General features: G+C 45.1%; 1 protein-coding gene across 1 annotated transcript; it reads right to left on the bottom strand.

Annotated features, from left to right (window-relative positions):
• Window positions 1–52,702: 52,702 nt before the first annotated feature.
• On the bottom strand, window positions 52,703–276,405 carry LOC144820140 (uncharacterized). The gene is made up of 6 exons (XM_078677771.1): window positions 275,941–276,405; window positions 220,450–220,522; window positions 155,523–155,645; window positions 136,577–136,714; window positions 54,696–54,818; window positions 52,703–52,853 (listed from the first exon to the last, which is right to left on the bottom strand). Exons 1-6 carry the CDS (start codon window positions 276,403–276,405, stop codon window positions 52,720–52,722), a joined length of 1,056 nt encoding a protein of 351 aa, XP_078533897.1. The 3' UTR covers window positions 52,703–52,719.
• Between the last annotated feature and the right edge of the window lie 11,953 nt (window positions 276,406–288,358).

Raw genomic sequence — 288,358 nt, 5'->3', positions numbered from 1 at the left:
GTTCACTCTGTGTAGAACATTGACAAATTACACGTTCACTGCTCCTATCCGTTCACTGCCCCTATCCGTTCACTGCTCCTGTCCGGTTACCGCTCCTGCTCATGACTAATCACCGCTCCTGCCCCATCACTTCTCCTGCCCCGTCACTTCTCCTGCCTCGTAACCTCTCCTTCCCTGTCGCCTCTCCTGTCCCGTCACTGCTCTTGCCCAGTCACCGCTCCTGCCCCGTCACTTCTCCTGCCCCGTCACTTCTCCTGCCCCATCACTTCTCCTGCCCCATCACTTCTCCTGCCCCGTCACTGCTTCTGCCCCATCACTTCTCCTGCCTTGTTACTTCTCCTGCCCTGTCACTTCTCCTGCCCATTACTTCTCTTGCCCGGTCACCTCTCTTGCCCCATCACCTCTCCTTTCCTGTCGCCTCTTCTGTCCCGTCACTGCTCCTGCCCAGTTCACTCTGTGTATAACATTGACAAATTACACAAGGGGGCAAGTTCCCCACAGTACTTTGTTTGGGGAACGCTCCTCTGTTATGCCCTCCTCTTTCTTGAGCTCGCCCATGTGCTTCTCCCCATTACTTCCCCACAAGCGGCCTCCGTGTTGCTTTCCAACAATCCTTGAATTGCTTTTTCTCCTTCCTTCCCACTCTTGCTTTTGTGTCCCCTTCAGCTCTCTCCATCTGTTGCTCCTACGTCCCTACTGTCTTGCTGCTGTGCCCCCACCCTCCCGTTCACTTACAAAAAAAACACACCTTCGCACATTCATTTTTTTAGTTACCTGGTACAACTTGGATCAGTAATAAAAAGGTTTTTAAAGCAACACATAATTTTGTAGGGGCTCACATGTATGGTGTGTCCGCCTATAAATATACACAGGTGGCCATGTCGAAGGCTTTCGAATTTTTTTTTTTTTTACTTTAGCCACCCTGCATTGAATCACTGATGCTGTGAAGCGTTGCTGAAAACCATTGCCATTTATAATGGCTCACACAGGCGAGACCTAATGGCTTTGTCTGGCACATGATATGCAAAAAGGCAGGCAGCGGGCGGGCGCATTGTCATTCCAAAGGGGATAATCAGCCTCAATCGGAATGACAATGGGCCTGCCCGTAGTCTGTGAGAGCTCAGGGAGGGGCTGCTGCAGCCTCTGGAGCTCAACAGAGAAGTGCGAGCCGCCCCTGGGCCACCACACAAGCTGAATGAAAAAGTTATTGTTTTAATAAAGTACAACTATTCTTGCCATCCCGGGATGCTTCTTTGAAAGAAAGAAGTAGGGGAACGGACTGAAATATTTTTTTTAAGTAGGGGCATGCCGTGCCCTTCCGTCCCCGCACACTTCTACCACTGGCTGGGCAGCAATAAACACTCGCGTAAAACACGCATTGTCAGTGGCTAGCTGCACTGCGCGGGACTATGTTTCTGCATTGCTGAGGCTCATTGCCATCTATACTGTGGTCAAAAGTGAGACGAAGGTAAACGGGACCGACTGCTTGGGGTAGGAACAGAACCGAAGGGCGAAACCTGGGGGCTAGGAAAGAAGTGCCCAGGAAAATGCAGCACGCAGTGCTGTGGTGCGGACACGAAGGAGAGAGCTGGAGAACGTGCATTCATGTGGAGTGCTTAAGCAAAAAGGAAAAATATTTCCCTTAAAGTGAGTAACCGAAGGACACAGTAAAGTGGGTATGCTCCAGGGGAGTGGCAAACGAGGTAGACCAGTAAGAACAAGCAAATTATAGTGACTTTAAAGTCAACCAATGGTACCAGTGGGTGGGATTTAAGCCCCTGTAAGTCTTTGGCAAGTTGCCAGTGGGTCTTTTTCAACAAGACAGCTTGCGCACTCTGTTAGGCTTGACCTAAAAAGGAGTTCCATCTGATGTGAGCACCAAAGGATTTCCTCCCTACCGTGTGATGACTAGACCTTCACATCCTCTGCGCTGCATAGGTTACCTGAGGTTCAAAGCATTTCTGAACTCCTGATTATTGACGTGGGAAGGCTCATGAGGAATGTCAAATGGCTGTAAAGCAGTTGGAAACTTACTTTGAACACTGGCAAGTGTTGTATATGTGTAAAAGATTTCCTGTTGATGCACTACAAGGATCTAGTGGCAATGTGCACATGTGTGCCACAGCTACAATAATGTCATCCATCACAAAGTGAGTTTCAATGATATAGCTCTCAATGTATTTAGGATCAATTGGTAGCACGAAAAAAAGTTACAAACAGTTATTAATATGTAAGGATCAGGAATTGGAAAAAGTACTAGACGTTGCAAGAAGTATTATTTCTAAGGAAGCGGATGAAGGTATAGATTGAAACAATCAAATTGAGCAGTATTGGAGGTATAAGAGCAGCTGTAGTGACAGAAGCATAAAAGGTGAAAGGAAGTCAAGGGTGATGTTAAGTATGGATCATTGACAACTTGTCCAGCTCTAACGTTTTTGCTGCACTTTTTCATCCCCTGCAGATTTTGTGAGACACAGGGACATCTTAGTACTATGTATATGGATGCAGATGGTCATAGTGAGAAGGTTAATTGCATGATGGAAGAGTAAATGCATGGAGTTTCACAAAACATTTACGTTATTTCGTTGATGGTAAGCGAAAATGAAAAGCCGGCTTATGTGTAAGGGAAAGTGGAGAGCTTGAGTGATAAAGTTGAAACTGTGTTTGTGGATAGATGCTAATGACATGCATTGGCATGGCCAATAATTGTTGCCTTTGGTACCTTTATAAGTGTTTAGCCATGCAGCACACAAGCTGCGAGTTTACAAACTTCACAAAATAGACAGTCGCATTTCGTGTAACAGTGGTAGTTGCTCTGGACAATTTTTTGAGTTTGTGTGCTCTAAGCTTTGTGCTTCTAAATTGATTAAAAAAAATATGCGTTCCAATGTTGTCTAATTGTGTGCTTTATCTAAAAAATGCAACACAGGAGAGGGTGAGGTGTGGTACTGGTGGGGAACATGATGCGGGATGGGGCAGGAGAGACGCAACCATAGGGGAAGATGCAATAACTGGGGCAAGCAAAAAAATAATTTACTCACCCACCTGGTTATTGGTAGACACAAAGTAGCCGCTGTTGCTGGGTTGTCAAGTTTGCAGTGTGTGTATTTTGTGTAGCACACGGTTGTTCATGAACACATTGATGTTTGATAAGGATGGCAATCTGATAAGAATGGGTTTCTGCATCTCCTGCAGAAATATTTGCAATGTTGTGTGCTCCCTATGTAGCCCATTGTCATTTCCCTATGTTAGCCTAATTATGCACATTGTAGACCGCTTTTGCTTTGCACTGGTTACCAAATATCACTCTTGTGTTTGTGCCACATTGTATTTTCACACACAGCACATCTTTTTGTATTTTGTTCTTTTCCTGAGATTTCGTCGGAACAGCCCATACAAGGTCAAACAACATTGCTCCTTGTTGTTCTGTGGTCGGACACTAGCACCTAGACATACTGGCGATACCCAGTTGCTGTTCTTAAACACACGTTTTGTCATATAACCCGGGATATGTCATAAAAAAAAAAAATACAGAGCAAAGACTTGCAGGCAGAGAAAGGTCCTGAGACGACATGGCTGCGTCTGCTGAGATGTCCAGCAACTGTCTATGTAGGCTAAAGTATGGAGTTTGCCACTACGCCCGGAGATCTATAATCACTTATCCTCTGTAGTGAGGGTGGGTTTAGGAAAATATGTTAGCTAATATGACAGGGCTTTTTTATATTATATGGTCTTATAATCATGCTAATGCCATTACTGACCTGCATTTGTTTTCTAATTGTAGCATAGTTATTGCATATTAGAGCACAATAGTCTAAATAAATATTGTAAACTTTGGGGGGGGGGGGTGGCCAACTGACAACAAAGATGGTCGCACTGTAGAGCAGCCCGGTCGACCAGCCGGTTTCTCTCTGTTAAATCCGACAATTAATTGGAGGTGTGTGTGTAGGTGTGAGTGGGGATCTGGTCTAGAGACGGAGGGAAAACTGACAGGCTGCGTGGTGTAAACCCTAAACCCATGGGAAGGAGGCGGTGAGTACCCCCTTCCCTCCCTTCTTGCCTGACCCTTCCTGGTATACCCCTGCAGAATCAAATGACTGATGGAAACGCCAGCAGGGCGCACATCAGACAAAACTAGACCACTTCATCCTAGTGGAAGATGAAGGGGGGCTGGAAACAAGGCCCAGGACCAAGTGCAAGCTGCGGCGCCGCCACCTGTGAGTGGGGAACCCCTGACACTACAGGATATCATGGCAGCAATCCAGGGAATAATGTCCTCGCTGGAATCACTAATGGATTCGGTCATAAGTGAAGTGTCATGTATGAGGGCGGACCATGAGTTTGTGAGTAAAGGAGGTGGAACAGTTTCGATTGTGAGGATTCTATAATTTTACTTTTACTGGCGCAGGATTTACTTTCTTCCAACTATTAGGTAAGACACCCCCATGATTCTTACACACTGTTTTCGGATTGGATAATAATCTAGCGGGTATTAGATTGGCTTTATACTTTCCAGCTGATTTCGTTTGCAGGGTGCACTATGACACTCCAGGTGAGGGATCTAGTCCCATACAACAAGATAAGGTATCAACCGGAGCACTTGTTAACACTCGTATTCTTCACTATCCCTGCAATTGGGGTGTGTGGTCTGGTAACTCGATCTGATACGCTCCATACCGCGCTATTAATCTGATTCACTCCCATGTTTTCTGGCTCCATTCCTCCGGTATCTCACCATTTTCTGTACTCGCATTACATTTACTGCACAGTACTTTTTGGGCAGTGTATGCACTTGCTTAATTCATTTCTGAGTTAAACCCATGTTTTCTTCTTACAAGGCCACATTTGTGTTTTTTTCCCTTTAACCTGCAGCTCATACTTGATTTTGGATTGACCACTGTGTTACCCTGGTTTTTGGACCTATTACTGATCCACCCAGAATAATATACTCTTTCCGGGTTGGAATTATCACCGGCTTTGGGGTAAGGACTGGCACCTTTGCTCCAGTCGCCGTCTTCCAGACGGGGACTTCAATGTTGTAATTATCCCCATTACCTGATTGAATAATAATTTCAATTACCCCTTTTGTTTTCATGTCTACTTTACATTAGATTCCACTGATCTCGAATTCAGCCACAGAGGTACACCCTTAGTGTTTTACTTCATTGCCTTTTCCTTGTTTCTTCTTACTCGTTCTTAGATATGCGGTGCTTACTACTTTCCGGGCCTTGTGGGTTTTACAATACGATTGATACTTAGATTTCTGGTCGGATTTTAATGGTAGTAATTCCCTCCTAGATTGTTGAGCATCCTTTGCCCTTTGTTTATATATATTTTGAATTCCTGTATTTGCCCAAATGTGTAAATTATTTATTTGACTCATACAAATTTTGCATTTGAACTGCACCAAATGTTGTGGGTTTGTGCATTTATTTTTAATGGTTTCCATGCGTGCTGGGTGATATCTGACTTTCCCCGACTGGGGGACATGTGCTTGACAGACCTTGTCATTTGATACCTTGTTCTCAGGTCATAGCTGAGGGAGATGAGTTACCACCACTGACTTCATTCACGCAGGCTATTACCGAGCTCCAATAGGCCTTGCTCACTGGACAGTCCCAGAGCATGTGGTAAAAAGGTACCCTCCCCCCACACAGTCGCAAACAGGCCAAATATCGTTTCTCCCCATCTTGGCCATGGTGTTGCAGGAGATATAGGCCTATTTTGAGTTGGACTAAACGAAAATGCGCTATAATAGCCACCTCCTTAGAGGAGGCCAGGGCTTCTAGCCAATCTTTATCTGCTATGTCCCCCAATCCAGCGTCTCAGATGGAGTAAGGTATCTGGTGTATAATTAATTAAATTATTTCTTATACATCAAGGAGATCGCTTTCCGTGTTATTTAGTCTTCTAATAAGCTATCTTTCAATGGAGATGATTCGCGGAGGTCCTCCCCTTTAGGGATTGCTGCCAACAGGGCATGTCAGACCCAGAGGTATCGGGAGGCTTTTGTGTCAGCAAGGTCACATTCTCTTTGAAGGTCGGAAAACGGCATTACCTTTCCACCAGTCCAAAGGTCTCCAACTCTGGATATTCCTATTAAGTCCAATTTATCAAAGCCAGGCCTCAGACCCAGCATACTCAGTTATTTGGAGTCCCATAAAGTTGAGGTCTTGGTAATTTTGTCCTCCCAACCCAGCATCTTGAGAGCAGTACGCCACAGTCTAACTATGAGCACTGTGGGCCCCGCGAGGGTCTTGCGTTTTGGCGAAGTATATAGTGCCCGTGCGTAGCCACCTGGTCGCAGAGCATACCGATCCATGTTGTACACTGGGTCGTTCGGGGGCAGTGCACTCATTGGTTAATGGCAGCGGGCTGTGCCACCCTGCAATTTCTTTAAATATCTGGTATTGCAATACCCTCATCATGCCAGTCTCGTACCAGTTGTTTTTTAGGGCAATACGGGGGGGCACCCCCATTCCATAGCAAAGTCCTTGTCACATTCTCTACAGTCTTAAAGTAGGTGTCTGGGACGAAGAACGGTGCATTCTGTTCCCCGTCCCAGGGAACAGATGGGACCCTGGAACAGGGAACATCTAAATATTTGAAGAGTAGAACCCATTTTGCGTTCCATTTTGAGACCATTTAAGTTTTTCTGATGGCGGTGCAGCCTGTGGCCATTCCAGTTAACTTCAGACCAGCAGTTTATGCACATTTAGTGCAACATGGTCTTCCTAATCCAGGTGGTCCTATTATCTGTGTAGTGGAAGCGGATGAAGCATACCGCTTTGAAGTTTTTTATATTTGGGTCACATTTCCAGCTGTGGATGCAAATACTAATGCTTCCTTACATACACTGCATCTGCAGCGCCTAATCAATATAGACCTTTGCACTTATTGAGTTTCCTCTCACCTGGGAACACCAAAATTGGTTTCTTGGCGACCTCCCACATGTAGCTACACCTGTACGCTTGGGTCACCTTAATAATGAGCGGTCGTCCTGACCAGCATTCGCTTGATATACACTGTACCCTGATATGGCTAATCAAAATCTTGTAAAATCGCAAGCTTTATACACTGGTCTAGTTATCTTACACAGACTCTTGACTCTGTTCCACACACCTTGTTGGCAGGGCCAGCAAGGGCAAGCCTAGCTGCCTGCAGTGCCTATCATAAGTCTTCTAACTGTTCTTTCAGTTATGGGCAAAAGACCCACTAATTGTGAAGAAATTAAAAGCACAGAATTTTCACTATGTGCTTACCCAACGGGACGGGTCCCGCTATTAAAGACTGTAACACCTGGGAGATGGCTTTTGCCGCTGTCTATACTATCTGCCAAGACACGCCCTTGATGTCCTTATTACCAGACGTACTCAAGCAAATCCAGAACAAACATGGGGAAGTTGCTGCCCTAGATTTGGAGATTAAACTATTGGGGAATTTTCCCCTAGTGTCTGTAGTGATTCTGTCTAATGTTAAAAGTGAGGCAGCTTCTCTGGCAATTGCCCGTGGCTCGCAATGGTTGCACAAGCTGACCGTGAACGCAATTGATCTATAATTATTGCTGATGTGTATACATCGTTAGGACGCAATAATTCGGGAACCAGACCTACCAAGCCACCTCTTGGCAAACCTTGTACAGACAAGAAAGCCAAGCCAACCCGTGATTTTGTTAAAAAAATAAAATAAAATAGGATAAATCTAAACAGAAAGATAAACCTTGTAGAGGTTATCCACCTTCCAGAGTCCTTTAAGAGACCGTATGATTTTTGAGATTGCACTAAAATAAAGACTGCAGACAGGTATCCGGTTCCTTATACATGTTCTCCTCGTTCTTTTCAGGAATCATCTGACCAGCATTACAACAGAGGAGGGCGATCTGAACATAGACAATAAAAGTATGTGAAACCGTAAAGGGAGACACAACACTCGTCTAACGTGAAGATAATGAAGGAGGAAAGACATCCTCAATATAAAGTCCCATTTCAGAAAAATAAAGCTGCAGATTTAATTATTAAATAAGCTACAGACAATAAGAACCCTCCTTCTAAATGGGAGTCGGGCAGTGCCTCTCCTTGACAGCACGGCAGAAGTCATCATAGTGTGCCAGAATCTCCAGCAATTTCTGGTAGTGAAAGCAACTGATACCTTTGTTACAGTTGAGACCGCTGATAGATGTGTAGCCCCTCCAGATATATTATATAATTTAGATATTCAAATAAAAGGTGACATACAACGCATCATTAAAGCAATATTCTGTTCAAATTTGACTTTGTCCTACGAGATGCTCTTGGCAGAGGTCGATTGGCTCCCACTGTTTATATGCTCATCCTCACTAGGAGAGGATGTTATATTTCCTTCTTTTTCTGCACTTGTCCCTGACCAAATCAAACAAGCTAATGCAGCGGAGTGGGCCCTGGTACTAGCCGCTCCACACTATCGCAATCATGTGGGCTGGGATAAGGACTCTGCTTATGTTATACTTTTAAGGTCCAGCCCGCAAGAGTAACCACAATATTCTATAAAACGGGGTGCGGAAATGCCTGTTAAAGAAATACTTTCCCAAATGGAGTACCAGGGAGTTATTGAACCCTGTGTCTCTCAAATGAATAATCCTCTTTTTCCTGCTTTATAACCGAACCCTTCATATCGCATTGTCTTCTACTACAGACGTTTGAACAGTCATACACGCACATTTGCAGTGCTAAACAAAGAGTACGGCACTAGTTAACAGTGTAGTCTGTAAAAACTACAAAACCACGTTGGACATTTCAAATGTTTTTTTTCAGTCATAGTCTAGCTCCTGAAAGCCGAGATTGGTCCGCTTTTAGTGCACTTGGTTTTCAAATGCGATATGGACGACTCTTAATGGGCTATAAAATAGTCCAGGTCTATTTGCTGCCCTCATTATGTCAATTCTTCAAGATATTGACCCTGACGCACTGTCCTACGTAGATGATATCTATTTAACAGACGACAAATTGAATCCCCACCTGGCCAGAGTAGATCGCATAATACTTGGATTTGCTGAGCTTGGCTATATATTCAACTTCAAAAAATCTAATATAGCTTTTCTGAGTGTCCTTTTCGTAGGATACAAACTTACAAATAAGGGAAAGGGCCTTGCACCTCTTTTTCTGCAGAAATGTGCGCAACTGCAGCCTCCAAACATGCTGACAAAATTACGATCCCTGCTAGGATTTCTAAATCTTGGCAGAACATACGTACCTGATGCACAACACATTAAACCACTTTATAAATTAATAAGCCCTGATTTTTCCACTACACGTTGGACATCAGAACACACATATACGCTCAGATCATCACAATCTGACTTACTTGATGAAACATGTCACATACATATACTTGTCAATACCATTAACAGTTTACATACATCACTTTTAATGAAGGTGAAACAGTGCCTATTGCATATATATTGCATTTATATTCCAATGCGGAAATGCGTTTTTACTGACTGCAGTGCAGATGACTATCCTTAAAGAACGGGTATTTCAACAAGGGAAACTCATTATTGTTGTTGATCCCATACGGCCTTAGAGGCTGTTACAAAAGCTAGTGTTATAAATGCTAAAGTCCTCCATCCCAGATGGATACAGTAGTGAACATCCTAAACAACTATTAATGTAGACTTTGTCTTTGACCCCTTTTTACAGACACAAGAATTTCTTTGGTGTTAGCATGTTTATCCATGCCCTCTAGCGTTTTCCCTCTTGACCACTACAAATATATCATTTACACTGATGGTTCAGCTGAACCTGCTCTAGGTTCTAATCAGCAATGTTCAGCGGCATGCGCTACTGTTATTATGTTGAATGGTGAATGACTGTGCTGAGCAGGTGGCTGAACTGAAGGCGATGCTTCTTGCACTTGAACAGACGGATCCTGAATTCCCTACACTTATAGTGTGTGATTCGTATTACAGTTCACAGTCCTTTAATGATAATCTATATTATTGGCAAAAAAACGGATTCAAAGATTCAGGTGCCAGACCTCAAAAATAAGTTGCCATGGACTCATGTAATGCATACCTTGAGTGTCTTCAACGTGTGGGAGCACAGACTGTAGGGAATTCCTTGGCTGATGAAGTAGCCAAATCTTCAGTCACCATAGCTACTCTTGCTGCAATTACTCGTTCTAAACTAAGAATAGATACAGATATCTTTGCGGCTGTTAATTCAAATAAAGACGGCACCCCTTAATCTAAGGGCTTTCCTTCTAAAGATTCTTATTGCTTGAATGAACAAAATGTTAATTTTGTAACAAGTCCAGGGTTTGACGATCGTTTGATTCCCAACCAAGACCGCAGACTTTCTTTAGTGATAGCGGCATATAAAGGTGTTGCTTCGGCACATGCTGGTGTGGCAGCTACAATTTCTTTGATACAGAACTGTTATTGGTGGTACGGCTTATATCAACAGGTCAAAAAGCATGTCCTGTGTTCTTCCACCGAAGACACACCTGTTGATCTCCAACAAGCCTTTTGGCTGCATTTCTGTTTTTGGATCACTATGGTCCACTGATTTTGGACACTGCATTTAAATTAATTTTAGTTGCAGTTGATTCTTGCTCTAGATTAGGCCACAGTGTTCGGCTGATGCTCTAACTGTTATTAAAGACATGCAAGATTTTTTCAAGACATATGCATGTAGTGCATTCTACTCGGACCAGGGTCCGGCTTGAGCGTCAAAAGCGTACCGGGGCTCTATGGCATGCCTGGGTCTACAGGTGCATTATTCTTCTCCATACAGGCCAGAGGGCAATTCTGTTGTGGAGAGGATGAACCATGACTTAAAGCAGTTCTTAACAGCTAGAGTATTAGGCACTGGACGTAGTTGGATCCATCACCTATATTGGGTTCAAAGGGCTCTTAATAACCACCCTAAAAGATCTCTGGGTGGACGGACCCCATACAAAGTACTTTTGGCCTCCAGATGTATGCTCCAGAACTTGATGGTCCAGACATTGTGGCAGCTGCCACGACCTTTGAAATAGATAATCGTTGTGCTGTCTTACATGAGCCACAAAAGTTCTGAGTGCCCTATCGAATGGCCATTTGAAGATGTTTCCCTTTTCGAGTGCTGACAAGAACTTTCCATCTGGATTCCAAAAGCTGGAGATCTGCTAGAGAAAAGGTGGCGATTAAAAAGGAATTCAGGCTATCATACTGAGCGCCAGTGCCTGTCCTTGGTATCCAAGGCACAAGGACTGTTTTCCTGCAAGCCGCTTCCTGGTTCTAAGGACGGACGTGTTGTCTCCATTGAACATGTCAAACTATACCATGTGGCCGATTCTAAATAGTAGGCATGAGGTGTCTGTGCTACTATACAGGACATGCCTCTGCAGCTAGTGAGCACCACTGAAACTGTTACTCCCCGGCGCGGGTTGGGGGTGAGAATGAGTCCGCAGCCAGTAACACGACAGAAGTGGGAACTCTTCTTGCTGCTGCATCTTCTGCAGATGATTTTGTTTATACTGATCCACCGCTTTCGGATTTATCCAGTCCTGTTACAGAACCAGAGCCTCCTGTTTTTGAACTAGGAGCTTCATGGTATTATACAAATCTAGAAGATTTTTCCTCAGACAGTTCTTCTGTTTTTTCAACACTCCTGATGGATCTGTGCTTGTGAACATTTCAGCCATTCCAGTAACCAAAGGAATTGTTTGGGGTAAAGTTCCTTTCAACATATTCAGCCCTATGGAGACCCTGCAGGCTCTGCTAAAGAAACCCATTTAGACCCGGAAGACTGGGCAAACTACCAACCTATCTCCCTGCTGCCTGGCATTAGTAAAATCGCCGAGAAGCATGTAAATTCCTCCCTCTCTGGCTACTTGGAAAATAACAACTTGCTCCACCCCTCACAAACAGGTTTCAGATCACAGCAGGGCACTGAGACTGCACTCCTGTCGGTAGTGGAGGACACTAGAAGAATTCTCGGCGGCTTAGGGTGTGCTGCACTTGTTTTACTAGATTTAAGCGCAGCCTTCGATACAGTCAATCACTCGTTTCTGATTAGCAGACTTTGAGATGTTGGAGTTAATGGAATAGCACTTAAATGGTTGCAGTCTTTTTTAGAAAACAGAGTTTTGCAGTCTTTGAGGAAGAAAGCATCTCCAAACAAGTACCCCTTACATGTGGAGTCCCTCAGGGATCTGCATTAAGAACCACTCTGTTTAATGTTTACCTAAGTTCCCTGGCCCATATAGTCACCCCATTCGGGGTGCAGATAGTCCCCTATGCAGACGATACACAGTTAGTCGTCTCATTGAATAAAAATGACAACTCAGGATTGGCCCTCACATCTTGTTTAGAAAAACGTGCCAGTTGGATGGACATCTTATATTATAATAATCCAAATTTGTAAAGCGCACAATCACCCGTAAGGGTCTCTAGGCGCTGGGGGCAGCCGGGGTGATTAAGCAAGCTATTTCCCAGAGTCACATGGGGCTGGGCTAACCTGCCACCAGTGCCGGGGATCGAACTGTGATCCCCAGATTCCGGAGTCAGTCGCCCTAGCCACGACGCCACACCTATTTGAAGCTCAATGGAGCAAAAACTGAAATTATGCTTCTTGGCAACGCGGCCCCCCTCAATATAGACTCATGGTGGCCTAACAGTCTGGGTCCTCCCCCAAAAAAGTACATAAGAAGCCTAGGAGTCATACTCGATTCCAACGTAGATCTTAAGGAGCAAGCGCGGAAAGTGGCAGCCACCTGCTACGGCCTTTTGCGGATGATCAGGAAAATTCTCCCTCTACTACCTTTTCTGGCCAGAAGGCTGCTAGTACAAGCATTGGTCCTGTCTCAACTGGACTATGTGAATGCTATGTACCTCGGAACCGCACTTTACACCACTAAAATTCTACAGATGGTCCAAAATTGTGCAGCCCGGCTCATTGCACTGGCTTCCAATCCAGGAGAGGATTCCATTCAAATCTATGTGCATTGCACATAAAGCACTCTCTGGAAAAGAATCTCCGTTGATTCAGGCCATGATTCTTCCCTATCAGCCCAAAAGAGCCCTAAGATCAGAGGGTAAATACCTACTAACAGTTCCAAAAATCAAACGAACAAGAAGTGGAGGTCACCTGTTTACATATAGTGCTGCTAAGATCTGGAATCTCATTCCTCCTGACATCTGCTCCCAACCCAACTACCAGCACTTTTGTAAACAGTTAAAAACCTTCCTCTTTCCCAGAAATGTTATTAATCCGGTTTAGAGTATTCCTTAGCGCTGGGATGCCCTCGGGTAACCAGGAGCTTTACAAGTGCTTCTTCATTCATTCATATGTATTTAAAGTTTCTATGGGTGACGTAATAGTACCTGGGTTACATTCAGATGATTGGGATGTTGAAAATGTAAATTCCATGCTCTTGGAGCTGGAATAGTATAGGGTTTTCAAGTAAGAGGATCTGTACTATAATTCTACTAATTATGCTGATATGTTCTGGTATCACCATTACAGCCATCATTTCCTTCTCAGGGCCAGTGTGTACTGTACACTTAATTAGACACAAAGGGAACATTGTCTGACTCCACCCCCCCACCCCGCCCCCACCACCACACACACAAGGGTGCTTGTTTCCGGTCCAGGGAGGACCTGGCTTAGCAGTTCGGTCTGGACTGTTCCCATGAGGCACAGGGTCAAGAGGCACAGGGTCAAGACTGATTTTGACTAATTTTGAAGTGCAGAAGGTGGTTCACAGGGCAAAAATCTAGGAATACCCAATGTTATGGTTTTATACATGGTTCATTAAATGGAGGAAGTCTAGAGAAATAGGCATGTGCATTGATGTGCATAATACCTGCTTACAAGAGTAAAACTGGAATTAGGCTGTCTGCTAAGACCGCACACAAGAGTGCCATTAAACGTACTACATTTCATCTGCAAAGTCACTGTCCTAGCCCAATTACTTGATGGTCCTGTTGAAGTGTTGGTTTACCCTCTAATAATTTGTATTGAACAGGGGCATATAAGTAAGCAGAGGTCCCACGTGAAACAAATGTTTTGAATTTACAGTTTATGTACAGCCTGTCATAAATCAAGTATACCATTAAGGATAGTAAATACTAGAACATCTGGTAGACTTGCATATACATTTGTATTTGAGTTCTATAAGGTTCATCAATATACGAAACATAGAAACAGCTCCAGTAATCACACAGTGAATTGTAATAAAGAAATGCAGCAGTGTACATAACACACTCGCCACCGTCCCGCGCATCCGAAGAACAACCACCGACGGGAGATCCTTCTCCCACCTCGCCGCCAAGACATGGAACACCCTCCCACTGAGCCTACGACAGACCGAAGACCTGCTAACCTTCAGGAGGACACTAAAGACCTGGCTGTTCGCTCAGTAGAGGCCCCCACCTCCCCCCCCAGCGCCTTGAGACCCTCACGGGTATGTAATGCGCTTAACAAATGACTGATTGATATATGAAGGCAATAGAATAGCAGTTGAAGTGATACAGTTTGTGCAGCTCAAAGTTCTCCTTCAGTGAAAGACACCAGTACAAACCATTTGTCTTTGTGTTCACAATGCTGAATGTTATAGGCTATTCAACCCCATTAGGCATTGAGGGTCGTCATCAGAAATAATATATAGATGCAGAGCAAAATCAAATCACCTGCAAGTCAAACAAGAGGGGCCCGGTGTTAAAACATTAAAACAAAATAGTTTGGTAATTCAAGAAAGACAAGGAGCAAAACTGTATTGTATAGATCCCTTACTAGTTTGGATCTATCTCTGAAAAAATTTATATATTAGCAAACGGATCAGATTAAATCAACTGGGGAGCAAACATGAGTGTGCAGCCCAGGTGAAAATGTTGCCACCATTAACCATCACCGCTGAAAAGGAGTAAAACGTACTCCTGGACCGAGAACAGAAATGTTCAATTCACTGATCGTAACTTCAGAGCAAAATGAGAACATCCCAAAAGGAGTTCAGGATAGTCTAAATGAAGGAACAAGATTGAATTGATGAGGGGATGGGCAGTGAACCTGAGGCTGGCTATGCAGCCGAAATGTCGCTTTGGTGCAATCACTTACTGGGCTGTAGGAAATTTGGCAAGGAGGAGTGCATGTTAATGACATCCGTCGCTTCGTCTGACAGGATCTATCTTATTTTCAGATTGTAACATCCGCAATTGTTAGAACAGGTGTAGGTAGAATGCCCCAGTTGGCATGCATACAATAAAATGTAAAGGGAACCTATAAAGGAACCTACAAATATAGATTTATATATAAACAAAAGAAAAAAAACAGTTCATAATAGTAATTTACATAGTGTGGATTCAAATATATAATCAACAAATGGAAAAGTTGATTGTTATGAATCAACATCTAATGTCTGAAAGATACATCAACGTAGTCTTGTGCCACGGTTGGATGCGTCATAGGTTGGGGGAATCTTACATAAGCTGCTGTGAAGACTGTCTAACGAAGTAGGCTTTATGTGTCAGTTACACTTTTCCATGGAACTTAAGCCATTTTCATTAGTATTGCATATAAGGATCCAAAGGCATTTTGCTTTGTTGAGTAGAGTTTGCAAGTCACAGCCTTGTGCCGATTACGAAACTAGTTCAATGACTTGCCAATGTATGTCATTTTAAGTTTGGTTCTTTTTATAGAATTGTGAGAGCAATGGTGCTGTAATTTCCTTACATTGGATCCTACTGCGACGCTGCCTCAGTCTGGTTTTACATTTTTGCATAGTTTGTCCTATGTAGATACATTTGCATATGCACTAGGTTACATATACCAAAACAGTGATGGAATTGCAATTTGTATAGCTTCGGTGGGTGTATGTAACCTCATGATGTTTGAACTCTTTGGTGTTGGTGGTGAAACTGTATAATGCAATTTCCACATCTGTGGTGACCAGTGATCTTGGGTTGTCCTAGCATCGATGGCAATGGTGCTTTATATTATTTCCTTTCCTAAATGAAAATACCAGGGGTTCTCTAGAAAGACCTATTGATTGTATCAGGGACCAGTGTTTTTTGATGATCTTGGTGATGGAGTTACTTTGAGTACAAAATGTTGTAAGACAAACCAATGGTTCAGTGTGGTTTTTTTTTTACGGGGGAGGAGGTGTTCACTGGGGCATTGCCAAGCTCTCTTGGGAGAAAACGTGATTTACTTATGTGAGTTGCCCCTGTTGCAGATTTTATTAGCCAAGATTTCCGTTTCACAGAAGTAGCCAACCTGCCACTTGCAGTATCGTATATGAACCTCTTCCATTGGTGAATGTTGGGAGAGAAAAGATTTTTGTCAGATCTAATTCTACGGATCCAGCCTAGTGAGTAATCTCTACAAAACTGTCCCTCATTTTAAAAAAAAAATGTCCTTCATTCAGGCAATCCTGATCTCCTTTCGGGACGTTCTCATTTAGCTCAGAATTCACGCTGTTACAATAATTGAATTGCACATTTCTGTTCTCTGTCCATGGGTACATTTTACTCCTTTTCAGTGGTGATGGTTCACTGTGGCACCATTTTCAACCGGGCTGCACAATACTCATGTTTTCTACCCAGTCTGATTTATTCTGATATGTTTTAAAATTTCAAATCCAATTTTACAGATCCAGCCTAGTGACTAATCTATCAAAAATTGTTTTGCTCCCATCTTTTTGAATTCCCAAACTATTTTGTTTTCCTTTTTTACCACATGGCCCTTGTTCTATGACTTGCAGGTTATTTGCTCTTCCTCTGCATCTATACATTATTCATGATGATGCCCATCAATGCCTACTGGATTGAAATGCCGTTGGCACTCAAAGCAATGTGAACCAAAAGACAAATAATATGTACTGGTGCCTTTCAATGAGGGAGACACTTGGATTGTACCCATTTTGTAATTTCAACTGCTATTCGATTGCCTTCATATATTGTACACACTACTGCACCTCTTAATTGCAATTCACTGTGGGATCACTTGAGCACTTTCTATGTTTTATATATTGATGAACCTTAACGAACTCAAATACAATAGTATGTGCAAGTCTACCAGTTGTTCTAGTATGTATTAGAATTATATACTTGATTTATGACTGACTGTACATAAACTGTATCTTCAAAATTTGGGGTCGATTACGATGGCGGACGGAAGGACGACCGCCGTCCTGGAGTAGGCGGAAAATGCCTTATGACAGTCCGCCAGCCGTGGCCAATCCGTCCGCCATATTAGAATGGGAAGCACTGTCAAATGTCCGTACGCCGCGGAAGAACATGCACCGCCGCGTAAATACACCCGACCCCGCGGCGGATGTAACCAATCCAGAGACACCGCCGTACGGAATGACGTCTCCGACCGTCCTCTGAATCACGATGGCGGAAAAGCGACAGCAAATCGCTGTTAAATGTTAAATGTCGTATACTTGTAAAGCGCACAGCTGCCCCAGCAAAGGGGCGTCCCGGCGCTGTATACCGCTGGGGAACCCGTCCTGGCTTTCCCTGTGGGATGGTCCCTACTGAGAATCCCCAAGGTGGAGCCAGGCATCCCCGGCGTTGATGGGGCCGTTGTGGAGATTAAGCAAGCTAATGCCCAGAGTTGCCGAGTGGGACCCCAGGTTAGAGTAGGCACTGAGGTGAGAATTGTCGAGTCCGCTGACACTGGTCCACGACCCTGCCGCGTCGGGAATTGAACCCTGGTCCCAGGCCGACTTCTGCTCCCGGGTCTGCCGCCTCTAACCAGTGAGCCACACCACTCCGCTGTGGAAAAACAACCAGCCTGAACACGGCGGATTCACCACAGCAGAGAGACAAAACATTGCAGAGATACTCACCACAGGCAGATCGCCGTCATGGACCCAGCTCTACACGCATTTCCGATACTCTTCGTGCTTCACTCAATCAATCAATCAATCAATCAATCATTGACACTTATAAAGCGCGCTACCTACCCGTAGGGTCTCAAGGCGCTGGGGGGGGGGGGGGGGTGCCGCTACTGCTCGAACAGCCAGGTCTTCAGCTTCTTCCTGAAGGAGAGGTGGTCTTGGGTCAGGCGCAGGTCGGTCGGGAGGGAGTTCCAGGTCTTGGCGGCCAGGTAGGAGAAGGACCTTCCTCCTGTAGTCGCTCTTCGGATGCGGGGGACGGCGGCGAGGGCGTGGTTGGCTGATCGGAGGTGGCGTTTGGGAGCGTAGAAGTTGACTCGGCTGTTGAGGTAGCTCGGGCCTTGGTCGTGTAGGGCTTTGTGTGTGCGTGGGTGAGGAGGCGGAAGGTGATTCTTTTGTTGACGGGGAGCCAGTGAAGGTCTCTCAGGTGTCCGGAGATGTGGCTGGTACGTGGGATGTCGAGGATGAGTCTGGCTGAGGCGTTCTGGATCCGCTGGAGTCTCTTCTGGAGCTTGGCGGTGGTACCGGCGTAGAGGGCGTTGCCGTAGTCCAGTCGGCTGGTGACGAGGGCCTGGGTGACGGTCTTCCTGGTCTCGGTGGGGATCCACCAGAAGATCTTCCGTAGCATGCGTAGGATGTTGAAGCACGCCGAGGAGACGCTGTTGACTTGCCTGGTCATGGAGAGGGAGGCGTCCAGGATGAAGCCCAGGTTGCGTGCATGGTCTGTTGGTTTGGGTGCGGTGCCCAGGGCGGGGGGCCACCAGGAGTTGTCCCAGGCGGAGGGCGAGGAGCCCAGGATGAGGACCTCCGTCTTGTCCGAGTTCAGTTTCAGGCGGCTGGTCGTCATCCACTCGGCTACCTCTTTCATCCCTTCGTGCAGGTTGGTTCTGGCGGCGGCGGGGTCGTTGGTCAGGGAGAGGATCAGCTGGGTATCGTCGGCGTAGGAGATTATGCTGAGGTTGTGTTTGCGTACGATGGCCGCGAGGGGGCTCATGTAGACGTTGAAGAGGGTGGGGCTCAGAGATGATCCTTGGGGGACGCCGCAGATGACTTCGGAGGCCTCTGACTTGTACGGTGGTAGGCGAACTCTCTGTGTTCTTCCGTCGAGGAAGGAGATGATCCATTCCAGTGCCTTCCCCTGGATTCCGGCGTTGTTGAGACGCTGTACTAGGGTGCGGTGGCAGACCGTGTCGAAAGCCGCGGAGAGGTCTAGGAGGATGAGGGCCGCTGTTTCTCCCTTGTCCATCAGGGCTCGGATGTCATCGGTGGCGGCGATGAGGGCGGTCTCGGTGCTGTGATTGGCACGGAAGCCTGACTGTGAGGGGTCGAGGGATCCGTTCGTCTCGAGGAAGGCGGCCATCTGCTTGTTGACGGTCTTCTCGATGACCTTGGCTGGAAACGGGAGGAGCGAGATGGGTCGGTAATTCTTGAGGTCGGTGGGGTCCGCTGTTGGTTTCTTGAGTAGAGCGCTGAGTTCGGCGTGTTTCCAGCTCTCCGGGAAGATGGTGGTGTCGAAGGATGTGTTGATGATGTCTCGCAGGTGGGGTGCGATGACAGCGTCGGCCTTGTTGAAGACGTGGTGAGGGCAGGGGTCGGTCGGTGATCCGGAGTGGATGGAGTTCATCGTGCGGATGGTGTCTTCGGTGCTGATCGGGGTCCAGGCGTGGAGGGTGGTGGTGGGGGGTGGTTGTTCGGTCCTGGTGTGCGCAGGTTGGTTGTTGAAGCTGTTGTGTATGTCCGCGATCTTGTTGTGGAAGTATGAAGCGAGGGAGTTGCAGAGGTCTTGCGATGGGGTGATGTCGTTGTTACCTGCGCTGGGGTTGGAAAGCTCTTTCACGATGTTGAAGAGTTCCTTGCAGTTGTGTGCGTTGTTGTCCAACCGGTCCTTGAATGCTGTTTTCTTGGCGGCGCGGATCAGCTGGTGGTGTTTCCGGGTGGCAAGTTTGAAGGAGGTCCTGTTGTCTGGTGTCGGTTCCCTTCTCCAGACTTTCTCGAGGGCTCGGCAGTTCTTCTTGGAGCTCTTGAGTTCGTCGGTGAACCATGGGGCCTTCTTGCTGCCGGGTCTGCTAGGCGGGGTCCTCAGTGGGGCGAGTTCGTCGGCGCAGTTGCTGATCCACTTCGTGAGGTTGTCGGCGGCCTGGCTGGGGTTCGCTGAGCTGGCAGGAGGGTGCTGGCCCAGGGAGGTGGCGAGCTGGTCTGCCGTGATCTTGTTCCAGCTTCTGCGGGCGGCCTGTTGCTGGTGTTGGTGGGTCGTTGTTCTTTTGAAGGTGAAGTGGACGCAGCTGTGGTCCGTCCATTGAAGCTCTGTGGTGTGGCTGAAGGTGACGTCTTTGCTGGATGAGAAGACGGCGTCGAGTGTGTGTCCGGCGAGGTGGGTGGGGGTGGATACCAGCTGCTTGAGTCCAAGATTGGCGAGGTTGTCGAGCAGGGTGCTGGTGTTGCTGTCGTTGTTGTTCTCCAGATGGAAGTTGAGGTCTCCCAGGAGGATGTAGTCATCGGAGGGGAGGGCGTGCGGGCTGACGAAGTCGGCGATGTCCTCGCTGAATTGCGTGCGTGGTCCAGGGGGTCGGTAGATCAGGGTGCCTCTGAGGGTGGTGTTCGGGTTGGTGTGGATCTGGAAATGCAGGTGTTCGGCGCTGGTCGGAGTGTTGTCGGTGCTGGTCGTGAGCCGGATGGTGCTCCTGTGGATGATGGCGATGCCTCCTCCCATCTGGTTGGCGTTGCGGTCCCTCCGGACGATCTTGTAGCCCTCCGGGATGGCGATGGCGATGTCGGGGGCTGAGGAGGCGTTCATCCAGGTCTCCGTGAGGAAGGCAACGTCAGGGGCTGTGGCGTCTAGGAGGCTCCAGAGTTCGATGGCGTGTCTGTGGACGGAGCGGGTGTTGAGCAGGATGCACTTGAGGTGGGTGCTGCTGGTGTTCCACTTGGCGGGTGCTGGTGCGAGGCAGGTCCGGATGCAGGTGAACTTGCAGGCGTGGCAGCTGAAAGGTCCGTGGGTACGTCGTGGAGTGGCCTGGTGGCTGTCGGGAAGTCGGCCGGTGTTGAGTGCGATGAGGGTAGCGGCGGAGTACGTCAGGCGGGTCGGTCGCGGTCGGGCTCTTCGGGGGCCAGGGGTCCTGGCACTGGGCGCGGTCCAGGCGCGGACGGGCGCAGACGGGCTTACCTTTGGCGCGCCTTCGGCGCACAATCGGCGCACCCGCTGCGCGTGACCGCTGCGCGTTCGCACGGTCGCCATTTAAGGCGAAGTGCGCGGGTGGGCGGAGCAGCTGGGAGGCGGGAGCGGGGAGGGTTACAGAAGGCAGAAAGGGGCGGGGCCAAGCGGCGGTGGCGGGAAAGGGAGGGCGGGGGGCGTCGAGGTAGGCGGTAGGCGGGCAACAAGGAAGGAGGGCAACACGGAGGAAGTACAATGCAATAAAAATACAGGCACAAATGAACGCAACAGTAGGAAAAAACAAGGTTAACACAGACAAGCACAAATATCCGTCAAAACAGGCACAGATGAACGCAACAGTAGGAAAAAACAAGGTTAACACAGACAAGCACAAATATCCGTCAAAACAGGCACAGATGAACGCAACAGCAGGGAAAAAACAAGGTTAACACAGACAAGCACAAATAACCGTCAAAACAGGCACAGATGAACGCAACAGCAGGGAAAAACAAGGTTAACACAGACAAGCACAAATATCCGTCAAAACAATACAAAAACCACTCGCAGCGGCGGGAGCCGGCAACGAGGCAGCAGCGAGGCAGAGGGCGGCAGGGGGCACACGCAGCAGCTGGTGGCCGTGCGGCGCGGGGGTGTCCCACAAGTGGGTCACACTCACCTGCGTCGCACGGTCGCCATTTAAGGCCAAGTGCGCGGGTGGGCGGAGCAGCTGGGAGGCGGGAGCGGGGAGGGTTACAGAAGGCAGAAAGGGGCGGGGCCAAGCGGCGGTGGCGGGAAAGGGAGGGCGGGGGGCGTCGAGGTAGGCGGTAGGCGGGCAACAAGGAAGGAGGGCAACACGGAGGAAGTACAATGCAATAAAAATACAGGCACAAATGAACGCAACAGTAGGAAAAAACAAGGTTAACACAGACAAGCACAAATATCCGTCAAAACAGGCACAGATGAACGCAACAGTAGGAAAAAACAAGGTTAACACAGACAAGCACAAATATCCGTCAAAACAGGCACAGATGAACGCAACAGCAGGGAAAAAACAAGGTTAACACAGACAAGCACAAATAACCGTCAAAACAGGCACAGATGAACGCAACAGCAGGGAAAAACAAGGTTAACACAGACAAGCACAAATATCCGTCAAAACAATACAAAAACCACTCGCAGCGGCGGGAGCCGGCAACGAGGCAGCAGCGAGGCAGAGGGCGGCAGGGGGCACACGCAGCAGCTGGTGGCCGTGCGGCGCGGGGGTGTCCCACAAGTGGGTCACCACCAGCAAGTCATGACGACGACGCAGGTACGCAAACACACCAATTGCTGTCGGAAGGGGAGTACCTGCCGGGGCCGTGACGTGGGGAGGGGGAGGGGCATGTTGGGGAAACAGCATTTACGATAGCACCAATATATCAACAATGCAAGGAGACAACCAGGAATGACAATGAGAACCCACTACACACGATTAACTTGCTTTATTGCACATAATAGGGGTTGAATCCTAGATTAGCGAGGAGCATGGGCACTGGATAGAACAGAGCAGGTACATCTGAGGCAGCATATGAGGGCACAATGCAGCATCCTAACAGCAACAGGGCAGTGTTCACAACAGAGCAGGTACATCTGAGGCAGCATATGAGAGGGGCTAAGTGCATCAACAGTCCATGGCACAGAGCAGGTACATCTGAGGCAGCACATGAGAGGGGCTAAGTGCATCAACAGTCCATGGCACAGAGCAGGTACATCTGAGGCAGCACATGAGAGGGGCTAAGTGCATCAACTGTCCATGGCACAGAACAGGTACATCTGAGGCAGCACATGAGGGCACAATGCAGCATCCTAACAGCAACAGGGCAGTGTTCACAACAGAGCAGGTACATCAGAGGCAGCACAAGGACGTGTGTCATGCGCCCCATCCCATGGACATCAATAATGCAAGGGTGGTTACAATGGACAATCCAGACACCAAGTACAATGACATGTGAGTGATGGGAACTGCACCTCACAGCACAGAATCAGCTGGACTGACTGACCCAGTAGCTTCGGACACAGTGGCAGGATCTGCTACAGGATTGGGAGACACAGCCACAGTACCAGTGACTGACACATGAGCCATAGACCCAGACACACTGCCAGCACCAGAAACAGGAGTGTGAGACACAGCCACAGCTCTAGTGACTGATACATGAGCCATAGACCCAGACACACTAGCAGCACCAGAAACAGGAGTGTGAGACACAGCCACAGCTCTAGTGACTGACACACGAGCCATAGACCCAAACACACTGCCAGCACCAGAAACAGGAGTGTGAGACACAGCCACAGCTCTAGTGACTGACACATGAGCCATAGACCCAGACACACTGCCAGCACCAGAAACAGGAGTGTGAGACAAAGCCACAGATCTAGTGACTGACACATGAGCCATAGACCCAGACACACTGCCAGCACCAGATACAGGAGTGTGAGACACAGCCACAGATCTAGTGACTGACACATGAGCCATAGACCCAGACACACTGCCAGGACATGTCCCTGCACAGTGACCAACAAATACCATGCCAGCATCTGAGACATGAGTGGCGGACACACACAGTGGCAGTACCTGAAACAGGAGAGGGCACAACTGACACAGTGCTACTACATGAGCCATGACAGCGAACAACAGACACAGTGCCACTATCTGACACATGAAAGTGAACTGCAGCTGACCCACTAGGACCACTGAAATGATGAGCCACAGGGCTGTATGGGCCAGGAGGCACGGTGGCTCTGGGAGCTGGGGACAGCTGTACTGGAGCGACATTGGGGTGGTCAGGTGTCACTGGTGTGTGTCTCCGTTTCTTAAGGATATGTAAGGGCACCCTGGACATGACTGGGCTGGTAAGTGGTGCGGGCTCATCTGAAACATCACCCATCAAAGGTGGATCATGTGCTGGTGGGGGTCTTCCCTCTGGGGACGTGCTGGACCCTGCTTGCTTGACGCTTGCTCTGGCCCTGCCTTCTGCCTTCTGTATCATGTGTAATGGGGGATGCAACAACAGTGTACTCCTTCCTGTGCTTCACCGTGGTGTGGATGGGAGTAGAGGTATGGGGGCACTCCACCTCTGACACATGTGGTGTACGTTCCTTCACCAACACCAGCTTCAGGGGACGCAGGGGTGATGTATGCCTGTCCTTGGTGGATGTCCTGTGAATGGGAGAAGCCTTGGCCCTGTGAGGTGTCCTGTCTTTGGAATATGCCTCATCCGTGGGCGGTGCTCGGTCCCTGGGAGTGTCCCTGTCCTTGGGAGGTGCCCTGTCCTTGGGAGTGTCCCTGTCCTTGTGAGTGTCCCTGTCCTTGGGAGTGTCCCTGTCCTTGGGAGGTGCCCTGTCCTTGGGAGTGTCCCTGTCCTTGGGAGGTGCCCTGTCCTTTGTAGTGTCCTTGTCCTTGGGAGTGTCCCTGGCCTTGGGAGCTGCCCTGTCCTTGGGAGTGTCCCTGTCCTTGGGCGGCGCCCTGTCCTTTGTAGTGTCCTTGTCCTTGGGAGTGTCCCTGGCCTTGGGAGGCGCCCTGTCCTTGGGAGTGTCCCTGTCCTTTGTAGTTTCCTTGTCCTTGGGAGAGTCCCTGGCCTTGGGAGGCGCCCTGTCCTTGGGAGTGTCCCTGGCCTTGGAAGGCGCCCTGTCCTTGGGAGTGTCCCTGGCCTTGGGAGGTGCCCTGTCCTTTGCAGTGTCCCTGTCCTTTGTAGTGTCCCTGTCCTTGGGAGGTGCCCTGTCCGTTGTAGTGTCCCTGTCCTTGGGAGGTGGCCTTGCCTTGGGAGTACCTTTTGAGGGGGATGCCCGTGTTCCATGTGAATCCCTGTCCCCCAACACCCCTTGAGGATCCTGTGTGTCAACTCCAGGGTAGCTGAATTCGTGTTCTGTGAAAGATTTCCCTGTCCTAGGGGATGGTGTCTCTTGCCTCCGTGCCCTGCCTTGCTGCTTGTGCCTGCTTCAAGTGCAATACCCAGAAAATGAGGCCTTCTCTGAGACATCAAGTGGTGTGGATGGGGGAACTGAAGTAGAACCTTGTTCATGCGACTGTTGAATGGCTGCAGACACTGTGTTGGATAATGACTGAACTGTTCTGTGGAGACCAGCAACATCGCCATGCATCCCCTCCATGGATGCTACCACCTGCCCCAACTTTCTATCATGGTCTAGGAATGCATTGATTATGTTGGTCTGCCCTACACACAGCTGTCGCAGCAGATCAACCGCCTCAGCACAAAGGGCACTTTGTGTCACAGGGGCAGGGGCAGCGGTGCCTGCACCGAAGGCCACTCTGCTCCCCCACTCAGCGAGCACGAGCAGTACTTGTTGCAGTTGGTGGCAGTGTGAGCCCTGTGTGCTGTGTACCGACTGAAGGTGTAGATTGACCACTCCCTGTGTCTACCAACAGTGCTGACTCACCACCACTGTCTGAAGATGAGGACGATGGTGTCTCCACATGTGAGTCCTCAGGAACAGTTCTGTCCCCCTCGGGGGGCTGCTCTCTTCAGTCTCAGTCTGCGTGTGTGTGATCGCCGATCTGGATGCATTGGCACCACTGAGCTCTGTCGTTTGTGGGTCAGTGCCCTCGGCCAAAGCTGAAAGAGAGAGAAAAGAGGTATACCTAAGTGCCACACTCACGTACTGCAAATTACAAATTCAACACTTCCTTGACTGCTGACCAACATGTAGCACCCATCCTGCACACGAACCACCCCTACCAGACATCCTCATGTCAAAGAACCGGGGGTGCCTGTGAAACATGTATATGAAACAAACAGGGCAAGTGCATGCAGACCACCACACATGTGATGCCATGGGACCACAGACCTCAACGGCATGTCCTGGGACCCTGCACTACAATGCAACTGGTATGTCCACCTGGCTGACATGGATGCTAACGCTCACTCTGCCAATGGCACCAACATGCAATTGCAGCACAACATACACACCACGGATGTCACTACTGTGTCTGAGCAGCAATACATGAATGCACTCACAAGTCACAAACACATTCAGTCTGCTTACCACTAGTTTGCTGCTGCTCCCCTCTCAACCGGGCGGACAGGTCAGGATGCGTCACAGCTATGATACGGAGCATTAGAGGGGTCATGGTACGTTGTGCAAGCCGGGATGATCTTAGAATCAGCCCCAGTGTCATCTCCGCCACATTCTTGCTGAGCCTGGAGATGTCGTCCCAGCGCTTGTGGCAGTGTGTATGTCGCCTATTGCACACCCCCACTGCCCGTACATCACGTGCTATGGTCCTCCACACGGCCTTGCGAAGGTGCAGCTTGACCTACCATGATTGGAGACAAGAGGCGGCAAGTCAGTGGACAGTTGGCCATTCACACAGATGGAAGCAACACATATCTTTTAGCAGCCATGCACAGTACAACACATGTGAAGGTCACACAGCACACCGCCAAGATTGCAGAAGCCAGGAGTCAGTGACCACCTCATGCACACCAACATGTCCCCCACTGCACTTACTACCTGTCCGGGGGCACCGTAGAGCCGTTCATAGTGGCGGAGCATACCGTCCACAAGGACCTCCAGCTCTGCTGCGGTGAAGGGACGAGACCGGATCTCTCTAACTCTCTGCATGGCAAGGTCCAGGACTGTGGCACAACAGCAGCAGTTGTTGGAGTGCTCAGCAGCAGCAGGTAGAGGTGATGGGTGCAGGCAGCAGTTGTTGGAGTGCTCAGCAGCAGCAGGTAGAGGTGATGGGTGCAGGCAGCAGTTGTTGGAGTGCTCAGCAGCAGCAGGTAGAGGTGATGGGTGCAGGCAGCAGTTGGTGGAGTGCTCAGCAGCAGCAGGTAGAGGTGATGGGTGCAGGCAGCAGTGGCTGGAAGCAGTGGATGTGTGCAGCTGAAATTCACATATTTATAGGGCCCTGAGCTGATATCAGTGGCCCACGTCTGCAGCAATTGGTTTTCCCGGGCTGCCTCATTCAAAATGAGCCAATGACTGGCCCTGCCGTGGCGCTGCACGGCTTCCGCTATTTTTGATATCGCTTACGCTCCCCGCATTACCTGTTTCCATTGGCTACATGTGCAAGGACCATTACGGTCATACCCCGCCAACCGCATGTGCGCTCTACCGTGATGGTGCATCTTTTGAAACTCATCAACCACTGGCATTGCAATGGCAGAGCACGCATTCCGCGGGGGCGGGGCAGGCCAACACATACATTTGAATGTGCAAGTGGAAATGGCGGTTGGTACCCCCCCCTTTCAGTCACATAGCAGCACCCACCGCCGGCCATGGCCGGCCACCCACCGCCGGCCACCCACTGCCGGCCATGACCGGCCACCCACTGCCGGCCATGGCCGGTCAACCACCACCAGCAATGGCCGGTCACCCACAGCCAGGTGCGGGCGATGGGTGACCGCCCTGTGTATTGATGTTACCCTGGTATGGATGGCCATGACCGGTCACCCACCGCCGGGTGCGGGTGGTGGGTGACTGCCCGCACCCGGCAGGGTGTGGCCGGCCATTGCCATCCATGCCAGGGTAACATCAATACACAGGGCGGTCACCCACCGCCCGCACCCGGCGGTGGGTGGCCGGCCATGGCCATCCATGCCAGGGTAACATCAATACACAGGGTGGTCACCCACCACCCGCAGCCGGCGGTGGGTGGCCAGCCATGGCCACCCATGCCAGGGTAACATCAATACACAGGGTGGACACCCATCGCCCGCACCCGGCGGTGGATGGCCGGCCATGGCCATCCATGCCAGGGTAACATCAATGTAAACTTCACAGGAGTGTAACCCATAAACCAATTCAGGACTGGGTAGGTCAGGTGCAATAAAGAAACAATGTCCTGAGAGGTAAGGATATATAGACAATTAAATATGCATGCACACAGCATTACTTGTAAGGAAAGAAGGAGAAAACTCATGGGTATCAGTAAAGATAGTTATTCATCTTTATAGTATGACATTCATTTTATGGTCGGACTTATATACACTTAGAAACAGCAGTGCATAAAAATGATTTGGTAACAACCATATAGTACTTGGTGCATAAAGAGTTCAAAGTGAAGGTGGCGACGCAAGTGAAGAAGTGAACAGCGCGGGCGGCGCACTGTGAGCAAACGTGCATATATTTTGCAGTGAGTGGTTCAAGACACGTGACAGTGTGATATCACAGTAATCAGTTAATCTTTCAATTCAATGTTGAGCCACGGAGACAGGGTGCGCCTATTGATGGGCTGTTAGGTCGACGGCGTTTCGATCCTTATTAGTTAGGATCGTCATCAGGACTTGGTTGTCTGATTTGGGGCGTGCTGCAAGGGAAGGAGAGAGGTGTTGTGCGATTTAGAATTGGGGAGGGGTAGGCACGGGTAGGGTAAGGTGATAGAGTGCGCAGAATCTCGAGTTACCTTAACTGTGGTCCGGTAACCCGACTGGAGGGTTGCTTGTTAGCATATCATCATGATTGGATCAAGAAGTGTCTGCTGTGGGCACTGTGGGAGGAAGAGGGGAGGAAGTGTCAGTGAAATTCTATGGCACTGCTGAGTAGGCACACTGGAACTGAGGAAGCGTTCGTCTTATTGTTAAACAGGACCCGGAAGGGACTGTAGGGCTTTATCTCTTTAGTCTGCATAGGCTCGGTTGTTAAACGATCAATCAGAGCAGGAGGTGAGCGCGGCGGCTGGGCAGGGTGAACGCGGGAACTGGGGATGCTAACGTCTATGTTTAACATGGGACCCGGCGTAAACTATGGGGTTTTAAGTATGCATGGGTTTTGTTATTAAACGATCAATTAGGGAGGGAGGTGAGAGCGGTCCTATTGTTAAACAATCAAGCGCAGGGGACGGGGTAGGCACGGTGACTGGGGAGTGTTACATACCTCATATGGATCTGTGCTCGGGAGGCCGTGAATGATCTGGCCGTGGTGTAGCACGTACTCTGTGGGTAAATTAAGGTGGTATTAGAGAAATGGTAATGGGTCTGATCGCGACACAATGGCAATGCGATCCGGGAAGGGTGGGGGTATAGCGGACATTTACCTGAATGATGAGTCGTGCCAGGGCAGGAATATATCTCCACGTGTAGGGTTCAATCGCCGCGTTTGAAATGCCGGTGTCTTTTGGAACAAATGCATGATGTATCTGTATAGAGTACAAAACAGGTCGTCAAGCAATTCTCTTATTAAGTAGTGCTCTATGTTTTCTCTAATACCACCTTAATTTACCCACAGAGTACGTGCTACACCACGGCCAGATCATTCACGGCCTCCCGAGCAAAGATCCATATGAGGTATGTAACACTCCCCAGTCACCGCGCCTACCCCGTTCCCTGCGCTTGATTATTTAACAATAGGACCGCTCACACCTCCCTCCTTAATTGATCGTTTAATAACAAAACCCATGCATGCTTAAAACCCCATAGTTTATGCCGGGTCCCATGTTAAACATAGACGTTAGCATCCCCAGTTCACCCTGCCCAGCCGCCGCGCTCACCTCCTGCTCTGATTGATCGTTTAACAACCGAGCCTATGCAGACTAAAGAGATAACAAAGCCCTACAGTCCCTTCCGGGTCCTGTTTAACAATAAGACGAACGCTTCCTCAGTTCCAGTGTGCCTAGTCAGCAGTGCCATAGAATTTCACTGACACTTCCTCCCCTCTTCCTCCCACAGTGCCCACAGCAGACACTTCTTGATCCAATCATGATGATATGCTAACAAGCAACCCTCCAGTCGGGTTACCGGACCACAGTTAAGGTAACTCGAGATTCTGCGCACTCTATCACCTTACCCTACCCGTGCCTACCTCTCCCCAATTCTAAATCGCCCAACACCTCTCTCCTTCCCTTGCAGCACGCCCCACATCAGACAACCAAGTCCTGATGACGATCCTAACTAATAAGGATCGAAACGCCGTCGACCTAACAGCCCATCAATAGGTGCACCCTGTCTCCGTGGCTCAACATTGAATTGAAAGATTAACTGATTACTGTGCTATCACACTGTCACATGTGTCTTGAGCCACTCACTGCAAAATATATGCATTTTTGCTCACAGTGCGCCGCCCGCGCTGTTCACTTCTTCACTTGCGTCGCCACCTTCACTTTGAGCACTTTATGCACCAAGTACTATATGGTTGTCACCAAATCATTTTTATGCAGTGCTGTTTCTAACTGTATATAAGTCCGACCATAAAATGAATGTCATACTATAAAGATGAATAACTATCTTTACTGATACCCATGAGTTTTCTCCTTCTTTCCTTACAAGTAATGCTGTGTGCATGCATATTTAATTGTCTATATATATATCCTTACCTCTCAGGACATTGTTTCTTTATTGCAGGGTAACATCAATACACAGGGCGGTCACCCACCGCCCGCACCCGGTGGTGGATGGCCGGCCATGGCCATCCATGCCAGGGTAACATCAATACACAGGGCAGTCACCCACCACCCGCACCTGGCGCTGGGTAGCCAGCCATGACTGCCAGTGGGTGGCCGGCCATGGCCGGCGGTGGGTGACCGGCCATGGCCGGCGGTGGGTGGCCGGCTATGGCCGGCAGTGGGTGACCGGCCATGGCCGGCGGTGGGTGGCCGGCTATGGCCGGCGGTGTGTGCTGCTATGTGACTGAAAGGGGGGGTACCAACCGCCATTTCCACTTGCACATTCAAATGTATGTGTTAGCCTGCCGCGCCCCCATGGAATGCGTGCTCCGCCATTGCGATGCCAGTGAGTGATGATTTTCAAAAGATGCACCATCGCGGTAGTGCACACATGCGGTTGGCGGTGTGTGACCGTGATGGTCCTTCACCATGCAGCAAAAGTTACGCACAATTGCAGTATCAAGGATCATCTTCTGTGTTGGCGGAAGGCGTACCCGGATGCCGTGTGTACACACACTGCATGTCTCCGCACACATGTAATGTTTATAGGTGTACATGTGTGTCAGGCCATGTCCTGAATACGTCAAGAATCATAATGTCATGTCAATGGCCCGTGTCCACGTGTCTCATTTATGTCCATTAGTTGCATGTGTGGTCATACTATTGACCTTGCCAGTGGTTAACAAAGGCCAGTGATGTGAGCCCAAGTTGCGTCCGATGTGCATGGCTATGTGGTGACGACTTGGTTTGGAGCTCACACGTTTCTAATTATACACATCTACACAGTACATCAAGCCTGTGTACCCACATTTTTAAGCTGTTGTGAGTGTGTGGTTTGTGTGTGCAAGTAGCAATGATGGGGGTATACATGCATTCTGTGTATGCGTCTGTGTGTCGCCTGTTGTATGTCCATGCCTGTCATTTGAGGATGCACAGCATTGTAGGTGGGGTCATGGGTGCATGAAGACAAGGAGGGTGTGTTCCATGTTCGTGTTGTGTGTGCACGTCCATGTGTGTCTGTGGGGACGCTTGTCCACACATGGGCCCTCAGTCATGTGATGTTGGCTGTTCTTTCAACATGTGTGCACGTACCATTGGACATGTTTGCACACAGGATGTTGTTTGTGGGTGAACATTGTGTGTGTAGTTCGCTGTAGTGCCTTATATTTCGGTCACGTCACACATACAATCCGTGTCTGCAACATGTATTATTTGTATTGTGTTGGTCAAGATGGGATAGTGTGGCACAGCTGTGCGTTGTTGGTCAATTGACATCTGTCCCATCTACTCCCACACAGGAGGGCTTCAAATGTGCATCGACCATACACTATGCTGGAGAACACGGTTGAAGAGGAGGTAATCCGCAAATTCCGGCTTGACCGACGGACATTGCAGGACCTTGTAGCCCAATTGGCACCACATCTGCAGCCACGCAGGCCATATCCAGGAGCAATTACACCCACAGCAAGGCGGCAGTTCACTTCTTCGCGACAGGCACTTTCCAGTACACAGTTGGTCATGCCGGGGGGGGTTGTCCCAATCCATGTTCAGCATGGTACTGCGGGATGTGCTGCAAGCCATGATGCGTTACAAGGTAGATTACATCCATTTCCCACATCCGGCAGAGCTGGCTACAGTGAAAGGTGACTTCTATGCCCTGGCCCAGATTCCACACGTAGTGGGTGCCATTGATGGCACACATATTGGTCTGATTCCACCCCAGGCACGTGAACCCGTCTATCGCAATCGGAAGCACTACCATTCTATCAATGTGCAAGTGGTGTGCCTGGCTGACAACATCATCTCCCATGTGTGTGCCAGATTTCCCGGGTCCGCACATGACTCACACATCCTGCGGAGCAGCATTGTCCCCAACTGATGGCTAATCTGCATCAGGAACATGCGTGGCTTGTAGGTGAGTGTGCTGTGATGACTACTGTCTTGTATGTGTGCCATGCTGTTCCCACCAATACTGGTAATGATGTATGTGTCTGTCATCCCCCCACCTAGGTGACTCTGCGTACCCTAACCGCCCGTGGCTGCTAAGCCCCCTACGGAATCCTACTACCCCAGGTGAAATGCGATATAATGAGGCCCATGGGAAGACATGTTGGGTGGTGGAACGTACATTTGGACTGCTGAAGTCTAGGTTTTGCTGCCTGGATAAAACCGGAGGGGCCCTGCCATACTCACCCGGAAAAGTATGCAAAATAGTGATTGCCTGCTGCATGCTCCACAATCTGGCCTTACGCGAGAACATTGAACTGATCATGGACCCTGCAGACCAACAGGTTGCTCCGCCTCCCATCCCACCCATGTCCAGTGATGAGGATAGTGGGGAGGAAGAAGGTGTGGACCAGAGGCGTCAGCTCATTGCTGGCTACTTTCCTTGAATGTGAGTAACTACCTCTTGTGCTGCTGTTCAATGCGTGATGTATGTTTGCTGGTGATGTGTGGATGTGGTGTGTGAATGCTACCTGTTCTGGTATGTTCTGTTTGCAAATGGGTGTGTGAGATTGGTGTACATGCAATGCTCCCTGATGTGTGTCCTGTGATCCGCTTAATTCGTGATGTGTGGTTTGTGGGATGTTGCAGTACGGTGTGGTGTGATGGGTGTGATTCAGTTTCCTGACCTGTGCTTGTTGTTCTCTCATTATCCCTAGGTCACTCCCACAGAGCCATGATTCTGAAGAACATTGATCCCTGCACCTGGTAATGACAACTACTGAGTCAAACCTGTGTTTAAAACATGGAAGTCACACAGCCTTGAGTGTTTCCATGGTGTTTATTTACAGGGTGTGGATTACTGTTAGTGCATATTTACAAATAGGTGTTGGGGGCGAAGTGTGAGTTGAAGGTCATGTCAGATGACAACACCGTGGGGACACCACATTGTGGGATGTACACCTAGTCCAACAGACGTGTGCCAATGCTTGGCATTGTGGGGCAAGATAGTTCGCTGAGTGAATGCCAGGCTCAAGGGAGGGTGAAGTCAGTGGCGGCCCCTCTTCGAGCGGGTGGATGGTGCATTGCCACTGCTCTCTGCTGGATCCAGCCTCGGACGGCCCCTCCGTCTTGGAGCCGGAGCGGAGCCAGCTGTGGAGGCAGGTTGTTCTGGGACCACCTCCCTGTCAGTGGCCTCAGGTGATGGTGGCGGTGGTGTTTGTGCCCTGTCCCGCTGGCCACTTGGGGGAGGGAGAGGTGGTGTGGCGCGGGATAACCACTCCCTCCAAAGAGCTGTTTGCTGCCCCATGAGGTCAACAATTTATCCCATGCGGGTGTCCATGGACTGCAACAGTTGGCAGGTCTTTAGCGAGTCTTGGTGTGCCCGATCCGCCTGTGCCTGCGACCGCTCATAGGAGGCTTCCACTCTGGCAATGGCATCCAGGGTCTCGGTCCCAGGAAGGGGTGGCTCTTGTTCCCGACCTCGCCTTGCACCTGCACTCCTGTTTGTGAGCTGTGGCCTCACCTGTGTCCTCCCCTGTCCACTCTCCCTGCTAGCCTGAGAAGTTGATGGCCCATCATCGGACGATGGGTCAGGCAGGGTGGCACTGGCAGGAGTGATGGTGGTGGTGGTAGCTGCACAGCTCACAATGGCAGGTGTTGGTGTTGTTACACTGGCCAAGGTGGTGGAGGCAGGGGTGTCCTAGGAGCCTGGTGGCCCTGGGAGTGTGCTTGGGCCAGCATCGTCCTCTACACCCGAGGTGTCCATTGAATCTTCACCGGGAGAGTCCTGGCTGTGAGGGTGGCGACTGGTGCTGGCGGTTCCTGGTTTCGCCTGTCAAGTTGCGATCACCTGAGGGACAAGAATTTAAGAGTCAATGCTGTGGATATGACAGGTTTGTTGATGTTACATTACAAATTTCTAGCGAATCAGGACATGGCTGTTAGTGTCATCATGTTGGTGTGGTAGACAGTACTGGGCATTATGGTGGTGTGGAGGTGGGGAGACAATACTTGTATATGTGTGGTCCGGTCTTGCTATTGGATGGTGCCCCTGTGAAGATGGCTAGCTACCTGTAGGTTTGATGGAGGAGATGCACTGCTCAGCAAATGGTGTGCGGACTCCATCTTGCTCTGTGATGGGACATGGGGGCCTGTTGGGAGTTGTAGTGCTGAACTCTCACCCACCCACACCCACCCTCCCTGTGGAAATGGGGGCCTGTTGGGAGTTGTAGTGCTGGACTCTCACCCACCCACACCCACCCTCCCTGTGGACATGGGGGCCTGTTGGAAGTTGTAGTACTGGACCCACCCCCACCCTCCCTGTAGACATGTGGGCCTGTTGAGAGTTGTAGTGCTGGACTCTCACCCACCCCCACCCACCCTCCCTGTGGACATGGGGGCCTGTTGGGAGTTGTAGTGCTGGACTCTCACCCACCCACGCCCACCCTACCTGTGGACATGGGGGCCTGTTGGGAGTTGTAGTGCTGGACCCCCCCCCACCCCCACCCTCCCTGTAGACATGTGGGCTGTTGGGAGTTGTAGTGCTGGACTCTCACCCACCCTCCCAGTGGACATGGGGGCATGTTGGGAGTTGTAGTACTGGACTCTCACCCACCCACACCCACCCTCCCTGTGGACATGAGGGCCTGTTGGGAGTTGTAGTGCTGGACCCACTCCCACCCTCCCTTTGGACATGGGGACCTGTTGGGAGTTGTAGTGCTGGACCCACCCCCACCCTCCCTGTAGACATGTGGGCCTGTTGGGAGTTGTAGTGTTGGACTCTCACCCACCCACACCCACCCTCCCTGTGGACATGGGGACCTGTTGGGAGTTGTAGTGCTGGACCCACCCCCACCCTCCCTGTAGACATGTGGGCCTGTTGGGAGTTGTAGTGCTGGACTCTCACCCACCCACACCCACCCTCCCTGTGGACATGGGGGCCTGTTGGGAGTTGTAGTGCTGGACCCACCCCCACCCTCCCTGTAGACATGTGGGCCTGTTGGGAGTTGTGGCGTTGGCAGCTTTGACAACATGCAAGCCTGTGAACGTAGGAGGCAACATTTGTGGTTGGTCATGGTGGGTGCATTTGAGCCCAGGACTTCACATTTGGGTGACTGTGTGGCCCACGTGCATGGATTGGAGGCTGGGAGATCTGTCTTGGCAGTTGTGCAAGGCAGACCATGACAGTGTGATAGTGGTCATTGGTTTGTACTTACCAGCCTCAAGTCCCTCTTCGATTCCTTCTAGGCTCTCAGGGTGCAGTATGCCCAGCACCTTCTCCTCCCATTCGGCAAATGGTATAGGCTCCGGGGGAGTGCCGCCGCCAGTGTGTTGTGCCCACAGGTGTTTCTTGGCCCTGATTCCTTTCACCCTTGCCTTGAGGTCGTGCCACTGCCTCTGGATCTCGTGTTTGGTGCGTAGCACGGCCCCTGAAGCATTCACTCTGGTCACTATCCTGTCCCACATGGTGGTTTTAGTTGCCAAGGTGGTCTGCTGGACTAGGGTACCGAACAGATGTGGTTCGACACGGATGATTTCATCCACCATGACCTTCAACTCACTCTCAGTGAACTTGGGGTTTTTCTTGGGTGCCATGGTGTGTGATGTGCAAGGTGGGGTGGGGTGTGCAAGTGTGTGGTATGTAGGGATGGTGTTGTGGGGGGTTGTGTGGTGGGTGTGTTGGTGTGCAGGTTGTATGTGTGTTTGTGAGTGTCTCCAGTTTGTGCTATTTTGCCTCTTTGTTCCAGCTGTGTTGTGATGCAAAGGATTGTGGTAATGGGAGGGATTCATTTTATACTCTTTGTGGTGGTTGTGTCCCAATGGTTGTTGCCAGTCAGGTGTTCTGTGGGTGTGGTGACTTGGGTGCTCTTGTTTGTGCTGGGGGTGGGTGTCATTGGGGCGTGTAGTTGTTGGGGGTGGGTGTTTCATGTGGGTGTGTGTTCTGTTTTAGGTGTTTTCTATTTACTTCCGTTTGCCATTTTTTATTCGGTTTGACGGCAGGGGTGATGTTCGTTTGGTCCTTCCGCAGTCATGCTCCGTTTGTCGAGGCTTTTTTTCCGCCTCTTTGTTCGACACAGAACCTCTGTTCTTGTACTCCATTCACCCTCTATAGCAGGGGTCTTCAATCTGTGGGGCGCGACCCCCAGGGGGGTCGTGGAGTCCTGGGAAGGGGGTCGCAGATTGTCAGATTGCCTTAGTGGCGTCGGGCTGATTGAGGGTGCTCATGGCGGAGGCCTAATTCACACCGAGGGGTGAAAAACAACAAAGCTTCATTAACAAGTAAAATGTCTTTTAAAGACCTGTGAAGTACTCCGGTGCGTCCGTGGAGCTGTTTAAGCCCAGCTCACATACACGAGGAGGGGAAGGGATGGGGGGCAGGGGAGGGTGGCTGGGGGAGGAGGCTGTAGCCCTTTGAGTTCAATGGACGTTGCGCGCCTGGAGCTGTGGGTCCTGCCTGTAAAGCACAAAGCACGGACCCTCATACCTGGCGCCTGTGTGGGAGAAATGTGCCTGAGAGGCTGTTCTTCAGGTGAGATGTTGTTACAGCTTGTCTGCCCCTCCCCCCGCCCCCAGCAGGGAGGCACAGAGATGCCCTCCCATGAGAGAGGAAGAAGAAGGAAGAAGATGCAGAGAGATACTGACCCCTCCCCCCACCCCCTCACATGAGAGAGGCACAGAAAAAGTGGGTGGATGAATGGATGAAAGGGTGGATGGATGAAAGGGTAGATGGATGAAGGCTGGATGGATGGAGGATGGATGTATGGATGGATAAAAGGTTGCATGGATCATGATGGATGGATGTGTGAAAAGGTAGGTGGATGAATGATGGGTGAATGGATGGATGAAAGGGTGGATGGATAAAGGACGAATGTATGGATGAAAGGGTGGATGGAGGATGGATGGATATGTGAAAAGGTGGGTGGATGAATGATGGGTGAATGGATGGATGAAAGGGTGGATGGATGAAGGATGAATGTATGGACGTAAGGATGAAAGGGTGGATGGATGAAGGATGGATGGATGGATATGTAAAAAGATGGGTGGATGAATGATGGGTGAATGGATGGATGAAAGGGTGGATGGATGAAGGATGAATGTATGGATGGATGTAAGGATGAAAGGGTGGATGGATGAAGGATGGATGGATGGATATGTAAAAAGGTGGGTGGATGAACGATGGGTGAATGGATGGATGAAAGGGTGGATGGATGAAGGATGAATGTATGGATGTAAGGATGAAAGGTTGCATGGATGAATGATGGATGGATGGATGTGTGAAAAGGTGGGAGGATAAATGATGGGTGAATAGATGGATGAAAGGGTGGATAGATGAAGGATGTATGTATGGATGGAAGGAAGGATGAAACGGTAGTTGGATGAAGGATGTATGTATGGATGAATAAAAGGGTTGCATGGATGAATGATGGATGGATGGATGGATGGATGGAAGGGTGGATAGGTAAAGGATGGATGTATGGATGCAAGGTTGAAAGGGTGGATGGATGAAGGATGGATGTATGGATGGAAGGATGAAAGGGTGGATGGATGAAGGATGGATGTATGGATGGATAAAAGGTTGCATGGATGAATGATGGATGGATGTGTGAAAAGATGGATGGATGGAAGGGTGGATGGGTAAAGGATGGATGTATGGATGCACGGATGCATGGATGCAAGGATGAAAGGGTGGATGGATGAAGGATGGATGTATGAATGGATAAAAGGTTGCATGGATGAATGATGGATGGATGGATGGGTAAAGGATGGATGTATAGATGCAAGGATGAAAGGGTGGATGGATGAAAGATGGATGTATGGATGGATGGAAGGATGAAAGGGTGGATGGATGAAGGATGTATGGATGGATAAAAGGTTGCATGGATGAATGATGGATGGATGTGTGAAAAGGTGGGTGGATGAAGGATGGATGGATGGAAGGGTGGATGGGTAAAGGATGGATGTATGGATGCAAGGATGAAAGGGTGGATGGATGTATGGATGGATAAAAGGTTGCATCGATGAATGATAGATGGATGGAAGGGTGGATGGGTAAAGGATGGATGTATGGATGCAAGGATGAAAGGGTGGATGGATGATGGATGGAAGGATGAAAGGGTGGATGGATGAAGGATGGATGGATGGATGGATGTGTGAAAGTGTGGGTGGATGAATGATGGATGGATGGATGTGATGAGGTCTAACAGGCGCATTCATGGTTGTCGATAGTTGTTGATGATGAGGAGTACCAGTTTCTAGAAACTTTTGTTGGAAGGGGGTCCTTAAGCCTAAAAAGGTTTTACAAGGGGGTCTCGGCATCAAACAGTTTGAAGACCTCTGCTCTATAGTATGACAGTCCTGATGAGAAAGATGGCAATGAGCAATTAAAGGTATACAAATTATAACAATGTTTTTTCATCTAGGTATTAGCATATTGCAGATTTTCTGAGGAGTCGTGATACTGTGCCATTAACTTGGAGTGTAGGTGATGTGACAATCATGTTGTCCACACTGGCTTTGTAGTACAGAGAATGTTGAAAATAAAGTCTTCTCACCAGAAACAGGAAATACAGCTGAAATAAAAGTTACAAAAATGTCTGTGACGTGCAGCCGCATTCCTGCTGATGTCACTGAAACTGAAAGCTGCTCTAAGTTTGATCATTGCTTTAGGGCGCCGCTCAACCCTGAGCACTGATCTGGATCTGGAATGTGCACATTTGAAAGGAGAGATCCTTCCTTTCACTAGAGAATTCCTGCTCAGGTATTACCCCAGGTGGGCATACCGAGTGGCCTACCCTGCATGAGCCTAACTTGCCCCTTCACCTGGGGCCACAACAGTCTTTCTGCCCCAGGAGGTGTCGGGTCGGAGGCTATACCCCAATCTGCCAGATTCAGCCAGAGGGGAAAGTCCTAGACACCAGGGTAATGTTGCAAAAAGAACAGGAATGAGGTGAGGGCTGGCCCCTCGGTCACAAGCTGGCCGTAAAGCCCCGGACCGTATTTCAACTCACCCCCTCCCCTCATTGGGCAGATTGGGGCTTTTTATCAACAATCTGCACTTTTTAGGGGGACTCGAGCTTCACCAAACCATAAGGGGAAACATGTGGAACAGGAACGGAGGAGGGGTACAGCCTGTCTAGGCCTTGTGCCCCACCCAGACAGAGCACCAGACTGTCTTTCTACCACCCTCCCAGGGGATTCAGAACGGGGGGGTTCTATATTTCTAAACTATGCGTAAAGAACTCCAATTTCTATTCACTTGCCACATGTATGGCTGCAATATTCGTGATCTGGGCGGCTGCTACCTAGGGATTCCTGTCAATCCTCAGCATAAACTGTGGGAAATCCTGGATGGTGAGGTTTGTGTGGATCCCACCATGTTTCATGGTTTCTGACCCAAAATGCTGGTCAACAATAAGAGTGTTAGTTTAAAGAATACATTTTTCCCCCATTTTTATTTGACAATATTCTTGACATTTTCCAGACGTCCAGTGAACAAACCCATCCTGCATTCTCCAATGTTCGCCGAGAAAAACTGCCCACATTTTAAGGTCATGTACCGGGTACAGGAACACTCTATAATTCCAACTCGATTAGGGTAATAATTAGTACGGACACAATGTAATAAGGAATATGGCCAAGAGTAGTAATTGTAGCAAAGAAAGTCTTTATATAATGTTAAATCTTATGCATTATATAAAAAAGATATAATTACCAGGCATGGCCGGCACAGGTATGGTTGGTCGATTGGGAGTGGGGGGGGGGGGGGGGGTGTTGCGGTGGGGGCGCAGTCGACAGATGACAGAATATGTCAAATAAAATAAAAAATAAATTAAACCACTTACCTTGCACTCGCCGAATCGCCGACTCGTGAAAGCCACACCAACTTCACATGGTCTACATTTTGAAAAGTTCCAAAAGACACACCAACAAACATGGGGTACCATTATCATCTGGAAGTGTGGGAATGCAGGAAAGTAGTACTTTTGCTGTTGGCTGCAAGTTCTGGAATTTTCCATCTCACAAGTATGAATAACATTTGTTTATTTGTCTATTCTTTGAAATTTGTAGGGGATTCTGAGTAAGAATGCATTGAGCTCCACACTGGATACATTTCCATTGAAATAGCCACTAAATTTGCACAGCCATGCAGTTTTACTGATAAAACTATACTGCACACAAATAATGTGTTGAAATCATTTCAGTTAATATTTATAATTTGTGCACCACCAAGTAAAGTGTCTTGATTTGTTTTGATTCAATTAAAATCTTTGTTTCCATCACACTTCAAAATTACAAAAAACGAGCTTAAGTTTTGCTTTCCTAACTGCTGAATGTATACAGTACATTTACAGGTATTAAAACTTTGTTGTGGGCTACAACAAATGCCATCCTGCAGTCTTTCCTTTCACACACCTGGAGCACAGCAAGATTGTCACATAATTCACTTAACTTTTCTTTTCACTGACTGCTAAGTAAGAAGAGTTTGTAAACACCAAAAAACTGCAATTTGTCAGAAGACAGCCTGACCTTTGACCTCTGTCTTTGAAGTGCTGCAAATGTGACAAGATAAATATAGAATTTAAAGGCATCTTTATTTATTCCTTGAACTTTTGGGAGCTACCTAAAATCGTCTGTTGACCCACAGTTTGGGAAACACTGCAATAAGGAGTTGAAATGTGTGAATAATCCCACTTTTAGAATACCTGCGATTTATAGACTCCCAAAAGTTACGCCTGTGATCAATCCGTAGTCCCATAGTAGTGGGTCGTCAGTCAGTTTTGGAACCAGTATCAAAAGGTGCAGACGTGTTTTTAATCAAATCTTTACTCTGGAATCCAAGAGCCCAATGTATACTCAAATCCAGCCTTTAACTCTTTAATTTGGAATGAAGGAAAATGTACTTGCTTGGACATTTTGCTGTAGATATTCGCTTTCAGCACAGATCTGTCAGATTGTGCATTTGGGAAAAACATCTACTTTACTCTTGGTGGAGTGTCTCTAAAATGATTAAACTCAGTGAAGATATACAGAGTCAATTTTGGGTTGATTAACCTTATTTTTCTGATGACAGTGAATTTGCTCCAAAGACCAGTAACAACCAATCTGCCCTAGGTTGTAGTTCTCTAGAGAGTTGTCTTGGCCAGCACCATGATTCTGTAGGTGTCCACTTTCCTCATTATTCAAATTCAGAGTTGGAAAATCCATCGGGTAGGAAAACAAATTTTAGAGCAACTTGTTTGTCAAAACAAATTAAAGACTGTTATGGGTTGAATTTTATACTTAACTGTTCTTATAGTTGTTTTAGGGAAGGAGGTGTGTGGTTACCTATCTTTGTTTCATTTCTTATGTAATATCGAATTTTTTCTTTGTCCCTTCATGTGCCCTTTTAGGTTGAAGCCTAGAGCTGCGCACATGCGCAGTCTCGCTCGCGAGATTTAGTGTTATCAGGAGGTTTCACTAGCGGGCTTTAAGCCCTGCCCCTCTTTCCCATAAGCCGACGTCACCGTTTATTCTAAACGGTGGCCAGCCATTGGGAAAGAGGTCATGGTGACGTATTCTTCTCTCTTTTTCTGACGGCCCACTTGGATGGGCTCGTCTGATTTACGTTGGTCGCAAAAGCTTTGTTATCTTTATGGGGCCATGTGTTTCAAACACATTGCCCCATAAGGATAAGCTCTGGCGATCCTGCCACAGGGAAGGGATGTGGGGTTGGTTTATGGGGCTTCTCCGCTGCCTTTGACGGCATCCAGAGCACCAAAGCAGTGAGTACAGCCGAGAGGAGGGCACGAGAGGAGGTCACTGCGATCGCTGCTGCAGAGTGGAGTCAGTTCTTCACTGCACACCTGGGACAGCGGACATTCTACTAAGGTGGCGTGTCTCGTGTAAACTTTGTTATAGTATAGTTTCTCATCCGTGTGTACAGACCTCTTTTAACCACCAGCCGGGCTTGTGATAGGAAGATATGTAGTGTGCACAGACCTCTTTTAGCCTCCGGCCTGGCTGGTGATAGCAGGACAGGCGGTGTGCACAGACCCCCAGCCTGGCCTGTGATAGGAGGACAGGTGGTGTGCACCGACCTCCAGCCTGGCTTGTGATAGCAGGGAGGGCGGTGTGAGCAGTTTGAGGGACTCACCAGACTTCTGCTCGATTCTTGCACATCTCTGCCAGATATTTGCCGGTGCAGATCTCCCATCTGTGGACCCAGCAGTGAACAGTCCTGTACCCTCGAGGATGCTCTGTGGTTTCACTGTCGGTTCGACTGGCCCTATTTTCATCCAGTCCCAGTTCGCCCTCCTGCTCTGTGCCCCTCCCAAGCCGCACATGGCATCTTTAGCTCTGCCCGCATTTATGTTTCTATTTCAGCTGAAGGTGAATGTTTTCAACCGTGGTGAAAAGTGCAAGTGTTTCACCACTCTGTGACGGACTCCATGAGAGATTCACGCTCTTACCTGGGAATCTAACTTTTCCGTCGACTCCTCAATCTCCATTCCACAGCATGTTAGCTCTGAAACACCCGGCTTCAAGGATCTCTCTTCCTGTTGTGCCCTTAAGGTGACAGCTACGTGCGGCCTCTAGGCGCTGCACTCTTGATATCAAAGTTGGCAAACAGCCTGCACTGTGCGTGTCATATAGGCTGTGCTTGTCCACAAGTGCACTGTTCTTAGCAACATGAATGACTGCACACCTGGGACAGCGGACATTCTACGAAGGTGGCGTGTCTCGTGTAGACTTTGTTATAGTATAGTTTCTCATCCGTGTGTACAGACCTCTTTTAACCACCAGCCGGGCTTGTGATAGGAAGATATGCAGTGTGCAGAGACCTCTTTTAGCCTCCAGCCTGGCTGGTGATAGCAGGACAGGCGGTGTGCACATACCCCCAGCCTGGCCTGTGATAGGAGGACAGGCGGTGTGCACCGACCTCCAGCCTGGCTGCCTGCCATCACGAGCGCTTGTGCACAAAGTAGATGCCATTTTAAAGTATCATTTTTATACCAGATCAACGCGGAGTAAGAAAGATGAAAACCCACGTTGGGTGAATGGGCCACTGGGTAGATGGACAGATGCACGGGGTGGGTGACCAGAAGGATGGATGGGTGACCAGAAGGATGGATGGGTTAAGTAAAGGATGAATAGATATATGGACAGATGCATAGATGGGTGGCCGGGAGGATGAATGGATGGGTGAAGTAAAGGATGGATGGGCAGCTTTTGGTTGGGTGGATGGATGGTTTGTTTGGAATGGATGAGTAAATGACTGTCGGTTCGACTGGCCCTATTTTCGTCCAGTCCCAGGACGCCCTCCTGATCTTCTGACCGTTAAAATCTTCCCCCTTCCTACATGTGAACAACTGAGTATCGTCCGCATAAGATATAATCTTCGCCTCTCCCGCCTTCGCCAACTTGGCTAGGAGGGACATGTAAAGATTGAATAATACAGGGCTCAAAATGGAGCCTTGGGGGACCCCCACGTTTAGGAGCAGGATCCTGGCCGAGAAGGGGGGAGACCATACCTCCTGCCTTCTGTCCTTCAGAAAGGAGGCAAACTAATTCAACACTGTGCCACCAAAACCACACTCCTGCAATCTCTGCAGTAGGCGATCATGGGGCACGGTGTTGTAAGCTGCCGAAAGGTCCAAGAGAATTAGGACAGCTTTTCCTTCCTTGTCAAGGGTCTCTATGAGGATCTAAGAGACCTTAAGTAGGGCCGTCTCTGTGATAAAGTTAGAACCAAAACCTGATTGGCTTGAATGAAAGAGGTTATTAGTTTCAGCAAAGTTGGAGACTACCGAATGTACATATTTTTCTAACATTTTAGCAAAAAATGGGAGAAGGGAGATCGTTCTATAGTTGGAAAGTATAGTTTGATCAGCAGATGGTTTCTTCAATAATGGGATCACTTTTGCACTTTTCCGATTCTCGGGCACCTGACCAGTACTCAAAGACAGGTTCAGGATACAGTTAACTGTTGGATTCAGTGCCTCTGCCATATCTGCCAGAAATTCGGCAGGGCTATACATTTATGGAGTATGCCACATACGTTATACAGACTAACCTTTAATACATTTTCATTCATTTTTCCTGTTTTTCTGTTAATACATCTCTTCTATTGATATATCAGTGTTTCGTATGCCTTAAGAACCAATGCAAATTTTATTCAGGAGCTGAGAACTGTGATGTGGTGGATCTAATGCTGAAGGTTGAGTGATGTCTATTTCATAAGTTTATTCCAAACTGCCCTATCAACCAGGATGGTGAGTGAACAAAAAAGTGTTGTTAGTGTATACAACTAAATCTTCAGTAGTTTAAAGTTACAAATAATAAATGGTACAGGTGTACCAAGTGCGCAACAGTGCACAGTTTTCGTAAGAGAACATTTTGGACTTGAAAAAAGAAGGTGCACGATAACTTAATTAAATATACATGGTTCATAAAGTATACAAGATAACTTAATTAAATATACATGGTTCATAAAGTATGCAAGCAATAGGTGTAGAAAATAGGCATAAAAACACAAACCTATAACTTTTCCTTCTGAGAGTTGTGTGTCAAGTCTAGTTGATAGGAAAATTAGTGAAGTCTACTTGTGATCAAACCTAGTTGTAACTTATGATTGGTTTAAGCTAAGTATGTCTTTGTAAATTGGCCCTTCATCTTTCTTGTTTGTATCTGTTCCTGCTGTGCTCTCAGCATGGCAGTGATACCGTAGCAGTAATCGGGAATTCAAAATGTTTATCAGTAAATAGTATGAGTTTTTTTCATTATACTATTTATTTTAATTACAAACCACTATCATGCTTGAACTGTATCTAGGCGATAACAAACACAGTAATACAGTAATATATCAAAACAGAACAATTACGGATATTATCCACTACCTGTCGTATAATAGTCAATCTACTGAGTACAAACAATAAACTCTTGAGGAGAGGAGGAGCTTGGCGGGCATCCGAGATGGCCGCGTGAGCACAGCGCTCTCCGGACCCTCGCCGCTCCCGGCATTTTATCCTGGCTGAATCCTGATTTCTTGCAAGAATTCGTGTAGGGGACGTTTGGCTGATTACCCTGGCACTTTTCGGAAATTGATTTGGATCTCGTAATCCTGAGAAATGATGCTCTGAACTTTTGGGCTCCGCCCTTGAGGTGCGCCCGGGACGGGGTGCGGTTCTGTAGCCGTCCTGCAATTGAACAACAACGGCAGGAGATCTGGCCTTGTGGGTCCCCCCTTCCTAAGTTTCGGTTTCGATTCTGTTCCGACTTGGGCCACGGGTGTGGATGTCGTGTTGCCGCTGAGACTTGGAGGCAGATCGGCTGTTGGACTTTCATGCGACCTATTTGCTGGCCTGGCGACCTCTACCCGAGTTGTGCCCCCTTTTTAGTGTACTTTTGATCCTGTACTTTGGGTGTCGGGCCCGTCGACTCTGGTGACTTGTCCTGTGACGCATCTTCAAAATGGCGGGCAGAGGGGACAGAGAGACGCGCAAGACGAAAACACCTCTGCGCGGAGCTCCAGTTCAATCGAATGTCATGGACCGTTATACCCATTCTAAGGGGTCCCCCGGAGCTGCCCTGCCTGGTTCCAGTTTAGCGACCGAACGAGTTTTGGAAGAGTCGGCGGAGCCCTCCCTACAGGATATCATGGGCGCCATCTCGGGTGTGAGGGAATCCATCGGCCTACAGTACGAGGCCTTGGCCCATAAACTTGACACCGTGGCTACTGAGGTGAATCTGATTCGTGCTGATCTCGGCAAGACGAATGAGAGGGTACAATCATTGGATATTAAATCGTCTAGCCTTACGAAGGACGTCTCGGAGCTCCAGACAGAGATCGGAAATCTCCGTCGGGGGAACGACTTCATGACCCGTCGCCTGGAGGATTTTGAAAATAGGGCGCGTCGCTGCAATGTTCGCCTGGTTGGTGTACCGGAGAACCCTGAACCCCACTCGGTGGATCTCCTGGTTGAGGATCTGGTCTTGAACCATCTGGCCCCTTCTGGTCTTACAAAATTTTTCACGGTGGAACGCGCACATCGTGTTCCAGGGGGCAAAGTCAAGCCGGGAGCCCCGCCGAGACCCATTGTAGCGAAGCTTTTTCATTATAGAGACCGGGACGCTATCCTGCAGGCCTCGCGGGGGAAGGGCCCGGTGGCCTTTGAGAATGCTACGGTGAACTTTTACCCGGACTTTTCTCAACAGGTTCAGAGACAACGTATGGAGTTTCGTGGTGCCAAGAAACGTCTTCGGGATCGGGGCCTACGTTACGCCATGCTCTTTCCCACCAGACTTCGGGTCGAATACAATGAACGTACCCTTTTCTTTGATCGGCCAGATGCTGTTAATGACTGGCTGGACTCGTTGCCTGATCGTCCTCCTGAGACTGACTCCGCCGCTCACCCGGGTGGTGCCGAAGGTGGTGCGGAGATCTAACTGTTCGGCTCTTATGTCTTATTTTGAATACACTATCAGGAGTGTTGGCCGACGTCCCTCTACATTGTGATTATTTTGTCTTTCATTAGTTATTTTTGTTCTTGCTGAGGTCGGGGGGAGGGTGGAACGGAGACCTTTCCTCCTCCGGGGTCTTTGTGTAGAATAGGGGCTCTTGGGCGACAGGCACACTGCAGGTTGGGGTGGCTCTTTAGCTTTTTGCAGGGGTGCAGGGTGGGGGGTGTTTCTCTTCAGTTTGGGGGAGGGGGGTTGGGAAGTTTTTTCTTTTCTGTGTGTTGTTTTCAAGGCGAGTTGCTCCTGTGTCTGCTGCTGTTTCTGATGTCTAGCTCATGGACGAGGGGTCTTGGCTCGGGCGGCTGGGATGGGGGGTAGAGGGTTGAAATTTCTTTCCTGGAACGTTAATGGCCTGGGAGATCGTATTAAGCGCAGTGTTGTCTTAAAATGTATACGACGTCTGTCACCGGACATTGTTTTTATGCAAGAAACCCATTTGATTGGTAATGTTTGTTATGCAATGAATAGATGGGGCTACCGCCTTGTGGCGCACTCGGGGTTCACCTCCGGATCTAGGGGTGTGGGTATTCTTGTTCGAACCTCCCTTCCCCTGGCGATAGATGAGGTGATTCACGATGATCGTGGGAGATATACTGTCTTGGTGGGTAGATATGAAGGCCGCACCCTATCTCTCTTCAATGTTTATGTTCCCCCGGGTTTGCAGGCTTCTACTTTTACTGATTTGGGCCGTGTTTTGTTAGATCTCCCTGATAGTACTCTCTTTCTGGCCGGTGATTTTAACTCGGTGCTTTCCGGCCTTCACGATCGCCATCCCCCTAGAGATACCCCGCAGGCTCAGCAGTGGTTGGGTGGGTTTCTAGATACCTTTGGCCTTGTGGACTGCTGGCGACTGTTGCATCCTACTCAGCTCCAATACACCTTCCATTCTGGGGCTCATGGCAGTCTGTCTCGGCTGGATTATTTCCTGATGCCCGCCGCCCACTCATCGGCGGTTCGTGAGATTTTACATTTGCCAAGGGGTATTTCTGATCACTCGCCGCTCTGGCTTCGTTTCGAGGTTGGGGTAGAGGCGGCGGGCCGAGTGGCTCCCATTAACCCTTGGTATCTTTCCTCCCCTGAGACTCGTACCCTCTTGCTCACGTCCATGGATGCATATTTCCTGGAAAACGAGGGGTCGGTCTCTTCGGCTGTGTCCCTGTGGGAGGCATTTAAAACTGTGATTCGTGGACAGGCCCTTTCCTTGATTGTTGAGGCTAAGAAGGCTGGGAGGAGGGAGGTGGTGGACCTCGAGGGGGAGATTTCTGCTTTGGAGGACGAGTTGGAGTCTGGCGTCACGCCTGAGAAACTCCATGCCCTGGGTCTGAAACAGTTTGCATACAAATCCTTGGTCACTGACGCTGCGAAGGTGATGTTTCGTGAGCAGCAGGGCAGATTGTATGATGTGGGTGATAAAGCGGGCAAACTCCTAGCGTGGTTGGACAAGAAAGAAAGAGTTAATCGTGTGGTGCCCGTGATTCAGTCTGCGAGTGGTGAGAATGTGATTGATCCGACTGCCATTGTTGATCGTTTTGCGGAATACTTCCGTGTGGTATATGCTCCCGTGTCTGTAAGGGATGTTGCCGACTCCCGCCTTCTTCTACGTGATATCACTTTGCCCTGTGTCACCGACTTGGACCGTATTGCTTTGGACTCCCCTTTTACGAATGATGCGATAGCCACTGCAGTTCGTTCGCTCCGTTCGGGCAAAGCATTGGGCCCGAACGGTTTGCCTATTGAGTTGTACAAGTTGCGCCCCGATAAGGTGGCGCCGTATCTTCGCGCCATGTTTCTAGAATCTCGTGAGCGGAACATACTTCCTTATGATCAGCGTCTGGCGACAATTGTTGTCATCCCCAAAGAGGGTAAACCGCGTGACCTCTGTTCCTCGTATAGGCCCATATCCCTATTAAATGTTGAACCTAAGGTGTTGGCTAAACTTTTGGCGACCCGTCTCCTTTCGGTTCTTGGGGATTTGGTCCATCCGGATCAGTCTGGCTTTATCCCGCATCGAAACACTGCTCTGAATTTGCGTCGCCTCCACGGCGTGCTGGCGAGGGCGGGGCTTTTGACTGAGCCGGCCATTTTGGCGTCCCTGGATGCCTCCATGGCCTTTGACACTGTGGAATGGCCCTATTTATGGGCGACTCTTGAGAAATTCGGATTCGGGTGCGAGTTTATTAGCTGGGTTAGACTATTGTACGCGGAACCTCTGGCACAAGTTGTAGTGAACGGTAGAGTGTCGGCTCCCTTCTCCTTGGGCAGGGGTACCCGTCAGGGTTGCCCCTTGTCCCCTCTGTTGTTTGCGCTCGCTCTTGAACCGTTGGCGGCCTGGCTCCGTTGGGAACCATCCCTCAAAGGGATTCGTTGGGCCCCGGACTTCGAAGACCGCGTCTCGCTTTATGCGGACGATATCCTCTTGTATCTTACTTCCCCTCGCAAGTCTTTATCTGTTCTATTTGATGTTCTTGCATCCTTTGGCGCTAACTCAGGCCTCGTCATCAACTGGTCCAAGTCCTGTGTATACGTTTTATCTGGTATCTTGCCTCCGTTGCCGAGTAGACTTCCTCTTCAGGTGGTCCGGGATGGCTTCAAATACTTGGGGGTTTTTGTTACCCTGGACCCGTCCCTTCGTTTCGATCGTAATCTCCTTCCCCCGTTGCTTAGGCTCCGTTTGGACGTTGCCCGTTGGCGCAAACTTCCCTTGTCTCCCCTGGGTCGGGCGGCCCTGTTTAAGATGATGTCACTACCGCGGTTTCTCTACGCTCTCCAGAATTATTACGATCCTATCCCTAAGGCCTATTTTCGGGAGATTGAGAGCCTTCAGAGGCAACTTATTTGGGATGGGCGACCGCGCATTGCTCTCGCGAAACTTTCCATCCCGTGGTATGATGGGGGCATGGCGCTCCCCGACGTTAAGAGATACTACTGGGCTTCCCATCTGTCCGCTATTAATCACGCTATGTTCTCGCCAGGTCGTAATCCGGCGTTTGAGATGGATAAACTTCAGCTTCCGGGAGGTGACTTTAATAGAGTGCTCTATTCTCGCTCCGCTGGGCGCCATCTTGTGGGACCTACTTTGATTGCTTTGTCGGTGTGGCGTGCCGCGAATGTAAGCCTGGGCTGGGAGGATCGCTTGACGTTGGCGACGCCGCTTTATGCTTCAGAACGTCTGGGCGGTCTTTGGTCCTCCAAGGGTTTTGACCGTTGGGACTTGATTGGGATCTCTAAGGTGGGGGATGTGTACTCTAAGGGTTCTGTGCGCCCGTTTCAGGCCCTCCAGGCTGACTACGGCCTGAGTAGTCGGGAGTTCTTTCGTTATTTACAGGTCAGGCACGCTTTGGTTTCGGTATTTGCTCCTGGTGAGATTCCGCCTGACTCTTCCCCCCTTGAAGACCGTATCCTTGACGAATATCTTCCTGATAGCACTATCTCCCTGATCTATAAGAAGTTGATTAACAATCGGACTGACTTATTGACCCGACTTCGGGAACAGTGGGTGGGAGATGGGTTGGAACTTGATGATGAGGACTGGCAGTCGGCCCTCTCCTCCCCGAAGGAGGTGGCTATCCCGGCTCGACTCCGTCTGGTCCAATTGAAGATCCTTCATCGGGTGTACGTGACGGGACCGCGACTGATGGTGATGGGCTTTTCCTCCGATGGACTGTGTAAGCGTGGATGTGGTTTGCGTGCTACTTTCCTGCATATTCTTTGGGAGTGCCCGTTGGTGGCTGCTTACTGGGTGGCTGTGCTTGATCTGATGACTGTGGTGACAGGGATGTCCTTGCGTCCGGAACCTCGTCGCTGTCTTTTGAATGTTTGGGAGCCCACTGACTATTCGGTGGCGCAAACTAGGTGGGCCACCCTGGGCTATATGATTGCGAAGCAAGATATTGCGCAACTCTGGGGGGCCTCCAGGCCCCCTGCCCTCTCGCAATGGGAGGATAACATGGACTGGTCCATGTTCCGTGAGAAAACCGTCTATGTGGCCAGGGGCAGACCCAGGGCATGGGTGAAGGTGTGGGGTCAATGGAATGAATACCGTGGCGACATTTGTACTCCTCCCCTTGTGGACACTATTGAGATTACCCTGTCTCCTTAGGCTAGCGTTCTCGGAATCTTCATATAGGGACTGAGCTGGAGCTTCCGGCTCTCCCCCCTTCTTCTTCCTGATCTCTGCGCCCCTTCCCCCCCCCCCCCTCCGAACTCCTTAGTGCTTAGAATTTTGCTACTGCACTTCCTTTGCTGTCCCCCCCTTGCGTCCCTTGGGCTGACCCTCAGTGATACTCTCTCGCCTTTTTGTATGTTTGTTCTTTTATATACATAAAACCTGTTTTTTGCTCTGTATATAATGTGGAGTATAGCATTGTAGATTGACTGTTACCTCTGCGGGCATAAATGATATGTGTCTACTCCTTTTTAGCGGCTGGCCCGTGTGGTTGTAGGCCCATCTTTGTACCTTCTTGCTTGCTCAAATAAAGGTTTTAAAAAAAAAAAAAAAATTAAAAAAAAAAATAAACTCTTGAGGAAGTTTTACTAAGTGGAGTTTCAATTTGATCTGTCAAAATAAGGGAGTGCATTTGTGCAGGTAGAGCATTCCACAATGTAGCTCTAGAAGCTTTCAACCTTTTTTAGTGCAGCACAACTTGTAAATAACCAATTTAGGGTCCATAGGAGAGAGTAGCATTCGTTTACAATTATTAAACTTGTTGCTATTGCATAGATAGATACACAGAGCCAAATCTTGGGCAAACTTCAGATTACATAAAAGTGCTCATTCTAATGAAATCCTTCAAGCAAATTAACACATGTTCAATACAGTGTCTTGAAATAAACTTATGCTTACCAAGCTGAATTGTTCTAATAGACCAACTTTGAATGACTTGCAGTTTCTCCCTCAAGTGCTGGTTTAGTTTAGATTTAGCCTATTGAAGAGTAAATCAGAATACTTGTACCACCAACATACTTTAGGCGATGCTCAAAAAAGGCCAGGTTTTGGATACATTTAAAAGATGGTAATATGCTATCTTAGTTACTGCTGTTATGTCTGGTTCAAAAGGGCGATTGGAACAAAAATTACCCCTGAATTTCACACTTAGTTCACTGATCATGTGGCAGGCCTAATGCAACACGCCATAAACATTTGAAGGATGATGACTGTCCATGACCCAAGAGCAATAGTTCTGCCTTCGTGGCATTAAGGCACTGCCAATTTGCTGGCATACATGATTTTGTTGTCAGAGTAGAAGCAATCACTGAGTCTGCCCCAACAAAGCCTTCTTGTAAATCTGAGTGTCTTCTGTATGCATTTGCAGTGGAAGTCCATGGGCAGCAGTGGTCCAAGCTATGGCTGTTAAGTAATCATTAGACAACATGTGTAAGAGGGCACAGCCCAGTGGGTCACCACTCGTTAAACAAGGGAATCCATAAACTATCCCAACTAAACCTGCTGAAGAGAACCTGTTAGAAATTAATAGATATACTCAAGGCTGCTAGCATCTACCCCTACTTCATAACCCAGCAAGTTCCAAGGCAGCTTCTGGTCTACAGTATCAAATGCTGCCATAAAGTCCAAAGGGATCAAGGTTGTAGGCCGATCTCCACCATCTAGATGTAAAAGCTGCTCCCTAACATTAAGAACAGCTGTTCGCGTCCCCCAAAATGCGAATTCTGATTGGGATCTTCCATGTATCACACAGGCAGACTGTATGATCATATATAGAATTCATCAGTATATCAAAATAAATAATACAAAATTTAAATTGGTAAGAAACCATGTTCCCCACAAATTTGATTATTTGTGATAAAAAATAATGACTTTGATGGCTGTTTTTATGTGTCACACGAGTTTATTTGTTGGGAACTATGAAAAGTTAGCTCAATTTAATTCCTAACATGTGACTTCATCGCTCCAGTCTGTGCAGTCTTGTATGTTATCTCCACACCGGGTTTTGGGAATGCAGTCACAGTCTGCAAAGAAAACAGTGTTGCACCTCCAGCCAGAACAACTTGGGCACTGCAAATCTAAAAATATAAGAAACATGAAAACTTTAGCTTCATCTTGGAGAAAATAACGGTATCAATAATGTCTGCATGTAGTTTCAGCATTTAATGTCAATTAATTTAATAAAAACAAAGAATAACTACTTATGAAATGTAGGATCATAAACTGGGTTTGGCATCAAGGCTAAATTGAATCAATTTCATACTTTAAATTCAGATTATCACATGAGGGTAAATATGCGCATTAGCTCATTTGAGAGGCATATAGGATGTCTCAGTATGCAGGCCTGTAAGATACCTCAAATAAATACCAGTAAGATACCTGAATGTAAAGGTTTTAAGATACCTCAAATTAAAACCTTTTAGGAGTGCACAATTTTAGAGTCAGCTAGAATCTTCAATGTATAAGCCTGTAAGATACTTAAATTTAAAGATCTCTCCTGAATCAATCTTCAATTCATTAACAGACCTCACAGGGAAAGGTTTAATCTACATGCTGCTGAAAATGTTCTGTGCTACTCATGTCTCAGCATCCTAGATTTACCAGCATCAGAATATAGCACTTAGTTTTGTTTCAGTGCAAGAGTCTAACAGCTAGATTCATCATCGGCATGTTTTGCGAGTCTGTAATAGCGATTATTAAGGAATCGCTATTACAGACTCGCAAAACGGGATTCAAGTAGAAATCGCAATATTTATTGCGATTCCTACAGCTTCCTTATTTGCGATTAGCTAATTGCTAATCGCAAATAAGGAATAACTCCCCATTCATTCCTATGGGCCTAAAGGCCCATAGGAATGAATGGGAACACATATCAATGTGCGAATCGCTATTAGCGATTCGCATTTTGAGTTTGCGATTTCAAGGGTGCAGGTGTGTCCAAAGGACACCCTGTTGCACCCCAGAAATGATATTGGACGCTGGTGTTACGCACACACATGTCCCAAGGACATGTGTGTGTGTAACATACAACTTAGAAAAATGCACTTAAGTGCATTTTTCTAAGTTCCCGCAATTTACCACGAGGTTTGACTTCGCGGTAAATAGCGGCCCAAATTTGCGAATTCGCAATTTTTAAATGTTTCATGAATTGCTTTTAAGGAATCTCAAATAGAGATTCCTTAAATGCAATTCCTCGCAAAATTGCGATTTCTGTATTAGCGATTTTTGCATTTGGGATGATGAATCCCAAATGCAAAAATTGCGCTCGCAAAGGGCCAGATTCTCAGAATCTGGCCCTTTGCGAGCGCAATTTCCCTTGATGAATCTGGCTGTATATGCTCTTATTCAGACATCTGACACACTAATGTGGATAATTATTATTTGTATGTGTTTTGATGGCAATATAGTCTTGTACTTAAATCTATGTCAGTGGAAGACTTTCCTCAGTGAATTCTAACTCCAGTTAAGATGAAAAGATGGGGCATTTCAATGCCCTCCTATTCCTTGTATTATTAAATTTTACCTTCGTGCCATGAATGTAATCAGTAAGCCTCGGATGCAAAATCACAGAGGCATATAGTAAAACTGCTAGATATGGAAACAAACTGAGAAGGTGGCAGGGAGCGAAACTCACAGGGCATAAAGGAAAGAGGAACCAATCAGGGAAGAAGGCAGGGTACGAAGGAGGAGGGGAGCCTCATCAAGGGAGACAGGCAATACATCTATTTTAAAATATTTTTTATATTGCAACAAATAAAGCACTCTAAAATATTCAACTAATTGTTTGTGGTTTTATTCCTTTCACAATCCTTCACTACATTAGGGGATTTGTCACAAAGATTCATGGGATGTGTTCCAGATATACATTTCTAATAGTCAATATTTTTCATAAAGCAGTAGATTTTATCTTTAGTTTTTACCTGATTCATCTGAGCAGTCTCCACAATCATTTCTTGTGTCACAAACCTTGTCAACGTACGTCCACGATCTTTTGTTTGCACAACTGAACACCAAACCGTTTGGCAGACTACTGGGTAATTTACCTGCCAGAATAAGAAAGACACTCCACTTATGAACTCAATATTTCTATGAATCATTGCATTCATTTTTACATTTTTGAAGTTTTACGATTGAAGTGTGTACAAGTCAACATGGTGCTAGACCACTTCCCGAAAGAACAAGACCATCTAAGTATATAAGTAAAAAACATTATTAAATCTTATACAAATACATATTCAACAAAATACAAGCATAGAGAGGCAAATTAAAGTATATTGGGGGCTAAAAGATAACTAAACATATCCGTGCCAAAATAGGGGTCATATAAGATTCGAATAATCAATTAATTTTATTTTATTAGTACTTATAAAGTCGACTGAAGCCAAACGCTTCCTGGCGATAAGAGAACTAAGAAATCAAACACAGCAAGTAAAACAGATTAGGAGAACGAGCCTTTAGTTCCTTTAACAAGGTTATAAACTGTGATATCTGTATTAATAATGGTCAAGACAGTTGATTCAAGATTTTGGCAGCTAAAAATCTGAAAGAATGGCCACCCCCTCTGATTGTAACAATCGTCAAAGAATTCTGTGATCCAGAGACAACAATGAAGTTTCCTTATAGCCTTAGGTAAGTGGTTGTATTTCCTTATACATCCTACCAAACTGCTTCTTTCTGTATTCATTGCAGTTTTGGTTTGAGCTCGGTCCTCAGGCCAAACTAAAGACTGGTACAGTAGTCTGATTTAGATAACACACAGGTGGCATTGATCAAGGGATATGCGTTGTCCAGAGACAAGGAATTGCTCTTTTCATCAGTCGTAGTGCATGGTGCTTAGAGCCATAGGAAGAGTTAATGTGCGGGGACAAGGACACATCATTATTTTCCCCAACCCCAGGCAGTTTGGCTTTCGGTGCTAGGAGTGGACAGGTACCCATAGCGGTAGGGCAGTATGTGTCATCCCAACGACCCTTGTCTCAACCTAGAATCAATAATTCCATTTTATTAATTCTAACCTTCAAATAATTGAAAGCCATCCCTATATGAATACCTTCAAACAGCCATGGAGCTTAGCAAGTGAAGATTGATAGTGTTGGTAGTAACTGACTCCTTATAGAAGGAGGAAACAGATTTGCAGAGTGAAAGCTGTCAGTGTTAGACAGTTTCCCCATTGGCAATCACATCTTGCAGCTTTGTGGAAAGCGGGCGTGGCCTAAGAGAGCGCTCCCTTCTCCCCTGATGTCTTCCCAAATAGAAAGCTTTTCTAAAAAAAAATACTGGTTACTTTAAGGATCACAGAATGCTTTAAAACATAGGTTCTCATTTGGGAATTCAATCCCAGGCATTGTGGTCTGCTGTTGCCTGCAAGCCACCATCCCTACGTTTGTAGTAAATCATAGTGGGGCTGCAAACAGCGACATGTCTAATTAATATTCATTAGGCAGGCCAACAATCTTGGACTGGACATTTTGTGAAGTGACATAGGAAGCATTGCAAATTTCAGAGAGATCGCAAATAGCTGTTGCACAATTTGTTTTCATTATTTACGCCCTCTCTGTTAGTGCATCAGGTCCTATGTCCCAAATTGAAAGCCGCTCTCGGATAAGGTAACAACTGACAATATTCTTGATATTTCCCTACAAACTAATTGCCCTTATTGCTTAATCCTCGAATGCCTATGTTGACTACACAGGAGAACAAAACTATACCCTCAGGGAGAATATTTCACTGGATCTACAGAGGTCCCATCAGCCATCACTCATCACTTTCAGATCTATTCTGTACACTGTTACCTGGAGCACTTATATTTAAAGCAAATCCCATGTTTTGAATGTAACTCTGAAAAATATTCTCTTTATCTGCTTGTAGGAGGACTCCCATACATATATCATACCAAAGAAGCCCCACTAAGGAACATCATGAGTTTTGCTTTTCACACTTGTTTATTTAGGTTGAACTCCTACTCTGCTACATTAATGGAACTCTATGTAGGTTATAATCATTAACTTTTGTCCTGTCATATTATATGAGCACTATGGAAATTAGTTTGCAATACTTATTTGCATGTATAGACACACACACTAGCTAGATGGCACTGTATGCAAGTGCAAATTGACTGAAATGTATTAAAGCCCCCTCCCCCCAAAAAAATGTAAAAGAAAAACTACAAGAATTCAAATCATTTAATTAGTGTATTTGGGAAAAAACAGTAATGCGTCAATATTGTAGTGTCTAATGCGCAGGACAATCTTTGGGGAATCCCGGGTGCCTGGGGCCCCATTGCATTTATTGAAAACAGAACCCATAACCTACTAATAGCTATTAAGAAGATACCACAATTGGAGTATACAGGGGCCTTCACAGCCCTACTACACTTTCGGCACCATTGATACCCCACCAGGGGAGTCTTATATTTTATTTAATTATTTAATAGTATCTTCTAAAACAATGTACATTTTTTTTTTACTGAACTTCATTTCTTAGAACAATACAAATATAGCATGCCATCAGCTGTTGCATACAACAAGTTTGATTACATCTAACCAACACTTAATTGTAAAGCACACTTTCACACCCAGAGGTATTTTGACACTGATAAATGTTTATTGTTGTCCAACTCACTAATACTCATTTGATGGCTATTTGGAGGACGAAGCTGAATGTACTCTCTAGATTCCGATCTGGTAATCATGAGGCCAAACAGAAATCCCTGCAGTGGATGTATTAGCCCCCAGAACTCTCAGACCTGCCAGGTTTAAGGGCCTCATTACAATGGCAGTCAGACTGTCACCGACAGCCTGTCAGTGGTGGTCTGATCTCCGGTAGCCCTTCGGGCCAACTGCATAATTCCAATGTGTGGCGGTCAGTCCGCATTGGTTGGAGGCATGACCGGCACCTCTGACAGAATCTAACCACCTCCCCACTGGACACTCGTGTCTTAGAAGAGATCTGCGCACGTATGTGCAAAAATGTACATACATTACAGAAGTACACATCTACCATATTGAAAACTTGGATCAAACGATTAGCCTATGATTCAAGTTTTCAATATAGAAGATGTGTACTTCATAAATACTGACGGCATGGTGGTCTGTGGGGGACGCAAGTTTTCCATTGTCATCACTACTTTCCGAACAATAATTCATGTAATATTTTGCACATACGCTTGCAGATCTCGTCTAAGACACTCGTGTCCAGTGGGGAGGTTGCACAGCGCAATTGGACGCGCTTACCAACAGTGAGTAACTGTTCTCTTTTTTTAGGTTGTACACCAAAAGGCTGACATTCCGGATCCAGGATAAGTATATCCCAGGACCGTGTAATTGGGTGCAGCTACCTGCTCTGCATGAGTTACTTACCTTGAACCAGGGAGGCAATCTCTTTGTTGCCCTGAAGAAATCCTAGGACCCATAGGGGCTGTATTTTACAGGCTGAAACACGTTGGCATTGACACTAGGGTCATAGGTCCATTAAATCCTCACAACCCCAATTTTTCTTCTTTTTAATATCCCCTGAAACTCCGCTATTAAAGGGATACCTGGGGCTTCCGGAGGATTTTCAATCTTTAAACCCCCTGGCCTATTCTAAGTGCTCCCTGATATATGGTCGAGCCCACCCTGACCTTTAGGAGTCAGGGTGAACCCGATGATGAAGCATGACACTATTAGAGTGTGTGAGGGTTATTTAACAAAAAAGAATTGCTCCCACTCTCACAATTAAACTACTGATATATCTCCAAAAGACAATAGTGCCCAATGTATAGTGTTATTAGGTGGGATTCCGATTGTGAGTGCTAGAATATTTATTCAAAATATTAGTACAGTATTCATTCAACAATTGTTAAACAAATACATACTGAAAATACTGTTAGCATTGTCAATAAACCATATATCATTAAAAACCCTGTCATGTTATAAGCCAGAATATCCTAAACCCCCTCCCTTCTACTGAAGCTCAATGATTATATATCAAAGATCTCTGGGATTTGTGGCATACTGTACCTTAACATACACAGATGGACGTTCTACATCTCAGATGACGTAGCACTATTGTCCCATGAACCTCGCTCCATGTGCTTGCTTAAACTCTTTAGCTCAGTTATATGACAAGAAATGTGTGTTCACAAATAGCAGCTGCGATCTCGTGTTGTGTCTAGGTGCTAGTGCCTGACCAGAGTGAATAACAAGGGACATTGCTGTTTGACCTTGTCTGTGGTGTTCAGACCGAATCCCAGGAAAATAACAGAACACAAAACATATGTAGGTTCTATGTGAAAGTACAGTGTGGCACAAAGCAAGCGTGTTTACATAATAACGTGTGCAAAAGAAGGTGCGGCCTACAACCTGCACAATTTGGCTAACAACGAAAACTACAATGGGTCATGCAGGAAACACATGACACTTAAATCTCTTCTCTATCACATTGACTTCTAAAGCTTGGAGTCAAATGAGAGTCCTGAGAATATCTGCTTCAGGCTTCTTCACTCTGGACTTGTCCAGCTGGTACAAGTGAAAGTGTCAACAGCCTTGATTCTAATTCCCTCCACATTCCCGGGTTTGCTTGTACCACTGCTAGTCTGTCCGAACAGATGATGAGCCTGCAGTTGGCCAATCTGTCAGGCCAAATGTAGAGGGAAACTAGGATGAGGAAGAGTTCCTATTTTCTTGATCCTGTTGCATGACTGCCAGAAAGCAGTCCGTTTTTCAGACTGCCAAGCCATCCCTGTAGGGCTACATAGCTTAGTCTGCAAGCGGAGTCAGTAAATAGCTCTGCTTGTTGGCTGGGCTTACATGGGGATCTGTTGAAAGTTGCTAAGGATGTCAGCCACATGTACAAATCCTCCTTCAGGCCTTCCCCTACGCTGATTAAATGGTATTTTAGTGTTGTGCCGGCAGTTGCTCATGTGATGCCCCTCGCACAAACTCTACCTGCTTGGATGATATGGACTGCAAAATGAAGCTTCTTTCAGTGTGGCCTTTTTCTTCAACATTATCAGCCAAATGTCTTCGAAGGAGGACTCAACCTTGTCCTTTGGTAGACAGGATAGGCTCTCTTGGGTGTCAAGACCAATTCCTAGGAATGTCAATTGGCGGTGGGACCTTATGTTTTGCTCAGAACCAGAGTGACCGCTTTCAAGGCTGAAAAAGCAGTAGGGGTGGCAGTACAGTTGTTGGTACCACTTTTGTCCATGAAAAGAAAAATCGGCCAAGTATTGAGATTTCCTTCTGTAGACTCTGATCTGTGGCCCACTCCTAGAAAAAGCTGATCTTTTCAAATATGGCACATGATATCGAGCTACCAGTGGGCAACTCATGGACATGCATCTGTCATAAGAATATTTGCTGTTAACTTGAATACTAATAACTGGAAGCTGTTGGGGTGAACTGGCAGTAGTCGGAAAGCTGACTCAACTTACACCTTTGCCAAAAGGACATCTTTCCCGTCTACCCGTATTCACTCCAATGCCTCATCGAAAGTAGCATATGATAATTAGCAAAAGTCTGGTTCACGTCAGTGATTCACTAAACTGCCCAAGGGGTAAAGCAGGTGGTGTATGAGGCAGAACTTTCCCTTTTAATTTTTTTGGTACAACATTAAGCTGGGACATAATGAAGTCATGTAAAGGATTAGTAATGAAGGGGCCTGCTATCCTGCCTAATTCTTCCTCTTTTTTGATTTTTTGTCAACCATCACTGAAGGCAGTTCCTTAGCGAAACATAGGTTTGGTGCTGACCTGCCTGTCTTGGGTCTTTGGTAAGGGATGAGGAATCATTCTTTGAAACCCTCAAACAAAAGTCTCCTGTCTGATCACTTGGTATAAGTGTTGAGGAGGGCATTGAGTACATCAGTCCTGATTTGTGAATAGCCTTTAATCAGTGTTGCTTAGAGTAGGGGAGAGGTTCCCATACAGCTTTTGGTTGGTGGCTAGTGACAAGCAAAGGATGGGTAGTCAACACCACTGATGGCACAAATAAACTTTGTACTAGGCCAGGGCCTCTCCTCTCTGCAGCGTTGTAAACGTGTAAACATGCACCTTACAGTTATCTGATGCTAATTTTGTGTTGTGTGGAGCTTTTGTGGCTTCTTAGCTCAGACTAGTAGAAAGAACCGTAAAGTTAGGCTGTACCAAAAAGTGAATGTTTGTGTGTTAATATATAAACACATGTGCACACTTTTTAATGACAGTATAACATGTTACTGTTTCATCTTGTAGTATGAAAATTATTTTATGATATTCTCTGCCATGTACCCCACTAACTTCCTTTCTCAAGCTCTACAGAATCTAGAACAAATGTTAACATCACTTGTACAGTTTATTGCTTACTGTTCTTCACATTAGTTTGAAACATTTACACAAGCATTTAGATGCTCCATTTAATACAAACCAATGCACTTTAACAAGAAAGAATACATATAGAAAAGTTCATAAATTGATTCCCTCCCTTCACTCTTTATTACTTTTTAATCCCTACATTGAGTGAATTGTTGGCATATTCATAGAATAAAATGCAAAAAAAAAAAATAATCAGGGCCTTATTTAGAGTTTGGCGGACAGGATCACAATCACAAATGTGGCGGATGGCCCATCTGCAGTATTACAAATGTTTTATAGCCTGTGGCACTTGTAATACTGCTTACGGGCTATGTCACATTTTCCCAGAGTATCCCGTCTGCCATACTCTAAAGCAAGCCCTTAATTCTACCCATTTTCCATATTCTGATTACAATGATCTCATAAAAGCAACATACCAATTGGCTTTGTCAATGCTTCTTTTTACACAATTGACTTATCTGTAATGAATTCCTGGCAAATTAATGATTATTAAACCAAGTAAAGTAAAACATAAAATTCAATGGAGAGGAGGTAATATTGCTCCCACCCCAGCTTTATTGTGGAATTTCCTTTGGTTAAAGCTGATGTAGTGCAAAATCCATTTTCATTTGTAGGGGTGCATTATAATCACACATGTAGAACGTATCCACATATAATCCTTTGTCCTGTTAACCTAAGTGTTAGGATCTTGTAATGTAATAACATAACAGTGATGTGTTTAGGTCATTATGTAGAATACATGAAGAATTAATGTGGAAAACCAAATGTGACCAGCAGAAAACACTAGCAGAAGCACTCGTGTTGTGCAACTGACAACCATTTATTATTGAATGCGTTTATTAATCATGTCAATTTGTATGCAGGTAGGCATATCAACCAAGCTATTCAAGCTAGCAAATCAGAACCATTGCATAGACATGTTTACTTTACTGACAATAGGTGACATGCCACTGGACTTGAGAGACACTGTCTCTCCAGTGGTGTGGAACATCGTGGGGGAAGGGATAGGACTGATTTGAGGATTTGTGCCAGTCCACATACAAATCAAGCCTAATGTAGAGTTTCCAAGAACACCCCATGCAATTCGCCCATCATGGGATTGCAGAAGCCAAGCGGAAAGTACTGCATAGTTCAGGATCTTAGGAAAATCAATGCCATTGTGATTCCATGCTGTACTGTGGTATGGAATCCATCTGTGATCCTGTTTCAGATTCCTTGCGAAGCTGTCTGGTTCACTGTGATTGACCTGTGCAAAGCATATTTCTCTATCCCATTGCATGAGGAAAGCCAATTTGTATTTGCTTTCCGTTTGGAGAATCATATCTTAACGTGGTGTTGTATCCCTCAAGGGTATACTGAAAGTCTATCCATCTTTAATCAAGTCTTGAAGAAGAACCTTGAGAGCTTGATTTTTCCCCGAAACTCAGTGTTAGTTCAGTATATCGATGACCTCCTAATTGCATCTTAGACAAGAGAGGCTTACATGGATGATACTATTGCCTTGTTAAACCACCAGGCTGACAATGGACACAAGGTGTCACCGGACAAACTTCAGTATTGTCTGGCAGAAGTTCAAGACTTGGGTTATCATATTGAGGAAGGTGTAAACAGAGAGAGTGGAGGCGATCATGAAAATTAATCTGCCTACTACACAGAAAGAGGTCAGAATGTTTTTGGGATTGGTTGGCTACTGCCAACAATGGATCCCAAACTTCTCCCTGATGGTGAAGCCTTTACATATGTTGACCCAAAAAGGTATGAGCGACTGGGACCCTGAGATAACGACTGCCTAATTGCCTTCTTGGAGCTGAGAGAGAGCCTTTGTCGAGCTCCGACTTTAGGAATGCCTGACTAAAACAAAGCTTTTTCGCTATTCTGTCATGAGAGGGAAGGTCGTGCTCTTTCTGTACTCACCCAGACACATGGAGGTGCCCATAGACCAGTGGCCTATTTTTCAGCTACATTAGATCTTGTAGCTTCAGCATTGCTCAGATGTACAAAATCCATTGCTGGTACAGGTATCAGCATTGAAAGGTGCGAAAATATTGTGATGGGTCATCCACTTACTGTATATGGTCCAAACTCAGTCGAGCTCCAGATGACGAGGACAAAAACACAGCATTTGACCAATAACAGGTTGACATGGCATGCACAGATTCTGCATGCAGCAGAGAATGTGACCATAAAGCATTGTTATGTGTTAAACCCAGCTACTTTATTGCCTGTTCCAAATGCTGATGCAGAAGATTGTGAAGACCATGACTGTCTGGATGTTGCTGAGCTTAGCACCAAACAGAGACCTGACATTTTCTATCAACCATTGTCTGATCCTGATCAAGTTCTGTTTGTTGATGGTTCATGTCTAAGGGACAATGAAGGTTATCTGAAAGCAGCATTTGCTGTTGGTACCATTTCTGGAGCTGTGGAAGCTGCTTGTTTACAGGGAGTATACTCCGCACAAGTAGCTGAGATCATTGCCTTGACCCATACATGCCTTGTCTCTGAGCAAATCTGAGTCACCATCTATACCGATATCCAGTATGGTTTCGGTGTGTTTAATGACTTCCGAGAGCTAAGGTTCAGGGATGGTTTCCTGATGACATTGTAGTGTAGTTCCTATAGTCCCAATAGGCTCTGCGCATTGGAATAATATATCCTATAGATTTGACGTAGGACTGAGGTCTACTAGGTCTCTATCGAATATACTAGACTTAATTGTGAGTGCCAGCTAGCTCAGAGATCACAAGACACTTTCTCGAATACACAAAAAGGGATTCGTTTCTGATAACCGCATAAACATGACAACTTTGTTTCCCAAGAATAAGAAATGTATCTCTAGAGTCGCGGAAACAATAGATGGTTATTTCACTCAGTCAATCGTGCATGCTTCGTTTCACCAGAGGTGCAGAGAAATAGAGAGACGGGCATTTTCAATAAAAGGATTTATCGAACAGTCTTCTTTCTCATGCAGAGGAAATAACCTGCTACAATCGTAATACTGGTTGCAAAGTACAATGCGTACAGTACGAAGAGTATTATAAAATAATACTCTAAAAGCATGATATGGTTTCTAAGCCATAAAATACATAGAATACATACATTAATAAATAAAGACTAAAAGTATTTAACTGGTGCTTCTAAAATACGCCTACCCCGGTGTACCTAGGTCTAGTACAAGGGAAGAAGTAAGTGAGGTGTAGCTTAGTTTCAATATTCTTTTGCCAAGAATCTATTCAAAGAATTCTCTAAGGATCTAATCAGCTCCGTACCTTGGTTTAGATTGTAGGAGGTCTGGTATCTCTCTCAGGACTCGATTTCCCAACAACCTGCAAGTGTAGCTTGGAAACACTGGAGCTGGATTTCTCGGCAAGAGAAAAGACAGCGTCTCTCTCAGTGCTTCTGCTGGAGGGTCGTTTCAGAAAAGGGGGTGGTGATGAACAGAGTGTCTGAATTAAGCAGACCACTCTTACCCAGTCCAAAGATCAGGGCTTGATCCATCACCGTTATTTAGCTCACTGCCCCATCCCAGCTCAGAACCTGGCTATATGCAAATTAGTCTGTCCCTGGCCCAGTGCATCATGGGTACAGGGCAGACCAAACTACCAAGCCAATTCTTCACCAGAAAGGAGACAAGCTTCCGGGGACCGGTTTCTGGCATTTCAGCCGTCGTCGGCCCGGCTTGCTTGAATTCTGATGGAGCAGTGAGCAAGGGACTCATGTCTGAGTATACCCTGCCACACCTATAGTGGCCAAAAACGTTTCAGAAAAGGGGGTGGTGATGAACAGAGTGTCTGAATTAAGCAGACCACTCTTACCCAGTCCAAAGATCAGGGCTTGATCCATCACCGTTATTTAGCTCACTGCCCCATCCCAGCTCAGAACCTGGCTAAATGCAAATTAGTCTGTCCCTGGCCCAGTGCATCATGGGTACAGGGCAGACCAAACTACCAAGCCAATTCTTCACCAGAAAGGAGACAAGCTTCCGGGGACCGGTTTCTGGCATTTCAGCCGTCGTCGGCCCGGCTTGCTTGAATTCTGATGGAGCAGTGAGCAAGGGACTCATGTCTGAGTATACCCTGCCACACCTATAGTGGCCAAAAACGTTTCAGAAAAGGGGGTGGTGATGAACAGAGTGTCTGAATTAAGCAGACCACTCTTACCCAGTCCAAAGATCAGGGCTTGATCCATCACCGTTATTTAGCTCACTGCCCCATCCCAGCTCAGAACCTGGCTATATGCAAATTAGTCTGTCCCTGGCACAGTGCATCATGGGTACAGGGCAGACCAAACTACCAAGCCAATTCTTCACCAGAAAGGAGACAAGCTTCCGGGGACCGGTTTCTGGCATTTCAGCCGTCGTCGGCCCGGCTTGCTTGAATTCTGATGGAGCAGTGAGCAAGGGACTCATGTCTGAGTATACCCTGCCACACCTATAGTGGCCAAAAACGTTTCAGAAAAGGGGGTGGTGATGAACAGAGTGTCTGAATTAAGCAGACCACTTTTACCCAGTCCAAAGATCAGGGCTTGATCCATCACCGTTATTTAGCTCACTGCCCCATCCCAGCTCAGAACCTGGCTATATGCAAATTAGTCTGTCCCTGGCCCAGTGCATCATGGGTACAGGGCAGACCAAACTACCAAGCCAATTCTTCACCAGAAAGGAGACAAGCTTCCGGGGACCGGTTTCTGGCATTTCAGCCGTCGTCGGCCCGGCTTGCTTGAATTCTGATGGAGCAGTGAGCAAGGGACTCATGTCTGAGTATACCCTGCCACACCTATAGTGGCCAAAAACGTTTCAGAAAAGGGGGTGGTGATGAACAGAGTGTCTGAATTAAGCAGACCACTCTTACCCAGTCCAAAGATCAGGGCTTGATCCATCACCGTTATTTAGCTCACTGCCCCATCCCAGCTCAGAACCTGGCTATATGCAAATTAGTCTGTCCCTGGCCCAGTGCATCATGGGTACAGGGCAGACCAAACTACCAAGCCAATTCTTCACCAGAAAGGAGACAAGCTTCCGGGGACCGGTTTCTGGCATTTCAGCCGTCGTCGGCCCGGCTTGCTTGAATTCTGATGGAGCAGTGAGCAAGGGACTCATGTCTGAGTATACCCTGCCACACCTATAGTGGCCAAAAACGTTTCAGAAAAGAGGGTGGTGATGAACAGAGTGTCTGAATTAAGCATACCACTCTTACCCAGTCCAAAGATCAGGGCTTGATCCATCACCGTTATTTAGCTCACTGCCCCATCCCAGCTCAGAACCTGGCTATATGCAAATTAGTCTGTCCCTGGCCCAGTGCATCATGGGTACAGGGCAGACCAAACTACCAAGCCAATTCTTCACCAGAAAGGAGACAAGCTTCCGGGGACCGGTTTCTGGCATTTCAGCCGTCGTCGGCCCGGCTTGCTTGAATTCTGATGGAGCAGTGAGCAAGGGACCTTCGGATAGAAGAACACACTTTCACAGCGAGATCATGAAGCTGTTGTGTGCAGCCTTAAACGTGGATCAGAGGCTGCATTCTAGTTACAGGCCAGAGGCTTCAGGCAATGTGGAGCAGATTAATGGGGCGCTGAAGGTGAGGCTGGCAAAAGTGTGCATTTCTCCATCCTTAAAATGAGTTGCTTATGGTTCTAATGAGTTTGCACAGCGATCCTGATAGAAGAACTGGGCTATCTCTGCATGAAATTCTCATAGGAAAAACGATGCGCTTACCTGCAGTGCAGTCCACAGCATTAAAAAACATCACAGATGATTTGGTTGTTGATTACTGCAAAGGAATGACTGATGAGATTCGTTCTGTCTCACCAGGTTGAAGCTGAAACTGCATCGACATCAAAAGATCTCTGTCACGACTCACGGTGGTGTGGACTGTATCAGGTGATATTGGTGATGAATACTGCTGTGAAGTGTGGAGGCCTGCTGAACTGGATACACACCTCACACACCTGACGAGCCTCCGAGCCCTCAGAAGAAAGAGCTCCTCTCCCTGAAGTAATTACAGCCTTGGTTGCAAGCCAAGTGGTTAGAGTTCCTGAAGAGGCTGGACACTAACCAGGTCAAGCGGAAGGGTGTCACGCTACACAAGGGCCAGGTATAGACTCTGAGGGAGACAGTAACTTTGCGAGTGGTATCGAGTCTGACTCAGCAGAAGAGACTGGTGTGGAGATTGGTCATGTACAGTCAAGTAAGAAAGAGGTTGCAAATGAATCGTGACCTGTGAGACAGAAAAGACGAGACTTGAGACTTGCATCTGAGAAAGAACTTGCACCAATTATTGAATCATCTGAATCTGATCAAAGTGAGTCTGAACAAGCTCATTGGAGTGTGAGGAGGTAAAGGAGAGCAAGAGTGATGTGTCAGAGATACTCCTCTCCTGACTGGACTTATCTAGCTACAAATGCTGGGGAGAGTGAGGTCTGAAATGTCAATACTGTTTGTCGAGATCCTGCTGAGAGTTCCTGGAATAGAGGCTAATGCAATGTTGTCATTGGTTGTGCCTTATCCACCAAGGTTGAGTGTTTCACGGACTCTGATTTTGGAAGACATCAAATTCCCGAGGTTTAGAAATCAACCACCTCCTTAGGAGTTTGCCGCATTCCGAACTGAACTGTTACAGCAAATCATTGCTTAAATAGTGATATCACGTTAGCGTTAGTGTAGGGATAGATTAATGCTTTATTTTCATCAACCCTCGATGCTGGGGAACTTGGACTCATGCTTTTTGATTCTCGGTATCTTCATTCTTGAATTAATTATCTTGTGCATGTTGCACCGACTCAACTTTATTCGCAGATTTGGCTTTATATCGGTTCCAATGCATATCTATACCCTCGTCATGAGGTGCCTGTATGTTGCAGTTATTTTTGGCTTTGTAATAAATCAACGAACCTTACTTAGTAGTCTGTGGTTACTATGGGTCTAGAGAAACTGCAATTGTATTGATTGACATTGCTAACGACTTCTCTCAGCGCCACTCTTTCATGCTGAGAAAAAGTACCATAGACTTGTGGTTCTAGAACAGATCTAGAACATACGGGCCCGGCCTCTTCAAAGCCCAGTATTTTCCTTTTGACACTTTAGAAACACTACCAGTTGCTCATTGAATGAAATCCTAACATTTAAAGATTTGCAGCTAGATTCATCAATGTCCCAATCTGCGAATCCTAAATTGCGATAAAAAGCGAATCGCAATTAAGGAATCGCAGATTGGCATTCATGAATATTTGCGGGAAAAAAAAGCGAATCGCAGTCGGCCGCAATCGCCGATTGCGAGTTCCCGAAAATCGGTAAATATTCACATAATCGGCCGGTACCCGTTTAGAAATTGCGATTACGCAAATAGCGAGATCGCAATTTGCGATCTCGCTAAGTGCGAGATCGCAAAAACGGGAAGTCGCATTTTGAGCACAGTGATGACATCACAACCAGGAAGTAGGCAGGTTCCACCCTCATTCAGCAGTGAGAGCCTGAACAGGAAGCATCACATTCAGAGGTCCCCTCCAGTGTGCCTACAGGAGTTGTGCAGGATACACCCCAGTGGCAAGCATGACTGAGGAAGCTGCAGCTGGATCTGCTAGTGGGCGGAAAAGAAAAATCAAATTTTCGGAGCAAGAGCTAGAATTCTTGATAGAAGGAGTCTGCAAGGACTACAATCGGCTGTTTGGGAAAGATTCGAGGAGGGTGCCCGAGGCCGATAAGAGGCGGCTATGTTTGCGCATCCGCGCAAAAGTTAACTCTGTGGGGGTGACCCAGCGCTCCGTGGACGAACTTAAAAAACGCTGGTATGACCTCAGAGGGAGGTCAAAGGAGAAGATAGCGGAGAGGCTGGGGGAGCGTGTGGCGACAGGTGGAGGGGAGCCCACTGTCCCACCGAATACACCACTGGAGGACCGAGTGGAGGACACAATAAATCCACAGGCATGCGTGGGTGTGACACAGCTTGACTCCTCCCAACCCACACAAGACACACCAGGTAAGTGCCATGCGACTGCGACCCCCTGTCCCCTAACAATGTCCATGACTCCAGAGCCTCCCTTATCAAACCCCAGTCATGCAGCCAAAGCACACCACTAAAGCGCTATTGTATTGTGGGACATGTAGTCTGACCACAATTACCATCTTGCCCCATTAAGCCAGACATGTTTAGTGAGAGTCAATCCTGCAGCGACTCAGGGAATGGTAGTCTGCATGCATGTAGGAAGCCTAAATGTGAAAGAAACATGTCACTAATCAACGTCCACTTTACATCACAGGTGGCGTCGAAGTCCCAAGCACAGACAGCGATGGCCTGGTCATGGACATCACGGAGGACACAGAGGGAGACACAAATCTCTCCCCACAACCCGGACCATCTGTGCAAGCTGCCGCACCAGCGCTCATCACACCACCTGCCCCTGTGGCCAGTGCCAGCACGCGCTGCAGAAGCACTGGCCGTCACACAGTCCCCAGTGGGACATGCATCACCAGCTCCAGTACTCCAACCAACCCGCCGCCCTGCGGCTGTGAGTAGTCAGTCCAGCGGACTGGTGAGGGGTCAGCGCACAAATAATTCCCGTTCTGGTAGGGGACGAAATGTGCAGGCAGGTGGGCTATCCATCGAGCGCAGGATGCTCCATGTGCATCAGACACAGGCACGTCATCTCGGGGCCATCCACCTGCAACTGGACAAGACTGCCCGAAATGTTGCAGTGATATCTGAGCGGATGACAGCTGCCATGGAGGCCAACACACAGGCCATTAACAGGCAGCGGGATCTCAATCGCCACAGACACCGCCAACTGCTGACCCGCCTGTCGGCGTGCACGCGGTCGAACTACATTATAGGTAACGCTACCTCCCAGCTCTCGCGTCGCTCCTTGGCAATGCAGGTCCAAATGGTCCAGTGCTGCCAGGACGTCGCGAGAGCTCTGGAGCATGTGGCTACTGCAGTCCAGGCCATGCAGGCTGGCGACCATGGCCAGGGGGGGGTGCTGACGACACAAGTGAGGCTACATCCAGCCATAACAGCCAGTCAATACCTCCGGTGGTAGCACCCTGCCGCAGCAGCAGGCCCTCTGCTGCCTCACGGCCTATTCAGGAGGACGATGGGGAAAGGAGGCTGGGAGCATCTGCCCGGAGGCGGCATTGAACTATCAAACATTTAAAAGAGGAGCCATGCTGCTGCTACAAGCATCCCCTCCTGAAGAACAGACATATGACGGAATATGTCATTCATGTACAAGTTAGCAGAATGCAAAGTTTATTGTGCTGTAACAATACTAATGTTCTGACTACCTTAATCTGACTCATGTCATTATTAATGTTCTCATGCATGAGTCAAGTAATGGTTGTGGGGAGTGGGTGCATTAGAAATGGTTTATGCAGATTTCGTTACGGCGCCTGTGTCCTTCTGCAGGATTCTCCCCGCGTGCGTGACGCATATGAGCAGGTGGTTGGTTGTCCCCTTCCGACTCACTGCCAGAGATGTCAACAGGGATCCTGCGCTTGGTAGCAATGTTGTGAAGGATAGCACACACGGCCACGATGCGGCAGCAGACCTCAGGATCGTATTTGATGGCCCCACCTGTCTTGTGCAGTATGCGGAACCTGCTTTTCAACAGGCCAAATGTCCTCTCAATACAATTCCTTGTGCGTATGTGTGATGCATTAAATCGCTGTTGCTGTGGTGTGGCAGGGTTGAGGTATGGGGTGAGGAGGTACTCACGGAGAGCATAGCCGCTGTCACCTGAATGAAAGGAGCAGAGGGTGAGTGCCTATTCTGCGCAGCTACATGGTCATAGTGTACATTTTTTGGGCATGTGTACTTACCTAGTAGGTGTCCTTCCCCAAAGTCGCCCCTGGCCAGTCGTGTGTGGATGCCGCTGTGCCTGAAGATGAAGGAGTCATGTGTGCTCCCCGGGTACTGTGCCACAATGTCCGTGATGAATGTTTTTGCATTGCACACCATCTGGATGTTGAGGGAGTGGTAGCTTTTCCGGTTGCGGTACATGTACTCCGTTTCAGCAAGTGGGCAAATGTGGATGTGCGTACAGTCAATACATCCAATGACATGTGGGAATTGAGCTACATTGTAAAATTGCAGCTTGGTCTCATTGAGGTCCTGTTGGCTGGTGGGGAATGATATATAGTGGTGTAGCCGGGTCAGCATAGCCTGCAGGAAACTCCTTAGGCAGCGGGACATGGTGGGCTGGGATATCCCCTCTGCAACAGCGACCATCCCCTGGAAGCTTCCGGAGGCCAGGAGGTGCAGGCAGCACAATACCTGCACATGTGTGGGCACGGCATTGGTCCTCCTTGTAGGGTGCTGCATCAGGGGGTCTAGGTCCCGGATGAGCTTGATTATCATTTCCCCACTCAGGCGGCACTTAGCATAGATTTGCTCCCTGGTTTGGCCCAGAAGTGTGACCAGCTGGCGGAATATCCGCTCCTGTAGCCTCTGTCTGTTGCGTGCAGCTCACTTCAGCCTACGCCGCTTCACCAGCATGTAGAGTCCAGGCATTGTGGGAAGCCCCTGGCTCCAGCTGCATATCCTTAAATGTGTTTGGCCTGCACCTGTTGGGAGTAACTAAACTGTTTATCAAAAATATTTTTTTTTCGGTACTGGTTACCACCTGATTTGAGTTCTTCTTAATTTGCGCGTCGCTATTTGCGATTTTCTCGTTTTTCGCATTTAGCGATTTTTCATGAATGTCGATTGCGGATGATTTGCGAATTCGCAATTGATTTCGCAGAATCCATGGATTTTCGCTATTTCAGATTCGCAAATGCCCATCCTCCAGGATTCTGCGAATTTATTTGCGAACTCGCAATTTTTATTTAGCGAATATGCAATTTTGGTATTTTCTGTTTCTTGAATTCCTTTCCGTCAAATTGCGATCGCAATTGCGAATTCGCAGCTATTGCGATCGCAATTTGGCTTCATGAATCAGTATCTTACTGTATTAAATGGCAATTTTCTCACTTGTCCCCTTGATTTAATCATAGTACAGAGAGGGTGAGTCAGAATTATTATGACAGTCTTGACTATCCTGATCTCTCTAATCTGCCTAGTCACTAAAGACATATGCTTGCGTTATTTGAAAACGCTTTGGTACCAGGGCGCGGCATTAATAAAGCATAATATAGTAAGCCTTTGAGCACTTCCTCAAACACTTAGATAAAGTCGAAAAACAAACAGCAAATGGAGTACACATTCAGTAAATAGTGATGTCTCCCATATGTATACACTGTTGTCCTGATAATAGTTGATTACTCATGCTTACAGTCTTCCTTCATGCCACTTTTGTAGTTAAGAAAACAAGTGAGATTAATTTGCACTGCTGTTCATTTCACTCATTCATCTTATAGACAAATTGAGGTCAGTAAATTATCACAACGTTTGCTATTACGAGTCCAGTTTAACACCCATTACTGCTTATTCTTACTGTGTGTGACATGAAGTGAGATTACATTAAACATGTTTTTAATAAAAAGCACAATTGTGATTGAGTAAAGTATAGTCTGGGTCAATGGAATTATGACATTTGGTGGCCAAGTGTTTTCCACATAAATGGCTTACTGCAGTTGCCACGTAAACGATCTGTGAATAATTTTAGTTAAAAAAATATATATATTGTTCCCAAGTGAAACTGAAAAAAAGTATACTAAAAAAGTATCACATCTGTAGCCACGCAGTGACAGACTTTTACAAATGTTGACGAGGTCTCCCTTCAGTTTCTGATTGCTGTATTCAAATGCTACTGTAAACAGGTACTGATGAGATGAAACTTGTATTATAGCTTCGCCAGCAATTAAATAATACAACAATAATCCTACCACAGAATGTGTTGCAGGTGTGACACAACACCAGAGATACCAGAGATTGGATTTGCCTTTGCAAAGTGGAGTTGGAGAGATAGTTTGGGTGACCAGATGTCCAGAATTTGCCCGCACAGCTCATATTTTTAAATGGCTGCTCTGGCGTCCCAACACTATTTCATTAAATAAATAGTTCACGGTTTAGAGATGGTCTGGGGAACGCACTCAATTCAATTCAATTCAATTCATGAAGCTTTATTTGGTGCATATAAAATGACCATAAAAGCACATATTAAAATACAGAATACATGAATCAACAATTAATAAAAAGAATATCATGGTGTACAAACCAAATACACTAAAATATCATGCCTTTTCGCACACTAATAGATTTGTTTAAAAACACAGCAGTATAAAAACAGATATCAGCCGATTTCATGTTAAAAATAAGACTCATTGCCTCATCAACTGTACGTACCCCATATTTCACAAACATAGGTTTTAAATACATAATACGAAAGTTCAAGTACAGTTTGCATATTAGTAGAAAGTAAAAGGTGCGCTGATTAGATATGCCGTCACATAAACATGGGCCTTTAGGATGTTGCTTAAGGTTAGGCAAAGCCACCAGGTAATGTACTATTCCAAACCTTAGTCTGGTTAGGACAAACTTGTGCGATTGCCTAGTCACCAAGGCTAGGTAAGGTGGAAAACCTTCAGTGAGGGAATATCTACTAAAGAATGTGACAGTTAACATGGATCCACTGGCAGAAGCTCTCTTCCTGGCCAAATTATCCCAAAATTTTACTTTCAACTCTGCTTTTGGTATCGTCAAAGCAGCCTTAGGGTCAATCAGAACATTAGGGTTAAATATTTGCAAAAAACAATCAGCAACATATTTTATCCATGGGAGTTTCCTGTGCAAGTCCAATGAAAGACAATCCTCAATTATAGATCTATTGAGGGACTTTTCGCCCTGGAGCCATATGGAGCGCCATAACATAAGTGGTCTTAAAGATAATAGATCATTCAGAAAATTGATGTCTAATTCCCGGTGGATCAGTACAGTGGTGGCCGAGGTGGGTAAACACAGGAGCTTTTTTAAGAAGGAATTTTCCTCCAACTGTAATTTATGGTCACAGCTGTAACCCCAAATGGCCACCCCATACAATGCAATTGTGGCGCATCTAGCTTGATAAATTTGCAACATGTCCCTAGTTCGCCTATCCCCAATTTTTGCTGCAAATCTGAAAATACCATGGGCGCTTTTTGCCATTTTATTGCTGATATTGTTAAATTCGTTGGTCCATTTTCTGTCATGAGAAAAAGTGATTCCAAGATAACAAAATGAATCGACTGGTTGCACCTTGTTACCATCAATAAAAAAGGCACTAGATTTATTATTATTGACCCCATAAGTCATAGTATGCGTTTTTTCCTTATTGATGAGTAGTTTCCTGTCCTTAATAAACACAGAAAATCTATCCATCAAGCGCTGGAGACCCAAATGGGTTCTGGAAAGGAGCACGGCGTCTTCAGCGTATAATAACACTGGCAAGGATACGCCTTTTAACCTAGGGGCATCAGCTGGGACACGCTTTAAAATTTTGTCAATTTCATTTATAAATAAAATAAACAATAACGGAGCTAAAACACAGCCTTGTCTAATGCCGCGTCGAACGCTAAATTTGGGGGTACATTCTCCCTTGGTTCCATAGCGCACACAAGTTTGCAGTTTTTGGTACAACCTGGCAAGGAAGAAAATTATACCTTCAGGGCTCCCATCCGTAACAAGATAGGCCATAAAATTGCGTGATCGACCATGTCGAAGGCGCTGCTTAGTCAAAAATATTATGGGGAGCTACCCTTTCTTGCAGGAAAAGGATTGGGTCACAATCTTATAAACAACAGAGTTCCTTCTCCTGGATTCACTAAATAATTGAAGAACTCGGGAAGGAGGAGGACGCTGTGTAGTTCAGCTACCAATTACAAAGTGGACAGCTAATTTTAAAAAAAGCTCCAAAAAGGTGACCCCTGACCATATGATGGAAAGCACATAAGGATCAGACACCAAGCAATTCATTTTTACCACAAAGATAAAGTGGCTCATGAAATAGCAGAAGGTAGCTCCCAGAGGCGTCTATCCAACCTTCTAAAAAAACAAGAAAAGAGGACCGGATTGAAGTTGGTCGATTTTCTTCTAAACCCGAGTGAAGTTTCAACAAAAATGCAGATACAAGAATAAAAGGATGAAAGCAACATGAGCGGATGAAAACGTGCTCGGATAAACCTATAGAAACCAGGAAGTTCTGACCTGGATAAAAATTAAGTTGTGAACGAGTCCTTGAAGAAGGTGCAGAATAAAAAGAGGCACAATTTCGTTCCTATGACAACCTATTGACTTGTAAATATGATGATGTAATGTTTGTGTTAACATATTGCTACAATAGCAATTTCTAAAGTTTGTTGTATGTTTTTTTTAAAAAAACTGTAAATTTTACCTTAAACTGTGTATATGACTTGTACATGATATTATCAAATTTTAAGAAAAACTTTTTGAAATAAATGAATGAACAATGTTTTTATAAAATAGAATTGTTTCATGCTTTTTGGTGTCTTTAGGCCCTATATACATGTAGCTGTAAATTTGGTAACCGTTGCAACCTTGCATCCCCAGTCGCCGTTGTAAATGTCCCATGTTGGTATTTGAACATCATCAATTATTTAGTGAATCCAGGAGAAGGAACTCTGTTGTTTATAAGAAGGCGCTGCTTAGATCAGCAAAACATAGATATAATGCACCGCCTTTTGCTTCAACGTATTTACCAATTATGAGGTCAAGATTTAGACATTGGTCTAGTGACCCCTTCCCTTCCTAAATCCATACTGGCTATCGGCCAGAATGCCCTTTTCATCAACCCACTCTTCGAGCCTGGCTAGCATGACTCGGCTCATAATCTTTATAGAGGAGTCAAGGAGGGAGACGGGGCGGTAGTTTTTTACATCAGACCTACTACCCTTCTTAAAGATCGGGATAATTATAGATTCCCCCCAAGTTGTTGGAGCATCCAGACATACAGCTGCATTAAAAACATTGGCGAGGAGGGGGCTCCAGATCTCCGGGGCAGCTTTATAAACATCAATAGGGACCCCATCGGGTCCCTGGGTTTTTCCCCCCTTGCTGGCACGAATTCCAGATTCGACCTCGGCCACTGTGAAATCCAAAGGAAGTACGGGCCAGATACATGAGGTAGTAACTGGGCCACAATCAGAGCCAAAAATGTTTGAAAAATGTGTAACCCAACAATCACTAGGGACATTAGAGCTTAATTCCGGAATGTTATCCTCTCTGAGAAAGGGGGAATTAACCGTAGCCCAGAATAATGTATTATTATGTAACTCTGCAGCTTGGTTAAGAGAGTCCCATGCTTCCTGCTGTAAGTATCTCCTCCTCTTTTTCAAGGCATACTTATATTCAGCTCTTTGTTTAGTTATTAAGGTAGTGTCCCTTGGTTTTTTGGCAAGTGCATATTTCAGCTCTGTTAGTAACTTGGTACACGTATGGTCAAACCACCCTAGTCCGTGGCTGCACTTGTCTCTTATTGGTCTAGTGAACCTGGCATCGATAGATACATTTATGTTTTTAAAAGCTGTTAGGACGCATTCACAGTCAGTATTATTTTTGAGGATAAGGGTAATATGTAATAAACATTCAGAAACAATAGAGCCTATTAATTCATTTGCTCTTTCCCCTATCCATCTGACTCTAACTCCGTTCGATCTATGAGGTTCCACATTAGTGACAGTATGACCCACGGCTACGGGACTCTCACTCCATAGAGAACATTTTAGGATGATATAATTGTGATCGCTCAAAGATGTAACTTCAATCCTAGGGGATACACAATAAGAACTGATACTGGATGAAACAATTACATGATCGATTACTGAGCTAGTCCTCCAGTTTTTAAAAGTAGGAATGGTCTGCCCATTTACATCTTTAGCAAAATGCAAGATTTCCATGTCATAGTTGCAAATAAATTTATACAGCATTTCTCCATAGCTGTTATGCCTAAAATGGAGATCTCAATACCATAGAGCCACCCAATATTCCCACAGGGACTGGGTATATTCAATAACAAAGTACAATTGTCCCTAAAGGAATTATTTTTACTATCTTGTAGTTTTGAAATTAGGTCACAATCGTGAACATTACTAAACAAGTAGGAGAAGGTATCTGAAATTAAACCAAATACCCCAATATATCAAAACATTATATTTATTTGCATTTGTATAAAAGTTTTTTTCATATCAATTTCATTCACAAATTTTGGCAACCATCACAAAGCTGATAATTTAGATTCTTATTAACAGCAATGCTAAAACACTTTTTGCTCAAATAATGGATAGTTAAAACACCATTACAGATGGTAATTAACCAGACTATTTCATCTAGTACATCAACTCATAAATCAGATGAATACGCAAAGCGGTGCTAGGTGTCGACGTTTCGGTCCCTTGTTGGTCTAGTCGATCCGTAGGACCATCATCAGGACGATGACGTTGCACAAATTTACAATAGTTCTAAAAAACATAAAATATTACTTTACTCCTACACAAGAAGGTATCGCTTGTTCACTCACAAAGAAAACAAAAATGCAACCGCATCCTCGGTGAACAATGTGCTACCCAAAGTCACCAATAATACCACATAAAAGGCATGCCACCAACCAATAGTGAAAAGTGAAAACACCATTTAAAACAAACCAACACTTCAGAAAACTAAACTAACTTAAACCAACATAGCACTTACATATAAGTATGAAAATAGGGAGTGTCCTTTTTATCGAGCAATGTCACTATGCCCAAACACTAAAGAAAGCACTGAAAATCGAAGTTATAAGCTAATTAATGTCCTCTGTATGTTTTAAGCAGAGGTCCTGCGCAAGATTGCAAAATACTCACATAGTCTTAATTTACTGTCACTTCCCAACTGCAAAACGGGAGGAAAAAAGAAGAAAGAAAGAAGAACAAACTGCTTAGTCTAACTCCTTAACTATCTGTATGACAAGTTCAAGCCCATCCAACACCACCACACGTGTTAACTGACTTACTTAGTATCTCCAGTCCGTCTCTCGACATCTGTAAAGTAAGTAAAAACTCAGTCTCAAAACAATTGACTCAAAGAGTCCGACAACGATTCTAATGCTTCTTATAGCCTAACTTACTTACTTAATTCGAAGACTGCCAGATCCGTGTACATTTCAACCGTGATCTTCAGCTAACCGAGTCCGAATGCGCACCCAGTGTTAGCGTAAGGTTTAAAGTTACGGAGTGGACCACCTCTTAGGTGACGTCATAAGCTTGCAAAAAAGCGCGGCCATCTTGAAGTGCACTCAGTAGTACAGAAGTGAGTGGCGCTTGCTGTCTAGTCTACAATTATATCTTCATGTACTCAATTAAAACACTATAACATGTATTTAGAATGAATTAGAAGAATAATCAGGCACATTGCAGTCCCTGGTAACAAGTTAAAAAAAATATGAACCATCACAGTCACGATAATTGATTCTACTGCTGGCTTAAGCCAAGACACCAGCATATCGAAACGAAGCTCGAATTCAGTAGTCATATATAGAATATGGATCGATCCTATTTTGAAGAAAAATCTTATTTCGAAAAAAACACGGTTCAACCAATGTAAAGGCTACGTTCGAGAATCAGTACACCTATTAGATACAAAGGTCCCTGCAGTTATAGAGTCGCTAAAGTGTGCCATTCTACAAATGAATTCAAACCATTCTGAACTGTGTTGCATGTCCATATTAATTTGTTTTCTTTTTGAGTCAACAAACGATCAATATTAGTATTCCTCCTGTTGTTCTTTACAACATCCAGAACAAACCATTGCATTTGAGTAGGCATATGGGACATCAATTGGTAATGTTCTACCAGCGGTGCATTCAACACATTACAACGAATGCGCGACTGGTGCTGTACAATACGTTTTTTTACTTCCTGGGTTGTTTTCCCAATGCATGATAAAGAACATGGACATTGTATACAGTATACCACGTTTTTTGTTAGGCAATTAGAATGATGACGAAACACGAATTCTTTTCCATTTAAATTGCAACCCTTAGTTGTGACAGTGGTGGCACAAGCAGTACAATTGCCACACGGGAAATGTCCTACAACCGGGGGAAGACCCCAAATATTTTGTATTGTCATAGGTACTGGTTCACTATAAGCCCTTACCAGGTGGTCACGAAGATTTCTCGCCCTTTTAAAGGCGAACCGTGGTAGACTTAAATGCGGTTCAACTTTTTTGTTAAGGTGCCAGTTGTTTCTTATTATCATGGTGATAGCATTGGATTCTGTACCAAAGGTAGTTACACATATTATAGGTTGTGTAGCCTCCGTCTCATCATGTCTGTTCTCCTCTTTATGCACCAATGCCTGCCTATCATAATACCATGCCCTTTTCATTGCTTTCTTCACCAGCCGATAAGGGTACGACCTCATCACCAATTTTGTGGACAGTATCTTAGCCTCCCTGAAATAATCTTCCCTTTTGGTGCTATTGCATCTTATTCTTAAAAATTGACCAAAGGGGAGATTGTCCCGTAGATTCCGAGGGTGATGGCTATTATACCTCAGCAGAGTATTTCTGGCCGTTGGTTTTGTATATAGGCTCATGGACAGATGTCCCTCGTCATTCTTTATTGTTAAGTCTAGAAAGCTAACTGTCACATCCCACAAACCTATAATAGAACTACACATAAAGCCAAAAATACCAGCAGTTCAACTCTTCAGCACTTTGTTCCATTTCAAAACATTTTGACTAGCTTAGGACAAAAATGAGATTTCAAGTTGTCTCAGGTCATTTGCTAGGAATAAGGTGATGGCTTGATTGTTCCTGAGATATATCTATTGATAAGTTTGACCAGAAGGAACAGTTTACTTTTTGGAAATTCCTAGAGTTCCCAGGCCATACCCGAGGATGGTGGGTGTGTGGGAACCCCTTAAACCATGCTTCACATGCCATTGATGAGCACAGGACTTGGTAGATTATCTAGGAAAGTTAAGGACCCACAAGCCCAAATCTTGCTATGGAACATGGAGTGAAAAGTAGTGGGGCCTTCCTCGATATGAATAGATTTAATTTTCACTGACATTTGTTAACCATATAAATTCACTCTTACCTACTAAATATAGCTGGCTGTACCAGTTCCTCTCTCTGCATTAGGAGCAGTTGTAAATGTATGGATTTCTTCACATCTGGGGTAGATTGTTGAAACTGACATGCCATCGCTAACCGTTAGTACACCTACTATATTTCCTATACCTCTAGTATCATGTCAATGTGTCCAATTGAAATAATGAGTTGATCAAAAAAGGAAAAAAGGATCATATCTAACATGGAGAATGCTTGTTCAGGAAATGTATAACATTTTTTAAAGTGATCAAATATTGACAAATGTTTGTATGTTTTTTCTGAATTTAAATTAAAAAAGGGGAAACTTATGGCAATGTGATGAGAATATTTATTATAAGAAGCTAAAGTCTACAATGAGTTGGTGGGCCGAACTGGGAACTTAAAACAGCCCTGCAGTGTTGGATTTGGACTGGGACATAAAATAGGCCTTGCATATGTACTCAACGGAAACCCAAAGATCATAAGGGATCAAGTGTACTTGAATAATTCTTGAATAATTCTTGAGTAATTCTAGATACAAAGGCCATTTTTTTATCCGGAATTACAGTCATTCTGGATACAAAAATCAGTTGCATAAACAGATTCAATGATCAAAGTTTTCAATTTTATTACAACGATTCCAATAATTACCCCAGCTGGAATAATTTAAAAAACCAAAGATCAGGAGAGCAAAAAAAACAATGAACTGAAACAAACTATGAGCAAAAATCAATAATGCACAGAAAACCAGGTGTTAAAAACTGACAACAAAAAACATATAGACATATATAGGTAAGCAAACAGAGACCAAAATTAATATTACACCTTTAGGTCACTTCTTGTTAAAAGCACAAAACTACTGCACCCAAAACTAAAATACTACAAAGCATAGTGTAACGGGTCAGAGTGTATGTCGCGGATCATCATCAGGACTCAGGATCAGTTGCCTGGCATGGTATCAATTCATATATTACATGAAGCAACTGATTTTTCAACAATCTGTCATTAAGCAAACAACAGGCTTTTTCAACACAATAAGTGCCTGTTCATGAGTATCATACGAAGATGAAGCACAAAGTTAGTGCACTGTTGTATCCAAAAAATTGTGCTGGTTTTGGGAGAAATCCAACTATACACCCAAATAACGATGCAATCAATTTTAGTGCTGCTTCTATTAATACACGGTTTCAATACGATGCAAGCGTAAACAACAAGTAGGAATCAATGCTTTAACAGAGAAGTGGTCCCGAATGAAAACTCATTTGTGTCATGCTGACCAGACGGCAATGTGCAAAACGGGATCGAAACCGCTGAAGTTAAGAATTGGTTTAAGATTTCAGAACTAAACCAAAAGGAAATAAGGACATTTTGGAAAAGAAAATAGACTAAATAGCAGAACAACAACGTTAGAAGTAGAGGTAAATGATCTGCAAGAGACAGTACAGGTCAATGGTGCGGAAACAGAAAAGTTAAAATTAAGGGAGTGGGAGCGGCAAGATAGAGTCAAGAGATTGGAAAATGTCTCAAGACGAAATAACATAAAAATCTTAAAGGTTCCGGAAGGAAGGGAGGGAGAAGATGTTAAAACCTATGTAGTTCAACTGATTAAGAGAGAGCTACATTTGGAAGAATCGGAACAAGAGATTGCCAAAGATCTACAACAGGTTCATAGAGACCCCTTTAGACTGAACACTAACAGATCCAGAACCAAGAAAATCTTATTACATTTTCTAACGTATTTGCTAAAAGAAAAAAACTTGTCTAAAGGCCATGAGCATGGAATCAATCGAGGTAGATGGGGCTAGATGTGAGTTTAGATCGAACGTCTCAAGTGTTACCTCCAACAGGCAATGGGAGCTGGGGAAAAGGATTGAACCATTGAAAAAATTGGGTGCTTCAGTACAGCTCAGATTACCAGCTTTTTTTAAAGTGATGCTCAATATTAAGATGCATATTTTTCATTCTGGTGAAGAAGCGGATGATTTTAGAAAAAATGTACAACCAGGGGGGCTAGCGTTTTTTAAATGAGATGGGATTTCATATAACAGTACCCAAGCAGTTCTTCTGTTATGGTGGGTCCGGAGGAGTAGCAGCCAAATATATCAAACTTTCCCCTCACTTAATAAACACAGACACGCGCTCTGGGGGGACACCCGTAGGGCTCTACGCCATGAGGATTCAGGCATGGGTTTTCCAAGGGACAGGGGTGGGTTGGAGGTGCACAGGGTGGGGGGCAAGTGGGAAAAAAGAAAAAAAAAGTTTTTCTGATCCCTCTTAAATACAAAATGGGTGCCTTTTTCTAGTCTTTAACGGGGGGGGTTAGAAGCGAGAGAATGACATAAAAATCCTGTCATGGAATGTGATTGGTCTAAGGGGGCGAGGTAGACGAGAGAGGATACTGCAATACTTTAAAGACTGCCTGGCCCAGATAATTATTTTTCAGGAGACGCATTTAACAGAGAAGGAGGGTCTAGAGTTCTTTAAGGCCAAAAAATGGATCGCCCAAGTAGTTTGTACTGCACAATCAGCTATAACAAAGGGGGTGGCGGTCCTTGAGAAGGGGACACAAATCATATTTCAGATAAAGCAGGATGGTGGCTCATGGCCAAACTAAAGATTCTAGGTCGTGGCTTTACTCAAGTGGGTTATTATGGGCCAAATAAAGATGATATCTCCCCATTAGGGGAGTTAATGGCCAAACTACTTTATTCTCCGGATCCAATTATAATGGCAGGGGACTTTAATGTGGTTTTAGATAGTACCCTAGACAGGTCTTCTCACAGTAGGGCATGGTAAATCCTAGAACATGAGGTTTTATTAAATAAATGATGGAACAATTGGGCTTGTGCGATATATAGTGGCAGAGGGCAGGGTCACAGAAAGGTTTCACATTTTATAATAAAAAATACAGGCATCAGTTGAGGATCGACTACTTCTTAATTGATAGCAGCGTACGAGAATGGGTACTGCAAGTTGACCATGTGGCGGTCCATCTGGCGGATCACTCAGCTGTGATACTCAGACTGAAGAGAGGAGAGGGAGGAACCCAGTCCAGATGGACATTAGACCGTACGATTCTGCGAGAGGAGGAAGTAAAGGAGTAAGGTAACAGAGGAGTTTTTCAAGTTTAATCAGGGGTCAGCGGCGACTGGAGTAATTTGGGATGCTTGCAAAGCTTTCTTATGGGGAAGACTTGGGGCATTAGCGGCAGAAAAGAGGAGACGATTTTATAAGGAAGTGTCATCATTGGAAGAGGTGGTTTGCTCTAGAAAGAGACCTGATAAACCCCAGGGTTCTTGAGGAGGCTCGGGAAGGTTTGTTGCAAAGAGTAACGGAAGCAAAGTCCAAAGTGACTAGAATTGTACAAGACAGGGTTAGGAAAAGGTGGGAGGTTAGCCGGTTGGCTCACTTTGAGTATAGCGAGGGATGCAGTAAGCTGTTGGCTTGGAAAGCAAAAAAAAGAGCAGGTGAGAAATAGGATAAACCTGGTAAAATGTAATCAGACAGGAACCCAAATTTGGATACAATAAGGGACTGAGCAAGCTTTCCATAAATATTACTCTAAAGTCTATCATGAAGATTTGAACACCACAGAGAAGGAGGACAGGTTATGGTTAGGGCAAGGTTGAGAAAATCCCCTTTCATATGAGAAAAGTAATTAGTTGAATAAGGAGATTAATCTGAGTGAGGTAGAACAGGCAGTAGGACAGGGAAAGACAGGGAAGGCGCCCGGGCCAGATGGCCTCCCACAGGAAGTCTACAAAGCCTTGGCAAAGGTGTTAACACCTATTTTGGTTAAAAACTTCAATGACTTCTTTGTTGGAGGGTCGGTAATGCTGGCTTCATGGAAAGAGGCCAATATAACATTCATTCTGAAACAAGGAAAGTGTACAAAAAATTGTGACTCCTATCGGCCAATATCGCTTTTAAATTGCGATTATAAGATCTACGCAAAAGTGTTGGCCGATAGGCTTAATGGATCAATAGCGGATTTGATACAGGAAGACCAAAAGAGTTTCATAGGATGAATATCGCTAAAGGAGTTGACCCATTCATTAATTGGCTCCATAGATTTGGCAACTGCCTTTATGCTCCCGCTTGCGTGGGTGGCACTGGATGCCACTAAGGCATTTGATCGGGTTAACTTGGCCTAGATATAATACGTGGTGAAATCCTTAAATCGCGGGCCGAACTTTTGTTGGGCACTGGCGGGTTTTTATGCAGCTCCAGAATACCAGAATTTTGGTTAATGGTTCTTTGACTGCCCCAGTACGCATCACCAGGGGAACGCGGCAGGGCTGCCCTTTATCACCACTTCTTTTCAATCTTTATATTGAGCACCTAGCCAGGAAAATCAGCGAAGATCCAGATATTGCTTCATTTCAGTATGATGGCTGGTGCAAGAAACTGAGTCTATATGCAGACGACACACTTATTTACACAACACACCTTCAAAACACTCTGAGGCATGTAATGATCCTGACGGCAGAGTTTGGGAGGCTTTTAGGATATCACATTAATGGGGAAAAGACGGAGATTATGTCCTGGAATATTGGGGTAGGTGCGGAGGTTAACAGAGGGGAAATGAGATACTTGGGAGTGATGATACCACAGGATATCAATAAATTAACATAAGTCAGCTTTGAAAAAGTTAAAAAAGGTTTGTGGGCTTCTGAAAATCTGGTCTCACTTCCCGCTCTCTCTGTTTGGGCAGGTAAATTTAGTAAAAATGATTATCCTCCCCAAGTTTATTTTTCTCTTTTACACAATTCCCCTACCTTTTTAAGAAGGAGTGGCTTAAAAACATGCAAAGCCAGATTGGTAGTTTCATTTGGGCTGCTAAAGGCCCAAGAATAGCATGGAAGAAACGAAGAAGGAGGATAGAAAAGGGTGGCCTAGCATTGCCAGATCTTCTGTTCTATTCATGGGCCTTTTTAATGAAAAATGAGAGGATGCTGTTTAACAGGTCTATACCAACTGAGATTGGAAGATTGCTGTCAAAGCAATAGGTAGGGGGTGTGCAGGGTTTCATTTTTAAGTATGCTGACCCCAAATATTTCAAGAAGGTCAGGTTGAAGATTTTGGTAGGGTTAGCTGAGACATGGTACAGGATCAAAAAAGCTCTTAAAATATCATATTACAGTTCTCTTGCCCCCATTTGGAACTCTTCGGGTTCTCCGGAATGGACAAAAGATGCTCTGGCAGTTCCATTAATGGATGCGGGCATTACACAATGGGAGCACATTATACAGGATGGACAGTTGCTCTCATGGGAAATGTGTTTCCAGATTTAAATATCTGCAAATGCAAAGCTGGTTTCATGCATCCGGCACTACAATTGGGGAACGGAATGAGCTTGAGGATAGACTAATGCTAGAGACAGTACTAAAGAAAGAACTTGCCTGTATCTATTGGCTGATGGTCGAACTGGAAGATGGAGAATTTACTCTGCCACTGGATTTGTGGGGAGGATGCTTGCCAGAGACTGCACTGGAACATCAATGGCAAGTATCTATGTCTATGCTATATAAAATAGTCAAACCTGCATATCTCAGGAGAAACCATCTCTTTACACTTCACAGAGCTTACTGGATCCCGCAGAGAGTGTCAAAGTTCGGGGATGGACGTGAAGTAGCCTGTACTAAGTGTGGCAGTAAGAGGGAAGACAATGTACATATGTTTGTGGGTTGTCCAGAGATCCAGATCTTTTGGAAAAACGTGAGTAAGGCTTTGACTAGGATGTTGGGCATCAACATCCAGGTAAGCGTGTTACTTGTCATGTTTGGATGTTTGGATCCTCCGGTTAGATCCACAAAGGATCAGGCAAGGTTGATCTTTTATTCCATGTTGTTGGCTTGTAGAGAGATATGCAAATATTGGGTAACTGTGGACCCCCTAGATTTGTTGATTGGTTAGCCTCTGTTAGGCATGTGGCCAGTTTAGACATGGATGGGCCAAGAAAGTGTAATTTCTAGCTCCCCATGCTCAGGTGGGATGAGAAACAGAATTAGGAGGGTCCAATGATCAAGCCTTCTCCGCCTCGGCTGGCACCTTCATTGATTTTCATCTTTTCTCCGATTCAGTAGGAGAGAATGGAATCAGAAAGGTGTGAAATTGAAGAAAAGGGAGATAAAAACAATCATCTAGATATTTTGGAGTAGTTCTTAGCCTGCAACTGACCCTACTAGAAGAGTCACTTGAGACAAGTTCAGGACTATCCGAAACATCATCAGGAACAGTTAAATCATTACTTATAGGAAGTGTATCTGAAAAACAGAAAGGAGTATTCGAAATTGTATTATAAGAATTCTCAACAGAGTGTGAAAGTGCACCAGGACCAGAAGGAGAGATAGACCTACCATCATTAATTGTACTAGGATCAGAAGGAGGTACAGACCTACCACCATTAATTTTAGCAACACGTCTGTTACTCCACCATCTCCCACCTGAAACCATGACAGAATGCTTACCAAGTTTAACAATGGTAGTCTCAGGATAAAATCGTGACCCTCTAATTTTACCTGGTCTCTTTATTTTGACCTTATCTCCAACAGAAAAGCATTCATTCTTAACATGTTTGCTCTGATCATACCTGATCTTGGATCTGATTTGAGAATTCTCGACTCTATCCTTAACAGCATCCAAATTAAAAGGACTTTCTCCTGGTCTAGTTTTACTGACCACCCATTCAGGAGATAATTCATTAAATGACTCTCTCCCACGCAACATGGCAAATGGAGTGATGCCTGTGGTTGAGTGAGGAGTGTTATTATATGACCACACCCTATCACTCACAACATCTTGGATGTTTTGTCCAGAAGAGATAGCAAGCTGGACAGAGTCTTTTAAAATGCGGTTCACTCTTTCCACTAAACCATTGCCTTGTGGACTGTATAGAGCAGTATTTAAATGTTTTATTCCATAATTGTTTAAGAAATTTTTCATGTTGTGCGAAACAAACTGCACACCATTGTCTGAAATAATAGTGCCAGGGATACCTTCTGATCTAAATAACTTGGTCAAGAAATTGATCACATTTTCAGTATTGGGATCCTTCATAAATTTAAAAGACACCCATTTAGAGTGATAGTCTACAACGGTTAATATGAACCTAAAACCTTGGTTTAAACCGCCAATTGGTCCCAAAAAATCAATACCAATTTTCATCCAGGCAATTTCAGGAAATTTCACTGGAGACAAAGGAGAATTTACCGTGCGTAAAGATTTCTCTGCATGAGAACATTCAACACAGTTGTTTAACAATGTCTCAACAGAAACATCCATGCTTGGCCACCAGTAATGTAACCGTAGTCTTTTCTTTGTACTGGTAATTCCTCCATGTCCTCTGTGAGCTAAAGTAATGACTTTATCCCTAATAGACATTGGTGGGACAAGTAAGGAGCCCCTCATGACTAGACTTTCTTCAAGGCTCAATTCATCTTTGATTTTTGAGAAAGGAATCATACTCTTGTCAATTTGACTGTCTCTCGGCCAACCACTAGATATTAATTTTTTCAAAAGAATCTGAGAATTATCACACTCAGAGGCACGTAACCAGTCAGATTTAGAAATGACTCCTTCAGTTAATTTAAGGCCATCAACCAAACTTACTACTACTTCTTTGTCATCAAGGATAGGCAGGTCCATTGAGGTATTCATAGGACATCTTGATAAGAAATCCGCTTTAAAAAAAATTCCTCCTGGAATATGTCTCATTGAAAAATTAAAATCATATAATTTTGAAATTAGGCGAACTAATCTAGGACTAGCATTTCTTAACCCTTTTATCATTCCAGATGAAGATGAGGGGTTTGTGATCAGAAATAAGTACAAACTCTTTGCCCCATACATAAGTGGAAAAGTGTTTGACACCCCAAACACATGCAAGAGCTTCTTTCTCTATAGTGCTATAGTTTTTTTCTGAAGACGAAAGTTGTCTAGATGCAAACGCAATTATATTTTCATTCCCATTGTCTAATTGACTAAGTATGGCACCAAGACCAGAGTTACTTGCATCTACAGTAATATAAGATGTCAAATCTTCATTAAAAGGTTTGAGTGCAGGAGCAGAAATAATTAAATCTTTTAATTTCTCAAAAGCTGACTCTTGATCATTACCCCACACATATTTGACTTTATTCCTAGTTAGCTGTCTTAAAGGTTCACTGACTGAAGCAAAATTTTGTACGAATCTTGAATAAAATTCACTTAAACCTAAGAACGACCTCAACTGGTCTTTGTTGGAGGGTTGAGCACATTCTCGAATAGCTTTGAGCAAGTCTTCTTTAGGACTAATGCCTTCATGAGAAATGACATGACCTAAATACTCCACCTCATTGAGTAAAAACTTGCACTTCTGTTTTTTAACAGTCATACCATGTTTGTTTAAAATACTTAAAACTTGATCTAATTTAATTAAATGTTCTTGAACAGTGTTGGTGGAAATCAATATGTCATCTTGGTAAGCTAATACATCTTTTACATTACCAAAAAGTTGAGACATCAGTTTCTGGAAGACAGACGCAGCAGAAGCTAGGCCAAATGGTAGTCTTAGGAATCTAAATGGACCAAATGGGGTGTTAAAAGCGGTGAGGTCCTTAGACTCATCATTCAGTTCAATTTGATGGTATGCTGCTCTCCAATCTATCGTAGAGAACACCTTTGTACCTTTAAGTTGAGCAAGCATGTCCTGAATGCGAGGCAAAGGAAAGCAATCAATCTGAATGTTCTTATTTAGAGACCTAAGGTCAATGCAGAGCCTAATTTCATCACAATTCTTTTTAAGAGCAACGACAATCGGTGAAATCCATAGTGACGAATCTATCTGCTCAATTACACCTTCACTGCATAATTGATCAAGATGAGTTTTAAGTCTGTCTCTAATACTTAGAGGAACATGTCTGCCCTTGTGAATTACAGGGATTGCATCAGGTTTGAGAATTATTTTGTGTTCGTACCCTATTACCGACCCTAGTTTATCAGAAAAGACACTCTGATGTTTACTAATGATGGTGTCTAAAGAAGAGTGATCAAGGGCAACAGAACTGACATTTTCTAAGCGATCCAAAGAAATGGGATTATTAGTACCTGGTCTTAAAACCATTTAAAATTATCCTTGGTCCTTCCAACCTAAAATTTTATACCCTTTTTTTGAAACATAATTTTTTGTGTCTATGGTTCTGTCTTCAAATGTAATACTGTCAAGAAAGTATCCTATCATTTCAATTTCAATCTCATTGAACGCTACAGTATGTATATCAGGTGGTAATAAGTCAATTCCAACCCATTCCTTAAAGAAGAATACATCTGGAATAATAGTAACTGGAGAACCAGAGTCAACTGTAACCTTGAGAGAGACTCTCCCTATTATAATATCACAAATAGGATCACCACTATCTGAATCTTGTTGTGAATTAATTATATCCACAGATAGTAAAATTTTGTTTACAGATGTCTCTCCAGTTATCAAATTCACTTCAGTGGGATTGTCTGTTATAACACACATAGTTTTAGTTTTAAACTTGCAGACAGAATTAAAGTGACCAATTTTTTTTACAATTGGTGCATTGCTTTTTTAAGGCAGGGCAAGTAGGGGAATTAGCAAGGTGAGATTTTGAACCACATAAGTTGAATTTTTTTTTTAGTCAGATGTGGGTCCAAAGAGGGCTGCCTTGACCACCTCGTCGCCAGATTTATGTTGCATCCAATGAAGACAGGATCAGCTTGTAGGTTAAAATAGATTTAATCATAAGAGTAAGTACAGCTCTCTAACTGCCAGAGTGTCACTCTGTCAAGCTCCAGTCTCAAATGAGCAGCAATAGCTTAAACATTCTAATATTGCTAAGCAACAATGACATAAGAGAGAAGCTAAGTGAGAAATCTAGAGAACATGCATGTTAATATGAACAATAAATGTACAGGATAACATTAGGGAAAGTAAACTAAATAAAACTAAAACAAGGGATATAACAAAAATCCTTTTTGTTTCTTCTTTCTTTCCAGCAAGAAGGGCAGGATACCCCACTCAAAGGTGCAAAAGGAATGGTGTTTAAGGGGCATACGAGGAAACAAATATGAAAAACCGGATAGAAACGTCGTTGACATATACTCTGACCCGTTACACTATATTTAGTAGTATTTTTGTTTTGGGTGCAGTAGTGTATTACTTTTAATAAGAAGTGACCTAAAGGTGTTATATTAATGTTGGTCACTGTTTGCTTGCCTGTATATGTCTTTATGTTTTTTGTTGTCAGTTTTAACACATGGGTTTCTGTGCATTATTGTTTTTTTGCTCATTGTTTGTTTCAGTTCATTTTTTTTTGCTCTCTTGATCTTGGTTTTTTAAATTATTCAGAAAACTTTGATCATAAAATAGGCCTTGGCACCCAAAAAATATGGCCCCAAATCACAAAAAAAATGGCCCTCAATGGTAAATCATGACAGCTCGGAATTTTGTGATATATTGTCTTCATCTGTTGCATAGCTTTAGCAAACTTGAACAATCATGAAAATCACAACCTCATTGGTGCCACCCAACACAGAACATCAGCATCTAAATGAAAAAGAAGTGAAGTTTATGCGAAGCATAGCCAGTAAAAGTGGGCAAGCAACTGATAGCTTGAGCAAGAGCCCTGGCTCTGGCTGAGCATGAGGTCCTGTTGGAACCTCAAGCCCAAAAAGAGTTGAGCTTTCACAGGCGGCAATGTGGCCTAGAGTCTACAGCGGCCAAAAATGCAACGAAGTACCTGGTTCAAATTTCCACATCGGCTGAGCATTTTGTAATTCCCAGCAAATTTGCCTCTGCCGAAAAAAAGCATTGCCTGTGTCTGTTATGATACGTTCTTATGTCCTTGGGCAAGGTTTGCACTATGAAAAATGGCCAAAAATAAGATCAATTTCTGCTTTCACACACGTTCTAATTTAATTCTCCAAGAATTAAGGCAAATGCATTAGCCTTTCATATCAGAAAGAGTTAGCCATCCAGTGGCTGAATTGCTTAGTCTAAAACTGGAAAATCTGGTATATTTTGTGTTTGACCAAACTTTGTGTTCACTGTACAAAATCCTCTCTTGTGTTTGCCTATTTGCCTATTTTGCTGCTCTATGGATATTAACAATGCAGGCCATATAGAGGCTCTACATGACAACTGACTAGCCTCTTATTTATTTATTATTTTGACATTTGTAGAGCGCGCTGCAACCCAGTGGGCATCCTGGCGCTGAGACATAAGGAGAGAGCCGGTGAGAGAAACAGCTGATATGAGTGGAAGGCAACTAATGTGGAGAATCATATAACTAATTTGCATATGGCCATGTCTGAACTGGGGTGGCTTGGTGAGCAAAATAACAATGGATTAAACCCAGATATGTGACTGGGGGTGAATGTTTTGCCATTGTGCAACATTCCGTCCATCATCTTGTGTGTTTTGCTGTTCACCCTATGTGGGAAGAGTATGCCCAGACGTGGGTCCCTTGCTCACTACGCCACTGGAGTCAAGCTATCCTTGCTGAAGATGGCTGATAGCCAGAAACCAGCCGGTCCTAGGATGCTTGTTTCCGGTCCAGGGAAGACATGGCTTGGCAGTTCGGACTGGACTGTTCCCATGAGGCACAGGGCCAGGACTGATTTGTATATGGCCATGTCTGAACTGGGGTGGCTTGGTGGGCAAAATAACGATGGAGATTAAACACAGATCTGTGACTGGGGGTGAATGTTTTGCCATTGTGCAACATTCCGTCCATCATCTTGTGTGTTTTGCTGTTCACCCTATGTGGGAAGGGTATGCCCAGACGTGCGTCCTGTGCTCACTACGCCACTGGAGTCAAGGTATCCTGGCTGAAGACGGCTGATAGCAAGAAACCGGTCCTAGGATGCTTGATTCCGGTCCAGGGAAGACATGGCTTGGCAGATCGGGCTGGACTGTTCCCATGAGGCACAGGGCCAAGACTGATTTGCATATGGCCATGTCTGAACTGGGGTGGCTTGGTGAGCAAAATAACGATGGATTAAACCCAGATCTGTGACTGGGGGTGAATGTTTTGCCATTGTGCAACATTCCGTCCATCATCTTGTGTGTTTTGCTGTTCACCCTATGTGGGAAGGGTATGCCCAGACGTGGGTCCCATACTCACTACGCCACTGGAGTCAAGCTATCCTGGCTGAAGACGGCTGATAGCCAGAAACCGTTCCTAGGATGCTTGGTTCCGGTCCAGGGTAGACATGGCTTGGCAGATCGGGCTGGACTGTTCCCATCAGGAACAAGGCCAAGACTGATTTGCATATGGCCATGTCTGAACTGGGGTGGCTTGGTGAGCAAAATAACGATGGATTAAACCCAGATCTGTGACTGGGGGTGAATGTTTTGCCATTGTGCAACATTCCGTCCATCATCTTGTGTGTTTTGCTGAATCATATAACTAAGTCAGGGATCAAACTTTAGGGAAGAGCCACGTCTTAACTCTCTTACGGAACAGCATTAAGTTCTGTGTGCTCCTAATTTTCAAGGGGAGACGGTTCCAAAGGCGGGCAGCTGCCACGCTAAAAGCTCTTCCCCCCAGGGTTGCTTTCTTTATCCTGGGAATCCTGGCGAGGCTGGAATAGGATGAGCAAAGGTTACGTATGGGTTCGTACCATTGGAATCTGTTTTGGAGCAGCTTGGGACCTTGTCCATGAAGTGATTTGAACACTATACATAAGGATTTAAACAGAATCCTTTGAGTCACTGGGAGTCAATGCAGCTACACTAGTGCTTGTGTTGTCGAGAAGCACCGTGCTCGAGTCAGAGCAAGCTTAGTTGCTGCCGCCTGGATACTCTGGAGTCTAGCAATCAGATATCCTGGGGACCCTAAGAGCAGGGCATTACAGTAATCCAGGTAGCTCAGTATAATACTCCTGACTACCGTGGTTCTTGCCTGAGCTGGCAGCAATGGTGGCACTTTCCGAAGTCCTCAGATGAGAGTATAACAACCTCCCACCAGTTTGTTGACATAGGACTCCAGATTCAGCTTCTCATTAAAACTGACCCCCAGATTGCGTACTGTGCTCATTGGTGTCAATGAGCCATCTGTGGTTATTGGCCAGAAATCAGTTGGCAATCCTCGAGAGATCCCCCACCTTACAATGTAGAATCTCGGTTTTCTCGCTGTTAAATTGAAGAGAGTTGCCCTTCAGCCATTTCGCCATTTCAAGCATACAGGCATGAAAGCTTTCCAGGGAATCCACCTGGTCGCCGTCCAGGGACACCATAAGCTGGGTGTCATCGGCGTAGTTGATCACGCTGATGTTATGCGTTTTTATAATCCCCAGCAATGCTCACATATATGCATTGAACAAAATAGGGCTGATTGAGGACCCCTGAGGTACCCCGTGTTAATTTTTTTACAAACTCCGATTGATACGGAGGGAGTGCTACTGCTTGCCATCTATCAGATAGATAAGAGCGCATCCATCTCAATGCTACATCTGTCACTCCTAGGATTTCCAGCTTCGAGAGAAGTGTATCATGGTTGACCGCGTCGAACGCGGCAGACTGGTCTAGCAATATGAAGGTTGCCGATTGGCCCCTGTACGCCCGCATTCGAAAGTTATCTAAAACGGTCACCAAGGCTGTTTCCGTTCCGTGACCAGGTCTGAACCCAAATTGCTCCTCTTCCAATTTGTTATTTGTCTCCAGAAAGAGGGACAACGCCCTACTAACCAGACATTCCACAATCTTAACCGGGTAAGGTAAGAGGGAGATTGGTCTATAGTTCTTGTAGCAGCCTGGGTCCAGTGTGGGTTTTTTCAGAAGCGGCGTAATAATAGCCTGCTTCCAACTGGGTGGCACCACTCCATTGTTGAGGGATTGACAGCACAGCTGACGTAGGATAGGGAGAAAATCTAATCCGAGTTCTTTCATTATCTTTTGGGGGATAGGGTCCAAGGGTGATCCTGAGGAAATTCCTAGGGCGACTCGGGTGAACTCCTCTTCCGAAGGTATCGTGAAACCATCCATGGTAACCTTAGGGACAGCCAAGTTAAAGTCATTGTCCCAGTTATCGCATATCTCGCCCTTTTCCTGGTCTGAAGGACCGGATTTACGTTATGTTATGTTAATCTCACTTGATAAAGTGCAATAAATCATACCTCAGGTATATCTCGGTGCTCGGCCAGCACAGACAAATACCATATGACTAGAATAGCCATGTTTGTCGGATTTTCCTGAATTTGGTGAAATCAGCACAACAGTAAAGATGGAGATGCATTTGATTCGAGGCAGTGGGCGGTTTTAGTTCACTAAAGCATTGCCATCAATGCAAGGTATAAATGTTTCTCTGTAAATGTTTTAAAACTCTTACTTTTAATAAATACTTCTCAATGCAGTGATATAGACTGATGTACTAAGGAGAAATGCTTCCGCCTGGTAATGAAACACACGTTTTTAATTTGGAAAACATCTTAACCTATTTTAACGTGATGTTTGTTGCATGATTATATGCCAAATATTTTCAAGGATTGGCTAATGCATGAGCTCACAGAGACAGTCACCTCATGGCTTGGCTTTCACCTGTAAATGTTTTGGCTCACCCACCTCTAGTTCTTTTTGCTAACAGTTTGAGGCATCGTGAGACTTTGTAGTCTAACTTTCCTTTTCAAATGGGCCTACAAGTAGCATCATGCTTAATGCTGCTGGCTAAAAAACATGACAGGTGTAAATGTTGCCTAATTATGTGAGGGCATATAATAGTGATGTAGGGTTTTTATAAAATGTCTAATTGTTTTATGTGTCTCAGGAGCACCAGGGATGGGAACTGAATTCTGTGAATCTGCGGGACAATGTTGAATATTGTGACTTTGGAAACCATATGGGTCATTCCTTATTCTGATTGGGTTAAATGTGTGAGAGCTCACTGTAATTGTGTTCATGTAAAGATTCCTTTGTATTTTTAATTATAAAAAGCACACTTTTCTGAGGGTGTTGGGCTCACTCTTCCTTGATCTTTAGATGATACTTTGTCGTTTTGACCTCTTATTTATGGCTTATTCACTTGAGCTGGATTCTCCTTTTTTCTACTATTTCATATGTTACATTTTATTCTGAGCTTTATGCTTGTATATAACAAATGACTAACTGACTGACTCCTTGCCATTTATTTTGCTTTTTGTACTGCTTTAACTTTTCATTAAACCCTCGTTGTTTTCACTGTAATACTTGTCAATCTTTAGTGTGAAGCCTAATGTGCTTTACATTTCATTCTGATATGTTGCTGGACATTGAAGTTATATGTTGATCAAGTCCAGTTTAAAAGCAACAAAAACCTTAAGGTATCATTACCACTCCTGGTCCATTAGAAGCACTTTAATCTGACTTTAGGAAAAGCGCCACATCAGTAATCTTGTAGCATAAAATGGTTACAAACAGGACCTGGATGGTTACAAACTGGACCTGGATGGTTAAAGACTGGTCATTTCAGAATTAAATTGCCCTGATTCACCCTACACTCCTGGATTTCAATTGTCCCGTTTGGTTTGAAGGCAGTGTTCTAGTGTTTTTGAAGTTGATACGTGAATTAAGGAGAAATGAGTATAAGTGGATAATACATTGTGCTAGATTGTGCCATTTGAAGCATGGTATTTCACATTGAGCAGTGCAATGAGGGGTTTGTATTTTGGGTATCAGTGTCATGTGAGATGTATGCAGGCTGTGAGTGCTTTGGTCATGCGTCTTTGATTTGCAGAATAATAGGGGCATTGGTTATTGTGTTTTTTATGCTTTTGTTTTATTTCTGAGATGTGCTTTCTTGGTGTCCAAGTTGGGTTTAAAATGGCTTTGCGTCAATTATGAAATGTTGTAAGTTTATATGTGTTTATTGGTTGAATTTATTGTGACTTATGTATTTATTATTGAAGGTTTGGTTATCAGATTTCATAAAAATTCCAAGATCTCGATTTCTAAAGATGAGATGTGTATTGTGAGGTGCCACATTCATACCCTAATCACTTATTGTCCCTTGATAGGGATAATAAACATCTGATTTAGGTTGGTGGTCATTAATTCTTTGGTGTACAGGAGTGAACACATCAATAAAAAGTGGCTACTGCTGGCAAGAACCTGATTTCCCTGTTTGTGTGATTTCTGTTAAAGAAAGTTGATTTTCCCCTTCCTTATGAAAAGTAGACGAGAAATGTTAATAGTTAATTGTTTTAAGAATGCTGCACAGTTTGTGTTGTGAACTATTGATTGTTGGACAGTGAGATGAAGAGACCCGCTGTGATTGGTTGACCATTGAACTGCAATTCATTTTCTGTGTTATGAGTGGTTCTGTTGTTGGCTGATTACACCAGTGGGTGTCACGCTAAGATTAGCTACTTGTTGTGGACTGCTGCATTTCGATAAGTGGATTGTGATTGTTTATTGCATGATTAAATAGAGAATCGGGTGGTAAAAATGGAAGTTCTGTTTAGTAAGTCTCCTTATCCTGTTTGTGAGGGAGAGAAAAGCCACCTGAAGGCACGCCTACCTAAGCCATAGCCTTCAATAAGAGATTGCATATTGACCAATGGATTAAGGAATGAAATAAGATCACCCCAGAGGACAAGACCATGCAATTTCCCTTGAATGGTAACTTTTAAAGTGAGAAAGCTTGAAAAGTTGAGACCTTGATGTATGAAATGAAATTCCAACACAAACCCACTCAATTCAAAGCATTGAATGCATGGGAGAAAGAGCAGAAGAGAATGAAGAAACAGATTAGATGCTCTGTTAATAATTGGCTTGCTGCAAGGTGGAATTCTAACAGTAAACATGGTGTAAAGACATGATTGATGGTGTGCATGCTTATCCTGCCATTGTGAGAGAAAACAAGACAGAAATTCTAGAAAAGAATGGGAGCCAGATCAAGGATCAGCAGAGAGAAAGGGCCAAAGGGTCAGAGTATGATGAAGAAGAGGGGTTCCTAGATGATTTACTAAATTGAAGACTGCCTCCATATTAGGGTGTGCCCCTTTCTGTTGGCCAAACACCACAGGGATGAGGACAGGAGAATTAAGAGCTGGTGCAATTAAGGGTACATGTGCATCCACTGCCCGAGTTCACCAGAAATAGAAATCACTTCTGTTGTTTCACATGCATCTACTGATGTAACTGCCACACCTACTGTTTCAGTCATGGAATAATCATAGCTTCCTCACAGAGAACAAGCACCCAAAGAAATGAATGTTTTGAAATTAAAAACTAAATTTGAACAGATTCTGAAGAATACAATTGGCAAAGAGAAATTGAACACCTATCATGAGGCTGAGTTGAGATATGTAAGGAAGGAAGCTGCTAGGCACACGCAGGGCATATGAAAAATTGGATAGTTTGGCTGATGAGTATAAGATTGCTCTGAATGAGAAGAAAATCTTGCAGAACATTTCAGAATTATAATGAAGAGATAAAGGAAACAAGAACCCTGATCTTTAGAGTACATGTTAAAGAGTTAACACATTGAACCATGGATTGAAGAGAACCGAAGTAATACAAGGATAGATGGGTAAAGGAAGATGGGGTTAAGGAAAAAAGAAAAAAAGCAGCAAGTGAAGTTGAAAGGGAAACAGGTGTAAGGTAGTCTGGAGTGATTTCCTGATTCCCATTGAGAGAAGTGAATGATAGAGAATGGATCACTGAAATAATATCGAGGGACAGAATATCGACCAACAAAAATATCGTTGACAAAATATCGAGAGACAAAATATCGAGTTTCTATCTACAAACAGGTAAGTACAAAAATATCGAGTTAAAAATATCGTTTACAAAAATATAGTTGTAAAAAATATCGACTTTAATAAAAACAATGTTTAATTACATTAATATAAAAAATTAATTACTAAAATATACTTAACAATACTTAAAATAACTTTTAATAATTAAATAATTAATGAAAGTTAAAAAATAATATTTTTTTAATCATATTTCTTAAAACATATATATATAGTAACAAAATGTAATTAAATAATAGCCAATATTATTAACGTACAAATACAAAAGAGTAAAAATTACTATTCCCACTCCAGTGGATGCAACAGTAGGGAAAGCGTTGGATAGCGTAGGGGTTAAAATTACTATTCCCACTCCAAAGAGTGCAACAGTGGATATATGACGTTACAACGCAACTTTTACAACGCACTACCATTACAACGTAAGTATTGGTAAGTATATAATAATTTTTTTTATTTAAATTATTTAAAATTATTTTAATATAATTTAATTTCATTTCATTTCATTAAATTAAATTAATGTAAATTTAATTTTACTTTATTTTTACACTGTACCCCAAAAACTCAAAACTGACCCTGAACCCTAAAAAAAAAACCTTTACCCAAAAACCCAAAACTGACCCTGAACCCTAAAAATACCCCTTTACCCAAAAACTAAAAACTGACCCTGAACCCTAAAAATACCCCTTTACCCAAAAACTAAAAACTGACCCTGAACCCTAAAAATACCCCTTTACCCAAAAACTAAAAACTGACTCTGAACCCTAAAAATACCCCTTTACCCAAAAACTAAAAACTGACCCTGAACCCTAAAAATACCCCTTTACCCAAAAACTAAAAACTGACCCTGAACTCTAAAAATACCCCTTTACCCAAAAACTAAAAACTGACCCTGAACCCAAAAAATACCCCTTTACCCAAAAACTAAAAACTGACCCTGAACCCTAAAAATACCCCTTTACCCAAAAACCAAAAACTGACCCTGAACCCTAAAAATACCCCTTTAATTTAACATAATAAGCAATTCATCAATTAAATTAAATTAATTACCAATTACATTTTAATTAATTAACAAATATTTTTTAATTAACAATTAATTAAATATTACTACCAATTAATACATTTACATATTTAATTAATTATAATTAAATTACTTCCCACCCTATTCCCCTATAAACCCACAACCCGCTACAGGAAATACATTATTTTAATTTACATAATTAGCAATTAATTAATTAAATTAAATTAATTACCAATTACATTTTAATTAATTAACAAATATTTTTTAATTAACAATTAATTAAATATTACTACCAATTATTAAATTTACATATTTAATTAATTATAATTAAATTACTTCCCACCCTATTCCCCTATAAACCCACAACCCGCTACAGGAAATAAATTATTTTAATTTACATAATTAGCAATTAATCAATTAAATTAAATTAATTACCAATTACATTTTAAATAATTAACAAATATTATTTAATTACCAATTAATTAATTATTACTACCAATTAATAAATTTACATATTTAATTAATTATAATTAAATTACTTCCCACCCTATTCCCCTATAAACCCACAACCCGCTACAGAATAAAATTACCCAATAATTTAAAAAAAATCATTAATTAAAAATAATTATAACATAAAATGACACTTTTCACACATATTATAACATAAAAACACTATAAATAATTAAATATTATTTAAAAACGATATTTTTTACTATCTAGATTATATACTTGGATATTTTCACTTTCTATATTATTTACAGTTGATATTACTTCACTTACCTTAAAAACGATATTTTGGCTGTCTATATTCTGTCCTGTCGATATTTTGTCCAAACGATATTTACAACTCGATATTCTGTCCAAACGATATTTTGGAGTCGATATTATGTCTGTGCACCATAGAGAATATGTGCATGTGCCTTTGAGCCGCTCTGGTCTACTCTCATTCACAAAGAGCTTCCCCAAGCTGACAGAGGAACCGGAGAAATGGTACGAGGAGGTAGAAAGGATTGTAACTCTGTCAGAGGTGCTTTGAGAAGATTTGAATGTGTTGTTTGACATCATTGTTCCCAGGGATTTGTGGATGGAATGCAAAGAGGTTGTGAACTAGCCCACACAGGAACCCACTAGAACAGCCTAAACTGGTCCATCTCCTGATTTTATGATTAAGCCAGGGAGGTAATTGACCACTTAAAACTGAAGGTCCTCCAGAAAGAGGTGAATTAGTCCAAAATGTGTGGACAACCCAAGAACCAAAGGAGTCGGTGCATACCTATTATGAGAGGCTAATACAGATTTACAGACAGAACAGTAGAATACAGGATCCAGCCACAAAGGCCTTAGTGGTTTCATTTTGGTGTTGGTCTTTGAATTGCACCCAGAGCTAAGTTCTCAAAGACAGGAGAATGTAATGTCTTGGCAGACAAAGTCTGTGGATGAGTTCTTGAAGATTGCAAAGTATTGCACTGCTACTCAAGAAGGTAAACAGAGAAAGATCCTAGATTTCTGCAATATCCTTTAATAATTGATGATAGTTTCAGACAGTTTTTATAAGTCTCTGAAAGTCCTACTGTACTTGGCCTCAACCAATCACAGTGGTGGTGCCTGTAGGGGATGGAGGATTTCGAGATTGGTGCAGTTCTAGAGGTAGACCAGAATGGCTTTTATGAAGAAGGTGAAGTGAATGTCCACCCAGTATCATTTCTGATCAATACAGGTGCTACCTACCCACTCCACAGTTCACCCAATAGAGGTTCCAAACCTACACCTCTTGGGAAGAGAAATCAAAGTTGTAGGTATCTCGAACAGCCAGATAATGAATCAATCTTCAGCAAGCGCTATTGTAAGAATTGGTCCTATTGAAAACACCAACGTATTCATAATTTGTAACATAAGTCCGAGTCCTATTCATTTACTTGGAAGGGAACTTTTGTGCAAATTGCATTGCAGTATGTTCTGTACAGCAGATGGAGTGGCACTTCAGACTCATGAAGAGGATGCTGACTTTAAAATAAAATCACAAAAGTCAGAAGTCCATTTATTCCCTGTTTAGATTAAACCTCCTGAATTAAAATGAACAATGAGGGGACATTTGGGGTTGTACATGCCACAACATTGGACTAATAAAAGTTATAGAGCCAGTGAAAAAAAGTGAAATCAGATAATGTGAATCCTCAAACACCCCAATATAATCCTATTCCAGAGGCAGTGGCCAGAATGACATCTGTCATTGTGAACATGCTAGAAGAGGGAATTCTAAAGGAAGTGAGACCGTGCAATTCACCTATCCTGGGACTCCGAAAAGCAAATAAAAAATGGAGAATAGTGCAGGGACCTTAGACAAGTTAAACAAAATTGTGATCCCATTTGGTCCTGTGGTACCGAATCCTGCTGTGATCCTTTTCCAAATTCTATCAGATCTGGAGTAGTTCACAGCTCTTGACTTGTTCCATGCATTCTTTTCGATCCCCCTACATGAGGACAGTGTCTTTTCACATTTAAATTTTAGAGTAAATCTGGGTTCACTTTAGAGCTCCTCAGCGTTATACAGAAAGCCCATCAATATTTAATCAGATATTGAAGAAACATCTGGAGATCTCAGAGTTGCCCTGTAATCCAATGCTATTTATTTATATAGTGGACCTATTGGTGGCATCTAAACAAAAGATAGCTGCAAAATAGACACAACTACCTTGTTAAATCACCTAGCAGAGAATTGGCACAAGTTGTCTCCAAGTGAACTCCAGTACTGCCAGAAAAAAGTCACATATTTGGGAAAGGGCCTTGAGTAGGAAGTTAGACATGTATCCAAAGAACACATCTCTGCAATTTTAAGAATGAAACCACCCACTGCACAAAGACAAGTCAGGTTGTTTGTGGGAATGGTTGGCTACTGTCACCAGTGGATTCCGATATTTTCCCTAGTGCCAAAACCTCTACAAAGGCTCCACAATGGTGTGAGTGTTCTGGTGTCCTAAGTAGATGAATTCATCAATGCCTTCCTAGAGCTCAGAAACAATCTCTGCAGTGTGCCAGTCCTGGTAATGCCTGATTATGAGAAATTGGGTTGTTGGTTGACTGGAGTATGAGCCCTGGACAAGCAACAGCCACAATCCCTAGCAGAGTGCACCACAATAACTCACAAAATTAACAGGTGCTTAACCCTGGTAGCTTGGCACAAAAAGCAGTCAGGCTTAACTTAGAGGCAATGTGTCAAATATGTATGCAGCACACAAACAGAAACAAAGTGAAATTACAGCAAAAGTAAAATCCCAAACCAGTTTAGAAAAAGTACATTTTAATAAATTATTTGACACCAAATGACAAAAATACAATTAGTAGAACAGGAGGTCTGAATTTTTTAAGGTTTTAGTGAAAACTAGAGCCTAAATATCAAAGCGCCAACTGCAGACGTCTATTCGTGCAAGACCGGATCAAGGCCAAAAAATATGGCTGGATACAAGAAGGGTATTGGGCTTGGTCACCTGGTCAATGCTTACCTTTGGACTTAGAAAAATTTCTGAGAAAAATGTTTTGAGAAGGTAAAGTTCAGCGGGACAAGGCTGCAGGAAGTGTCAGAGGAGGGAACATAGCAGTTGGATAGCATTGGGTTGAATCAGTTAAGATTTCTACGTTCAGACTTGGTCACTGAAATGGAAGTCGAAAATCTCCATTGGGACGTGACAGAGGGCTGTAACCGAAGACATTTCCACGAAGCCGGATACCACTTTGGCGAAGGACCGATGAAAAGGATTTGTTGTTGAGGAGAAGAGCATAGCAGAAGAAGCCATGGAGTCAATCCGACCGAAGATGCACCTCAGGCAGGTAGGCAACTAGGTTGGTCCCTGTCTCCTCCTCGTTCTGAGAGCAGCTTTTGGCAAAAACGTGTCTACGTCCTCAGTTTTGGGACTTGGTCATGTGGCACCTTTAGCACCACAACCAAGGGACCATGACTAGTAGAACACCTCTTGGGGATTTAGAGCTCACTCAGGCAGGGTCCAGGTTTGGGTCAAGATGGTGGGAACCTTTTGTATCCCTGTGGCTCTGAGCAGGAGGCCGGCAAACCTGCCCTTGTAGCCCCTATGGTAGTCCTGGGTTCTACCAGGACCTGGTAGTCCTGGCTTCATGTGACCATGCAGCGCTCAACAGGAAGGCTGTCCTCTGAAGGTTCAAGGCATCCTCCAGACAGCAAAGCTGTCCTGAAGAGTGCACAGCAGGCCACACCAGCAGGCAGTCCTCTGAGAGTCCTTCCTCTAGTCCAGTAGTGAACTGAATAGTTGGTGTCTGATGTCCTATTTTTATACCTTGGTGCCCTTCTCCTGGCCGGGAAGGTGGGAGAAGCTTCTAGACAGTGGTTTGATCTGCATGGAATTTCCTGACTCCCTTGCCATGGCTGCATTGACAATGTGGAGGTATTAGGCCGTTTGTGTGAAGGCAGAGCACTCCCTATTCAGTTGCAAGTGGGGCTGTGCTTAGCACCCCATTCTGCCAGCAGATGGCGCATTGAGGCTCACCTATTCCCTCTATTGTATTACTGCCTGAGAGGAATCCACACCGTCTAACTGAGACTTACATCCAGTCAAGTGAACCAAGACAGGTGCAGGCACAAAGGGCTAAGGACAGCAAAATCATCTAAAAGTGGCATTTTCAAAATGGTAATGAAAAGTCTGACTTTACCATTAAGGAGGATTCATCATTACAATTTCAGAGATACCAAAAACTAAATAGCTAGCCACTCCCAATTGGAAATTAAAGCTTACTAAATGTAATAAGGAATCTCCAATGTTATCTTATGGGAGGGGTAGGCCTCACAGTAGTGAAAAACGAATTTAGGAGTTTTCCACTACCACGACATGTAAAAGTACATGCCAAGCCTTTTAATTACAATGCACCCTTCCCTATGGGCTACCTAGGGCATACCTTAGGGTTGACCTATATGTAATATAAGGGGAGCTTAAGGCTTGGCAAAGGGTTTTTAATGCCAAGGTGACGTGGCAGTTTAAAACTGCATTCAGGCCGCAGTGGCAGGCCTGGGGCGTGTTTTAAGGTGCTATATAAGTGAGTGGCACAATAAGTTTCTCAGGCCAAATGGTAGCATTTAATTTACAGGCCCTGGGTATATGGTATACTACTCTATAAGGTACTTATAAGTAAATTAAATATGCCAATCAGGTGTAAACCATGCTTAGGGGAGTGAGTACAAGTACTTTAGCACTGGTTAGCAGTGGTAAAGTGCACAGAGCCATGTTAAACCGGGTAGTTTGGCATGGTCTCCCCTAACCTTTTTTGCTGCTGACCTCCTGTTTGAACTTTGTTTTGCTGGCTTAGGATTTTGAGCATGTGTTACACTGCCATTCAGTGCCAAAGTGCTGTGCTTGTCATATACATGATTGGCTGGTTCGAGTTAGCTGTAAGTCCCTTGTCAAGGGGTAAGACATATACCAGGGCATGTATCTCGAATGAGCCTCCATGGGCCTGCAGCACTGGCTGTGCATCCACGAAGGTAGCTCATCGATAGTGCCACAGGTTTAGCCGGTGGGGCCTGTGTGCATGGGTTACTGTTCCTCAACTTGACTTTTAAAAGGCTGCGTGCCAAGGTTCTGCATGTCTCTTGCTAAATCAGAGTTCTCCCAGATGACAGGTTATAGTGTTGGGAAAAGGTTGGGCATGTGTGCATATGCCTTACCTTCAAAGGTTATGAATGGCACCAGGTGGTGTGTTTGTACATTGGGGTCTTCTTCTTGCATTGGATCAGCATGAGAGGGTGTAGAAAAAGGCTGTTGAACAGTATTTCCTATGGGTGGAATAATAGAAGTACAGTGTTCAGGATTGATGCGTTTGTAATATTGAATCCACTCCTGGTAGTGCCAGAGGGTTCAACATTACAGTGATGAAAATGTTACTTTGGGAAAGTGGAAACAGGGGAACTAGGACGAGTGGGCATTTCAATGTTCTTGGCTCTGGATGCTTGTTGGCCGGTCTCCTAATTCACAGTTCGGTGCTAGGCAGACAGCCACATCTGTGCATTCCTGATAGAAGACCATAAACTAGGGTTTCAAGGGAAACTGCAGATCTCTGACTCTAAGGGGCCTTTCCGGGATGGTTTTGTGCGGGTGGAATTGGCACCTGCATTCCAGGGGGAAGGGACTTGGCCCCACTGAAGATTGTGATCAAACCTCCCGGGGTAGGATGGCAGACAGTAAACCGTTTAGAGAAGCCTTGTTCATTTCAACGGTGGCCTTTTGAAGTGATTGTATCTTCAAATGCTTTTGTGGGTATAACTACTGGAGCTCTGGCATCCGAAAGTAAAGACTTTTTTGAATTTGGAACCATACTACACTGGTTCAATGCTGGGACATCGACACGAGAATCATTAGGGCAGGAGGGACTGCAACTGGACTATCTGTGGTGGCTTGGAGCGTGTCATGCTCCAGAAAGGGGACTATCACTTGGTGGATTTTACCTGGACATTGCAGGCCTGTAGCTAAGTGCCAACTGTTGGGGCCTGGGTCCTGAAGTACTCTCCAAGCTGGCCTTCAGTCTACGAGATCCCAGAGACACAAAGGATCTCACGTTCTCCATGAGATCACAAGGATAGCATGGGATGTGGTGGAGACAGATGGAAGTGATCGCGGTTGGGACGCTGTTGAGAGGAGCGTGCAGTTAAATATCAGTAGCAACCTGAGGTGCCAGGATGTGAGGAGTTGAAGAAATGTGGGGGAAGCTTGCAGAGTCTGAGGGACCAGTGCTTGCAACCAGGGGACCAGTGCTAGCTTGTGTTCCAGAGCGTGTGGTGCCTTAGGGGTGTTGGGGGAACCTGAGCCAGGAACTGAGACTGTCTTCGGCCGCCAGATCGGGAGGATGACAGTGCCTGACATTGCAGCCACTGCCCGAGGTTGTTGGCTCCCTCTCCCTGGAGCCACGCCACAAGATGTTTTGTTGTGGATAACACTGTGACAAGACTCAAGCAGTTTGTTGTGCTTGTGGGCCCCTACAGCTGACTGTCGGGCCTACGGCAGGTTTCACCACCGCTTGAGGGGAAAACTTTCTCCAGACTTGAAAATGTGCCAGCTTCCTGGGTCACAACCTTTTTTCTATAGGGGCACAGCGATTCAGCACTCGAGCAGGTGTCGTTTGGCACCTGGAGGTATAATCTGGATGGACGAAACTAATTAACTGCTTCTTTCCATGTTAGTTGCTTCCTACTATCTAGAAAATGGGGCGCCAGCTGGGGCAACGTGTATTGTTGGCTGGTGGGGTGGAAGGACCGAGAGTCTGAGGAACGAGGCGTAGGCAAAGACCTGTGACTGTTTGACCTTTCTGCTAATAGAAAAGTCTGACAATTTCATATAACTGCAAAGTTTATATACAATGTGTGTTTTAATTTGATTTCAATAGAGAAGTTTAATGATTGTGAGGTGAGATTCAGTGTAAAGGTTGAGGAACAGAAAAGGGATGAGTTGGAAAGGAAAGAAGAAAGAGTTAGAATTGTAAAGGTGCATCCAAAGCTTAGTCTTGATAAAGCCAAGAAGGAGCAAATGTGTAAGGTATGTGAAAAGAAACAGAATGAAACGTTAGAAGCAGTGGGTTGGAGTTAGTGTGAAGAAAGTTATGTGGCGAATAATAAGATTTTGACTGGATGAGGGCCCATTATTAAGGGAATGTATTACATGTGTGATAGGACACATATTTGAAACTTTTTTGTAAATGGGTGGGTAGCAGTAAATGGGTGGGTAGTGCTACTTAGGTTTAGTGTTTCCTTGTGTTTTTCACATGGATGAACACAGTGAGCAGGAAAATGAAATTGAGAGGAGAGAGAATCTAAGTCCTAGTCAAGTGGTGCAGGATATGTTTGGTACAATGATTCCTATAGTTGGTATAGCCTTAAATGATTTGAAGATTAGAACATTGTCTACAATGGTCAGACATGCCAACAGACCCGATTCAGGCCGGAGATTCACAATTTCTTGAGACCATAATGGCATAATTTTAGGCATTTTCCACCTATAATCTCCTCACTTTTAATGCAAGTCAATGGAGAAAATGAATTCATTCCTCCTAACTTGTTCAAAATGTTATCATGTATAAATGATGGACAGGTTGGCTACGAACACAGCAGGTGCTTAATTAGCATTACTAAGAAGTGGATGACTATGTGAGCTGTGGCTATGCAAAACAGGCTAGTTTTAGATAAATCATTAGCGAAGGAGGGAGGAGTCTGCTGCATGGAAAAGGTACAGCAGTGCTGCACGTATGGGCTTGATAAAAGTAGTCAGATTTACAGTTATGTTATTAATATTACTGACATCATGCAGGAGAAAAAAGCTATTAAAGAAACAGGTGCCTGAGAAACAGTTTATTTATTTATTTATTTATTTATTTAATTTATATAGCGCATAATCACCCCGGGGTCTCTAAGTTCATGAGTTGGTGAGATTGGAAAGGTTTGGTAACCTAGGAAAGGGTACATTTAGTTGAATATTAGCATTCATAGTAATCATTTTAAGTTGCATAATGAGTGTTAGAGGTCTTCTGTTGAAGAGAAGGGTGAATTGTGGAAGTACTGAGAAACTGTCAGCAATGACCAGAAGAAAAAGAAAGAGAGAAGATTATGAGCAGGATGATATCCTGTCTAAGTTTTTTGATTAGGCGAAGGAGCTGGTGAAAGCCAGGTGGAAGAAACTGAAATCAGAGAAAACTTTATTGTAAAGAAATTAGATTTTTAGAGTGATCTTGTGATGATTTCAAAAATCATTAGGAGGGAAATTGATGTAGGGTTTTATAAAATGTATAATTGTATTAACACAATGTAATTAACACATCATTATTATTACTTTATTCGATCAAAAGTATGATCACTCGCATAATAAAAACAGTACGTCAGATTAAAAACAATTAATATTGCATTAAAAGAATGCTCATTAAGATATCCATTAAAATACAATGTTATAAGTCCCATAAAAACATAGGGCTCAAGATACCCATTTGCAATTCTCAAATAGCGATTTTTAAGAAATCGCTATTTGAGAATAGCAAATAGGTATGTATGTACAAAATCACATTTTTTTTGCGATTTCTTAAAATTCCTTAATTGCGATTAGCAAATTGCGAATCGCAATTAAGGAATGCTTTCCCATTCATTTCTATGGGCCAGGAGGCCCATAGGAATGAATTGGAAGTTATTCTCAATTTGCAATTCGCAATTTGCTAATCGCAAATTAAGAATAATTTCAAGGGTGAAGGACACCCTGTTGCACCCCTGAAATATGCTTGGGTGCACATGTGGCGCACATACATGCCCTAAGGGCATGTATGTGCGTCACATGGCACTTTGAAAAATGCAAAAATGTGCATTCTTTAAGGAATTCGCAACTTATCTAGTTGGTGGTAATTTGCGATTCCTTAAGGAGATTTTGCAAATTTTTTTTGCTTCATACATTGCATGTAAGAAATCGCAAAATTTGCGATTCCTTAAATGGAATTGCAAAATAAGGAATCGCAAATTTTGCGATTCCTTATTTTGCACCAGATTTTGCTTAATACAAGTAATTTAGCAAATTCGCATTCGCAAAGGCCTTAGCGAATGCGAATTTGCTTGATAGATATGGCCCATAGTGAGCAGGATCAATCATAAAAACAAGTAGAGCTATATAGGCACAACAATGTTCAGAGACTGGTTAGCACATTTTGACCTCTTCCACCAGGCAAATAGCAGTAATCTCGAAATAGCGAACATTAACCAACTTGTGGTGTCTGATTTAAAAATGCGTATTGCTTCTGAAGGACACCTAATAGAAAGCACATGGCAGACAGGAGCTATCCAGGTTCTTCTAAAATCAGCATAGGACGGACAACAGAAGAGAAAATGCTCAAGTGTCTCGGGAGCAGTGTGGCATGAAGGGCACAATGTGTTGACCAACACATTTCCCCAGCAACTTCTCCTTGCATTTAAGGGAATGGTTTTGTATCTAAGTTGGTTATATAGTGCTCGTGCCTGTGGTGGTTCAATATCATCCAGGTAAGTTTTGAAACCAAAACTGCCTTTAGCATTTAAGAACCTCACGGTTAAAGTGCCTTGTGCTGTACGCTCAATGTTTTGCGAGACCATCAGTCCCCAGAACCTTTTTTAACAAGGGGAGGCCATAGATCTAATAATGGTCCCAGGTTTCTCCCAGAGCAGTCCCAACCCTTTTTTTTAAGAACCAAGCCTTGATCTTGTTGAACCACTTAATTCGACTTGTTTGCTTGTGCAAGGCAATCAGCTCGACCATAGCTTCCTTCAAAAGGACTTGGGTTTTGCTTGTCCAAACCCTTATCCAAAACAAGAGTGTCCTGAGAATGGCAAAATGTTCAATAGGTTTTAAGCCAAGATCTAGCCTTAGCGGCAGGAGTGGTGTGTTCACTGGCAGGTTCATGATGGCTCTAATACATTTATTTTCAGCAAGGGTTAGGTCCGTCAGAGTTTCCATCCCCCATAGCTCGGCCCCATATAGGGCTGCTCCTAGTGCTTTTACCCTATGAGGTTCTAAGATAGGTGAATTAGGCCGGTACGGGGAGGCCCTAGCCCTGAGTACTATGGCACAATCTACATGCTGGATGGTCAAATTACTCTTTTCCAGCTGCAGATTCCATACCAGCCTATCGCTGATACGAACTTCCAAGTAATCAAAGGACTTAACTTGCTCCAAAACTTGCATGCCCAGCACTATTTTACCCTTGCTCGATTTAAAAGGGATTAAAAGAGATATATTTGGTTTTGGAGCAGTTTATTTCTAATCCCTTTTCTTTACAAACCTTAGCAAACTTATTTAAAAGGTTTTGGATTCCTCGGGGTGTTCTGGCAATAAGCAGTGTGTCGTCCGCAAAAAGCAGACAGGGCACTGCGCTGCCTACCAATTTCGGGGGGTCACCACCACAATTATAGAGTTCACCAATTAGACCATTAATGAAGAGGGTGAATAATGTAGGAGCAAGGACGCAACCTTAGCGCATGCCTTTCCGGACCAGTATGTTATTGGTCAGGCTGTCATCGGAATTCCACCTAACCTTGGCATAGGTGCCGTAGTGTTGCCGAGTCAGGATTCTGAGTATGCAAGGTGGTATTGCTAATTTGCTCAATGCTAGTCAAAGTTGGGACCGATCTATAGAGTCGAAGTATGACCTCCTCTGATGGCAACTTCCTTCCATATTAACAGGAGGAATCCAAAGACTGGATCAGTGGTGCTTGTGGAGGCCCTAAATCATGCTTGTAAGTCAGACAAAACATTATTTTCCTCCCTCCAATTATGGATTCTAGTCAAAATAATTTTGCAAAGTATTTTTGGGGAAACATCTATTAAATTGATTGGCCTATAGTTGCCAGGCGACCCTTTGTTGCCCTTTTTGTGGATGGGAATAATTTCAGTGCCCCGCCAGGTTTCCGGAATGGCTCCCCCAAGCAAGATGGTGTTAAAGACTTTTTGGCGCAAAGTACCCCATATAATAGATTCGGCTTTGAACAGATCTCCTGGGAGCTTGTCTAGGCCCTGGGCTTTCCCACTCTGCAATGAATTTATGGCCAAGATGGTTTCGTCTACAGTTATATTTTCTCCATCTGATATTTTAAAACCCTGAGGATCCATATATGTGCCTGGATTGTATAGGGGCCCCTGGCCTGCAAATAAATCCCCAAAATATTCCTCCTACACATGGGGCTGAATGTGGAAGTCTGTTTCCGTTTCTAGGTTTGGTGACCTCTTCGACAGAAGGTGCCAGAAAAGTTGGCTATTCTTATGTTTCGCAGCATCTAAAAGCATGCTCCACTTTGCAGACTCCCCAGTTCCTTTTTGCCTTATTTTGTGCCAGTTTATATGACTTTCTACAACTTTTAACATCTGCGGGAGACTCCATTTGACTGCTTCAAATAAGTCATCCCTGACTTTTTTACAGACTTCATTATACCAAGGCGCTGTATTCCGCTTTGATCTAAGAGCATTGTTTATAAAAGAGAGGTCTTATATTTGAAATGAACTTCAAAAAAGTGGTCATAACAACTTCTGGCCCTCTGGTAGAGGTACTCAATACTATTAGGGTCTGTTCCACCTCTGTTTATATTTTAGGGAGTGCAGTTGGATCAGCTAAAATAAGGGGCCACTTAACTCTTCTGTTGTTATTTGTGGTGATGACCGGAGTGCTCTCAACCCTGGAATGACCGTACAATTAGGCTAGACCGGTCAACATAAGAGACAGGGCCTTGTGATCACTGTCTTCCCGGGATAAAATAGCCATATCCTTAACACTAGACCAAAGATCGAGAACGACGGGAATATAGTCGATCTGAGACTTTGACGCCCCCTTTTAAAAGTGTGACACGCTCCTTTATCGGAGTGTGTCCGACCATTACAGGCTCTGACCCCAAATGCAATAGTGAGTGACAAAACTTGTTGTCCCACTCTAGTGCATTTCTTAATAGGTGGTACATGAAGTTTAGCACAACACATAATAAATTGGAGATATTCTGCGAAAAAGCTGTGCTTATTTGAACTTTGAAAATGTAGTGGTTATTGCTGTCTGAGGCCATCTTATGCTGTACTCAGTCATCTCACGTCATGCACCCAGCACATCTTTTTTATGTTGTAAATGATGTTTTGAAGCACATTATTTTTTTCATACACAGCATGAGGCTTTTTTCTTAAGCTTCGTTTGCATTCCATCTTAGCAAAGTGAATGTTTTCCCAAGGTCTCACCTAGTGGGGACACAATTTGAGAACTTAACCTTGGTTTGTAGCCATATTTGTACTAACTATTGAGGTGTGTCAGGAGCACTGGAGATGGTCTGCTATTTCATCTCTTGCACTTTATTATTAGCTTCATGCTTTTATATGGCAAATGTCTAATTGACTGACCCTTTGCCATTTATTTAGCTTTTTTATTGCCTATCGTTTTCAATGAACATTCACGGTTTTCACTATAATCCTGGTCAGTTTTTATTTCGAAGCCTAATGTGCTTTACACTTAATACATAAATGAGGAGTAACAAAATCATTAGTGAATTACCACGGCTCCTTGTCTGTCAGAGGCTCTTTAATTTGACTTTAGTGAAAAGCGTGACATAAGTAGCTATACCGAATACAATCTGCACTGCACTACACTTCAGCTTTCTGTTATGTAGTAGGTTCAATTGTCACATTTTCTCTAAATGCGTGATGTTTTTTCACTACAAACCACCAACACATGACAAAGGGCCTGATTTATATATTGGCAGAGAGGTTACTCCATCGCAACAGTAACAGAATACCCTCCCTGCTAATATAGTGGTCGGCCCACCACATTTACATGAAGGCAGACCTTGGGATTAATCACTGCAGAGACTACTCTTTCTCCGGCATGATTAATCCTCTCTGATGGCCCTGGGGAGCCAGTGCCATCTGAGAAATGGCTACATGTCCTACCAATCAATTTAGATAGGAGGAAATGCAGTCATTTTATACTGTTTCTTTCTACCAGGTGGAAAGGAACAGTAAAGCTATTCTAATGCTCCCCCCACCATGGCAAGGGGAACATTACTTTATTTCTTTTCGAAAAGAAAATCCAGTTTGGGGAGTTTCTTTTTCAAAAGAAAACAAGCACAACCAACTAGGGGGCAGGAGAGCAAGCACAAGCAACGAGGGGGCAGGACAGCAAGCACAAGCAACGAGAGGGGGCAGGAGAGCAAGCACAACCAACGAGGGGGGGCAGGAGAGCAAGCACAACCAACGAGGGGGGCAGGAGAGCGAGCACAACCAACGAGGGGGGCAGGAGAGCAAGCACAACCAGCGAAGGGGGGAAGGAGAGCAAGCACAACCAACGAGAGAGGGGGGCAGGAGAGCAAGCACAACCAACGAGGGGGGGCAGGAGAGCAAACACAACCAACGAGGGGGGGGCAGGAGAGCAAGTACAACCAACGAGGGGGGGGAAGGAGAGCAAGCACAACCAACGAGGGGGGGCAGGAGAGCAAGCACAACCAACATGGGGGGGCAGGAGAGCAAGCACAACCAACATGGGGGGCAGGAGAGCAAGTACAACCAACAAGGGGGGGTTGGGCAGGAGAGCAAGCCCAACCAACGAGGGGGGGCAGGAGAGCAAGCACGACCAACGAGGGGGGGAAGGAGAGCAAGCACAACCAACGAGGGGGCAGGCGAGCAAGCGCAACCAACATGGGGGGGCAGGAGAGCAAGCAGGAGAGCCAGCACACCCAGCGAGGGGGGGCAGGAGAGCAAGCACAACCAACAAGGGGGGGGAAGGAGAGCAAGCACAACTAACCAGGGGGGGGCAGGAGAGCAAGCACAAGCAACGAGGGGGCAGTACAGCAAGCACAGCCAACAAGGGGGTGGCAGGAGAGCAAGCACAGCCAGCGATGTGGGGGGCAGTAGAGCAAGCACAACCAGCGAGGGGGGGGAGCAAGCACAACCAACGAGGGGGGGGGGCAGGAGAGCAAGCACAACCAACGAGGGGGGGCAGGAGAGCAAGCACAACCAACGAGGAGGGGGAAGGAGAGCAAGCACAACCAACGAGGGGGGGGCAGGAGAGCAAGCACAACCAACATGGGGGGGCAGGAGAGCAAGCACAACCAACATGGGGGGCAGGAGAGCAGGCAGGAGAGCAAGCACAACCAACGAGGGGGGGCAGGAGAGCAAGCACAACCAACGAGGGGGGGGCAGGAGAGCTAGCACAACCAACATGGGGGGGCAGGAGAGCAAGCACAACCAACATGGGGGGCAGGAGAGCAAGCACAACCAACATGGGGGGCAGGAGAGCAGGCAGGAGAGCAAGCACAACCAACGAGGGGGGGCAGGAGAGCAAGCACGACCAACGAGGGGGGCGGGCAACAGTTTGTGAAGCGTGATTAGACACAATGTCGTAAACTGTGTTACACAGCAAAAAAGGCCACCTGAGAAGAACTAATCAATACTTGGAAGGTGAAATTCGCAAATTTCATTCTTAATAGCCCCAGAAAAACATAAGTCAGTGATTCGATTTGATAAATAGTCTCAATGGGTGAAGCAAGCTTTACTTACCATCTTAGGGCAGTCCCTCACTTTGCCAGGTAAAACTCCTTATAAAGGAGAATATCAAAATAGACAGACTGGAAGACAATACAAGCAAATAGACTGAGCAATAGAAGGGACAAATAGGACAGAAAGACTAAATTACAGACGTCCTCCAAGTCACACAAACCTGTATCAAAAGACATGGCAAAGAACAGCCTTGGATCTTGCGAAAACAATTATTGTGGATACTGTTTCCCAAAGGAAAAATGATCAGCAGTTCAAAACAGTAACTAAGAGCAATGTGGACTAAACTGAAAAATACAACCACAGTCTCCAGTTCTGCCCATGGCACGTAGAGGAAAACAAATGTATTTAAATATAAAAATGATGAGACAGGAACTCCACAAGATGATCCTATTAACACTGGGAGAACAATGCCTAGAAGATTTTAGAAAGTGGCAGTCTCCCTTTGGGTAGCACAGAACACAATGAAGAAGAAGAGTTCACAAACAATCTTTTCTCTTGACGTAACAAAACCGGAGAATAAGGAAATAACAGCAAAAAAGTAGAAGCATAGGGTTAGGACAGTCTAATACTACAAAGATCTAATAAAACAATCACTATTCCTGTGACTACAGCACCATGAAGCTAAGGCGTATGAGCACTCTAGAAATATGCCTTACTTACATACATACTTGAGTGTCTTTAACTTAAACATGCCACATAAAGACATTGTTACATAAATAAAACCTATAAAATTGGGACAGACATCACCAGGAAAGCAAGCACAAGCAATGAGGGGGGGGGGGGGCAGGGGAGAAAGCACAACCAACAAGGGGGGGGGGGCAGGAGAGCAAGCACAACCAACGAGGGGGGGCAGGAGAGCAAGCAGGAGAGCCAGCACAACCAGCGAGGGGGGGCAGGAGAGCAAGCACAACCAACGAGGCGGGGGGCAGGAGAGCAAGCACAACCAACCAGGGGGGGGCAGGAGAGCAAGCACAAGCAACGAGGGGGCAGGACAGCAAGCACAACCAACAAGGGGGTGGCAGGAGAGCAAGCACAGCCAGCGATGTGGAGGGCAGTAGAGCAAGCATAACCAGCGAGGGGGGGGGGGGAGCAAGCACAACCAACGAGGGGGGGGCAGGAGAGCAAGCACAACCAACGAGGGGGGGCAGGAGAGCAAGCACAACCAACGAGGGGGGGCAGGAGAGCAAGCACAACCAACGAGGAGGGGGAAGGAGAGCAAGCACAACCAACGTGGGGGGCAGGAGAGCAAGCACAACCAACATGGGGGGGCAGGAGAGCAAGCACAACCAACATGGGGGGCAGGAGAGCAGGCAGGAGAGCAAGCACAACCAACGAGGGGGGGCAGGAGAGCAAGCACAACCAACGAGGGGGGGCAGGAGAGCTAGCACAACCAACATGGGGGGCAGGAGAGCAAGCACAACCAACATGGGGGGGCAGGAGAGCAAGCACAACCAACATGGGGGGAAGGAGAGCAGGCAGGAGAGCAAGCACAAAAAACGAGGGGGGGGCAGGAGAGCAAGCACGACCAACGAGGGGGGCGGGCAACAGTTTGTGAAGCGTGATTAGACACAATGTCGTAAACTGTGTTACACAGCAAAAAAGGCCACCTGGGAAGAACTAATCAATACTTGGAAGGTGAAATTCGCAAATTTCATTCTTAATAGCCCCAGAAAAACATAAGTCAGTGATTCGATTTGATAAATAGTCTCAATGGACGAAGCAAGCTTTACTTACCATCTTAGGACAGTCCCTCACTTTGCCAGGTAAAACTCCTTATAAAGGAGAATATCAAAATAGACAGACTGGAAGACAATACAAGCAAATAGACCAAGCAATAGAAGGGACAAATAGGACAGAAAGACTAAATTACAGACGTCCGCCAAGTCACTCAAACCTGTATCAAAAGACATGGCAAAGAACAGCCTTGGATCTAGCAAAAACAATTATTGTGGATACTGTTTCCCAAAGGAATAATGATCAGCAGTTCAAAACAGTAACTAAGAGCAATGTGGACTAAACTGAAAAATACAACCACAGTCTCTAGTTCTGCCCATGGCACGTAGAGGAAAACAAATGTATTTAAATATAAAAATGATGAGACAGGAACTCCACAAGATGATCCTATTAACACTGGGAGAACAATGCCTAGAAGATTTTGGAAAGTGGCAGTCCCCCTTTGGGTAGCACAGAACACAATGAAGAAGAAGAGTTCACAAACAATCTTTTCTCTTGACGTAACAAAACTGGAGAATAAGGAAATAAAAGCAAAAAAGTAGAAGCATAGGGTTAGGACAGTCTAATACTACAAAGATCTAATAAAACAATCACTATTCCTGTGACTACAGCACCATGAAGCTAAGGCGTATGAGCACTCTAGAAATATGCCTTACTTACATACATACTTGAGTGTCTTTAACTTAAACATGCCACATAAAGACATTGTTACATACATAAAACCTATAAAATTGGGACAGACATCACCAGGAAAGCAAGCACAAGCAACGAGGGGGGCGGGGGGCAGGAGAGAAAGCACAAGCAACGAGGGGGGGGCAGGAGAGCAAGCACAACCAACGAGGGGGGGCAGGAGAGCAAGCACAAGCAACGAGGGGGGGCAGGAGAGCAAGCACAAGCAACGAGGGGGCAGGACAGCAAGCACAAGCAACGAGGGGGCAGGACAGCAAGCACGAGGTGGCAGGAGAGCAAGCAAAACCAACGAGGGGGGGCAGGAGAGCAAGCACAACCAACGAGGGGGGCAGGAGAGCAAGCACAAGCAACGAGGGGGGCAGGAGAGCAAGCACAAGCAACGAGGGGGGCAGGAGAGCAAGCACAAGCAACAAGGGGGGGCAGGAGAGCAAGCACAAGCAACGAAGGGGCAGGACAGCAAGCACAAGCAACGAGGGGGCAGGACAGCAAGCAAAAGCAACGAGGGGGCAGGACAGCAAGCACGAGGTGGCAGGAGAGCAAGCACAACCAACGAGGGGGGGCAGGAGAGCAAGCACAACCAACAAGGGGGGGCAGGAGAGCAAGCACAACCAACAAGGGGGACAGGAGAGCAAGCACAACCAACGAGGGGGGGGGGCAACAGTTTGTCATGCGTGATTGGACACAATGTCGTAAACTGTGTTACACGGCAAAAAAAGGCTACCTGAGAAGAACTAATCAATACTTGGAAGGTGAAATTCGCAAATGTCATGCTTAATAGCCCCAGAAAAACATAAGTCAGTGATTCGATTCGATAAATAGTCTCAATGGGCGAAGCAAGCTTTACTTACCATCTTAGGACAGTCCCTCACTTTGCCAGGTAAAACTCCTTATAAAGGAGAATATCAAAATAGACAGACTAGAAGACAATACAAGCAAGCATACCAAGCAATAGAAGGGACAAAAAGGACAGAAAGACTAAATTACAGATGTCCGCCAAGTCACACAAACCTGTATCAAAAGACACGGCAACGAACAGCCTTAGATCTAGCAAAAACAATTATTGTGGATACTGTTGCCCAAAGGAAAAATGATGAGCAGTTCAAAACAGTAACTAAGAGCAATGTGGACTAAACTGAAAAATACAACCACAGTCTCTATTTCTGCCCATGGCACGTAGAGGAAAACAAATGTATTTAAATATAAAAATGATGCGATAGGAACTCCACAAGATGATCCTATTAACACTGGGAGAACAATGCCTAGAAGATTTTGGAAAGTGGCAGTCTCCCTTTGGGTAGCACAGAACACAATGAAGAAGAAGAGTTCACAAACAATCTTTTCTCTTGACGTAACAAAACCGGAGAATAAGGAAATAAAAGCAAAAAAGTAGAAGCATAGGGTTAGGACAGTCTAATACTACAAAGATCTAATAAAACAATCACTATTCCTGTGACTACAGCACCATGAAGCTAAGGCGTATGAGCACTCTAGAAATATGCCTTACTTACATACATACTTGAGTGTCTTTAACTTAAACATGCCACATAAAGACATTGTTACATAAATAAAACCTATAAAATTGGGACAGACATCACCAGGAAAGCAAGCACAAGCAACGAGGGGGGGGGCAGGAGAGAAAGCACAACCAACGAGGGGGGGGGGGGGGCAGGAGAGCAAGCACAAACAACGAGGGGGGGCAGGAGAGCAAGCAGGAGAGCCAGCACAACCAGCGAGGGGGGGCAGGAGAGCAAGCACAACCAACCAGGGGGGGCAGGAGAGCAAGCACAACCAACCAGGGGGGGGGGGGGGCAGGAGAGCAAGCACAAGCAACATGGAGGCAGGACAGCAAGCACAACCAACAAGGGGGTGGCAGGAGAGCAAGCACAGCCAGCGATGTGGGGGGCAGTAGAGGAAGCACAACCAGCGAGGGGGGGAGCAAGCACAACCAACGAGAGGGGGGGCAGGAGAGCAAGCACAACCAACGAGGGGGGCAGGAGAGCAAGCACAACCAACGAGGAGGGGGAAGGAGAGCAAGCACAACCAACGAGGGGGGGCAGGAGAGCAAGCACAACCAACATGGGGGGGCAGGAGAGCAAGCACAACCAACATGGGGGGCAGGAGAGCAGGCAGGAGAGCAAGCACAACCAACGAGGGGGTGCAGGAGAGCAAGCACAACCAACGAGGGGGGGCAGGAGAGCTAGCACAACCAACATGGGGGGGCAGGAGAGCAAGCACAACCAACATGGGGGGGCAGGAGAGCAAGCACAACCAACATGGGGGAAGGAGAGCAGGCAGGAGAGCAAGCACAAAAAACGAGGGGGGGGCAGGAGAGCAAGCACGACCAACGAGGGGGGCGGGCAACAGTTTGTGAAGCGTGATTAGACACAATGTCGTAAACTGTGTTACACAGCAAAAAAGGCCACCTGGGAAGAACTAATCAATACTTGGAAGGTGAAATTCGCAAATTTCATTCTTAATAGCCCCAGAAAAACATAGGTCAGTGATTCGATTTGATAAATAGTCTCAATGGACGAAGCAAGCTTTACTTACCATCTTAGGACAGTCCCTCACTTTGCCAGGTAAAACTCCTTATAAAGGAGAATATCAAAATAGACAGACTGGAAGACAATACAAGCAATTAGACCAAGCAATAGAAGGGACAAATAGGACAGAAAGACTAAATTACAGACGTCCGCCAAGTCACTCAAACCTGTATCAAAAGACATGGCAAAGAACAGCCTTGGATCTAGCAAAAACAATTATTGTGGATACTGTTTCCCAAAGGAAAAATGATCAGCAGTTCAAAACAGTAACTAAGAGCAATGTGGACTAAACTGAAAAATACAACCACAGTCTCTATTTCTGCCCATGGCACGTAGAGGAAAACAAATGTATTTAAATATAAAAATGATGCGATAGGAACTCCACAAGATGATCCTATTAACACTGGGAGAACAATGCCTAGAAGATTTTGGAAAGTGGCAGTCTCCCTTTGGGTAGCACAGAACACAATGAAGAAGAAGAGTTCACAAACAATCTTTTCTCTTGACGTAACAAAACCGGAGAATAAGGAAATAAAAGCAAAAAAGTAGAAGCATAGGGTTAGGACAGTCTAATACTACAAAGATCTAATAAAACAATCACTATTCCTGTGACTACAGCACCATGAAGCTAAGGCGTATGAGCACTCTAGAAATATGCCTTACTTACATACATACTTGAGTGTCTTTAACTTAAACATGCCACATAAAGACATTGTTACATAAATAAAACCTATAAAATTGGGACAGACATCACCAGGAAAGCAAGCACAAGCAACGAGGGGGGGGGCAGGAGAGAAAGCACAACCAACGAGGGGGGGGGCAGGAGAGCAAGCACAAACAACGAGGGGGGCAGGAGAGCAAGCAGGAGAGCCAGCACAACCAGCGAGGGGGGGCAGGAGAGCAAGCACAACCAACGAGGGGGGGCAGGAGAGCAAGCACAACCAACTAGGGGGGGGGGGGCAGGAGAGCAAGCACAAGCAACATGGAGGCAGGACAGCAAGCACAACCAACAAGGGGGTGGCAGGAGAGCAAGCACAGCCAGCGATGTGGGGGGCAGTAGAGGAAGCACAACCAGCGAGGGGGGGAGCAAGCACAACCAACGAGAGGGGGGGCAGGAGAGCAAGCACAACCAACGAGGGGGGCAGGAGAGCAAGCACAACCAACGAAGAGGGGGAAGGAGAGCAAGCACAACCAACGAGGGGGGCAGGAGAGCAAGCACAACCAACATGGGGGGCAGGAGAGCAGGCAGGAGAGCAAGCACAACCAACGAGGGGGTGCAGGAGAGCAAGCACAACCAACGAGGGGGGCAGGAGAGCTAGCACAACCAACATGGGGGGGCAGGAGAGCAAGCACAACCAACATGGGGGGGCAGGAGAGCAAGCACAACCAACATGGGGGAAGGAGAGCAGGCAGGAGAGCAAGCACAAAAAACGAGGGGGGGCAGGAGAGCAAGCACGACCAACGAGGGGGGCGGGCAACAGTTTGTGAAGCGTGATTAGACACAATGTCGTAAACTGTGTTACACAGCAAAAAAGGCCACCTGGGAAGAACTAATCAATACTTGGAAGGTGAAATTCGCAAATTTCATTCTTAATAGCCCCAGAAAAACATAGGTCAGTGATTCGATTTGATAAATAGTCTCAATGGACGAAGCAAGCTTTACTTACCATCTTAGGACAGTCCCTCACTTTGCCAGGTAAAACTCCTTATAAAGGAGAATATCAAAATAGACAGACTGGAAGACAATACAAGCAAATAGACCAAGCAATAGAAGGGACAAATAGGACAGAAAGACTAAATTACAGACGTCCGCCAAGTCACTCAAACCTGTATCAAAAGACATGGCAAAGAACAGCCTTGGATCTAGCAAAAACAATTATTGTGGATACTGTTTCCCAAAGGAAAAATGATCAGCAGTTCAAAACAGTAACTAAGAGCAATGTGGACTAAACTGAAAAATACAACCACAGTCTCTAGTTCTGCCCATGGCACGTAGAGGAAAACAAATGTATTTAAATATAAAAATGATGAGACAGGAACTCCACAAGATGATCCTATTAACACTGGGAGAACAATGCCTAGAAGATTTTGGAAAGTGGCAGTCTCCCTTTGGGTAGCACAGAACACAATGAAGAAGAAGAGTTCACAAACAATCTTTTCTCTTGACGTAACAAAACCGGAGAATAAGGAAATAAAAGCAAAAAAGTAGAAGCATAGGGTTAGGACAGTCTAATACTACAAAGATCTAATAAAACAATCACTATTCCTGTGACTACAGCACCATGAAGCTAAGGCGTATGAGCACTCTAGAAATATGCCTTACTTACATACATACTTGAGTGTCTTTAACTTAAACATGCCACATAAAGACATTGTTACATACATAAAACCTATAAAATTGGGACAGACATCACCAGGAAAGCAAGCACAAGCAACGAGGGGGGCGGGGAGCAGGAGAGAAAGCACAAGCAATGAGGGGGGGACAGGAGAGCAAGCACAAGCAACGAGGGGGGCAGGAGAGCAAGCACAAGCAACGAGGGGGAGCAGGAGAGCAAGCACAAGCAACGAGGGGGCAGGACAGCAAGCACGAGGTGGCAGGAGAGCAAGCAAAACCAACGAGGGGGGGCAGGAGAGCAAGCACAACCAACGAGGGGGGCAGGAGAGCAAGCACAAGCAACGAGGGGGGCAGGAGAGCAAGCACAAGCAACGAGGGGGGCAGGAGAGCAAACACAAGCAACAAGGGGGGGCAGGAGAGCAAGCACAAGCAACGAAGGGGCAGGACAGCAAGCACAAGCAACGAGGGGGCAGGACAGCAAGCAAAAGCAACGAGGGGGCAGGAGAGCAAGCACAACCAACGAGGGGGGGCAGGAGAGCAAGCACAACCAACAAGGGGGGCAGGAGAGCAAGCACAACCAACGAGGGGGGCAGGAGAGCAAGCACAACCAATGAGGGGGGGGCAACAGTTTGTCATGCGTGATTGGACACAATGTCGTAAACTGTGTTACACGGCAAAAAAAGGCTACCTGAGAAGAACTAATCAATACTTGGAAGGTGAAATTCGCAAATTTCATGCTTAATAGCCCCAGAAAAACATAAGTCAGTGATTCGATTCGATAAATAGTCTCAATGGGCGAAGCAAGCTTTACTTACCATCTTAGGACAGTCCCTCACTTTGCCAGGTAAAACTCCTTATAAAGGAGAATATCAAAATAGACAGACTAGAAGACAATACAAGCAAGCATACCAAGCAATAGAAGGGACAAATAGGACAGAAAGACTAAATTACAGATGTCCGCCAAGTCACACAAACCTGTATCAAAAGACACGGCAACGAACAGCCTTAGATCTAGCAAAAACAATTATTGTGGATACTGTTGCCCAAAGGAAAAATGATGAGCAGTTCAAAACAGTAACTAAAAGCAATGTGGACTAAACTGAAAAATACAACCACAGTCTCTATTTCTGCCCATGGCACGTAGAGGAAAACAAATGTATTTAAATATAAAAATGATGCGATAGGAACTCCACAAGATGATCCTATTAACACTGGGAGAACAATGCCTAGAAGATTTTGGAAAGTGGCAGTCTCCCTTTGGGTAGCACAGAACACAATGAAGAAGAAGAGTTCACAAACAATCTTTTCTCTTGACGTAACAAAACCGGAGAATAAGGAAATAAAAGCAAAAAAGTAGAAGCATAGGGTTAGGACAGTCTAATACTACAAAGATCTAATAACACAATCACTATTCCTGTGACTACAGCACCATGAAGCTAAGGCGTATGAGCACTCTAGAAATATGCCTTACTTACATACATACTTGAGTGTCTTTAACTTAAACATGCCACATAAAGACATTGTTACATAAATAAAACCTATAAAATTGGGACAGACATCACCAGGAAAGCAAGCACAAGCAACGAGGGGGGGGGGCAGGAGAGAAAGCACAACCAACGAGGGGGGGGGAGGAGAGCAAGCACAAACAACGAGGGGGGGCAGGAGAGCAAGCAGGAGAGCCAGCACAACCAGCGAGGGGGGGCAGGAGAGCAAGCACAACCAACGAGGGGGGGCAGGAGAGCAAGCACAACCAACCAGGGGGGGGGCAGGAGAGCAAGCACAAGCAACATGGAGGCAGGACAGCAAGCACAACCAACAAGGGGGTGGCAGGAGAGCAAGCACAGCCAGCGATGTGGGGGGCAGTAGAGCAAGCACAACCAGCGAGGGGGGGGAGCAAGCACAACCAACGAGGGGGGGGCAGGAGAGCAAGCACAACCAACGAGGGGGGCAGGAGAGCAAGCACAACCAACGAGGAGGGGGAAGGAGAGCAAGCACAACCAACGAGGGGGGCAGGAGAGCAAGCACAACCAACATGGGGGGGCAGGAGAGCAAGCACAACCAACATGGGGGGCAGGAGAGCAGGCAGGAGAGCAAGCACAACCAACGAGGGGGGGCAGGAGAGCAAGCACAACCAACGAGGGGGGGCAGGAGAGCTAGCACAACCAACATGGGGGGGCAGGAGAGCAAGCACAACCAACATGGGGGGGCAGGAGAGCAAGCACAACCAACATGGGGGGAAGGAGAGCAGGCAGGAGAGCAAGCACAAAAAACGAGGGGGGGGCAGGAGAGCAAGCACGACCAACGAGGGGGGCGGGCAACAGTTTGTGAAGCGTGATTAGACACAATGTCGTAAACTGTGTTACACAGCAAAAAAGGCCACCTGAGAAGAACTAATCAATACTTGGAAGGTGAAATTCGCAAATTTCATTCTTAATAGCCCCAGAAAAACATAAGTCAGTGATTTGATTTGATAAATAGTCTCAATGGTAGAAGCAAGCTTTACTTACCATCTTAGGACAGTCCCTCACTTTGCCAGGTAAAACTCCTTATAAAGGAGAATATCAAAATAGACAGACTGGAAGACAATACAAGCAAATAGACCAAGCAATAGAAGGGACAAATAGGACAGAAAGACTAAATTACAGACGCCTGCCAAGTCACTCAAACCTGTATCAAAAGACATGGCAAAGAACAGCCTTGGATCTAGCAAAAACAATTATTGTGGATACTGTTTCCCAAAGGAAAAATTATCAGCAGTTCAAAACAGTAACTAAGAGCAATGTGGACTAAACTGAAAAATACAACCACAGTCTCTAGTTCTGCCCATGGCACGTAGAGGAAAACAAATGTATTTAAATATAAAAATGATGAGACAGGAACTCCACAAGATGATCCTATTAACACTGGGAGAACAATGCCTAGAAGATTTTGGAAAGTGGCAGTCTCCCTTTGGGTAGCACAGAACACAATGAAGAAGAAGAGTTCACAAACAATCTTTTCTCTTGACGTAACAAAACCGGAGAATAAGGAAATAAAAGCAAAAAAGTAGAAGCATAGGGTTAGGACAGTCTAATACTACAAAGATCTAATAAAACAATCACTAATCCTGTGACTACAGCACCATGAAGCTAAGGCGTATGAGCACTCCAGAAATATGCCTTACTTACATACATACTTGAGTGTCTTCAACTTAAACATGCCACATAAAGACATTGTTAAATAAATAAAACCTATAAAATTAGGACAGGCATCACCAGGAGAGCAAGCACAAGCAACGGGGGGGGGGGGCAGGAGAGCAAGCACAAGCAACGAGAGGGGGGCAGGAGAGCAAGCACAACCAAAAAGGGGGGCAGGAGAGCAAGCACAAGCAACGAGGGGGGGCAGGAGAGCAAGCGCAAGCAATGGGGGGCAGGAGAGCAAGCACAACCAACGAGGGGGGGGGCAGGCGAGCAATGACAACCAACGTCGGGGGGCAGGAGAGGAAGCACAACAAGCGAGGGGGGGGGCAGGAGAGCAAGCACAACCAGCGAGGGGGGGCAGGAGAGCAAGCACAACCAGCGAGGGGGGGCAGGAGAGCAAGCTCAACCAATGAGGGGGGGCAGGAGAGCAAGCACAACCAACAAGGGGGTCAGGAGAGCAAGCACAACCAGTGATGGGGGGGCAGGAGAGCAAGCACAACCAACGAGGGGGGGGGGCAAGAACACAGGCACAATCAGGGAAGATAGGCAAGAAAAGAGAGCACTCACCGGAGGACTCGGCAGCTTCTCGACTTCTTCCGGCGGCGGTCGGGCAGGAATGGCGGCAGAAAAGCGCCGCCATTTTCGCATTCAGGGGCGTGTTTTTACTGTTGAGTGACGGGTGACGTCACGGAGTTAAAAACTGCAAAAAACACACGCCCCCGAATCCGAAAAAGACGGGGCTTGAACGGAGTGATGCCCCTCTCCTCCAATGGCTGGCCTCCGTTTAGGAAGTGAGCCAATGGAGAAGAGGGGTGGGTTCAAGCCCCCATAATGTAAACATAGAACCTCGGCTGCGCGACACTGCTGCGCAGTATACGCTAGGCCGAGACCTAAAAAATAGTATCTGCTGTAGGGCTGCAACCCTGCAGCAAACAGTAATAGGCATTGACAGGAACCGCTGTGACGGCAGCTCCTGCCAATGCCTTTATTTACTCCTTCTTAATGGCGGACCCACGGGCCGTCCGCCTATATCTAAATCAGGCCCAAAGCTGTATCTCCTACAGTTCCTTGCCCAACATGTATAATAATTATTAATTTATTACAAACATTTTGCAGATGCCAACTTGGTATGAAAATAATAGTTGGAGAATTTCCAACCACTATAACGTTATGTTACCTGCTAGGCTGCGAGTTAGGAAGTAGGGCACCTGCCTGCTGCAGTCAGCATAGAGCATATATCGGGCTGACCCATTTGGAAATTAAAAACATTAAATGCACACTTTATTATTTTTAGTAACAGCCCAGGCACACAGCACCGCACATGATCTGTCACCACAAACATAAGCCTGAAATCGGAAACTATCTTTATTCTCTCTCTGCCCCTCATTGTGACTCACAAAGCCTCAGGCAGAAGTTAAATGCAGCAATGCCCTGACAATGGTGACGTTGGTTGGTGGGTCTGCCAGACCACGAGTGCAAAAAAATTAAAGCAGTCAGCAGCTCCAGCGCAATATGGCTTTGCCCCTAAAGCTGCTGATTGGATAAGCCACCCAAAGTAAATAATTGAGGGTAAACCATTTAGTGTGTGTGTTTGTTCCCACGAGCACCCATCATAGATACAGGCCAGCTGCATTTACATCAGAAGGAAAAGAAGAGGGGAGGCTGCAACACAGGCAGAGAACATTTTCGTGGGTGTGTGGTTGCCTAATCAGATTTATATTTTAGTGCTGTACTGATATGATGATTCAGAAAAGGGGGTGGTGATGAACAGAGTGTCTGAATTAAGCAGACCACTCTTACCCAGTCCAAAGATCAGGGCTTGATCCATCACCGTTTTTTAGCTCACTGCACCATCCCAGCTCAGAACCTGGCTATATGCAAATTGGTCTGTTCCTGTCCCAGTGCATGATGGGAACAGGGCAAACCAAACTACCAAGCCAATTCTTATACTGGGAAGGAAACAAGCTTCCGGGGACCGGTTTCTGGCATTTCAGCCGTCGTCGGCCCGGCTTGCTTGAATCCTGATGGTGCAATGAGCAAGGGACTCACATCTGAGTATACCCTTCCACGCTTATGGTGGACAAAATGATTCAGAAAAGGGGGTGGTGATGAACAGAGTGTCTGAATTAAGCAGACCACTCTTACCCAGTCCAAAGATCAGGGCTTGATCCATCACCGTTTTTTACCTCACTGCACCATACCAGCTCAGAACCTGGCTATATGCAAATTAGTCTGTTCCTGTCCCAGTGCATGATGGGAACAGGGCAAACCAAACTACCAAGCCAATTCTTATACTGGGAAGGAAACAAGCTTCCGGGGACTGGTTTCTGGCATTTCAGCCGCCGTCGGCCCGGCTTGCTTGAATCCTGATGGTGCAATGAGCAAGGGACTCACATCTGAGTATACCCTTCCACGCTTATGGTGGACAAAATGATTCAGAAAAGGGGGTGGTGATGAACAGAGTGTCTGAAGTAAGCAGACCACTCTTACCCAGTCCAAAGATCAGGGCTTGATCCATCACCGTTTTTTACCTCACTGCACCATCCCAGCTCAGAACCTGGCTATATGCAAATTAGTCTGTTCCTGTCCCAGTGCATGATGGGAACAGGGCAAACCAAACTACCAAGCCAATTCTTATACTGGGAAGGAAACAAGCTTCCGGGGACCAGTTTCTGGCATTTCAGCCGTCGTCGGCCCGGCTTGCTTGAATCCTGATGGTGCAATGAGCAAAGGACTCACATCTGAGTATACCCTTCCACGCTTATGGTGGACAAAATGATTCAGAAAAGGGGGTGGTGATGAACAGTGAGCTAAAAAACGGTGATGGATCATGCCCTGATCTGTTGACTGGGTAGGAGTGTTCTGATCAACTCAGATACTCTGTCCATCACCACCCCCTTTTTGTAATTATTTTGGCCACCATGAGTGTGGAAGGGTATGCTCAGACATGAGTCCCTTGCTCATTGCACCATCAGGATTCAAGCAAGCCGGGCCGAAGACGGCTGTAATGCCAGAAACCGGTCCCCGGAAGCTTGTTTCCTTTCCAGTGAAGAATTGGCTTGGTAGTTTGGTCTGCCCTGTTCCCATGATGCACTGGGCCAGGGACAGACTAATTTGCATATAGCCAGGTTCTGAACTGGGATGGTGCAGTGAGCTAAAAAACGGCGATGGATCAAGCCCTGATCTGTTGATTGGGTAGGAGTGTTCTGATCAACTCAGATACTCTGTCCATCACCACCCCCTTTTTGTAATTATTTTGGCCACCATGAGTGTGGAAGGGTATGCTCAGACATGAGTCCCTTGCTCATTGCACCATCAGGATTCAAGCAAGCCGGGTCAAAGACGGCTGTAATGCCAGAAACCGGTCCCCGGAAGCTTGTTTCCTTTCCAGTGAAGAATTGGCTTGGTAGTTTGGTCTGCCCTGTTCCCATGATGCACTGGGCCAGGGACAGACTAATTTGCATATAGCCAGGTTCTGAACTGGGATGGTGCAGTGAGCTAAAAAACGGTGATGGATCAAGCCCTGATCTGTTGATTGGGTAGGAGTGTTCTGATCAACTCAGATACTCTGTCCATCACCACCCCCTTTTTGTAATTATTTTGGCCACCATGAGTGTGGAAGGGTATGCTCAGACATGAGTCCCTTGCTCATTGCACCATCAGGATTCAAGCAAGTCGGGCCGAAGACGGCTGTAATGCCAGAAACCGGTCCCCGGGAGCTTGTTTCCTTTCCAGTGAAGAATTGGCTTGGTAGTTTGGTCTGCCCTGTTCCCATGATGCACTGGGCCAGGGACAGACTAATTTGCATATAGCCAGGTTCTGAACTGGGATGGTGCAGTGAGCTAAAAAACGGTGATGGATCAAGCCCTGATCTGTTGACTGGGTAGGAGTGTTCTGATCAACTCAGATACTCTGTCCATCACCACCCCCTTTTTAGGTCTCGCCTGTCGATGCGCATGCGCATCGAGCTTGCGAGCCTATTGCGGCTTTAACAACGTTTAACTAAGAAGCAAGGAATCGTGGCGATTCCTTGCAGTGCCCGTGACTTTTAAGCTCAATGCGCATGTGCATTGAGCTTAAAAGCGCGTGCACATCAGTTCCCTCAGCCGCACTCCAGGCCCCTGCTGTTTTCACACCCCCTCCCCGCTCCGCCCCCTCCCCTGCCCGCCGTGTCGCATTTCTCCTCCCCCCTCCCCTTCTCTGCCTTCCCTCCGTCTTGTCTCTTCACTTCGCCGTGCCTCCCCTACTCTCCTCCCCCTCCTCCTCCTACTCTCCTCCCCCCTCCTCCACCTACTCTCCCGAGCGAGCTTCAATCTTGTTTGTAAAAGAGATAACTTGCCAGTTTTATAAAGTCAAGTTCGGAATACATTACATTGTCCCAAGATGATTTACGAGCAGGTAGAGGAAATGCGCCATGATTCTGTTATCCCTCCCGCCGTTCACTGCTTTGGTTCCCGCTGCCATATTAGCATGCAGCTGTGTGAAATAGCAGCGGAGTTTACACACATACGAAAAAAAAAAAAAAAAAAAAGATAGTTCTGGTGCGCCATGGCTGCACCAGCTTCAAAAAACAAAGGGCATGATTCCAAAGGGGAATATGGAAAAGGAGGGACTTACACAAAAGGCCACAGACAGCCGTAGTTTTCAATAGGCTCTAACGCAGATCGGAAATGCGGCACTTTTTACGCATGTTCATAATGACAAAATGAATCTGCACGCGAGACGCATGTGCAAAAATTGCTGTTCTAACATGCGTTTGTCACTTGCACAGAATATGCACCAGGTACCGGTGGTAGGGGTGTGGGAGGTCCTGTGATTTGCACCTGATACACTTTATTTTCATTGGACAGTGTTAAGCCAGCAGTAGGAGACAGAAGTGTCCCCGCTGAGTGAGTTGAAGGTCAAACCTATGCCTCTACTCTTGTACGCCATGATCAATAGAGTAGAACAGTGGTTCCCAAACTTTTTTGGCACGTGGCTCCCTTGACCTAATTGGCAGTTGGCCGTGGCTCCCCACCATTACCGGTGCGCAGGATGTAAGCCCGACCTCGGGAGTACTTCCTGTGGTCTTCCTTAAATTACTCACACGGGCTGTCCATGTTCCCCAAACTCCTCACGCTGCCTGTGCGCCCCAAGCTCCTCACGCTAACTGTCCATGTGCCTAAACTCCTCACAGTGCCGGTGCGCCCCAAACTCCTCACACTGCCTGTGCGCCCCAAGCTCCTCACGCTGACTGTCCATGTGCCCAAACTCCTCACAGTGCTTGTGTGCCCCAAGCTCCTCACGCTGACTGTCCATGTGCCCAAACTCCTCACAGTGCCTGTGCGCCCCAAGCTCCTCACGCTGCCTGTGTGCCCCAAGCTCCTCACGCTGCCTGTCCATGTGCCCAAACTCCTCACAGTGCCTGTGCGCCCAAGCTCCTCACGCTGCCTGTGTGCCCCAAGCTCCTCACGCTGACTGTCCATGTGCCCAAACTCCTCACAGTGCCTGTGCGCCCCAAACTCCTCACGCTGCCTGTGTGTCCCAAGTTCCTCACGCTGACTGTCCATGTGCCCAAACTCCTCACAGTGCCTGTGCGCCCCAAGCTCCTCACGCTGACTGTCCATGTGCCCAAACTCCTCACGCTGCCTGTGCGCCCCAAGCTTTGAGTGACCAGAATTTTTAAGCCACAAAACGGGACATTTCACTTAAATAGAAGAAGGACTACAGTTTAACTTCAAGCCAGGGCACATCATGACAACGCTCCTCAGCCGCGAATTACATAACAGGCAGTTAGAACATACGTAAAATGTCATTTTAAAACTGAGAAGCTTGCCTGTTAATTAAATTACTTTCTTGAAACAACTGCTAACTATTCATGTTTTGTAAAACGTAAAAATGCACCTATGCAGTTATCAGCCGACCCTCTCTAAAAACCGGGACATGAGCTAAATTTCATGACATTTCCTGGGACAGACGGTGAAAAACAGGGACCTTCCGGGCAATTCCGGGACACCTGGTCACCCTACCCAAGCTCCTCATGCTAACAGGCACAATGAGGAGTTTGGGCACATGGACAGTGTGCCCCCAAGCAGAGATGGCCATGGAGCAGATTTCACAGCACGGAGGCAAAAATCCTAGAAAAACATACACATTAACATGAACTGTCGCACTTCAAAGGGGAGAGAGATGGTTAGTTGTTTAGTTCCGCCACTGGCAGCGATTAAAGGGGCAACTGGTGGTGCACCCTGCAATGGCCTCCTAGTAAGGCCCTGGCACTTAGTATATTTCAAATTAAGCACTGCTCTTAACCTGAATATTGTACCGGCAGTCAGCAGCCGTTAGAAATGACCAGCCCCGCTACCTTTTGTTGTTATTATTTTATTACTTTGTGTTCTTGGTAAGGAGCACGTAAAATCAGTGCTAACAAATGTGGCTGCTGTAGACTTAAGAGTTGTGAAGGACTTTTGCCGAAACCGGCCTGATCATGCCCAGCAAGATACATAAATGAACATTAGTGCTGTGGCATTACACTTTCCTTTTATTGAGCGCACAGCGTGACCCACAAACATTTGGCCAAACCCTTTTTGAAGTGTCATTTCAACCCCCCCCCCCCCGAAGTTTCTGCAGCTCCAATTTCCCACATGGTGCGTGGCGCCGCGGCGCACCGGGCTTCTGATCACGGCGCACGGGGGTGCCGCGGCGCACAGTTTGGGAAGCACAGGAGTAGAACATTGTATGTGTACCTCATAAGGGATAGGAATGTAATTCAATCGATTAAGGTGCAGGCTGTTTCAAGGTCCATACGTGTCAAAGCTTCTCCCATGTGTGATATGGGCGCATAGATGGGGGCACTCTGACATCAGCAGGACCCGTTCCTTCACCCATATGCCTCGCTTTATCATTTCATTTTGGGGTTTTGAAAAGTGTGAGCAACTATTCCTTTGGCGGCCTCGGAGCCTCACGGGAGCCAGCGTTTATAGAGTAGCAGCTGCACGCCCACTGCTCTGATATGCACAGTCCGGCATGGTTAACACCCCAGCCCCACCCCACAAAATCCAGGCCTGCGGCCAAAACGAATTAGAGCAGGTACGATTATTATTTCGCCGTTACATGCCATTAATTTCCCTTTCACGCACGACCTTGTACACTCTGCTGCACTTTATATGTGTTCAAATGAAGATGGAAAGTGCATTCCTCGGGCTTTGTAAGTTATCCACGGTGTACTTCCTTGTGGCAGCGCCTGCATTGCATATTACTTACTTGTCGTTCCAACTGATCTGCAAATAACACATTTGCATCACCAAAAGTGGAAATAAGCTGCCATTTTCTCAACTTCTGTGTGTACTGTACCGTAGCCCCCACAAAAGTCCCACAGTCAGCAACAGTGGTAACATCTCTTGTTTATTTTCTCTTCCTTGTTTGTTATATCTTCCTCCGCATTGCTGGCTCGCCCCTCCCCCTCCACAGCGGCCCTTATTGTCACCTCGGCTTACACTCACCCCTCCTTTCTCCCCTTTAGGCTGCTTTCGGATGCTTTGTTCGCAGCTTGTCATTTACTTTTGCATTGTGGGCGTATTATGATTATATTTCTTAGGGAAGGGTAGTGCTAGTCCAAGGTACATTGCGCGCTCCCACCTTTCTCTGGCCTCGTCTTAATTTGTCTCTGTAAATAATTAAAATTTAGCATCTGAGGTATTGCGGGTTACCTGTAAATGTGAAGCGATCTAATTTTAGTTTCTGATTTGACGTTTCTGAATTTAAAAGTTTGTTTTCATTTATCTGAACAAACCTTTTACTGGCACAGTTGTAACTGTTCTCACTGTGGATACAATCATGTTTGCAAGCGCTGCTTCTAGTTCGAACCTTTTGTAGACAGGGCCTATACTGAGCGTGTTCTTGTGCTAGGGCTTAATTTCAGCCGGGGTTTACCGGTGCGCACATTGGCGTTTAATTCCTGGCGCTTACTCTGGGCATGTTGTAATACATATTACTTAAGGAATATGCTGTTTCCGTTTTTTAACACCCAAAAGTGTAAGTTATCTGTGTTCTGCTTATTATGTTATTCATCCTAGGTGTCTGGGCCACGGCAACATTTGTGCTCTTGTGCTGCCCACACAGGAAGCACACCAGCCCCCTCACTGTAATAGGAGGCAGACCCAGCACCTCTCCCATACTTCTAACAAACAGCTCTACAGTAAACAGTCTGTGTACTGCTTCTTATCACTGCAATCTATCTCCGTTCACTGGCTCCTCACCCGCCCCCTTCACTCCTCTCTAAACATTCCTTCCCATGGCGTTTGGATCTCGGGAGAGAGCAGTGGCACACAGCTGCATTCCTCCACTGTTGTTGAAGATTTTACCACTAATTAACACAGTGCAGTCGAGGTCGCTTTCACTTTTGTGTCCGCGCTTCTTTTACTGGTGAATTTCATGCCTATCTGTGCTCCTCACATTCACGCATAATAAAGTGTAATTCATAAAGCACATTCGGTACCCCTCACTGTGCAGGTCGCAATAACTGACTTACTTTAATAATTGGGTGGCAATAGAAATATCCAACACTCCAACATGTATCACAGTGAGCTGAGCACGTTGTTATAACTACTTCCCTTTTGACAAACTGCGATACGCACTGTGACAAAGGCACACTTCCACGTCTCTCTGGCCTTCTTTTTTTTTGCCTCTGTAAATAATTAACATTGGCACCTGGTGGATTGCGGGTTACCTGTAAATGTGAAGGATGTAAATTCATTTTCTGTTTTCACGTTTCTGAATTTAAAAGTTGTTTTCATTTATCTAAACAAACCTTTAACGGGCACAGGTGGAACTGTTCAAACTAATAGATACAATAATGTTTGTAAGCGCTGCTTCTACTTAGAACCTTTGTAGGCAGCGCCCAGAATGAGCGCGTTCTTGGGCTGGGGGCTTAATTTCAGCAGGAGTCTACTGGTGTGACCGTTGGCACTTAATCATTAACACTTGCATTTTGTGTGTATTATGAAACATATTTCTTATTTAATCTTCTGGATACTGTTGGACTGCTGTAGTAGAGGTAAGATGTGTAGCTACCTCAGCAGTTCATAGTCTTCTAGCTGCCATTGGTAGGGCCCATAACTATACCTTTTTATATTGTAGTATGCTACATTTAGTTTGTCTTGATGAAGACACATGAAAAGGTGTTGCAAGGGGTCAAAACGCTTATGCTTCCACTGATACCGTTTGCAAATAATTCTATGCATTGCAGCCTTCACATTGGGTGAAGTCGGTGCCCTTGCAAATAATTTATTGTAGAAGCCAAAAAAGAGACGTTGTTTCTCTTTTTAATTAACTTTCTCCATGCACCTAATACTTGTTCACTTGCACTGTGCTGCGACTTGGAGCACATTTTGATGAACTATAGTTTTTGTGTAGTTGTGACAAATCTATATATAGCTTATTTTGAATTTTATACAAGTGTTTACTCTATATCAATTTTTTCTCAGCACTTCGTCGGAGACCATTTGCTTTCTTGCTCCCTCGTTTGTATACCGCTTCCCACTCACAACCACCAGTATTTTATTTTATTTTTATTAACATGCTTTCCTCACTCACCCTCACTCACCCTCACTCACCCTCACCCTCACTCACCCTCACTCACCCTCACCCTCACTCACCCTCACCCACACTCACCCTCACCCTCACTCACCCTCAACGCCTCACCCTCACTCACCCTCAACCCCTCACCCTCACTCACCCTCAACCCCTCACCCTCACCCACCCTCAACCCTTCACCCTCAACCCACCACTCACCCTCACTCACCCTCAACCCCTCAGCCTCACCCTCACTCACCCTCAACCCCTCACCCTCAACCCCTCACCCTCACTCACCCTCAACCCCTCACACTCACTCACCCTCACCCTCACTCACCCTCAACCCCTCACCCTCACCCTCACCCACACTCACCCTCACTCACCCTCAACGCCTCACCCTCACTCACCCTCAACCCCTCACCCTCACTCACCCTCAACCCCTCACCCTCACCCACCCTCAACCCTTCACCCTCAACCCACCACTCACTCTCACTCTCACTCACCCTCACTCACCCTCAACCCCTCAGCCTCACCCTCACTCACCCTCAACCCCTCACCCTCAACCCCTCACCCTCACTCACCCTCAACCCCTCACACTCACTCACCCTCACCCTCACTCACCCTCAACCCCTCACCCTCACTCACCCTCAACCCCTCACCCTCACTCACCCTCACTCACCCTCACTCACTCACCATCAACCCCTCACCCTCACCCACCCTCACTCACCCTCAACCCCTCACCCTCACTCACCCTCAACCCCTCACCCACCCTCACCCACCCTCACCCACCCTCACCCACCCTCACCCTCACTCACCCTCACTCACCCTCAACCCCTCACCCTCACCCTCAACCCCTCACCCTCACTCACCCTCAACCCCTCACCCCCTCACCCTCACTCACCCTCACCCTCACTCACCCTCAACCCCTCACCCTCAATCACCCTCACAACACATATTGTGTTACAATAGGTGTCACATTTGCGAAAGATAAAACTATCTAGAGATGTAGCATAACGACCAGAGCTGCCATATAAGTCACGTAAATACAAAACATGTTGCATTCCAAATGCTATAGGTGTCACATTCGCAAAAGTTATAACTATTGGCATTGTAAATGACAAAGCCATCAATTTAGCAATTTTAACAACGAAAAAATAAATAAATTATGTCATTTACAAGACCAATAACTACAACTTTTCTAATGCGAAACCTATTGCATTCCAACCCCACTCACCCACGCAACGCCACTCACACACGCAACGCCACTCACACACGCAACGCCACTCACACACGCAACGCCACTCACACACGCAACGCCACTCACACACGCAACGCCACTCACACTCCACTCATCCACGCAACGCCACTCATCCACGCAACGCCACTCATCCACGCAACGCCACTCATCCACGCAACGCCACTCATCCATTTGCAAAACGAAAAAAGTTAAACTCTTCTATTGCGAGACCTATTGCATTTTCAATGCTTGTTGTAATTATTTTGGCCACCATGAGTGTGGAAGGGTATGCTCAGACATGAGTCCCTTGCTCATTGCACCATCAGGGCCGAAGACGGCTGTAATGCCAGAAACCGGTCCCCGGAAGCTTGTTTCCTTTCCAGTGAAGAATTGGCTTGGTAGTTTGGTCTGCCCTGTTCCCATGATGCACTGGGCCAGGGACAGACTAATTTGCATATAGCCAGGTTCTGAACTGGGATGGTTGCAGTGAGCTAAAAACGGTGATGGATCAAGCCCTGATCTGTTGACTGGGTAGGAGTGTTCTGATCAACTCAGATACTCTGTCCATCACCACCCCCTTTTTGTAATTGTACTGATATGATGACCCCTGCATGTGTTCCGGCTGGCCACACCCCCTCCCTCCCTGACATCCAGTCTGATGTCATCACACACGGCTTGGCCTGGACATGGAGGCCTGTAACAGACTTGCTGGCCTGTCATGATGGTGGGATCAGTGCCCACCTAAGCTGCCTCAAACTGAGTATTGTGCGACTCTTTTTCTTGTTTTTAAAGTATCTGCTTGTTTCGTTTACTTTTGGCCAATCACTCTCCAAGACAGCATTTAGTCAGTCCGCCCCCGCTGCTCCCTCCCTCCTCCTTTGGTAGGTAAAATACATTGCCATTTACAATGCCAATAGCTCTAATTTAAAAAAAATGTAAGGCCTATTGCATTTCCAATGCTTGTTCTATTCTCTCTTGGTCTCTCTCTCTCTCTCTCTCTCTTTTTGCCTGCTGTGCATGCTGCCATAAACCCTGGGGAAGAAGAGACAGAGGCAGCAAGTGTTGTCCTTCAAAAACCGCCTCCGGCCTCTAATGGCTCCAGCCCCACCATGGAAATGCCAAATGGAATAAATGGCCTGTAAGGCCCTGATGAGTTTATCACAGAAATAGTTTTCTGCTGGAAGTTATGCAGGTCTTACGCAAATAGGAAAGTTTGTGTGATTGGGCCATTAGGTACATAAGCCTTGCTTCCAACCAGTGTCAGCTACAGGGATAGCTAGGACAAAAGCTTTTCAAACTGGTGTGTGAACTTGGCAAGTACCATATATTGTTACACAAAATATTCCTCATCAACGTCTGACGTGTACTTTTTGTAAAATAACCTGGCAGTATTATTACCAAAAAGCCTCACCACAATACTCAATGGATTCATCTTCACCACTACTGCAGTCTAGTTTTCGGTTGCAAACAGAAGCAGCGGAAAGGCAGGTAGTTCTATCATTGCACAAAAATCCACTTCTGTTTGATGCTGTTTTACACTGGCGATTAACTGGAAAAAAAAAGAAAGAAAATACACTTCAAAAATCAGTATTTTCTACAACCAACATTTCCAGGTCGCAAGGCGGCTTAACTACAGATGAAGTTGAGGTATTGGTCTCTACCTTAAGAAGTAAAGCAATAGGCTAAGGGTGGTATCTCATCAACATGCATGCAGCAGCTTCAGTGGTGGGCATCATTGATGTCATTGTTGTCTTAAAGTCTTGGATCCTGGCTAGTCATCTTCAGGAAAAGGTGTGATATCTAGCAGCGGATTAGATGCCCTGTAAAGGCAGGTGTAAGGTCCCTAAATACAAGAGGACTGTTGTGAGTGTGAAAAGAGCAGGTGTGCCATCCCACGTTACAGGTACATCTGCGTTGCAACGGTGAGTGCTCTGTGTAGGCGTCTCCTGTTGACACCAGTGGTGACTGTGATGCAAGGAGTCAGATAGCCAGAAGGTACCCCTTTACAGCAATTGGAAGGGCCAGGAATCTTCAGAGTGTGTGCCAGATGGTCGATATGCCTGAGGAGTGATTGTGATTCGGAAGGTGTCTGCCTGAAACTGCCTGAGTATGGAGTTTGCAGAGACAGCTCGATGTAGCATCTCACTGCAAAATGTGTTCTCTTAGGGAGGTCTTATCTGACCACATGTCCAAAGAAGGTCTCCATGCATTTGGAAGAGTGAAAAGGACAACACTCAGCTTCCATAGGGTCATCCAACAGTGAGTGTCTGTTCCACCACCTCAAAGAACTGAGGTGGGGCTGTCTACGCTCAGAAGAATATTTTCTGGTATAGGATAGTTAGTGGTCAGCCTGCCTGAGAGTCAGGTGTGGTTAACCTGTGGGTGAAAAAGGTGCCCTAGGTAGCCCCGATGTGTGTACTATTTAGGAGCGCTTTCCAAAGTAAATCGTTGACGACTAACCTAGCACTCTATAGTCCTTTACCAATAATTCCATCTCCCCATGTTTGAGCAAGCTCTCAAACAGGATGAGGGAAGTAAAACCTTTAGCTACTCTCATAATCCAGGTTTTCTGTCCCACAAGCTAGTTGCGAGATCAATAGAGCACTTAGCGTAGGCTGGATGGGCAACACTAGGGATCAATGGGCGTCAACAACTTTGACCTAGTTACCCATTGTAATTGTGTCGATGTAAGGTTTTTGTGTAGGACAGGAAGAATGGCCATCAACCTCAATTTTGCGTCTATTATGAGCTACGTGTGTGTACGGTGCCAACCGGTCAAGGGAAAACACCATTAAATCCCCATATAGATGTGAGTCCAGAAACCCACAATTTCAAAGCAAAAGAAAGTCCAGGGCACACGTAATGAGTATCAAATGCGGTTCCGTGCGATTTAGTGTTCAAAATGAATATGTGATCCACACCAGATGAATATTATCATGTGTGTTTAATGAATGAGGAAATGCGAAAGAGGAGTTGGGGGGATGAGTGAGAGATTGTTGCGCCAACCAGGTGGCCGGTGATAATTCCAACCCGGCTGGGTGATTTGCTCAGAATAAAATGAGTTGTGAGGATGAGTGGGCGACGGTTACACTGACCAGGTTGCCAGTGATAATGCCAACCCGGCTGGGTGATTTGCTAGGAAAACAGGAGCTTGGAGGATGAGTGGGTGACGGTTACGCTGATCTAAACGATGCGCAGGCTTCTGGGCGTGTGCGGCCCGGTGGGGTTCCGTAACGGTGAACCTGTATGGGCAGTCCAGTGTTCAGGCATGGCAGGCGGGTACACCTTATGCCGAGGCGAATCCTATCGAGGAGGAGAGAATCACGGGAACACTGGTGCCTTCTCGCTTTCCGGAAAGCTCTTATTCAGAGCAAATCACCCAGCCGGGTTGGAATTATCACCGGCTACCTGCCCTGAAGAAGTCACAGGATTACCCTCACATGTGACGAAACACGTGCCGGCTGGTTGCTTTCTCATTTCCTTATCATTAAACACACGTGAAAGTATTCATCTGGTGTGGATCAAAAATTCTGTTTTGAACACTAAATCGCATGGAACCGCATTTGATACACATTACGTGTGCCCTGGACTTTGTTTTACCCTTTTTAATGTTTTTTACGTTGATCCATTTCTAGTTTCCCAGCGACAGGCCACAAAGGCAGAGATGGGGGAGGGGGCATACCGGCACATGCATCAAAAGAAAAACCGGTCGCAAACAAGGAGATTCTAAGAATCTGCCCTTGTGCGACCGATATTTTTGCATTTGGGATGCATCATCCCAAATGCAAAAATCGCATTTTAAGTAATCTACAAATTGCGATCATTTAAATTGTGATTGCATTTAAGGAATCGCAAATTGAGATTCCTTAAATGCAATGCATTTAAGTAGAAAAAATTGCGATTTCGCTAATAGGAGTAGCAAATTACTATCAATTTGTACTTGATGGTAATTTGCAAAAACTTTAAAAAATGCACTGAAGTGCATTTTTCAAAGTTCCATTTTACACACACACATTCCCTTGGGACATGTGTGTGTGCAAGATGTACTCATATGCAGATTTCAGGGGTGCAATAGGGTGTCCTTTTGACACACTTGCACCCTTGAAATTGCATGCGCAATTCCCATTCATTCCTATGGGTCTCAAAACCTATAGGAATGAATGGGAAGACATTCCTTAATTGCGACTCGCACTTTGCGAGTTGCAATTAAGGAATGTTTAGAAATCGGTATTTTTTTTGCGATTTCTACATGCATAGGCTTTTGCGATTCCTTAATTGCGATTCCTTAACAATCGGAATTTATGAATCGCCTGTACCTGTTAATCTCTAGATGAACTTTAAGTGTGTTTGTTTAAGAGTAACTGTATAATACGTGGTTTACTTGTAATCGTGTGTGAAGAGGTTTATAAAGCATCGATAGTTAAGAACACATTAGTTGAAATATATGTAATAATAGCAGAGAACAAATTAGTTTGAGTATATTTGTATGTTATCATATTGCAGCTTTTCAAAGCAAAGTAAACTAAGCGAAAACACATTAGTTGAGGGTTTTAGTTGTCAAATACCAGGCTGTGCTATAATTATTGCGATCCATGTAAATATTTTTGTATAAAGTATTTTGCTTAGAAACGTGTACAGGGATCCTTGCTTTACAGATGGCTGGAATTACATTAGAGGCAGATTCTCGATTATGTTTATTCCTATGTAGCTATATTTCATTTAGAGGTGTTTGTTTCTAGAGGTGTAGCTAGAGCTTGTGGCGCCCGGGGCTATCTCTCAGATTGCCGCCCCTGGGGGGGAGGGATCCTGGGGAAAAAGGACTGCGAGAACCTGAAAGAGGTCCGAGAGACACGTAGTATCGCCGCTAATAGTTATACCTTGCCTAGAGCCAGTCAACTGTGCCAAGCTCTGCCACAGAGCAGCAATGAAGGGTTGCGCCTCGACCAGAGGAGGTGCCACTCTGGTAAGGAAAAATAAAGATGTTGCTAAATGGTCAATCAAACATATCCCGTTGTCACAGTGAGATGGCGCCCTACATTATCCTATACAATGGCGTGAATACTGTAACAGCAAATACTAATCTGTGTATACACCTAAATAAAGTACTCCAATACCTCGCGGTCTAGTCAGCATGATAAAAAACAGCCAAATAAATGAATAGGGATCACAGCATCTTCACATGATAACAAAAGTTGCCACTGTATATTTCCGATCTTTCATTTAACGAAAAGTATTCTGTAAAAAAATCACTAAACACCTGGCTCATGGAAGAATCTTTCTTTTAGCTTATACTCTGGAGCAATACTGGCACAGTTCCTACCAAAGAGAGACATATGCATTACATGCCAAAGTGTACTGCAGAGCAACACGTGGATTTTCTCCAATTCCAAACATGTTTATTCACAACACAGCAACCTATTGTAGGATCATAGTGTACTGTTTGCATATATACAGAAATAACAAGCCTGCAGACCAGGATTGAATATGGTCCTTGAGTGGAACTATACCTGTAGTAAACCACTAAGATGCCCTCAGGCAGGCAACCACCTGGCTGCTCAGTACATTATTTTAAAGAAATTCAGCGGAATGTCACAGGGTAATCATTGGTAGGAGAGGGCTACACACAAGGTATATTTAATTAAGTATAGCGACATATTAAGGTTATCATAAGAGTCATATCAAAAGAACACATTTTCTGGTTTAGTACTTAATTTACTTAGTTCGTTAATTTTAGAACTTGTAGTCTTAGTGTAGTTCAGCTTGATCATTTTTATTAACACACCAGAAAACAGTGATTAGTAAATAATGTGCAGGAACTGAAAAGTTGTATCCACTGTAGGGATTAAAGTGATAAACATAGAGACTTTGTGGATGGTTGGCACTGAATTTAGGAGCGGGGGTGGGGGAGTCACACTGGGTGACAGAGAATGCACAGTGACTTCGCTCAGCATTAGGAAGAGGCTCATGCATGCAGGGCTTCGTGTAATTTAGGTGGGGCATGCAGTATTCAGGCTGGTTTCTCTCAGTATCTATAAGAGTATCCATGAGAGGCCTGCGTTGCCTATGGAGGATTTCACAATATTGAAATAGTCTTTGGTGGGAGCATAGCACTGGGGGGGGGGGGGTTGACAACATTTAGGAGCAGTTACGCCTTTATCTCACATAATATTTCCTCAATTAGTTGTCCTCCCTTTTCATTCACAGCCGTCCTCCACCCTTGTCCCCATCCTGTACCTTTCTGCCTGTCTGCTTCCGGGGCTGATTTCGAATTTCTATCTGTCTCCCGAAGTGGGAGACAGTGACAGTGTGAAAAACGCAAATCCAGACACACTTCACCGCCTGCGCTGAGACCCACAGACTGAGTGAACATCTACAGCACACGCGTGCTGCTGCTTTACTACTGCGGACGCGCTCAGGACAATAAAGTTTGCAGTGCCGTCATTGGTAGCGCTTTCGCGCGCAACCTGATTGGCGGCCCTGAGTGAAACCCAAACATGAAGGTACACTTGGTGGTGTGTGCAGTGCAGCACACTAGCCAATCAAGCCCAGTCATGCTGCGCCTCCTTTCCCCATTCGCTCAGGGCTGGCAGCCAATGATGATAAAATGCCCGGCACTTTGACTGCTGAGGCGCCGCCCCAGCTCAAGAAAAAATGTGCACAATGGGCCAAACGCGGTACGTCTGTCGCAGCGACAATTGGCAGCACTTCAGCAGTTACAACAAGCAGGTGACCATGTGCTTGCACGTCTTCAAAGGGGCCGCCCGCGCGGCACTGGTGGCCCGTTACCAGGCCCGGACTGGCACTTCCGGGCACCGGGCAATCCCCCGGTCGGCTGGATGGGGTGGGGGCCGGTTTCCTGACAGGGGGCCGGTTTTGTGGCTGGTGGCGATTTTCGGTCAGTGAGTAATGTCACGTTAGTCACTTCAGAGAGAAGTCTAGACTGACAGGCTAAGACTACTACTCCTCCTCTCTCCGTCCGCCGTTTCTCTGCTTCACGGCGCAGGCACAGCCTGCAGGAAAAACAGAAACAGCACACCTGCATTAACCCGGTGCAGTACAATAATCAGGAGGAGGAGGAGGTCCATGTGCGCAGCGCGCAGATGCATTGTCTCCTCCTCTGCCGCGTCTGCGCGGCCCTCTTCAGCATTCACCCTTAGGGTGGGGCAGATTTGGTCATGCCGCATGCGCATTGGGCCACACGCAATTAGAAGTGCGTGTGACTGCCTGCATCATGATCCCGGAGTGACGACTGAGACCGAGGCCCCGTGCGCAGGCTTGACAGTGTTGGCGGTCATAATTTAAAAAAGCAGCAGGTGAGTTTTTCCCTCCACTTCATTCTTTGGCAATTAATGATTCATAGTGCACAGTTGGCACTGGGCGGGCGCCGTGTGCAGTGGTGGATTGGATTCTATTTAATTTGATTGTGGTAGCAAGTGAGTCACCAACGTTCCACTGAGGGAACTCTTCCAAACATTCCATCCTGTCTCTCGCCCATCAGTTTTCAACTGGCAGTCAGCTGTGACTCCACTGCTGGAAATCGCCACCCCTATGGTGGGTGGCCTGTGAGTTTGATGGGGCAGGAGCCGCACCCAATTTATGGCGTAGCACACACACTGTCAATCTTTGAAAGGCCCTTTCTGTCTGGTAAAGAGCTCTCTGATAGACACAGGTGCAGTTGTAGAATGCACACGAGGTTGCGGGAGACTTGTAATTGCATTGGTTTTGGTTCACTGTCGAATTTGAATTTCGAAATGCAGTAACGTGCCTTGGGAAAAATGGTAGTATGAATTCTAGCTGGTCGGCTCATGCGACAGTAATTCAGCTACTAGTCTTACGAATCTTTGCAATCTTATTTTACTGTGTGGCACCGCAAACGATATGTGATTGTTTACCTTTCACCAAAATGGAGTTTCTATATGAAGTTACAGCACCACTAAGGATTTGACAGGGCCACCGTCATAAATCGTCATCCGATAGCTTTAATGTTGACCTGGGCTCTGGAAAGGGATATGCCATCGCTGCCAACATCAGATTAGTGCCTGAGAAGAGGAGTCCAGCAGGCGGGCACAATGCATCATCTCCATGACCTCTGAATTTCACAGGCATTGAAGGGGGCTGGGCTGGCTTTCTTCTCTAAATATAGTTTTGCTCTTTGACGATTGTTCGTTTTTCAGTCCAGATTGAGCGAGGGGATTAAGCCAAGGCGAATGTGCGAACTGCGGGCCTGCAGCGCCGGCCAATTGGAATCTACTTCACAAGGATGGGACCATGCGACTAAACCGATATTAGTAAATATGTGGCAACGGTAACTATAGTGCACAGCAAATCTTCTGCAACATAATTCTGTTTGCAGTTATGATATAGTTACCCCCAAACCGACTGAGCAAGCACTTTCACTACAATAAGCCTATCAGCAAACATGGTTAAAGTTTGCGTGCACGCTTGTTACAAAGGTTTTGTTGCTATGGGCAGGCTCTGCAAATCTCGTTTTTGCAGAGGGATTGGCTCCTCTTTTGCACTCCAATATTTTAGATGCTGATATGTACACTCTGTACTCGTGCAAGGACAAAATCTTTAATTAAATGAATCTAAACGTGTGCAGAAATCAATATGCACACACACGCAGGCACTCACGTGTGAAGTTATCCTCTGCATAGTACCTTTTTATTACCTCTACGTGTATGTTCTATTGTCTATCCTTTCTTATCCCAGCGTGAATTGTGGAGACTTTATGCAATGATCGTTTGGTCCGTTTCATCCTCCTTCCTCTATTCGATGTCTTTGTAGACCATATTATTCATGTAACAGTGTACACATAGGTGCTGGAAGTATGGGGGAGAGGGGTTCTGTTCCTGCAGCACCCCTAAAAATACACACAATTTAAATAATTGTAAATGTGCTGTATACATATTTCAAAATAGATCAGTAATTAGGAGTGTGTACACTGTCTGTCTCTGTGTGATTGCATCCATCTGGATCTTTGTGTCAAGCTACATTGTGTGCTAAAATGCCACTATGGCTGTGTCTGCCCTTGTGTCAGTGTCTAAATGCTTGTCTAACAGAGTTTCCATGTGTAATTAAATGTCTGATTGTCTCTTTTTTGCCTTTCTGCGAGTTGTTAAGGACATTTGAGGGGGATGAGAGTATAGATAAAGAATATTGGATTGATAGTATTTGTTGATACTCATATTCTATACAGGTATGACCACATTCTTCAGTACAGCCATTGGAACATTCTGTGGTACAATAATGCACATTTACCACAGTAGGATACCAGCATGTTTTGCGGTGCATTAATGCCTATTCTGTAGGGCAATAATAGCCATTCTCTGAAGTGAAATGATGGCATAGTCTCTAGTACAGCTGTGGGCTCATTCCTGTAGGAAAGTGATTGCGTTAGTAATACAATTATAGCATATTCTGTAGTACAGTCATGGGACCATTCTGTAGTACAATAATACCATAGTATTACATTAATGCCCATTCTACAGTGCATTAATAGCCTTATTATTAGCCTCATTCTTTAGTGAAATTATGACCTAATCTGTAGTACAATAGCCTCATTCGGTAAGGTAGCAATGACATTCTATAATACACTTATTGCATATTCTATACTACAATCAGTGCATATATTGTAGTACAGAAGCACAGAGATGGTCATATTCGGTACAAAGATGGCTACATTCGGAAGTACAGTCAAGGGGACATTCTGTACGGGACATTCTGTTCTACATTAATGGGCATATACTGCTGTACCGTAATGACATGTTATTCAGTGTGTTGATACCCGTTTCGTTATACAATAATATCTACATTATCTAGTTCAACTATTCCCGTGTTCTGTAGTGAAACAATATTGCATTATGTGGAACAATGATGGCGCTTTGGTGTAGTGAGGGTAAAATTATAAGTAAATTAGTGGTATGTTCTGTAGAGAAATGATGGAAATCTCTCTCTCTCTTTCTCTCTCTCTATACCTCTCTCTCCTTCTCTCGCTCCTTCTCTCTTTACCTCTCTCTCCTTCCATCTCTCCCATTTCTCTCTCTCTCTATATATATATATATATACCTCTTTCTCTCTCTCCCTCTCTCTCTCTCTATCTCTCTCCCTCTCCTTCCATCTCCCCCCTTTCTCTCTCTCTCCATCTCTCTCCCTTTCTCTCCTTCCATCTCTCCCCCTCTCTTTCTCTATCCCTCTCTCGCTCTCCCATTCTCTCTCCCCCTCTCTCCCTTTCTTTCTCTCGCCCTTTCTCTCTCTCCCTCCCTCTCTATCCCTCTCCATTTCTCTATCCCTCTCTCTCTCGCTCCCTCTCACCCGCTCTCTATTTATCCCTCTCTCGCTCTCCCCCTCTCTCGACCCCACCTCTCTCCCTCTCTCTATCTATCCCCATATCTCTCTCGCTTCCTCTCTCACTCTATCCTTTTCTCTCTCTCTCCCTCTCTCTATCCCTCCCTCCCTCTTTCTTTTCTATCCCTGTATTTCTCTTCCTCTCTCTCTCCCCCACTCCCTCCCTCTCTCTCTCTCTCTCTCTCCCTCTCTCCCTATCCCTCTTTCACTATCTCCCCCTCTCTTTGATTCACTACTCCTGTCTATTTTTGGTGCTCTCTCAAAGAAAGTCTGGTGCTCTTTAATGTCATCATCTACTATTTACAGTGCTTTGAAGTTGGTACAATTCAATATGTAATGAAAAATGTGCTGTAAAATTCACCATTTTGGTCTGTCTTCCCCACAATTTTCTTGGGGAGAGGACCCTCCCCCAAACCTCCTCTAGTAGTGGTCGGGTTCGCTCGCTCGCTACGCGCCGGACGGGGGCTGGTCTGGCAAAACTTGCCAGGGCTGCTTTCAGTTCCCAGTCCGGCCCTGCCCGTTACGGAGGCCTTTATAATTTATTTGGGGATACTGACACTACTGTGATTGACAGTAGTGTCAGTGTCTCCAAATAAATTATAAAGGCCTCCGTAACGGGCCAACAGTGCCGCGCGTGCAGCCTCCCTCAAATTAGTGCCGCCTGGGGCGGTCCGCCCCCCTCGCCCCCCCCTTAGTTAAGCCAGTGTTTGTTTCACTTTGACAGTGTGCGCGCGATTTCCAATGCAGCACTCTCGTTATTCCACTCTATCACTGCTGAATAAATTAATTATAAGACTCCAGAAAACACGTGGCAATATGTAGGTAAGATGAGTGATGGATGGGATAAACATTGTAATCACAGTTTTAGAATATTGTAGGTGTTTTTGTATTCACGTTACTGAGGTATTGTAAAACCTCAAATAGATAATAATAAAAATAAAAAAATTAAACCCACACAAACACAACTTTCATGCGCATCCCCCCCCCCCCCCCCAGTATAACTCTGTCCACATATTTAGGTATGGTGGTAACCTAGTAACAAGGAGTTATTCTTCCAATATTGCACCAGAAGTTTATGAGATTATTTAAGCAACATATTCTATCACAGTGAAACCTTAGGCAATGCTGACAGAAAAAAAGCAGATGCTCTGGTGCCCACAGAAAATGTCCCACTCCTGCCTCCTCTTGTGAGATAAACATGGAAACTCACAATGCAACAGACAGTTAGGATTAAGTAAGATTACTTAATTTAAAACGATTTCTTAATGGGGAGAGCAGCAACAATCTAAATCTACATTCACTTATATATATGCAATTTGCACAGTCAGATAGATTATAGATTTTGTTTATTAAGGCTTGATAAAAACATCCCACAAAGGTTAACCAAACATATTAAGTTAATTACTATTAGTTAAATAGTACAGTACTAAGTCTCTTTTTACTATGTTAATATGAGTACAGAGAGATGTAAAATCTGCCATAATATTATTATAACAGTTATAGAAAGTGAGATTTTTTTTAAAAACCATGTATTTTTCATTGCGTAAAGATCACAAATAAACGTCATGGCTTACTGTCTACTACGCACTCAATTCTTTAAAAATTGAAGATGTGATGGATGCTAAAAATGAAAGACAAATAACATGAGAGAGATCCAGATTGTAGATTTTTCAATGCAGGCAGTTACAATCACTCTTTGGTACAATTAGTCCTGGCCCCTTGAGATCCCTTCATAAAAAAATAGTTGTCTCTGTAGATTTTCGTTTTTGTTTTGTGTTTTTGTATCATTAGAGAAGTAATTTAGCTTGGGTAGATATTGCTAATCCATGCCGAATTGTTCTGGCCAACATTTTTAAAAATGGCAGATGTGTTACAGTGATGATGTAATATTTAGGAACCACAAACTATATACTTTATTTGGTGTCAAAACATAGGTTTTGGGGGTCAAGTAGTCTTACAGAAACAGAAAATAACTCATCAAAGCAACCCTTCTGCCATTTTCGAAAATGGCAGCTCCATAATGATGTGTTTTAGCCATCATACTGGTAATTTATTTTAATACTGTTTTTAATTCAGGTTTTCAATTGATCCAAGTTTGTAAACACAAGCGAAGCAGGTGGTAGCAGAGGATCTCTACCTGCTGACAAAGTGTTGCAAACTACAAAATCTGAGGATTCTTTCAACAAGAAAAATGTGTCATATGCCAAACTAATCCAAAAGAAAAGCTAACATCAACTGCAGCTGGACAGAAGAGAGTTCGATATTCTGCAGAAATACGACAAGAGGAAGTTCGCAAAAGATTGAAACTGATGGGTGGAGAGGATCAAATATTTTATCATGAAAACAAGTGCTGCAAGTCATATACAATGGAAAAAAAGCCTGGAAAAAATGTGTCAAAAATAGCAGAAACCAGTGAATCACAACAAGAATCCGAGTCTTCTGAGTAAGTGACGACAACCAAACCCAATGCCCATCCACTTAGAAGATCGATGGCTACCCCTCGTCTACCTCCAACAACTGATCAGAAAGCAGAGGTTCTTTAATGTGCTATCTGTGGCTTAGCCAGAACAAGGGCCAAATAGATTGATGAAAGAGCAAAGTACAGAGTATGTGGGTCTCAAAGGACAAACATGTTTTTATCTGCAGCTAGTTTCTTCCAAGATGAAGTTTTCATGCAAGTAACTGATCTAAACAGCGAGGTGAATGTATTTGCAGCAGATTTGTATGTCCACCTGAACTGCATGCATGCATACATTCGAAAATATGAATGTACAAAGAGCTCCCAGCAGCAACGTATCCCCCAACCTTCAGTTAAGTTTGACCCAGCAGCAACGCATCCGCCAACCTCCAGTTAAGTTTGCACTTTTTGAAAAAACATATTAAGTTTTATAGCCACTCCTGAGTGCTGGCTACGTGTTCACATTCAGTGAGATCAGAAAATGGTCAATGTCTAAGGTAATACCACAGTAAAATACTGGAGTAAAGAAGGCTCCAGTACTGTGTCTGCATATACAACATAAACTATTCTTTTTAGGCACAGATGTGCAATTGGAAAAACAACACCAACAACATTTTGCATGTCCACAGTGTTATTTTAATCAGACGTTACTAAGAAAATATTCTCTGGTGTCCTTAACAGTTGTATCATTACTGTTTTTGGCTTCATGTGCTGGCAGTGAGCCTTTCTGTGCCTGATCCTGTCCAAGCCTCTGACGCCTCTTAACAGCGACCTCTTGCCTGCCAACGTAAATTAAACACAGACACTAACATACTTCTTTTGCTGGTTGCATAATCACTCTCTTGTGCAGGCGTACCCACTTCACCAGCATGCATTTTAAGAGAATGCAGCACTTCCAGGCCATTTGTTACCTGACCCAAGTCTTTGGCAAAGTCATGGCTGCAATGTGCCACCTGACCGTGGATGTTTATTGTATGGTGAGAAAAGGCACTGGCAGCTGTGGACACTTTCTTCACCTGTCTCCCATATCCTTTAATTCTGGCAAGCATGTGCTACTGCAAATTTTTTTGTGTCATGCTTTGAAACCTTGACACAGCTGTTCTTGGGACAATTGTTGCTGCAGCGTGTGCCTGCAGCTATAATGGAGCACAGTGCTGCTGGTTTGAGAGTTTTGTGTTCCAGCTGTAGTGGTTGGTTTCCTTCCCTGTAAGGTGCTGTCATGCAACGAATGGAGCTCGTCTTCTCGTATTCCAATTTCTTCAGTCTGCAATGGCATATCATTGGTAGGAGAAGAAACGTGTTACTGTTAGATGGAAGTAGATTGTTGAGTTGTTTATGAGATGGGAGTATGGTAGTATGGTAGGACCTGGACGTCACTGATGTTCCGTTCATTCCTTGAATGCATGGATGGGTGTAGGCCATATCATGTCAGACCTGCACTTCCTGACTTCATAAGCATTGTTGTGCTCTCAGTACTTGAACTGCCAGACCGCACTTCACTGGCCTCACAGGTTGTTGGGATGGATAAACATTGTCCCAAATGTCATAAAGGTAATGTACTGAATGCAGAGTCATCCCCGAAGCATGCATACACATGTATGATAGGAGTCCATAGTGCTGACACTGACCTGCTGGTGGTGCTGCAGATTTTTTGATGTTACCTATTGGTGACTGCCTCAGCTGCAAGAGTTGTTTCAATCACCTCCTGCAGAGGTTTGGGCCATGACTGAGTAGATGAGCCCTTTTCATTGTCCTATACCTCCTGGCTCCTGCAGCAACCTTTCCCTTCATCCTGGCGTACAGAACATACCAGCTTTTGTCAATTTCATCTGTACTATGAGTGGTAACTCCGATGGAATTTGTGCCCTTTTGGACCCTTTGCCTAATGTTACGCTACATGGCAGTCATTGTTGGCCACACAATCTTCTCCATCTGCAGTTTTATTTCACTAAGTCTTCCTTTTCTTTGTCTCTCCTCTCTGTCAGGCTCCTAACTCGCCATTTACATTCTCCCTCTGTATCCGTGTGTGCCTTACCACCTCTCCTGAACCATCCTCTCACAAATACTGCGGAAGGTGTGGTTCACTTCCTGGTTGTGAGGTCACAAGGAGCTGCCGGTGAGACATTCACTGTTTGGCAAATTTTAACAAATCGCTAATTTAGAATTGCAATTTTTACCAAATCACTATTTTTAGCTGACATTCTAGAGGATTTGCAATTCAGTATTTGTGATTTGTTTAAATCTGCAAATACTGAATTGCTAATTTCAATGTCTTTTGCAAAGGGTGAGCACTTCCTTCCATGTCATTATGGACAGTGTTTCTAGTTCTGAATTTTCATGTGATCATCAGACGCATTCTGGGAGTTATGGTCTTGTTATCCTTCCATTAACCTAATTAGACTAACACACTAGGGGCTGTATAAATAGATAAGGCACACTGTTCCTATTTACGCTACGGCACAAGTTGCCGGGCGCAAAGGGGGTGTTAAGTTTTAACGGGGTGAACCCATAAAACTACCCGGCCCGGGTCAGTGGTACAGTACGTTCAAGAAATGGTTGTGGTAGCTCCTTACTAGTTTAAATTAAACACACAAAAAATAAAAGGAAACAACCAATTCACCACAAAGAATTCTGATTTGATTCAAAGGAAAGGAAATTTAATTTCCATGAGTAACACACTCATTCAATGCAATTGTAAATCAAAGCATTAATGGTTCGACATGTAACAGCTTGAAAACATTTGTAGTGCATGTGATATTTACAGTGCTCTCAATGTGACAAGAAGAAAAAAGGGGATTGGGTAATGGGGGTGAATTGGTGAGTGAGGGACAGGGTGAAGGTGTAGTGACATGGGCACAATTACTATTATATACAATAAGACCTTTCTAGCCTAATTTAGGTCAATAGTTCCCATATATACATAACTCATAGGCACATATTAATTAGATTATTCTCATTCTATGAGTTTGTTGGTATGCGATAGATGGTCTACATTTGGACCCCTGGAAGAAGAAGGGTGAATGGTTCCTCACTCTGGGGTCTTCGTCAGGAAAAGATTGGGTTTAGAGCACCTAGAATTAATTGAAATGGTTCAGTGTGGTTGTATGTTAAATATCTGTGTTGAAAGGTCAGATAGGTGAACTGAATAGCACCTACTTGTGAAAGGAAGGATGGGCATTGAACGATCCCTATTGGGCACACAAAGGCTCCTGGAAATCTAAACTGAAATAAATAGTCTAAGTATTAGCATGAGGTGGATAAATTCTGTGTTCCGCATGGAATAAGAAAGCGGTACAGGTACTCGCTCTGCTGTAGTACTGGCATACGGGGTGGCAAATCTCCCGATGCAAAGTTGAATCAATCCTAGACAGGGTCTGTAGGGGAGAAATAAGGGGGGTGGTTCAGGGACATATCATCCCTCAATGTCAAACAGAAAAAACGGGGCATCATTTTATTGCATGCTAGTGAAAGAACTCAATGGGAGAGGTGTGGTATCCCGTTAAATCGCCAGGCTCTCATGTGTGCGCATAAGAATGGTGTAACCTGTCATAATAATATACACACTGAGCTCCTATCTGCAGAATGCGCGGGGTCGGTGAACTCAAACACACTGCGTCAGGATAGGGAAAGTTAACATACTTGGCCAAATGGCACAAAGTCATAGCCATGATCGCTGTGAAAACTAGCTAAGTTAAAAAAAAAAAAAAGAGCACGTCTACATAAAATGCACAGCGTCTGTAAAATGGAAAGGAATCTAGCTAGAACAGTTTGATTATAACGCATTTAGATGGAGTCAAACTTCACCGACCCCGCACATTCTGCCAATAGGAGTTCCGTGTGTATATAATTATGACAGGCTACACCATTCTTATGCGCACACATGAGAGGCTGGCACTATAACGGGATACCACCCCTCTCCCATTGAGTTCTTTCACTAGCATGCAATATAATGATGCCCCGTTTTTAGGTCTCGCCTACGCAGCGCATGCGCTGCATAGGAATGAGACCTCTTGAGATCGCCAGGCAAAAACGTGCACGCGTTGGATTGCTTTCAATGCAACGCGTGCACGTTTGGCAAATTCCTTGCAGGAGCTATCGGCACCATATGTTGGCAATTACTGCGCTGGCTCCCGCAAGGGAGACACTGCCTGCTCTCGGTGCGCGAGGCGCGCGCGCGCGCTTGTTTATTTCTGCTTTGCAGCATCGTGCGCGAGGCGCGCGCGGGCTTATTCCTGCCTTGCAGCATAAATACTGCGCCTTGTGCTCCTCTGCGCCGGGGCGGCTGACCCTGCACGGGTTCAGGACTTGATGCAGGAGATGGGTTTGGGCCGGTTTCTTTTCTTCCCTGTGGCGGCAACCAGCGTCCTCTCCTTCCACATGGGGACTGGCTCTTCAGGGATATTGAGTCTCTTCCACATTCCTGGAGCAGAGTGCCCCTTGAGCACTACATTGTGAAGCAATGTTTTTTGCAGTGTTTCATATACAGAACTACTGTTTGGGATTGAGAGAGAAGCCTAACGGGACCTGCCCCCAAATGACATGGGACACACCGGAGGTACCCATTGCTGTGGGACCCAAGTGGAATTTTACTGTGTCAAATACCAGTACTGCACAATTGATCCTCGCTACCAACCCAAGCGTGGAGCATCTCCACTTGTGCCCTGTAATGTGGCACATGTTGCCAGAACTTCGGGCCCATTTCTTTTCTTTCCTGCGGCGGCAGCCAGCGTCCTCTCCTTTCACATGGGCAGCGCCATTGGAAGTGTGCAGCGGGCGAGGAGCAAATGATGTGGCAAGAAAACAACGATTATGCTAGGATATGTGGAACATTTGGTGATAGTATTTATGTGAGGCTCATCATGGGATAACATGAGGGGTTCCTGCCAGACTGGGGACTTTAGGGTTTTCTGCAAAGGACAGGAAGCCACGGGGCAAGGGTGTTCATCATTAAAGTCTCTTGTAGCCCGTTTAAACAAGCATTGGAATAGCCAATAGGTCTCGTCTTTGGGGCCTTATGAGTGTTTAGTTATCCAGCACAATATCCTTGGTGCAACAACATCAACTGTTGCATGGCTTAACACTTACAAGGTCCCAAAGGCGGAACCTATTGGCTATGCCAATGCTTGTTTCTGTTTGACATTGAGGGAGGATATGTCCCTCAACCCCCCCCCCCTTCTTTCTCCCCAACAGACCCTGTCTAGGATTGATTTAACTTTGCATCAGGAGATTTGCCACCCTGTATGCCAGTACTACAGCAGAGTGAGTCCTTGTACCGATTACTTATTCCATGAGGGACACAGAATTTCTCCACCTCATGCTAATACTTAGACTATTTATTTCTGTTTAGATTTCCAGGAGCCTTTGTGTGCCCATTAGGGATCGTTCATTGTCTGTCCTTCCTTTCACAAGTAGGTGCTCTTCAGTTCACCTATCTGACCTTTCACCATTGATATTTAACATACAACCACGCTGAACCATTTCAATTACTTCTAGGTGCTCAAAACCCAATCTTGTCCTGGCGAAGATCCCAGAGTGAGGAACCATACACCCTCCTTCTTCCAGGGGTCGAAACGTAGATCATCTACCGCATACCAACAAACTCATAGAATGAGATTAATCCAATGAATATGTGCCTATGGGTTATGTATATATGGGAACTATTGACCTAAATTAGGCTGAAAAGGTCTTATTGTATATAATAGTAATTGTGCCCATGTCACTGTACCTTTACCCTGTCCCTCACTCACCAATTCACCCCCATTACCCAATCCCCTTTTTTCTTCTTGTCACATTGAGAGCACTGTAAATATCATATGCACTACGAATGTTTTCAAGCTGTTACATGTCGAAACATTAATGCTTTGATTTACAATTGCATTGAATGAGTGTGTTACTCATGGAAATTACATTTCCTTTTCTTTGAATCAAATCAGAATTCTTTGTGGTGAATTGTTTGTTTCTTTTTGAATTTTTGTGTGTTTAATTCAAACTAGTAAGGAACTACCACGACCATTTCTTGAACGTACTGGGAGCAAAGGGGGCATGAACAGTTTTACAGGTAATGCACTGCCACCGGGGAAGATGCAAACGTGTGGCTCCTCCGAGGACACTGCATTAGTGAAAGATGGTGCCGCTGTATCAAGCAGCCATTCCATCTTTTACAGTGCAGGCGGCACCGTGCGTCCACTTTGAAGGGGAACAGAGACCACTGCAGGAGGGGGCAGTAAGTGACTGCACCCACATGGGACTCCTTCCCTACCCTTCTCCCCTTTCAGGGGGGCACCCAAAGGGGTTCACTGACTGTACACCACCTCTTTGTGGTGCACAGTCACGCGGTGCACACTCTGCACCCCATCCCTAATAGGGCACAGGCACAGAGGCCACACCCCGGTTAAGATAGTGCTGGTGCTGTCTGTCTGCCAGCACTATATGCGTTAGTGAAAGGGCCACACAAGAGTGTGCGGCACCTCTTGTAATACAACAGTTGCCCAGGCGCACAGGCATGTTATACCTCTAGGTCAGTCTATGTAATATGGCCCCTGGAATCAATTATTTATAAGTAAAAGGCCCTGGGCTGGAGACAGTGTCCATAATGACCTGGGCGAGGTGGTCACCCTACGTTTGCACTGATAAGAGCTGTACAAATGCAGGGCCTCTCTTTGGGGGAATAGTATCATTGTATGAATATGATTGTGTAGCTGCTTCAGTGGAAATCTGTTTTTGCTCTTTTTTATTACTTCTTGCTTTGTATTGTTTTCACTTTTGTTGTGAGCTTTCATGATTTTTTCCTATATACGCATGACACAGACGCCATTTATCAGTTGATGTTCTCACTTGCCAAGACGTTTATAAAACCTCAGGACACTGACAGAAATGCTTGTGTCCCCAATGATTTTACTTAGATTATTGGTGACCTGTACGTGTACTGTGACGATTGGAATTCAACTGCATTAGTTATATTGAAAAATCAATAAAAAAAATGGTTTTTTTTTTTTTTTAAAGAACCAGACACAGGTGATAGCTTTTTTCTATGCAAAAGTAGGGTAATATAATGCATGAGTTGGTGACATGGCGATACTCAATTATGTATTCGTAAACTTCTTCAAAGCCTTTGATACTTGCTACTGCTGTCTCCTATGAGTTGCTAAAACTAGACCCCAGTATGACCTTACTGAAAAGGGGTCAACAATGCAGAAACCTGGAGAATGAATATACTAGTATGTGAAAGGAATATTTGCATAGATTTTTATCATAGTTTTTTAAGTGGTGAGAGGAAATAGAGTAGAGAAGCTGCATGGAGAGATGCATTTATGATTCGGAAAGGTCAAAAACAACTGAAATATGGCCAAACTCCGATGAGTCAAGGATTCTCCTTTTGATGGAAGGCAGCTGGGTCACGTTTGAGCATAATTGAAGATATGACTGCAGTCTGCTGTATTAGAGGCCTCTGTCTGGCCTGTGTTCTTGTTAGCGCGTCATATGTTCGATAGCTGTATCCCACAATCACAGGTGTTCGAGACACCTCCAAAAGCCTGAAGCAGTCTCGGCATACCTGCGTGTTTTGCCGGCACCCCAAAGATGATCCCGACGGTGACGACAGCGGCCACAGCCAGCAGAACCAGCAGAGCAATGGCGGTGATCAGGAAGCCTCTCCGGCACGTGCACCCTTCGCCATCTATCAGAAAACAGAGCATTGACAGTCCTTAACTCCCATTCAGCTTGCATTCAGTGTAAACATTGCATAAGTTGTTTATGTGCCCATTCTAAAAATGAAGAGCGTTAAATAAACTGCCACGTACTTAGAATCTGTTTACACAAAGAGTACAATTGCAAAGAGTTGTGAGTCAATTGCTTTTTAAGAGTGAAGCAATGACATGAAAACCTATTCTGGGAAGCCACACTATTAAAAGCTGCCCTCTCAAATTTACCCTAGATATGATAAAGACACTGCCCTGCCTCTTTGTTTGTTTAATGGATTACAGCAACATCCAAGCTTAACAGACTCAGAAGTTTAATCTTTTCAATTACATCATATAGCTTAAAGAAACGTTGAAACTTGGCAGACTACCAATTAACCAAACCGTTAATTTTATTACAACCCTTTTCTTCCAACAAAATGCAAAGTATTTCATTTTAAAATGCTACAGAAGAATTCGTATCTGTTGCTAAAAAAAGGGTAGAATTAAGCATTATATACATCACGCGAGGCTAGGCCAATGATAATATATGTGCTGGTTTCTTGGACTTGTTAAAGCTATTTGTGTTTATTTTAGTGAAACATTATTATTGCTAAAGGTAGAAATGCATGGTGTAATATTTTCTCGTTCATGCTGCACACTTTTGATACCATTCTCCATAGGACTTTGTTACGGGTCATAGTCAAATTAAGTCATATTAAGCCTGCAGAAGGTCCTCAGTGGTGGCATTGGACAATTCTGAGGTCCAGTAGTGTCAGCCTACTAACGTCATAGAATGTAGGTTCTGTCCAGTGGTGTCAGCTACTGATGTCATAGATCGGAGATTTTGTTCAGTCGTGCCAGCACTCATGACGTCATAGAGCGGAGGTTCTGTCCACTGGTGTCAGCTACTGATGTCTTAGATTGGAGATTCTGTCCAGTCGTGCCAGCACTCATGACGTCATGGAATGGAGGTTCTGTCCAGTGGTGTCAGCTACTGATGTCATAGATTGGAGATTCTGTCCAGTCGTGCCAGCACTCATGACGTCATAGAGCGGAGGTTCTTTCCACTGGTGTCAGCTACTGATGTCTTAGATTGGAGATTCTGTCCAATCGTGCCAGCACTCATGACGACATAGAGCGGAGGTTCTTCCACTGGTGTCAGCTACTGAGGTCATAAATTGGAGATTCTGTCCAGTCGTGCCAGCACTCATGACGTCATAGAGTGGAGGTTCTGTCCACTGGTGTCAGCCACTGATGTCATAGATTGGAGATTCTGTCCAATCGTGCCAGCACTCATGACGTCATAGAGCGGAGGTTCTTTCCACTGGTGTCAGCTACTGATGTCTTAGATTGGAGATTCTGTCCAATCGTGCCAGCACTCATGACGTCATAGAGCGGAGGTTCTTTCCACTGGTGTCAGCTACTGAGGTCATAAATTGGAGATTCTTTCCAGTTGTGCCAGCACTCATGACGTCATAGAGTGGAGGTTCTGTCCACTGGTGTCAGCCACTGATGTCATAGATTGGAGATTCTGTCCAGTCTTGCCAGCACTCATGACGTTACAGAGTGGAGGTTCTGTCCTGTGATGTCAGCTTATTGATGTCACAGAGTAGGGATTCTGTCCATTGGAGTCAGCTTACTGATATCACAGGGCCATTTTAAGGATTTTGGGGGCCTTGGGCCAAACGTATTTTGGGGGCTCCTGGTCGGAACAGCTTTGAATTTATGATCAAGTTTCGGCTCTTTCATGCTGTTTTTGGCCAGGTCACTGACAGTGCACAGGCACACTTTAGTCTAATATTCACGAATAGTGACCTGTTTTCAATATTATAAGACAGTAGGAGCGCACTAACATTCATGCAAATAACCTCTATGACACCTCGTATGTGAGATCCTATTTTGATCTAAAAGACCATTATTAAAATCGATGTTGTATGAATCATAAACAAACCATTTCTCCGCAAAATATATGGAATAAATAGACTCTCACACATCAACCACATTAAAGGAAAACGGTATTGAAAACAATATGTTTAAGAATGATTCAAGGTCATCAGGGCAAGACTACAAAAATCAACCTTTTTGGTAGAAGAATGTGACTTTTAGGGGAGCACTTCGGTGATGCATTTTGAAGCACACACTTCTTAATTTATATATACATTTTATTTTAAATGTAATATGATATCACTGGGTCATTTAATCTCAAAACACTTTTTAAAGAACATGGTATCTGGGCGCTAATAAATTACCAAAAGCATCAAAAACAATCTCTAGATAGCAGCCTTTTGGGTTGTACTTTAGGAAAGGCAGACCTTAAGTGCTTTTTGCAACCTAATATGGTCTGTTTTAGATACATTCTTGATAGGACCCTTATGAATGTATCTCCCACAATACAATGCCTACATGCAATATCCCTCTGCAGCCGAAAACGAAAGCATATTCCCGTAAATCTAAGTTCGTACCCAGTTTAAACCTTGGAACCCTTACAGGAAAATGTTTGTACAGCTGTCAACTATTGGCCACCTGAAACATTGAGCGGCAGCTGAATTAATTAATCATTAATGTGCACAGAAACGATGGCCCTTATACAATATACCAAAGAAAACTTAGCCATGCAGTATACAGAGTTCCGAGTTGTACTGTGAGACGGAATAACGCACTCAAGATGTCTGTGTAATGAAACCCCATCAAAATCTCAGCAGCAGAATACTGCACCATGTAATTTGACCGTTCTATATAGTACTGTGTAATCAAGTACTCATCCAAGTTGTCTACAAACGTTTTATGACAGTGTAGACTCTAGAATTTTTGGGTTGCCCAGAATAGCACTACAATTTATTTTATAAATATGGTTTCATTATGAGAGTGATAGACTGACAGGGTGTTTCTCATTTTGCCAGTTTTTCTTTTTCGACTCTTCTTCAATGGATTCTGTGTTAAGCAGAACTTGAAACGGTTAGGGTTTCTGTATGTGTAATGCAAAGGCCAAGTGGATCACAGATATCCCAGAGGTCTTCATACGCCTCTGGGGAGATGAAAACTTGGAGAAAGACATGGCGTTTCAGAAAGAGGCGTCTGGAGAACCTTTCTCAGTGAGGGACTCTGCCCAACTTAGAGCCTGGGAACTGTGGGCAGACAGAGAGGCAGCCCACTGCAACCAACTCTCAATGCAAGAGCAAGGCATGCCAGTAGAGACAGCAGAGCACAGCCATGACAGAGAATTGCCCGAGCTTAGAGGCCCACAGAGGGAAAATAAGTCTTTTTTGGAAGTGGCCTCTTGTTTAGTGCTCTTTAACATAAAGTGGAATGGCAGACAGGACAACAGGTGATATCATTAACTCTGAGCAGCTAAAGAAGCCTGATCGAAACCAGGTGGAGGACTTGCAATCATCTACAAAAACATGATTGAATGCACCACCTCCATGGATTCAGACACCCACGTCATGGAACACCTCCACTTCAAAATACAAACCGAAATCAATGCCACCCTTAAGGAAACCCTCGTCTACTGTCCCCACACCTCTGAGTGGAACTCTGCAACCACATCTCAGACTTCATCGCTCCCCTCTCCATCAGATCAAGCAACTGCATCCTCCTTGGGAACCTCAATTTCCACCTGGAAGACACCACATACCCTTACTCCATGATCCTCCCTGAGAGCCTCAGCAACTTAGGACTCATCCAGCTCTTCCAAGGACCAACCCACATTTCAGGCAACTTCCTCAACCCTATATTCTCCTCCAACAACAGGATCACCACACCCACACGATCCGGCTCACATCGTCCGACCACTACATCATACATTTCAAGATACCCGCTCACCAAGCCACCATACCAGAAAAACCTAAAGCACCATCGAAACACTGGGGAAAAATATCCGTAGGAAAGTGGACCAAGACACTACAGGAACACTTACCCAACCACAGGCAGAACCTCAAAGCCAACACGAAGCTCCTCAATAAATGGCTCCCCGACTGAGCCATCCGCCATCTTCCACTAGAAACAAGACCTACAAAAACAACAAACAACCCAGATGGTACATGAACTACCTCAGGGAGTCCAAGCTCCACTGCAAACACCTTGAGAGAAAATTGAAACTCGACAAAAACACCACTGCAAGATCCACATACAATGCTGCCCTCAACCTCTACCACTAACAACTACGAGACGCAAAGAAAAAGACCCTAACTTTCAAATGCAAAGCCAGCTCCAACAACGGCAAATAACTCTTCACCATTGTCAAGGAATTCTCCAATCCCACAGCTGCCAACAACAACATCATCCCATCTCAAGCACTCTGCAAGGACCTCTCAAACTTCTTCGAACAGAAGATTGCTATGATCTACAACACGTTCGGCCACAGCATACCAATATGAACTCCCTCAGCCGGCCAGACACCTCCAGCTAAGCAACTGGAAGCCCCTCTCGAAAGAAGAAACAACCGCTCTGATAAATACCATCCACTCAGGAGCCCCCTCAGATCCATGCCTTCATTTCATATACAACCTTGGAAGAACCATCATCTTCCCTCGCTCACCGCTTTCATCTTGTCAGAAACACATAAGCTGGATTTTGGAGTACCACAGGGTTCTTTGTTGAGCTCCATGCTCTTTAACATATATGTTTATCCTCTCTCTGATATCATCTATTCCATGGGTACTCATCGTACGGCCCATGGACTGCCAGCTACCCAGCAGGCCTTCATTGGCAGCCCACGGACCTTGCCTTGCTGTTTCCAGTAAGTAAACACATAAGACGGCCGAAGGAGCATACGTAGTGAATACGTATTCAATACGTATTCCCTACATATGCTCCTGCGGCCATCTTCTCCGTTTACTGCTGGCCTCTGAATGTGCCCGCCTCTGTGACGTCACACACGGTATCGGCGGGAAACACAGGCCCTTTAAAAGTCCGCTAAAGCGCTTTCACAGCTGACTTTTAAAGGGCCTTTTGGGAATCTTCCTGTGTCTGACGACATTCTCTCCTCTCCGTGCACAGCCTCTTCTTGCCCCGGAGACTCTTCTCTGCCTGAGGACGTCCTCTCCACCGCAGCCTCTTCTCGCCTCGGAGCCTCTTCTCTGCCTGAGGACGTCCTCTCTACCGCAGCCTTTTCTCACCCGGAGCCTCTTCTATGTTTGAGGACGTCCTCTAATCTCAATTGCAGCCACTTCTCACCCCGGAGCCTCTTCTCCGCCTGAGGATGTCCTCTCCTCTCCTCCGCAGTCTCTTCTCGGGACCCAGCAGCCTCATCTCGGGACGCAGCAGCCTCATCTTGGGATGCAATATCCTCATCTCGGGACGCAGCTTGCACTTCAACTTTGCCCACAGCCCCTTCTTCGCCGCATGGATTTGGCCAGCAGCAGCTCCATCTTCACATCTACCTCCATCTCCACGACCAGCTTGATTTCCATCGCCCTGCAGCACCAACTCCGCCCATAGGTTGATCTTCGCACCCCGAGAGGTAAACACAGGATCCTATTTATGGATGCAATGTAAGGGTCTCTCATCTGTTTCTTCATTTGTCTCTTCCTTACTTTCCCCATGTGTGACTCTTTCACCCTGCATCTTCTCTCTGGCTCAAGACTCTCATCATCTCTCTTTCTCACCGCCTGTCTCACAATGCCCCCCACCCCTCTCTCTCTGGGTGTATGCCATGTTTATCTCTCTCCATCTTTTTAATTAACTGTACAATAACAGCATGGCACAAAAAGTTGCAATGTTTAATTATAGCCCTTTGCACATGCATCATATTCAAAGGCTATGGAGATGATTCTGTGTTACAGTTCATATTTTTCATATTTTACTCAAGTGAACTGTAATTTGACGACTGCACACTAAGACACACAAATATGCTTTGTGAATTAGCAGATCCAAAGAAAGAGTGTTGTTTGGAAGGCTTTAATGCAATTATTGTATAATTAATGTGCATTGAAGTCAGAGAGGCTGTAGGCTTTGCAGCTGGAAACAAGAATTACCAACATTACACACTATTGATAGACATGTTATTGGGAAAAAAATTAGAACACCATTTTGGATGTTTAAAAATGGTTTACAAGTGTAAACAAGCAAGGGCAAACCCAGTAGGTCTCGAGTTGCCAAGGCAGTTCTGATGGTTGTTATTTTCTATCCAAAGCCTATAACTCAAACATAATACAAATACATGAAATATACCTTCATCTACACATAGCTGTCATATGATTCCATATTTTAAATTTAAGAAACCTTGACTGATGTGTCAGATTTCCTAGTTTTTAACTAAAATGCACCTCAGTTGTGCCATGTATTTTATTATTATTATTATTATTAGTATTAATAAAAAAATAAGATTAATTCAAGGCCTAATCACACATTCATGTTGCTGAAATGAAAGTGAGACACACCCAAAAAAAACTCCCTTGCACTGATCGGGTTCTGTAGAGTGCTGGTCTGAAAAGCTTTTTGCCAGGGCTATTTTTGTTTCCCAGTTCGGCCCTGTCCGCGTCTAAGAGAATAACCTACGGTGACAGCTTCTTTACATACACCGTTATGAGTAGTGTCAATTCTAAATTAGTGTGTCCAGTTCCTATGACCTGGTATGAAGCATTGCTGCTTCTTGGTCTCCAGTTGTTCTAAAAGGGAATTTAGTAGAGCAAGCAGTAGTTTGGCAAAATAATTTCCACCTGCATTAAGCAAAGATGTCAGCTGACATAGAGGGCAAAGTTGAGCTACAAACAATGTTTTGTTACAATTGTTAGATTAAGCAGCAGATGATGTATTATGTGTCAAATATGGCAGAGCTATAATTATGTGGAGAACATTTGCAAAGTAGGTGTTAGAAATGGAATCTCTGGTTGGCTAAGGCTTGCGAGAAATATATTCTGAGCCAACCTCATAAACCTAATCCTAGTAGATCATAATCTCCTAAACATAACTCAATTTAGGAAATAAATTTACTAACATAAACCGCAGTAGGGAATAACTCCTACCTAAAGCACAGTAGAGGATAAAATAAAACATAACACAGAAGGTAAAACCTCATAATCATAAAATCACATCTAGAGGCATAAATCAGGGTGCATAAAACATACTATATAAATTACATTTCCTAGCACCTATATAAATCACATTAGGGCCTGGCACCCTACACACCTAACAGCCCCCCTGGCAAACTGCCCATCTCTAAGGGGCTCAAATGCCCTCTGTCCAAAAGTCGGGGCGCGCTGCCAATGCAGCAGGAGTCAGGGGTGCGCAAATGCGCAAACCTAAACGTTGCAGCTGGCACTAAGTGCTGCGCAGCTGGGAATGGATGTGGGCGAAGGAGTGCATCTCACACGGAATTCAAAATGTCCCCCTAAAGCAAAGAAAGACATAAACGGTGCAGCTGCCCACTACTTGCTGGGCAGCTGTGTAGATCATATAAGGGCCTGGGCTCTCACTGGGCCCTTGGGACAACTAGCCCCATCTTGCAGTAACTGCCCGTGCTGGTGCGGCACAGGTGGAAATGGGGAAAAGGAGCCCTGGCACATCTGTGCCCTAGGGGCCCCACTGGGGCGCTTTTAAATAAATAGACCCCAACGTTGGAGCCACTTGGGCACCAGAACAATTAGGCCACGTCATTGGTTCTGGCGTTACCCTGGGCTTCTTTTGGAATTCACAAGGGCATATTATCAAGCCCATTATCGCAGTTTTAGCGGCAGTTTCCAGCCGATAAAAGCGGCAATAATGTATCGCCCTTTCTTGATAATATGGCCCTGCATTCTGCAAAAGTGGCATCGTTAAAGCAAGCTCTTTTTCCCCAGCAGAAGATCTTCATTTGCCAGATGAAGGAATCTGAGGCTGTTACAGAAGCATCTTTCAAAATATGCTACTTGCCTGCCAAACATAAGAAACCATTCACAGACGCAGAGTTGGTGAAGAAATGTTTCTTTTCAGCAGCCAAAATTTTATTTGACATTTACCATAATAAAGCCAGCATTTTAAAGGAAATCGCTGCATTACAGCTATCAGATTCCACATGTGCACGCAGAATACAGGCAATGGGTCAAAACATCCAGGAGCAGGTGATCAAAGCAGTCAGAGAGTCACCGTTCTTCAGCATTGCCATGGATGAGTCCACAGACACAGGCGATGTGGCCCAATTATTAGTTTGGGTGATGTATTTAAACCAATCGCTTCATCCAAAAGAAGAGCTCCTATGTCTTCTACCACTGCATGAAATGAAATAAATGAAATGAATGCATGGGTATACAAGAGGAGAAGATATACTGGACAGCATGTGCAACTACTTTGAAACTAATCACATACCACTGAACACTCTTGTCAGCATCACAACAGATGAGGCTCCTGCCTTGGTAGGCCATGACAGAGGATTCGTATCTATACTTAAAAAGAAGCTCATTGGACAGACTGTGATAGACTACCACTGCATTATCCACCAAGAAGTATTGTGTGCAAAATTAAAGCTTGTGCTATTCAAAGAACAACTGGATGATAGTGACTTCACCCACTTCCCAAAACTGTTGGCTGTGATGCAGAGGTTTCCACATAGATACAATCAAAGTCCTAATCTTTGGCAACAACCACTCCCCTGAGGATGCTTCTTGGTGGCCCACTAGACTTGGCCCCCACTCACCCCTGTGGAACATGGCAATAACCTCAGAATCATCCTGGACACGAACCTTCCACGAGCAGACAGATCAACGCCATCTCCTCATCGTGCTTCCACATCCTGAGAATGTTACGGAAGATTTTCAAGTGAATACCACTAAACACCTGATGAACGGTCACCCAGGCTCTTCTCACAAGGAGACTTGATTATAAAAATGCCCTCTACGTTGGAATCCCAGCCCATGTCCTACACAGAATCCTAACCCCCCAGAACATTGTCACCAGACTAATCCTGAACATCGGGTGAAATAACCACATCTCTCCACGCCTCAACAATCTCCACTGGCTCTCAGTCCAGAGAAGATGTAAGTTCAAGCTACTCACCCATGTCTACAAAGCTCTCCACAACACCAATCCAGCTTACCTCCCACACTGCCTCAAATACTAACAACCCACCAGACACCTTAGATCTGTGTCCCAGGCAAAAGCACACCTCCCTTGCATCAAAAAGACCAGAAGTGGAGGGCGTTCCTCATTCCTCACAGCCAAGACCTGGAACGACTTCCCGAAATACCTCAGTACCTCCCCCTCCTTCATGGACTTCCGAAGGAACCTCAAAACATGGCTCTTGATGAAACAGGGATGATCTCCTCCTCCCCCTTCAGGCATGTCCTACTCAATGCCTGGATACCCTATAGGTGATTAGCCGCGGTCTACAAATTAACATTACATAACATAACATTGCAAGCTGCAAGTGTACTTCACTGTTTGTCTGCAGGCCAAAGGCCTGAAGGAGAACAGTAGGGATTTAATTAGAAAACGCTTTAAGCCAAAGTGCCTTGTTGCATGAGTAAATAAACTATTCTTTGTTTGCATTAGGCAGAGATCTGTTGCGGAAATATTTTTTGTTTCTGCTGCCTCGTGATTGACGTGTTCACTCAGGAGTAATTTCTATTCATGTATTAGCTGTTATGCATTGCCACAGAGTTCTGAAACACCACTGAAGTGAGCGCATGTAACTATGCAAAGATTTTGGACAGTTGCCTGTATATCAGGACCACTCACAACTATTGGTTCATCCATACTAATAATATAAAGAGACAGCCTAAACCTTTGAGGCAGGTAAGCTCCGGAACCACCCCGCCAACTGGAACACCGCATACAGCATTGGAAAGGTCAGGCAAAGCAGATGGACATAGGCTATACACCAGCGCAATGTATACATTAGAAGGGACAAAGCACGTTATTTCACAAAGTAGTCCATTGGAAGTAGCACCAGCTCTAACGTGGGTGTGTACGTTCTGTGAGGATTCAGCATTGTAACGTGTGAGACGCCTGCAGCCTGAGAATAGCGTCCGGAATAGCGTTCGAGAACGTCGTGAGGTGTGTTCTGCGAGGGGGGCGTGTGCGTGCAGCATTCAGCATAGTAAAGCATGGAGACGCCAGTGGCATGAGAATAGCGTTCGATTCTGCATTGTAACGCGTGGAGACGCCGATAGCCTGAGAGTAGCGTTTCTTTGTTTTGGGCGTGTGCATTCACAGACGCCGTCGCCTGCAGCATGAGATTAGCGTTTCATTGTTGTGGGCGTGTGCATTCAGAGACGCCGTGGCGGGTTTCAGCACGCACGCCGTGTTTCGGGACAGCGTGTACCGACAAAGGCGCACAGCCTCATTGTCAAAGCCACAACAGCACTGGGCCATTTGCTAACTGTCGGCTTCGGGACTGCGTGGACCAACAACGCTGTATGGCCACATTGGGGAAGCACAGGGGCATTCAGGACTGCGTGAACCCACAAAGACGCGCGGCTTCATTGTCAAAGCCACGACAGCACTGGGCCGCCCACCACACGCGCTGACTCATAAGCGGTATTAGCGTGTGCAAACACCTCGAATACACAGGTAATAATGTTTATATTTTTTTCCTAAGGGGTGCGTGTTACTCTTCACAACAACTACGTAATGTTGGGGACCTAATAACCCTACTGCTTTAGGTACAGCAGCCGCTCTAAATAACTAACTTTGTGGGCAATTTATTTTCATACTAAAACCATTGCTAACTTGCATTTTTATACCCGGACAACGTCGGGACGGGCTGCTAGTGTGAAATAAAGTTAGTTTATAGTTCACTTCACCAAGAATGCAGCGACTGCCAAAACAGGTAAGCGCGGTAAGGCGGAGGGGCAGGGCGGTGTGGGATGCTTACCTTCGCCGCCCGCCGCTGGTGAGTCGTGTATTATTAAGAGCAAAGCTCTTTGGGAGTCTGAGTATTATCAAGTACACAGCTCTGAAGGGTATTGGGTATTTTAAGCAAAGCTCCGAAAGACTTTGTGTACTGTCAACAGCAGAGATATGATCAAAACTAGTATTCAAACTAAATCAGTATACAAGTGTTTTAGCAAAAATGTGCAACTGCACACTATGCACACGCTATCCATTTCACTGGAACCTTCATGGAAGAACAGCAGCGGCCGGCACAGTTAAGCATGGTGAGGCGGTGAAGCGTGGTACAGTAGAGGGGAAGTCGACAGACGACGGAACAGGTATTATTTTATTTATTTAAATATACCTATTCTGTCATCTGTTGACTTCTCCCCCCCTCTCACACTGCCCCATCCCCACCCCACCGCGCTTACCTGTGCTGGCCACCGTTGAGACTTGCCCAGAGCTATGCATCTTTAAAAGCCTGGAATAACACAAAGTTTGGCTCTAAAAACCCACAGTCTCACACAGTTGTGTTCTTGATAATACAGAAAATCACTAGCTCTATTATTATTATTATTAAGAATGCTAGAAATGGGGTCTCTAGTTGGGCGCCTCACTCTAGTTAGGGTAAGTAGGTTACACCCTCAGAATAAACCATGCTCCCCCCTTGGTAGCTTGAAAAGAGCCGTCAGGCTTATCTTAGAGGCAAGTTGAGAAGTATTTATTTGGGGGACGCTAGATGGCGCACACGCAGTATGGCCGCACATATGTGAGGCTCCTGCTGCCTGGACCATTAACCCTCTAGTTATCCTTAACAACTGGTGAAACTCCGTCAAGTTGCAGAATGAGGTATGATGCACACTCGATGCAACTTTGAGGCCAAACGGAGGAGATATATGCAGACGCCGACCGGATCAAGTTTCGCCCGGTACCTGACCAGCCACACAGCAGAAGCGGAGTTCGGGGTAATGTTCCAGGCAAGACCGGGGATCGAGATACAGAGAAAAGGCCGCTGGGTGCGGCGCGCGAGATGGGTTGGCAGCGGCGGCTCGATCCACGCTCGAGACGCTGCACCGCTGTGGCACTGAAGCCGGAACAACAGAGACCGGTGTCCCTAACGGGGACAGTGTGCACCGTGAAGACAGCAAGCGGGACGTAGGTGCACATGGAAGCCCCATAACTGGAAACGCGTGGCGGAGTGCGTCAACAGCCAACAGCGGGGGACTTGGAAGACAGTGCCGGTATCCAGGAGTGAATTGGGGGGGCAGAGGACGAGTAGAGGAACGCCGTGAGGAAGAGATCTGCACCACACGAAGGCTGGGGAATAATAACTTGAGGTGAGCCGGGAGCCCAGCTAAGGCAGCAGGAGGTCGCGGCTCTGGTACGCCACATTGGGAGCTACGGGGACTGTGGCACCACACAGAAAAGGTGGGCTCTGCTGGCCCATTTGGAAGTGGAAGACCCCGCTTCCCCTCTCCCCCCGCCCAGAGGGACGAACTGCAGCAGCACTATACGATTGAGTGGGTGCACAATGAGGGAGATAACAGAAGCGTGCTGAGCAGGACGTGAACTGGAGATTCAGCCCATAGATGTGGGAAACTGTAAAGTGTGTTGTGGGACTTGCTTCAGAGATGAGGAGCCACATCCTGCCCCCCCCAAATCAGAAGGCGCACTTAATAAGGAAACAAGCGGCAACAGAGATTATAACAGACCTGTTCTAAGGATAGGGGAGAAAGGAAGGCCCCCCTCTCCCTTCCCAGATGAGAGGATTGCTCGCCAAAACAGAGGCAATAGCGCTACATACCTGAGTGTGTCCGTTAGCGCGAAAACCAGAATAGTAAGGTAAACAAGGCACGGTTAGGTACACAAGGAGACCAGGGGAAATGGCCACTTACTCTACAAAAATTGCAACGTAACTTGAGTGGCTGGGCGAATTTTGATGAAATGGTGGAATGTGGACTTGGTGACAGCGCTTGAAGTCGGCCTAAGTAAAGTTTAGGTGACAGGCATAGTCAGAGTCAGGCTCAGGCTATACGCGGTAGTACCACGCCTGGCTTAAGTCTGTTCTGCAGTACCCTGCAGTGTGTGATTGGTGACAAGGTTGGACTCTGCCAGACGGTGCCACGTCGGCCTTTGTAACTACCTGCGGCACTAGGCATTGTTTGACTAAGAAAGTACGACCACGTTATACCCCATAGTGTAAAGAACCTTGGTGTCAAAATGGGGAAACCTGATACTAGGCATCCACAAATCAACTTTGAATCAGCCAAAAGCGTAACCAAGCACAAGCAAAGTGGTGAAGAGCCTGAGGGGGAAGACCGTGGCAATGGTGGCAACACATCGCAAAACGTGGACATGCTTAATATATTGTGAGAAATGAGGCAGGGATATGCGACCGTGGTGGACAAAGTTGATCGCATGTCCTCCAGAATGGACGCCATTGCACACAAGCTAGATGCGCATGAGGAATATCCGACAATGACGACACTACACCTGGCCACACGGCACAACTTGCGCGAATGGATAAAATTCTGAGGGCTAAGAATGAGGATTTGGAAACCCGCAGCTGCCGGAACAACATACGTGTAGTAGGAATTCCAGAGACAACCAACACTGGTAAAATGGAGTAATATGTGGAGAAACTGTTGATATCAACTATAGGAGCAGAGGCGTTCTCATCGCAATTTATTCTTGAACGGGCGCACAGATCACTTGGACCAAGACCAGCACCTGGCACTCTGCCTAGGCCCATAATCGCGCGATTATTGAACTATCGGGACAGAGATGTGGCCCTACTTGCAGCTAGAACCCAGCAGTCCATGAACTATGAAGGTAATACGTTTTTGATCTATGTGGACTCTACGCCCATAGTGCAGGAGGAGCGTAGGAAATTTATTGAAGTAAAGAAAAAGCGCAAATAGACTACGCCCTACTATACCCCGCGAAATTAAGGGTCAAGCACCAAGGCAAACAAAGATTTTTCACCAACCCTCCCCAAGTGGAGGAATTTCTTCGCACACTGAAAAGAATGCACCGCGGAGGAGGAAGCCGTAGCAGTTCTCAAAGATCCTCCCCTGCAAGAGATGAGGAAAACCCACAGTAACTGCGAAGAAGGCGCAGAACGGACACTGCATTGGGCATCGCGAGTATATATGAGTATTGTAGAGATGCGTAGGTGAGACTTTACAAGATACACCAATTGTTTAAAGTAATTGAGACCCAGGCACGACTCCCCCTGGAATGAGGTCCTGACGAGTTACATCACGGAGAGCCTAATAGGGGAGGCGTGCATGTGTAGGCCTCTAGAGATGTCCCCCTGAAGGTGTACCCCTGAACTGGAACACAGCACAGGAGATGCTGTGAACCTAGAGACACTTTTGGACATGTTATTAGGGCGATGGGAGGGGGAGGGCAATAGATACTGGCAAGATTGGGTTGCTTCAGTGGGAGGTGGGAGTGGGGGGAGGTAAGGGGAGTGTTGTATGTTTGAGATGTGTTGAGTTAATGGTACACGTTAGTGAAGATGATGGGGTTCGGATGAGACAATATGGGCAGCCTATACATTGCATTGCGGCTCAGAAATGTAACAGCGCGCTAGGGAAGGGGCGTCCTCCCAAGTTGCTACTCATTGCAAGGGAAACAATTGGAAAATATGGCTGAAACAGCAGTAAATATGCTGAACATCATTACATGGAATGTGCGGGGACTGGGAGATCCCAGAAAGAGGAGGCAGGTCTTGTCTTATTTGGATAGACATAATGTGCACATTGCTATGCTACAAGAGAATCACTGCCCACTCAATGTGCCAGTTACTTTTGCCAGTAAATGGGCAGAGACTAGAATATTCTCTTCCTATTCCACATATGCAAGAGGAACTGCGATACTGGTTAAGAAACATGCTCCCTTTCAGATGGCAGGAGCCTCATGGGATTTGGAAAGCAGGTATTGTATAGCGTGGGGGCGGTTGGGGTCCCAATCAGTCACACTGGCCTGTTGTTATGGGCCAAACTCGGATGATCCAGTTTTTTTTCATGTACTTTGGGCTAAGATTTTTGAGAAAGAATCTAAGCATGTCATCTGGGGAGGGGATTTTAATGTTACATATAGTCCCAATACGGATAGATCACATTCAGCACCGTACCATTACACTAAGGCACAGGCAGTGGTAAAGGAAATTAAGACAAACTATCAGTTGATAGACGCATGGCGACATGTACATCCACAACAACGGGAAGGGACACACTTCACTTCACTGCACATGCACAAACTTGGGCTAGGCTTGACTATTTCTTGGTGACTAGGGGAATGGCCCCTGTAATAGCTGACACACGACACCTAGCTAGAACGTATTCAGATCATGCGCCAGTGTTAATGGCGCTATCCTCTGCAGATTTTATTATACCGCGTAGCCCCTGGAGGCTCTTTGCACCTATCCTACTTGATACGGTCTTCCAGGAGGAATTAAGGGAGGAGATCAGTTACTTTTTAGGGCGAAATAAGGACTCGGTTGCAAGTGTGGAAGTAGTTTGGGAGGCATTTAAGCTGATGATTTGAGGGTACTGTATAGCGAAAGGTTCAGGAGTTCTTAAGGATATAAAGGTTACATTACGTACGTTGGATGGGGATCTGAAACGGCCGGAAGCCGAGCTCGCTGTAACACCAAGAGGAGCAGCACAGGCGGCCTTCAGAGAAAAACTCACTCTGTACATGGAGGAAGCGCAGATGGAAGCGAGATTTAAAAGTAAATACTGGGTGGCCAGGAATTTTGGGGAGGGAGATAGACCTGGCCGGATGCTAGCACAAAAGATGCGACAACCACGCTGCACCACGTACATAACAGAAGTAAGACACTCATATGGGGAGGTTTGCCGGGATACGCACACTATACTTAATGCATTCCTGGGGCATTACAGCACACTATATACCACAACAGGGCAAGACAATATGGAGTTGGATGACTTTCTTGGAGATGTAGCTCTGGGGTGGCTTAGTGATGGACAGAGGGCTTTTTTTTGTGCGCCATTCGAACTGGATGAGGAACGGGAGGAGATAATGCATATGCAGTCCGGGAAGCCACAGGCACAGATGGGATACCAGTTGACTTTTATAAGACATACATTGACATCATGGCACCTGTGCTTAGAGAAGTGTATGGAGATACGCTGGAAGTGGGACATCTACCCCCTACTATGAGAGAGGCCCTCATAATATCACTGCTGAAACCGGGTAAGGCACCAGTACTTTGCGATTCTTATAGACCGCTGTCGCTTCTTAACTGCGATGCTAAAATATTGGCTGTTAGACCTGTCAGCCCTTTGGGTGGTCCCTCCTATTAATTATTTATTTTGCCCCTTTTTGCCTCCTAGTATTTTTCATTTTTATGTTCACCGGAAATTTTTGGGTGTTGTCCTAGGGGTTAGGTGCTTCCTTGTCCCTATAATTTTTATGGCCTAGGTGTCCCTTATTATGGTGAAAATGTAGTCACACAAAATGGTGGCTGGTAACTGCTACAACTGAATACCTCAGGAAAGGGACCCATAGGACAGTATAGGGAAACTCTAGAACCTTCCAGCTGGTTCTGGTAGCATTAGGCCAGCCTATATAAGGGTCAGAACCAGGGCGGCCATTTTAGAAGTGACCAGAAGCTAATTGGAGTTCAGGCTGAGGTATCAGGGGGATAGGGCGCTCAGGGTTGATTACTCCCAGGGGTGGCTTCCCTTCTGCTGACCCTGCCCCCTACTTCGAGACCTGACCCTGCCGCGCATCCACCTTGACTTTGTCCTGTTGTTGTTAAAATAACAAGGAAGGAGAATTTAACCTAACCTCTTCACACTTGAGCGGAGCAACTGTGAGGCCCAATCCACTTAATACCATCTACATCGTTGGCCTGCAGGAGTGTGAACTGACCGGCGGGCCCTCCAAGAAACCAAACACCCAACATCTCCCTGGGTCCATCCCAGTGATAGAATCCATAGGGAACGATAACCCGGGAAGCCTGCCCCGACTGACCTGCGGTGAGGTAAAACGCTGCCTGTGGTCCTGACGCCTCCGCGGAACTGCGGAGAGTTGGCTGGATCATAAGTGAGGGGGTAGTGTGACACGCAGCATTCTGGGGGCCCCACAGGAGGAGATAGTTGGTAGAGGGTGAGGAGATTCTGACCGGTGGAGAAGAGAGAGAACTGGTATGGTAGCGGGTTGGTTGCCGGTGACAACCGAGGCTTCGCTGATGTGAGGCGCTGACAGGAAGTGTTCCCTCCGCGGCGCAGGCCCAGTGGAGATCATGAAAGTTTGCTCTGAGGGGGCGGCGTCGAGCTTCGGAGGCGCCTCTACTGAGCAGCCTCATTACCCAGCGGCTGCCCTACGGTGAGGAGCAGGCGCATTGGAGACTTGAGGAGAACTCCGCAGCGTGGAGTGAAGGAAGCGTCTCTCTCCCCGCGCAGGCCCTGTCAGGTGAAACGGCCTTGCTGGGGAAGGGAGGTGAGCGCTTCGATTGTAGCTTGCCGGCTGCCCCAGAACATTTTACTCGTGACAAGTCACAGCAAGTAAGCTGGGAACTGTGGGGCTGGGGAAGGATAATAAAGCGGAGATATCACCTTGGAAAACAGTGAAGGAACCCCCTTTGTGAAAACTAAAAGGAAATCTAACACTAGACCAGGGGAGCCTGGACGGGAAAAGACTGTTATCCTGGGGCAAGTGAGCTGTAATTAGCAATGTAAATGCGGGCGCTTTCTCAAGTAGTCCTGTGGTTAGAGCTTCACAGGGGCTGCGCATCATGTGTATTGTTGCTGGAGTTTAATGTATAACTACATCTGCTTAGGGGTAAAACCAGGTCATTTTTGCCAATGAAATCTCTATTCATAATGTATGGGAGGTGGCAAATGTTCCACAGGGCTTAAGAATGTTTGTTTCTGCTCTTCTAAACTGAAGTAGGAGTGTACCCACAGATAAGTAGTAATTTGAGACAGAATTTAAAGCAATTGAAGGAATAACTGAATTAATGTTAAAGGTGAATAAGGTTCTGAAACAGGATGCGATAATGGAATCTTAACAGTTCTGGAAGTTAAAGGGAATGTGCTAACCAACAATTGCAGAGTTATTTTATGAACCAAAAACTAGACATTGCTAAGAAACTAAGAGAACCTACAAAGAGAATTTTATAAAACAGCACGTATTTTTCTAAAATTGGTGTAGTGTCGTTATTTTTAGTGGTATAGCGCCGGGTTGCTGTGAGTGATGTAAGCACAACACAATTGCCTTTGGAAATTAGCTGTTCTTACTCTGTGCCAGGCTATCCTATGTGGACTGGTAACATTGGCCAACATTGGCCAAACTCATTGCAATGCGACTGAGCCTTCTTATGGAAAACTTGGTCTTGCCAGACCAATCGGGCTTTGTGCCTGGATGGGCCACCTCTCACAATCTGAGAACACTTTTTGCAATTTTAAATACAGTGTCCCCGGACCTCCCTATGGCGGCGATTTTCTTAGACGCCACTAAGGCATTCGAATCCGTGGAATGGAGTTATATCTTTGGAGTAATGAAGAGAATGGGGTTCCCGCCTTTGTTTTTATCATGGATCAGATTGCTATATACCGAGCCGGTAGCAAAAATCCTAGTTAATGGCCACACGTCACAAACATTTGACATAACGAGAGGAACTAGGCAGGGGTGCCCGTTGTTACCATTATTACTTGCACTGGTGTTGAACCACTTGCGGCGAAACTGCGGCAATGCCACAATGATAAGGCACTGCAGTGTTATCAGCGCCAAATCCTTCTATCCCTATATGCGGATGACATCACCTTGTATGTCCGAGACCCACAACAGAACCTAAGGGAATTCATAGTCTTTGGGAGACTCTCTGGGGTACAGATTAAATGGGCAAAATCTAGTCTCTTCCCACTCACGGACGCCACGGAGCGCTTCGTGATGGATTACCCCTTGGAATGGTGTGCAGATGACTTAAAATACTTAGGGATCAGGATCACAAAAGATAGTGGGGAACTTGTGTGATTGAATTATGGAACGACCATGACTAGTCTGACAGAACGTGATGAGGTGGGTGGCGTTACCTTTGTCCATGGCTAGACTTGCGTCATTAAAAAAATGGTGATTTTACCACAACTATTGTATCTGTTCCTGAATATCCCATACTACATGGGTACGCATTTTTTTAAAACACTTAAGTCAGAGATGATACGACTTGTAAGGGGAGGCAAACAGCCCAGATTGCAATGGGAAGTAATGACGAGACCTTACTCACAGGGAGGGTTCGGAGTCCTAGATTTCGAACTCTATTTTAATGCAGCGCAAGCCGACTTCGTATGGTATTGGATTAAGCAACCACGCTATATGCCGCAAGTGGCAGCAGAACATTGGTTGGCACACCCTATTCCTATAGATAGAGCACTATACATGCATGTAGGGACAAGAGAGACACAACCTAATGCACTTAGCAGCGTGATCAAAGCCTGGCAGAGTATTGCACAAATGCTGGAAGTGCCATGGTTGTACTCACCGCTGTTGCCACTAGCATATCACCCTGACATTCCACTGCTGCAGAAAGAAATATTTCATAACTTTAAACAGAAGGCTAATATAGACACTTGGGGACACTTGTATTATGAGAACAAATTTCAAACCATTGACCATGTGTTCCTGTCGGCACAGAAGACTCCGCTGGATGTCTGTCTGTACATTAGACTAAGACAAAGTATAAGATCACTAACTCCGGAGTTCCCAGAGGAACCTCAGGTGCTGACTCCTCTACACCTTATACTTGAAAAGGCCAAGCCCATGAGGCTAGTCTCCCTGATATACAAAACAGTGCACATACAGAGAGAGCTGCCTGACGCACGGGCTCGTGTGAAATGGGGGAGGAGCTAGGGACTGCCCTGACGGATGATCAATGGGAGACCTGCTGCTTACAGACGGAGAGAGTATCAGCGAGTAGTAGACTCCGAATAGTAGACTCCGAATTATACTTTGCACAAGATATACTACACACCAGCTAAGATGTGTAGATGCAAGCTTAGGACGGAGGATAGATGTCAAGATGAGGGGGCTGATTTTCTACATTTAGCGTGGGATTGCCCGAGTGTTAAAGAATATTGGACATAAGTGTTTAATGCATTGCAAAAAATGATAGATACCCCTTTGGAACCAGACCCTCTGCTGGCGTTACTAGGATATGTTAAACCCGTAAGAGCAGAACATCGTAGATTCTTGGCTACGGCGCTTTTAATGGCTAAGAGGAGGGTGGCCTGCAGGCGGGGTAGGGCGAAGGGGGCCCAAATTCAAGACATGGTTGGATGACTTAATAATGTGTCAGGAGAGACTGGCTACATATGCGGAAGTACTACCAGTATCTTCTAGACCTAATGATATATGGGCTCCACTGACATGTTATCTGATTAACAATCTGGAAGACAAGTCTTAACATGGAGAAGCTGATCACATAATGGGTGATAATGAGAGTGGTCACGGGAACACTAAGAATTACAATGGGGCGTTGGGCACTCGATGGAGTATAGATTGATGATGGGAGAGCACGAATATTGTTCTTAGTCTGTATATAGGCACAAATTGTTGAGAGGGGTCGCTTGCTAATGGCCCCACGACAGATGATGTGTTGTATAAGCTATGTATAGTAATTACGGACATTAAGCTTTAAGGCCGGTGCAAATGTAATGATGTAGGCTATGTGGCGTACGTTGCGTAATGCTGTAATTGTTTTTGAGTATTGTACAGATGAACCCAAACAGTCTTGTATTATGATGATGAAAGTTGGAATTGTAATTGTGTGTAAACTGAAACAATAAACACAATGTTAAAAAAAATGTCTTTAAAAAAAAAAGTGGAGAAGTATTTGTGTACACACAAACACACACACGCACACACGCACACTCCACTCCACTCCAGAAAAATAGTCAATACTTAGCTGAATAAAACAAGACCAAAAACGACAAAAATCCAATATAAACAAATCAAGATATTAATTTTTCAAGATTAAATCAAGTGAAGCTAATAGGAAAAAAAATGGCTCCAACCTGGGCTATTTGGTCACGGCTGACGTCGAAGTCAATCGAACTTGAGGGAGCGGGGGCAAGTCACAGAGTCGTCACAGAGTCGGGCAGACCCCAGTACAGTGCCTTGGAAATGTCGAGAAGAGCAAAACCGATGCAAAAACAGGGGAGGTGAGGTGTCGCAGAAGCAGCAGTGGCATCATTTCCTAACTGCTATGCAGGTCAGTGGCACATTGATGCTCGAGGACTATGCGGTGCACTAAGGAGGCAATGCCTTCACTGAAGCAAGTGAGTTGTCGGTTCCTGGAGGCGGTGCAGAGTCAGGGAGTCGCTAATGCCTGGGATGTTGTGAGCCACAGGGTAAGTGGTGCTGCGGTTGTAGGTGCAACACCTCGGTGCCTTACTGTGATGCGGAGTCGAGGGTCAAGCGTTGAAGCTTCAATTCTGCTGCATCAATGTCAAACCAGGCCACAGGCGTCGGGTTCATAGCGGTGCTCCACTGACTTCACTGATGCAGTGCTCAAGGCTTGTGTAATGGCAGAGCTTCGGAGGTGCTGTATCGTCGTGGGAGCCAGCGGTGCAAGTCGCGGTCGATGGGTTGAGCTGGACCTATGGCCTCAGTACAGGCAGCGGCACGGCGGAGCCTACGATATAAGTGGTGTTCGGTGCATTGAGCGGGACCACGGCTTCAGTGTCAGAGTTGCAGACAGGCGACCATTCCGAAGTCGTTTGGTGTTGATGCTTTGGTTTATTTTTAGTAGCACCCTAAAGTCACTTCCAAGGGCCCAGGAACTGGAATTGGCACTGCATGGCAAGTAGGGCTCTTCAGCAGAGGGGCCCTGGGGTTGCAGGTGAAGTCTTTGATGGCCCTGAGACTACCAACAGGAGGCAAGCTCAACTCAAGTCCTTGGAGAAACCTGGAAAGCAGGATGTAGAAAGCAAAGTTCAGTCCTTTCACTCATAAGACAGAAGCTGCAAGCAGCAGGCCAGAACATCAAAGCAAACAGCAATGTGGCAGTCCCTGCTGACAGCAACACAGGTCGTCTTCTTGGCAGAATGTCCTCAGTCCAGAAGTGTTCTGAGTATATGGTGTCAAAGGTCCAGTACTTTGAAGTAGGCAAACTCCAAAGGAAAATATTTGCAGTGCACAAGATCCTGCCTTTCCCTGCCCTGGCTCCAGACACACTACAGGGGGTGGAGACATGTTTGTGTGCAGTAGTGGCGTAGCAAAGGGGGCGGAGGGGGCGGACCGCACCAGGAGGCATGAGTTTCGAGGGTGGCGCACCCACCAGCCCCCCCCTCTTACTTGAGTTTGCCGCTGCACTGGGGCAGCAAACACAGGAAATCTCGCCAGCACCCCCTGGCGCTCTTCAGCGGCAAAGGCAGGGACCGCCATGGGCATCCGAATGCCTAGCTATGCCACTGTTTGTGTGAGGACAGACACAGCTCCATTCAAGTGTCAGTGTCAACTCCTCCCACCACTCTAGCTCAGGAAGACCCAATCAGGTCCCTTTGTGTGACTGTCTGGAGTGAATGCACAAGCAGCCCAACTGTCACCCTGATCCTTGCTCAGATGTGTATTCAGAGACATGCAGAGCCACAGAATGGTTAAAGTAAGAAAATGCTCGCTTTCAAAAAGCGGAATTTTCAGACCTGCAATTTAAAAACCACATTTTCTAAAAGATCTATTTTTAAATTGGAAGTTCAGAGACACCAAACTCCACAATTTTCTAACAGCTCCCAATTGGAAGATACACTTGTAAGATGTTATAAGGCTGCTCCAATGTTAATCTTTAGGAGAGATAAGCCTTACTGTAGTGAAAAACAAATTTAGCAGTTGTTCATTACCAGGACATGTAAAACTCATCAGAACATGTACTACCATTTAAATACACTACACCCTGCTCATGGGGCTACATACGGCATACCTTAGGGGTGTCTTACATGCAATAAAGGGGAAGATGTGGGCCTGGCAAGTGGGTACACTTGCCAGGTCAAAATTGTGGTTCAAACTGCACACACAGACACTGCAGTGACAGGCCTGAAACAGGTTGAAGGACTACTCTGTTGGTAGTACAATCAGTGCTGCAGACCCACTAGTAGCATTTGACTCACCGGCCCTGGGCAAACCTGGTGCACTGTACTAGGGACTTACTAGTACATCAAATGGCCAATCATGGAGAAACCAAATACTATGACATTTTAGGGAGAGAGCATGTACACTTTAGCACTGGTTAGCAGTGGTAAAGTGCCTGGAGTACTAAAGCCAACAAAAAGAAGGTCAGAAAAACACACGAGAAAGAGACACTCAGCTGTGCACTTGATAATACAGAGATACTTTGTTACCTGATCTTAATAATACAGAGGGACTTGGAGTTTAACTCTTAATAGCACCCACACTTAGGGCAATTATGATGCCAGTCGGTCGGACCGCTGGCCGCTATTGTGGTGGTCAGGAGACTACCGACAAGCATGCCAGCGGTCTGACAGCTGGCACACAATGTGACCGCCGGGCTGGCGGTCGGAAACTCATCGGGCCATGATGCAGCCCTGGTAAAGTGAGGGATTGCGAGTCTGTAAGGGGGGAGGGGGTTCAGCAAACAGCTGTCTCACACCCTGGGTGCCTGGGGCTACCATCCACAGGACCCAATGATTGGGAGGGATAAAGCAGGCTTGAAGGCTATCTGGCAGAGGCAGAGTAGACTGGATCCCAGAGGACCAATTAGTACCTGGCTAGACGGCCCAGGTGGATTCTTCCACACCACTTTACCAGATAGACTCTTTGCTGCACCTAAGCCTTTTTTGGTCTCTCATCCAGTGCTTCTACCTTTGCCGGCCTCCCAATCCCCCCTCACCCTGGAGCCTAGCAGGCTGCATCTGCATGCATTAGGCTGGTGACAGGATTGCAGCCTTCCGGATATCCCCTAGCCCCCACTTGTATTGGCGAGAGAGTCACCGTAAAAGATGTAATGGAAGATATATGGCCCAGCAGCTCCCGAGGCGTGACAGTGTCACTCTTCCCTGCTTAACCCCTTTTTTTTCCTTCACTGGTGGGCACCAAGCAGGCCTCCCTATACAATAAAGCTTCCTGCAGTAAGCTTTAGAGGGGATATCCCCCACCTCTTTCTATAAATAAGACTGAGCAGTGCCTGTGAACTGGACATTCCGATCCCTAAACCTTGTGTCCTCCAGACATTTTGGAACCAACTCTACCTAATATGTTGCCTGCTAATATGGGCCAGAAGCGCAAGCGGATTGGCACCCATCGACGCAGACAGAGTCCTCTTTTTCTTTGATCCTCTCCAGGGGTTTCCATGTGGAGCCTTGTTGGGGGGGGGGGCTTTAGCTGCTATTCCTATAGTTACCAGCTACTCCACTTTCTTGCCTGGGGTGGTGACCCTTGTGTGATCATATACCATGGTACGCAAAAAACTATTTGCCACGCATAGGCAAAGCAAAATGTATAAATTCACAGCCCGGATGTCAAGACCCTGTGTGTATCCTGGAAACAAGGGGAAACTCTGTACCCAGGAATGTAGAAACTGGGGGCATTCAAAGGTCATTCAAGTTTCTCACTCTGCACTCGAATGCAACATTGGAAAGGTCGGGTGGAGGTCTCCCTGTTGTGCCAAGAGCTCTGAGTTGTGACCAATAGGGTCACTGACTGATGTGGAGGGACATGTCTCAGAACCGGAGGACATGGTGAAAGAGGTTACATCTGCAGTTTCCTGTCACTCAGCAATATCAACAACCTTGGAAGACAGTGTGGAAGATTTCAAAAAGAGGGCAAGGCATTATAACCTCCAGTTTGTTGGATTAAGGGATCAGCGCCAGAAGTCTTTCTTGAGCAATGGATCATGTCTTGGAAGCCTGCGGATAGGTTCACCAACAGGTTTGCCGATGAGCGGGCTACCTTTAATGGGCTCTTCCCCCAGAACTAGTTCTGGTAACCATTGTAGTGTTACATAAATCGTGCCATCGTAAACGCTGTGCATCTTAAAAAACAATATCCCTTATCAACACAGAACGTAAGATTTATGCTAAGCTCCTGGCTAACAGACCTCTACCAATGCTGCCACACCTGGCCCATCCAAACCAATGTGGGTTTATGCTGCACCGTTGCACCACACACAGTTTCGGCAGAGTCCAAATGGCACTGGCGCATGACATGACATGACTGACTTATTGCTTATTGATTTTGAAAAGGCCTTTGACTTCGCCGACTGGTGTTTTATGAAGTGAGTACTAACGAAAATGGGCTCCGGGCAGAAGTTCTCGTCATATGTCCAGGTTCTGTATTCACACCCATGTGTGCAAGTCACAGTCAATGGTACCCTCTCAATTAATTTCTCATTTGGCTGGATAACCTGACAAGTTTGTCCATTATTCCTCTTTTTATTTGCTTTGGTGATAGATCCCTTAGCATTGGCATCCTGGGAAGGATGTGATACCCAGATCCAAAGTTTAAATTGGGTACTAGCGATAGAGGGCGGCATATCAGTCTATGTGGACGATATCCTCCTGTTCCACCCCTGGCCCTCTCTCACATGCCCCACCTGTTTCAGATATTGAGGCTCTATGAGGAGCATCCGGCCTTCAGGTTAACTGGTCTAAATCCCTCCTGGAAAGGTGACAGAAGTGCTGTGGATTTGCAAAGAAGGCTTCCTGTCTCCAGAGTGAGTTTTCAATTCTTAGCCCTGGAACTTAATGTATCCTGGAGATTTAATGACTAAACTGACAACAGCTCTTGTTACATGGATCAAACTTTCACTTAATGTGCTCATCAGAATAGCACTGTTTAAAATGAAATTGCTACCTCGAATACCCTACACCATCTAGAAATTTCTTTTGCTGATACCCTGATCCTGGTTCCAAAAAGTGCTGACCAAAATTAGTTCCTTCCTGTGGTGAAACCAACCATCTAGAGTGGCCTTTGGCAAATGTGTCCAATCACTGTATGGTGAGGGGATGGCCATGGCAGAAGTTCACCTGTATTATTGGGCTTTGAAGCCTTTGATAGTGAACGAATGGATGAGTGGCGGATAGCATGGCCCTCTGTTCCACGTAGTTGTGGCATGGATTGCATGGATAACAGAATAGCTCTGCTCTATGAAAACCCTATCCATCAATCCCTTCCAGATATGACCAAAGTGTTTCTCTGGCCCTGGCAATCTACATTGAAATTAACTGGTTGACATCGAAACATCACACTTGAAACTCCCCTAAGGAAATGTAGCTAGTTTTACCATATGTTAGGCCTAAGGGTTTTGAGAAACAGGACCAAATTGGGATTTCTACAGTTGGTATTGTTTGGAACAACGTAAGAACACAGCAGCAGACCGAGGTCCAGCACATTCACTCACTTAGTTTCAAAATTACTACTTTGAGTGCAGCCACTTCCAGCACCTGCTGCTGAAAGATGCCAATTTACAATAAGAAATAAGGACAAAAGGAAGGTGCACTACATAAACAAATTAAGAGGATGTGAATTCTTTGAAGGTTCTTCTTTTTTATTAGATTTCTTTGGAAAACAACAACGGCACACAGCCAACGCGTTTTGTTCCCCCGTGCCACGGGAACTTCGTCAGGGCTAGTAGAGTGAAAAGGGGCTTCCAAATTCAAACCCAAGCACAATATATATCCGTATACAGATGCCAAGTGAGGGTCACACACAGGAAGAGAAATCGTCATCATAGTAGGTAGAGGAAAGTCTTTGATAGTATAAATGGGAAAAGTCGGTGCTTCCAGGAATTTTGAAGGAATGCTCTTCATAAATCCCAAATGTTAGAAGATGACAGGAAATATATAAATTCTTATAACGCCACTGTTATATGGTCTCCTTCAGAATCAACCAACGATTAGCAGTAGTAACAAAGGGTGAGAGTCCCAATTGGTTGAAAGAACAGTCTCCGTATAGTGACCAATCAGAACTTCCGTGAAAAGAAGTTGACGGGCATGTTGGTGCGAATCTTCCGATTCTGGTTGGTATTGTTTGGCAGGGCTCCCGCTTAAAACCCTTTCAAGACCTCCAATCCGAATTATCTTTACACAAATCCCAATTCTACTGCTACTTACAGCTTCGGCATGCTCTCCACTCACTTAGTGATGTAGTCGCCTTTAGACCACTTGAAGCTAGGATCCTTGGGCCCCATGGTAAGGGAGGTATCTCCCAGATCTAATAAACCCTTTTCATGAACTCTCATGCTCCTCTTACAAGTCCACAATCATGGTGAGAAGCGTGTCTGGGACCTATTGATGAATCAGATTAGAGAGATGCCTTTATGTCTCTCTGAGTTCTGGCGATCCTCTCCTTCACATGGCCTGCCTTATACCCCTAAGAGTGTGGCGAGCCAATAAATTGAACACATCGACCTGTATCTGTGCTAGGACGAAGAGGTCCAATTTTTGCACATAGTATGGGTTTGGCCCTTCATTATGAGGTATTGTTGGGAAGTGTTCGCCTCATTCACACAGGTGATTGGGAACTGGGGGAACACTGGTGCGCTAAACTAGAAGAACTGATCTAGGTATCCAGAAGCTGTCCACAGAAACATAAGAAGGTGTGGGGGTAATGGTGGGCATACTATGGCATAGGTATAAAAAAATAAAAATATTTATTAACATTTTCCAGTTAAGAACAACAAGATCCAGAATGCATTCTGTGGTACATAGGACAGAATACATAGTGGCAATGCATGACAACAATATTACAGTCAGGTATATCCCAGTTTTGTACAGTGAGATGGAAAATCATACATCAATATTAGAGGAGGTAGTAAACAAAAAAACATTATTCAGCTGGGGAGTGAGCTAATACATATCCAGTGAACGGCCCCCAAATGTCCCGTCGTCTAGAGGCTAGCGGCAGTTCTTCCCCATAACATAGCAATTGGTCATGGCTATAGGCGACGTCTTTAAGCCATTGTGCCATATGGGGTGCAGGTCTACCATCCCAGTGAATTGAGACCCTACCTCGCACCAACAGTAGCCCCATTGCAGCCAGCTTTCGATTAGTAGATTTAAGCTTCAACACATTTCCCAGGAGGCATACAGTCATATCACAGGGTACAGGCTCACCAATCATTTCCCCCAGAGCTTCTGTAACTTTTTCACAGAAACCCGACACTTTCAGGCAATTCCAGGCCAGATGACAGAAATCAGCACTATCTTCCCCACAGCGTCTACAGCAGGGCGAGGCCCTAAGCCCATATTTATGGAGCTGCAATGGCGTATAATACATTTGATGAAGACACTTATAGTGAATTAATCTCAAATTGCCATTAGATGCATATTGACCTGTTAATCTACAGCATGACTCCCATTCATCTTCTGTGAGCGGTTGTGGGAGTACCTCATTCCATCTTCCCATAGGCCCCAACGCGACAGTCGCCTCATCAGCCTGCGAAGCATTGTACAGCCTAGTAATCAGTTTAGTTCTAAGGGGTGATGAATACAGTATCTGTAACGCTGTCAGAGTGGGGGGCTCATCAGGAAACCCAGGATATAATGTCCGAAACGCAGCTCTCAAGCGACTGTATATGAAAGTCACCATGACAGGCCTATTGTCCCCACCCACAAATGTCTGTAGGTCAATAAATTTGCCCGCAGCGTAAACATCCCCCATAGTATGTATCCCTGCCCCATGTAATACCGGGAGTGAGCCAGGTTCACTAGACACTGAGATCCCCTCATGGTGCAGAAGCGGCATGGAGGGTGCATACAGTGGCAGTCTTGCAGCACGTTTCCCAAGTTCTCTCCAAGCCTGCGTTGTACATTGCACTGTATCTATTTCACCTTTTTCAAAAACAGATGCGGTATTAACAATCATCGCCTGTAATGGTACCGGCCGCACTGCCTCCGCTTCAACCGCTACATGTGGCGTGAAGGGAGGTGCACTCTGCCAATAAAAAGCGTACTGCGCTTGTGCAAATAAGTAAAATAGATGCATGTCAGGCACCTTAAAGCCTCCCATCTAATAGGGGCACGTCAGGACATCCCATTTAATGTGCAGTTTCGTCCCCCCCAAACCAGAGTGATCAATAATCCGCGAAATGTGATAAAAAAATGGGGCTTCAGTTCTATGGGTATAGTAGTGAAGAAGTATAAAAATTTGGGTAAGACTACCATTTTAAGCAAGGCTAGCCGGTCCGCAAAGGTCAATGGCAGGCGTATCCAACGAGCGACCTGTTCCTCAAGCCGGGTAATCGCAGTGCCATAGTTTTCGCTGATTACGCATTGTGGATCCCTGTGTATCCACACACCTAAATATTTAACAGGATCGTCACTCCACAATAAAGGGAAGCCAAGCTCAAATCACTGTGTGGACACTCAAATCTTAGGTATTCCCCGAAAAGATGCTCTAAGTACACTGCTGGTTCCCGCACATATAGAACCATGTCATCAGCGTACATGGACACTGCTAACGGTCTTTGATGAAAGCGCAATGTCGGCCTGGCATGACGTTGCCACAATATACAAGCCAAAGGCTCCAGCACTTTTGCAAAAAGTATAGGTGATAACGCCCTGTACTTGTCCCATGCCGAATTGGGAATGGGTCAGATGTCCTACCATTCACTCTCACCTGAGCCACGGGGTTTTCATACAGTAACTTAATCCAATTAGTGTAAATATAGGGGACCCCCATACGATGTAGGACCGCTATCGTATACCGCCAGGAGATGGAATCAAAAGCCTTTGCGGCATCTAAGAGGACCACCGCAGCAGGCAGGGTGGGTTTTAGAAGATACAGGACTGCAAATAGCGTACACAAGTTGTGAGCCGTGGATCGTGGTGGGACAAAACCTGACTGATCCGGTAATACCATGTCAGGCAATAATAACTGCAACCTTGTGGCCAGGACCTTTGCAAGTATTTTGATATCCGTAGTCATTAAGGATAATGGACGATAGGACTCACACCTGTCAGAGCCCTTAGCTGGTTTCAACAAGGCTACAATCAGCGCCTCCCGCAGTGTGCCTGGTAATGTCTGTTGTTCATAGGCATCTTCAAACATGGCATGCAGCTGCGGCACCAGTAGATCCGCATACTCCTTATAAACTCCGCAGGGAGCCTGCCCGTACCCGTAGCTTTTCCATTGGGCAGAGCACTAATCGCGTCCCAGATTTCATCAGTCGTTATAGGGTGCATTAAAAAGTCCTGTTGCCCTTTGGAAAGCCATACCAAGGCAATGTCTTCAAGATACTGAGCTATCTCGTCTTCCCCCGCTGTCTGCCTAGCTTATTCATATCGGTATATTATTGTACAAAGGTTGTAAGGATACCCGCATTATCGCAATGCCTATCGCCCCCATCTACAACAGATTGTATCACCCTATTTTTTACCCAAGGCCCTTTGATTTATTTCCGCTAGAGCCCTGCCTGGCCTTCTGCCCTCACCATAATATCTGGCCGTCCAGCGGCGTGATAAATGCTTAACATCTGAGTCTGCTAGGTTGTTGTATTCAGTAACGTTCGACCTGATTGACGCCAGGATCTGAGTATCCGATGTTGCGTCATACTGACGCTCTAGAGCTATCAGGTCCTGCTCTAGACGCTTCATAGATCCCCGTATCGATTTCAGTACTCCTGCCTGTAACCCTATACACACCCCCGAAGCGTAACTTTGAACGCTTCCCATAGCATACCCAAACTATCAACTGTGTTTTATTCCAAATACTTAGCGATGGCATCACACACCCCCTCCCGGAACAACTGATCTTGCCATGCCGAGGCCTGCAGCCTCCACTGAAATCGGGGCGGCGAGTAAGTAGGTATAATCATTTGAATCAGGGTTGGGGAATGATCAGAAAGTGTTCTAGGTAAGTGGTGGGCTTTAGTGATTAGTGAATTCACCTCATCTGTAACTAACCCATAGTCCAGTCAAGACCAGGAATGATGCGCATAAGAATGACATGTACCCTCCCTCTGCCCTGGATGTCTCAGCCTCCAAACATCTATGAGAGACAGTGTCTGCATACCATTTTTAACGGCCTGTGTGGCTTTCTTGACTACAGGTTCCGCCGTGGATTGATGATCCATGCGTAGATCTAAAACCGCATTAGGATCCCCTCCACATACAATGGGAGCTGGCGGCAATCAGTAGACCCTGTTCCAGACCTCCTCATAAAAACAAGGATCATCAACATTAGGACCGTATAGGTGAAGCAGAGTCAATAACATGCCACACAGCTTCCCCTGCACAATGAGATACCTGCCATTATCATCTACGTCCACATGTGTCGTCAGGAAGGGATAGCTTTTTTTTATTAAAATCATGACACCCCTTGCATAGGATGAATAGGTAGAAGCCCACTTAACCTCAGCCCACTTTGTGGCCACCTTCTCAGCTGTCTGCTTAGTCAGATGGGTCTCCTGAAGAAACGCCACTTGTACATTATGCCTATCTAGGTAGGCGAGCACCTGCCTTGTTTTCCCTGGACTGTTAAGGCCCCTGACATTCCACGTTATCCACGTAAGCTTGCATACCTCAGCCATCATTTACATCATTCTCAGTTGGTATAGCACATTTTGTCATTGCATGCAATCTGTATATCACATTCTGTCTAGCATGATGTATTCTGAATCGCATAGTAATACATTTAAACAAACACCCATTCAAACCCCCTCCCACTCAGGCATCCCAATTATGCCCAGCCACCCCATCATAAAAAACACAATAAAACAAATCCCCCCTGCCCACCATAAGCAGCCATCCTGCTCATACCCTAGGAACAAATGTAGAACTGCTTGGGGAGTACCCTTACGGAGGTCACTAGTAGCCCAATTGCCCCCACGTTGGTATGTGGGGGAGTCAGAGCCATAGCTATAGTCCCCTTCGGTCCATCAGATTGCAATCTACTGTAGCAAAACATGAGTACACCCAAAAGAAGCAACGGCGTCCATCATCATCCTACAATCAGCTGCAAAATGTCCAAGTACACCCAATGTCTACAGTCCATAGCATGCATAACATCATCAGGGCATATGTCAAGTGCAGCATTGCGATAGCAACAGAAACCTGTGTAGCAAGGAGCGAAGTACACGATCTATAACGTAGCACTGTTTCAACTAGAAAAAGAATAAGAAAAAGAGAGACTAAGAACAATCGTTGTTTTGACTTACAATCCCAGAGCTCCAAGTGCAGATCTTAGCCAAGTGGTTGTTGCATGATGCAGGCCCACACCCCTGTTATACATCTACAATAGAGAACAACAGAGAAGTTTTGCATATTATATTTGCTGCCTCTTACTTCAGAGTACTGCAAATCCAAGCTACAGATGTATTCCACGAGTCACTTGCAGTTTTATCAATCCTCATTGTCCGCCTCTCCACTCTCTGCCATTGACGAGGCTTTGCGCTCAAGTTGTTTGACGAAGTGCATAGCGTCCTTTGGAGTCGTGAAGGTTCTTGGTTTGCTGCCATGTTGAATCTTGAGCCGGGCCGGGTAAAGCATCGCGTATTGGACTTCAAGCGCCTGCAGCTTCTTTTTTACCAGCTGAAACTCCGGCCTGGCCTGTTGTACCGCTGTTGTGAAATCCGGAAAGAGCTGGACCTCCGGGCACCGATATTTCGTAGTGCCCATTTCCCTCTGCATCTGGAGCTCCACATCCTGATCTCTATAATTGAGGAGTTGAACTATTATCAGGCGGGAAGGGGCCCCCGGGATCGGGCGCAGCGCAAATAACCGATGTGCCCGCTCCACCACCAGCATGATGGAGAAGCTTACCGCACCAAACAGCGCCTTTAGCATGTCCTCAACATACAGCTCCATTTTCACAATATTTGTGGACTAGAGTACCCCAATAATGCGCAGATTATTGCATCTAGATCTGGCTTCCAGGTCTTCATTCTTTGCATTTATCACTGCGATTAGCTTCTCCATCTGCGCGCATGATTTTGTGACGTCCTCCACCTTGTCCTCCGTGTTAGAGATGCATTGTTCAACTTCAGTGAGGCGCGCCGGATGTTTGTCTAGTTTGGACGCCATATTGTCTATGCACAGATTGAACGTGTCAATTTTGCCTTCAATGGTTTGTAATCTTTGCTGCATTGCCAGCATCATCCGCTCGAGTTTACTGGTGCCAGCGGCCTCCACATCAGTCTCCGACATGACTTGTGGGGTTGTTTTTTTTAGGTGTTTTGATTCAAATGTCAACTTGGGCTGTACCTGCTTATCGGGCTTACCCATTTGTGCAACTGGATATAGTGTAGGTGGCAGAGAAGAGCCAATGCCCATGCCAGCACACTAGGACAGAACGCCTGTCAAACCACACACAGCGGTGGGAAGTAAATGCGATACGCAGAGGCGCTAACTGCAGTGGGAAACAAGTATGAATGGCTGGCCCCCCAGCTAAGGCTATTTAAGGTGCTGTGATCCCTGACAATTAATGAATGAATAGGTCCTTTCTCAGTTCAGCTCCTGAATCCGCTACAAGACATGTGCACACTGTATTCCTTTGTAATGGGGCTGTCCCTGGAGGCAAAGTGGCAACTATCGCAACAGTGCCCCAAGTTGGGTAGCAAATAAAGCGTTGACAATGAGCAGCACCGTATTCAAGACTCAGGATTGCAAAACAATGCCCTTCGAACAGCAGCAGTTCATTAACGAATGGAAATGGTCGGCATCTGCATCAGGCGCTGCTCGCTAGCCCAAGGCACAAAATGGCGGGCTCACAGCAGCGTCGCGAACTGTCAGCGCTATAAGCCCCGTCTGTCACGCAGTTTATCTGCTTTCCTCCACCAGCCAGGCGCAGGTCCTCAAATAGCAGGGAGCGCGTCTTGTGAGCGACGCCGATGACAGGCACCGCCGCTCGTTATTCAGGGCCGCGCCTCTGTGCACTCACTCGGTGTGCCGAGGCCGCTACAGTGGTGTCGAAGTCGTCTGTTTCTCCGCAGCTTGGGCTGCACACACAGTATGTCCACACACTCTCCTCTGCGCCCCGCACAACAAGCCAAAGTTAAGCGCTCCGCCGTCTGCCAGGCAGCAGCGCGACTCGCTGGGGCTGTGAGCCTGCGCCACTCCCCTTCCTGTCTGGGGGATTCCTGGCGCGGACCTTCTGTTTGCATCCCTGGGTTGCCGCGGGAGCCGTCTCTGCTTCCACTTGGTCCCTCCGGGGTGAGTCCTGCGGGATAGTCTGCACCGTCGTCCCTCTGCCTCTCATGCCAGACTTGGGTGGAATCACGATGGTGACTGGAACGCCACCACACGCCTCGCTTTGTCTCACAGATTGTGAGAGCTCTCTCTCAAAGCCTTTGCACCCTGCGATCAGTGTTTCTGCGATCTCTGCCAATGCTGTGATCCACCTCTCCAGTCCAGGTACCGATACTCCGTATTTGCCTACTTGGGGGGTTTGCATTCTGGGGTAGAAGGGAGCGGGAGTTAAATTAAGTAAGCCATATCATGTCACCCCCGTGAGAGCCGCCTACGACTGCCTCACACGGTCGCCATCTTCCTTCGTTTCTTGTATTTTCTAAAGTCATTCTTCTCTCTGACACAGTGAGCTCTTATTCTTTAAGTATTTCTATCCAGAGTGCACTGGCTCTTACGCCATGTTTACTATTTATTACCCGTCGGATTGTGAATGTTTTCATCATATCCACCTGAGCTTCCTTTCTTCTAATATAACTATGTAACTTAAAAAATGTGTAATAAAATAAAAATTCATATATACATGCGTACATACATGGAAAACACAAGTCAAACCAGCTATGGTAAGGCGATGTAATAATGGAGGAGAGTGGTTAAATGCCAAGCTTGGAGCATGCGCAGGCACGTATTTCCACTACAGTGAGAAGTGGCGGGAAGCATGGCAACCGCAGCATGAGCGCTCCAACTTTCTGGTGTCAGAGGAAGGTGTTGTCCGATTACACAAAGAGAATTTGTAAAAGGCTCATAATTGGCGCCGTATTTATCAAATTAATTACACTGTAGTAGGTTTCTTGCCTCTATGTTGTTTCCTAATGTAATTGCTCACAGAATTCCAATTCTGGTTCATTTTAAGGTCAGCCATTTTGTGTACTCAGCAACATCATATCAATTGTTCAACATTTTTTACATTCATTATTCTTGTTGCTGTGATATTTTTCCTCTCTATGGCGAAACTGGGTTATTAAATGCAGCTTTGCAGTAAAGGTGAATAAATGACTGGGTAGTGTTTGTGGCATTGAATAGGTTATGTTAGGAGGTTTCATTCTTTCAGTGTGTGAATAATTATTGGCCTTTCAGGAAATGTTGCTGTGTGTAACAAAGTCTGTGTGCTTAGCTGTCCTCCATGCTTCCTTATGTAAGGCTTAGTGTCGTGTGACATTGCAACACAGACAAGGGATATCTTGCCTTTCACAAAAGCATCCACCATAAAGTATAATGATGGATGCATATTTTATCTCACTGGCTGCACCAGTATAACACGTTAATGAAAAATATTTACCGCAATTGGCCTTCAATGATAGTGAAAAACAACTATTTGGATCCTTTTCAGGCCCTGAGGTAAAAGCTCGCTTTTTTTTCTTTCGACCTCATCCCTCACGGCATCTTGCAGAGAAAAAAAACATAATTTTGAAAAACTAGCTAATGCAATAAACTGTTCCACTCGTCCACCTAAATCCATGAATGCAAACAATGCCAACTTTTTTTATTTTGTATTTCAAGATCCTGGCATCCAGCACCAGAAACCACCTCAACTTCATGCTCAAGATAACTGTAAAAGTGAATAATACATAAAAAAAAAAGTCAATGTCAATTCCCATGTTTGTGTGTATTTGTTTTTTTATTGATGAAAGTGGAAGAGAGCCTTCGAACACATAGTCCTCATATAAACACATAAGGACCTGTCATGGAGCCCCTGTTTGGAGGAAGTGCTAGTAATAGTATATACTATAGATTATACATTTTGATGCAACCACTGTAGACTGTATAATATATGCTTCAGCTGCTGAATGTTCACTAAGTCAAAAAGAAGAAAGAAAAAAGAACAGATGATGAATGGAATGTTGAACAAATCAAACATTTTCCCCAGTCACAGATCTGAGTTTAATCCATCATTTTTTTGCTCACCAAGTCACCTAGGTTTGGACCCAGTCATTTGCAAATCAGTTCTTGACTGCTCGCCATGAGAACAGTCCAGCTCGAACTGCCAAGCCAGGTCCTCCCTGGACCAGAAACAAGCATCCTGGGACCAGTTTCAGGGTATCACCCCTCATCAGCCAGGCTAGCTTGAATCCAGTTGCGCAGTGAGCACTGGGCCCACATCTGGGCATACCCTTCACACTTAGAGCAAAAAAAGCAAAAAGACCAAATGATGGACGGAATGCTGAACAATGTAAACATTCTTCCCCAGCCACAAAGATCTGGGTTTACTTCATCTTTTTTATGCTCATGACGCCACCCCAGTTTGGACCCAGCCATATGCAAATCAGTCTTGACCCTGCTCCTCATAGGCACAGTCCACCCCAAACTGCCAAGTCCTCCATGGACCAGAAACAAGCATCCTAGGACCGGTTTTGGGCCAGTCTAGCTTGAATCCATTGGTACAGTGAGCAGTGGACCCACGTCTGGGCATGCCCTTCCCACTTAGGGCGACAAAAGCAAAAAGAACAAATGGTGAACAGCATGCTGATTAAATTAAACATTTACCCCCAGTTTACTAAGTGGCAGACTTTGAGAACAGAGGCTGAAGCCAATCAGGAAGAAAAAATAAAAACTCACTGCAGACATTTAAAGGTCATTCCACAAAAGCAATTTTGACATGATTAAATTCCCCTTGCTAATTTCCCTTATCTGTATGGAAGGTGGTGAAGGAAGTGCTCAGATAATTATTGATATTAACACAGGTGAGAACCGCAAAATAATATATGCATTATATCTGCCATCACTCTGAGAAGCTCCCTTCTCGAGTTTAATGTGCACCTTCTTTTATGGTATCAAAATACTCCTTGGCACTCTACCCATAACATTCTATTCTGCTTTGTCACTTTAATTGGGAAACCAGCACCCAGGGCCAGGAGCTTAAACATGCTGCATTGTACACCACACACAGGCTTACTAAAACCCCCACCCTATGAACAAAGCTCATCTTTTGTAGCTCCTTACAATTCTCTCAGACCACAAATCAACCTCTTCTCCTTCAATCACAGCTCCACCAACAGTAACTTTAGAATTCCTCCCAACACCATCCACCCACACTGATTTTTTGTGTTCAACTGTTTATTGGTTTTCAATATACAAAGTACAAAACACAGCATACTTTAGAATTCCTCCCAACACCATCCACCCACACTGATTTTTTGTGTTCAACTGTTTATTGGTTTTCAATATACAAAGTACAAAACACAGCATTTGTAGGCAAATATCTCTTTGCCTTATGAAAGCTTACTTAGGGGTTCCAACCACCCTCTTACAACCAGGGCAGTCAGACTGCGATTGCACCCCGCAACTGCCAGGGATCAGCGATCTCTGGCAGTGCCGTGGTGGTCTTGAAGCCGCAATATGCTTGTCGGGTCACAGCGGTCATGCCAAGCATATTACAATCTTCCTCACCACCATGATTTTCATGGTGGTTCCTACTCCGTGAAAACCGTGGTGGAGAGGAAACTGTTGCCTCAATGCTCAATGAATAGGTTCAATGCAGGGGAGCACATGTTGTGCCCACCTCGGTACCTGCACGGCATGGACTGCACCAGTACATAACATGCAGGTACTGCCCCTCATGTTCCCATTATGGTGCCTATTAGGCACCACCGTGGAAATGCCAAAGACCCACCCCCAGGTGACAAAAAAAGTAATAATATGGTGAGCAGTGCACACATAGGTTTGGCGGTGCAGCGGCGGGACGCTTCCGCTCTTATTCACTGCCAAAATCATAATTAGGCCCTTATTGTCCATGAGATAAATTGTAAGCTCTTGGAACAACAAATACAATGTATAGCAGAAAGGTTCACACCATAAATAGAAGATGGTTGCTAGTATATAAATGAATTCAATAGAAATGAGGTGCGATGCATAGTCAATAGGATATTGTCAAAGATAGTAGGATGTTTTGTAAGCAGAGGCAAACATTTGTGAATTAAGAAGAAAACAACAGATAAATGGAATAAAGAACAACAAAAAGAAAAACTCACTTGAGCATGTCCCCCCTTCCCACACACAGCAACCGGCATCATTTTTTTAAAAGAACTTATAAAAATGGCTAGGATTTGCTAATAACTCTTAGAGCAGGAATGATGTGCATAGGGGAAGGACATACATCCGGCAGAGATCATCCCACCAGTTGGATCCTTAAACGTCTACCGCTCTCCCTCCCACCTCATACAATGGAATAGCTGTGCCAGGAGCAGGCTGTGTGGCTGCCTGAAGGTCTTTTAGGATAGAGTCCTAGTTGGCCACTATTGGGTGTTTGTGAAGTCCCAAACTGTCTTCCTTGTGTAGAGCAGTACTTTCTGCCCTGACCCAGATAATCAGAGATTGTGTCCAGGCCACAAAGACTGGAGGTTTGTGTGATATCCACCTTCTTGTAATGTGGCACTTTGTTAGCAAAAGGAAAAGGCCAAGATCTAAGAAACAGGACGTGGCTTTGTGTTTTTTATCTCTATGATAGAGACCTAGGAGGCACACATCCCACATGTGTAATATAGGATGCTCTGTGCAAGAAGAGAGGTAGGATGTGACTCCCTGCCAATACTGATGGAGGGATGGACAGGCCCATATCATGTGAAGTAGGTCTGCATCAGTCAGGGAGCCACAAGGGTAAACAGCGTATGTACGTTTGAAATAGCTGTTCATTTTGGATGTAGTGAGATATGCCCTGTGGACAATATAATATTGGATGAGTCTAAAGCGACCGTTGAGGGATATCTGTGTCAGGCTTTCTAGCAAGGCAGACCACTTCTTCTCTGTACAGGGACAACTAAAGTCATTTTCCCAGTGGCATCGGAGGGATACAAGTAGTGGCTCAGTGTGTAAACTGAGGGAATCAGAAAACCAGTGGATTAGGTCATCTACCTGGTCCCATCACATGAAGGTATTGCATGATGAGATGTGTTTGATGTCCTTGTGTCATGTCACCCCATTTGTTATGTAGTGTCCTGATCTAAGAGTATGAAAGGAGGAAATGACTCAGTGGCAGACCGTCATCTGCCATCAAAGATGCAAATGAAAGAATAGTCCCATCACAGGGGAGGTTGCCGAGAGTGTGCAAGCCCACAGCATGCCAATCAGCTAGTTCCATCATTGAGGTAAAACCTTGTCCCCTGGGTGTACCAAGCAAGGCTCTTACCAGAGCATAAGGAGGTAAAGACCGTGTAATAAAGAGGCTAAAATGGAAGCTACAGCTTACTACTTCCAGGAGAATGGGATCTGGTGTAGGGGCCTTGGAGCAAAGGGGAAACAGATGCAGGATGTTAGTGAGGGGGCAGGCAGGCAGTGTCACGGCAGTGTTGGATAATTGTAATCCTGCCAACGATTTGGCCACCCACTGGAGTTAGGACGCAAGATAGCATTGCTCAAAGTTTGATAAAGCAGGGCCTACTTGGTTGGTAGGAAGGTGGAGTTTCAAAAGGACTACTCTGCATTGAGAGTTGTTCCAAATGTAATTTCTAATTGACTTGTCAATGGAGAAAAAAGGGTGGTGAAACATATAGGGGAAGGTTGGTAAATTAATATAAAAGTCAAGGGAGTGCTACCATCTTGAGGAGGGCTGTGTCCTGCCACCGAGAGAGGCAGCATCCACCAGAAGGACATCTGGGTTTTAAGAGACGTGATAGCACACGTGAGGTTGCCATCTAGAAGGGCTAGGGGTGAATGATATACCCAGATTCATAAATAGAGAAACATAATAGGTTGCCACGGTATTTGGATTTCATTAAGGACAAGGTCTGGGTTGGGCAGCGTGGATGATAAAGGGAACAGGCACAACTTTGCCCAATTGACCCGCAAGCCAGAAAGGTCAGCATAACGATTGAGTATCAGAGCAATTGTGGTCAGGAATGATTGCACGTCACAGCGGTAAAGAAGCAGATCGTCTGCGTACAGCAAGACAATATGAGTGCCATCTCCTAGAGGGATGCCCCAGTCGCTACCCTGCTCATAAAGGGCCAGTGCTAGGGTATCTATTGCAAGGGCAGGGAGCACTGGGGAGAGTATAAAGGGGCCTGTTTTTACCTTAGCCACTGGTAGGGTATATAATAATTTCACTAAACGAATGTAATGGTTTTCAATACCGCAGCATGGCAGTGTTGCAAATAGAAAGGCCCATTACACAAAGTCAAAGGCCTTTTCGAGGTCTAGCACCAAAAAGCCCCCTTGTGGCCATTGACATGGGGCATATTCTTTGATGCAGAAAAAAAGTTAGTGGTTGAGGAAGGTGTTGCAGGCCAGGACATATCCATTCTGGTTCAGATGGCAGAAGGACGGAACTAGAGGTGCAAGGCGATCCGCAAAGATCTTAGCCAGTATTTTGTCATCAGTGTTGAGTAGAGCTAGGGGTCTATATAAGCCAAGTTCAGTGTGATCTCTGCCTGGGTTAGGGAGAGGAATAGGAAGAGCTTCACAAAGGGTGTCAGGAAGATGGGATGCCATCAGGGCCTCATTGTACAGTGCTTCGAATCGAAGAACTAGGAGGGGGGTGTAAGTTTTGTAAAATTCAGCAGGTAAGCCATCTGGGCGCAGGGATTTGTTGGTAGCTAGGGCTCTGATAGCCTCTTCTATTTCAAGAAGTGTTAAAGGGTCATCAAGTTCTGCCTGCTGGTCAGGGGTAAGACGTTGTAGGGGTATGTTAGAGAGGTAGGAGGTGATATCTTCCAGTGTGGCATTTGTGGATGATTGGTATAATGAAGTGCAATGGCATGTCAGCTCGCCATGTATTTTGCGCTGGGTATATAGGAGGGTGCTAGCAGTGGAACGAAGAATCATAATTGGGGGTCGAGGTTGTTCTTGATGTATTAGCCATGCTAGTAAGGAATCTGATCTGTCTGATTCACTGTGGGTTCTGGCAGAGTTGGCAGCATAATTAAGGCAACGCAGTCGTTCTAACAATGAAGCATGTTCACACTGCACTTCTGCCAGAAGATGAGTTTGTAATGGCAGCCGGGTGTGGTGGCTTAGTGGACTAATGCGTCCAGTGTAGGGGCATGTGTTTGACGTCATGGTCACAGGCTCAAATCCCAGTGGGTCCACTTAGCCTTTCATCCTACTGAAGTTGATAAAATGAGTACCATTGAGTTGGTAATAAATAAACATATGTTATTAGGCACCAAGATACCCTTGGGTGAACATGCGCTTTACAAATACACATGCCATGCCGCCTGGGTCTCAGAGAATAAAAGATTTTATCCAATGTGAGATATTTCTTTGTCAAGTTGCCTGCACATGCACCAGGTGACTCCTAAGCAATGTCCCCCTATTATCACTTTAAAAGAATCTCACTCCACCATCTACCGACCCCCGGACCCCGACCCCAGTTCAGCGACTCCATCGCCGACTTTATCAGCACGCATGCCCTGACCTCCACCGACTACATCCTCCTCAGAGACCTGAACTTTCACCTTGAGTACAACAACGACAACAACTCCACAACCCTGATCGATAACCTCGCCAACCTCGGACTGAGACAACTTGTCACAACGCCCACCCACTCCGCCGGCCCCACGCTTGACCCCGTCTTCTCCTCAAGCCCGCACGTCTCCGTCAGCCACACCACCGAACTCCTCTGGACCAACCACCGCTGCATCCACTTCACCTTCCAGAAACCCACCACACACCACCGCACCCAACAGATCCCCCGCCACCGCTGGAGCAAAATCACCAAAGACCAACTACACGCAAACCTCGCTCTCAGCCCACCCACCAAACCCTCCAACACCGATGACGCTGCCCACAGCCTCAGACGCTGGATCGAGGACAGCGCCAACACCCTCGCCCCGCTGAAGAAACCCCCCCCCACAGAGAAACCAGCAAGAGGGCCAGCTGGTTCACCCCAGAACTCCTAGATTCCAAGCAAGCCTGCTGGAAACTTGAGAAGAAATGGCACAGTGAACAAACTCCGGACAGCCACGCAGCATACAAGGACGCCGTCCGCAACCACCACCACCTCATCAGGGCTGCCAAGAAGACCTCCTTCAAAGTCCGCCTCGACAACAACGCACATGACAGCAAGGAGCTCTTCAACATCGTGAAGGAACTCTCCAACCCCAGCTCCAACACCAACGACATCCCGCCCTCGCAAGCCCTGTGCGACTCCCTCGCCACCTTATTCCACCGCAAGATAGCAGACATCCACAACAGCTTCAACACCCAGACAGCCCCAACAGACACAACAGACCCTCCGCACACCATCAACCACGTTCCCTTGCTAGCCTGGACCAGCGTGAGCGTCAATGACACCATCAAGACCATGAGCACAATCCACTCCGGCTCTCCGTCAGACCCATTCCGGCACCATGTCTTCAACAAAGCAAGCAGCTCCATTGCACCCCACCTACGCAATGTCATCAATCCCTCCATTGAGACCGCGACCTTCCCAGAGAGCTGGAAACACGCAGAGATCAACGCCCTACTCAAAAAACCCAAGGCAGACCCAAGAGACCTCAAGAACTTCCGACCCATCTCTCTGCTCCCCTTCCCGGCCAAGGTCATCGAGAAATTAGTTAACAGACAGCTAACCCGATACCTCGATGAGAACAGAATCCTGGACCCTTCCCAGTCAGGGTTCCGCAGCAACCACAGCACCGAGACTACCTTCATCGCCGCCACCGACGACATCAGGACCCTGCTAGACAACGGGGAGACTGCAGCACTCATCCTCCTAGACCTCTCCGATGCCTTCGACATCATCTGCCAACGCACACTACGCGCACGCCTCCACTCCGCAGTGATCCATGACAAGGCACTGGAATGGACCACCTCCTTCCTCTCCGGCAGAACCCAGAGCATCCGCCGCCCCCCATTCTGTTTCGAAGCCTCCAAGATCATCTGTGGCGTACCCCATGGATCCTCCCTCAGCCTGACACTGTTCAACATTTACATGGCCCCGCTCGCACACATCGCCCGACAGCACGAACTCAACATAATCTCTTACGTCAACGACACTCAACTGATCTTCTCCCTCACCAAGGACCCCATCACCGCCAAAGCCAACCTCCATGAAGGAATGAAGGCCGTCGCTGACTGGATGAAGATCAGCCGTCTGAAGCTGAACTCGGACGAGATGGAGGTCCTCATCCTCGGCTCCAACCCGTCAGCCTGGAACGACTCCTGGTGGTCAACGGCACTGGGGGCAGCCCCGACCCCCACTGACCACGCACGCAACCTGGGAATCATCCTTGACTCAACGCTCTCAATGACCAAGCAAGTCAATGCCGTCTCCTCCTCCTGCTTCAACACCCTCTGCATGCTCCGCAAGATCTACAGATGGATCCCGACAGATATAAGAAAGACAGTTACCCAGGCCCTCGTCAGCAGCAGACTCGACTACGGAAATGCCCTCTACGCAGGACCCCCGACCAAGCTCATCAATCGACTACAACGCATTCAAAATGCCTCGGAACGACTGATCCTCGATGTACCACGACACTGCCACATCACCCCCCACCTGAGAAACCTGCACCGGCTCCCCATCAACAAGAGGATATCCTTCAAGCTCCTCATCTACGCACACAAGGCACTCCACAAGACCGGCCCAGCCTACCTCAACAGACGGCTCTCCTTCTACACCCCCAACCGCCAGCTACGCTCCGCCAACCTCTCACTCGCCACCGTCCCGTGCATCCGAAGAACAACCATCGGCGGGAGATCCTTCTCCCACCTCTCCGCCAAGACATGGAACTCCCTCCAACCGAGCTAACGACAGACCCAAGACCTGCTGACCTTCAGGAAGATACTAAAGACCTGGCTGTTCAATCAGTAGCGGCCCCAACCTCCCCCCTAGCGCCTTGAGACCCTCGCGGGGATGTAGTGAGCTTAACAAATGACTGATTGATTGTGTCAGCATTAAATTCAAAGAAATCTCCTATGGCTGTGTTGAGTGTTTTGCAGAAGGGTGGATTCTCCAGCGCAGCCGTCTTTACCATCCACACACACTGATGTATAAAAGCAAATATTCACAGCTTCCTAGACCTTGTTCAGAAACAAGCTTTTGTCCTTTTGATTTCCTCCAACCTACTTATAATCATGTCATTCAATACATTCTACATAGAACATAAATCAATTCTTCATTAAATCATATGATCTCCAAACTTCTATTCCATCCAAAGCCTTGCATATCCCACACAAGCCATATGTGGAAGATTAAATTGAGGACCCACCTCTGAAAACTGTTCATATTTACTCATAGTATACAAAGACTTCACCTTTGCTTTTGCGTCTGTTCTTGATTTTACCAAACCTCCTACTTTCAATTGCTCAGCTAAGCCACCACTCATTTCCCTCATTTCATAGTATACAAAGACTTCACCTTTGCTTTTGCGTCTGTTCTTGATTTTACTAAACCTCCTACTTTCAATTGCTCAGCTAAGCCACCACTCATTTCCCTCAATCCTGTCATACTGCTAACAAAGTTGCCACCTCTGATCTATCAGGAAATACTTGTCTGGTTTAAAGTAGAACAAAGGTGATGAGTAAATTAGATATTTGGCTATGATTGTTCTCTTATCAAAAGACAGTTTTCTAAAATATAATTTTATCCTACAAAATAAATATAATTTATATCCCATAAACCCAGATTGTGGATCTTGGATCCTTGGGGGCAGATTTATGTTAACTGGCGCATCCCCAGGGATGCGCCAGTTAATGTGCGCCACAGTGCGCCACAGCTCCGCCACCCATGGTGCGCCGCATTTACAATGCGGCGCACCATGGGGCAAAAACGGCACAGATGCGTGACGCATCTGTGCCGTTAAGGTGGCGCATTGCTGGAGTTGCGTCGCAAGCGCGACGCAGCTCCAGCAAGGCTCGGGGGTGCCCCATCTTAACAATGCTGCGTCAAGATCTACGCCTGCTTCAAGCAGGCGCAGGCTTTTGACGCAGCATTGGCCTGAAAGTGACTGAGTGAAATCTTATAGATTTCACTCAGCCACTTTTGCGAGGCGGACCTGCCCCGGAACGCCCACCCTGCGCCGGAACGCCCACAAGCGGCGCAGGGCTTTACAACGTGACGCATCTGCCTAGATGCGTCACGTTGTAAATCGTTCGTAGGGATGCGCCACGTTTACGCCGCCTTGCGTGATGCAACAGCGGCGTAAACGTGGCGCAAGGGCCTCATAAATCTGCCCCTTGGTTTTCAGTAGTATCTAGGATGTTATAAGATTGAAAATATCTTCACAGTGTTTGTATGAGGGCTGTACATATATACTAACCTACTACAAAAGTTAAATTTGTATACTTAGCGCACTACTACTGAGTTATAATTATTTCTAACATATAGTGGCTGTGCGACTCTAGGTATGCTTGTGTGTATGGGTGTGTAAGTGGTTGTGTAGGTGTATAAGTAGGTGTGGGAGTAACTGTATGGGTGAGTGAGATGCTGTGTGAGTGGCTGTACTGATGAGTGAGTGGGTGCATCAGGGGCTGCATGGGCGAGTGAGTGGCAGTGTGAGTGATTCTATGGGTGGGTAAGTGATTGTGTAGTGACTATGGGTAAGTGAGTGGGTGTCTGAATGGCTGTATGAGTGAGTGACTGGGTGTGTAAGTGGCTGTATGGGTGAGTGAGTGACTGTTTGAGCGGGAGTTTGGTTAAGTGAGTTAGTGTATGAAAAGATGTATTGGCGAGTAAGTGTCTGTGTGAATGGCTGTATGGGTTAGTGAGCGGATATGTGAGTCACCCAGCCACTACCATGTACTAATCCAAACACTCTGCCAATACCCAAGCACTTATAAATTCACTCAGGCACTCTCCTTGCAGTATTCTAATCTTTCAGTCAGTAGCTATGTACTCATGCAATGATCCAGGCACTAACTGATCACTGTTACAATCCCATATGCCCTACCCATACAGTCCTGTACCCACTTACACACTTCTCATTTGCTCCGTCAATTCCCCAGGTAGTACACATGCAGTCCCACAATCACACTGTCACTCCCTGTGCACTCCTCCAGACACCCAGCCACTACCATGTACTAATCCAAACACTCCTCCAGTACCCAAGCACTTATAAATTCACCGCGCACTCTCCTTGCAGTACTCTAATTATTCACTCATTACCCATGTATTCATGCAATGACCCAGTCACTAACACATGCACTGCTGTAATACCTTGAGGACTACCTATGCAGTCCAGTAATCTCCCTGGTACTACCTATGCAGTCCTCCAATCACCCAGCCAATCCTATGTGCTTATCCGATCACTGCACCAAAACCCTAGCACTTATAAAATCACCATGCACTCTCCTTGTAGCACTCTAATCATCCAGTCACTACTCATGTACTCATGCAATGACCCAGGCATTAACCCATGGCAAATACAGACGAGGTCATGCTAATCACAGGGGTACCCCAACACATAGTGTTCCCTAGTGTATGTAGGTGTTTTCACTGTATTCTAAGTATCTTTTAGCATAGCACTGGCTCTAGGCCTGGTTAGTCAGAGTCAGTTACCACCAGTACCCATCAGCAAAACGTCGGGGCACAGGAGGACTTTCTGCTCATCTGTTGGTTCTTTCTGCACATCTCTTCTTCTTCCTGCACTTTTCTTCGACTTCTGTTGCCTCTTTATGCATTTGTCTTGCTTATTTCTGCACTTTTCTTCCTCTTTCTTCACATGTCCTACCTTTGTAGGCATAGCTAGAAATTAGCATTTAAAAAACCTTAGAATTTCACTGAAAAAAACCATAGGTTTCAGGGACATTATAGTTAAAAATTAACATTTAAAAAACCTTTGAAATTCACTGAAAAAACATAGTTTTCAGGGACATTATATTTAGAAATTTTTATTTAAAAAACCTTCAAAATTCACAGAAAAAAAACATAGTGTTATAGTTAGAAATTAGCATGTAAAAACCTTAGAAATTCACTGAAAAAAACATAGGTTTCAGGGACGTTATAGTTATTTGGAGATTTCACTCATACAAAATCATAGAAATTCAGCCGTTATAGTTAGTAGACCTAACTATAGCTCGCGCCCCCTCAATGCACTGTTGATGACGTCACATATTACATCACTCATGACATGCTCAGTGACATCACTGATGAAATAACTGATGACATCTCAAATGACATCACTGAAAATGACGAAGTGGGTCAGCGGTTGCGCACACCGTTTCCGTTAAAGCCTCTGAAGAGAAGCATATGGAGCTTCGAAACGCGTCAGGCAAATCCACTACGGAGCGGCTCCTACAAGCGGATCCCTGTCCCTACCTACACATAAACCAAGCTGCTGGTCGAGTGCTACTTACATGTGGACAAATATATATATATATATATATATACACATATATGTATATCCACACACAAAATCGAAATTCGAAATTGATGGCACTCCACTCAGGGAATCTTTAACAGCGTTTTATTTCACAACTGTGATCGCCTACGCGTTTCGAACGTAGCGTTCTTGATCACGGCACATTTTCAAACAGTGAGTCCCTCCTCACTTTTGTATTATATATGCATGAGCGGATTTTGCGTATTGGCAATCCGCGTATTTGCGTATTTGCGTATTTCGAAAATACGCAAAATCCGCGGATCCTAGCGTATTTTTTTTTTTGTGTTCGCACGGGTTTCTGCAAGTTCGCGAGGGTTTTATTGTACAAAACGCTCGCGAACGTGCAGAAACCCGTGCGAACACAATGTGCCTACTCATGGCCAAACGGACGGGGCTTCCATGCGAGTGCACATGCCTCTTGTGTGTATAAAAGGTCAGAGGCCGATCAGAGCAGCAGATGAAGATACAGAGACTCCTGGTCACAGGAACAGCACAGGGATTCTGCTCGTGAAAGTCAAGGATGCAAAGGCCTCTATCCAGCATCACAGCTGACTTTCGACGGTAGATTTGGTAAAGAAGGCACATTGCCCAGCCTCGACGACGCTCTCGATTGTTTCTGGGCTGATGAATGAGTCACTGCATTTGAGCTTTAACTAGTTCCAGCGACCATGTGTGTGTTACTATGCAATCGCGCCGAAGGGCGCAGGGTTCTCTTGAGTGTATTTTACAATGGCGCCAGCAAGCTGCCAGCGCCGTTGTAAAATAGTTACAAAGTTAGCTTGCCCAGGAAGCACTTAGATAAAATAAAGCAGCACCTGCTTCGTTTTATCTAGTGGTTCCTGTGCAAGCTAACTTTGTAACTATTTTACAACGGCGCTGGCAGCTTGCTGGCGCCATTGTAAAATAGTTACATGAGTGGGGGTTCAACTTTTGAACCCGTTACATCCGCGGATTTTTTTTTCGGATTTTGTGAAAAATACGTAAAATACGCGGATTGCGTATTTACTAAAAATCCGCGGACGTAACGGATTTACCGCTCACACTTAATTATATACACATTTGACACACATTGCATTATGGGCATTGTAGTTAAATTCATATCATTTAACCAAGGTGCATTTTTTTAAAACATTTTTTTGTAGTGTACAGTGTTGTATATCGGTAGTTTCTATATAAATGCATTATTTAGAGATCAAGGATGATCGATGTTTGTGGGACTAAGTGCCCTCATGTTGCCATGATTGTAGTGTCTCTGTTATAATACTTTGTGTCAGTGAGAATCATTCCTTCCAGTTTAGTTGTGGTGAAGCGGTGGTGAGCGTCCCCTGTGCGTTTGTTTATCTGTATTCAATGTTATGTTCTGAACAAAATTTCAGTGTTTATGACATAACTATTGCAGTATTACGCTGGTGGGTTTGACTCTGTGTTTCCTGGGCTGAGTGTATATATCTATCCATCTATTCATATATACGAGGATACACTCCTAGCGTAGTGGACAAAGCCATGGCCAAAGCAAATGAGCAGGGCAGATCACAGGCACTTGCTAGTAAACCACCTAAAGATAACTTACTAGGTGCAGTACAGCCCTCAACTCTTATTCTGACATACAGTAATCAACATCAAACCATCAGAAAAATTGTCAATAAAAACTGGACACTAGTAAGAAATGATCCTGTGCTGGGGACAAACTTACAAGGTCCCCCAACTTAACATTCAGAAAAGCCCGCTCGATGAGCAACTCTTTGGTTACATGTAGTTCCGAAGTGTCTCAGAATACAACTTGGCTGATGGGCAGTAACGGCTTTATCAAGTGTGCAGTCTGTAAAGCATGCAAACATAAGGTGAGTAAGACGGAGTACACCACACCATTTAGGAGCAGGCCTATTAAGATTGATAAAAAGTACCTGCTAGACAGAGTTTGCGGTGTATGTGCTGGAGTGTCCTTGTGGCCTGCGCTATGTGGGCAGTACTAGGCTGCAGATCCACAAGAGGATACTCCAGCACATACGCGCAATTAACAATGGGGATACAGCATATCCTGTTGCCCGTCACTTTGATGAATTGCATGGAAAAAATGATGTGGATACAAAAACACTGAATGGGTTAAATTCCAGTGAGGATTTCTATACTCATTTTTAATATGTTATTTCCTCAACTGTGCATTAGAATGTACTCATATTTCCATGCTGCTGTGTCTTTATGATATGTTTTTATATGAACTTTTTTATACATTCTGCACAATGTTGCACATCAAGGTTTTATAGGTATTTTTAAGTGACACTTTTTGATGCACTAGCACTTTATTCATAGACTTGGTTTACAGGGATCATTGCCCACTTGGGCTTTATTGTGTGTTGTTTACATAGGGTACTGTAACATTGTATGCAGTTTACCAGTGTGCAATATGTCAATAAACACTGAGATTTTTAATGCTGCTACATCGATCATGATGAAATAGTCAATATTTTTACTGGCATATGCATTTTTAAACAACTGTGCATATATTTATAATTATGTATTTATATGGTGTATTTCAGTTGTATTATCTTTTTTAAATTGGCAAACTTACCATGTGGGCATCAATAAGATTTGGTTCTTACCTGTATTTATTTCAGGTTAAACTGAGAACCTAAGTGATATTTATATTCTTACTATTACTTTGTGTCATTTTGCACCAAACTAGCAATAAGATCTGCTATGTCAAAAACATTTGAAACAACATTATGTTTCTTCCATGTCTATGATGAAGAGCGTTTTTTTTTTTTTAGCACTGTCACTTTAAAATGAGGAGATTGTACCTGGTAGCGTGTCATGTGATCAAGGTCCCACGAGGACCGAAACGCGTAATGGCGGCGGTGCTGGGCAAACAATAAAGAAAAAGAGCACTGCAACCTGGGTTTGCTTTGTCTTTTCTATGCATTGGAAGTCAGAGACAAGTATACAGGATATGTATATATATATATATATATATATATATATATATATGTATTACTGCCCCTGGACCACCATCTCCCCGGGGCACTCTAGATTTAAATACTGGAGTCCGTTACAGACCCCCGGCCCGTGGACCACCACCTCCCTGGGACTTTAGAAACATTAGGAGGGGGGCCGCGCAGCCCCCCTCCAGGAGCACTTGATGGCCCTGAGGACCGCCACCCCCCTGGGCCGGCTCCTGCAATGTCCCGGGGTGCCACCCCAGGGAGATTGCCATTTGCTATGACAGGGCGGTGGGTGGGGTCCCCAGGGCCAGTAGTGGCCTGAGGAGGGGGCCCACGCGACCTCCCTCTGAAATTTAAAATAACGGGTGGCCAGGCCCCGGGTGAAGGGGTGCCGGGGCCAGAAGTGGCCGTGAGTGTAATGATGCTAAGGCACAAGTCCACATGGACAGGCAGCTCAGCAAAGACCACATGTTCTAGTGCTCAGCCTTTCATCTTTCAGGAGCAGGCAACCATGCTGTTACATCAGTTTGACAATTTTAGACTTTAAACTACTGCTTAATTTGTGCCGGAGTCTACCAGTGTGCGCATGGGCACTTAATCATTAGCACTTGCTCTTTGGGCGTGCTGTGTAACAGACTCGTTATGGAATATGCTGTTTCTGTTTTATAACACACAACACACAAACCGGCAAGTGTAATGTTACTAAGGCACAAGCCCACATGGACTAACAGCTCAATGTGAAGAGAGCCTGCTGCAGCGACCACGTGTTCTAGCGCTCTGCCTTTCATCCTTTAGAAGCAGGCAACCATGCTGCTACATCAGTTTGGCAATTTTAGACTATAAACTAATGCTTAATTTGAGCCGGGGTCTACCAGTGTGCACATGGGCACTTAATCATTAGCACTTGCTCTTTGGGCCTGCTGTGTAACGGACTTGTTAGGGAATATGCCATTTCTGTTTTATAACACACGACACACAAACTGTTTGGCAAATTTAGACTTTAAACTACTGCTTAATTTGCGCCGGGGTCTACCAGTGTGCACATGGGCACTTAATCATTAGCACTTGCTTTTTGGGCGTGCTGTGTAACAGACTTGTTATGGAATATGCTTTTTCAGTTTTATAACACACAACACACAAACCGGCGAGTGTAATTATGCTAAGGCACAAACCCACATGGACGGACAGCTCAGTGTGAAGAGAGCCTGCTGCAGATACCACATGTTCTAGGAGCAGGCAACCATGCTGCTACATCAGTTTGGCAATTTTAGTCTTTAAACTACTGCTTAATTTGAGCCGGGGTCTACCCATGTGCAACTGGGCACTTAATAATTAGCACTTGCTCTTTGGGTGTGCTGTGTAACAGACTTGTTAGGGAATATGCTGTTTCTATTTTATAACACACAACATACAAACAGGCGAGTGTAAGGATGCTAAGGCACAAGCCCACATGGACGGACAGCTCAGTGTGAAGAGAGCCTGCTGCAGACACCACATGTTCTAGCGCTCAGCCTTTCATCTTTTAGGAGAAGGCAACCATAGACTTATCCAAGCATTCCACCAATACCCAAGCACTTATAAATCACCACACACTACTCTTCCACTCTTGCAATCACCTTGACAACCCATGCACTCATGCAATCATCCAGACATTACCCATAAACTAATGCAATCAGTCATTCATTACTCATGTACTCTTCCAATCTTCTATACATTACCTCCATACTCATGCAATCACCAAGACATTAACCAATAAGTTACAAAATCACCCAAGCACTACCCATGCACTCCTCCGATCACTCAGGCACTACTCATCCACTCATGCAATAACTCAGGCACTACTCATGCATTGCTCCAATCAACCAGGCACTACCCATGCATTCTTCTAATCACCCAGACACTACTCATTCACTCCTTAAATTAACCAGTCAGTAGACATGCACTCCTCCAATCACCCCGGCACTAGTCATGTATTTATGCAATCACCCAGGCATTACCAATGCACTCATGCAATCACTCAGGCACTAGCCATGCAATCACCCAGGGACTACCCATACACTCATGCAATCATCCAGGTATTACCCATAAACTCATGCAATCACCCAGGCATTACCTATGCACTTACAAAATCACTCAAGCAATACCCATGCACTTACAAAAACACCCAGGCATTCCAAATAACTCTTCCAATCGGCCAGGCACTATTCATGCACTGATATAACATCTCAGGGACTACCCATACAGTGCTCCATTCACCTGTGCACTACCCATGCTGTCCTCTGATCACCCAGCTATTAGCCATACAGTTATCCAAACACTCCACCAATACTGAAGCCCTTATAAAATCACCATACACTAGCCTTGCAATCTTACAATCATCCAGGTGCTACTCATCCAATCATGCAATCATCCAGGCTTTACTCATTAACAAATACAATCAATCTAGCATTACCCATGCAGTCTTCCAATCTTGCATACATTACCTTTGCATTCATGTAATCACCCAAGCAGTAACTAAGCATTTTCGAAATCACCCAGGCACTATTCCAATCATCCAGGCAGTACTCATCGACTCATGGAACCCAGGCACTATCCATTCACTGCTCCAATCACCCATGTGCTACCCATGCACTTCTGCAATCACTCAGTCACTAGCATGCACTTCAAAAATCACTATGCACTTTGCTTGTACTCCACCAATCATCCAGGCACTACCCATGCCCTCATGCAAACAACCAGGCAGTACTCATGCACTTCTCCAATCACTCAGGCAGTACTCATGCATTCCTCCAATCACCAGGCACTACCCATGCACTCATGCCAACATTCCCCCAATATCCAAGCACTTAAAAAATCACCACGGATTAACTTTGTACTCATTCAATCACCCAGGCACTACTCATGCAGTTATAAAATTACCCAGGCATTACCCATGCACTCATGCAATCACTCAGGCACTGTCCATGCACACATTCAACGACTCACACATTCATCCAGTACCAGTAAGCAAAAAGCTGGGGGGTCCCCATGGCACAGGATGACTTTGCATCAAGGCTTCTTTCTGCACCTCTTATGGTTCTTTCTGCATATCTCTTGCTTCTTTCTGCACCTTTCTTCCTCTTTCTGCAGATGCCCTACCTATGTAGGCAAAGTTCAAAATTAGCATTTAAAAAACCTTTGAAATTCATTGAAAAAACTATAGGTTTCAGGGACGTTATAGTTAGAAATTAGCATTTAAAAAAACCTTAGAAATTCACTGAAAAAACCATAGGGTTCAGGGACGTTACAGTTAGTTTGACATTTCACTCGTACAAAACCAGAGAAATTTGTCCGTTATTGTTAGTTGAGCTAACTATAACTCGCGCCCTCGCAATGCACTGCTGATGACATAACATATTACATCACTCATGACATGGTCAGTGACATCACTGATGACATCACTGATAACATCTCAAATGACACCACTAATGATATCACTGATGACATCATCCACATGAAAATCTGATGCACCTCCTTACAGCCTAATATAACATTTAGTACATTCACTCTAAAATACAGACTGCCATTCTCGAAAGCTTAGACACACCAATACCAGTTAGTACATACCCACTCTCTGATTCATAGCTCTACACACACATCTACAACCTCATCCTTACAGTCACTCATAAATGCAGTCACACATCAATACAGCTACTATCATATGTACTCATACACCCATACAGACACTCACACACCACCACTCAACCATAGAGTTATTCACAGAGCTAGTCAGTAATGCAAAGAATCAATCACACTCCCATTTACTCCCCTACACAGTTATACACACACGCCACCTCACTTATTCATACAGATACTAACACATACTTACTCTCTTCTGCAACCACTGACACAAGCACGCTCTTATCCATACAGCTACTCTCACAATCACTCACTCTCACATATAATCCTTTATATACTCTAACACTCACATCTACTGCCTTTCACATATGTAGTTACTCACACATGTACCACTGAGACATCCATTCACTCACCACACAGATATACACACACTCACCCTGCCATATAGCCCCTCGCAGATACACTCTTGAACCCATACACCCAGTGAATCACCCACTCACACATCCATACAGGGAGTCACACACACACACACACACACACCACACACACACACACACAGGCTCTGAGACACCCATTTACTTACTCAGGCAACAAATCAGAAAGCCATATATAGTTACCCATATAGCTAATCCCCAACCCACACAGCCACTCATACACCAAGACTGATACAGGCATTCATACAGATTAGGCTATCACCTATGTATTAGTAAGACCCATTTAATCACTCACTTATGCAGTCAGTCATGTACCTATTAAATCATTCATTCAGACACTAATATACCCACTCATTCTTCAATATACCTTGGCATATATATGTATAAAACATATTTAAACTCTTTAGAAACACTCAGCCACTGGATGATGTCATCAGTGATGTCATTTGAGATGGCATCAGTAATGCCATCAGTGATGTCACTGACCTTGTCATGAGTGATGTAATATGTGACATCATCAGCAGTGCATTGCGGGGGTGCGAGTTATAGATAGCCCTGCCACACTCCAGCAAAACACAGAGCTGTGAAATGATGATACAGTTATCACGATTCTCCGATATATATATCTCAAAATCCCAGATACAACTCCTCACACGGAGAGGGACACAGACTCCAAAAATGTGTGCTTCAGTAGAAAGAAGTTATTTACAAGAACATGTCTATTTAACGCGTTTCGGCCACCATTCGTGGCCTTGATCACATATAGTAACGCGCTGCGATTCATTCATACCTATTTAACTCCTTACACACCCTACGTGATAGACCTTCTATATGGCCATAGAAAACAGACTATTCCACATCAATAAAGTACGATCTATGACATTCAATACCTATATATATAATAAATACATGAATAAATATTTAAGGAGATCTCAAACTGATCTAAATAATATAAATAGCTTCAATGCCATGATTAAATGCAGCAATTCATAATATATGTAGTACAAGTCTAGTATACTGTGCTCTATTGTGCCACCGAAACTAAGAAAAGGTCGTATTATACCTTCATGACAGGATATATATATATATATATATATATATATATATATATATATATATGTAAAACAACCTTCTTCACAAAAAAAGAAAGCAGAGGCCTCGGGAGGGGAACACCAACAAAGTTGTTTAATGACATGATGTGGCGAATGCATTTCGGCGTATTTAAGCCTTCCTCAGCGCCCAAGCAGTCACAATCCTGTCCTTAGCGCAGATACTAATCCTGCCACTTATATATGGCGTAACATTTCTTAGGAGAAGAAATCAGAGGTCAGAGGGGGTGACAGGGTTAACAGCATGCTTTATTCATTTGATCCCAACGGCAGCGAATGCATTTCGGCCATGACAGTCTTCCTCAGCGCTTTTGCCCTCGAACAAGTCCTGCACCAATGAACTCTGTCCTGTTTAAAATACTGGCTCACAACGTAGACTCCACCCCTTGATGCAATAGGCACACCTGTGGAAGTTCGTGGTGTATTGAAGAACTCCAGCTCCCAGACTGCACTGTAGCGGCAAGACTCGGTAGGTGGCATAGGGGGTGAGGGAAGACAATAGGTCTGTGCTAGCCTCCAGGTGGGTGGTGTAGGGAACCTCTCGATCACGCAAAGTATATATATATACATACACACACACACCCATGCACACGCACACACACACACACACACACACACACACACACACAGAGGGAGAGAAAGAGAGATCATTAATTCAGTGTTTTTAAATACCTATTGAATAAACTGTTGAATTTAAAAAGCCCTCATATTAGCACCTGGATGGTAGGGGGCAACCTAGGAAATAAACTATTAGGTCATCAACACTACTGGCATTAACGTATGGCATTACCATAAATAACAGGCACATTCCTTGATTTTGGTGAAAGTGAATTGATCTATGTCACACATTCTGACAAGAACAGATTAATGTAGCGGTCAGGACCGGTTGAACTTTTTGGTATGTTTGTATTTTTCAATAAGTGTTCATATTGACCCCTGGTAAAAAGTTTAATAAATAAACTGGCAAAAAATGAAGACTTAGAAATGTAGTTGGAAAGTATAAATCTTTAATGGTAGGACTCCTTAGAGTAAATAAAAAAAAATCTAAGCAACAGTAACTTCTAGTAATTATTAAACTCATAAGGGAAGATAGAATGGTAAAGATGCTTGAGAAATAGGAATGTGATTTTGATCATCTAATCTCAAACACACATTGGTATGTTCTATTATTAATACAAAAACAAGCTACATAAATAAATAACATTATAAATGGCTTGTACAAATGATGAATAATTGCATGTTTGGATATTAACAGGAGTTTTCTTTAAAGCTTCTACACTGAAACAAGCATTGGCATAGCCAATAAATCCCGCTTTTGGGACCTTAAAAGTGTTTAGTTATGCAGCACAATATCCTTGGTGCAACAACATCAACTGTTGCATGGCTAAACACTTATAAGGCAAGACCTATTGGCTATGCCAATGCTTTTTTTATTCTTGTAACTTTTAATCAGTTTGAGCTATAGACAACCCATTTGTTTTGTTTGTATGTATAATGCAGCAGATGATGAGTTTCACAGTAAATGTGGCAAATCTAAGTAATGCAGAAAAGGCCACGGCCGCAGAACCACATAATTTCAGTGCCCCTGGTTTTAGGGCTTAGTTGGCCATCCGCTTTGCCCTGTTGGGACCTAAATTCCTACGCTAAATATTGTGGACATGAATTAAACCGTACTTTAAGAAACTGTATTTTGACTGTTCTCCTGATTCTTAACATAGAAGAGAGAAGAGAGATGTTTATAAATTTACTGTGATGAGCATCCACCGCTTCCTTTATAAAATACTATATATTACATTCCTGAAACCTGGCTATTATAACCAAGTACCACTAGGACATTCAGCAAAAACCGGAGCTGGGTGCATTTAACTGTTGCCTTCAAGAACAAATTTCTGTTTCACAAAACCGACCGCCATGCTAGCACAAGCATTTTAAGAACTTCTGTTAGCGTATTTGTTGGCAGAGTGGTAGTCCGCAGGACTGGGCCTGCTGTTCGTATGCCACAGCGAGGTTCCAGCCCCACTGGAACATCCCTCGTGTGCCCAGGTGCAGTGTGCACGCACTAATAGATGTGGGCAGGTGGCGTCCTGTGTGCTGTTCTATGGTAGAGAGGAAGTAAATAATAAGAGGGGGGAGGGAGAGGAAGAAGTGGATTCTGTCTCCCCTGGCAATATGTATAAACAAAAAGAATCCACTAGAAAGGTATCGGTGATCCCTACAGTGGTGGGGAGCAACCAGTGTTGTTTAAATACCCCTCACACACCAACAGGCCCCTTGGTGTCATGCTTCATCATCGGGGTCTTCGCAAACCTCTACGGAATGTGGCGTGCTACGACTCACGACTACGTAGGAGCACTTCAAGGTGACCTATGTGTCGGTGTGTGTGGAATAATTATGTGTGAGTGGTGAGGTGAAAAGTGATGGTTAAAAGATACCTGGCTCGTAGGGAAAAACAAAAACTGTTTATTAAGTCCTCGGCTGGTATCATTAAAAAGTGCAGGAGAGGTTGTTTTTACTGATTATGGTATGTCAACCTCAAAAGTGCGTCGACATGTTTCGGAGTCGAAGACTCCTTCTTCAGGACGAGGATGTGCACTGGTAATCCTCACCTTACTCACATGAATAAGTAGATGTCAAAGTGTGCTCTACAAAAAATGAATAAAGGTGAAATGTACCTATCCGTATTTGCACCACGGCCAGGTCGGCTGTCATACAGCCGACCTGGCCGTGGTGCAACCGTTGCTACACTGAGCAGAAAAAAGAACCCCCAATACCACGCTAATGGCTCATGAGGCTATTTAGTCTTGATTCATAAGTTCTGATTAACGCCAATTGGGCGCAACGGACTTTACTTATTATAAATACGGATAGGTACATTTCACCTTTATTCATTTTTTGTAGAGCACACTTTGACATCTACTTATTCATGTGAGTAAGGTGAGGATTACCAGTGCACATCCTCGTCCTGAAGAAGGAGTCTTCGACTCCGAAACATGTCGACGCACTTTTGAGGTTGACATACCATAATCAGTAAAAACCACCTCTCCTGCACTTTTTAATGATACCAGCCGAGGACTTAATAAAAAGTTTTTGTTTTTCCCTACGAGCCAGGTACCTTTTAACCATCACTTTTCACCTCACCACTCACACATAATTATTCCACACACACCGACACATAGTTCACCTTGAAGTGCTCCTATGTAGTCGTGAGTCGTAGCACGCCGCATTCCGTAGAGGTTTGCGAAGGCCCCGATGATGAAGCATGACACCAAGGGGCCTGTTGGTGTGTGAGGGGTATTTAAACAACACTGGTTGCTCCCCACCACTGTAGGGATCACCATGGGAGAGAGGCCCATCGGAAATTGGAATGTAGCTGCTGCACAGGTAAGAGCAGTGAGGCAATGGGAGGGTGGAAGTTGACAGATGACGGGATAAGTATATCAAATATATAAAAAAATAAAACCAATTACTTTGCGCTCGCCGCATCGCTGATGCGGCAAGTGCAAAGCAAGTGGTTTTATTTATTTTATATTTGATATTACTTATCCCGTAGTCTGTCAACTTCCACCACCTACCGGTCTTACCTGTGCGAGCCGCCACTGAAATTGGAAGGTCATTTACCCCACCAGCTTTTACAATGTGTACATAATTTTGTATTTTCGAATTTATAAAGATAAAGAAACTGTCACTTAGATGGTATCATCACCCCCACCAGCATAATCTTAGGGCATCTATTCTGGAACGTGTTGCTAGTACAAACTCTATTCTCAGAAAATGCACTTTTGGTGTTTTGTGCTCTGCGGCTCAAGTGGCTGATGAGCTTTATAAAACACAATATATACATAACAAACGTGTTTGTTGAGTATCATACCAACATAGTTAAAAAGTTGTCTTTTGTAAAAACGTTTCATGCACTTGCTGTCAGTGCAAAACAGCATTCGATGGAACGTAAGACAAGTATAAATATAGTCATAATCTCTTCGTACTTTGCATGGGGGGCACGACTTCTATGACTAACATGCGCAATTTAACTCTTATTAGCAAGTATGTTCAAATATATAACTGGTCATACAAACACACACAGGGATACCTGAAATATTGGAGTTTTACGGAGGGTCCGGTGCTTGCTTAAGTGTAACTTGACACCGCCGCTAAAAATAACTAACCAATTCAATCGTCATTCGTGAATCCTTGGAGCCCCTATTCCAGGATTCCACGCAGTAGCCAGGGTACATTTGAAAGGCCCGACCGGAAATAAAACTATTTTTAGAATATTGTTTTAGTATTGTTCTCCTCGACATTGTAATGAAACTTCAGAAACTCGCAAACATAGCAAAATAAAAAAGGCTTTGCTGGTTGATCACAACGGTAGTAATTTCGCATGTGACAGTGGAAAATTATTCAATTCTCCCAAAGGAACTTGTATGACTGGTTTAATTAACAGATTCACCGAGGGGGATGAAGGGGCAGATTTATGTTAACTGGCGCATCCACAGGGATGCGCTAGTTAATGTGCGCCACAGTGCGCCACAGCTCCGCCACCCATGGTGCGCCGCATTTACAATGCGGCGCACCATGGTGCAAGGCAGGGAATATGTGTGACGCATCTTTCGGCGTACGGGCTGCGCATTGCTGGAGTCATGTCGCAAGTGCGACATGACTCCTGCAATGCACAGGGGCCACCCCTACAATGCATGGTGCGTCACCCTTACGCCTGCTTCAAGCAGGCGTAAGGAATTGACGTAGAAAGTGACTGAGTGAAATCTCATAGATTTCACTCAGCCACTTTTAGGAGGCGTTCCTGCGCAGGAACGCCCACCCCTGCGCAGGAACGCCTCCTCATGGCGCAGGGCTTTCCAACGTGACGCATCTCCTAGATGCGTCACGTTGTAAATAGGGCACAGTGTTTGCGCCGCTGTTGCGTCAAATTAAGTGACGCAATTGCGGCGCAAAGAGGCGCAAGGGCCTCATAAATCTGCCCCGAAATCCTTCCAAGATGGTCGTCACATTCAGCAGGTCCTTTCAGTCATGATTCTTTATTCCGCTAAGTTTGTCTTCTCTGCGATCCACAGGTTTGGAAAGAAACACTGCCGTTATTTCGCTTGCGAATATCCAGTGGTCAGACATTGCGCAGGCGCACAGAGTAGTAGTTGTTCCTACCGGCGGCCGAGTCCCATTGAAGAGGGTCTCTAATTGTCGTCGGAGATCCGGTGTGTGAGTCAATCTCGGTTAGTACCTTCTTAGTGTGTTTCACAGTGCAACCATAAATGAGTGAGGAGATCGTGGGTCTTCTTTAGTTTGGGCTTTTGTAGTTGAGAGACGTGTGCGAGGTGTTTAACATAAAGGCACGGCAAGGTCTTGGAGGAAGTGGGGGTGCAGAAATCCATGCGTTATACAAAAAATCTGTGCTCGCAAAAAATGAAATAAAAAAAAAAACGAGAGTGGTGTGCACGCGAGCGCGCGACGGGAAGAAGTGCTGTGCACGTCGTGCGCGCTTGTGCGTGTAATAGCAAGCTGGTGGCTGCCTTTGGCAGCACTTTAAAAACCTGCTTACTAAATGTCTTGCTAGAAAAGCTCATGCGCTGGCTCTAGAGAGACCTAAAAAGGAAGATTAGTTCTTGATGTGTAATGTGTATTATGGGGCCTATCAGGAAGGCGGGCGGACCTGAGTCCGCCTGCCATCCTAGGAGGAATGTGACCGCATGCCTGCCATGCGGCGGTACTGCACCCCTGATCATGATGCGACCACCACCACAGCACTCGCATCTGGCATTTTAATATTACGGTGGGTGCTGCTGGCAGCATTTCCATGCACAACATGGCAGGCACTGCACGGTGTCTACCACCTTGTGCATGGACATGTAGGGGGGTACCATAGGTAGCCCCCAAATGCAGCCCCCCCGTGGGCCCGCAACGGGCCACTAAAGCAAGTCCCCGCCAGCATTTCCATGGTGGCATCGCCACCATGGAAAGGCTTTAAACGCCAAGCATCATAATATGGATGGCGGTGTCTAGGAACCGCCACCATATATGAGCCCAATCTCTGCTCGGCCGGCAATCGGAATGATTGCCTACCGGCGGAAAAGCGGCAGACGGACTTTCCGTCTGCCGTGATGCCCAATGCCATTGTGATATGGCGGTGGGTAAATCATGTTATGATGGCGTGATGGTCGCCAGTGCTGGCACGGCGGTGGCGATCGTTAAGCCATTGTAATCACCCCCCTAGTCTTAATAAAATGTTCAGCAAATGAAAAAGCAGTTGTTTGCCCCTTTATAAGCAATATGTTGCATGATGATGGATGCTTGTAATATTATCACTGTCATACTGTGCAGTTTACACATATATATTTTATTATGTAAATAATATTAAACAAGAGTAAGGGTGTTTTAATCAGTACCTTGCATTGCTTCATTTTATCTACCACTCAAGCTGTATGACAAAATATTGGGAACAAAAACTGCTACAGAAATATTGCAAAAATACATATTTGAAAGCAAAATATTGTTGACAGTTTAGGGGCCGATTACGATGTCGTTCCAAAACTCTTCCGACCAAATCGGTTTTTGGAAACGTGTCTGACCGAATCGGGTTCTGCGAGTCCGACCGACCGATTACAATTCTTTCGAACATCGTTCGGTCGGACTCGCATTGACTCCAATGGGAGCCTGTGTTCTGAATGAGAAAACAGGCTACCATTGAAAAAGGGGTGTTTGGGGAAAACCTGGCACCCTGTGATGAGCACCCCATGGTGCCTGCCACACTGTACGTGGTTGTAAATAGGGGTCGCATGGGTACCCCCATAGGCCCCAACCGGAGGCCTACGGTGAAGGGGGGCCCCCAAAGACAGATTCCGGCAGCCGTTTTTTGTCAGACAAACCAATTCAGAAAAGACTGTCAGATTCGGACATCGTAATTGCTCGGTCAGAAACAGTGTCCATAGAGGTGTACGATTCAGCTCCAAATGACTCGGTCTGTCCGGATGCCGATCGGAACTGATTTGGACAGCCAGAACAGTTTCCTTGCATCGCAATTAGTTGTTCGGACATGTATCTGAATCGGTCGGAAACATGGGTTCTGAATCAAATTAGCTGAATCTGAATCCTGTTCGGAACCTTTCTGAACGCCATCGTAATCGACCCCTTAATATGTAAACGGGAAACATTTCAAAACAAAAATATCATGGACCAGGTTAGCATCCCAAATACAGCTAAGTATATGAAATGTACTGCACATAGCATTATGTTCAATTTAATATAGATATTAAAGTTACAAATAATAATATAGTTAAATATAAACATAAATATTATAAAAATTACTTTACAAAAGATATAGAAAATCACATAGAAAATATAAAATGAAAACATATATTAACTAATGAAAATATAAATTAAAAATTAAATAGAATTTTATAATTTTATAAATAATGTAATAACTATTAATAATCAGTGAAAATTGCACAAAATATTAACAATCCTAGCTAAGCAACAGGAGGGAAAGCATTGTACTTTGAAGGGGTTAGAATTACTATTCCATCTCCAATTAAAGCAAAAGAATGGAAAGTGACCAACTTTGGAGTGGTCATACTTACTACATCCACTCCAACTTCTAAGCAAATGTATAGAACATTTTGGACTTCAAGGCATCATGTTTACTATTCCCACTCCAACGTAAGCAAAAGTAGGGCAAGTTTTGAGCTTTGGAGAGATTCATATTTACTGTTCCCACTCCTAAATTTCTAAAAACATAACATTAAAATATGAACCGAAATTGTAAAATATATTTAAAATAATAGATGTTTTCATCAAATGTGAAGGAAATAAAAATACATTTAAATAATACAAATGTTACATTAAAAGACAAAATATAAAGATGTTTAACCAATTTTTTAAATCTTTTATATTATAGATACTACTTTCCATTACCCTAAAAACAATCACCAACAACAATTAAAATTAATACAAACATAAAAAACTAAAAGCAATTGATATTAATGTAATTGGCAAGTGAAACAGATCAAATTAAATACAATGTAATTCAATACATTAGCCAACCAATTAACAATTAATTACAAATGGACAAATAATTAAAATAACATTCAATTAATGTACATTATTTTCATTAGAAAGTTAAAATACACAAAAAATCATTATGAATTAAAAGCAATAATCTACATGTTTAAAACCTTCCCACCCCAAACCCCAAATATCTGGTACTAAATTACCAATTTCTAATTATATTTTAAAAAATCATAAAAAATGACAACTATATTAAGACAAAAAAAGCAAATATTATAATACTAAGAACTTAAAATACTAAAATAACTAGCTTTCAAACTCATTAAAAAAACAATATTTTATACACGTATAGTGAATAAAAGTGTTAAATACAATATATGAAAAAAATATTAAATCGCTGAAAAAAATATCTTACCTTCACTATTAAGTCCCACAATATTTTTGACATTATGATATTCTGCCCGCAATATTTGAGATAAACGATTTTTCTTTGCTCGATATTTTGGTAAAACACCACCACCCCTGCATGCAGAAGACCAACCAACCTGCATCTCTGAAACTTTGAGGTAATTCTCCCTCACAGTTCAATTCTGTTAAAACACCCATACCCTTTACTTATAAATGTCATAATGTGATGACTTTCAAGATTGTACTACAACAGCATCTCCTCAAACTTGGACCCTCCCTCCTCCACAGCCTACTCCGTGTGTAAACAGTGCATTTTATTGGGGAACGAATGGACTTGATTGAACAGTTACTAGTGTACCTGCTACCTTCTGTTATATTAGACTGAACACCCTCACACACACAGTGTCCCTTATTGTGATGTATGGAGGCTTACCTAGCAAACTGTGAATTAAGGGCCTGATTCCGAGTTTGGCAATGCAGGAGTGGACCACCACGCTGGCAGTCTGCTCCCACACCGCCAAACCTGTGGTTGTACCGCCCGCCAGATTACGAGTTTCCTCGTGTCTGGTGGGCTGTTTTTGGCGGTCCCACGTCGGTGCATCTAAAAATGGGCACCGCAATGTGAACTCCAAAAACACATCCTGCACGGCATGGACTATGAAGTCCATGCCGTGCAGGAACTGGGGTGCATCCCCATGCACAACAATCTATGTTTCAGGACCGCCAGCCTTTTTATGGAGGACAGACCTTCATGGTACAACTAGCAGTCCTGAAACTCATAATATGCATGGTGGTTTGGCAGCAGCACAACCAGCATATTATGGAGGCCTTGACTGCCACCGCCAGGGAACGGCAGTCCCCTGGGCCACCACCGCCACGACCCCAGGAGTCTAATGGTCCTAGGACCACCAGACTTGTAATTAGGCCCTAAGTATTTTTGTTCATGAATAACTTAGAAATACAACCAAACAAATAGGTCAGAATTTGCAGAACATCAGAGGGTGATTAAATAAGAAAAGTCAAATTTTCAATAAATTGTTGTTTCTAAATTTAGAACATCTCACCTTTTCTGTGGTAAGAGTAGAGAGATCTCTGTGAGTCTGATCCTGCGCTTGCAATGGAGTAGACATCTGTATCCTGTAACACACAGAACAGTAGAACATTAATCAAAACTGGTAAGCTAAAAATGTTGCCAATTTATGAATCAGACTCAGCTGTTAAAGGTCAAGCTTAGATACTTCAATACAATTTCACAGTAAGGCCCTAATTACAATGGCGGTCGGACAAGCGTCCGACTGCCATCGCTGCTGGATAGAGACCACCCAACATATAGTCAGCGGCTCCACCCACCATATTACAAACCAACCACTTTGAATGCAGTCAGAAACATGCAGTTTACTATTACGGCTTGTGCTGCGGGCCAGAAAAGGGCGGCAGCACAAGCCACAATAGTAAAATGTATGTCTACAAACCTCCAGGCACTGTGTGCCAGGCACCATGTTGTGCCTGGCAAACGATGCATAAACATTTTCGGGGCCACAGGTCCTATAGCAGAGGCCCACGGGGGCAGGGGCCCTGCTAGGGGCCCCCAAAGCCCTTTTTCATCTGCCTTTACTTGGCAGTGGGACCGCCATGTATAGCCCGAGGGAAAGGAACATCCAAATTCCTACGGCGGAGCCTCTGCAAGCACCACCTCCATTCTAGGGATTAAGCTTCGACCGCTGCTCTGACGAGCTCTGAACATAGCCACACTGCGGGCCTTCCTGCAGTATTATGGGTGTGGTAGTCAATGATCCCGCTGACCGGCGGTCTGCACCCAGCAACAATATGCTAGTGGTGCTGCTTCCGGCACCACCAAGCTAATTCTGAGTTGCCTTTTCATGGTAGTGAGCCTGCCATGAAAAGGGTGGTGGGACGACAACAGGCCCACTGCCGGATTTGGACCTGGGGAACATGCAGGGGGGCACATGTTGTGCCCCCTGTAATTGCACCACAGTTTGTGCAAGTTGTGGATGCACACTGTGCAGAACGTGCTGCCAGCACTGTCACAGCGGTGGGCTGCATGTTAGGCTCTCAGACGAGCATAACAGCCCACCGCCGTGAAACTGCTGCAGCGCCGCCCACCCGACCAGGATTACACTTGTAAATGGCATCACAGCTTTGGTGGTCCTTCAGCGGACAGTGCCATGGTGGGGCCGCTGGAGGACCACCAAAGTCATAATAAGTACATATGGCTAATTGAGAAGCATGTCTCCTTGGACCATTGAACAGTTCCCTTAATTTCCTTGGCATGTGGCTCTAGCAATGAAGACACAAATAAAGGGAGCGATGACGCACATTAAGATACCAATTGCTCAATAATGGGCTACCACTGAGAAACATTTGAGTACTTACAACGTTTTTCTCTTTATGATAAGCTAATTGATATTCATAGACACAAACTTCCAAAATATCTTTGTTTTGTTTGGGGTGGAGGAAGTAGGAAATATACGTGGGGATTCCGCAATAACTCTGTGTTTTGGTAGAAAGCAGACCAAATGTCCCCACCAGTATTTTGATGTTTTTAAATGGGTAAGGGATAAATGGGCTTGGAGCCCTCCATAAATCCTGTCACACTTCCCAAAATGGTCCAGATTATCAGAGCAATGTATGGTGAATTTGTGAATATTTTACAATTTTAGTCAGTTATATGCTAAAACACACTACTTTTGCAAGCGGAAGGGGTAGGGAAAAGATAGCATGTTATACTGAGGCCAACCCCTGAGTTTGTGTAATAGCTGTAATTGTTATGATTTGGTTGCCCAAACGGTGAAAAACAGAGTTGGCACTGGAGGAATTCAAACTTCTGATGGTTAGGGCACGCACAGATGTTATATAGCAGAAGTCTGTGTCACTGAGATAGCTCACTAAGATTTCAACTTGTGGTCTATAGGTCCAAGTATGCAATAGGCACATGAACTCTCCTTTACTCTATCAATATTAAAAGGATTGAAACATGTGACTGACAGGATTTATTAAATGTTGCACTAGGTATTGTAATACATTGGCCTATTTCAGCTGACCTACTGGAATAAAAGGAGTAGGTTCTGAAAGCCTACTTAAGTACGTTAATGGTACCGAAAGGTGTGAGCTGCAAGCAGGTAGTTACAATGGGCATATTGTTCTAATATGTTACCTACTCAGAATCCGAACCTGTAACATTCAAATAACATATACTTCTCTACAGTAAGTGTACCATACAGGTATTGGACCCTGTGATGTTGAGACTACATACAGCTCAATGCTAGACATCAGTTCCAGAGTTATCTTTCTCGCAATGGAACTTGAAATCTGCAGGTCACACTACTGTTTTTTATAACACAACCAACTCAATGCTCCCTAACTAGTTTATTTCGAGCTCTTTTTTTAAACAACAGAGACCAAAATGCTTGAATTAATATTAGGGGCTTCATGAAACTCCTTTTTACAGAATGGTTTATATACCCTCTTCGTAAGCCAGATAAATATGCAGTATGTGTAAACTATTTGAAGTGAATTACCTTGAGTAAATTATTAACAGTGCTATTATTTTTATACTCAATGGTACTCATTTTATTGACAACAAAGAGATAAGGCACTAAAATTAAATAATCAATTGCAAAGACAAGAGGTTTTGGCATGTTGAGCTATTGGTTTTGCATAGATTTTACTGATTTTGTGCATTGACTCAATTTGTGGAGCATTAACAATGGCAATAGGACATCGAAGTAAGACAAGTCTCAGGACAATTCTTTCAGCTCTAGCATGATAAAGGTACTGTAGCACTGATATAGTGAATGTTTAACATAATGCATTAGTTATTAGTGTAATTCTTGTGTGTGTCTCACTTCCTGTTGAATGTTACTATTCATGAACAATCGATGGAAAGAAAAAAAACGTATTTTAAGTTGATGTAAGAGCAGAGCTCAACAGTAGTCTTGTGTTCTGTTTAGTATAAAAAAGCTCTCTGAGAGAACCTCCATCTGATGAAACGAGCAATGTGACTACAAACTGATAACATCTCATATGTGCCTAATCTAGGATCAATGACACATTATCGATAAATATTGTCCCAAAAATATTGTTTACCATAATGTCGTATTCCTATACTTATAATGGTAAGTGCCAAAATATGGGAAAAAGAATATTGTTGACACTAATATTAACCAAAAACTTACAAAAATAAAAATCTTTTAAAATAAAGTAGTAAATGTTAAATATTTTAACATACACATTTATTATAATGCCGATGCCGTGTCTTTGCACAAAAGATGTTTTATTCTGTCAGCTGAAAAATGCTAGATGCGTTTCGCCTGCCCTGCAGGCTTGCTCACTAACTATTTACATAAAGTTTTCACAATTTTGTGAAGTTGCGTGTCACGTGCAAAGTATCATTAATAAAAAGTGGAAACAGACTTGTAGTTCATTAAAACAATATAGATGCAAGTCTCTAAAATGTGCACATTACATACAATCACAGCGAAAACAGTCCATGGCATTAAAAATTATTATAAAATACTTTTTGCCAGTTATTTTATGCATCTACACTCCTAATTAAAAAATCAAAATGAGTGAAAGTAACAGGCTCGAACACTGGTCCGTTATAAATCACATCTATGGTATCTTGCCCCAGTGGGCTATCTTATCCCAATGAACGGAGGCAGCACCATAGCACAGGAACATACCCTTGCTTGTTCCTTTGATTTGCACATTAATACCGCTGTCTAAATATGAATACCCATAGTATTTACGATTGCAGTGCAAGGGGGGATGTATAACTTTGCTAAACAGTATATAATTATCTGTATAATACACCACAATCAGTCATCCTCCCTGTCTCCGGAACTGAACCAGTGCTTAATTTGTCCTGCCCTAGTGGGCAAATTTGAAATATATTCAGGACTGTATGGCAACCTGCTGCTATTACAATTATAGCATTTAATAGATATAGATATAGATTTAAAGTGCACGTGTTTACTAAAACCCAAATAAAATCTGTCAAAAACTGGGATGGAGGGCGCAGCAATATTAGATTACAATTATAAATGTGTATGAAAGTCTTCCTCAACATTGAGGCCTTCGGGGATCTTGGTGTTGAGCATAATGATATAATTCGACTCAAGTATTCTCAGTTTCTTAACTCGATCACCCCCCATTCACTCGCTGGAACTGCATCAATTACAAACTACTCAAGCCCTTTTTCATCTTTTCCATGATGTTGGCCAATGTGTCTTGCCACGGGGTATGTTTTATCCCCATTTTTGATCGCTCTTAAATGTTGGAGGATTCGCTTATGTACAGGCAGGACAGTGCTGCCTACGTACCTCAGGCCACAAGGGCACTGAAGAACCTAGACAGCAAAATCGGTTTTGCTCGAGTACTGGCCTTTAATTTTTCTCTCATGTGAAGAGAATCCTACTGCATAGGTTGTGGTGTTCCTGCCATGGGTGCAAGCTTTACACTTCACACATCTAATAAATCCATCTTTTCTACAAAGCCAGGTCTTGCTTGCCACTTTACGCTGAATTGTCGGAAGCATATTACTCATTACTCGTTTGCTTCAGTGATTTGGCTCTCCTAAACGTCTACGCTTAACACATTTCTTGAGGATGGGGTCATTGTAGAAGATATGCCAGTGTTTCTGCAAAATCCTTCTTAGCTTATCTTGTTGGTTATTATAACCTGTAATCATCCTGCACTGGTTTTCCCCGTCCTTGGCCGACTTTTCTGCCTGTTTACCTGGATTGAAAATATTTTTTTTCTTGTTTTTTCTTTGATTTCCAGATTACTGTATTTATCCAAGACTGTGGATAACCTCTGGCTGAAAACAACCCCTCAAGCATACCAATTCAGATTCTATATCCTGGCTATTGCTACAGTTTCTCATTGCCCTAAGACATTCCCCATAGGGGATGCTTCTTACTAGAATGTTGGGATGGAAACTGGTGGCATGAAGTAGGGTATTGCCATCAGTTAATTTCCGATATAGTTTGGTTTCTAGTTTGCGATTATGCACAAAAACTGTCACATCTAGGAAATTCACATTGGTGCTACATATGTCACTTGTCAGTTTCAGATTCAGATTATTGTTCTGCAATTTATCAACAAATTCTTGTGCACTCTAATGCGGGCCCTTCCACACAACAAAGAGATCGTTGATGTATCAACACCAGTATACCACATTTTCCTGCCATTCCTTGTGCCATTGCGACTGGACCACCTGCTCCTCCCACCAGCCCATATGCAGATTTGCATAGCTGGGGGCGAAGCAGGTGCCCATCGCAGTCCGGCACAGTTGATGGAATAATTCACCATTGCATAAGAGATAGTTCTTTTCAAGGCAGGTCGATACCATATTGAGGAGCATTTGCGTAATGATGCCACAATTTTAGTGGCCTGCTTTCTAGATAATACTTGATTGCATTTAGCCCATCTGTATGTCTAATACTGGTGTAAAGAGTTATAGCATCAATTGTCATCAACAAAAAAAAAATATATATAAATATATATATATATCCAGCACACCGTTTCCATCGACGAGGGTCCCCAACCCTAAAGGGTGGCTTCAGCTGCGAGGACGGAGCTTCCTGTGGAACAAAAGAACAGCAAATAAAAAAGCATTTATATGATAATCACAGATGGCAGCATGCTCACAATCCTGAAGCATTTCAGCTGTTTTATCTCAACTTTGATCACAGGTGAGAAAAGTTAGTAATGAGAGATACCCATCAGCTTTTAAATTTAACTTGTCATGTGACTCTGTAGCAGCCAAATACTTGAGGAAGGGTGTTGGAATGTGGATGGCGGTGCCAGGCTTGGCCCGCCTCCATTCCTCCCCACTCTGAACACCGCCAGGACCGCGGGATTCAGGATCCTGTCAGTACCTGTGGTGTTGCAGTGGGCTAGTGGCGGTCCGACCACCAGACTTGTTATTTCTCTCTGCATATCCTTAGACTTCTGATGTTCTTGGGCTTGTTCTGAAAGGTGTTCATGGCTCCTCTGTGCTTTAGTTCTTGAAGTCTTCAGCATGCTAAGCCTTACTGCTGGATCTTTCTGCGGTCCTCTCCTTTCCACACATGATAGGGCAGTTTTCATCCAAAGTCTAGACCTTGTCCTGGCAAAATGCACTTTACATAGACACACAACAGAGAAAGAAAACCTGAAGGAGAGCCACAATTTGGTGCAGGCATTTTCTGTTCTGTTCTTTGGATCCTATTCTCATGGTCTCCCAGTCACATGCAACTCACATAGAACCTGATGCACACTTGATGTGAGAAGGGGGAAATAATGACACCAGATAATAGGGACAGCACTGGTTTTACTGGAGAGGGTTGGTAGGGTGCAACCTCTTGGAAGGTAGTGGTATAAAGGAGTACACCCAAAATCAGAAGCCACCAACCATCTGCCTCCCCTTGGGCTATTATAACGGGGCATTAACCACCCTAAAAGATGGGTGGATGTAAACTTGAGTGTAGCCTTGACCAGGAAATCCTTGCATTCTACTAGTTAATGCCATAATAAAATTCAAACATCGCCAGTGTATCGATAAATTGTTGAGTCCATTTGAAATAAATATAAGGTAGACGAGTAATAGTTAAACAGGTAAGAGGTAGCACTGCTTTCCTGGTTATGTGAGGTCTTTCATCCATAAACCCTGTCACTGTTAATTTCTAGTCCCCCAGTCTCCTCACAAGTTAGTTCTTTGCACCTGCTGTTTTAATAGGTACGCATCCTTTCTTGTTAGAAAACCACAATTGACCAGCCTGACGGTTTAAGATATTCCTTGCCTGGCCTCGTGTTATTGACCTAGTCGCCCTAGCTTTATGCAGTGTTTTCTAATAATCTTTATTTGGTTTCGGCAATTACAAATATGTTCAACAGAACTTCGGCATAGCTTTACCAAACAGCTATCTACCCTAGTGATGATTGCAAGTTTACAATCAGACTGGTGCTACGCTCAAGTAATAGATACTGTGGGCCTCATTTACAAGCTCATTGCTCCTCCGGTGCGTCACTATTTTAAACGTACTGGCGGCATTGTGAGCCTACCCATATATACAAGACCACGTAAAGTCACCCTGCATGACTTCAAGGGGCACATGCATCAATATTGCTTTTTGTGATTCCTTAATTGCGAAAAATAAGGAATCGCAATTAAGGAATTGCAAACTGCAATGCATCAAGAATGCGCTAAAAAAATAGCGATTTCTTAAAATTCCTTAATTGCGATTCTCTAATTGAGAATCGCAGTTAAGGAATACCTCCCCATTCATTCCTATGGGCCTAGAGGCCCATAGGAATGAATGGGAAGACATTCTCAATTTGCGATTCTCCATTAGAGAATCGCAAATTGAGAATGCAATTTCAAGGGTGCAGGGGTGTCCAAAGGACACCCTGTTGCACCCCTGAAATCTGCCTATAAGTACATCTTGCACACACACATGCCCCAAGGGCATGTGTGTGTGTAAAATGGAAGTTTGAAAAATGAGCTTTAGTGCATTTTTCAAAGTTTTCGCAAATTACCATGAAGGTCAACTTCATGGTAATTTGCTCCCCTTATTAGGAAAATCGCTAATTTTTTAAGTTTGATGCATTGCATTTAAGGAATCTCAATTTGAGATTATTTGTTTTATTTTTTTATTTTTTATTTTTCTTTTTTTTTGAAAACCTTTATTAGATAATAGAAGTCAACAAATACGGGCCTACAACCCACAGGCCGGCCTCGACAGCTTGGAAAGCACAATAGCAGCAATTGGGCGACTCAGCAGCAGAGCAAATCAATCAGAATTAACCCAAGCTACATTATAAGCAAGTGTGCCGCCGAGAATCAGGATAAGTGAAGGTTTTAATTTTAATGTTAAGCGTGTCCAAGGCAAGAAGAGTCAAGAAGGATCCGAATCCAAACAATACGTCCAGGACAGAAGTGGGCAGTGGTCTTCAGAGAAATCAGTAAACATTATTCACAAAGCACGCGGCTGGAGGCGAGCAGGTCAGGATAGAAGACGAATACACTCCGTATGATACACCCCAGCCATCACCCACATATCCCAAACCCCCCCATGACCCAGAGAAACAAGAGAAGAAAAGAATAGAAGAAGAAGAAGAAAAAATAAAGGCCCATAGGAACTGAAACGAACAAAGAAAACCCCCCCCGCACACCCCCCACCCTACACGCATGCAGAGGCTACGGCCTACCCCCCCCTAGCAGTGTGTCTGTCACCCCAAAAGAGTACCCGAAATTCAGAAGTAAGAAAAAGAAGGAAAAAAAGAATCACAGAAGACCGGAGGAGGGCCAGAGAAATTACCGAAACAATCAGTACTTTTACCCGCGGCCACCCAACCCCGGACCCCGACCCAGCACCTAATTAAACTGTACCTCCAGCAATTGTCCATTACAGTCCCAGCAATACACACAGCAGGTCACAACAAAAAGGAGGAACATCCTCAGCCCTGTCCCTTACGATCCAGCATGAGAGCAGAGTCCAGATCTAAAGCAGCCAACGTGGACGGAGAAGGCAACTGTGAAATCCACCGCAGAAGTCGAGGCACTTGAGATGAGTCACACCGGCTGGGAGGTCGATAACAAAAGTCAATGGAAGCCACTGCTGCCCGCCCGAAGATGGTGCAGTAGGAAGCAAGACAAAACAAAAGTTCAATCATTGCAGCAGGCCAAGGCAAGGGCATCAAAGCCAGGTAGAAGCGAAGAGACACGCCATCCGAAGACAAAGGAAATGGAAAAACATGGCGTCCGAAGCAGATGCACCAGCCATCGAGAAAAACCTTTATCGCCAGACCTCCTCAAATCAACTACGGAGCGTACTGCAGCGGAGACTGAGGCCTGACCAGCTATTGCCTCCACACGCTCCAGGATAGACAGTTCGCCATAAACAAGTTGAGGATGTGGCATAGTGTGCAGCACCGAAAGGCAATCACTACCAGCCGGAGAAATCGCATCAAGCCGGTCCCCCAATCCACGGGCAGTGTCATGAAAGGCCACCATCAGATCCTCCAAAGCAGCCAACACATCACGAGGCCCCAGCGGTGAATCCGGGATGAAGGAAGCAACATTGTCCCTCGCCCAGGGCGAACGGCAGCAGATCCCTTCCGAAGACAAGCCGCCATTGTCAACCATCGACTTACAACCGGACTGCATGGGATCTGCGGAGCACCGCAGGGACAGAAACATGAGGACAGCTGATCATTAAACAGCGCCAGCTGTGGTAATGCCGGCAATCAATCAGCCCCCGAGACGAGCAGAGGATTCCGCTGGCAGGCGCTGAGTGCCCGACGCGGAAAATGGCGTCCGCTACTGGGGTAGAGCAACAAAGAAGCAGGTCAGGCACCTCCAAGGTGGGCAAGGATACAATGTAGAAGCGCCGGTATAATGTGCCCAGGCGCAGGATCGTCGAGCAGAGGGAAGCGCTTCAGCGAGAAGCCCAGCCCGACAATGCGACTCCAGCCGGCCGGCTCCTCCTCCACCACGGCGGCCGTTGTTGTTGCGGCCGCTTCCGGCCGTACCCACAGGCTATGGCCCGGCTGCGATCCCTCGGAGGGCCGGGAAGAGAGCAGGGACGCCTCACCACCAGTCTCGCTCGGATTGCGCCGGGCAGCACATCGGCACGTTCAGGAGCACTTCGCAAGTTCACTCGATGTGTGGAGGTACAGGATATGAGGCAGGATTACAGAAAAAGGCACAAGGGTCGGCGGAGCCGAGAGACTAGGCGGCCATCGCGGCTGCAGGCTAGGCTCCTCCTTCGAGATTATTTGTTTTAATTTAATTAATTGTTTTAAAGCAGTTGGCCGCAGGGGATTCGCCAATATTGATTGAATAACCAGTTCTCTTATTACTGTATTTAAATAAATATGGGCTGGAGCTTTTTCATTCCTTTGTATCTCCTGCCACAAAGCTTGGCATAAGTGATTTTCCGAGGCATTTCATATTCTATTCCAAGTTTTCACGTATGCCCCCTTCCTTGCTATTATTTGATTTATAAGTCGAAAACCAGTTGTATCTGGGTTGGTGATGTTTTCAAGGATAGGTGGAACAGATATCTAAATATTTTAGAGGAGATCAGATTTAAGAGAACTAAGTCGCTGCTATAAAGTACTTCACTTTCAGTAGTGGTGATGGAGCAAGGACTCGTAGAAAAGAGACTTGCTCAGAAGCAATCCGCTCCTTTAACTTACTAACAAGTTATTAAACTGTTTGGTGTAAAACGAATGCGCACCACATCAATACGCGAGTTAGTGAAGCTTGCTCATGTGTTTGCTAACTAGAATACTAGAATAACATGAATGAAGGACTATTACTGCTTTAAACGGGGAAATCTTTACTGTGCATACGTCAACTGCATCTACGCAGTGTGACGAGCTAATGCTTGGAGGGAAATTTTTGCGCATGAGCAGAAGGTAATGGAGTCTTGAAGACTCGTGTGCATGGCATATGCTGGTTTGAACTAAATGGAGTGGTTTTTACTAAAGCTAACAGCGGGAAAAGTCTAATAAATAAAGTGAGATAGAGTAGAGGTGAGTGGTATACAGTGAAACCATTTATTTTTTAAAGTAACATCTTTCTTTCTGACTTCATCACTAGTGCGTATTTGGGCCTCTCGTGTAAAACTGAAGTAAGCTGAGTCATGTAACGACTATGCATGGGCACTGAAAGTTAACCTGAAATGATGACTTGGATAGTAAAATAAAGCCACGGTCGTAAAGTGTGGACTTGTATTCAGACTGTATACAATGTTGTTACAAATAAGACATTAATACAGGTGGGAAATAAAATTATGAATAAAAATTAAGAGGATGGGTTAGCGAACAATGGGATTACTGAATTAAATTACATGTTAGCATGGTGTGATGATCTTCCCCTTTGCCTGACCAATTGGATTTTGTATTTTTACGATATTGAAACTTTAGTGGGTGGTACATGAAGGACGAAGGTATAATTGAGATAGTTTTAGTTAGTTAGTCACATGAAGCTTTGTCAAATGCAGATTCGGAAGCCCACATGCTGTGAGCAGGAGATGCTGTTGCTGGGAGAGATGCTGTGAGATGCTGATGAAGAATTGAATGCAGAACCTTCCATCCTAATTTAATTGGGTTAGATAAGAAGACAGCGGAAGAATCTCGAGGAGAAAGAGAATGTCAGAGAGGGGTCCTACGCAATTCGTCGGTATTCTAGGGAGGTCATCTGTCCTGTCCTGATTCCTGTCCTAAAGTCTTTGTCGCCTGATCCTGGGGGACCCTTACCAGCTCTTTAGCCAGGGGGTTGATCTTCACATCATTCTTGGTAAATATATTTTCACGCTATTTGCAGATGTTCTTTTCTCTCTGTCCTCTCCCTTTTTGAGCATTGATCATTGCATGAGTCCAAAGTATTTCTTTGATCAAATAATTGAGTTTTCTCTCCTAAGAATGATGGTGACTGCACTGTGTATTTGAGATCAGTCACAAGCGTTTGAAATTTAGATAAAGATTTAGAACTTTCCAGAGTCTGTGGTTATTTACATTAAATAAAAGAATAAGTTAGCTGTTGTAAGTAGAAGAATGACCACTGCTACGATCTTGTGGGAATAAGTAATTATTTTATTTGTAGAGTTAGGACATAACTCACATCTCACCAGCTTACTAGACTCCAACTGGCAAGTCTGGAATACAAGCTAGCTGATGTCAGACATTGGAACTGTTACTGCATTCTAGAATAATGAAAAAGGAACAACATAAAGAAAGGGCTAAGTAAAGTTAATAACTAATGAAATATTACATTTACAACACATCCCCTTCCCTTGGAATAATAAAAAATAAGAAGTCAACATAAAAATTAGCAAATATAATCATTCAAATAAACAGGTGGTCGACGAGATCTTGAACTCCTGATATTATCAGAAGTTGAAACATCTTGTGCAATCATGTTATTAGTAGGTGAAACATTGCAATGACGAATAGAATCCTGTACAATAAGATGATGAGAAGCATCACCATCACCTTCCTCCCTCCTACACCTTGTTGGCATAGGTATACTAACATCACCTTGAGTGGAAAACATGTAACCACTGTTGCACAATGAATTATCTGATTTCTCTTTACTTTTTTTAGTAAGTGAATTCTTTTGATATCATACAATTCTATGGTAATTCCACTTTTCTCCATTATCCAATACTACATAATGTGGATGGAGATGTTTAACTAAAAACGGACCTCTATATTTAGAGAGCCCTTTAGTCACTCTTCCAGGTTTGACTTTTACCATATCTCCAACATAAATAGAACAAGATAAATTACTTTGACTATTTTGAAGAGAATTGTCAACATTGTAATTTTTTAACCATGAAGGTGTAAGTTTTGTACCAGGGCTTCTACCTGAGTTCAAAGGGAGACTTCACATCTTGTTTGTGAGAGGTGGTACGGTAAGCCCAAACCATATCCTGAACTGCTTCATTTGAAAGACAACCAGAAGAGCAAGTCATTTGTATTATACCCTTTACTAATCTGTTGGCCCTTTCACAAAGACCATTTCCTTGAGGATTGTAGAGACTCGTACGATGGTGTGTTATACCACAACATGCTAAAAACACTTGCATTTTGTTGGATGTTAGCTGTGTACCATTGTCAGTTAAGAGTACAGAAGGAAATCCTTCATCATGAAACACTCCCTTTAAAAATGTTATGGTACAATCAGTGGTTATTTCCTTCACAAAATTAACTGTGAGCCACTTCGAAAACACAGCAACAACAACAATAGCGAAACGATGACTAACAGGTAGTTCATCCATTGGACCAATAAAATCTAAACATACACTATGCCAAGGTTGATTCGTGGAAACAATTTGACCCATACCTTGTCCAGAAACCATTTTAAGCCTTTTTTCACCTTTACAACACAAACAATTCTCAACCCAAGATGCCGCTTGTACGTCAATTGAAGGCCACCAAAAATTAGTCTTTATTCTACGCTGAGTGAGCGTCTGTCCTAGATGTCTCTCATGAGCAAGTTTTAATAACTTAGGCCTTAACAAAAATGGTGGAATAAATCTGTCACCTCTCATCAAAATGACATTATTAAAAACAGACAATTTGTCCAAGATTTTTATAAATGCTCGTACAGGCGGTAATACACTATTTTCGCGTCTGGTACTCAATTTTATCAGATCTATGACCTTTGAAAGAACCAAATCCTTTTTCAGTACCATTCCTCCTTAGAGAAAGTTCCCTCACCAAGAACTATAACATCCTGAAGGAAAGCTACAGCACGCTCTTCTTGATTTTCATTGAAATCATAACCTGAAACCATATTTTTGACAGGAAGTCTAGAAAGACAGTCCGCCTGCACATTACGCCAACCTTGAACATAGGTCATCTCAAATTGATACTCTTGTAGTCTAGAAGCAAGTCTCGCCAATCTAGGTGATCCTTTACCTGCACCACCTGGAGCTAACACACTAACTAGGGGCTTGTGATCAGATCTTATTTGAAACCTGGTACCCCACAAGTATGTTCTAAAATAGTGTACACCCCATGCAGCTGCTAGGGCCTCTTTTTCGATAACTGAATAGTTACGCTCTGAGATGGTCAATGGTCGAGAAGCAAAAGCAATTGTTTTCTCTCCTTCTGAATGTTTTTATAGTAAAACAGCGCCTAAACCAATGTTACTGGCATCCACCATCAAGATGGAAGACCGTTTGGTGTCAAATGGAGTTAGTAATTTTGCTTCCCAAAATTAAAACAGGTTGTGTGTTCCTCATTCCATGTAAATTTTACCCCTTTCTTTAATAAACCTCTCAGAATAGATTTCTTATCTGAATTTTTTTTTACAAATTTTGCATAAAACTCTATTAGACCCATAAAAGATCTGAGTTGATCCTTGTCAACAGGGCAAGGAGCTGATTCAATGGCCTGTATTACATTTCTCTTTGGCTTTACACCATCGGCTGTTATTTCATATCCTAAATATTCTATCTCCTGAACCAAAAATGAAAATATTTCCTCACGCAGAGTCAAACCTGTTCCATCAATTCTATGTAAAACAGCCATCAATACCTCGTTATATTCATAAATGGTGTTACCAAAGATAAGTATGTCTCCTGAAAAAATACTGCTTTTTTAACGCCCTTGAAAATTTCTGTTACCATCCGTTGAAAAACGTTGGCCGCAGAAATAAGACCAAAAGGCAGCCTCGTGAATTGAGTGTGGGTCATCCATAAGTAACATTTTGTTCATTTCTCTCTTAATGTCAATGTTATCATCATCAACAATAGCTACTTTTCCTCTAACTTTACTTCTACACATCCTTCAAAAATGACCTTCTTTACCACATTTCAAGCATTTTTTGTTATTGGCAAAACAAAATTTAGCATCTGATGTATGTGTATTACTAAGAACAACAAGGGAACCTCTTTTTGGTCCCCATCAGGCTGCACAGCCTATTATGAATGAATTTAATGAATTCAATTTGTTTTCCACCATTAATGTATTTCATCATGTTTTACACCATTATTATTTCCTTATTTTCTTTACTCTTAAATATTTCAATCCATTACACTCATTGCTTCTTCTTATTCAAAGACCACAGGAGCAACGTTGATTCCACATGCCACTTTTTATTATCAGTCACCCAATGCATTTCGGGAATCAATCCCTTCTTCGGGGGTTTCTAAAGTATAAAGAAATTGTTTTTGTCAGTTTCATGGTCCTTATTGTACACGAAGCAAAAAACATGCTCACATTAACCAACTTGCAAAGCTAACTAGACAGTGTAGTACACATTGTCTAGAAAATATTTCATGAATGTGCACACTTCCTACTCTGAATATCTGCAATCCCAATCCCTTTCCGTGTTTAAAAACCGAGTTATTTATCCGTCACTGAACCATTCTGTTGACCCCTGGAACCCCTCATTAATCTTAGTGAAGGCAAACTCATGCCACGCTTACCTTGGCATGTGATATTTAAAACTCATCTTCAGCCTTTCGTTATGTTTTCCGACCCAGCCTCACTGGTTGTAAAAGCTGCTGGAAACCGCTTCCACTCTTCAACCCAAACGTATGTGTATTACTCCCACATTTCGTACAGAATTTATTTTGACCTTTACTAACATTAGTTTTCTTTTGAAAACGATTCCCTTTATATTTAACAAGGGCTATCTCACCTTCCTCATTATTTTCACTCTCGTGTGTATTTTTATCAGAAACCTCTGCAATCTGTTGCTGTGGACAGCACTTTGTAATTCCCTCATGCATTTCTCTGACTCCTCCACCACTTTAGCTAAATCTATTGCTAGTTTTAAAGTAGGGTTTTTAGCCGCCCACAATCTCTCATGTATTTTCCTATTGTTGCATTGCACTATTAGTTGGTCACGAATTAGCTCATCCGCCATTTGTCCAAAATTACATTTTACAGACAATTCACGTAATCGTGCCACAAAATCATCTATTGACTCTTCACTGCGTTGTTTGTTCTTGTATAATTTATGGGAAACGGCCTTTACAACGAGGCCGTTTCCACGAAATCTTTAACGACGCATGCAGTACAACGCATGCGTGGTTACCACTAATGCCTTTACCACGCATGCCTTTACTACGATGTTTGTAGTAAAGGCATATGTGGTAAAGGTAAAAAAAAAAGGAGGGGGGCTTGGGGGGGTCTCCCCCCCAAATAAAACAACTCACCTGAAGTCACGTCGGCATCAGAGTCGATTAAGAGAAATCGGGAAAAAATGCCGTTTTCTCTTAAGGACGTATGACGTCACCACGCAAATAGTCGAGGAAATGTTTATGCGTGGTAAACGAATTCCGTTGTAACGCATGCGTGGTAAAGGCATGCGTTGCAACGGAATTCGTTGTATCGTCATATATTCATAATTTATACCTGTTCATAACTACGTTTTCTTCTTTTGGGAACCTTACTTCCTGTCTTGATACCGCCTCTTTGTACTCATCAAGTGAAGATTGGCCGCTCGATTGTAACACTTGGGGGAGGTATTTAAAAACACGCTGTCCTTCCTTTCCTAACGCTGTTAAACAAAGTTTTTTTCCTTTTAGGCGAGAAGTCTTCTCCATCTAAAGCTTCTATGTAATTGTCAAACATGACAATCCAATCTTCCCACATATTGACGGTGTACCTGGTTCGCTGAGGAATTGTGGGGGTAAAGCTACATTAACCTGTTGAGCCATGTCGGAATGACAGGATAATCTTTCTTCATACAAAGATGGGTATTATTTTGTAACACTATAAAAAAAATACTTTAGTTATTATTAGTATGAACATTAAATACACACTTAATTGTTGTGGTGAGCATATTACCGTTGAAAGATACACTCGATTTCTGAACACAACACTATTATGACCCTTTAAAGGAGTCTTGATGACTATACAAATCAGTATGTCCACATGAAATACTGCACTGTTGAGGTATGCGTATCACAGTTCAAAGTTACGCTCGAAGTGGAGATGCAACACTGCACTTTGACTCTGAATGCGTACACTGTTGAGGTGAGCGTATCACCGTTAAAACTTACGCTCAAGGTTCATCAAATATACCGTTGTGATATTTTGAATGCGTTTATATCCCAGTATGTAGTAAATATTAAATTCCGTTTTATGCTTCAAACTTCTAAAATGTAGCGATAATATATTTAAATAATGGTGAGCGTTTCACCGTACGCGATAGCGCTCGTTGTTATGGTTGCAATGTTCAAGTTTCACTCTAAGATGGCCGTCTGCATCGGTACGTCACTACGTAGAACATGAAGAACGTCTACTGAGCTGTGTGACGCTCATGAGTCAGAGACGCTGCTGCTTGGCAAGACGCGTCACTTTCCCTCGCGCAGTTCATGGAAAGGCACTCCTACTTAGCAACAGCAGTTGCTAAGCAAAATGGGCCACATCACAGACATTGCGCGCGTATGAAGTTGGAGGGTGGCTCACCATTAATATGATGACGCCACGCTTTTCCTAGATCTCCTCCTTCACTCTTCAACAGTAAATCTTCTGATGATGATGACACCTTCGTCAGATTGCGATCGCTTTGCACGGCATGGATTCGTCTCTTTGGGAGATGTCGTCTGTCCTCTTGCTTCTCGGCTCATTGGAGATCCTTCAAATCGTTTCACAGTCTGGTCAGCGCTGGAACCCATCGCCAAAATATTATAAGTAGAAGAATGACCGCTGCTACGATCTTGTGGGAATAAATTATTATTTTAATTGTAGAGTTAGAACTTAACGCACATCTCACCAGCTGACCAGACTCCAACTGGCAAGTCTGGAATCCAAGCTAGCTGATGTCAGACATTGGAACTGTTACTGCATTCTAGAATGAACAAGAAACAACTTAAAGAAAGGGCTAAGTAAAGTTAATAACTAATGAAAGATTACATTTATAACATTAGCTTTTGTCATTTTTCACCATCAACTAGTTCAACTAATGGTCCATCGACCCGACGAAAGAACTTTTTGATTAGTGAAAGGTTAGTGAGGAATATTAAATAACTAATCTTAAAAACTGTGGAAAATTATAAACTTTGACTCCAGCGGTTTACTCAATTGTGTGTGTTTATGGGCCCAGGTGAGTATATGGTAGTGGAGTATCTGTTGTTGGTACACCGCTGCATCATTGGGTCATAGCTGGGTCCATCTAAACTTCTTTGAAGGATCCAGTATGCCGATGTCAGGGAGATAGCTTTTCGCTTCAAGTCCACCGTATGCTGTGTAAAAGTAGCCGAATCATCAAAAAGTGCTCCCAAGTATCTTTATGTTGTAATTTGCTCCAGTTGTTTTTTTTCAAAGAACCATTTATGCTCCTTTTTTATTTTTCTGCTCACTTCCATGATCTTGGTTTTCTTTAGGTTAACCAAAGCTTGCTTCCTGTATACCTAGTTAGCAATCTGATTTACCAAAGCAAGTAAAGGTCTTTCAAAGAGGCAAATCTAGTTACAGTGTAGCACAAGCTAACGATCCACTAACTTGGCACTGTAGAGGCAGACCTGACTATGCTAGTTGTCTATAGGTCTTGCAACTAGTCTGAAGGAGTAATGTGGACACTGCATTTCACTAGAGGGTGACATCCCTTGACTTCAGAAAACTTGTCAGTCACACTCAGTAGCTCATAGTAGGTTTTATACACACCAAGGATTACTCCAGAAAGGCCTCCCAAGACAGATCCCTCTTTTTCCAGAATGATATCCAAGGTTGGAAGATTCAAAAAGCTTTGCCATAAAATTATCAATCACTTTCTGGGGTCTGGCACCAATGTTGGCAATGAAAGACCAATGGTAGGTCCATGCCCCTTAGGCTTTCCTCCCAACCCTCTCACTGGATGATAAGAAATAAAAGTGGTCTGACAGAAACACGTTTGTTTTGGTTGGTTGGTTGGGATTTTTCTTGTGCCGTGTTTTCACTTTATTACTGTTTGAGTGCTGCATAAATACTTAAAACATTGCCTCTATGTTAAGCATGACTGCTTTTATGCCAAGCTACCAGAGGGTTAAACACAGGTTAATTTAGTGACTTGTGCGGTTCACCCTGATAGGGACTGTGATTATTGCTTAAGAAAGATCTTCACCCCCCCTCAACCAAAGACTAAATTTCCTAAGCTTGTTAATAATCCTCGAGTTAAGGAAAACTTCAATAAAATTATTATGAGTCTAATGGTAATGTAATATTTAATTTGCTTTCATATTATTCAAAGCTACATTCCAACACTGGCCTCGCATGGTACAGAACCATATAATATGAGACCAAATATCCTTTTTTATCTGAGCCACATCTAAAACAATTAGCAAAAGGATTTGTATTAATCTTATTTAAAAAAAAAAGAAATGGGCTATAGATTACCTATTGGGCTGTCTGGAGTCCACCGCAAGGGTGACTTTTATGTATTAAAAAGGAAGGTTTAGGCCTTGAAAAAATGTCAAATTGGCAGTTGAAAAATGCACACAGGCTTCAATAGCAGGCCTGAGACATGTTTTAAAGGGATACTTAATTAGGTGGCACAATAAGCGCTGCAGGCCCACTAGTGGCATTTAATTTTCAGGCGATGGGTACATGTTGTACTACTTTACTAGGGACCTACAAGTAAATAAATGTGGCAATTAGGTGAAGGCCAATTTTACCATAATTTAAGGAGTGAACACAAGCAGTTTAGCACTGTACCACACCGAAGATAAGAGTACAGTCACACAATTAAAATTAGACCACAAGTGAAAATTGCAGGGAAAGTGCGATCTGGGCAACTGAACTAGATAGCAAACAAAATTCAGTAACACCTTAAATTAGACCACAAAAGTAAACCTGCGTACAATATGACAATTAAACAATAAATATCAAGTACTCGTGTAAGGAATCAGAGGAACAAAAATGCCCCAAGAATATGCGATCTGGGTAAACTGACCTACACAGCAAAGAAGTTCAGTCACGCCTCAAGTTAGACCACGTATGAAACTGCAGGAAAATACGATCTGGGTAAACTGAACTACACTGCAAAGAAATTCAGTCACGCCTCAAGTTAGACCACGTACGAAAACCTGCGCACTAAATGGAAAATGCACTGTAAGTATCATAATGAAAACATCAGAGGTACAAGAAAAAATTGTTCCAGGAAAAGTGCGATCTGCGTGAACTGAACTACACAGCAAAGAAAAATCCAGTCACATCTCAAGTTAGACCACATACAAAACCTGCGCACAATATAATAAGGGCACTGTAAAAATCATGTAAGGGACCGAGTAAAAGGAAAAATACTCCACATCAAAATACAGACAAAACATAAGAAAACCTGCATGGCAATCAAAAATAAATAACTTATGCAGTTGCATGTAAAGAAATATGAGTAAAGGTACATCCAAAATAAACTAAAACAGATAAATAAGTAAACAATAAGCATGGTGACATAGCAAAAATCAGTAGGTATACAGGCAATATGGCAGTAAAATAAGTAACACAGTATTAGTTACAGAAATAAATGAGGAAGTTGATGTAAGTTTCAAAAACAATGAATTAAAACAAACAAAGTAGTCACCGTGGTCATTAGGAAGCTGGATGAACCAAAGAATCAGTCCGTGGATAAGAAGCAGGACCAAATGATTTATTCAAAGAAACGTGGTCGGAAGTGGTAGCCTGCACATGAAATAGCAAGAAGAACTCTGGATTACTTAATGCAGAATGAAGACCACGATGCAGAAAGAAAAGAAAACAGCAAAGCGTCTCTAGTTCGAGGGCAAGAGGAATGTAGACAATGTAAAAAATGCCCCCTGAGATACCTCCAAAGACCAAACTGAAGGTCGTAGGTTTTTTGAAGAAGGTGTGCGCATCACCGCGCAGGAGATACTCACAAACTTAGAGTAATGCTGCGGGTTATGTTCACTTCTTAAGCTACAGAAGATGGACTGAAGAGTGACTTTTGTAAATTTAATACAATTTAGGCTTGTAGGAGTAGAAGTAGTGAACTCCAAAGTCTGTCTGCCGCAACAGAAAACACTCATACCAATTGGAGTACAAAAGGTTGGGAGGCTTAGTCTGATCATGGCGTTGCTGGTTACTTGAAGAAGAGCGCGCTGATCACATTCAAAGCACGTAGTTGGCAAACTGGAGACTGCGCATAACTACTGCGCACATGCCAAACACAAGATGGAGTCACGTAGAGGACGCAATGCCGGGTGGCTGCAGGCACGTCTTGGCAGTACATCATGGAAGCAGCAGGGCGCTGCGCGATGAGAGGACAGAGCTCGCGCTGCCACCAACGGACTTTGTAAGTAGAAAACGGTTTAATCAAATTTTATGGCGCAGCTAAGAAATGTAAAGGCAAAGCTTACAGTAACACAGCCCATCAAAATTGCGTTCTCAGCGATGTTGCACAAAATAAAACATGAAAGTTGCTGAAATGCTGTAAAAACGCACCAGTATTTACTGCATATACTGTTAAAGATTTGATTCCTTGTAATTAGAAGCAGTAAGGATATGCCTTGTTAGAGGTAGCAGGGACTATGTGTCAGCTGAAGGCATACGAGCTGACATAGGCAGTAAAACACAAATCCAGTAAATGGCAGTATATGTTAAAGGTAGTAGGAGTCAGGTATGAGGAAACAGCAATAGGTTGTAGAAATCAGGAAACCAATACTCTGTCAATGGCATCAGGAATCAGATAGAAAGAAGCAGGTAGCAGGAAGCATATATCCTGTTTGAAGCAGGCAGTAGGACCTAGGCAGGAAGAAGCAGGTAACAGGACATCTACGCCTTGTCCATGAGCTGTCCGGTGAAATATGGACACTGGTGGGGCGGGAGGGCGTAAAATCCTTAAGTAGGTTCTTTTGAGTAAAATCATGAATAAAAGTACCTTTAAGAAGCTTGAAGAAAGTCCTTAGGCATAGTTTTAATTCCACCTCGTCGCCAAATTTATGTTACATCCTAGTAAGGAATTGCAGAAGACTTGGATAGGTTACAGATGATAAGTTTATTCTTCTTAGATGGTTAGATAGGTTTTCCAGTATATATGTAATCAAAGCCCCACCAGGAGGATCCTCTCTGCTGCTCAGCCCAGGATCCAACTCACAGTCCACCCACAGCATACCAAACATTCCAATGACATCACATTCACACTAACATTCCACTCACACTGGCTGAACAGCAGAGGCAGAGAAACAGGGAAGATGTATGGTAAAAACCTTAGATATAACACACTGGTTAGCAGTGGTAGAGTGCACAGAGTCCTACTTTTGGCCTTTAAACACGAGGATTTGAGATCTACTGTAAAATGCCTACCAATTTCTCCATATTGCTGGATTAGTGTCTCAAAATGTCCAGCATTTAATTTGAGAATAGACGAAGAGGGCAAAGGCACTTCCCTATACTGTGCAACAAGCAGACCGCTACAGCCGGAGCATTAGTGTGATTAACTATTTCCCATCCTTTGATACTGTTATTGTTAGCCAGAAGTAGAGACTCCCTTACAGCAAGTCAGTCTCTTCCATGATTTACCTTTTTGCTAATGCTGGTTGCTGAGGGACTGCATTGAATACATCCAGGTGATCTATGCCACCTCACACTTCACTCAGGATCCCTCACTTGTACCAACCACACTGTTTAACTGGAAGTCCCAGATTGCCGGCAAAGACTGAGAATATTTTAAATCTGGCCAGGGCCTCCAGGTCTTATTACCATTTAACCCCAAAGACTCTCATTATTATGGCATTATCTAAAAGAATAACTTTTTACAAATCTTATGACTTATTACCTGCATATTTGTCTTTCAATGTTCATTTCCAGATTTATTTTTTTTCTCTCTTTTCTTTTCTTTCTTTTTTTAAAAAAACATTCAGGTATTGCATATTTTTGTAATGGTTTTTAATAACTGTGCAATAAAGTGTATTATTATTATTATTATTTATGAGGAGTAAAACCTTAAGTAAAACACATTTAGGCAGCATACAGTAGAACCAAAACCGACCCTGCTTAAATTCAGCACTCTCACCCCACTGCCCTTCCCTTAGATTCAAGTCAAATGTAGGAGATGTGAGAATGCAAAGGTCTTTTTAGGATCAGCACATTTTCAAGGAGCAACGCCCTCTATTTAGTTGCAGTGATCACAGGTACTGCACATTATGATGGCTTTAGTTAAAGGCTGGATTGCCTCAAAGTTATGTATATTTATATGGCTGTGTGATGCGTAGTCCATAAATTACAGATGTGGAAGATGTGAACTGGCGAGTACGGGTGTATACTGACGTAAGGTAGAGGGAAGAAGGCAGCTTAGTAAAGGACATTGCAGTAGTACATTGTATGCTAGTGTGGCCTGCACTGTTCAACACAGCACATATCTACAAAATTTACACGTTTTGAGGAATAGGTTTGAAGGCGGATTTTAACATTTCAGTGTAGTTTGCCAATGGGTGCAAATCTAGATAGGCATCTCACATACATGCTCTGTAATCTCAGATACATTGACATTCTATGTACGATTGCCTGATGCTTTTCAATGTACTGAAGTTGAAAAAGTTTTGGGGTCAATAAACCTTGGGGATGGGCAGACACCAAAGTATTGAAATATCTGATAAACAAGCTTTTTGTAACAAGGCTCTTCTTGAGACAACATTGTGTCCAGCCAGCATTCCCTCTATGTTACTCAAAGGCCATCAATATATCAGCAGCAATGCAGTGTGTGTCTCCGAGGAAATTTACATGGACATCGACAGAAATGAAGACACAACTTTCATCCGTAAATCCAGAAATCCTATTTCTATTTGTTATGTCAAAATAAATAAATGCAAACTCTTTTGCTAATCGAGCCACATAACTTCATGTCTTCCATCACATCATTGCAAACATCAACTTCTATTAAAATTCGTACTCACTATTGACAACAGATACTCATCTCAGACACAGGGATCTCCAACCTTCTGTGCAGTGAGAGCTACTTCTGATCAGTAAAAATCATTGTGAGCTACTGAAGTTATCAGACACCGGACGGTCATCTTCCTAGACTTTAATCTTAATGTCCATAGAGCCAGATATTATGGATTAGAACAAAATACTTTGACTATGGGCACTATGACAGGGCTGCCATGTGTGTGAGTGAAAGAGTGATCTTTTGGGATGTAGGAACATGTGTAAGAATGGGATATATGTGTATGGGTGACAGAGAGCCTGTGTTGTATGCACTTGTGGCAATGGTCATACCTTTTGCTATATGTGGCACAGTTAAATGTATAACACAAACGTACAACCATTTTATTTTAAATAGGAGAAATTTAAAGTACAGAAAAAAGTTTTGCAATAATGTTGTTAATATTGAACAGTTTTCTTCACTTTAATTTCTCCCATTTAAAAGAAATTACTCTATTTCTCAGTGATAAATATGGCACAGTTTCTACTGGTGACTAAAAGCAAGAGGCCTGCAATGCTTTGAAATGGGAGAAAACTAAAATGAAGAGTTAACTTAATCATTAAGGTAACTTTTCATTTTAATTTTCTCCTTTTTAAAAGCATTTAGAAACGCCATCTTGTTCTCACACTCCAATACTGAGTTGACAACGATTTCTATTTAACAGTTAAATACCTCAGTGCTTCTTCACCTCTGTCCACCCAGCCTGGGTCATAAATTTGACTGAGCACTATTCATTATCAGGCCCTGCTACCTGCAGCCTAATTATAATAATGTAAAATAAACACAGCATTAGTTTAACTTTAAAAGGAAAATGTTAACGTATTGTATACTGTATGTATTGATTTGATGCCAAATTACTGTTTTCTGCAATGGATATATTATCACGACTGTACTGTAACTGAACCAATGCACTTGTTTATAAATAAAAACAGTTAAAAAATAAAAATAAAAGAAAACTGTTACCCTGTGCTTATTTAAAACAAGGAACTGGTAGCTGTGAGCTACTCTGAAGGTGTCTGTGAGCTACTGCTAGCTCGTGGACGTGGATGACTGGTTGGAGACACCTACATCAACCTTTAGAAGCTGGCTGCGCATTGCACTCTAATGGGAACATGTACTCGGCCCATGCGCAGACAAATCACGAGCCAAAGTTTAAACAAAAACTAATGGGGTGGTAGGTCCTGCCGTGCTCCTGACCACGGCATTTTCAACAAGCTTCATCAGTTCTTGACAGGACTGCCTAAACATCTGCTCTCCAGGGAGCCCCTAAAAACTGAACTATTCAAACTAAAAAACCTGAACCTGTGAGATGTGGTGATTGAGCTACTAGGCAATGCCCCCCAGGCCCGGCTCCCAGAGCTTTCCATCAATGGCCCACCTCCCCATTTCAGTCCCTCCTACATCACCATCCTTAATTGCCAGAGCTCAAACCCAATAAAAGAAGTGGGGGGACTGACCAAGTTAGGCACTATGCAAGTGACATCATGACGCGTGCCATCACATGACGTCACAACGTAGCGCTATAAAAGAAATAAAATAGTGCTATTTAAACTATTTGTGTAAATACTGGGGCAGACCACCCCATCTGACAGTCTTAAGGTGTCTGCACTTTTATACAGGGCCAGAACAAAGGCATAAGCATGCCTCTCTTAAGTACCTGTGAAGAGATAGCAAGCTGTATGCCTTTGTTTCCCTTTGTGGCATTTACATATAAGTGTGAGGTTCCAGGCCGCCTCCAGTCAAGATATTTAAAAAAAGGAGGCCTGATGGCCCAGCTTGAGGTGAAATAAAGCCCCCTCGCTGGCTGCACGTTGCTGCTGGAAATGGAAAGCAGTCAAACGTGCAGGCGCTGCTGAACGTGTCCTGGTGTCTTTCACTGGGACAAGTTCAACATATTTCTGTGGGGCCCAACTTCTTGCCGGGGGATGGCGTCCACACTATGAAAATAGTGGGTGAACGCCGTGTAACAGCGTGCAACCCCAAGTTGTGCCCTGGTAATTGTCATCGCCACCCAAATACCCCTCCTGATGCTTTACCCAAACTTCCCCACTATCCCAACTTATACTCAATCTGTCTCAACCATTGGGCACCTTAATGCAATGTGGTCACGCGTGTGGAAGAAGGTGATATGAATCCCCGGTAGGAGGCTGTTTTTGGTGCGGTATAAAATACACACAACAAAACCTAATAAATTACCTGAGTGTCTGGGAAAACTCTGTTTGACCTCATCCTCCTCAGCTGATTTGACTCCACTGATCAACGGCTGCTTCGAAGGTGCTTTGTCCAAAAGTCTAAAATATAAGAGGTAAAAAACGTTTATTATAATTAGCAAGAACATAGCTTCCTCATTGCAATACTCATGACCTCATACCATGCCAAGAAAGCTGCTTTGGATAACTGGCCTGTTAAAAGAAATAGAATGTACCTGAAATATATACAGCCACGTCTTTCTTGGACAACTGCCTTCGAACAATGACTGTACACCGTGATTGTGGATTGAAAGAGTCGCCATGCTTCTCTACAACCACAGAGGGCCGGGCCAAGCAGCCACCCGGTCCTGTAAAGTGAGCTCTTGGTGACAAGCCATTGGCACGAGGGAGAGCCAACAGGTACAAACATGCCAGGGACAGCGGGCACTGTGAGAACAGAGCAGAGAAGAGAAAAGAGCCGTTCACTAGAGGCAACACTAGTTCACAAATGAAGACCACTCAAATGTGTTCACGAGTATCGACAGCCTTACCATCAAATATTTTCACTATTTTGAGAAAACTTTGTAAAGTTCTTCAGCATTACTATCCTTCAGCCGCCTTGCTGCTTACCTGCTCCTGTAATTTAGGTAGTAGCCCATTATATGGAAACGGGTTCTTTGCGATTTCTTCACTTAAATGCAATGAAAATAAATCTCGAGTCATCAAAATATTAATAGGTTCGAGGGCATTCGGAGTCATTTGACTGACCTTCATTTTGCCTTTTTTTAGGAATCTAATTTCAGCGTGTCAGTTACTAGAACCTCCAGTGTCAGAAAGGGCATTACAGTGTCTCTATTCCTATTTATTTTTAAATAATTTTGGCTGCTCTACACATCAAGCGCATTCAGTGTTCATTTATTTTCTCCTCCCGAATTAGTTGAAATTAAAAACATTCTTTCTCTTATCTGCAGAGACCAGGACTTATTTTATTTATTTTTATTTTATTTTAAAAGTTTTGTATAGCATGAACACGACCCAAGCGGGTACCAGAGTGCTTTACATACGGGTTGCGGGAGACATAGGATAATAGCTGTAGGCGAAAAGAAAGAAAAAGAAATAATATACAACAGGAACAAGAAAAGCAAAATACAGCAGGATCAAAATGACAAAGTGGCGGTAACAAATGTCAGTTTGTAGCTAGAACAGCTAAACAGGTTCGTAGGCAGGAGGAGAAAAGCTTTTAGTTCAGCGCATTGTTCATTAGGAGGGCCTTAGCTTCCCTTTTGAAGGCAGATGTTGAGGGAACCAGTCTTGTTTCCATTGGTAAGGAGTTCCAGATTCTCTGGGCAATGCTAGAGAATGTTCGATTGTATGTTTTCAGTTTTTTAAATTTCTTTGGCATAAGCAGCAGTGTGTTGGTACTCCTTGAAGGCCGGTTGCAGCCGGAGAGTTTGAGCTTGTTTTTCAGGTAGAGTGGGGTATTGAAGTGTGGGGCTCAGTGGGTCACACATGCAATTTTTAAGTGGATCCTTGCCTCAAAAGGAAGCCAGTTGAGCGATTTCAGATCTGGAGCGATGTGGTTGGTTTTCTTGGAACCAGTGATGAGTCTGGTTGCCGCATTAACTGAAGCTCTGAGGAGGCTAAGCTGAATTTTGGCAGTCTGCATAGAGTAGCACTGCTGTATTCTAGTCTAGAGATGACTAGTGCTTGCACCACCGATTTGAAGTCATCTTGGGGAAGGTAGGGTTTGAGTTTTCTTAGGATGCTCAGTTGGAAGTTTGCTCCTTTGGTAGATGCTCTAATGTGATCTTGCATGTTAAGGTTCTTATCTAACACCACTCCCAGTGATTTGGTGGAGTCAATTATGAGTGATGTGCAGTTGAGAGCGGAAGGTTGCTTAGATATTTCACCGCAGTGGGGGTTTGCTTAGTGGGTCAGATGAGGAGGAATTTCATTTTGAGGGCGTTTAATTTGAGGTGGTTGGAGGTTAACCAATTTAGGGTTTTGAGCAGGGTTCAGTTGAGAGGCTTGATGTCTTCAGGGGAGGATATTTTCATGTACAGTTGGGTATCACCCACATACATGTGATATTGTATGTTAGATGCTTTGAGGATTACAGTCAGTGGTTCAATGAAAAGGTTAAAGTGCGTGGGGGAGAATGAGGATCCTTGGGGGACATCCAGAGTGCAAGGTCTGGAGTTGGATAGAGAATGATTGGATTTGACTCTTTGCGTTCTGTTGTTGAGAAAAAAGGCAAACCATTTAAGGACCGTACCTGATAGCCCCATCCTGCATTCCAAGAGGTTAAGTAGATTGTCATGTTTGACAGTGTCAAATGCAGATGAGAGATCAAGTAGTATTAGTAGGCAGGTTTCATTCTGGTCAAGAATAGTGAGAGAATCATAAACTATATGAGTGATGGCTATTTCAGTGCTATGGCCCGTGCAGAATCCCAATTGGAATTGGTCGAGAAGCTGGAATTGCTCAATATGTTTGCACAGTTGTTCATGTACACATTTCTCCAGGAGTTTTGCAAGAGTAGGGATGTTTGTGATTGGTCGGTAGTTATTCAGGTCTTCAGGGTCCGCCTTGGGTTTCTTTTTAGAATGGGGAGCACAAAGACAGCCTTCAGGCAGTCAGGGATCTCACCTTGAAGAAGAGAGGTGTTGATGATCTTGGACCAGAGCGGGACTAGTGATCCTATCATTTCTGTGAAGAAGTTTGGGGGAAGGGGGTCATTGAAGTGATTAGAAGATTTCATATGTTGAGTATGTTGAGGATGGCAGTGTTATTGAGGGGTGTGAATTGATTCCAGGAGGCATTGTTTTTGGGGGAGAGACAGGGTGGCGAGGGAGGGGGCTTGGGTAAAGTCAGGGGAGTGTGTGAGTTCGATTAGGGCAGACTTAAGATCTGATTCGATCTTGCTGGCCTTACTGAGGAAGAAGTCCGCAACATCATCACAGTTAGATTGAGGGCAGGAGAAGTGTGGAGATTGGATAGAGGTGGAATTGGATTGTGACTTAATCAGCTCAATAAAACTGTTTCAGGTGATTTTTGGCTTTGTCCAGTTGGGCAGTGAAGAAGGTTTCTTTTGCCGTTCTGATGAGTATGTTGTATCTACTTCTTTTTAGTCTTAGCGTTTTAGAAGAGCCGCGGATGGAGAGGATCTCAAGGCTCGTTCAGCTAATCTCAGGCTGCGTCTGCCAGCATTTAGGCCGTCATTGAACCATGGTTTGGAGTCTTTGATGGGAATAATTTTTAGTTGGAGGGGGGCAGTTGCATTCAGGGCAGACATCATAGCATTATTAGAGTGCTCAGTGAGGTCGTGAATGTCGGCCATGTATGTGGGTAGCGGTAGGGAGATATCAGCTCTTTGACGTTTGTATTATGTAGCGGTCTTTTCCACTGCTTTAGTTTTTATAAGTTGTGATCTTTTGGAGTTCCAGCTTTCAAGGATGTGGAAGTTGATATAGTGATGGTCCAACCAGTCACAGGGGAGAATAGATTTTAGATGAATGGAGTTGAGGTTGGAGATGATTATGTCAAGGGTCGAGCCTAAGTTGTGACTTGGACTGTCGCAGAATTGAGTCAGAGAGAGGTCAGTTAGGACGTTTTTAAGAGTGTTAACCGCTTGTTCGTGCGGGTCACTCCAATGGAGAGATTGAAGTCACCAAGGAAGATCTGTCAACAGTGTTGGCCCAGGTTGGAGGAGATGGTCTCCATAGTTTGTTCAATTGTCTCAGTTGTTACCTGCACCTTGTGCCTATTTGCATTGTACAGCGGGGTGGCTGCCACCTCAGGTACCATAGCTATGTTTGAACCTGCAGGCATTTCCCCATCTACAATCATCCTTATCGTATTTCCAGCATGTTGCCGTCCATGTTTTCCCCGCTTTCCCACCTGTCTGACCTTTGCCTCTGAATCCTCGTCTTTGCCCCTCATATTTCTCTTTAAACCCTGAGGGACGAAAATTGGGTTCTCGGTTGCCCAGCCCTTCCCTTGCCGCCACCATGTGAATCGTGAAGCCTTCCACATCCTGGTGGTCCCATTCTATTACTGGCCAGGTCTGCATCTTTTCCCTGAAACCCTCGTCGTACCTTAGCCATGCTTCTCCTTGGTACTTTTTCTGCTCCTCATGCACCTTTTTTTCGTACAATATTAGGGCTGCCGCACTCTGGGGGAATTTCTCTATGAATCCGCAAGCCAAAGTTCTGAAGTCCCGCAGCCTGTTCTCTATTGTTTTTTCCACTCTTGGTTTGCGCTTATCCCTCCTGTCCTCATCTTTTATGTCCTGCACTGTCAAGTCTAATCTCGCCGGGAGTACCACCAACAAGGAGACTGTGTCTACATACTCTTTGCCCCAAATACTCTCCTTGACTGTCAGCGGGATGAGGTTTGCTAGACCAAGTAGCTTGGTGGTTGTAGGTCGGTCACTCCGGGAGGAACGTATGTACTCGCTTGCAGGCTTACCTGTTGGAGTCCGCCCCTCCCCTGTCTTGGGCGGTTAGGGGCCTTCAGGTATTGTCACCTCTCCTGGACTGTTCGGGGTGATGCCCCATCCCCTGTGCCCTCCGTCCCTCTAGCTTCTTGATGGCACTCCCGTATTGAGCCTGCCCCTTCTGTTGGCCCCTTTTGGCGTCCCCTATTCTGGGTGGCCTTTTGTCCGCCCCATTGCCCCCTGCCCTACTTGGGGTACTCCACTGGTAGGGGCTCCTAGCCGGGCCAGGTCCACCATGGCACCCATGCCCAAGGAGGCGGCGGTACTGCAGGCGCGCATTTCTTCCTCCTCTTCTCTGGCCCCTCAATATGCTCATCCATCCATTGTTTGTCTTTTAGGGCCACCAACGCCCGTATTTTTTTGAGTAGGACCTCCAGGCCACCATCCAGCTCGGACCCATCATCTTTCCGGGGTCTTCGCAGCTCCTTCTTTCTCATTTGTTTGACCTCATTGCTCCCTGCAGCGTCCCTAAGCAGGCTGGCACTCTCCTCTCTCTTGCTGTAGCACTGCCTCCTCGTGCCCAGACAATCTCCCCCTTGACCAAGTCGCTGTTGTCTACTCCCTGGTTGTTAGCAGCCATTCAGGCCCCACGTCCCTTGGGACCAGTCCTGGATTGTTGTGATGATTCGAGGTGGCCGGCAATGAGCGTGAAGCGCGCACCTCTTTCCGCTGGTCCGACTGTCCCACCCGCCCCGCCTGCTGTAAAGTTCCTTATTCCCCGAGGGTATCTCCACTACCCTGGGGATTTGAGCGGTTCAAATCCCTTTTTTTTCAGCTGGCCGCGATCCACTCTGCGAACTCCGAGTTTGTGTGATGGGGTTGGGGCGTTTGCGGCATCACTGGTAAAGTTGCAAAAACGGGCCACATTATGAGGTTGGTTCACCCCTCTGGCCGATGTCCACTTTGTGTTTGATGGCCATGGACGGTTCCAGCTGGTTTCACCTGGCCCCTACCGCTCTTGCTGGACTGCCCCTCTTCCGCTCACCAGCCTCGCTTCATTCTCCCGCTCCGTCTTCCTCCGATCGAGTCCCGGTGCAGATGGCTCCCGTCGCTTGATGTCAGGTAAGCAGGGTGGGTCCCCGAACTCGTTTCTCCTTTGCTCAAGCGCTCTGGCATTTCTAGCGGCGACTCCTGGCAACAGCGAATATAATTCCACTGCGATGGTAGGTTTCTTTTGAACCATCAGGGGCTTGCCTCTCTTGGCCCTGGTTGGCCAGCTAGTCCTTATCTTGGGGCGCCCAATCTGGCGCTTCCCCTTTTTCGTGGGCTTGGAGGGTGGTTTCCACCCTCGAGAGGTGTTCCATAGGGTCCCCTACTGGGTCCGGCTTTGCCTTCCTGGCCTGTGTCCCATTGCATAAGGATAAAGGCACCATGGTCAAGGGATTCAATAATCACTAATACAGTTCATATAACATTACAAAGCAGAATGTCAAATAGTATAACATCACTCAAGTTCCGTTTGCGGGAGGTGGAGGGGAGGGGGAGAAAGTGTAGCCCTATGTCACACAGCCGGGGAACCCAGATAGTGTGCGTGCAGTGTCAGGCCCTACATAGTAAAGATGGAAAGGAGTTAGAGGCTACTGAGGTCTCCCTCTGTGATTGGAATCAGGAGATTGGCATTTGCCTGTGAGTCCCAATCATCATCTTCAGGGCGGGTGTGCATCATTCTTAGCTTCAATGTTCGTAATATACAAATCCAATTCCCACCACCTACCCTTGCTATCCCTCTAGCATGCAGAGAGCGCAATACATTTGACTCTGCGCGAGCCCATAGTAATAGGGTTTTGAGCCATATGCAGGTGTTCGGGGTTGCGGGCGCCTTCCATTGCATTGCAATTTGCTGTTTGAAAATGACAAATGCTAAGTCAATGAAGCGATGCAGGTGTTTATCACCCATGGTTCTGGTGTAAATGCCACAGAGGCAAGAATCTGGGATATGAACCAGTGTATATCCCGACAATTCGGACACAGTAGCTGTACTCTTGGTCCTTGTCCATTGTAAAGAAGGACAGTCCCAAACCATGTGGTAGAATCCAGCCTCTGCTAATTTACACCTCAAACATTCAGGCATGGATGCGGGATACAGCCGTTTGATGCTCTGTGGAGAGAGATATGCCTGGTGTATATAATTAAATTGTGTGAAATAGAACATAGGATTCTGGGAGATTTCTTTTGTGCCCTGGAGTGCCTGTGTCCAGGTTTTATCGGACAAGGTGTTAGGAAGCCCCCGCTCCATCGTGTTCTAGCTCTGCTAATATCTGCCAGATTATTAAATAGTAGGGCCCATAGAGGATCGAGATGAGGCGTTGTACTCCACCTTGTGCAGGGAGTACCTGAAGAAGCAATGAGGGGGGCTGTTCCTCCTCCCTAGTCCCCCACATTATCCTCTCAACATGTTTGATGGACTGATACTTTAGGAAGTGCCCTGTCGCTATGTCATGCATGTCCATAATGGCCACGAAGAACATCAGGACACCGTCTCTGTAGAGGTCACCCATAGAATCAAGGTGTCCCTTCCTGCACATAAACAATCCTAAAATGCAGCACACATGAAAGTCACAAAATGAAATCTTTTTACAGATTGTTTATGTACAAGAAGGGGGACCTTTTTGTATCTAAACAATCCACTGCAGTTTGCTTTTTCCATGTGTGCTGCACAGGGTAGCATACATGGAAAAAGCAAAAATGAGGAGAAACAATGCATTTCTCCTCATTTCGACAAGTTAAGACCAGGTTATCCCTGGTCTTAATTTTGGCGCTGCCTCCTATGTACGCTGCCCTTGTACATAGGGGCAGGGGTCAAAATCAATGGGTGTTGTGGTGGAACACGCACCGCAACAACCACTGCCCACCCCTTTCACACTAAGCATAGAGTGAAAGGGGGCTTTATTTACAAGGCAGCGTTAAACCACATTAAGTGGCTTAACTCTACCTTGTAAATAAGGCTAGGCCCTTATCGCCACCATAACAGCGGAAAAAGTGACGTTGTGGTGGTGATAGGGGCTTGTACATATGCCCCCTAATGTGCTGGATGTCAAGCTCTGGTATTCCCCAGTCCTGTGTTAGCATCCATAAGTGACAAGCCAGTGGCTCCATCGCAACCGCATATTAACATGGGGATAACAGGAAGCCTTGCCTTGTGCCTCTCAGGATAGGAACGCTGACAGATATCAGTTGCCCTGTCCATACTCTGGCCACCGGTGATGAGTATAAAGTACGGATCCATCCCATGAACCCCTCCTCAAAGCCCATGTGCTGCAACTTGGACAGCAAGAAGACCCAACACAAGCTGTCAAATGCCTTCTCAATATCGAGAGATACTGCAATCCTGCTACCCTCCCCCGGGGGCGTAGCATGAATAAGCCGTAAAAGACAATGGATATTAAGAAAAGTGCTATGACCTGGTATAAAACTGGATTGATTCTCAGGGACAAGGGCACTGATCACCGGGAGCAATGTATTGGCGCCATCCCAAGCACTTTGCAGTCAAGATTTAAGAGGGACAGTGGGCGGTAGGACCAGACATCCAAGGGATCTCATCCTGGTTTGGCACAAACAACTATTAGTGCTTCACATTGTGAGTCTGTCGGCTGGCCATGGGAGTGGTCCTCATTGGGCACCTCTAGGTGGGGTTGGACAAGGTGAGCAGAGAATGTGGCGTAATACTCTATGCGCGACCCATCAGTGGTCAGGCTGCTTATAGTTGGCATCCACCTCACTCATCTAACCATACTTCTTCGCAAACCTGAAGCAAGCTTAATGACAACCTGGCTTGTGACCTGTTTAGTAGTAGTTGGGGACTGCAGACTCTGGTGTTTATCTAGAGGACCACTACCAACATTTTAAATGCTGTCTTTCACACGTGTGATTGACTTATAAATATGATTTCTTACAAACCAAAAAACTTATGCTGACCTAAAGATAGAAAAATTGAAGGTGAGGTAGGGTGAGCAGCTTTGGTACTAAGCACATCTTTCTTTGGACTTCCATTAGCGAACTCTTCAAAAGCCTTATTCTAAATTATATCTAAACTTTCTAACCCAGACACTACTGAAATTAATGCTCCCTTTTCTTAATCATTGTGCGATAATCTTGCCTTGTTTTTCCCCGAAAAAATAAAGGACAGTCACTACAGTATCCTGCAAGTCCTGTTACCTCTGTACTTTGAACTCAGCAGGAAATAACTCTCCAACCGTACCTGATTTTTGAAGAGGTGCGTTCATTACTCACCCCTTTTTTTAAACAACTTCCCCAGATGATATTTACCGACTTGGGCACACTGTAATCTTTAGTCCTTCCTGTTATGTGTCTGCTTATGGCCATCCTCAATTCCTCTTTCACATCTAGCGTAGTACCCTATTGCTAGAAAGTGGCTGTTGAGTTCTTACTAAAAAAACAAACCAATATGCATGAATTAAGTTCATCTAGCTATAGGCCAATATATCTTCTCCGTGCTGTAACGAAAATTGACAAGACGTTGACCAGGTTCCGGGAAGACCATCAATTACTAGATATACGGCAGATGGATTTTAGACCTGGACTAGGTACTGAGGCTGCTGTCGTTACGGTGTTGAATGATATGCAATTGGGATTGGCTATGGGTGCGCCACCCTGCCTCATCATGCTTGACCTATCTGCTGGATTGGATGCAGCGGGTCATTCTATCGTAATGAAACATATTGGGGAGATGGGATTGAAGGGAAGCATTGAAGAATGGTTTGTAGCAGGCAGAACACAATCCTTAGTACTTCCTCCTTTTCGCTGAGAGACTCTCCCTGTTGAATGTAGAGTATCTGAGGGTTCCACACTCTCTCCATTGTGATTAACAACATCATCAGGGCCTTTGGCTTTAGAGCAACCTCCTATCCAGCTGATACCCAGCTTATTTTAAGGCTGGCTAATTCTGCTTGAAAACTCAAGACATTACGAAAGAGCATCTCTCTGCAGTTTTACGCTGGATTAACAGTAACTTCTTAAAATGTAAGTCTTTGAAAACAGAAGCATTACTGCTGGGCCACAATTATTTTCGGTCCCCAGCTCTATGGCCACCTTGTATGGGTGATGAGTAGAACTATGTGGAGCAGGTCAAAAGCACTGGCTTCTGGATCAATAAGGATCAACGCATGCTCTCTGATGTGGATACAGTTGTATCTGCCTACCAAATGCAGATCCTGATGAAAATTCTACCTTTGATTTCTGAACGCTTCAGAGAAGCCGAGGTCAAAGCTATGGCCATATCTAGGCTAGACTATGCTAATGTCTGCTATCTTGATCATCATATTATCTCCACCCAAATGTTACAATAGGTGCAAAATACAGCTGTGAGGCTTCCATACATATGCAGAATATTTGACAGAGTTTGGAGGCTCACTGGAAGCTGCACTGGCTTCCCTTCTCCCAGCAAATTCTGTTTGAGGCCTTCTGCTTCTGTCACAAAGCATTTCATTGGGTGGCGGCACTCTTCTTTCTGCAGATATGTCCCTGAGCGATCCCTTTATTCTGAGTATTTGTTTCTATTAACAATTCCTCATTTACTAAGCTCCAGACGGGGTCGGGAGTTTCTTTACTTTAAATAGGCCCTCTCTCGGGAATGCCTTCCTGCTGTCCCTGCGCAAAACACAGGACTGTGAAAATGTAAGGAAAGCGCTGAAATCCCACGTATTCTGCTGATTTATGTACCCTAATTAGTAGTTTTGATTTGGCCCCACGATGCCTACAGGTGATGCTATTGCAGTTTTCAAACACATTCATTCATTCATTCTTTCTTTCATTCAGGTGCTCACCATCTAACATAGGAAGTATTATCATACTCTCTATTAACTGTTCCAAAAGATCTGCTACATACTGGTTAGACTGGTTATAGTGAGTTAGTTAACTAACCACAGGAGACAGGACACCAGATGTGAGGGAACGAAACAAATGAGCTGAAAACAAATCCATGGTTCACTCCATATCTACAAGATAATCTCTCTATGAGCACCTCGAAGTTGGACATCCAACCCTGCATCCAAGTATCATCCTCTCAGACAATGATCAAGACAAGCAGAGAGCAATGTGTCTATAAGAGTGCCAAGTTTTTCCAAAGTAAAGTTTACTTAGGCTCATTGAGCAGTCAACAAATGCACCAGGCATGTGACTAGCTGCGATGGTGTACTTCATTTTCACGGTCCAGAGGACATGCGTGCCGTCAACGAGACACTACCACAGTAGATTACAGGATACGTGACAGACCACCAGTGCCTACCAGCTATTACACAACTGCTGTAAAAGTGACCGACTCTCCATTATTGCATACAACACCCTGATCATGACTCACATTTTAGCGTATGCTCCTGTAAAATGATTCCTAAAGTACCTTTTCATGGAACTCTGAAAGTCATGGAATGATGCCCACGGGTGCTAAATTCAGCTCTATGTTCACACGCATACTTTATTGGGACCCAATCAAGAACTGGAAATATTCTGTGAGTCTCAAGGTTGTCATTCCAAAAGTGTGTTTCTTGTACCACTGTGGCATCTGGGGACTCGAAATTCATTAATTTGCCATTCGCATTGTCCTTCTATTGCAAGGCTCCATATCCTCTGACCTCGACATATAGTTGCCTCCCACATCCTACAAATTGGTACATTAGTGTAAATGTGGCTGGGGCACTCATTAAAGCGATCAATGGGATGGTCTGTGAAAAGTATGTTGCAAGAATCGGCCAGCAGATATTTCACATGTGGACACTGATGCAAGTGTAATGATCAGACTCCACCAGTGCTCCATACAGTGCATGAAACGTAAGAGTATCCATGCTCGCCTTGGTTGGGTGAGTCGCATGCAAGGGTTTCCATCAAGTATCAATTTGTTGATGAACAAACTTGTTTGGCAAATATAAGAACCGGAATGACTTCCCAGTATGCTTAGCCACCAGGGCTAAACATTCTTGGGTGTGTGCGTCAGTGTCCTAATACACAAACACTTTTTAAACACATTGCCTCTGTTCTAGAAGAGAGAAATCCATCTCTGTCAAAACTAGACGAGTTGGAACAAATGTGTACCCAACATCTGTTTATGCAGGATTAAGCATCCTCTGTTCTGCTCCCTCAGCCTGTCTCTTGGATTAAAGTTGTGTCCTGGGCCACGAGAAGACAAACACAAGCGTCTCTCACTCTCATCTGTCTTACACTGGTCAAAACATATTTTCCAGATCATTTGACATGGCTACTGCACACAAAGCTGTGTTATTAAAATAGACATTACACCAGTCATAAAAAATGAACTATTTAAAAATATCATGAATTCTCCCGTTGGCAACTTATCCTCGAAAAATTGGTTGTGCAACAGTAGATTGATTTTGAAAAACTAATCAAAAGGATCGCAGTTCATATCGCTCATCAAATTAATATGCGGCATAGTGGGTATGTCATTATGCCTTGACTGTAAAACCCAGGACCACTTCAAGAGATTACTGTTATGGATGTGTCAGCAGTGGTTTCCATGACGCCCCCTTGCATCCAGACTGGACCTCCTGCTTCAACCTTTGGTTTCTCATGCCACCATTTTGAATCCTTCATCAAAGCGAGTTCAAAACACTTCTATTTTCAAACACAATATTTGAAACTCGAAAACGATGTAATACAAAATGCCCATCGCATCTTTCAATACACATTACAGATCTCTGCTTCTTGCAAGACACCTCTCACTGTTCATCTGCTTGTTCTTTTCATTTTTTTGGTGCGAGTCCTTGTTTTTTCATGAATCACTGATCCAGTAGCAGAGGTAATCACATTCATACTGTGCATAGGACAAATACAATATATAAACTCCTTTCAGAGAAAATTGCCATGCTCGAGTCGGATCAGGTATTCAGTGTAAGTCTCCCCGTGACACCAACTCTACTATATTTTTGTACATTACTTTAAAAAAAAAAAAAAAAATTCGCTAATTGTCATTAAATGCCCAGATTACAGTTTCGCACTCTGAAGCTGCACATTAGCGCACACACAAATGCACAGCTTGTTTATATTTAAAAAAAAAACTAGAATATGAAAGTCCTTTAAAAACACATTAAAACAGTATCAAATAACATACGAACCATTTCTAGTTCAATTTAATCTGCACCTGACTAACTATTAAGACTATACAATTTCAGGATGTGCTCAGCAATAAAATGAATCGAAATAAATATAAAAGTCAACAGGAGCCAGCTTGATTAGAGTCCCTTTATGCTTTATCTCCTGAAGAACACGTCTTTATACCTATCAGTAAACTAACTATAAAAATAAACTATAATAATACACAAATACATCATGATGCCAAAACGCTGTGTCATTTTCTTAATAATGAAACACCTACGATGGGTGTAAAGCATTTGGGTCAAACACTCTGGCCTGATCTAACATCTTCCTTTGTACCACAAATGTATAAGCTTGAAACAAAAGTATGCTTCTGTTCTTGTTCCTTCCTTTGATAGCAGCTCCAAGAAAGCAGCTTTATTATAAATCAAATTAGCTCCCACATTATGAAATTGCCACAACTGTTATGCATGGTCAACACACCTTTATCTAAAATGCCTATATGAATATTTGATTTCATGTCAATTATCAGTGTCACCAGCGCCCTGCAATACCTTGCTCTTCAACTGAGCCGGAGCTGCCTACCCCCACCCCCACTCCCACCACCCAGCGCCTTGAGACCCTCAGTAGCGTGCTCTATAAACCCCTGATTGATTGAGTTCGGGGAGAGAATCTCTTTCCCCAGCTTCTTTCTCTTTTGAGTATATGCTACAGAGAGACCAACATTGCAGTGAGCGGATCTACATCCACTGACAATGTCCCCCCATATGGCACATTTATATGCCCCTTTGGCCAAGGTTTCTCTCAGTTCTCTGGGAGGCCTGGTCCTCCAATAAGGCATATGGTCATTCATTCACTATATTAAACTGCTCCACCTCATAATGCGTACGTATGTCGGGTAATGCTATTCCACCCTTATATACAGATCTCTGCAGAGTGGGAAGGGATATTTGCGATGGACCATTGTACCACAGAATGGTACAATGGTCCATCACAAATATCCCTTCCCACTCTGCAGAGATATGTATATAAGGGTGGAATAGCATTACCCGACATACGTAGTACGTATTATGAGGTGGCGCAGTAGGGATCGTAGCAGTCTATTCAATGTCCGGAAGAAAGCATCCGGAATTTCATAAGGGCTGTTTTGCAGGATGTTGGTACATATGGATAGTGCAATCATTTTAAAGATTGCTGCTCTGCCCAAGAAGGATAGTGGCAGTTGCCTCCAGTGTTGGATATTCTTTTCCAGACTCCAAAGGAGTGGGGCTAAGGTGTCCTCATAATGCATCTGGTCTTTTGTTGACATCCACAGACCTAAGTATTTAAAGTGGTGTGTAGCCACCTGCAGGGGCATTGGTAGAGGTCCCTTCACTCCCCAGGTCCCTATTAGGAAAATCATTGATGTATCCCAATTGATCCCCAGGCCTGAGAAGTACACATAAACCCTAGAGATATCCCTGAGCCTCTCTAGAGAAGTTTCTGGTTCAGCAAAATATAGCAGGATCTCATTGGCAGATAATGATATGCGATCTTCCCAAGAGTCATCCCATCTCCAGTTCAATACCTGGGCATCCACTCGGATTCATTACACCAAGGCCTCTACTGCCAAAGCAAAGAGCATCATCAACAGCGGGCATCCCTGTCCTGCACTTCTCCATCTGAGGAACTCCCTAGAGAGTGTGCCATTGAGCTGCAACCTGGCACAAGACTCTGTGTATAGGAGCCGAGTCCATTTCAGAATCCCATTGTATGCAGTATGGCAAAGAGGTAGGGCTATTCAACGGAGTTGAAGGTCTTGTTCGCTTTGAGCAATGCTATGCCAGATGTTCCCATTCTGTTGGTGGTATTGTAGAGGTGGTGCAGGTTCAACTTAGTAGATATGCGGGGTATGAAGCTATTCCAGCCTATTTCTCTTTTAAATTTATGCCACAGAGAGACCACCGTTGTAGTGGCCGGTGGTGCATCACCTGGCAATTTCCCCCCATATGGCACATGTAGATGCTCATTTGGCCCATGTTACTCTCAGTTCATCTGCAAGGCCAGGTCCCCCAATAAGGCATACATTCATTTACTATATTAAACTGTGCCACCTAAGAATTCTCACGTATGTCGAATAGTAGGTTTCTGCATTTCTGACATCTCGGATCTTGCATTGCTGATCTAGTTTGTGGCAAGGGGTGGCCGTACCTTTCCAGCAACTGTAAAGAAGTGCGCTTCTCCCCCTTCCATTTTGCAGAGTTTTGCTGGGAAGAAGATGGCATACAGGATGTCCAGGCACCTTAGGTGCTGCTTAACTCCTCGGAAGGCTTCCCTTTGACATTGTACAAGCAGTGTCTTCTTCCTATAATTCCTAGCTCACCGTTCTTTCAGAAAACCAAATTGTCCACTTTATTTTGCCAGCCGAGCTGCTTTTCTTTCTCTCTCACTCCCTGGGTATGTTTTTTTGCCATCTAAGTTTTGTTTTGGGTTTGAGTTTTCAGTGATGTGAATTATTTGGTAATTTGGAGGAGATACCTGGTTCTCCATTGTTCTGTTTGTAGAGCAAAATGACAACTAATATTAGTAGAGTTTCTGTTGTATAAAATATGTAATAGGTAAATAAATAGCTCCTAAGAAGCACGTTGTAGCCAATACACGTTTTACTCTTTAAAGTTACACCAGGGCAGTGAACTTGGGGGTGAGGGCTGGTTGTGGCTAAGAGGAGCATTTACTACGCTCCTGGGGTACATAGAAAAACACGATGCGGAAACAGTGCTGTGTTTTAAGTGAAAGGAAACAGAGCAGCAGTCAGACACTTGGTAATGGGCCTCCAGTAACGTCGTTTGCTACACATTACGTGGCTGACAGTGGGTGTCAAAATATGGGGAGGGGCTCTAAATAACCCTCAAATGCCCTCCCCCATATTTCTGATAAAGGATCACATTGTGGTTGCATTTAAACTTTTAGGTCTCCAAATGCAATATTGGTAGTCATGTATTGATTACATTTTTAAAAGGGGTAAATGAACATAACTGTAGTGTTTGATTTGTAAACATGTGGCAGAGTGCTCCTTTTATACAAATGGTGGCAAATCAATATACTGTCTACCCAGTTACGTGGTCAATAAAATGTTCTTTACAAAAAACATGCTAGGCCCATCACATAACAAGGACACTAGAACCAACCCCACACCACAACTCACAAAATGATACTGGTATTAAACAAAACTTCAACATTTCGCTACAAACTATCTAAGAGATGCATAATCAGAGAATTCTTGAATTGTGAAAAGTGCCTTCGTGGTGTATCTTATACTCTGCCCTTGCAAACACTCTGCACTTGCAAACTTGCTTTCATAAGAAGCGCCTGTGAAGACCTGCTAAGACTGGGAAGTATTGTGGCAGGATGATATTGATGCAAACCAGACCTTTTTGACAGAGTCTGCCCCTGGAGCTCTTTAAGGTTCCGTGGTGCAGGCTCGTCCTTTAGTGACTGATATCACATTATGTCAAATAAAGGCTCAACTTGTTCCTTCACAGTGTTATATCTGATGATCAGTGAAATTCAATTTCAGTATATTGTACAATTATCAATATAGTATACAGGTTCAGGCCCAAATCCTAACCCCGTTGGTCCACCCAGATCAATGTGGGTTTGTTCCAAACCGCAACACGTCACACAACCTCCATAGACTGTTTCATATTCAGGACACGACACAGGGGCGATTTCCCAACGCGGCATGCCTCATATTAGACCTCGAAAAGGCATTTGACACTCTCTTATGGCCGTACTTATTCGAGGTACTCAGAAGAAATAATATTGGCCCAGGCCTGTCGGCGTACACAAGGCTCCTGTACACGCGCCTCACGTCCCGAGTCCGGATGGGCAATTACATCTCCTCAGAGTTCGCGGTAGAGAGAGGAACTAGGCAGGGGTGCCCACTGTCGCCCCTCCTATTCGCCTTAGCGGTCAAACCCCTAGCAATCCGCCTGCGGCGAGAGGGTGAGGAATGGGGAATTGCCCTAGCAGGCACAAGGCACTGTGTGTCCTTATATGCGGACGACCTCTTAATATATGTTCGGGACACCACCAGCGACCTGACATGTATCTGGAGAACACTGGAGGACTTTGCGGACATCTCGGGCCTCAGGGTAAACTGGGAGAAATCCTCGCTTTACCCGCTAAGCCCCCGTGTGGCCCCATTCGAGGCCCGGATAGACACCCAATCTCTCGCGTGGAACGCAGAGGCCCCTCGTTATCTGGGAGTGCGGCTGTTACCACACTCGGATGATCTGTACGAGGGTAACCATCATAAAACCATGTGAGGTCTACGGTCAGCAGAGGGATTTTGGAAAACGCTACTGTTGGCACCCATAGGCCGAGTGGCCCTGGCAAAAATGATAATGGTCCCCAGACTATTGTATCATTTCGTTAACCTCACAGTGGTTCCGCCACGACCATTCTTTAAAGAACTGGACAGTCTCCTCACGGAGCTGGTGTGGGACGGAGGACGACGACGAGTCGCGTTGTCAACAATTTACCTGCCTACGACAGAGGGAGGATTGGGAGCGCCAGCATTCGAAGCGTACTTCTTAGCAGCCCAGCTCCAATGGCTATCATATTGGACAGCGGGGCAACACATAGGAGAAACCATCACCACAGACGGTCCCATGCCACAACCAGCAATCCAAAGAATGCTGCTTCCAGGCACTAAACCCATACGTACGCGGCCGTTACAGATGTCCATAGCCCGCACCTGTATGATGCGTATCCACCGCATGTCCAAAACACGGCCGCCATACTCACCCTTGCTACCACTGGTGGGCTTCCCACGAGGGGACACATACTACACACAGGGTACGCTTCAGATCTGGACAGATTTGTCAGTCACAGAGGTAGAATCATTCTTCGAAGAGGGACAGCTGAAGACATACGACCAGATGATGGAGCAGTATGATCTCCCCCCCGGGCAATTCTTGCTCCACAGACAATTAATAGATAGCAGTCGTAGGTACTGGAATTCTAACACAGGGTATCCCACACCACACCCAGTGATACACATGATCTTGCACATGGGAGTGGGACGACATTTGGTCACCTGGCTTTACAAGGCAGTACGTGCACTGATCCTCCCATCCCTTCAACCCCTGCGCCAGAAGTGGGAGACGGACATAGGCAGAGTGGTCCACGACAAAGAATGGAACACGGCTCTGGAATACCCCAAAAACGTTTCCAGGAATGCCCGATTCCGAAACATACAGTTTAATATCCTCCATAGAGCCTATCTCACGCCACGCCGCCTGCATCAATTCTTTCCAGACACACATTCTGCCTGCCCCCGCTGTCAGACCCCGGAAGCAGATTTTAAACACATGTTCTGGGACTGCCCCACACTCCAGGGTTTCTGGGATAAGGTCCATCGGATCCTCGAAGAGGTCACTGCCATCACGACCATGTCCACACGGGAAGCATGTGCGCTCGGGATCTTCTGCAGGCGGAAAACCGATAAAGTGCAGTATGGTTTTATGTCCCTGACCATTCTCCTGGCAAAAAGGGGAATAGCCATGCATTGGAGAGCCCCTGCGGGACCGCCGGATGCAGCCTGGATAGGCGCTATGCATAAATGGGGAAAAGAGGAGGAAGAGATACTCCGGGAGGAGGAAGTGAAGGGGCACCGCAAACACCCTATATCCCTAGAGTGGGCCCAGTTAATGCACGGATTCACGCAGGCAACGAACCCGCAGGAGACACCGGCGGTCTCGCAGTCCCAGACCCGAACAGCCACTCCGGCCCCTACACTTCAGGGACACAGTATACAAACCACCTGAGCACCACATAGACTTGAACCCTGCGACCCCCGCCATCCAGCGAGCGCTGTTTTCTCCCCGCACACTACCATAGTATACAACTAAGGATAACTGCAACCCCACGACAGCACAGTTTATAACATCCCGCTCCCCCCTGAACCTCCCTATCTCAGCAGGTTTGCCCCAAAGGTTGGAAAAGTTAGGAAGTTTAGACTGGAAGGGGTATCGCCCCCTGCCAGTGGTTTATTGGAAATGCCTATAGACATGGACGACATGGCAACACATGCAGACACATATCACGACGGCCCCGTTGGCTATACCCGAGATGACTGAGTACGTGTCAACATAACACAGGGCCGGGTTTACGCTAAGAGCGATGGGTCACTTACCACAGACAGTCTTCACTCTCCTCAGAGGTAAGATGGTGATATTGCAGGGGACTATTTGGTAAACACCAATGGACCGAACAGCTTGCAATGGTCGATCAGCACAAGATTACTGTATAGGAATGTATACCCGGCTTTTACTGATATTGAGTACTTACAGTAATGCACCACTGTACCGCATAATCACTGTCATGCTGAATGTAAAGCGCAAACAAAAACCCAATAAACAAATTTAAACAAAAATAGTATACAGGTTCATTGTCAGACACAATTTCACTTACAAGAATACGCTAGGAAACACTTCTTGGAATTTGAACACTGCTGGAAACGGCCTATCGTCAGGCACAGTACAACAAAACAACCCACAAATACAGCTGCCAGTATTAGGTTAGGAGGAGCTAGGTACTAAAGGAAATTGGAAACGGGTGACATTCATGACAGTGAGGGATTGCTAGAAATAGCAGAAGCCACAACAGGCCAAACACATTGGTGCAAGGCAGTGTGGTGAAGGTTTCTAGCCTTTTTATCCTGACACTGACCAACGTAACCTGGAACTAATGTGTGAACCCTCATTTTAAAATGGAGGGGACCCAGAACTACTTTCTGCCAAATATGAGCTAATGTCTTTGATTCCTGACAGTACCCCCTTGTAGGACCACTTTCCTCAAAGCAGCACATTTGATTAGAGTAGTAGCCAATAAACGAGGGGCATGGAAATAAGCGGTGAGTCATCCATGTTGACTTGTTCGAGATTGGCTCTAGCATGGTGGAGGCTTTATTAGCTATATCTTCCTCTTCTCCTTGTCTTGACAATGCATTGACATTCCTATGATGATGTGATAATCCGTAAGAAATTATATCACTGAAATGGGTGAAGAACAACGACCATCTTGTATGTCTGGGGTTGACACATTGCATAGATTTAACAGATCCTAATTCTTATTATGTTCCAGGCTGCTATGTGATCGGGGTAGTGGTTTTAGATAGTGTCTCCAATACACACACGCTTCTTTAATGGCTACAAGTTCACAGTCATAAACAATATTGTTATTTTCATGCAGACTCAACGTTCTTTAAAAATATGTCATCGATGTTCCTGAAAAGTGGCTGAAAACATCTAGACATCACTAAAATAAGCAATTATATAGCTGTCTAAAACCTCATAGTTGAAATGGTATAAAGCTTTCAGGGGATTACCTACCATTACATAAACAAAAATACATCACTAGGTACTTGGAATGCTCATATTTGGTGTTGAATGCAGTCTTCCATTCATCACTCTCCTTGATTCAAACAAGGCTATGTGGTCCACTCAAATATGTGCATCTTTTATCTGATATGTAAGTACTGTAATTAATGGAAGAGGACTACGATGACATTGAGCTCTCTATAGGACCAAATATTGGGTACAAAGAAGACCATGGCTCCTGCTGCAGAATTAGAATGATGTATATGCCCTTTATACAAATTTGCACTCAAATATTCCTTCAGTAATCTATCTTTTTTGGGATGTTACGGGGGGGGGGGTAGATTCTTCCATGAGGAATGCCTGCAACAGGTACTAGATCAACTGCATGATTGAGATTGAGAGGACGTTCATCAGCTTCTTTCTTTCTGAACACATCACTGCATTCTTCATATGCCAGTAGAAGGGGGATGGTTCTGAAGTTTTTGAAAAACAAGTCAGTGATTGCAAATCCTGAAATATGTTTTGGTGTTTTACATTTTATTAAAGTTGCTCTGAGTATTCAAAAGTGCTTTGGGCTCTCTGTTAACCAGTAAGCACCTACGATATTCGTTACATTGTTGTCTCTTTCTAGGGTACTATTTTATTGGATTGTGTCAATTTAATGAGTTTATATGATTCTTTTTTAAGATTGTACAGCTCTTACTGGGACCAGTTTTATTTTTCTAATTATGTAAAATGTTGCATCCTTTGGAGATCGTTTATGGTGATTTTGCTGAATAAAAGCATTATGACTGACTGAAGTCAATGATTGTTCCTCGCGGGGGTCTTATTGCTTACATTTAAGCAATGCTGTTGACAATATTGAGAGCAAAAAAACTTTTTTTGCTTGGCTCAGTCTGAGTAGTTTATGGAGTCACAGACAGGTGGTGCCCATTACAACAGAAAACACAAGTGGATCTATATGTTCATAAGGTCCTCTAAATCACAATTTTCTTTGGCTAGAGCAAAATGTGGCATTTCAAAGTAAACTACCCGAGATAACTGACGTGCTATTAGTGTCCTTGGTATTCTCTGCTCATTTCTTTCTTACTTTCTGGATCTGGCTCCTCTTGTTAAATAGAATGTCCACAAAATAATGGCATCTCTCCACCTGAGGTTGCCAGTGTGATACAGATCAAATAATATGCTGTGTTGATGACAGGATCTGTGCTTTTTTTTGGTGACATATGGCACTAAACCATGCTGATTTTGACAACCCCAGGATTGTAGTTGCAGAATGCGTCTTCTAAAATCTTGACCAGTTAACAAGTGCATTTAATGTTTTAAACTACATTTAAAAATCTGCAATTAGTGTGGAACTTCTGCTCCAAGCTCTCAATGTACATAGTCGTTTTTGAATTGGTGGTAAAATCATATGCTGCACAATTACCACATTTCTATTCATCTGTCAGGTGAGTCATGTTTCAGTTATTTACATCATTGTAAATTTCAGGAAATCTACTACAAAATCATTTACTATGTGTTTTTTTCTAAAACTTGACTTTTTGAACTCAAATAAAAGTTCTCAATTTTGAACCTGCAGACATTCAGAATACTTCCTTTCTGTTGTAGCTTTTCTTTCAGTCATTGATGACTATGCCAAATTTTGTAACTCACATACATTTTTGGTCTGTGTTCAATGTCTTGATCTAAACCAAATAGCTTTTCTCCATACAAGGGACATTTACATGCCTCGTTTACTAAACCCAATGTGAAGCTCCATTTTAGCAATTGAAGCCTCTAAGATCAACTTCCATAAAGTGGCCATATTTTTCACAGGCAATTTCTTCAGATACATAGCAATTTACCAAATGCCATGTTATCCTTCATTCTCCAGGGATGACGAATGCCACATCTAAGGAGGGAATTTCTTTCCTTTGGTCTCTTATACACAGTGGGGTACATCCGTTTGTCTTCACGTACAACCTTTAAATCAGGAACATGTACTTCCTCGGTATGATAATAAATACTGACATTTAAGTCATTGCGCCACTGAAAAATCAAAATCAGGACATCAGTGCTCCCCATCCCTATACTATGGACATTATCTATAAAATGCCCCCACAATCTAATTTATACCAGAAAATACTATTTGGGAGAGAAGGACCATTACACTCACTAGAGGCAACAAATACATTGTCCAGATTGGGGACAACATCCATCTGAAGAGAAATCAAAATTTAAATAAGAAATAGTTTCTATTAATGGCTAGCTTGGTACAGTTACCAATAAGCGAAATTACGTTTACTAGTCCACACTGGGTATCACATAGTTCATTGCAATAAGTGGATACACATTTGCTCAAAACAGCGCTTTACGTTAAAGTTAGCCAACAAGAGAAGAGGATAAAAAGATATAGATATTATTTGGTTGTGTATGGTTTGATTTACCACTTGTATGCTTGTAGCGGAAGCATCTCTAAAATGCCCCCGCAATCTAATTTATTCCAGAGATTACTATTTAGGAGAGAGGACCCCTTACACTTCAGTTCAGTTCAGTTCATGAAGCTTTTATTCGGTGCAAATGTATGACCATGAAAGCACAAGGTAAACAGTAAATACATCATGTTTAAAAAAGATTAAAATACAAAGGTTTAAAAAATCCATAAATATAATACATTAAAAAATCATATTTTTCCTGGAGTAAATGCACTTATTTAAAAACGTTGCAGTATAAAAACAAATATCTGCTGATTGTAAATTTAAAATCAGACCCATGGCTTCCTTAACTGTACGTGCACCATATTTGTTAAACATAGGTTTCAGAAACATAGTGCGCTGTTCCAGGTACAGTTCACAAAACAGAAGAAAGTGCTGAGTGCTTTGGGTAGATGTAGAATCACACATACATGGTCCTGTCGGATGTTTCTTAATCTGGGGATGAGCCACTAAATAATGTGCCATCCCGAACCGCAACCTTGTGAGTACAAACTTGTGTGATTGTTTGGTTACCATCAGGAGATACAATGGAAACACTTCTGTGACAAATGAGTTATAAAACAGTACAGTAGATAGTGATCCAGAGGCTATTTTACGCTTTCTGTCTGCAAATCCAAGAAAGGTATTTTTCATTTCAATCTTAGTAATATTGGATACTGCAGATGGGTCATTAACAATATTAATACCATAAATTTCCGAAAAACAGACAACAACATATTTAATCCATGGGATCGCTAGAAATTTGTCCATTAAAAGGCAATCCTCAATAACTGATCTGTTAAAGGCCTTCTCTTCCCTGAGCCAGAAGGAACGCCAAACCATCAAAGGCCTAAGGGATAACAAATCACCTAAAAAGTGGATATTAAGCTCTCGATGGGTTAATTCATTAGAGGTTGAGACAGGTAGGCACAGAAGCGTTTAAAAAAAATAATTTTCTTCAATTTGTAAGCTGTCATGCCGGCTATAGCCTCATATGCCTGCGCCATATAATGCGATAGACACACCTAGCCTGATAAATTCTAAGCATGTCTGAGGTGCGCCTCTCCCCCACTTTTGAGGCAAATCTATAGACACCATAGGCATTCTTAGCCATTTTATTCCGGATATTGGTGAATTCGCTGGACCATTTCCTATCATTTGCAAAGGTAATTCTCAGATAACAAAATTTGTCCACATTTGGACACTTCCTTTTTTTCCCACAGATCATTATCACAGTTTTCCCTTTGTTAATCACCAATTTCCTCGCTTTGATAAAGGCTGAGAAACTATCCATTAGGCGCTGTAATACTATCGGCGTTCTTGATAGTAAAACAGCGTCATCAGCATATAATAACACTGGGATAGGGTCGCCATGGATCTGGGGGGCATCAGCCACCACCTTCTTTAAAACATTATCAATCCCTTTAATAAATTAGATAAAAAGAAGTGGGGCCAAAACACAGCCCTGTCTAATGCCCCGCTTAACATCAAAGTTCGGGGTACATTCCCCCCTTTACCAAAACGAACACAGGTCTGCAGTTTGTCGTATAACCTGGCCAAAAAGAATACTATACCCTCTGGGGCACCTAGATTGAGCAGGGTGGTCCACAAGGTGGGGTGGTCCACTAGATCGAAAGCACTGCTCAGATCTGCAAAGCAGAGGTATAGGGAGCCCTGTTTAGCCTCAGTGTACTTCCCAATCAGCAGATCCAAATTGATGCACTGATCGAGAGTACCCCTACCCCTTCTGAAACCATATTGGCTATTAGCCAGAATACCCTCCTGCTCGGCCCATTCCTCCAATCTTACTAGCAAGATCCGGCTCATAATTTTAACCGACGAATCAAGGAGGGATATAGGGCGATAGTTTTTAGCCTCTGACCTGCTGCCTTTTTTATAAATGGGTACAATAATTGATTGTCCCCAGGTAACAGGTGCATCACTACAAACAGCAGCATTAAAAACAGATGCTAACAGAGGTCCCCACAATTTGGGTTCAGTCTTATATACATCGATAGGTACCCCATCGGGGCCCTGAGCCTTGCCACCTTTACTAAGTGTAATACAATGTTCTACTTCCTTGGGAGTGATGTCAAGCGGCACCACATCCCACCCCTTGGGCTCCACTGCCACTATTCTATTTGTGTCAAAAATGTTGGGAAAATGAGTTATCCACCCCTCACAGGACACAGTGGAGGTTAGTTCTGGGTTATCGTCCGCTTTAAGTAATGGGGAATTAATTGTTGCCCAAATCAGGGTGGTGTTCGATGTCTCAGCAGCTAAATTTAGTGAATCCCATGCCTGCAATTGGAGTTCCCTCTTCCTCCTAGTAAGAGCGCATTTATATTCCAGTCTTGATTTGGCAATTAAAACAGGATCCCTAGGTTTAACCGATAATGCCAATTTCAGTGAAGTTAAAGAGACTGTACAGTGATGATTAAACCATCCTGGATTCTTCCTCGATACAGTATTGGCTTTCCCGGTGAACTTCCTACTAATAGCTAGGTTAATACTTTTAAAACACAGTAATACCCTCTCATGATCATTAACATTTGCTAAAATTGAATCAATTTCTGCAAAGCTCCCCTTAATAATACAACTAGATAAATCCCCAGCTTTATCCCCTGCCCACCTGAGTCTGATACCATTAGTCCTATGGGGTTCCAAATTAGAAACAGTAGGTCCCACTATAAGTGACTTATCCGCCCAGAAAGCAGTTTCCATTGTAATACAATTATGATCACTGGTATTACAGACAACTATTTTTGGGCTGGCGCAACAAGAAATTACATTGGAGGATATAATCACATGGTCAATGACCGAACCTCCTAAGCCGTTCTTAAATGTAGGAACAGTTAAACCATGTTCATCTTTGCAGGGTTCCAGAATTTCCAAATCATAACAGCTCATTAATTTATGCAATTCATCTCCGTAGCTGCCATGGCTAAAATGCGGAGCATCCCAGCCATCGTTAGTTGTAACCCCGCAAATCCCCAATGTTGAATGTTCACATAACTTTATATTGAAGTCACCAACCCAAACGAAGTCAAATACAACCTTAGAATCTGCACATAGATTTTCAGCTAAATCATGTACCACTTTGGACCTAGTATTGTCAAAAATATTATTATAATAATTGATCAATATAATGTTTCGAGCCCCAGTCTCGACAAGCCAAAGGATCTGCCCATGAACACCCATTTGCAGGTATTTTTTCACCACAATAGGACGTAAAATAGATATTAAAACCACAAGGCCCCCTTTGGCTCGCCCTGGGCCTGAACCATAGGCACATAGGTTGTAGGACTCAAAACCCTCATAGCTAATCTCCTCCCTGCTCCATGTTTCCTGGAGACACAGGATGTTATAACTATTAACAAATCAATCCAGGCTGGGTCCCTCTCCATTGACCTAATCCCTGCCACATTCCAGCTAGCAAGTGTTATTCCCTTCAGGCTGTGACCACCGTGGTTGATCTCTCTACTCCTACAATCAGCCAGGCCACAGACTTCAACAGTGTTACTAACACCCCTGTTGTCCTGGGCTACATTTGTACATCTACAGCCTCATGCCCTTGGCTGATTACTGACTCCGGGTAAATAGGAACAGAATTATTGCTTTTTCCTATTTCTTCACCATTATCATATTTTCCCTGAGCAAAAGACAAATGAGGCACAGTGAGTCAATCGTTACAATCTAATGAACTAAGTGCATGGAATCGATTATGCATTGGTGTCACAAATGCAGGCCCATGCGCCGGTTTAAATAAACCATTCCTATTACCAGTGCTGGCCTGATGGGAAGTATTAAGGTGACAATAAAAGAATGCAAGAGAACGTACACCCACATTATGGTCAAATACAGGCAAAGAGGCCGCCCTTAGGAGAACAGTGGCTGCATGCTTGAGGGTGCTTAAAATTAACTATGATGCAGTCACCTTTACTGCTTTTCCTTGAGCTTCCGATCCAATTAACCCTCCTGGTAGTTAAAATTTGGTCACGATATTCAGTAGGAAAACCACACTGCCTGTTTAACCAAGATATCGTCTTATTTTTTAAGGAATCATGTGTTTCTTCAACGGTATCATTTGCTACCTCAGGAACATTGGTTAATACAACCACATAGGGAGCGCACTGTGGTGGTAAGTTAATGGGACGCTTGCGTCTTACCTCGGTCCAACCCTCCTCTCTCTCCTTACCCTTGGTTGCCTCAGCTGCGGACCCCTGGATAACGGGGGCTACCGCTTGCTTTGGGTCAATAGACGGGCCCTCTCCGAATGATGAACCCCTCCCTGGCCGCGCTACCAAGTTAGAACCAGCGGCCTGTAAGGTCACCAAGCCGCCGCTGCTACCTTGCGCAGTCGTGGGGTTAGGGACAGCTACCTGGGTGAATGACAATGCTGTGCCAGGGCACGACATCTTGGTTACAAGGTCTCCCAATCTCTTGACCTCTAAGGCCATTGTATTAATTTTGTCTACCAAGGGTTTAATAATTCCATCTATTTTAGTTTCTAAGAAACTTGCTAAAAGGTTGAGTTGGGTAGTGTCTAATAGCACGCTATCCTCACTGTCCCTATCTTCACCTATTTTGATGGTGTCACTTGAGGGGACTACTGCCTTTTTACGAGGTATCCGAGCGCCCCCCGCTTGGGTAGGATTTTTCTACAAGCCCTGACTGCTCTAACAACAGGGGTAATAGGGGTGGCTGGGGTGATAGGATGCTGGACGCTAATGTCTTGTAAATCTACATGTTCGATTAGGGAGATATCTTGTTGCACCACCAAGCCATCCGGAGTTATATCCAGATTGACTGAATGATTAAATACCTCGAGTAGAAATATCAATATAGGACTAGCTACGTTGTATTTAGTGGAACTCAGAAGGTATATCTGCGGGCAAACCCTTAGGTTTGGACATGAAGCCCTCACACACCAACCTAGTTGGTGTCATGCTTCATCATCGGGCCCACCACAGTGACACCGAATGTGTCCCGGGTGTGCTGCGACTCCAGATTACTGAGGAGCTGGTATTCTTGCTGAGTGTGCAGTGCTAGTGAAAATGAGGGTGAAAGGTTTAAAAGCTATACAGGCGGTCCCAGTTCCCGAGGGTAAAGGTAAATTTAATTCCTGGGCCCCTGTTAGCAAGATAAAAAGGCTGTGGACGATATGGAGTGTATTAAGAGCTCCTACGTCCTTGTGGTCTACATGTTTCAGCCAGGCCTTTTGGTTAAAACTGGCTTTCCTCAGGACCAATGAGTATGTGTAAGTGATGGTTAACTATATTAAGTGATAGTGTGTGGTGAAAAAGTGTTGCACTCGCTAAGGTGCCGTACGTGTAAGAGGGGGATTCCCTCTACTTTACTGTACATAAAACACAAAGACAATACAGACATACAAGGAGAACCAATGAGAATGGTATATACCAAAACACAACATATGTCCGACTTCTAGTGTGCGTGAGCGACCTAGAGCGGCAGAGAACTTAGCCATGAGTGGTTGCCATGGCCAGGGTGAACTATGGCGGTAAAATATTAAACGCGGTGGCAGTGGTGGGCTACACAGCGAAACAAGCATAGCGTGAGGTACAGGTAAGTATGGTACATAATTCCTCACACATGCTACTTGCTGTTAAAGCCTCATGGGTCACTTGGCAGGGAGGGAGAGAAGACCCTAAATGTTTTAAAAGGTCATAGTTAGGATGGTACCTGTGGGGAGAAAATGCTGCTTACCCAGAGCGTCGTGTAGAGATCACTCGTTTACTCACGGTATTTCCGATCAGCGTACTCCTGCGACCTATCGTCCTGCTCCAGTGTCCCGAGTGAACTGTGCATGGATCCGGTAAGGGCTTAAATAGCCGGTTCAATTGGTGTCACCTGGAGAGGGGAGAGGGTGCGGTCGCGCTGGCTAGTAGTGCGCATATGCTGGTAGCTAGCGGCACTGGTGCTGCGCATGCGCATTGTGCGGAAGTCGCGGTTGTGGCGCATGCGCAATGGGAGGCCTTGGCACTAAACAATAGCGCATGCGCCCGGAGTGGTACAGCATTGATACTGACATGTGCACTCTAGTGCGTGCGCCATGTGGGGGAAATTAAAAAGGCCAGTGAGGGGCCAATGAAGTTAACAAAAAGATAAAAAAGCAACAACAGCGAAGGGAGGTCTCTGGGCAAACAGGGCAACTACAGGGTAGGGACAGTCCACGAGTCTGAGCGCAGACAGGGACACAGACCACCTACATGGAGGAGATTACCTCGCTAGAGCATTCCACGGGATAGAATCATTAAGCCCCTCTATATGGGTAGAAAGGCGATAAATCCAGCGTTGCTCTTTAGAGAGCAGAGTTTTCTCATCGCAACACGAAAGGGCGAATTGTTCGATGACTGTCCAGGTGAAGTCGTTTGGGGTGTGATTTTGCACGATGAAGTGTTGGGTTAGCTTGCTGATATTTTTGCCACAGCGCATTGTGCTCCTGTGCTCGGTCATCCTGGTTCTGACTTTTCTGGTAGTCATACCGATGTATCTCAGACCGCAGCGACAGGTGATTAGGTATATTAGGTTAGACGAGTTACAATTAGTGAATTGCCTCTGTGTCCAGGTTTTACCAGTTTCAAGCGACAATGTTTTCGAAGGGGTAGTCAGGTGGCAGACGCTGCAGTTGTTACATGGTTGGTGGCCTGTTAGTTCTGGTAGGCCCCATGTATTCAAAATTGTCTGACCTTTTAGTTGTGTTTTTCTGGGTCTCGTGGATACCAGCTGGTCCTTCAGATTTTGTGCTCTCTTGTATGCGAACCGGGGTGGATCCCAGTTCCTTGTACCTGAATTGATAATTTTCCAATTCTTACGAATTATGCTGGAGACCTGGTTTGAGGCGGTATTGTAGGTCGTGACGCATGTCATCAAGGGAGTTTCTGGTGGTCTGACAACAGTCTCAAGGAGGGCCTCCCTGTTCTGGTTGCGTGCCCGCTTGCAAGATTTTGAAATGATTCTAGTTGGGTAACCACGGTCTTCCAACTTGTGGACCAAGGCTTTGGACTGGTTTTTTAAATCATGGAGGTTGCTGCAGTTACGGCGTATGCGCAGGAACTGCCCAAATGGCAGATTCTCCCTCAAGGGTCTGGGGTGGAAACTGTCAAAGCGTAACAATGAGTTCCTGGATGTTGGTTTGTAATGAGTGGTTGTTGTCAAACCCCCTTGATCAGCTCTTATGTTGAGGTCTAGGAACGCTAGTTCCGTTGGGCTGCTAGTGCAGGTGAACTTGAGAAATGGATCAAGGTTATTGATCCACGTGAGGAAATCTTTCAGTGTCTCCTCATCGCCCTCCCAGACAATGAGAATATCGTCAATGTAACGACGCCAAATTGTTATATTCGCTGAGTAGGGGTTCGTGGGGGCTTCAATGTTGGTCTGTTCAAAATGATGGACATACAGCCCCGCCACGCTCGGCGCAAAGACACTGCCCATCGAGGTACCATTAGTTTGCAGGAAGAATGTGTCCTCATATTTGAAATAGTTCTCTTTTAATGCCAAAGTGGCGCAGTCCAGAATGAAGTGACGAGGTGTGTGGTGTTGCCAGTCAGTCTCCATCAGGACATCGTGGAGTACCTTCAATGTGGCATCCTGTGGGAGGCTCATATAAAGACTCTCCACGTCCAATCCAACCAGAAGATGTTTTTCGCTGTCGAAACTAATATCCTTGATGATGTTAAGGAGATGCTTCGTGTCTTGGATGTAGGATCGAGTTTTCTGGACTAGCGGGTTCAGGTAGTGATCACAGAACCGTGACAGCGGTTCTAGGAGGGATTTTATCCCTGACACTATAGGTCTGCCCGGTGGTGGGGTTACCCCTTTGTGTACCTTGGGCATGATGTAGAAGTAGGGTACCTTCGCATCACGTGTGTTGAGATATTCAGCCTCTTGCTTAGAGATGTATTCTGCGTCAGACGCCTCTTGCACTAGTTCCATGATCTTTTTTTGTAGATCTTTAGATGGATCTCTCTGTAATTTCTTGTAGTTACGAGTGTCGCTTAAAAGTCTGCGGCATTCTGTGTCGTAGTCGCTTTTATTCATGATGACTATTCCGCCACCTTTGTCTGCTGGTTTTATAATGCGGGTAGGGTCATTTTGAAGTTTCTTGACGATTTCCCTATCTCGGAATGAAAGATTATTGAAATGGTTTTGGGGTTGTAATTTCTCGACTTCTGAGTATACTGCCAACTCGAAGGTGCTGATCTCTACTGGCACGGTGGCAGGTGGCGGGGTGAAGTTGGATTTGAGTTTCAGCCCTGTTTCGTTAGTGATTTCTGGGTCAATTGGTTTCTCCTTGTTCTCAAAAAAAGCTCTTAACCTCAGTTTTCTGAAAAACTCGGTCAATTCGACGTGGAGTTTGAAAGTATCTAGTCGGGTGGTCGGAACGAAAGACAGCCCTTTGTTCAGGACATTGATCTCCTCATTGGTGAGGGGTATGTCAGAAAGATTGAATACTAGGTTATTAGTTGGTTTAGTCATCTGCTCGGGCCCGCTTGTTCTTTGGCTTTGTTCCTTGTGTTGGCACTGACCGGGTCTTCTTCTGTTGACCACTGTGCTGGTTGGGGCGCCCACTGTACCTGCTGTGGCGGATTCCTTCTCTTGCCACGAGGTCTGCGGCCTTGGCCTAAAAAAGGATACCGTTGGTTTGGGTTATTCTGATAGTATGGCATCTGGCCAGGCGGGTATAATGGTGGATATCCATAGTATGGAGGCATTGGTCCAAAAGGAGGAGGTCCGTAATTCTGGAATTGTGGGGGGCCTTGCCATGGTTGTGTTTGTTGCTTCCCTCCACGGCCTCTCCCTCTGGTTTTATAGGATCCATTGCTGGAGCCGCTAGAGATGGAACTGTTGTCGCCCGAGCTATCAGTGTTCTGGCCTCTTGTGGGTGCAGTATACGCATCATCAGCATAAGGATAAGTTTTTAGATAGCTGAAATTTTTGAGGTCCTTTTCAAATTTCTTTATCTTGGTTTGGGTTAGGTATTCTTTGTAATCGTTCATCTCTCGATTCTGATCTTCCAATTTCTTTTTGTATCCTGTCAGAGTAGTCTTGAAATGAGTCTCAGTAGCTTGGATCTCTATTACAACTGCGTCCGAAAGACGTTTAGCAGTTTTTATTATCAGGATGAGCCAGTCCCTGGTGCAGTGCCAGGCTATCTGGGCCCAGTCTTTCCTGAAGGTGACATCGTCAAGGAATATTCTTGGGGCGTTAGTGACTAGTAAGCCTCTAGGCGCTGTATTGGTCCTTAGATATTGTGCGAGGATAACGCCATGTAAAATGGTGCGTATCCTGTTACGCTTTTTCTCAGTAAGAGTGTCCCAGTCTGTAGTTTGCGCTATTGTTGTTGCTGTGTTGAAATCTGCCAAGAGTGAGGGGTCATCGAGGATTTCAGTGACGTCTTCCTCGGTAAAGGTTAGGCCTATGTTTTGTGCCATCTTGTATCAGGTGTCTCTCGCAGCTGCGCGCTGCCAAATGTCAGCAAATCAAAAGGGAGAGAGAGGACTAGGTAAGCCAGTCCGGGTCCCCTGGTTATATGTAGAAATATCAATATAGGACTAGCTACGTTGTATTTAGTGGAACTCAGAAGGTATATCTGCGGGCAAACCCTTAGGTTTGGACATGAAGCCCTCACACACCAACCTAGTTGGTGTCATGCTTCATCATCGGGCCCACCACAGTGACACCGAATGTGTCCCGGGTGTGCTGCGACTCCAGATTACTGAGGAGCTGGTATTCTTGCTGAGTGTGCAGTGCTAGTGAAAATGAGGGTGAAAGGTTTAAAAGCTATACAGGCGGTCCCAGTTCCCGAGGGTAAAGGTAAATTTAATTCCTGGGCCCCTGTTAGCAAGATAAAAAGGCTGTGGACGATATGGAGTGTATTAAGAGCTCCTACGTCCTTGTGGTCTACATGTTTCAGCCAGGCCTTTTGGTTAAAACTGGCTTTCCTCAGGACCAATGAGTATGTGTAAGTGATGGTTAACTATATTAAGTGATAGTGTGTGGTGAAAAAGTGTTGCACTCGCTAAGGTGCCGTACGTGTAAGAGGGGGATTCCCTCTACTTTACTGTACATAAAACACAAAGACAATACAGACATACAAGGAGAACCAATGAGAATGGTATATACCAAAACACAACATATGGCCGACTTCTAGTGTGCGTGAGCGACCTAGAGCGGCAGAGAACTTAGCCATGAGTGGTTGCCATGGCCAGGGTGAACTATGGCGGTAAAATATTAAACGCGGTGGCAGTGGTGGGCTACACAGCGAAACAAGCATAGCGTGAGGTACAGGTAAGTATGGTACATAATTCCTCACACATGCTACTTGCTGTTAAAGCCTCATGGGTCACTTGGCAGGGAGGGAGAGAAGACCCTAAATGTTTTAAAAGGTCATAGTTAGGATGGTACCTGTGGGGAGAAAATGCTGCTTACCCAGAGCGTCGTGTAGAGATCACTCGTTTACTCACGGTATTTCCGATCAGCGTACTCCTGCGACCTATCGTCCTGCTCCAGTGTCCCGAGTGAACTGTGCATGGATCCGGTAAGGGCTTAAATAGCCGGTTCAATTGGTGTCACCTGGAGAGGGGAGAGGGTGCGGTCGCGCTGGCTAGTAGTGCGCATATGCTGGTAGCTAGCGGCACTGGTGCTGCGCATGCGCATTGTGCGGAAGTCGCGGTTGTGGCGCATGCGCAATGGGAGGCCTTGGCACTAAACAATAGCGCATGCGCCCGGAGTGGTTCAGCATTGATACTGACATGTGCACTCTAGTGCGTGCGCCATGTGGGGGAAATTAAAAAGGCCAGTGAGGGGCCAATGAAGTTAACAAAAAGATAAAAAAGCAACAACAGCGAAGGGAGGTCTCTGGGCAAACAGGGCAACTACAGGGTAGGGACAGTCCACGAGTCTGAGCGCAGACAGGGACACAGACCACCTACATGGAGGAGATTACCTCGCTAGAGCATTCCACGGGATAGAATCATTAAGCCCCTCTATATGGGTAGAAAGGCGATAAATCCAGCGTTGCTCTTTAGAGAGCAGAGTTTTTCAGAAAACTGAGGTTAAGAGCTTTTTTTGAGAACAAGGAGAAACCAATTGACCCAGAAATCACTAACGAAACAGGGCTGAAACTCAAATCCAACTTCACCCCGCCACCTGCCACCGTGCCAGTAGAGATCAGCACCTTCGAGTTGGCAGTATACTCAGAAGTCGAGAAATTACAACCCCAAAACCATTTCAATAATCTTTCATTCCGAGATAGGGAAATCGTCAAGAAACTTCAAAATGACCCTACCCGCATTATAAAACCAGCAGACAAAGGTGGCGGAATAGTCATCATGAATAAAAGCGACTACGACACAGAATGCCGCAGACTTTTAAGCGACACTCGTAACTACAAGAAATTACAGAGAGATCCATCTAAAGATCTACAAAAAAAGATCATGGAACTAGTGCAAGAGGCGTCTGACGCAGAATACATCTCTAAGCAAGAGGCTGAATATCTCAACACACGTGATGCGAAGGTACCCTACTTCTACATCATGCCCAAGGTACACAAAGGGGTAACCCCACCACCGGGCAGACCTATAGTGTCAGGGATAAAATCCCTCCTAGAACCGCTGTCACGGTTCTGTGATCACTACCTGAACCCGCTAGTCCAGAAAACTCGATCCTACATCCAAGACACGAAGCATCTCCTTAACATCATCAAGGATATTAGTTTCGACAGCGAAAAACATCTTCTGGTTGGATTGGACGTGGAGAGTCTTTATACGAGCCTCCCACAGGATGCCACATTGAAGGTACTCCACGATGTCCTGATGGAGACTGACTGGCAACACCACACACCTCGTCACTTCATTCTGGACTGCGCCACTTTGGCATTAAAAGAGAACTATTTCAAATATGAGGACACATTCTTCCTGCAAACTAATGGTACCTCGATGGGCAGTGTCTTTGCGCCGAGCGTGGCGGGGCTGTATGTCCATCATTTTGAACAGACCAACATTGAAGCCCCCACGAACCCCTACTCAGCGAATATCACAATTTGGCGTCGTTACATTGACGATATTCTCATTGTCTGGGAGGGCGATGAGGAGACACTGAAAGATTTCCTCACGTGGATCAATAACCTTGATCCATTTCTCAAGTTCACCTGCACTAGCAGCCCAACGGAACTAGCGTTCCTAGACCTCAACATAAGAGCTGATCAAGGGGGTTTGACAACAACCACTCATTACAAACCAACATCCAGGAACTCATTGTTACGCTTTGACAGTTTCCACCCCAGACCCTTGAGGGAGAATCTGCCATTTGGGCAGTTCCTGCGCATACGCCGTAACTGCAGCAACCTCCATGATTTCAAAAACCAGTCCAAAGCCTTGGTCCACAAGTTGGAAGACCGTGGTTACCCAACTAGAATCATTTCAAAATCTTGCAAGCGGGCACGCAACCAGAACAGGGAGGCCCTCCTTGAGACTGTTGTCAGACCACCAGAAACTCCCTTGATGACATGCGTCACGACCTACAATACCGCCTCAAACCAGGTCTCCAGCATAATTCGTAAGAATTGGAAAATTATCAATTCAGGTACAAGGAACTGGGATCCACCCCGGTTCGCATACAAGAGAGCACAAAATCTGAAGGACCAGCTGGTATCCACGAGACCCAGAAAAACACAACTAAAAGGTCAGACAATTTTGAATACATGGGGCCTACCAGAACTAACAGGCCACCAACCATGTAACAACTGCAGCGTCTGCCACCTGACTACCCCTTCGAAAACATTGTCGCTTGAAACTGGTAAAACCTGGACACAGAGGCAATTCACTAATTGTAACTCGTCTAACCTAATATACCTAATCACCTGTCGCTGCGGTCTGAGATACATCGGTATGACTACCAGAAAAGTCAGAACCAGGATGACCGAGCACAGGAGCACAATGCGCTGTGGCAAAAATATCAGCAAGCTAACCCAACACTTCATCGTGCAAAATCACACCCCAAACGACTTCACCTGGACAGTCATCGAACAATTCGCCCTTTCGTGTTGCGATGAGAAAACTCTGCTCTCTAAAGAGCAACGCTGGATTTATCGCCTTTCTACCCATATAGAGGGGCTTAATGATTCTATCCCGTGGAATGCTCTAGCGAGGTAATCTCCTCCATGTAGGTGGTCTGTGTCCCTGTCTGCGCTCAGACTCGTGGACTGTCCCTACCCTGTAGTTGCCCTGTTTGCCCAGAGACCTCCCTTCGCTGTTGTTGCTTTTTTATCTTTTTGTTAACTTCATTGGCCCCTCACTGGCCTTTTTAATTTCCCCCACATGGCGCACGCACTAGAGTGCACATGTCAGTATCAATGCTGTACCACTCCGGGCGCATGCGCTATTGTTTAGTGCCAAGGCCTCCCATTGCGCATGCGCCACAACCGCGACTTCCGCACAATGCGCATGCGCAGCACCAGTGCCGCTAGCTACCAGCATATGCGCACTACTAGCCAGCGCGACCGCACCCTCTCCCCTCTCCAGGTGACACCAATTGAACCGGCTATTTAAGCCCTTACCGGATCCATGCACAGTTCACTCGGGACACTGGAGCAGGACGATAGGTCGCAGGAGTACGCTGATCGGAAATACCGTGAGTAAACGAGTGATCTCTACACGACGCTCTGGGTAAGCAGCATTTTCTCCCCACAGGTACCATCCTAACTATGACCTTTTAAAACATTTAGGGTCTTCTCTCCCTCCCTGCCAAGTGACCCATGAGGCTTTAACAGCAAGTAGCATGTGTGAGGAATTATGTACCATACTTACCTGTACCTCACGCTATGCTTGTTTCGCTGTGTAGCCCACCACTGCCACCGCGTTTAATATTTTACCGCCATAGTTCACCCTGGCCATGGCAACCACTCATGGCTAAGTTCTCTGCCGCTCTAGGTCGCTCACGCACACTAGAAGTCGGCCATATGTTGTGTTTTGGTATATACCATTCTCATTGGTTCTCCTTGTATGTCTGTATTGTCTTTGTGTTTTATGTACAGTAAAGTAGAGGGAATCCCCCTCTTACACGTACGGCACCTTAGCGAGTGCAACACTTTTTCACCACACACTATCACTTAATATAGTTAACCATCACTTACACATACTCATTGGTCCTGAGGAAAGCCAGTTTTAACCAAAAGGCCTGGCTGAAACATGTAGACCACAAGGACGTAGGAGCTCTTAATACACTCCATATCGTCCACAGCCTTTTTATCTTGCTAACAGGGGCCCAGGAATTAAATTTACCTTTACCCTCGGGAACTGGGACCGCCTGTATAGCTTTTAAACCTTTCACCCTCATTTTCACTAGCACTGCACACTCAGCAAGAATACCAGCTCCTCAGTAATCTGGAGTCGCAGCACACCCGGGACACATTCGGTGTCACTGTGGTGGGCCCGATGATGAAGCATGACACCAACTAGGTTGGTGTGTGAGGGCTTCATGTCCAAACCTAAGGGTTTGCCCGCAGATATACCTTCTGAGTTCCACTAAATACAACGTAGCTAGTCCTATATTGATATTTCTACATATAACCAGGGGACCCGGACTGGCTTACCTAGTCCTCTCTCTCCCTTTTGATTTGCTGATTAAATACCTCCCCATCAGTGGTAGCAGAGGTTGTACATGGGGATAAGAGTGGCGGGGAATTAGTAAGACCCAGTGATATCCTCCTATCGCTATTTATTTTACTAACAACCTTCACGAGAAAGTTGTCCATAGTTACCGTAGCAGGGGCCGAGGGGACCCTGTTTTTAGACATGTTGTTGATTATTTATTTTAGAAAATATCTAGAGGGGGAACAAAATATAACAATAAAATTCATTTCACATGAACTGTCCACATAAAAATGGTCTTTTTCCTAGATTCAAGATCTTCTATATCATGGCGTCTCACTATACCGTGTAGTAGTCCCGGTAGACCGTTGAGATGGAAAATGGTCCAGGGGTCGTGGCCCAGCCCTGCCTCCTCCTGCCCCGGACGGCCACAGACGGCCCGCCCTTTGCCCGGGCTTAGCCCGGCGCCGCCCGCGCGCGCCCCGCGGGACGGGAGGCGTTCCGGTCTTTATTGGCGCCTCCGGGCGCTGCCTCTGACGTCCCGGGTGCACCTCTGTCGCTGGGGCACCTGGGAACTGTGGACTGCTGGTAGACTGTCCGTTTCCCTCACGGCGCTCGCTGGTCAGCAGGTCAGCAGGTGAGAAAAAGGCCGAGCCGTTGCCCTCACGGCGATGCCTGCCGGTCAAAAGTTGCCCCCAACGGAGCGCTTGGCGCTCCGGTCTTTATTGGCGCCTCCGGGTGCTGCCTCTGACGTCCCGGGTGCACCTCTGTCGCTGGGGCACCTGGGAACTGTGGTCTGCTGATGGCGTGGACTGCTGGTAGACCGGCCGTTTCCCTCACGGCGCTCGCTGGTCAGCAGGTGAGAAAAAGGCTGAGCCGTTGCCCTCACGGCGATGCCTGCCGGTCAAAAGTTGCCCCCCTTACACTTATTTGAGGCAACAAATACATTGGCCAGATTGGAGACAACATTCATCTGAAGAGAAATTCAGATTTAAATAAGAAATAGTTTAGATTAAGGGCTAGCTTGGTACAGTTAGCAATAAACTCAGCTGGAGCTATAACAGGTCATGGATGGGTTTCCCGAGTATTGTGTACTACACATAGAGATATATTCACAAGAACGTGTGATAACTACTGCAAGAGTAGCATAACACAACTTTGCACAACGCAGCCTATCGCGGGAAAATAACCCTGTGTCAACATGGAATTCACAACGCTGTGGTAGCATGCGATAGACACCAGACAACGCGGCAAATTTCCGCGTAAAAATCAACACCACGCCACTAAAATGCGATACATGAATACAAAAAAAATGCGATGAGGCCAAACGTGGTACAAAAAGTAGCAAAAACCAGCTACAGACCTGCAAATCCCAAGCATCTGGCTGGACAATGCACCATAAAAACCACAGAAAAAATACACCAGAAACAAGCAAAGCATGTAGCAACATTGATGCACCCTGACTCAGCGCAGAGGCCAACTCGAACCCCACAACACCCATAGACCACCAGCAAGGAACAACGGGGTCAGGGAAGGTCAAGGAGAAGAGGGAGAGGAAGACCGGGTGCAGACCGCAGGAAAACAAGACCAGCTTCATGGAGGTGACAGAACACTACCAGCAACTAACCCACTAGCAGACCACCTGGATTTCAATCGGAGTGCCGAGGAGGCCAATCCAGGAGGCCAATAGGTGACGGCATGACGTGACTACCTAAACCAGGCACAAACCCGCTGCCAACAGGAAGGCAGCAACGGCGACAGGAGGTGGCAGTCCAGCGCCACCAGAGGAGCTGGAGAAAACCCAGGCCACAGTCATCAGTGTGGAGATGGTGCAAGGAGTAGGGAGTACGGACACAGCTCAAGAGGACCTGACACAACATCAACAGAGAGTGCAATGAACAGGGACTAGGGGGGCGGGGGAGATGGGCACAGTGGCATACATGCACCATGAGGTGTAGCACACTGCACACCCACAAACACCCAGGATCATGTCCCAGATCCCCTTGGCACACTGCATCACACACACATACAGCACAACCACATTGACGACAATGTGGAACAATGCGCATAGCCAACACTGCAGAACAGAGGACACAACTGGCTCCGCACATGCACAGAAACATGCCCACTACATCTTACAGAGCTGGAAACAGTGAAATAGAAATGTACGCATAAAACCTCACATCCGTCATGTAGTCCAAATGTACAATGTCCCGCAGAAGAATCCAGCACCCCTAAACAGTCACAATGTACATTCCCATGCAGCCTGCATGCAAACCAGCACAATGTGGCAACATATATGTCAACACAAAGTCAACACACACCTTCCCTTCACATCGCAAAGGGGCACACAATACCTTCAGCAGAGCACAGAACACAACACATCAGTGATGTCGGAGAGGACCACCACACCGTCGATACCGACGCTCTACCACATCCCATGGATATCTCATGCAACCCCCCACCAGGACCCTGCCAGACAAGCTACTCAGAGTGGAACACCGAGCCTGCAACAGACTACACAGCAGGAAGCACCCACAAGCACAGCTGGCTCACAACACTTCACCCACCCCCACAAGGCATCCCAATGCCATGTGTCAGCATGCAAACAGAAGGTGGCCCAACATGTGTGGGTGGGGGGCCAAACCCATGAAATGCGAACCAGGACACATAGGTAGGGGCTTATCACCCTTCAGGGCCCACCCACACCCCACTAAGGAGACCCACACAGGCATAGAGAAACATGCAGGTGCACATTCACAGCACAGAACCACACCCAGTGGCGCTCAAGTAGCAGTCACACACCCACGTTGGCTGTGCGTACGACTGCCCTGGCCACTCCCCTTACGAATTGAGTGGGTGACGACAAAGCTACATGTCCAAGCTCCAACCCCCTGCCTGCGGTGACATGTCTGCATTTGATGTACTCAGCACAATGTAATATCGTAGGACCCAGGGCCCTCATGCATACAACAAGACCACAGAGACACACGCAGATCTCATGTTGAACTGGCTACGAGCACGTGCGCCCGGACCCTTTATTGAAAGTGCCACATGTACAGTGACGCCTGTTCTGGAGGTGTGTGGGGTGAGTGTAAGCCATTCCGCACGGAATGTCTGGTGCTGGCAACCACTTGAACATTGGACACCAGTGCACCAAAACAGAAAACACATGCAATACAGAGTCAACTGCTGAGCACCGTGGAGTAAGCCGGAGAAAGTCTAGAGGACATCCAACATGCAAACAGAAGTGTCTGTGAGTTGCAGTGCACTGGGCTTTGGACACTAGAGATGAACGTGCTCATGTGAAGAAAAAGTCTCGGATTGTGTCCCTTCGATATATTCCAGATGCAGATGCAGTGGGGTGTGTTAGACCTGCATCACCTTCCCAATCAACATCTCAGGGCCCCCACACTGTTTGAGGTGACATACCTGTGCAACCACTCCACAGCACAAAACACAATCAGCAATGAACAATGGCCTGTGGTGCACTGAGTCACTGGCACCTGGAGTGCTGAGCAGGGCATCAGGCCGATGATGGCATCAACAACAGGCCTGAGCTCCATGAGCCTGTCAAGACCACCGTTTCAACTCTGGCAGATGGCGGTTGGAGGTGGTTCTTGCTGTGGCGGCGTGTGGCTCCTGCGGTGATGCGTCATCCGGGCCGGTCTGGACTCGCTTTGGTGTGTGAGCCCTGGTGGGACGCATTCAGGCCCGGAGTCTGCGTACAGCGCAAGGCCACACAGAAATAACATTGATGACCCCAAGGCCAACGCTTCAGGGCCCATCTAATGTCTCCGGAGAAGGGATCCAGGACGTGGCCCCAGATGCACTGCGGCCGGCACAGGCAACCAGCCACGGGACGGTGACTTGCGGTGCTGTCAGAAGGGCCAAGCAACCTGAGTGGGTCACTATCAGGTGTATATTGCGGAGAGTTTCGGGGGACAGTGGTAGGTGTCCTCCCGGGCAAGACGCCGAAAGGTTTGATTTCATCCGGAAGCAACAAATGGAGGAGTGGAATGCGACAGCCTTGTTGTCACCATCAATTCGGTATCAGCTACATGAGGATGCAAACTGCGCCCTAATCCATAGACTTAGACGTCACCAAAGTTCGACCAGTGAGTGTCCATGAATGTCAGGGAACAGACTTAGTGGCACCGTGGCTGAGTGGGGATGCAGTCTGCGATGATGCCGATACACTGATATGAACTCTGCCTAGGCCGAGAGCAGTGTAGGCCGGAGGCAGCGGTCAGCAGGGGCTATTCACCGAGTGTCGCCAGCATCGGTTGTTGGCCTTACCGGCCTGCGTAGTTCAGGTTCAGTGGCACCACATGTTTGGTCACCTCTGTGACTGTGACCAGCTTTCGTCCGGACTGAGCTGCATCTTCCTCTTACTCCTCTCCGTGTAACCTCTGGTGTGGACTCTGCCAATTGTGAATCGCGACTAGGTGCTGGATGTGAGACCTACTGGTCCGCAGGGAAGTCCTGGTCCCTCATCCACTTGTTGCCAGCTGGCGTTGAACAGGGTTTCTGGCAGCACATGTTGCCGGGTGGCCTAGAACAGGGTTTGTGGCAGCACGTGTCACCGGCTGGCTTTGAACAGGGTGAGTGCCACCACATGTCGCAAGATGCCCATATGGAACTATGCCTCACTGATCGGGGGTCTGGTGCTATGGCCGCTGGCCAAGATTTGGGGTCACTGCCATTCAGGAGCCAGGACATAGTTTCACATATGGGACCCACGCAGAGGGCACAGGTAGAATATGTCAACGAGGAAGGAGTAATGTGGGTCAGCGTCGGGGGGACAGCGGTGGTCTGAAAGGCTGGCTGGGCCGCAGGCCTCGGGCTTCGAGCTTACACTTGCACGTGGCAGGCCCTCCTTGACACACACCAGTGTCGGCTGCTGATCAGTGTGGCCTGGCTTTGTACGGTTAGGCCTGATGGATTCGTGGTCCAGCGGGCCGGGGTACGGCAGGCGCACAGGATCTCAGGCAACTCTGCTGACGAGGATGGCATCAACCTCGTGGTGGGGTGGGAGGCACCGCCCTGGCAGAGACGGGCTTTCGGAAGAGGATCACGCCCAGGGCTACGTGCTTTTTTTTATTTACACCCCTACGCTGGCCTGGAGTACGCCGGCCCATCCCACTCTGCTCATGCTTACGGGGGCGTAACAGGCAACATTTCCGTGAGGACCCCCACTGGCTGGGGTGACATAGTTGTGTCCACTGTCCACTACACTCCATACACCAGAGGTGTATGTTGCCATGGATATGGCTGTGTTCTGCATACTGTGGTCTGTCCAGCACTTTGCCACCACTCTTGGCATTGTGTACTTTCCCAAACAAGGTTCTACTGCATCCTTCACACATGCCTGGTTGCCTCCTCTCCCCAAATTCGGCTAT

This window comes from Lissotriton helveticus, chromosome 2_1 (genome assembly GCF_964261635.1).
Source record: "Lissotriton helveticus chromosome 2_1, aLisHel1.1, whole genome shotgun sequence".
NCBI lineage: Eukaryota > Metazoa > Chordata > Amphibia > Caudata > Salamandridae > Lissotriton > Lissotriton helveticus.
Note: the sequence above shows the minus strand (reverse complement) of the source record. Positions and strands in the feature narration are given on the sequence as shown.

Coding starts and splice junctions, on each gene's coding strand:
- LOC144820140 (XM_078677771.1), bottom strand. CDS start 276,405: ATGAATAAAAGCGACTACGACACAGAATGCCGCAGACTTTTAAGCGAC. Junction 220,523..275,940: donor CACAGGATGCCACATTGAAG/GTACTCCACGAT, acceptor TGTGTGTTACAG/GATACAGATGTCTACTCCAT. Junction 52,854..54,695: donor AGACTGCTCAGATGAATCAG/GTAAAAACTAAA, acceptor TTATATTTTTAG/ATTTGCAGTGCCCAAGTTGT.